At 37.9% G+C, this 288358-nt stretch overlaps 1 protein-coding gene, 2 long non-coding RNA genes and 1 pseudogene across 3 annotated transcripts; 2 read left to right on the top strand and 2 right to left on the bottom strand.

The window, feature by feature from the left end:
• Positions 1-9908: 9908 nt before the first annotated feature.
• On the bottom strand, positions 9909-11490 carry LOC140845291 (cytochrome c oxidase subunit 2-like; annotated as a pseudogene).
• A 6463-nt stretch (positions 11491-17953) lies between these two features.
• On the bottom strand, positions 17954-233825 carry LOC140845116 (uncharacterized). The gene is made up of 3 exons (XR_012123824.1): positions 233484-233825; positions 40029-40118; positions 17954-18380 (listed from the first exon to the last, which is right to left on the bottom strand). It is a non-coding gene; the product is annotated as an uncharacterized lncRNA (long non-coding RNA).
• LOC140844841 (uncharacterized) lies at positions 43973-183736 on the top strand. Its single transcript, XM_073217767.1, has 7 exons — positions 43973-44001; positions 44243-44808; positions 79158-79237; positions 173207-173335; positions 175551-175713; positions 181145-181215; positions 183651-183736. The coding sequence occupies exons 1-6, from the start codon at positions 43973-43975 to the stop codon at positions 181162-181164; spliced, it is 987 nt and encodes a 328-aa protein (XP_073073868.1). The 3' UTR covers positions 181165-181215; positions 183651-183736.
• On the top strand, positions 102702-111019 carry LOC140845117 (uncharacterized). Its single transcript, XR_012123825.1, has 2 exons — positions 102702-105681; positions 110923-111019. It is a non-coding gene; the product is annotated as an uncharacterized lncRNA (long non-coding RNA).
• Positions 233826-288358: the final 54533 nt, after the last annotated feature.

The raw sequence follows: 288358 nt of genomic DNA on the forward strand, positions 1-288358 counted from the left end.
CATGTCTCTCAGGTATGACATTCCAGTTAAAGCCCTGGCAGTATAACCAGTGTTCTTAAGTAGTCTTATCACAAGGAAAGCAGATTCTTATTGAACTCATGCAAATAAACATACTGCTATGGAATACAAAAACAGTCACTGAAAGTTTTTAAACTCTGGAGGGATCAGGTAGAGAGAAGGATGTTTTAATTCTGCTCATAAAGATAGTCATTTACTAAACTGTTGTCAGTTTAAGAGAACAAGGTTAACACTTTATGAGCAAATTTGAAACAAAAAGACACAAAATCATTTTCTTTAGTTTATGTAATCTTATGTAACTAATACTTGTTCTGCTGAAATCCAGTTCTTTACCAGTTTAGGGATAATACTATAAATGACAAAAGACTTACAAATGACAATGGTTAAAGATCTGATGAGAGCTTACTGTAAGACAGTTGACATAAGGAAATTCTGATATTTTTGTAATACAAAACATTCAGTAACAAAGTTTAGCATCATTCTCTTTGACAGTGCTTTCCTGGTAAATATATATATATATCAGATAAATAAGCCAAATTAGTCAAATACTTTCTCTAATGAGAAAAAATTCTTCTGACATGTTCCAGGGGCCCTCTGGAAAATATCAGAGTTAACTAGAGGTAAAAGCAATTTTTTTGAACTTAGCATAAGTGTCCAAGACTAGATACAAAAAAAAAACAGAAAGTGCTTAAATCTACAGGTCTTCTCTGAAAGCTTCAAGAATATTTTACTCTTTAATAGTAGATATAAGCTGCTATGCAAATTCTATTAAAAGCTCTAAGATCATTTGCATTAAAAAATATGAAGAGTCCTCTGAAGGACTACCACTAGTAAGATGGTAAACTTCCGGCTTCTCTTCGGGGTCCTTGGTTTCCGCTGGCGCCTCCTGAAGCCCAATCACCTCTCGCTCCCCTCTCAATCCCAGCACCTAGCCAACAGCCACCAGCTCCGTAGAAGTGACACCTCAATCAATTCATGCCCCTTCTTATATAACCTAGCACCTTTCCCTAATAAAGCGGAACTCTCCGGTTAATTGCTGCTATGTGTCGCTCCTTTCTTTTCATCCCCCATGTTTTTTTAAAACATACAGCATATAAATTAAACAAGAAGACCTGGTGGTTGTCAAAAAAATCTATTACAACCTTTCTCAAAAGTGGTCACACGTTTGTCCATTTAAACTTTTACAGTGAAACTTGTTTTTCTGGGAGAAACATAATCTTGTCCAGATTCTAGTTTAATTTTTAAGAATAAATTTTGGTTTGTTAACTAAGTGCATTTAATCAGCTGAAAAAAGCTTTGTTACCATTCTGCTTAGGAGGATAAATTAAGAAAACAAATAATCAGTAACAACTTTAATCATTTGTTGGTTAGAGATTTTTCTACTTATAAAAATATATGGAATAAATAATTCAATTTCTCAGGCCATGCAATCGTTTTCAATAACAAAATATTTCAAAGGCAAAGAAAGCTTATACAGTTGTTAACAAACTTTAGCTTTTAGTCTTTTTAATATTACGATTTCATTTTTTTTTTTTTAAATATTCTGGCAACTCACTGAGACTTTAAGCATGAGAAACTGCTTTGATCTTTCAACATTAAGAGCAGACTAACAGTTAAAGAAAACTGTTTAACTAGAAACGAGATTCTAATTTTGCTGTGCACTTGATATCAAGACTCACTTGCTTTAATTTCACTAGGCACGACTATATCTGTAAGAATATAGTAATTTATTCTTCATTTGCCCCATGGTCCCAAGCACATAAGCCGGTGAGAATTAGCCTGGGCTTGCCTGCGGCTTGACTGGGTTTATCTCACTTAATCTCTAAACATCCTGACCCTCCCCCCAAAGCAACAGGCTGAGCGGGTCTTCCACAACAAAAGGCACCACGCTGTTTTCTCTCTTTAAATAAATAGCTGTACTTTAGAACAAAGTTACTTTCTTTTATCACAAAACACATTCTTTAGCATGCAGAAGACTTTTCATTCTTTATACTTTTTCTTATTAAAACATACATTTTTTAGCATAGAGAAATGTTTTATTACTTTAAGTAGTTTAAATTAAAACTTAAAACCATTAGAAACTTTAATTTCCAGTGAACACCGAGAAGCAGGCCATTGTAAACTGTTAAACTAACATTCTTTAGATTGACATCTTTATGAACACATTTTATAATTTCTGTAACCATGAGCTTTACAGCACAATCTCTCATAGAGTATATCTTCTTAACTTAGCAAAACTTTAAGGTTTTAGGTTACTACAAAGATTCTCAGGCAGTAGGTAGGTATACACACTGTAACACACAATTAAAAAGAGGTTCACTTGCTTCAGTCATTTAGTTCACTCATTCGTAACAACTATTCTAGATTACTTACAAGACCTTTACTGAATATTAGACAAAGCTAAGCCTTTAAGCATTTTATTCTTAAAAGATTTAGCAGATAACATGACTTAAATGACCTCAGGTAAATTTAGGCAGCTGATAACTACAAGGACATGCCCGCCTCAGGCAAACTCAAATTAGCATTAATGCTTAACACTTTTTATCAGGTTTTCTGGAAGTTTTAGAATACCCAATTTTCACAAGCGCTTGTCTTTAAATCAATTTCATTAATACCATCCGGAGGTAGAAAGATATATTCATTTACACACTTAGGGGGTCGTCTGAGTCTGTCCCATGGTGAGAAAGAAGAAGGAAAAAGAATATGAGGGAGACAAAGGCGAAGGATGAAGATGCCACTTCAAACAAAATGACTGTTGTATGTGCTTGTGAACGAGTGCCTGTCGTTGCACAGTTTTCCTTCCACGGGGGACGTGAATTTATCTGGGATTCGGGGCTGTGACCCCCTTATCCTGTCACGGGAGTCTTCTAGCAGCGGGCGCCCTAATGGCTCTTAATTGCCCGACCTGTGCCCGCGGGGAATGATGTAGTGGCAGAAAGGAGGAACGGAGAGAGCAGGAGAATCTTAGAACAAGGAAACTTAAAATGAGAAGCGCAAAAAAATATAAACTGAAACCAAAACACAGTAAAACAGTCAATGATAACACCAAGCACACACACCACATCTGATCGCACTCGTTCGGACCGGTCCTTCTCTCACTCTGGTGTGCACCACAGTCACCACTTTCAGGGTCTTCAAAAACTCTCGTAATTCTCCTGAAGGGCGTCCACTCTGGCTGCCGCAGGGTGATGAGCTCGATCTTTTCCTCCTCGGGAGCCAGTTTTCTGCCGATCGGATTTGCCTTCCTAAGGCCAAGTCACTCGGACCCTAGGGCCAGGATTGGTTACCTGGGCTTTTACCCAGGGTCGCTAACCTGGGGGCCGGGACTACCAGCCCGGACTTCCTCACTCGGGACCACTAACCCGAGACCATACACGGGATGGCGACTCCCGCTTTATAATGGATTTATGCAGACACGAGGGGGCGACCCTCGAATTACACTGCCCCATCCGGACAATTAGACCTTGCCTCCAGCTGTCCTTTGTTCTCAGGGAAGCCGCTCGTATCCCGGACGAGCCCCCAAATGTTAGTGTCCGGGCTTCCGAGGCTTCTCTAGAGAACAAACTACACAGGCATAGAGATGTAAATTCAAGCAAAGTCTTTATTCAGCCAGCTAGTTGGGGTCCAAGTCAGCCCGACGCAGCGGGTCTCAACAAGGACCCCGAGCACTCAAAGCCAAGGGTTTATATAGCATTTTCAAAACACTTAACTCATAGTAATTTTCCACAGCTGCACATTATTCTTGCAAGACATACATCCTGGGGTTAGGCAGGAGCAAGATAAGACCACTCCTCAATTGTCAGGGAGGTTCTGCACGATAAGCTTGGTATGTAGGATTAGCTGACCAAGGTTAGCTGACTAAAGGCCACAGCTGCCCACCATCTGGTGTTCATGATTAGCTTGTTTTTCAAGGCCTTACCCAGTTCCAGTTTTTCTTTCTAAGTCACATACTCAGAAAATGGCTTCTAGGCCTTTAAGATGGCTATGCTTATGCTAACCTATTTCTATTCTTACAGCAGCATCTTACTGAGGACCGTGGCCTGAGAGCAGACCATCCATGTGTTCTGATAAACTGCTCCAAAGCCCCTTTATTTGGGAACATCTGAAATATTTTTTTACAACAAAGGGTGGGTGCAGGAAAGAGGTTATGCCAATCAGTACATTAGGACATTGTCTAAAAGAACAAACAATGGATAGTCTGATGCCATCTGTGTGTGAGAGGAGGCAAAAATTAGGATTGCCGATTATCTTCCTAAAGGATTCTCCTAGAGATGCAGGAGCCAGACCAATTCACCCTCTTTTGAGCATTTTAGTCTGGGTTTCTCTGGTCACAAGCGAGGGATGAGGAGCTATGACAGTCTTGTGACAGAGGCAAGAATGACTGCAGGGCATCTTCACAGCACAGCAAGAGCTGATCTGGCTGACTTGGGACCAGGAGGTGTGGGTGGGGTGCTGCGGGGGACCACAGAATTTTATTTTATTTCACACTTGTATCGACAGAAATACATGTGCTTCTTAAAAATGAAGACTTCTAAAGGTAGAAAGTGGGAATCCTTCCCACAAAAATGTCCCTTGAGCTGTCACTGCATTCTCTCACACCTTTTCTTTCTCTATTTCTAAGTCCATAGAAACATGTATTCTTCTGTATGGCCCATAATCTTCTAAAAAGGAAGGAAAAGATAAACTCAAATTAACATAATAACATAATCACATTCAATCAGAACCATATTTGCCAAATTTACGTATGCACATGTTTGTTTAAAAAAATAGTTTGCGGTGGATGGAAACCAATAGCCATTACAACAGGGTTAGTACAAGGAAAATTTCTGTATTCTAGACAGTTGACTTACAAATAATTTTTTGAGCAATAATTTAAATATTGAGGGTCATAGTTATATGTGTGGGTTCTCTAACCCCAATATCAAGCCATCATATTTTAAAGAAAGTGACCTCTGAAGTGGTTTCTTTATAATACAATGCTGATTTTTAAAACCTTAATTATTTTTGTAAATTCTTTTTTAAGTTTTGAAGATGGTTTTAAATGAAATTCACTTGTCATTCCCAAAGAAGATCACTTCATCTTCCCATATCTCTGGATTAGTTTGTATCTTTATTTTCTGCTATGAGCTGTCATTCCATTTTTCCTTTGTTATAGCAATGTTTAAGTTATAGAAGTTTCTATAATTTCTCTAATGTCAATTAATATAAAATTAAGAGAGTAATAGAAGAGTAGATGAAGAAATGAACCTTTCAAAATGCTAAAATGTACTTCTGAAATATACCTAAAAGTCACTGTACTCTCATGTACTTTAATCAGTGCAAGTATAATGATCATGGGTGTGCTTTTTTATTACAGATTTGTCACCACCAACTTCATAACCTGACCTTTAAGATTTTTAAATAAGAGAAATAGAATAAAATTAGAGACCACATGTTTAAAGTTAGGCAATATATTTAAACATGGATCCTAAGAATAACCCATAATTCTAACATTTTAACATTAACATTTATCAGCGAGGAAACAAGGGATATTTGTTTTCAGAAACAATAACCAAATCTTTCTCAATTTTGTGCCTTCTCTTTCTCTCTCTTTCTCTTCCCTTTCCTTTTCTGTCTTTTCATTCCTAAATATCTTCCAGGACAATGTAATCTTCAAGCCTTAAGCAGGGCAGAGAAATGTAAGATGGGGGCAGAGAGAGGAGAGAGGAAAGTCAGGGGCCTAGGAAGGAGGACGTCTGCCTTGAAGAGCTGCTTGGTTCAGAGGCTGAGCAAGGAGGTAAGGAAGCCCATCGGAGAAGGAGCTCAGGGGGTGGTGTCAGGGGGCAAGGAGGACACTCCTGCAGGGAGGTGAGATCTGAGGGGGGAGTCAAGAGTCCATACCGGCTAAGGAGGGAATACATGTGGTGGGAAAGAGGCATGGGTGTGGAAGTCTGAGAGGGCTGAGGTGGGTGGCCTTGAACACTCAGTGTGGAGTACCTGAGCCTGAGTACTGTGGGGAATGGTGTCCTGGTAGTGGAAGAGCGTGATCTTGAGCAGCAGAGGCCAAGGAGAGGATGTGCCCATCAGTGGGAGAGGGCATGGTGTGTGGAATCAGCCTGAGAAGCACATTTCTGAGCATCTGAAGCAGCCCTGTGAGGGGTGGTGGGCATTAAAATGGGTCTCAGCACATTTGGATTCAAAACTGTAGACAGAATGTATTAAAAATCAAATTTGCATCCTAGGATGAAATACTTGTTCTTTATGGTTACAACTACAATCCTCTTTAGTCAGGATGTATCAATGCGAGAGCAAGGGATGCTCTTAACTATCCCGGTCTCTTGGGTTTCATAGAGAAACACTGGCCAGCATTTTCCACCAGCAGACTGAGATATCCTCATCAGGTCTGAGCATGTCTAAAAATTCTGGAATGTCCCATTTCCTTCTGCTTGCCCTGCCCAGTAAGGGAGGCACAATTGGCATTTGTCTTCCTAACAGGATACATTGAAATGGACTTATGCCAACCTTTGAATGAGCACACTTAGCTATGCATGGTCTGGGAATCCCCTACATTCCACCTTTAATATGAAAATTCGAATATAAATAGTGGTCTCAGGACCAACTCTTTTATTTCATCCAACTATGAGCAGCATTCCTTACTCTACCAAACTCTCTCGAGGAGAATTTAAATTTCTGCTTAGATGTCTCTGATGACAGAAACCTCATTACTCACCAGATTGCCCATTCTGTTTGCAGTTGAAGTTATGTTTTTGCCTTAAACATCAGAACTCATTCTGTATATTGGGATCACAGGAAATGGAGGGTAACCCACCTTTCCAGTGATGGCCATTCAGATACTTAAAGCAGCACTCCCTTCTCTGCTTACTCACATCTTCCCACTACACAGCCCAGTCCCTTCCACAGCTCACTAGATGAAATGGATTTCTGAATTATGTTATCTCACCTACCAGATCATAACTTGCTTATCTTAATATTCCCATTTTTAATGTTCTTCCTGACCTTCATGTGCAGAACTGAACATGATACCCCCAATAATTTCATCTCTACAGTTTTGGTATCGATATAACAATTTAGTTTATCCGTGTATGAAAACTAGCTCTGCTTACCATTATTGCAAATCTGTAAATCTAAAACTGTTCTAAATAAAAAGTTTAATTAAATGGGTGAATTGATTTTCAAAAAAATATTAGTACTGCAATATTTATTTTAACATATTAAACACGTACACTCATACATAAATACACCAGTTTTTTAATGGAAAATTTTGAAATCCCACCGTTATTAAAATTGCTGTGTAAATTTAGTAAGTCATTTAATTACAGATGACAAGTTTCTTATCCAAAAAATAATAGACTTTACTTAGATGTTCTCTTTTATAAATTTTAATTTAAAAAGTTATACTTACTTTTTAACACATTATTTTCAGTAGAATTTAGAAGTTATATCAGAGGCTTCCAAATGCTCAGTAACTTAGTAATACTTCAATAAACTTTTCTGGCAGTTTCTATAATATTCCATGAGATGGTGCTATATTACTATAATAAAATACATAAATCTCCAATTTCATAAAGCTTGATGTTAATCATCCCCATGTTTCATCTGTATTTTTTCAAAAACTATTGGAGAAAAAAATACACTTGATCAAGCTAACAAAGAAATTAACTTATGCTAAAATCTATTATTTAAGTCAGAGATTGGCAAAAGACCAGATAACAAACATATTAGGATTTGCAGGCCATGTTACAGTATCTATTGTGACTACTCAAATATGCCTTTGTAGCACAAAAACAGCCATAGACATTTAATGACTGAACGATGTGGCTGTGTGCCAATAAAACTTTATTTACAAAGTCAAGTAGCTGGTTCATGGCCTGTAGTTTAAAGACTCCTGATATAAATCACAGATGAAATTAAGCCACCATTGATGTTGGTTTGCAAATTGCAAAAAGATGCAGAACACTCCAGATTGATAGGTGGCAAGTTTTAATAAGCAAGGGAACTTATATATGAGGCTTGTCTTACATGGCCATAAGATGCGTAGACCTCCACAAACATCCACCGGAATCTTTAAAGTTTGTATAGAGGCTTTAACTGGGTTCAGTCACGTATTCAGTCCAGATGGTCTCAACACCTACTCTCTCAAGGCTGTAACCTTGGAATATTTTCTGCTGTGGGAATGGTGAGTGGAATGTACTTTCCAAGGATGGGAGAGTAGGTAGGAGCCTCTGGTTGCCCTGGTCCTGCTCTCAGGTCAACCAGCCGTCACATCCTCTCCATGACCTCAGCAGTGATTTAGTAGTGAACATGTTTACCGAGCCACAGTTGGTCCTCCTGTGAGATGCCCAGACTGCACTGTGGCTCCTCTCTGATTCTTGCCTCCCAGTGTTCATGCTTTTCTGTGATCCCTTCACTCTGAGTATGGGTAGGATCTGAGACTTCCAATTAATTCGTAGAATATTGCAAAGGTGATGGGATGTCACTCCTGTAACTATGCTTTTATTATATAAGACTCCACCTTGCTAGCAGAATTGCTTTGGAGACAACTTGCTGGTATGATAAATAAGTGGCTATGTTGGGGAAGTCCAAATAGAAAGAAGCTGGAGGGATCCCACAGCCGTTTGGCTTCCCTGAGACATCAGCACCCATTTGGCCCCCTCTCTCATGACCACACTAGTATATGGAGGGTCATCTTCTGAAAGCTGCGCCTTGGAGTCACGAGGTTTCTGCTGTTGTTTCCATGCAGATTGTGTTGATGTTAGTTCTGTGACCACTTTTAAAAGTAAATTGAATTGATGCCAAGTAGAGCCTATTTTGTCACACGAGCTTGGATTGGAAATTAGGATGACTGTTTGGAAATGGCAAATAAGAGATGTCATTGTCTTGTTTTCTGGTTTATTCTAGTGAGAAATTAACTTGTGGTCTTATTGTTGCATCTCTGAAAGTATTGCAAAAGATTTTCTTTTCGCATTTGATTTATAGCAGTTATACTACTATGTTCTCAGACGTGGTTTGCTTTGCATTTATCCTGCTTGGAGTTCAGAGTGCTTTTTCAATCTCTGGCTTTCAACAATGGAAAAATGAATTATTGAATTATTGCTTCTGCCTCATTTTACCTCTCCTCCCTATCAGTGACTCTACTTACATATATGTCAGTACTATTCAACATGCCTCATAATGCTCTTAGGATCTTTGGTGTATTTTCTATACCTTTTATTTTCCATGCTTCAGTCTGTTTTTTTCCTCTTCCAGTTCAGACATTTACTGTTAAATCCATCTATTAAGTTCCTCATTTTAATAATTGTAGCTTTCAGCTCTAGACATTCCATTTCAGTTGGTTTTATGGTTTCTGGCTCTGCTCAAATCCACCATTTTGTCACTTAGATTCATGAACATACTAGTATAGAATCCATGTGTAATGACTCCAACAGCTCAATCTCTCTTTGGTCTCTTTTGGTTGTCTCTTTTAATTTCAGTATGTGTTAAATTTTTGCATCTCATTATTGTAGAACTTGGTCATGTGACATGTTTTGGCCAGTGGGGTGTTAGTGGGTATGATACCACCATAGCAGGAAAAGAGCCTTTTTACTTGGTTTGGTCTCTTGCATTTCTGTCACTGCCAAGAGAACATATTCTGGGTAGCCTGTGGGTCTCAGAGGAATTAGAGGCACATGGAGCAGCTGAACTGATCCCGAAGTCTGAGTACAAGCCCTCTTGATTTGATCTGAAATTACCTGAGTCCCAGCAGATCTTAAGCCATGTGAATGAGAAATAAATCCTTCCTGTCATGTATAACTGAGTTTTGTGGCTGTTTGATAGACACATTAATTTGGAGTCATCATAATGATCTTGGTGTCTGGCACAAAATTTATCAGCCTTAATTCATATAACTTAGACTTTCATTTTTGGCTTGATGTTGATGTATCCAGCTGACATGTCATGAAGGAGAGTTCTAAACTCTCAATTAACCTAAAAGGTTAATGCTATTAGCTTCTAAATGATAGGACAGTATAGGTGCTGATCATTTAAAAAAATATTTTAGTGGAACTAATTCAAAGGCAGTTGGTCTGAAACATGTTTTGACCCACAAATTTCTGGACATTGTCCATAATATAAGCCTGGTCATGAGGACATCAGGGTTGTTTGATATAGTTCTCTGAGAATAGCATCTGTGTTTAGACCTAAGAAAGGAACAGCTTATGAATATAAGATGTCTTCTGATGAGATTAACATAGGGATTGTTATCTCTATAAGCAGGACTACTCTCTGGTCAATTTCTGGTTGTAATTCCCCTGGTTTTAGGTCTTGTGTAGGAGTGATAGAGTAGTTGAAGCTTAAGTCTTTATAGTCAGTATACTTGTAGCTTCAATATCACTGGTGGCCTGTGGTTTTTATAGTCAAGGAAGGATTATTGATTTCATTTATTATATAAAAAAATTGTCATCTTGGGAGGACAATTAGGGTTAAGATGGTTGATATGATGGTCAACTGTTTCTATTTCTTGTTAGTCTGTAGTGCTTGTGGGAGTCTGCTTGGATATTAACATTAATGAAATATAAAGAACTAGTGAGCTATAGGAAAACAACTGTTAGTGTATGATCATGGAAATGTAGTTCTTCTATAATGAGGGATACTGGATCTTGAAAACCTAGTTGGAATGTATATGCCATGGAGCTATAAAGGGCTTGAACCTACAATTTAATTGTTGGTAGATTTATGCAAATTTTAGTAGTACCTTGGTTAGGATGTTGGCTTGAAACCAGTTTTAGGGGATTCAGTTCTCTCTATCATTTGAAGTTTGCTTACGTTGGTTCTTCAAATGTATTGTGTGTGTGTGTGTGTGTGTGTGTGTGTGTGTGTGTGTGTGTGTGTGTGTGTGTGTGAAGGGGTATCCGCATACTCATTTGAGATCAATGTTACTTATTTCTACTATTATCACTTTTCATTTAATTGAGAAGTCTTCACAAATTATGAAAATTATTAATGTTACTGCTGTTAACAAAGTAGTGTTAACAGTGTTTGATGTTGTATATGCATCTGGATGCTGTGGGTGTATCTGTGAAAGCCAAGAAAGTGCTCTGGGAAGTAAGTGGCCTTAATTCCAACAAATATGATTTGTTTTAAGTTATTATGATATATATCTAGTATGACCCCAAACACAGGCCCCAAATGTATTTCTCCAGAACCATCAACCAACCCATATTTAGAAAACTCCTTGGTCTGTCGATTCTTTGAATGTGGGTCTGTCCATTCTTTGAAGTTGCATGACTATATCCACTATGTGCTGGACACTGTTCTAGAGGACTAGTAGTGGAACCAGTAAACATAATCCCATAAATCTATAAATGCCCCAGGTCTCCATCCAGCCAGCTCCCCAACTTTTTTATGTCTTCTTAGGTACAGTACTGGACATGTTGGAATGGAAGGATTTAGTTTGGTTTGTCCTTTTCTCTGTAGTATTTCTCTGAACTTCTTCATTGTTTAATTTTAACTATTATTTGTCAAATACCCTATGATTTCACTTATATCTGGGATCAAAAAACTAAACAAACAAGTAAACACGATGGAAATGTTCTCATAAACATGGAGAACAGACTTCTGTTTGCCACAGTGATGGGGGCCGAGAGGCAGGGTGAAACAGGTGAAGGGGATAAAGAGTTACATACTTCTAATTATAAAATAAATAAGTCCTGGGGATGAAAAGTACAGCATAGGGAATACAGAGATAATATATTGTGCATCCTCACAGGGTTTGTGTTTGCTAAGTTCCTTTTATTTTAATCTTTCCCTAATTGCATACTCCAACTGCGCTGGGTTAACAGTTGACTTGATAAATGATACATAGTAGTTAGGTTTACACTGTTAACCATCAGTGGACACCCATTCTGATACAAGCTTATGCAAGGAGAAATATTTCTCATTACTCATATTAACAATATTGCTTCTATTATTTGATCACTAGTCCAGTGTTATAATAGGAGTTATATTGTTGGCAGTAAAATGAATGTATTGTTGAACTTGAACTCTTAATCAGTGGCTGCTCTTAGGTGAAACATGGTCTTGTTTATACTCACTCTATAAGGAAGGCTGTAACTTGGGGCTCTAAAGCTGAACTTTTTAGAATATAATTTAATCTCACATTAGAAATATTGGGGTTTTCTTTAGGTAAATTTAAAGTTGAAAGAATATTTCTGGACAACCAGCTCCCACCAAACTCCTTTGGTTTTTCACTTCTGCCTACCGATCTCCTCACTGTTTCATCACGTGGATGAGTTTATTCTGTCAAAACTGTTCAGAACTACCTCGTCTAGTTTTGGTGTACTTAGTTTCTCTTCGTTAAGCTATTCTAGTTAACTCATTATGCCAAAGGCAAATGGGGTAAACTTTGCTATTTAGTAGCTTCAGTACTTCATCATTTCCTTACAGTAGTTTCTGTGCCAATTAAAAATTCTATCTCCTGTATTTTTAAATTTGAGGAAATATTTTTAATTTGTTTATGTTAACTGAGTTTGGTGGGGGTTTTGGGGGGTTACCATTAGTTCAAAGTGGTCATTTAATATAAAATTTCCTGGATGTAAAGTAAGTGCTTTGTTCAAAGAGCACTCTCACTTATCCACACACACTTTGCAGTATGCTTACCTTATTCTGACTTGATCTCCTCTTCTATGTTTAGTAACTATTAATAGGTTACATGTGAGTTTTGATATTTGAAGAAGGTGACAGGTGTGTCTTTCATGGCCTGATTCAATGAAGTGCTCTATTCTTACTTTACTACTAAATCCTCCTTTAATTTTTAACTTCGTAAAGGTTGTGTAAGTTTGATGTTCCTGAGTAGAAATTGTAGCAGTGCAAGAAAGAGGGTGATTATTTGAAAGAAGAAAACCTAGAGAAGCATTGTCACTTACTTTTTTTAGCCTTGGGACCTGTAACTTAAATAGACATACATAATATGAGAAGCAGGTGGAGGCCACCGTTACTCTGGGTAAAGGGATCCTCAGAAGCCAGAGGCCCACTGTGAGGGCCTGGAGCACTATTCAAGGTTCGCTGCCCTAGAGGAAGCAGAAAAGAATGGCTGGGCAAAAATAAAGGATATCTATGTTCTTAGAAAAGAGGAAAGGAAGAGGGGTATGTGAGAATAAAAAGCTAATTAGCAGGTAAAATTTAATACATTTCCCCCTAAAAAGCATATAAAATAAGAGCCAGTCCTTTAAACCAAGTAATACATTTTTAAAAGATGAATTTTACATCTCCACACAGATACTTGATAGAGATATTTTTGACTGGGGGGGGGGGGTCTTAGAACATTCTACCAAGGTGGCTGGTTTTGTAAGATCAGCCTTGAAGCTCTAAGAAATAAACGTTAGAAGGTGTCATGTTAAGTATTTTTTATAAATATTCTTTTGAAATCAGATTTTATTTGAATCCTGTCTCAGTTCTTGAAGAACTGTGCAGCTTTGGGCAGGTTAATTAACAGCAAATTGTTCTCTTCTATGAAATGTGAATGTATAATAATGTCTACCTCATGATGTTGCAAGAATTAAGTGAGCCCATGTGTGTAAAGGAGGTAATATACTTCCTGTTGTGATCAGAGGATGCTAATGTTACCTGAGCCTGCTAGAGCAGGGTATTTCAAGCTTGTTCCCCTTCAAGCTAAAGATTTTAAAGTGAACTTAATTTAATTTAAATTAATAATTAAAAGGAAAGCGCTGACTCTAGAGATGAGAACCAAGTGGTCAAAGAAGAAATGTGCAAGAATTATATACATATGTTATATGTTTTATATATATATATATATATATATATATCTTATGGTATCTATAAGCTAGTCACCATTTTATGAAATAGCTGAATTTTTAAAAACTCACAGGAGACTGACTCTTCCTTCCACAAAATGAAGCCAGCAAAATCTTAAAAGAAGCGCTTGCAGAGCATAGGAAATCTAATCTTGAGTGCAGTGTTTTCACATCCATTATTTCTGAAGATGTATTTCTAATCTAAAGTTCTAACTGATTATCTCCTCTTGGTAGAATGAAGAAAAGGGAAACAGGCAGCCTAAAGATGTTGGGAGTTCTTGGCAGAATATTTCTATGGTTATATACCCTTGGAAAATATGTTAAAACCCAGTACTGAATATATTCAGAGTTAGGGATTGAGTGTGCTTATGTCAAATAAGGACAAGCTAGAAGAATACGATTTTCCATGTTACATGAAGCGATTGAGTCATTAGTCCTCTTCTGACTGGATGTTAAGAGACAAGGACATGTAAAAAGCTCCCACTTTTGATGTAGCAGCCTTGGGGAGTAGGAGCGTTCAGAAGCCTGTGATTGGTAGACCAGCCTGCAGTGCAGGCACAAGAGAGCAGAGCGAGGACCCAGTCCTGACCTGGGAATGAGGATGCTTTGGTGCAAATCTTTCTTATGAAGATTATAAATGAGGCTAAATAAAACCCTCTGAAACCCTCTGAAACAATTATGCCATAATCGAAGATCAGCAGCCATATTCTTCTTGAGATGCCTGAGCCAGGCAAGTGAAATTAGGGGAAAGGGCTTAAGGCACCTGGTGCCACTTGTATGATCTCCTTGTTCACGCAACCCTCATGCAGCTTCTCACTGTTTTCTTTTTTGCACAAGTGCTGAATGTTACTATTTAAACCACGCTGAGGGTAAGAATGATGTGAATGCGGTAGTCCAGAGACTGTTCTGTGTAACTCTGTTTTGTTGATTAAAGTCAATGAATTTGAACCAGGAGCTTTGAGCCCTGTGATCAAAGCCTGAAGATCAATAAATAAGCTTATATATTTCATTAGGAATAAAGGGTGTTTTATGCAATAAAACAGCATTCATATTCTCTTGACTTCCTGAGCTTTCAGTGAGATGATAGTTTCAAAGGACATACTAAGTAAGAAAAACACAAACACAAAATACACAGCAGTGAAAACCACCATTGTCCACATCTATATTTATTGAGCAAAAAACTTACTCTTCCAAAGTTGTCCTTGTGTTACCTTTAATAAGCTTAATAGAACAATTTCACAAAAGACAAGTATCAAATGATTTCACTCATCTGTGGAGTATAAGAACAAAGAAAAAACTGAGGAACAAAACAGCAGCAGACTCACAGAACCCAAGAATGGACTAACAGTTACCAAAAGGAAAGGGACTGGGGAGGATGGGTGGGAAGGGAGGGATAAGGGGGAAAAAGGGGCATTAAGATGAGCACACATAATGTAGGGGGGGCATGGGGAAGGCAGTAGAAAACAGAGAAGACAAGTAGTGATTCTATAGCATCTTGAGCAAAAACTATGGTGATAGACATGACTCTAATGTGATATGTGGTGGGGACCTGATAATGGGGGGAGTCTAGTAACCATATGTTGCTCATGTAATTGTACTTTATTGATACCCAAAAAAAAAGATTAAAAAAAAATGAAGTATTTTGACTGAGGTCAATTTATTATCCCTCCATTCCAGTTGTATGCAAAGAAAAAATCTAAAATAAAACTTCAAGCTTGAAGTCTCCCTTAACCACAATAGAAAGATTATATTAAAGCCAGGAGGATATTTTTCATCTGTGTCAAAGATGTGATTACTGGATTGTTGAGCAAAATATTAAATCAAATGAAATTCTGCCTGGGTGTCAATGCACAAGCTCTACATAGTTTTGTTTTATTTTGTTTTGTTTTATTTTGTTTTGTTTAAATGAAGAGATATTGAAGACTGACATCAAATAGAAAAGACAGTTTTTGAAATGGCATTGAGTTTGATGTAGACTCCATTCTTCCAACAACATGCGCTATCTCATTATTAAAACCTCCACTCTGCTTTTATGGTGTTGTGTTCATTGTCTTCCTGTCCTGGATATAGCTTCTGTCCAAATAAGAATGCTTATCTTTAGTCAATTATCTAGCCTATGACAAAAGAATCAGGATATTTTTGCAGGCTTTTTTATGAGGCAATGGAAGAAACCAGTTCTTGAACATGTCTTCCAGTATAATTCCTCTACTAGTTTAGTACTTTCATAGCAATTTTGAAATATTATTTCCAAGTTTTATGTATTGAATTGGATTAGCTGTTCATTTTCTAACAATATAAAATTTTTAGTAGTGGTATATAGATTTATAAGAACCATTAGATCATTCATATTTAAATGGACTTGTTCCAATAACCACATGTACTTTCTTTCCACGTATAGATTCTGTAATCAATTCTCTCACCTAATTGCTCCTTTAAGGAGAAAACAAAAATTTTTTTACATGTTTAACCACAGGAAGCTACTTTGAAAAAGCTCTATTTGTGTCAATCATTTTAAATTCGTATTTTTGCCTAAAGTGAATAAAAATAATTACAAATAAATAAAAATTAATAGAAAATAGTTTGATCTTATTAGTCATAACAAATTCTTGAGAAATTCATTAGTTCTTTTCCTATGTCTCCATTAGGCATTTATTAAGCCATTTTAACTTATTTAAGTTTATTCCTTCACTAAAATGAATTATGTAACTTCCTATTTCCTTTCAGAAACACATAAAACATATTTGGTAGAAATGGTATTTCCAGGAGTGTAGTTCAGGTTTGGGGGGCATAGTGAATGTGAGAGGGAAAAGGAAGGACTTTAGGTCGTCCTGTTTGGATTTATGGGTAGACCTCATGGAATTGAGGAGAGAGCAGAAATGGACTTGAATTACTATGAAGTCAGATTCGTGCAATGGACCATGCATTTTTCATCAGAACCACACTACTCTTGGCCTTCTATGTAGGAAATGAGGTTTCAATTTTTCCACTAGAAATGATAGAGTTGGGTAGATGCACCCACATTCCTCTTTGATTTCCTATTTGCAGTATAGTTGAAATGGTTTCCTAAGCTAGGAATTCAAAAGTAAGTCCATGTTTCAATGAACTGTTTCAGATTCTAATGAAATGATTCATATTTGTATGGAAATGCAAAGAACTTAGGATGGTAGATCCAGTTTTGAAGAAAAAGAAAACAGAATAATTAAGACAACATGGCATCACTAGTAAATTGATGGGATTGCTGGTGAAAGTGTAAGATTTTATAAACAATTTAGGAAATTACATGGCAGTTTCTAACAGAGTTCAAAACTCCCCTCTCCCATGTCCTAGTAATGCCTCCCTTGGTATAGAGCCAAGAGAAATGGATGCATATTTGAAAAATCTGTACAGATGTGTTCCAATACAATTCCTCTACTAGTTTAATACTCTCATAGGAATTTTGAATTATTATTTCCAAGTGTTATGTATTTTGTTGAATTAGCTGTTCATTTTCTAACAATAGAAAATCTTTAGTAGTGGCATATAGGTTTATGTGTTCATGGTAGCCTTATTCATAATAGCCAAAACATGGAAGCAACCATTATAGGAGAATGGATAAACATATTGGATTTTATTCTTATAATAAAATACTGCTCAGCATGAAAGAGAACTAGATAAGGACACATACAACAATATAAATAAATCTCAAAAGCATTATGCTCAGTGAAAGAAGCCAGTATATGAAGATACAAACTTTATATCATTTAAGTGGATTTCAAGAATAAGGAAATTGAATCCATGATAATGAAAATGAGAACAGTGGAGGTCTCTGTGTGGGTGGTGGGACATTGACTAGAAGAGGCATGAGGAAACTTTCTTGGGTAATGGAAATACTCTTAATCCAAGTGATAGTTATATGGGTGCAATGATTTGTCAAAGATCATTGAGCTCTACCCATTAGGTTCATTGCTGTAGTCCCTGTGATTTATATTATTAAAGAGATATTGTGCTCTAAAACTTCTTAGCAAACTAGAAATGGAAGGAAGACTTCCAGAAATTGATAAAGGTATCTGTTCCTATAATCAATTTCTGTGTTTAAAAAAACCCTCAAAATTTAGTCATTTTAAAAACTATTATCTCTCATGTTTACTGAGTTGACTGAGCCATGGGAGAGTTCTCACTTGGAGTCTCAAAGTGGTAGGAATCATGAGAAAGCTCAAATGCACAGTTATCTGAGATGGCTCCTTCTAGGCAGGCAGTTGGCAATGGTGTTAATCAAGAATTTGGTGAAGTGTTTACCTCAAGAGCCTGCACGTGGCCTCTTCATCTTGCTTGAGTTTATCACAGTATGGTGATCTCAGTGTCATTGCAATTTTTAGAGGGCTGTTCAGTGGTCCAAGAATAAAGGAATATTCCAAGACAAGAGGTAGAAGTTGTTCATCTTTAGGGGCCTGGGCCAAGGATCTTGATGTTTTTTACCATTCAGAGTTTCACATTCATCCAAATTCAGCAGGCAGGGATATAGAACCCATCTCTTTATGGGAAGAGTATGTAGGAAAATGAGTCACTCTTCAATCCACCATGGCATTGAAGAGAAATCTATGAACAAAGCACATTAACATTTAGAAGTAGTTTAATTAAATTGATAAATATGTCAGAGATTCTGACAACATTATTTAGCTGGAGGTCCTAACTAATGCAATAAGCAAAGAAAATTACTTAAGAGAAATAAAGATTGGAAAAGAATAGATTAGACTATCATAATATGCAGACCATAAGACCATTTCTCTAGGGGAAAAAAAACTAAAAGTTGAAATTGATTTGAAAATTCAGCAACATGATAAAATAGAAATTGACAGATTTCTTTTATAACACTAGCAAAATCCACTCTAGAAATATAAGGAGAAAAAGATCCAACTATCCATAGCAAAAAAGAAAAGAAATGAAAACCCAAAAAAGCCCAAAGCTATAAAATACTTAGTAAGATATATAACCAAAAATGTGGGAGATCATTAATTCAAAGGCACAAAAGAAAATGAATGGAGGGAGAGTCATTACATCTTCCTGGAGTATAGATATGCTGCTTTTCTTCACACTAGTCTATAATATAATGCAATCCTAATAAATATCTTAACAGGGTTTTTATGAAACATATGACATTTAGACATTTTTTATAAAATTTTATACTTAGTTTATTCTAAAATGCATCTAGTGTGAAAAAGATAGGGAATAATAGCCATACAAGTTTTGTTTTAATTTATAGATACTTATCATATATCTAAAACATTCCATAGACCTTTTCAAATGCAACATTGTATTATGACTGAAGAAAAAATGAGAAAACAACAAAGAATTAAAAAGTAAAAGAAGTGACTGATCGATACACATATGCTAATACATAACAATCAGTTGTAACAGCTCATCAGACTATTCAACAAACAAATCTCAGAGGGATTTAAACATTGAATGTAGAAATGTTTATTAGAAATGAATATATGAAAATAAATTTCTTAGAGTCGGAAGTTAGATGGATTTATATATTTATAGATGATAAAATAAAGGAAAAATAATTAAAATCTTGGGTTAGATAAGAGTCCATGCTCAAAGTTAAAAGACTATTAGAGTAGATAAAATTAGTTGCATAGTATACAATAGACAAAAGATTAATATCCTGAATATATGCTAACTATTAAAATAAACACAAAATCACATTTGAATATAGGTTCTTCTAAATAGAAGAAACATAAATGGCAAATAAGCTTACAAAGATCTTCACTGCCAATAAGGCATAAATTAAATTAATACTAAAAGTCAATAATAAAATAATTATTTTCCTCAGGGATTAAATATTTTTAAATGCTGACAAATATCTTATTACGATATTGTGGGGAAAGATACCTCATACACTGTTCATGGGTTACAAATCAATACAGTCATATTTGATCCTGGCTCTTGAAATTAAAAATGTTCATAATTTTTGAGCCAGCATTCAGCTTCTTTGTGTCTTTCCTAAAAAAATAAGTTAGGGAGTGAATAGCCTAACAAGTAGAAAAAAATTGGGAAAAGAGCATAAATGCTATGGTTAGGGAAACTGATGAATATACTATGATCCATCCACAGTATGAAATAGTGCAAAGCAGTTATAAATGCTTAGCTAAATTCTTATTTTATAATATGATGTGAAACATGAAAAATGTAGATTTGATACATGAAATTGGTCCCTTTTATGTTTTCAAGGTAACACTTTCAATTTAATAAAATGAAAAAGATGTAAGGGAAGAAGGAGAGGGATTGAGGGAGCGAGCACGGGAGATGTAGAGGAAAGAGATGGAGGACAGAGAAAAAGACAGAGGGGAGATATTGATGAGCAAACTGAGGCTCAAAAAGCATAATCGAATTTCCCAAAATTACACTGAGATGAAAGAACTGAAATTCCAAACACAACTTCACATTCATATGCAGTATCTTTCTACCATATACCAATGATTCAATTGAAAGGAATAAGAATGGACATAGCCTACATCAACAGAAGCTTGGAAAGGGTGTGATATATCCAGTTGGATATAGGGTTAGTCCTTGCTTTGGATCCCAGCTGTGCCTCTCACTGTGTGTTCTTCTATGTGTCAGTCTTAGAAGTTCTCTGCATTTTGCCTTAACCTAGACCAGTTTGGTCATGCTCAGTACTTTGTCTGTTGCCTTATTTGTCTGTTGTTTGTTTATATTCAATCATTTTTCCCATTGTGTCAGAAAAAAAACACCGCCAAAAAGTTTCAACCCTCCCCACCCCTGCCAACTCTCTTAAGAAGTGATAATGAAATTCAGTCTACATTGTGCTGTACCTACAAGCATTAATGCAGTAAATACTTATTAGCAAGGAGTCGTATGGTATATATGACTTAATTCTGCAAGCCAAGTAACTCATTCTCTGTCATTTTAGGTGATCTGAAAACATAAAATTGAAAAGTTCATCTGAGCCAGACATGCCAATATTCTAGAGCAGTATTGCCTATTAGAAATGTAATACAAGTAGCATATATAATTTTAATATTTCTAGTAGCATTGAAAAAGTAAAATGTGAAGTCAAATTAATCTTAATTATATATTTTATTAACACCAATATTTAAAATACTATTTCAACATGTAAATGAATTATTAATGAAGTATTTCACATTCTTCTTTTGTCATACTATGTCCTTGAAGCCCAGTGTGTATTTTCCACTTACAGCACATCTTGATTTGAATTGGCCACTTCAAGTGCACAGTACTCACAGGTGGCTAATGGCTACTGTATTGGACAGCGTTATTCTAGACACTCCGTTATGTTACTCAAATAATTTGCCTTGGGCAACTAGAATGCTCTTGCAAAAAATCTAAATAGAATTCCACTTAGGGATCAAGTCACAGACACCATATTAAGAATATAACTACAAAGGACTCATTTAATCCAAAGGTGAGAGGACTCACCTTTTATTTTAAATATAATTTAAATTTTAATTATGGAGGCATCACTATTCCACCTACCACACTCACCTTTTATTAAAAAATATTTTAATCAGTCTTCATATTTTTAACATATAATGCCAGTGATGCAATCCCATTTTAACATTCATAATGCTGATTAACAAGTCACTAGCTTCACCAGTCTAAACACTAGCTTCACCAGTCTAAACACATTCCTAACATTTTTTATGCTGATTAGCAAAATAGCTAACAAAACATTGGAGATAAAAAGAGATTTTGGGTAAATCCTAGTCTAACATCCATGAAGTGTGGATTCTGATTGAAGCAACAGCCTCTTCCTAGTGCATAGCTTAAATAATAGCCATGTTTCACACTATCTAACCTGAAATGCTTCAAAGTAAATTTGGACATCTTTGCACTGTGTCTGTTTCCTCATGTGTAAAATAATTATATTAATATGCAACTCAGAATATTAAAGTGAATTAGAAGCACTAAATACGAAGCAATCTGTAAACTGCAAAGTACCATTCAGATGTTATTGCTGTTATAAAACATGAACTTCACCTCACATCTCGCTTTTCTTGAATCAAAATGAGAAAGTATTTCTCCTTATTCTCCAAAAATACAGCTATATTTTTGTCTTCCCAAACCATTTCTTTCTAAGGCTGTACTGCACCTTTCATTTCATTTTTTCCCATTTAAATATTGCAATAGTCCCTTCAACAAATATAAGGGAACAACATCAATCTTATCTTAGTGCAAATGTTAATCCAAGTTTATGACCTTATTTAGTACCATTGAACATCATATTTTCTCATACTGAGTGAAACTATAGCCTCTACCAAAGAGATTATGTAGATTTTGGTTAAAGGGCAAGTTTTCTTCTCTTTCAGTGACTTACCCCTCTCTCAAAACTGCAAGGCAAACAAAACACAAAATAACTCATCTGAAGTCCTTCTGCCTTTCACCTTCCCATCTTATTTTTATTTAAAATGAAAAACTGGATATGCTGAATTTTATGAATGTGACCTTTAGGTTATCCTTATACATTTCTTTTTAAATTTTATAGATTCCCTACTGATGCTGCTTGAGCACATCTAGAATTTATATTACATAAAGAATTTAGGAAAAAATTATTCCAACTGGAGTTAACAACAGTCCTATTAGATAAATTGCTATATATATTAATTTTTTCCTCTCACCTTGGGGACCTCAAGCCCAGCAAGGTATAGTAAGTTGTTCAACATTTCTGACCATGGTAGTAACATGGTAGTATTTAGAATAATATTTAAACCTTTAACTATGATGTTTGCCTTTTGAAAAAAAAGAGAAATCTTTTTACCACTGTTACAGATCTAAAACACACACATACTTACACACATATACACATGAACATAGAATTCTAGTTTTTCCTGATATAGATATATCCATGTTTCTAACTTCAGGATTAGAAGTTACTTTGGGTTATTGGAAACACACATGGGCAGGTATTGATTAATTTATGCAGGAAAAAGATTCTTTTTTTCCCCACAACTATAGCAATTGAAAGAGTGTCTTCTACATATGAGATAAACCTCATTTATTTATTTGCTTCTAATTTTAAGTCAAAATAGGACTTTAAGGTTGGTATAGTTTTGATAATCTTGTTACTCAAGAAATGTGTCTAAATTTGAACTGAATTTTTCCTCACATACTACCATATTTATTTATACTCTGTGTGATTGTAACTAGAACATTATTATACAGTAAAAGTACTACTGTCAGACTCAAAGATGCAAAATACACAAGTTAAAACATTGAAAAATGTCATCAACTGCAAATGAAGCAAATTGTTTAAGTTTGCATCAACAAAATTCCTTTTGCCATTTGTAACATACTCAAGGGTCTGGAGAATTAGGGCGTGGAGAAAATTATTCTTTGTGTGGAGGGCATCACTATTCCACCTACCACACTTTTATACAAAGGTAGAATTGCTTTGAGCACTTTAATCATGTTAAGATCATTTCAAGTTGTTTCTTTCAGTTGGGAAGGGTTGGGGAAAACATTCATTAAATTAAGATATAAATGCAGTGCCTAAAATAACAGTTTTATACTCAGAATTAGAGGCCTCAAATGAAAAATAAGAAAAAAACCAAACAGGATGTTATATTTATAATCCCCATTAAAAATAGAATTGATTTGATACAATCAAATCATTTATGTGGAGGAGAAATTCCAGGCACTCACCCTGAAATCAGAGGAAAAAGGAAAAGAAGTGAAAAATTTGATAGAGAAGATGGATAGATTTAGAAATCAAAGAAGAGCTATCTCATTACATATTTTTCTATAGAAATAAACTACTCAACAGGGACAAAACATTAACATTAGTATAACAGTGAAAAGCTTTCTAAAGATGAACATTGAATAAATAATTTATAAAAGTATAAAGAAATTTAATTAAATTGAATACATGCTCATGCAGAGAGTTAGTCTGCTAACAATTTTGAATTTATAGCTATATGTATACTTATGTATATATATATATATATATAAAACATACTTCTATCTATAATTAAAAAATAGGGAGAGTTAGAGCTTCTGACTGCCAAAGCTGGAAAAATGTGGGCCACAAAATAACGTTAGTGTTGTAACCCCAAGAATAATATATAAGAATATAAAAAAGAATAAAATAAATATCTTGATTCCACACTGATATAAATAAATGTTTAAATAGATAAATATAAGAAGGAGAAGGGACAACTCTTCCTTACTGAAGATTACAACTAATCCACGTACAGGGAGCCAGAGCACTATGGAAGGAATTGTATCCTGGTAAAATTCACATATTCACGTCCTAACCCCCAATATGACTGTGCTTGGAGGTAGGACTTGGAGGGGTAATTAAGGTGAATTGAGACCTTAAAGGTGGGTCCTATTCTGATCGGGCTGATATTCTTATTGGAAGACAGAGATTCACCAGACATGCCTCTCTTTCCATGCCCACCCAGAGAAAAGAGCATGAAAGGGCACTGAGAAGGTGGTCATCTGCAAGCCAGGAAAAGACCAAAACCAAATCCTGCTGGCACCTTGATTTTGGATTTCTACCATCCAGAACTGTTAGAAAATAAATTAATATTGTTTAAGTCACCCAGTCCATGGTATTTTGTTTTGGCAGCACAAGCAAACATAGAGGGAAAACAGAGAGGCACCGTTAACACCACGGCAGCAGTCCTCGTGTAGTCAAGATCACTGACGGATGCTCAAAGGAGTGAGCCAGAAGCTGGAGGAATAGGATCTTGGCACAGCCTAAAACTGTCCCCACGATTAAAGTGCTCAAAGCAATTCTTACCTTTGTATAGAAGTGTGGTAGGTGGAATAATGATGCCCTCCACACACAATATAATTTTGTCTGTCCATGTCCTAATTCTCCAGACCTGTGAGTATGTTACTTGATGTGGTAAAAGGAATTTTGCTGATGTAAAGTCAAACAACGTGCCTTATTTGCAATTGTTGACATTTTTCAATGTTTTAAGTTTTGTATTTTGTATATTTGAGTCTGACAGTAGTTTCCTCGCGTGCCTTCTTTATGAGGTAAGAATGCTTAACATGAGCTCTACCCTCTTAACAATTTTGAAGTGCTGAATATCACATTGTAACTATAGGTGCTGTGCTGTACAGCAGATCTCCAGTCTTATTCATCTAGCAAAATTGAAACTTTATTCCCATTGAACAGCTCTTCATTTCTCCCAATTCTCTTGCAACCACTATTGTAGTCTCTGTTTCTGTGACTGGCTATGTTAGATCTGTCGTATAAGTGGAGTCATGCAGTTGGTTTTCCTTCTGTGACTGGCTAATTTCACTTAGCACTGTGTCCTGAACCTGGAGTGACATTTCATTCCAGCAGCAGCTAATTCCAGTTTGCAGTGTTCCCAGCCCCTGCACCAGCTTCATTATGCCCAAGGACATCAGCACCAATCTTGGTGCCTTCTCCTCAGATGTCTGGTTCTAGCTCCAGGGGCCTGACCTCTGAGTTTCTGAGGCACTACAGGAGCTGAACAGCACCCCTTCCTCGGAGATCTTAGTCTCAGCTCTATGCTGCCCTTTGTCCAAGCGTCTATGTTATAAAATTGCAAACTCTCCCTTTCGTACCCAGACTTCAGGGTGTACTTTCTTCTTTCACTGACTACATCAGTGACACCACTGTGTTTCCCTTTTTCCTTTTCTGTTTTCCACTAATACCCAGTAAACAATTCTTTATATTAAATTCTCTCATTGTTAAAACGACAGACATGTTTTTCTGTATCCTGACTGGGCTTTGATTGTTACATATTCTATTTCTATGATGACAGTACTAAGATGGATTATAGTAATCCAGACTTGAAAAAATGTGGATGCCATTAGTTCTGGGCATGATGTAACCTTATTTTTGTTTCTTTTACTTTTGCTGGAACATTGTCAGCTCCAGATCATTAATCGATTTTGAGGACACACAAGGGAAATTTATCTGAAATACCAAAGGAAATGTTTTCATAAAGCTTCAGTGTAATTGTTAGCAATATTTTATTGCTCTTTTTCACAGTCTTCCCATCCAGCATATTTGGAAACACAGTAACTTTTATAATTTTTGGTATGCTAAATTTCTAGCTTTTAAGCTTCTTATTTTTCAACTTAACAGGAGAAACTATCTTTACCAAGAGAATTTCCAAAAAAGAAGGCCCCATAATTTTATTACTAAAAGTTTACTTAGTGGTACTTTATGTCCACCACTTCACTCTGAAAAAAGTCCTTAAGTTGTCAAACTGAGATGAGGCGCATGGCAAATGGTCATAAAGGAGTACCTTCCCATTATTCAGCGAGTCTGTAGCTAAAGCTAATGCAGAACTGGGCAGGATAGTGTTTTTGCTTCAGTTTATTATACTATTTTTATCAAGTGATGACACATTTTTTAGAGTCTGAGTAATTTAGTCAGGATTTTTAAAATTCAGAGCACTTAATGAGCCTAAATATTATCACTTTATTTTAAAGAATCTGGCCAGCAGATGGAAGTCATTGTGTCCTAAATGTGAAAGACTATGACATGGTACTTTTATCCTGTGTAAACAAAACAAATGCACATAAAATGCTCCTTAAGTTCATGTCACTGTCCATGCAGGTTTTACAGTATTTGAACCTATCTTGATGACATGCCAAGTTTTCTACTTTTTTTTAATAAAAGTTTAATGAAATGGTTGCACTAGCTCTGTGTCTGGGGAGGTCTCTTCTAGTGCAATAGGCAAAATCTCAATGCAGATGGGGAAGGGCTCTTGATCAGGAAAGAATTCTTGATCAGATCAAACAAGTCCCAGCAAGAAAGGAATTCATTAAAGCAAGAGTAGGAGCAAAGGTCAGCAGCTATGCAGGCAGTAGAGAGCAAGGAAGAACAGAGGGAGAAAAGGGAAAGTCCACTAAACTCCTGCTTGGCAGAGGGCAAATCCCTTGCCAACTCCTAAAGCCAAGGTCACCTGGCATCCAGTGTCAGTTTGATTTGCATGGCAAAGAAATTATATCCCAACCACCTCAGAATTTGGGGGAGCCACAGAACCCTGGATGGAGTAAGATTATGTTCTGAGAACTTCCGCTTACCTACTGGCCTGAAATAAAACAGGGAGAGAAAAAAAATTGTGTTAAGACTAGGAAGCTGAATGAAATAGCAAAGTGACAAAAGACATTTACCACTAGAGGTGGAGGTTGGAGAGTTCTTGTCTTTATCATGGAAAAGAGTTCAGAGACAAGTACAGCTGGCTTATTAACAAGAAAGTTTATTTGATACAAGACAGTACACTCCGAAGGGAGTGCGGGTGACCTCAGGGAGGAGGCTCACTTAAGGGTTTAGAGTTAGGCGTTTAATAGGGCTTTTAGGGTAGGGGTCAGCATAAGGCATGTTTTATACACCAGATTCATAATTCCTTTGAATTTTTGTCTTAAGAATAGGGTTATTTAAGTGACTATCTGTTAGGGATCTCAGTATTCTTTACCCAGGTAGATTTATTTACACCCTGGACTTCTATCTCATGTCCTGGTTACAAGGTTACTTAATTGATTAAGTGGCTAGAAGAGGAAGAAGAGCATATAGATTAAGTTAAGGAATAAGATGGGCTGTTTTCACAGGCTAAGTACGTTTTACAATAGCATAACCGTTGTCCCATTTCCCTGCAGATATATCTCACTACTTTTTATCTAATATAAAGAATAAATGAGTAAGTAATTTAAATAAAATAAAAATTATTTATGATTTCCCTTAATGGTTGTACTATATTTTAGACACAACTATGAAGTCTGCAACCTGAAATAGTCTGAAAGATATATGTAACTCATCAAATGTAAGAGTTTTACATTTATATGTAATTTTAGATTCATGGTATACTAATATTGCCCTAACACCATAATATGTACCAATGTTTTTCATTTTATTTTCCTTAAATATAATATTTCCCCCTATTATGTCATTTTTGCAATTGATATTACTTAATCATTAAGTGTTTTTTGAATACATTCTGGGTCAAAACTATGATAAAAAGTTGAAAATAATTCCATTTTGTAGGTGCAAAAGAGCTCACTAAAAAAAATCATTCAGAAAATAATCTGCAATTTCTTCTTCAGCCAATAGCTTCTAAAATACATTGATTTCACAAAAGGTGAGCATTTTCCCTGTTTCTTAGTACTGTGTTTTGTCCTGTCTTACAATTGAATGCAACATCTTGTTTAGAAAGAATGACATGTGACCTGAATAAAAGACCAAAAATCTCCCCCAAAAAACCCATTTAGCCAAGACATGACTCAAGGTGCCAGGCTTTTCTTGCTAGCTTGCTTCATGCCTCCCTAGGAAAGTAAACAATTATTGTTAGAAAAAGTGAACATAACATTTTTGCAGGGAAAATTCGACTCAGTTGTGTAACAGTTCTTGAAGCCTCGTCAAAGTAAACGCAGGAAGCCAAAGACGTTGTAGCTTTGTCTATTTTGTCTTAAAAATAGGGTTCTATTACTCCCAATAGAACCTCAATAGTTTTATTTCTTCTACAAAGCTACTTTAGATCTTTTACTCTATATAAAAATCCCATAAACAAGAAAAAAAAAATCCTTTTCACCAAATAGTTTCCAGAGAATAGACACTGAAATAAAAATTCACAGGGCTGCCAATTTTTGTTTTTTAAAAATTGAAGGGTAATATGTTTAATCGTCAAGTAAGTTTAGGAAAAGATGAATTACATGAAGTCATTCAGCTATATTTTAAATCCTAGAGTGGGGAAACCATATCTGTATCTATTTCTGTACCTTTCATCACTGACCTTTCATCAAAAGTGCCTTAGAATAGGAATCTCTCAAATTCTTAAGATGTTCCATATTGCTAATGCAAATTTTTTTATTTTCGTGCATTTTAAATCAACACAATTTTCACTAGGACAGAAAAACCCATGAAGCACATTTCCTTGGAGATTTTAGTTAACATTAAATAACATGAAAGTACTGAACTGTGTCTTGACAGTCTCTCCTACTGTAAAATGTAATGACATTATATAAGAAGTATTGAAAAGATTTTAAGGTAAGTATTGAGCAGAGCAGTGCATTCTTTAAAAAAGTAGTTACATGAGAAAAGACTGATTAACAACAAATACTGATTTTGGAGTTTGTAGATGTGAATATTATATTATTTCCTCTTTGTGTTTGAAATCAAATGAGAGTTATTCAGACAGATGGAATTTGGCTTGGGTCTGTGGCCACCCTCTGGGCCCTAATACCTCCCTCACATTTGTCCTTGAGAAATTCCATCCAAAAGTAAATCATCGAGCAGATTTGCTAGAACACCGTGAAGGGAATTGCCTCGGACCTCCTAGACCCGTTAGTCCAAACAGAGAATGACAGACCTTGGGATCTGCCTAATGAAGAAACACTTGGGTTCTCTCTAGCTGTAACTGCTGGTAAAAGATGGGTGGGGCAGATGGCGCTGAACCAGGCAAAACTCACTTTCTATCTTCAGCCTCAGTCAGACAAGAAAATATTTAAACCTCTGAAGGAGAATAGGTAGGGTGATGGGAAAGAGCAGAAGATACTTTCCTATAACATTTTGAAAATTTCTGTATTTTTTCAAATATTTCTAAATATCTAAATTTTTAGTGTCATGTAAACAAACAGATATGCACCTGTAATTTTGGAAATTAATGAATGTAACATGATCTTTTCATGGAAGAAATTGAATAGGGAGGCATTTTGACTAAGGCTATTTAACAAATGCAGTGAGGGACCCTCAAATACTTAAAATCTGTGACTTAGAAGCTGAAGTTATGTTTCACATTGGTTTACAAATGTTTTACTATAGTTAAACTAATGAATAACACATGAAACATTTGCACAGCAAGTTGTTTATAGAAAGTAACTATCATGACCTCAAATTCATAGATGTAGCTAAAGTCATAACTACAGAAATAGGACAATATAAAGCACATAAATATCTATGGATGATAAATGCATTTTAGCCAATTCATAAATAAGCATTTCTTATGTATTATGTAAGAATTATTATTTTTCTATTTTTGAAAACATTGCTAGCTTTTCTTTAGAAAGTTCAAATTTTGATTGGACAGCTGAAATTGATCCCTTTTGTATTTAAGGAAAAGGACTATTATAAAATGAGAATGTGCTTTGATTGTAATAAATGACTATAGTTTTGAGTTTTTATATTTTATGTCAATGACTGTACTGTTTCATATCTGGAAAAATCTGTAACTGTGATTTCATGTAAAGAATATAAACTAATATCTTCCATTAATTTTCCTGCAGCACCATGTATTTATTTATTGTAATTGCTATAAAATGAATTTGCCCGATAAAGAAAGACTTGGGTCCTGATATATTTAGATACTTTGGGCCTGATACCAGCTCTGCCATCTCTTTAGGCAAGATTGTGTAGAAGTAAAATGTGTGACTTTGGAGTCAGGCAGTCCCAGTAGACTCCAGATGACTGTCCTCTTAATGAATTTAAATTGTTTTACTACAACAGGGCAGATTTTGAAACTGGTGGAGGCAATTTTAAATATTTATTTTTGTTCTTTAACAACATATATCAACAACACATTTATAACAACACATATATTATTAAAGCTAGAAGTTTTCAAAAATACTTTTAGCAAAAGATAGCCTTTTCAAATCTAGAAAATTATTTCACTAAAGTCTTTACAGAGAAATAAGATGGATATAGTATATGCTCTGAAATTTCTCATCTTCAAATAAGTTCCTGCTGAAGGGGCTGTGACTGACTGATCAGAAACCTCCTCTGGACTTGGTTAATGGTCGCCGGAGAATTGGGTCATATTGTATGAAAATGGATGGAGGGTGGAAGGTGGGGGCAATATTGGTAGGCTGGCAGTGTAAAAAACTTTATCGCTGGTTGCGAGTGTGGGTGATTTTTGCTCTTCTTCCATCCCTCTATGCATTTTAAAATGTTCTTAATAATAAACATAACTTTAAATCACAAAAAATGTTTTAAAATTTAAAAAATGATTATTTAGCTATTGACTTAAAATTCAATTCCACTTTTTGTACTTTCATAAAGGAGTAGAAAGGAGTTAATGCTCTTCATATGATTAGTTACATAGGCTCATGGTGGGCTTAAAAACTGTTCTGAAATGTCCTGCCTTTGCTTATATTTTATGACTAATGGAATAGTCCTGGGTGAAATTCCTGGCTGAAGGCAGAGATATTGCCTTCACTGTAACACCAACACGAATGCCATACATAGTGGGTGTACTCATAGTGTGGACTCTATATGCCCTAGCTTAAAACCACTGATACACATATGCAGTGAAATTTTCATGTGTCCATAACTCTGAAATGTTTGAGTTTAGTCTGCCCCCATATATATATAATATATACATATTATATATATTATATATATATATATTAGCCTATTTTAAAGACCTTTAAGAGAGTTACACAGTACTTTGAGAAATTAAAGGTACTTTGAGGAATTAATTTCTCCAATTATTTCAAAGTGTAAGTTAGGTGATAAATATATATGACTGTGTTCATAGAATACCATTGGATGACAAAGAAAAGTGATATGAGCAATATATAATGTCTAAATTTGAAAAAATCTCCCTCAGCCCATTAAATAGCAACTAATAAAATTTGTTTTCACCAACACAAACTAACTCCTCCCCAACCATTTTTTATTCTAGAGAAAATAATAATAGTAACAAACAGTAATTGTAGATAATATTCTTGGATGCTAACTATGTAAAGACTGGATGCTAATTAATTGTGCTATGTGTATTCATTTCATTTAATTCTTACAACAAGCCATATGAAGTAGGTGCTCTCAAGTTCCCTTTCTACAGATGAAGAAACTGAGGCATAAAGGTTATATAACTTGTCCAAAGTCATACAGCTAGGAATTGGTGAGGCAGAATTTAAATCCAGACAGTTGGGCTCCAGTTTCTATATTATTCATCTTTAGATTACAATGACATGTAACAAGAAGTGAAACATCAACATTTTTAGCCTTTCTTTTTTAAAGTTATTCTAAGCAACACAGCAGCTTGGGTTTGAATGTGTGATCGTCTAAGGTATCTAATTAAATTTCCCCTTTTTTTTCAAAATTCACTTGAAATCTACTCTTTGCTTTTGCACTATAGTCCTGTCTTTTGAGGCATTTTATTAAATAAGAGTATGACACATTAAGCCATATTTCCTGCCAATTTAAAATTTCTGGAAAAAAGAATTCTCCTTAACACTTGTTTGAGAGATCTATTGTCAGTAGCTTAAGTTATAAAATGTTATGTGGGGAACATGTACTTGTACTTTTAGTATATTTTTAATTAATCATTAAAGTGATCTTTATATTCTAGCAAGATTTTATATCTATACGTGAAACAAGTTTACACAATTAAAAACTAGGAAAGTCTTGGTCTCCAAATTTGTTACTCAATGCTATAAATCTTAGAACTAATTAATTGCAGACTCATTCCTGTATATTTATATTCATGTTCTCCTATTCTTACTTCTAACCACTAATATCATAAAATTAAATAAATTCCAAACAACCAATAAATAAAAGCAGTTACCTTTTATGATAAAGGCAAAGCTAATAAAACCTTGTTCCATGAAGCTTAAAATTATTACTGTTTAGTTTAATTAGCTACAGATTAATATAATGGTCACAAAGAAATAATTTAAGAGAAAGCTCAGAAGGAGAAAAGAAATGAGTGAGGTAATATGTAGCTACTTCTAGTGAATGTATGTATCCAGGAAGAGGAAGATTTAATTCTAGGTGCTAAAATGGAATTTTCTTTAAAGTCCATTCATTCTTCTTACTAATGTACCAACCTCATCAAAAAACTAATGTACCAACCTCATCAAAAAATGACATGGACATTAAAAAAATAGGTAGATATTTCTGTACCTCACCTCTCAAATTTTGAGTTTAGTTTGCGATGGAGGTCCAGGAATCTTTATTTTATAAAAACTTCCCAGTCAGATTTGAAAATCTCTGCATAATGCTAATGATAGAAGTCAACCCTGAAAAATTTGTGTGAAACAGGGATCAGGATTCACTTTGTGCCTATGGAAAATCACATCAAGCCTGCATGGTTTAAAGGAATGTTGAAGCTTTCTCATTGCTTCTCATCTGTCACACAGTGACTCACTGTATATGTCATTCTGGCTTCTGCTGCAATTATTCCAGTGCTCGAAACAGAAGGTCAAAAGGTCCCCACATTTTTACAGCAATTTTCTGTTGTCAGTAAAAATTAAGAATTCTCAACTTCAACCTAATTTCAGCATCAAATTCCCATCTCCATAATAAACTATGTCTGTTAAAGTATCTCCTTTTCCTAAGTCCTTGGTGTTGTCAAGATCTCTCTACATGGAGCTGTTTGATGAATGGCAATGGTAGGAACTTTGAACTGTATGAACTATATATGATATAGGCAAAGGGAAGGGGATTTGAGATTTTTAGAGTTTAGAGTTTTATCTTGTCAAATCTTTTAATAGCAGCTGAGGAACAGACACTTAGATAATGTTCTTATGACTTCTCATGATAAAAAGTGTGACTTCCAGCGTCATAGAACTAACTTGTCATGAATAATAGCACTTGACCATCTGTTCACCTCATACTCAAAGCTCTATTACATTGTAAGTGCACTTTGCTCTCTACAAAACAACTGGGCTTCTTTCTAAGGTACTTCACATATATTACTTAAGTTTTCCACATAGGATTTCTGTAAGTAAGAGACATGTCTTATTCCTTTATAACAAGAAATCATTATTATAGGAAAAAAGGAGAAAATGCAAACAAGATTGTAGCACAAGCTTGAAGCAGTCTACATCATTTGCAGGGAAGTATTCTGGTGATTGGTGTTTAATTTTATTTCTCTTTATTTTTTTAATAGTACAACCTTTTTATTAATCTTGGTTTCTTCTTGCAACAACATAACAAATGTTAGAACAAAGTTCATGTAATTTAAATACCCTTGTCCTGGTGATTTTCATTTCAGACAGCATGGAGTTATTCATTTTTCCTTTTGAAATTGCAAAACAATAATGATGTTTTGATTTAAAAAAACTGAAGATTATTTTGCATAAATATCACTAGGAATATTTCTAGCATTCAGATATCAAAACCATTTTGTGACATAATGTTTGATTTCATGATAGGCTTTCTAAATTTCTGAAAGAATTGAACAAAATTTTTCTGTGTCTAGAAGACAGTAAGATACCCATTGGGTACACTTTGTGTCATGCTTGGTTATCACTTATGACATTTATTATTTAAGGCTTGTAATAAAAATTTTATGTGAACACCTTAAGAAATTCTATGTTTTGGTATTAATTATATAATGCTGCATAATATCCTGCTGTTGAATTGCCATTCATCTTCATCCACATCATCAAAGAAAAATGAATGGAATAAACTTAAATGCATAACACTAATGAAAGAAGTCAACTTGAAAAAGTTACATACTGTATGGTTCCAACTATGTGACATTCTAGAAAAGGCAAAACTGTGGGGATGGTGAAAACATCAGTTTAGCTGCAGTGGGGAGAAGATAAAGATGAATAGACAGGAGCACAGAGAAAATACCTTATATGATGCTGTAATTGTGCATATATAACACTATACATTTATCCAAACCTATAGAATGTATAATACTAAGGGTGACCCCAATGTAAACTATGAACTGTGGGAGATAATGATGCTTCAATGTAGATTTGTCAGATGTAAACATGTACCACTCTAGTGGGGGATATTAATATTGGGGAGGTTATACATTTGAGGGAGAAGGGGATATAGGGAAACCTGTACCTATTGCTCAATTTTGCTGTGAACCTAAAACTGCCCCCCAACATAAAGTCTATTAAAAAATGAACAGAATACTAGTAGATAAGAGTTTCCAATTTAACTATAATTTCACTCTTTTGCACTGTGGTAGCAAATGGTATTTCTATTAATGAATGTTAGATAATAAGCAAGCTAGATGGGTTGCTATTATAAACATGTCAGGTACTTGGATTTTTGAAACAAGATTTCTCTATGGAAATAAAATGGAGCTCTTAATCTGTTATTCAAATGAATTTGAAAAAAATCCAACCACAACTTCCTCCTTAAAACTGAAGTTACACTAATTGCAACAAATTAGAATAGATACTATGACTAGGACAGACCTTCTAGTTAATGTTCGTTAGTTCAGCATGCAGGAATAGGTGATAAGGATCCATGTTTTGTGGGGCCACCAGTTGTAGTGACACATATATTAAGGTGCAACACCATCAGGACAGAGCACATTCCTGGGAGCCACCTTGAACCGCAAACCTGGGGTTGTACCATCTTTGCCTACTAGCCTCTCAACTTGAAGAATGTGCTCATGAGTATGTGCCTGTCATCTCAGTGCTGTTCAAGAGTGGCTCCTCGGTTGCTGGCTGCATGGCTGGATATACCAAAGCCTAGCAACCTAGGAGGTGACATGGTGAGAGAACTCTTAACCCAGTAAGAATGTTCTGTCTCAGAGGGTTGCTAAAAAATATATTTTGATCCTCTTCCTTGGGACATTTGATTTCAAGAGAGGACATTAAAAGTAAAAACTGTAAGTGTAAGCATGAGTTATTTAGGGAGAAACTGACAAGGGAACTGACTGGTAAGTAGGGTGGAGTCACCAGGATGGGGACGAAGAGAGAGCTGGCTTCCCAGGAGATGATGAGACGCCTAGGTCTCCAGCACTGTCTTTTGGTTCGTCTGAGTTTTCATTGCATCTTGAACGTTACAGCTGGTCTTCCAGTCCTCCAGAGGCTTGAAATTTCCTGTATTTCCTTATTTTCTGGCATACAGGTAATAAATCTTCATTTGGTGACCTCAGTATGTCCTGTTCTTTGTAAAGTGAAAGATTTTAGCACAATGTTTATATAAGGATAAAAATGAAGGAAGTAAGTGAATGCCCTATTGTGGTAGCATACATTCTAACAGCCGGCCAATCTCACTGAACTTACTATTACCATTTAGCCTTATGGTGTTTCTAAGGTTGTGCCGTAAGCAATGAGTATATGTTTTTTGCCAAAAATATATGTGTTAAATACTGTAGGTTGAAATATCAGCCTTCTTTATGACAGCAGATAGTTTTGATGAAAGCAGAAAGTATTACAAAGAAAACTAATTAAAACATCTTAAGGGATTTTATTATCTACACTATATTAGAATAGTTATTATCTGAATTAAAATATGTACCTTATTTAAAACTCTCTTTTGGAAATTTAAACTCAAAGTAGACAAATATGACATTTTCTACAGGGGCTCTGGCTACTGGAAGATGAAATACTTTTACAAACTTTCAACATGTTTGCAGTTACAACTTCATGTCCCCACAGGAATTGGCGAACAGAAACACATAGAATATGCAGTGATTTTGAAAGTACATACAGGTTTTAGCTATTGTTTTAGAACTGATACTCCAAGCCACACAGGCAATTAAAAAACAGCAGTAATGAAAGAAAATCCTCATCTGAATCACCTACATATTATGGCTGTCTTCAGTGATCCTGTGTGCAGTTTGTGTAGCTAATAGTACTTAGAATGCCTCACCATAGTCAGGTTTAATAAATGTGAACTCCCTTGTCTGCACTTTTAGTCCCTCTCCCATCTTCCCCAAACCACTTGCTCTCATCCCTCTACCCTTTCCTGGAAAATACCTTTTATATCAAATGTAGAATATGATCTCCTGTTGGTTTCATTGTCCCAGTGGCACCCAGGGACTTGAGATCATCACTATCTTTGTTTGCATAGAAGCAGAAATTCAGAATGAAATAAAGAATCACTTAATTGTGCAGATGCATTTGGTCTTCTGTATAAAACTGGTAACTTTCTTTACCTAAGAGTGACTTGATCTCTAGTGGAATCTAGATCTATGTTTAATATGACAGGTGTTTTATGTTGTTTACAAATCCAACTTAGGGGATATAAGCACTTTACTGTTTTTAGATAGAATTGGTCAATGTCAGGTCACATGAAAATATGTTTACTTTTCCTGTTTTCTTCCACTGTGGATTTCAAAGCATTTTGCAAATACGATTTTAATTCAGAAATCCAGACCTCTTACACAGATGTTATATTGGGGAAAGACAAACAAACACTAAAAACTCTACAAATATATAAAGGTTAGAAATATTTTCACCTGTAAGTTCAAGAATTTCATACAAGCACTGAGAAAAATTTTAGAAGGAAGGAAAGTGAGAAAGCAGCTAATGAAGTATTACTGCCAGAGTTTGCTTTTAGTTTCATCCTTAAGTCCTGACTGTATGGACTAGAATATTTAGCTAGGTTAAAATCATGGAAATCACATCGTAAAAGCCTGATATTTCAACCAATAACAATAAACACTACTCATGTAATTTTGACAAAAAACATACACTCATTGATGTCAACCTCAGAACACCAGAAGGCTAAATGGTATATATTTATTTCAAATATATTTAATTCAAATACCCTGAATCCTGACTATTTGATTATTTGTAGATTTCTTTTTATTGACCCAAGTAGTTTTCAAGTATTTGCCCAATAAAAATTAATGTCTTACGTATAAAGATTATTCACCAAGGTAAATTTATATTTGCTCCACAAATATTTTCTGAAATGTTGCTACTTTCTTTCAAATACTTACAGACACTGTGGTGTATTCTTGAGATATATGTTCCCAGTTATTCATTTTGGATTCTGTCCAGGAGGTATTGAAAGTTAGACCTTTATATCAAACACAAAGTATTGCCTTATTGCTCTAATAAATCACTGTTTTGTCTACTGAAATTGGAAAAAATTCCTTTAAAACATTCAAAAGAATGTTTTATTCTGAGATGGTGTCAGCTCTCAAGGTGTGAAACATATTCTGCTTTCAATCAGACATAAAACAATGGCCTTTGAATCAGAATTAAATCAAATTGTCTCCTTTTTCTGAAAATTTCTGATTAGAGAATTAATACTGGGGATTGTGGGGAGTGGAGGCTGGCTAATTGAGAATGAGCCGCATAATAGTTTAGTGACAGGAATCAGGAGTTAATGTTGGGTTTTGGGTTAAATTTGAAAGAAATTTCTTTCATGTTTCCTCCTCATGTCCTTATTCATTACTCATATTTTGTTTACTGAAAATATGCAAGTTGGTAGACTTCCTGCCATAGGACAGTTGCTTGAGCAGCAGAGGCCTTGACTTGTTCAATATATAGATATGTGCAGTGTGTACACTGAGAGACTCCTCAGCTGATAAATGTTTACTGGAACTTTGTTGGGCCTTATCACACTGTATTATTTTATATATACAATAGATATATATAAAAATTATATATACACTTACATATATATATCTGTATATATATATATATATACACAATAAACTTAAAAAGCCATTTTCCCTGGCTACATGATGCTTATAATCTATATAACATACTTTTAGTGTTTGTATACATGAACTTAGTTTAGAGAATAAGATACTACGATTTAAGAAGAAATCATAAGACTAGAAAAACCAAACAGCCACTTATTTTATCAAAATACTGCCAGAAATGGGTATACTGTGGAGTCATTTCCAGGACTGAAGATCACCATTATAAAAAAACAAAAATTATTCAAAAGATTTTAACAGAATCGTTTTTGGGGGATATCCTTTTCTTAAATGTAATTTTTTTTCATTTTGAGCTGAACTGCACTTGCAAAACCAGGGGGCATAGGACTAAGTTTAAGCCAGTCATCTCTCAAACACTGTTAATTGTTAAATGAGGTGCAGCATTGGGTCAGAAGGCATGGCATTCAAGTCAGAGCATTTCAAACCTTAGCTTTTCCTGGCTATTTATTCAGTGAATTTGTTTCTGTTTAGTCATGGTTGCCATCTGACCTATTTTCTGGGCATGTTGCCCACTTGGATTCATGTTTATGTACTCATTTTGATTAAGAATTTCATGTGGTTTTGAAGGCTGGAGCTCATGATTTTTACATCTGTAATCACCACATGGTGGTGTAGGTTAAAAATCTTTGGAAAAAATTACGCAGGTAAGATATCTATAATAGTTGAATGATTTGTTGTTAGCCAGAGCATTATTTTCATATGTTAAGCCACTATAAACAAAACATAAATACAGGGGAAAATAATAAATTGAAATAAAAACATTGTTGAATTTAAACTGGAATGATTAAAATTAAAAAAAATAAGTGGTATGATGTTGATTATATTAATATCATAGGAGTACAAAATATTTTATGCAATTCTAAATGTTACATAATTCAGACTGCCTTGTAGTTAATTATTAACATTAACTTCACATCATTCATCGATAGTAACAGCAATCTTTAAAAATCATCTCCATTTATATAAATAGCATTTTTTCATTAGCTTTTCTTTTAGGAGAATATGTCCCACAATGCTTAGCTGAGCACATACTCTACAGTTTACAATGAGCATGTACTTAATAGTTTAAACTTTAGAGTCATCTGACTGAGAAAAGTGACCGTTCTTTGGTCAGAGTCTCAATTTTACCTCCTACCATCAGATAAGCTACCTCAGTTCCTTTTTAAAATGTGAAGTATAAATAACTGTGTCATTGCCTTACATGATTGTAGAGATGTCCACCCTGGGGTAGAGCAGAGGAAACCGTAAGAACCCTCAACATCTTGAGATGACAAAGTCACAGAACGACACAGATTTGCCCTCTAAAGTGAATTCATGGGGATTCAGAAGCACAATATACATCATATAAACAGTTTTTTCAATGTATTTCAGACATTATATGTAGCAGCTGAAATACTGAATAAATTTGAAAAAATTGCCTATCATTCTTGTAAGGATTTAATTCCTCATGTCACTTTTTTTTTTACTTCAAACAAAAATAACTAGGTAAATGAAAACAATAAGTATTAAGTTTTATTGAAATGGTGTCATGATTCAGGATCCATGTCCAGAATTCCTTTTTTATTAGTATTTATTGCTTCCTTCTTAAGATAAACACTCTTTTATCTAGGCATGTTTGGATTTATAGAACGGTGCTCAGTAGGAAAATCCATCAAAAGAAATTGGCAAAAGGATTACACAGGATGAAATTTTACCATTTGAAGTAGTTGTGCTGATATATGGGCTGTTTAATGAGTCTTTTTGACATTGGAAATATGTTTAGCCTTGTGGCCTCTTTTCTGTGATACATATCCTTCCATGAAATAATTGCTTTGAATCCTTAATGAATTGTGATGCTGGAACTAATAACTGCTAAAGGAATAAAAATACTTTCTCAGTGACAAGAACAGTAAAATACCTTTCAGTGGTGAATCAGTGTACTTCCACTTTCCAAGACACACAGCTCTTTGCAGTTCTGGAGTATTACACTTTCAATAAAGTGGAATATCTGAAGAGAGAACATATGTTGTTTCCTGTATTACCCATACAAATCTAAAGTGGGGTGAACTTTATTCATCAGAAATAAATTGCATGTCACGTAAATGCTGAGAATTTTTTATTGATAATCTGCTAGGCAGAATGACTCTTGATAGTTCCTATAATGATATAGTGGGAATTTTTTATTCTTTTTCTTAAAAGAGGGTTGCAGTAATCCTTAGAGTCAAATAATATTTTATTTTGAGAGTATGTACTTCAAAGTTAGCCAGTAACTAGGAGATATAACTTTTTGAAAATCAATGCACATAGACTCACAGGAGACTGATTACAGTTTATACTATCTGACTCTCCCATGTAGACAAGTGTACCTGTCTCTCAGTTCTGATTCTTTTACCTTCTAAGTCATTCTTAACCCACTAGCAGCACTGTCCCAAAGTGCTTCACTGATTTTTTTCTAGGAACCTGTACAAATTACCTAGGACTCCAAGTAAAGAGTTGTGAGCAGTCTGCATCAACAATCAATCCCTATGGCTTATCTTTTCATCCTCTTGACATTGTCTTTTACAAAATAAATGGATTATACATTTGGACTATGGTAATGGAAAATTCAGTTTATCCATTAAACCTTTATTTTTAGTGACATTGGGGAAGCAGTCATCTTTTCACATAGCAATATTTTCAAAAATATTTTCTAAATGGAGAATAAACATATTTCTCAAAGTAAAATAAAAGGGTATCCTAATCCTGGAGCTATACTGGGTTCTTGATGTAATTTTTAAAAAATAGACTTTATTTTTTAAAGCACTTTAGGTTCACAGTAAAACTGAGTGGAAGGTCCAGAGATCTCCCACATACTCTCTTCCCCACACATGCATAAATTTCCCCATTATCAATATCCCCCACCAGAGTGCTACATTTTTATGATTGATAAACCTACATTCACAAATCATTATCCCCAAAGCCTGTAGTTTACATTAGGTTTCATTCTTGGTGTTGTACATTTGATCGTTTTGGACAAATTTATAATGACATACATCTACCACTATAGTATCATACCATATATCAACTTAAATGTAAAACTCAAAACTGTAAGGACAATGGTTTCATTGTCCTTAAAATCCTCTGTGCTCCACCTATTCATCCCTCCCACCTCCCTAGCCCCTGGCACCACTGATATTTTTACTGTCTCCACAGATTTGCCTTTTCCGGCATTTTGTATGTTAGAATCATACGGTATGTAACCTTTTCAGACAGACTTCTTTCATTTAAGAATATGCATGTAAGTTTCCTCCTTGTCTTTTCATGCCTGGATGTCTCATTCCTTTAGTACTGCATAATATTCCATTGTCTGAATGTATCACAGTTTATCCATTCACCTACTCAAGGACATCTTAGTGGCTTCCAAGGTCTGACATTCTGAATAAAGATACTATAAACATTTGTGTGCAAGTTTTTGTGTGGATATAAATTTTCCACTCCTTTGGTTTGAAAGGAGTGCAATTGCTGTATCATATGGTAAAAAATGTTTAGTTTTGTAAGAAACCACGAAATTGTCTTCCAAGTGGTTGCACCATATTGCACCCCACTAGCAATGAATGAAAATTTTTGTTTCTGCATTGTCACCAGCACTTGGTATTTGGCATTTTGGATTTTGGCCATTCTAGTAGGTGTGCAGTTGTAGTTCATTGTTTTTATTTGCATTTCCTTGCTGATACCTGATGTGGCGCATCCTCTCATATGTACACTTGCCATCTGTAGATCTTCTTTGGTGAGAGTATGTTAAGATCCTTAACAAAACTCATTTTGTTTAGTTGGGTTGTTTGCTTTCTTGCTGTTGAGTTTTAAGAGTTCTTTGTATATTTTGGATAACAGTTCTTTATCAGATGTGTTTTTCAAAAGTTTTCTCTAAGTTAGTGGCTTATCTTTTCATTCTCTTGATATTGTCTCTCACAGAATAGAATTTTTAATTTTAATTAAGTCCAACTTATAGATTCTTTATTTCATGGAGTGTGACTTTGATGTTACACCTTAAAGTCATTGCCAGTGTCATCTAGATTTTCTCCCATATTATCTTCTACTTTTATAGTTTTAAGTTTTACATTTAAGTTGATGATCTATTTTGAGTGAATTCTTATGAGGGGTGTAAGGTCTGTGTCTAGATTCCTTTTTTTTTTTTGCTCTACACATCCATCCCATTGGTCCAGCACCATTTGTTGAAAAGACTATCTTCTCTCCATTGTATTGCCTTTTCTTCTTTATCAGCTATCAGTGATTATATATATATATATATGTGGAAATCTATTTATGATCTCTCTATGCTATCCCACTGATCTATTTATCTATTTTTTTCTCCAATACCACATTCCATACTGTCTTGATTACTATAGCTTTTCAGCATGTTTTGAAGTCAGGTAGTATCAGTCCTCCAATTTTATTCCTTTTAAATATTGTATTGATTTTATGGGTCTTTCGCCTCTCCACAAAAATTTGAGAATCGGTTTGTCAATATCCACAAAATAACTTGATGAGATTTTAAGTAGGACTGCACTGAATCTATAGACCAAGTGGAAGAACTGATATCTTGATAATATCAAGTCTTTCTATCCTTGAACATGCAATCTCTCTCCATTATTTAGTTCTTTGATTTCTTTCATTAATGTTTTATTGCTTTCCTCATATAGATCTTGTAAATAACTTGTGAGATTTATACATAAGCATTTCTTTTCTTATGCTACTGTAAGTGGTATTGTGTTTTTAATTTAAAATTCCACATGTTCATCCTGATATACAGGAAAGTGATTGACTTCTGTGTGTCAACCTTACATCCTGCAACCTTACTATAATCATTTCCAGGAGGGTTTTTTGTGTGCATTAATTTTTAAAAACAGACAATCATGTCATCTGCAAACAAAGGCAGTTGTATTTTTTCCTTGCCAATCTTTATTCTTTTTATTTCCTTTTCTCACTATATTAACTGGATCTTCCAGTACAATATTTAAAAGGAGTGGTGAGAGGGATATTCTTTGGGAAGGATATAGGGTAACTTAAGTTTGTCACTAGAACAGTTCTGCCTAAAAGAAATATAATATGATTCAAATATGTAATTTTAAAAAGTAAAAAAGAACAAGTGAAGTTAATTTTAAAAATGTATTTAAATTATCTAATGTATCTAAACAATAGTGATATAAAATATATTAGTGATATACTGTATATTCTTTTTATTTTCATGCCGTCTTTGAGAGTCAGTGTGTAATTTATTCTTACACCACATCTCAATTTAGGTACTACATTTGCATCAAAAATACATTCTCATCTGTGCATATTAAGTTTCCTAATTCTTGGGCCAATGTAGGATTATTAATATTTGATTCAAAGCAGTAGTGTATAAATTGAAAAGCAACTATAAGTTACATATAACAAAGGGTTCTTCAAATTTATCTTGTAGAAGTTGTAGCAAATTTATGTAATGCTGTTGATTAATATTAAAATCTTCTGTATATCAATATTAGAAAATGTTTAAAATTATTTTTACTGATTTCCATTATGCAAGTTGTAATTTCAATATAAATTCCTCAACCCAAGTAAAAAATAAACTTTTCCTTTCCCTGGAGCTTTGAATTTAACTTGTTCATATGCAGTGTGGTAGTAATGACAGAAAGTAAATTACACCCCTATGTTTTCAGCTTTTGAATATTGAATATTTGTCAAACATTCCTTCTGTTTCAAACAAATTTTGTAAAACTCTTCTAATATTTAACCAATGAAGATTGGCAAAGAATACAAGATTATTAAACAAGTCATCTTCTATTTCTTTCAATCACTTCATAAACTGGAGATGATTCATACCATTTACATGTATAAGGCATGTTGCATAGCTTCAGAAAACACAATAGGTATGTTGCATATGGATCACAGTGAAATGTTGCAGTAAGGGAACAGCAGTCTTGTTTTGAAATTCGGTTAAATATCTGCAGCATCATCCAAAGTGATAAAATTCATCTTTCTGTATCTAGCTAAAATTCTTCTTTAATAGATGTGAGAGATTCAAAACTGTCTACAACCCGAGATCAGTCTTTTAGGCTGCAAACTGACATTACTCCATAAATATTGAAGCCCAGATCTGTTTTGAAACAGGCAGAGAACTTTAGAGCGCCGCAGAGACCGTTCAGTACACAGCCAGAGATGCAGAACGCGCCTGGCCTTGAACCACACTGTCCAGATCTCGGTGGCTGGTGGTCATTGGGCTTCTGGAGGGCAAGGAACTTTCAGACCACTCCCCGAGGACCCAGGAAGCCCCCAGAGCCAGGGCATTGTAACCCGGGACAGAGCGCCGGGAAGCAGAGACGTGCAGGCTGGCAGCGGCGGCAGCGGCGCCCCGAGTCCGTCGCCCTCGGGTCCGCCTCGAGGGCCGGCCGAGCCTCTGGCCCCGGAGCCCCGCCCGAGCCGCGGCGCGCAGGACGCGGGGCCGAGGCGCGCGGGTGCTGGCAGCCCGGCCCCGGCTTCCTCGGCCGCCGGCCCCGCTCCCGCCGCCCTAGCAGCGCCGCGGCCCCGCCGCGAGTTCGCCCCGCGCCCGCCGACGTGCGCGTGCGGAGCTTCCCCCGCTCCGCGCTGCGGCCGGGCCGGGCATGGCCGCGCCGGGGGCGTCGGCCCGCGTCTGGGGGTGGCTGCTACTCGGCGGCTGCGTCCTCGCCGGAGCCCAGGTAAGAGCCCGCGCCCCGCGCCCCTGCTTCCCGGAGCCTCCGGGCGGGCCGGGATCCGGGGAGCTGGAGAGGAGAGGAGGGCGCGGGGCCCTCACGCCACCCCCCCACGCTGACACCCCCCACTGACACCCCCATTAACACCCCCACACGCTGACACCCCCCCACTAACAGCCCCACACGCTGACACTCCCCCACTAACACCCCCATGCTAACACACCCACACGCTAACACCCCCATTAACACCCCCACACGCTGACACCTCCCCCACTGACACCCCTATTAACACCCCTACACGCTGACACACTCCCACTAACACACACACGCTAACACCCCCACACGCTGACACCCTCCCACTGACACTCCACACGCTGACACCCCAACACCCCCCACACACCCTCACTAACACCCCCACTAACACCCCCACACGCTAACACCCCCGTTAACACCCCACTAACACCCCCACACGCTGACACACCCCCACTGACACCCACACACTAACACCCCCATTAAATCCCCACATGCTAACACATCCCCGCTAACACGCCCACATGCTGACACACCCCCAACACCCCACACACTAACACACCCCCACTAACATCCCACACACTAACACCCCCACACTCTAACACACCCGCACTAACACCCCACACACTAACACCCCCATTAACACCCCCACACACTAATACCCCCCCACTAACATCCCTACACGCTAACACACCCACACGCTAGCAACCCCACTAACACCCCCACACACTAACACCCGCATTAACACCCCCACTCTTTAACACCCCCCCACTAACACCCTCACACACCAACACCCCACTGACACCCGCATTAACACCCCCACATGCTGACACACCCCCACTAACACCCGCATTAACACCCCCATTAACAGCCCCACACTCTAACACCCCCCAACTAACACCTTCACACGCTAACACCCCCACTAACACATCCACACACCAGCAAACACACTAACACACACAAACACCCCAACATATCCACACCCTAACACAAATATACACTAACACAGCAATATATCCACACCCAAACACCCACACACACACACTAACCCCCCCACACTAACACACACAAACGCCCCCACACTAACACGCACGCTAACACACTAACACACAGGGAGGTGGGAAGAAGAGAAAGAGGGAGAAAATCATTAGTGATGGGAGTGGCGATGGTTGGCTTCAGTGTTAAATCAGTTTAGACAGTGTGTGGGGGATTATTTCACACTGGAGCCCTCCAATTTGAAAATAACTGTTTATCCGTAGATCCATGGAATCAAAACAATGTTAGGTTTGCACTCAACTTTTTCGGTTAGTGAAAAGAAGTTTGCATAGTAAGGGATGCTAAAGAAAGTTAGCTCTGTAGTGTTTGATTTTAGTTACTTTGTATTTTAACCTCAGTACCATAAGGGGGCGCGCTCAGACCATCCATTGAAAGTCTTAGGCTCTTGTTAAGTCATTGATTCATATCCTGGTATAATTTGAATATACCTTGTACTTGGCTTTCAGGTGATTAGACAAAAGTTCAGTTATTCCAGTAAATGGTTCTCCCTTAAACTACCTGTCAAATTAAGTTATTTCTGCGAAATAAAAACATCTTGAAGGTCTTTGGCTTTAACCAATATGGTCAGAGGTGTAAACTAGGCCGACTCTGAGGCCGTCACTTGTGTTTCATGTATTGACTAACTCTGTGAGTGAAGGACTCTTGAATGAAAATTAATCTTATAATTAATTTAGCCTGAATTTTGCCACAGAGTTTAGTTAGTAGGGTGAGTCTCAGTGCAGGAAAATCTACCTATCAATATTTTGGTACTAAAGTTACATGATATTAGTAGAAAACAATGGTCCTTTTTAAAGCCTTTCTTTGTTCCTTATGGGATACTTAGATAAAATGCTTAGAAACATTTCTTCCTATAAGTGATACAAATCTATAATCTTGTATGTTCTCCATCCAAAGTGTTCCAACTTAACTATTTTCTAAGGTAATAAAACTTGCTTATGTTTTGGAGCAGAGAGAAATCACTACAGGGTTATATATTTTCTATTTATAATCACAATTTGCTTCTAGCTTTAAATAACAAAACTATAGTGGAAAATGATTATTTTTCCAAAATTAATTTCAAACTGATGTGTGTTTGTGGTTGTACGTTGTGAATGTAAAATGATAATTTATGATGATACATGAAATGTGATCAAGTGGTACTTCAAAAAAATCGAAAAGCTAAGTTGTTGATATTTACATATTGACACCTGTTCTAATCTTTAGTGTCTTTGCTTTAAAACATTGTTATTTGACTGCTCTATCTTCAACTCTGTAATTCTCAGGTTACAATTTAAAGTTATGGTTATTCTAAAATCTCATTTATTTGAGTTATAATATTTGAATAGCACAGGGATATTCCTTAAAGACTTAGTTTCTGTTTTATTAGCACAAGTATGAGAGTATTTTGAAAAAATAATTCAATTTATTACAGTACATAGTTGCTGCTGCTAATTAAATAGCCTCAAAATTGATCGAATATGCAGTTTTAAAGTTCTAAAAGCAAGTCATCCAATTTGTCCTCTTGTGAAGAACAGATGGTTAATAAATAATAAATACTGAATATTATCACAATGTAGATACAATAAATTAGTAAAGAGTGAGGTGAGATGAGTGAAGAGGAAGAGGTTGTGTTTAATTTTAGATACAATGTTTAAGTAGCCTAGGTTGAAGAAGTCCCCGAGTAGTTGGATATACTGATACAGAGTTTTAGAAAGAGGACTGGATTTGAGGTATGGATCTAAGGTTTAACTTCAATGCGAGAAGCTAAAACAATATGTGTGAATACGATTATCTAAGAAGAGTTTCATGGAACAAGTAAAGGATGGTTAATTAAATTATTTCTTTTGGGAAAGCATGCAGACTAAAATTTTATAAAGTTAATGGTCCATTAGAAATGGTTTTGTATAGCCTGTGGCCATTAGAAAACAATTTTGAGTGGCGGTAGATGTTCAATAAATTATTAGAGGAGAAACTCTGTACTTCATCTGTTTAGAAGAAAGTTTTCCTTTTAATCATATTTGAAATTTAAGTCTATTTGTTTTCAGTCTTGATTTTAAACAGGTAATTCTATTCCAAGGAAAAGGGGTGTCTAAAGCCAAATACTTGCATGGACAGACACGAGAGCGATAGTTGTGTTTCTGGTAAAGAATCTCTCTAAAACATGCAAAAATGCTGCTCTTGTATTTTAACTGACAATCAGAGCAGGATAAGTGCTGGGCTTACCAATTGCACTGTTGGTTGATGGGGTTTTACAGATAAAGAAAATCAAAGCTTTCAGGGGAAGAAATACAGCAAACACAAGGACCAAGTTTATGGACTATTAATGTCACACAATTGAATTTGAGTGTGTTTATGCTACAGACTAGCAGTGAATCAGTATGTATTTAACATCTCAAAAACTCAGTTCTTCTGTAAAGTGACAATGGCAAGAAAAAACTTCTTTGGAATGTGTTGTGAGGATTACATTGAACAACCCAGAAAAGCATTTACCTTAGTGCCTGATATATAGTAATCACATAGTGTTAGTCATCATTTAGCATTATCATCAACATTTCTATTTTATATACTATTTATAAACAATGTGGTAGAATTCTTTTTCTTGTGCCAGTATTGATGTGGCACCCAGCAGTTGTCTGCAAAAACGTTTTTCTTAAAGATACCTCTTTATTCCCAATATTTATATTACTTGTTTCTTTTTTTCTAGTCTCAGTGCATTGGTAGGATTCCAGTACAATGTTGAAAGGTAGTGGTTACCATAAGTATCAAATCTTACTTCAGTGGTAGGATTTCTAAAGTTGTATTATTAAGTATATTTTGCATAAGTTTTTGGTAGGTGTAATTTATAAGCTTGATGATTTGATTAGATGTAAGAAGTTTTGAATTACCACAAGAGATATCATTTGAATTAAAATTTACAAAAATTAATATAAAATAACAGAAAATGCACCATTTATTTTGAACACATGTAAATAGATTATGGTGATCTCCTACTGCAGATTTTGGGCTGAGGGCAAAACTGATTCTTCAAAACTTGCTTACTGTGGCTGGCACCTAACAGGTGCCCATCAAATGTTAGACGATGTCTGACTAGTGTTAACAGTCATTATATACTTTAACTTGACATTCTTAGCCAACAGAATGCCTTGACATTCTTGCCTTATGCCTATGGTTAGATTTGACTCTGTTTCCTATAAGAGAGAGTTTTGAGTTACTTGTATTTACCAAGTATTTGGGCTAATTGAATTGGACATGAAATATATATGAACTTGCATATTTTTCTGCCTGTACTAAAAGAGAATGTGGTTTCCAAAAGGGACAGTCACACATATAATGAGTTCCAAAATATAACTTCTAGTCTCATTACATATTCTGGTAGTTCATTTCCTGGATAAGTAAAGTCTGCAAGACACAAATGTCCTTAACAGCCTGTGGTTCTCATGTATGCAAAACTTTAGTGCATTTTTTAATTTTGACTAATATGGCCTAGAGCTATCTGAAAACCTAAAGAAATTTCAAGTGAAAACAGTGTGTGCAAAATTCTCTGGTGCTTTTTCTGCAGGATGAAAAATGTCTCCTGTTTGAATTTCAAGTACATCGTGTAGCACCATTCCCAGCAGATTGGTAACATGTTAGTAATGACATTCTGTTTATAGGCCTATTGCCTTTGGGACCACTCAGGAAGTTTTCATTCAGTGACTTGTATCACAGATACTTGAGAGTGTATCCTTCCTCCTAAGTGACCTCATAGTCAGAATTTTGGCTTTGCCCATCATCTTCTGCATGGGACCCACAGAGAGTGCTTTGCCACACACTTGTGGCACAAATGAGCTCAAACAGTCCTTGCTGAGACACCAGTGGAATTTGGTCCAGAATGTAGGTAAAAAGCTGGCCAACAGATTTCCTTCGCTTAAATTTCTTTTTTCCTAGGCCTTATCATTTTCAAAACAACATGTTCTACTGAGATGCTGAGTGCCATATGATGTAAGTCCAATTATTATGAAGTGGCCCTTACCCCAAAGGAGCTCAGAGGAGGACACACCCTGTGTGGTCAAAGAAGATGCTTTGTATGATATCTTAATTTTTTTTTAAGTTGACACTTATTTTGTGGCCTAATGTATGGTCTATCCTGGAAAATGTCCTGTGTGCACCTGAGGAGAATATAGTGTTGTTGGGTAGAGTGTTCTGTATCTGTCTGTTAGATCTGCTTGGTTTATTGTGTTACTCAGGTCCTCTCTTTGCTTACTTATCTTCCATCAAGTTGTTCTATCCATTATTGAGACTGGATTATTGAAGTCTCTGACTGTTATTGTAGAACTATTTCTCCCTTCAATTCTGTCAATTTTTACTTCATATGTTTTGGTGGTCTGTTACTAGATGTATAAATGTTTGTAATTGTTATATCTTCTTATTTTGTTTTATCTTTTATTAACACATAATGTCCTTTGTCTCTTGTAAACATTTTTTTATTTAAAGTCTATTTTGTCTATTAGTTTAGACTGCTCTCTTTTGGTTGCTATTTGCATGGAATGTTTTTTACCCATCCATTCACTTTCAATCTGTTTGTATATTTGTATCTAAAGTGAGTCACTTATAGAGAGCACATGATTGGATCATGTGTTTTTTTATCCATTATGTCCATTTCTATACTGATTGATTTTATTCATTTGCATTTAAAGTAATTATTGATAAGGAGGACTCACATCTGTCATTTTGTTCTGTTTTCTATGTGCCTTATGGGTTTTTTTGTCTCTCATTTCCAGTATTACTGTTTTCTTGTATATTTATTTGATCTTTTTAATTTCCTTCTTGTTGTCTTTTGTGTATATTTTATAGTTATTTTATTTGTTGTTACCATGGGGACTACACTGAATCTTCTAAAGTTATAACATTCTAATTTGAATTGTATCAGTTTAATTTCAATAGCATACAAAAATTCTGCTCTTTACAGCTCTGTCTCCACTGCTTTCAGTTCTTGATGTCACAAAATTACATCTTTATTTATGTTAGGTAGAAAGATAAGAGGGGTAGCAGGGGAAGGGGAAGATAAAGTTCAAGGAAAAACTGCTCAGACTCTGCCCAGGTAGGGGTCCCATGTGAAGACAACAAAGGCTTTGCAGGGAGAGAACTTCTTGCCTATCCAGGTCAGACCAAACTCGTCCCAACCAGTCAGAAGTGTAGGAAATAGCCTGGGTGTAGGAAACTGGCACCTAAATTGTTGAAGGGCAGGGGAAGAGATAGTCTTGTACAGTTAACCTGTGGAATCTGATGCTGTCTCCAGGTAGATGGTATCAGAACTGAGTTGAATTCTCAAATAGCCTGCTGGTGTCCAAGCAGTGCTTGGTGTTGAGTGTTGGGGAACTCCACCATCACTACCACACTGCAAACGGGTCCAGAGACTCCTGAAAGAATCTGCGCCTCGTCTTTCTCAGGGGTAGTTTCTGCTTCTGCTGGGTTTTTTTTTTTTTTTGTTTGAATAGGCCATACTCTTCTGTTTCTTTGTATGCCTTGTGGGTTTTACTTTCTGTATTTTTTTGGTTGATAACTAAACATTTGAATCATAATGTGGTAACTCTGATAATTAGATTCTCTCCCTTTGTCAGGATTTGCTGTTGGTTTGTTTGTTTTTAGTTTTGTTTTGCTTTGCTTTTGATTGTTGTAGTTTGTATCCATGCCAAGGAGAGGCCTGAGATTTAAACTTAACATCTTAAATCTTTTCTGAGCCTGTGCCTTTCCCTGCTTCATCACAGTGACTTATAATTTCCCCTGTATATGTATTTGATTTGAATGTCCAACTTTTTAATGTCTGGCTCCCAAATAGGGGAGAAGGAAAGGAATGTAGGAGGGAGAAAGTCACTTGCTTTTAAATTCCCCTGGAAGTCACTTCATCCTGAGGGGAAGGAACTTGTGACAGCGGAGCTGTCCACCTCTATCCGCACCTCTATGATCAGAAGCAATAATCAGCAATCAGGGCACAGATCCTCTATCTTTAGAGAACAGGTCCTTTTTGCACACTCTGGCTACAGCAAGCTGTGTGAAAGCCACATACATGGCTTTCTGCCATGGGAAGCCACTTAAAACCAAAAGCTGAAATTGAAATTAACCTCAGTTTACCATATAAGCCTTTCCTTGGAAGTTGCAAGCTTTCAGCTGACTCCAGACTTCCAAAATAGTTACATCAGACAGATTCTGCCAGGGCAATTGTCTAGGTGGGGAAATTTTTTTACTGACAGACCTTACCTTTCAGTTACTTTAACACATGTAAGGGCCCGGAATGTACATCTGAATGATGCCCATTGTACATTTGGGAGTTTTTCTTATAGTAATTGAAAATCTAATTACCACTTTTACTTTTTTGTCCTCCCACCATTTGGTCCTTATTTACTTTCTAAAGTAAAAAATACTTTATTGCCTATCATGCCTTCTTTAACAATTTATATTTTTGTTAAGATGTGAGTTTATGGCTATGCATTTATCATGCATTTAGAATTATCTGTAAGCAAAATATTTCCTTATTCACAAGATAAAATTAGGTGTGAAATATCCGCGTTGTACTGTTTTCAAGAAGGAAGACTAGGACTTTTATGTGCTGCAGCATCTAAAATAGGTTTGAAATCTAGTGTTCTCATATATAATCTTATTTATTACCAATTCCTTATAACATCAAATCTGTGGTCTATATCTATGCAATCCATACATACTTTTAGAAGTGTCAGAATATAGCCTCTAGCCTCAAGTAGTTATAACACTCTTTCTAAAATTAAACAAAAAACCTTTACTAATTAATTTAATTTTAAGACAAACCACAGATCAAGTAATAATAATCTTCCTTGAACATTCCTTTTTATTAATAATTAGATCCATCTTCAAATACCATTGTTCCCCTGTTAGCCTCAGGCTGTACATTCACATTAGTTCTTAAGTGTGTAAAAAAAAAAAGTGCTTAAAACTTCCAATATCTCCCAAATATGTTATTATATACCTCATAGTGGGATGTATAAATATCAACTAACAGCTGTTATTTTCAAACTGACAATATATGAGATTTGGGTGTAAAGTAGAAGGATATGTTAAAAATCAATATTCTCTTTTTTTCCCATTCAGAAGTCCAGTATGATCAGTGTATCCAGGTCAAGGATTATTTTCTCTGGCTGTTGGCCATGAAGCAATTCTGAGCATCATTAAACCCTATACATTCTGGCTCAACTGCCAGTGTCTGCTCCAAGAAGGCCCAGAAATGAAAAACTAAAAATTAGGCCTCAGGTGCATCTAGCAGAGAGGGGAGAGGAATTGTGAATAAACGCATCACTGCCACGTGGCTATGCCCTTGTGGCAGCCACAAGATACTGTTTATCACAGATGGCCCACAAGGGTGTTCAGAAGAAGGACCCACATTTTGAATGTTTAATTAGCCTCTCATGTCTGCAGGATTGAGTTCAAAATTGCTCAAGGACTTCCTCAAAAGTTTCAATGAAGAATGGAGTTATTCTTCCAAATGTGGAAAGTATAAATCATCTGTGATACTTTGTAAGGAGCTCCTCTTAACAATTGCTACTGTAATTCTGTGATTTCTTCCAGGAACCCATAACAGCACAGCAAGCAGGTTGAAAAGTGCAGTTTGTCTCAGGAAGTTTAAAGTGAAATTTTCTCATTTGATTTGATCACAGGAATGACAGCAGAAGTTCATTTCCAAGTACAATGACACATTCAACAGTTCAATTCTCTCTCATGCTGTTCCCCACCCCCATCAAGGTGCTGAATATTCCTTAGTGAAAAGAAAGTAAAAAGTGTAAAAATTCACACCAATTAGTGATGTGGAAGAATGAGTAACTCCTCTTTATGGTTCTCTCTCACTAAAAATAAATGTTTACACAGGAAGATCATGGAGTAGGAGTAAGCAGTAAAGTATGCTTAAAAGCATGAACTGACCTTAGATTGACCAACTCCCAAATTATATGGCCACTTGAAAATCAGGAAACTTTGAGAAAATGTAGAATTATGCAAAACAATGGCACACAGATCCTATAATTGAAAGAATTAAATGAGTCACTTCATGTAGCACATTTAAAGTAGCATCTGCCCGTACAAGGTGCTCAGTCAGCATTAACTGTTATGTTTAGTGCTGTTTATGTTGAATTTTCTAGTGTTAATGTTGTTTATTTGTTTGCACTGTTTATGTCGATTACTGTTATTTATGTTGAATTACTTACATTTTTAAGTTAGGAAATATATATCCCAGGTAAGGGATGAGTTTCATTTTGCTGTCCAGTGTCTACACTTTCCATAAACTCTGAGACAAGCAATGAACACTATGGTATACTCCTTCAGAAAATAGAAGTAGACAGAACCAATGAACCAACAATTCAATGATTTGAACCAACCTGACCTTAGACCTGCCCTAAGTGGATGTTCTGTCACATGATCATTTCAATCTTTGCAACAAGTATGGGTATACAAAAGTCCAAGATAGTCTGGTATTGAGCCAGGAACTGTGGCTATATATCCTGTGTCTGTTAGTTGCTGATGGTCTCTTTTATAGACATTAGCATTGGGCTAATTAGATTATGTAAGTCAAGGTAATTGAAGGTCATAGCTAATATCAAGACCCTAAAAGAAAAAGTCCACATGATTAATTACTATTGCTGCACAGGACAGTCACATTCTGCCTTGTTCTCAGTCTTAGGAATTCACCAGACTCTGATCAATATTTACCAGTTTTATATTTTGTATCAAGCACTTTCCAAAGATTCAGTTTTATGCTAGTTGCTAATGACGTTGGGGAAAGTAAAAAGCACATAGTGTCCCATCAGCAGCATACAACCTTGTTGAAGAATGTGTGTTTGAAAGACTGACCTGATAAATATTTCAGGGAAAAGAAATTAAAACATAATTGTCTATTGACCAAAGAGCACACTCTACTTGTGCTTTATAAAATTGTTACTGGAAGAAATTTCATTGTTTAAGAATATATTATCAGATATTTTAATAATGCATTTTATAATGTGTTATATCTCCGTTGCCTTCCTTAGACTTCTAGTATTTGGATTTGTTATTTAAATAAAATTTCCACTAACAGCATCTATTACCTACACAGCAACTGATGAATTTCTTCTTTTATTTTGCCCTTTCTCTTTGACCATTCTTTTTTAATCATGTTACTTCCTATTTATCTGCCAGAATATATAATACCTACATCCTGGTCTTTAGCCTTGTCCCCCACCTTTGCTTCAATCTTGGATCTACCATGAAATACATTAAATTGTCACCAGAAGTCCTCCAATAGAAATAAGGAATGAAAGTAAAATAAAGACATTATTGGACAAACAAAAATCAAAATTTATAACTCATAGACAGTGAATCAATACTAAAGGAGATTCTTCAATAGAAGAAATTTGAGGCACAATGAAGGAGTTTGATACAATCAAGTGAACTGATAAATGTACATAAATCAAAATAGGCATTAACACTAAAGTAATGTGAAAATGGCAACAATGATTAATTCCAGAGGTATTTAAAGAAGATAGAGCTAAGATATTAGAGAACAGTAACATGGACAGTGAGGAAGGATAATTAAAAATACGCTCTACCAACTGTCTTGTATTATTTATGAGGGGAAAAGAGTGATTCCTTTTAGGTAATGATGCTTTCAGCAATTGCAAAAGATAGATTTGGCCATTTGTGGACAAGTATGACAAACCTTGACAAATACCCTCTCCTAGAAAAAAGTAAATATGAATGTAAGTTAAGTAGGTATCTAACTACAGTTATAGATTACTATTGAAAGCCTTAGAAGAGATTTACAAAATTAGTGTATATATTTATATATATAAAATCTCATATGCTCATGTCAATTTTAAAAGGGAGGATGAGCTGTTTTTTCATATTTATATTTAGGATTTAAAATTTTTAGCAAATATATTTTTCAAATCATAGCCATTAATTTGTAGAGATAATATTTGAACTCAGTTTTTTATTCCACCACACATACACACACACACGACACACTTTAAAAAAGTAATTGAGATTAAAAATAACCTTTCAAAAAGTCTATTCAGTAACTATCAAATATCTTATTGAATTGAAAAAAGAAAACTCTAGGTCTGTATATTTATTCAAGGACCCCAATTTTACGCAGAAAACTGTATAACAGTTTTAACATTGGAAATAGAACTGTCTTCCCCAAATACTGTGTTATAGAGATGGAAAACAGAATGACAGATATCTTCAGCACCTGGGTAAACACTTGCAACTTATATTTGTATTAGATACCTGAGCCTGTTAGGGAGTAGATGTGATTAATATACAAGGACATATTCAGAGTAAAAACACTGATATTGCAAAATGTGTGCCTAGGTACAAACAGAAAAGGACAATGTATCTAAAGATCAATTTTAAGTAAAGAGGCTTAAATTCTATGCTGTTCTAATAGTTGGCAAAGTCCACCAAATGAAGAAGTAACGTGCTGCTTTTTGTAAAATCTGGTAAAATGTTTAAGTTACCTGATTCAAAACAAAAGCACATAGAAAAATCACAGGGAGCTAGGAGGATGGGAGTAAAGGAAGGAGAAAGAATGAAAAGAAAAATTCAGATAAATTGTAGTCACATTTTGGTTTCTGTTGATGGTTTTGCAAATTCTCCCAAAAGAAAGGCAAAATTTTAGTCAATGTGTTTAAGGCCATCGCAAAATGTCCCGTAGAGAGGGAAACAGGAGCTCTTCTATAAGGCTGGTGGGACTGCATGGACTCTCCGGGTAACTGGTTCTTTTCGTCACTTTATTTACATGGCAGTCTCCCAGTCCAGTGCAACGATTTGTGCAAGGTAAAGGTGGTTTATAGAGACAATCAGATTTACTGCACATTCCACCCTTGCTGGTATCAGAACCACAGTGCCCTGGAAAGGCTCTAAGGAGAACTACTGAAACATGAACTCCAGATACACGTGGAAGGATGCATTCCAGTTAGGATGCAGTCCCAGGAAAGCAGCTAACATTTGTGATTCTCACTCTAAGCTCTATTTACTTATTTAAATGTATTGAGTTTTCCATGAAGACCTCAAGAAACCTCACACCAGACTAAGAAAGTTACTTCATTACAGTGATCCTTAGGGCCTGACAAAACGCAACTTGCTAAAAAACTTGCTCAAAAAACACACAAAGCTGAGCTCCTGTTGAGAAAGTGTTCTTCTGAGACATGGCTGCAAGAACATTAAAAAACAAGCCATCTCTACTCAGATCTGGGCGATTTCTCCCTTTCCCTTTATCTTGCCTCCTTTTCACTTGGAAAAGTGTGTTCGTGATTGCTTCTTCCTCTATTTGGCATATTTGTATATACCAAAAAAGGGAGAAAAGTAAAACCCCATTCTACAACACCTTTCCCACTCCACAGGTATTCATTTATCTTTTCTCTGAACTCTTTTCCTTTAGCATTTCATTTGGGTCACCTTTAATCTTTTCTTTGCCACCCATTCAATTTAAGCAGTGTTCTAGGATCCCCTACAATCCTTTGTTTAAATATGTGAGTGTTTTCTTATAATTACTTTTAGATTTTTTAAAGTTTACATTTCATAAAGCATCATTATTATTATTATTTTGGAGGTATAAAACAGCATGTGAAAACATCCACATCTATTCCTTCCTATGCCTTGTTCCAAAGCTAAGAGCCATCCATTGATGGTGGTCTGCTACTCATTCAACAAACGTTTTACAACTAAAGACAACCAACTTCATGTGAGATAAAGGCTGAGTGAGGATTTTTTTTTTACTTTTTTTTTAATTTTAGTATCATGAATCTACAATTACATGAGGAACATTATGTTTACTAGACTTCCCCCTTCACCAAGTTCCCCCCACATACCCCATTAGTCACTGTCCATCAGTGCAGTGAGATGCTGTAAAATCACTACTTGTCTTCTTTGTGTTGCACAGCCATCCCCATGCCCCCCCCAGATTATACATGCTAATCCTAAGGCCCCCTTTCTTCTTCCTCCCCCTTCTCCCTCCCTTCCGACCCATCCTCCCCAGTCCCTTTCCCTTTGATAACTGTTAGTCCTTTCTTGGGTTCTGTGAGTGTGCTGCTGTTTTGCTCCTTCAGTTTTCTTTTTCTTTGTTCTTATACTCCACAGATGAGTGAAATCATTTGGTACTTGTCTTTCTCTGCCTGGCTTATTTCACTGAGCATAATACCCTCTAGCTCCTTTCATGTTGTTGCAAATGGTAGGATTTGTTTTCTTCTTATGGCTGAATAATATTCCATTGTGTATATGTACCACATCTTCTTTATCCATTCATCTACTGATGGACACTTAGGTTGTTTACATTTCTTGGCTATTATAAATAGTGCTGCGATAAACGTAGGTGTGCATCTGTCTTTTTCAAACTGGGCTGCTGCATTCTTAGGGTAAATTCCTAGAAGTGGGATTCCTGGGGCAAATGGTATTTCTATTTTGAGCTTTTTGAGGAACCTCCATACTCCTTCCCACAATGGTTGAACTAATTTACATTCCCAACAGCAGCGTAGGAGGGTTCCCCTTTCTCCACAGCCTCGCCAACATTTGTTGTTGTTTGTCTTTTGGATGGTGGCCATCCTTACTGGTGTGAGGTGATACCTCATTGTGGTTTTGATTTGCATTTCTCTGATGACTAGCGATGTGGAGCATTTTTTCATGAGTCTGTTGGCATCTGAATTTCTTCTTTGGAGAACTGTCTGTTCAGCTTCTCTGCCCATTTTTTAATTGGATTGTTTGGTTTTTGTTTGTTAAGGTGCATGAGCTCTTTATATATTTTGTATGTCAACCCTTTATCAGATCTTTCATTTATGAATATGTTCTCCCATACTGTAGGATGTCTTTTTGTTCTATTGATGGTGTCCTTTGCTGTACAGAAGCTTTTTAGCTTAATATAGTCCCACTTGTTTATTTTTGCTTTTGTTTCCCTTGCCCGGGAAGATATGTTCATGAAGAAGTCACTCATGTTTATGTCCAAGAGATTTTTGCCTATGTTTTTTGCTAAGAGTTTTATGGTTTTATGGCTTACATTCAGGTCTTTGATCCATTTCGAATTTACTTTTGTGTATGGTGTTAGACAGTGATCCAGTTTCATTCTCTTACATGTAGCTGTCCAGTTTTGCCAACTGAGTGAGTATTTTTTAATGCAAAAATATAAACCACTGTTCTTGTGCTCTATTTTGGAGGTCACTATGTTGAGAGGAGATCTCCAAAACTGCAATATAGGACAGGCTATGAGAAACATATTTTGAATCTGTCTGCATAGATGTGTATAGGCATTTATAAAAACAAAAACAATTTACTTGCTTGGATAATCAGATAAAACATACTTAAGAAGTAGGTATATTCAACATGTTCATTAAGTTAAGAAGGAAAAGAAACTTCCTGTATTATTAGAACTGTGAGGTGCCAAAATGGAGAAAAAAGTATTTATTGAACTAAGCACTATGCTAGGCATTTGGCACATGTTCTGATTACCATTATTAACTCTATGTAGAAGCATAAATTCATTTAATGCATGTGAAGACTAGGCAACCAGGAAAAATAACATATAAGTGTCAATTTCTAATGACTAATAGAATTGTTGTTTGATATTAGGTCAATATCATTTACTATCTTTTAACCAAACTGCATTGTGATATCTAGGACTTTGAACTGAAGTAACATCGTATGATTAGGAAAAGGACCCGGTGTGTAAAATAAAAATTTATAAAAGACAATAGACTAATGGATTGTTCCTGAAAAATAATATAGATATTTTTCACATTTGACTTTACTGTTAAGAGACTTTATTGAGCAGGACTGCTGCAACTCTCTGAATCAAGAACACTTTGCTCGATCTGCAAGGGCAGGCTACACAGGTGCTCCAGGAGAGTGAGGGATTCTGACAGTGACTCTTTCAGCCTCCTCTGTCTTTTCTGAAGTGTGCATTTCCTGTTTCCACAGAAAATGAAGATGACAGTTCCACTTTTTAACCATTTGTTTTCCATCAGTTCTAATACATGTTAATTTACTTTGTGAGCAAAAAAAACTTGCAGATTCTGTAGGAAAGAGAACTAATCCACAGTAATAGAAGCTGATTCCCTACATCTTTGGTATTTTCACAAAGAAACTGGCAAGAGCAAACTTCTTGCCACATCATTTTCATGGAGAGATAAATTAGAACAATACAAGCTATGATGTAAAATATTCGAAGGAATATTGGCAACTGGTTTTTTATTTGTGTTTTTATTGTATCAATGATGAAGAGTGTCAAATATGAACAAATGCAGTCCAATTTTTATATTTATTGTCTTATTATTTGTAAAGTATGGGTAGAAAGAACATTTTGCCTCTTGCATCCTAACAATGTACCAGTCCAGAATGAATGGGTTTCTGCCCAGATACAAGTGGGTCATTCAGCTGGTCAACAAGGATGCCTCTTGTGAGAGCAGATTTTTTTATGGGGACAGCTGTCTAGCAGGAAGTGTATTGCCATGTGGTCTTTTTGAACTTAGCAAAAGGCTGTCAAATACTCCTAGTAATGACCCATTTAATTTTATAGTCAGTACTTTCACACAGTACATTAATAATAACAAATCTGTATGTGGAACTGAGGTTACTGTAAGTTGGTAACAGACAAGACCAAATGTAAATATATACTACATAATAAGTGACACCATTTATGTATTCAAGTGACATGATTTTTAGTCACTCTGCAGAAACAAGTAATCTTGAATGTAACTTCATTTCCTAGAACATCAGAATCCCAACCTCAAAAATGCTCATAGTACCATTTTACAACCATCCCATGGAAGAAATATTTTCTGCTATTACAGGGACATGGAGTAATAGAGTAATTTTTATTAAGCTTGCCTATGAAACTCTGTAAGGATCAGCTTTCCCTAAGCTGCTATGGGAGTATTTAGCTCTGTTTTCACTTTCTTTGAGGTACAAGCATTAACTTTGAAATAAATATGAAGCATCTTAATGTGGTCACTCACAATGAGCAACGGCCATTTTGGGGAATGTGCCCACCTCCCGTTTGTAGTGGTGTCTAGGTCTTGGTTTGGGAATCGAACATGATGACTTTTGGATAATTGTATTTCATATTATGCTAATGGATGGATATCAACAGAAAATATTAGCACATCATGGAATTCAATTTATTGGACTCCATGGTGATAACAGAATCATTTACCTTGAGAAAGATAAATTTATAAAGTTTGAGAAACCAGATTCTTAATCTGACATTTATTGCCATTCAATAATTGCGACTCAAGAGTATGAGCAGTTACTCAGCTGAGATGAAATACTTGATTGTATTCCTTCCTCAGAGGGGTCACCAAACCACATTTACACCATGTGACACATCAGATAATTGGCCTTACTTTGATTCAGTCTTGATCCTTGGGCATTTCTAAAATTCTGTTAATCATGGAGATGAGCTTTTAACAATATTAGAGGCTGTGATAATACGTGCTCTGACTCTACTACCTTGTTGTCAGTTCTCACATCCTAAAAGATGCTTTCAAGGATCCAGCAGGTGTGAAAACACCGATCAGTTGATGCTGCTTTTCTGCCAAATGTTGATCATTTACATCCCCCTCTTTCTTCTGTCCCCACTTCTACCTGATCAAGTCCATGAACACATAGAATCCCTTCCTTGCTCCTTAACTCCTTATGATGGCAAACCCTACTGTCTGAACAATCCTGAAGGAATTAGAAAGGAATTGTGGATCTTGAGTACAGAAGAATATAAGCTGTATGCCAGGACCCATTACAGGGGCAGATAACATTAGTGCTTTGACAAGACACAAGGTTGGTGGACAAACTTAAGTGTACTGTTCATAGGGTGACTACCCATCCCTATTAGCATGAGATTTTCTCAGTTTTAGTACTGAAGTACCCTGCCCTGGGAAACTTCTCAGTATCAAGCAAATGGAGATGGCTGTTCACTCTAGTTCTGAACCTGATCTATTCAATAATTTTCAAAGGAATTTTACTGGGGCCTCCAATGTGTACAGGATAGAAAGCCATCACATTTTGCCAAGATTGCTGGTTTTATTTTCCATGAAAAGGGCCCTTGGTTTCAGTGTTGGCTCCTTCTAATTCAGATGGGTCAGGTTTCTGTCTCCCAGAATAGGGTTAACTGTATAAGGTATTTTACTAGCAATGGTTCTTAGTAATCGGTGAGATAAATAAAGATACAACTATCTGATAAATAACACGAATAAAATGTTTGCTTGAGAGTAAAACCGGGTGAATACAGTGATGTTAAAAATAATACTTTTTAAAAATAAAAAGGCTTCTACAGTAACTGGCAATTCTAACATGAAACTTAGTATTATACTGACATATGATTGATGAGTTTCTAATTTAAAATTGCATAGTTGGGTGGTTGTGTTTGGCTGGTTTGTTGAAAATTGTGATCCTTGCATCACTCAACATTTCTTGAGCTCATGAGGTATTTCCTACTGATCAACTAAAAAATGTTCTATTTGTTTAATTTTGACCATCTCCTTGAATGAACTATACATAAGAGATGAGATAATCATGTAATCACTTTTTTCTATCCTCTCATTGAAGCCTAGTCTTTGCCCAATTTATTTATCATGTAGTTTATTTTGGTTCTAAGAAGTCCATATTTTTATTTCCTTGTTTTTTAACCCTGGGAAAATACATTGCCTTTGACTTCTACAGTAAAGCATACAATTATTTTCAATGTTTTATGGTTTTGAATTTTATTTTTTACACTTTGGTCTTGTCTGTAACCAACTTACAGTAACATTAATTCCAGGTCTAGATTTATTATTATTAATACACTTTCATGTAGTAATGCTAATAGAAAATTAGGGCAACAAAACCATTAGGCTGTTTTCTGTCCTAATTTGTCTTTATATCCATATATAAAGTTATAACTTCAAAATAGGAAGTGTTAAAAAAATTCTTACAGATCAGTTGATTGCTACTTTCTAAAGCCATATAAATGATTAAACATTATAAGTGATGAAATAACAGACTGAAGAAGAATTTGGTCATTTTGAGTGGTAGCATAATAGAGTGAAGGGTAGGAAATATATTTTTTCCCTTCCAGACTATATGACTACAAACTACAGTACTTTACTATCTCTCATCTGTTGAGAATTCTCTCATTTTCATTTTTATATGAATAAAAAAAAGATATGTTAATATAAAAAACATCCTTGGCCATTGAGGATTTGGTGAGGCAAGGATCATTATGTATTTAGAGGGGTCGCATGATGTAACATTACAAAAGCCCAGATTCTGGCGTCACATTACTGAGGTTTGAAACAACTCTGCTACTTACCAGCTCTATGACCTTTGGCAAAACGCTCAAACTCATTTGCCTTAATCTCTCATCTGAAAAACTAGGGTATTAATAATACCTACCTCATAAGATGTTATAAGTAGTAAATAAGTTAATATATATAAAGAGCTTTGAATGTACAGATATAAGAACTCCATGTATTATTATATATATCATTTTGACTTATATCTCCATTTCTCCAATTTTGTGTGTAGATGAAAGGGAAAATGTATGCCAAGGTACATTCATCTTCCTACCTCATAAAATCTTTCACTATAGGTTAGGAAAATAGAGTAAACAAAACTCTTTATAAGAAAAAAGATGTAAGCTAATATCTTAGTGATTAGTGAGGGCTAGTGATTTAAGAATTTTTTTTCAGTTATCACATATTAAAATAATTTATCTTATTCCCTAAGACCCAAAGTGGCTCTTTAATACCATAATAAAGAGATAATTATAACCAATCACTGTCTGACGGTCAACTCAATTTGGTAAGCCCTGAGTCAAACAGCAAATTGATCTTAAAATACAAGGAAGTTCTCAATGTGTGTGTGTGTGTGTGTGTGTGTGTGTGTGTGTGTGTGTGTGTGTGTGTGTGCTGCTCAATATTCTCCTGTTCTCAAGACTGAAACTTGGTATTTCATTTCTATATTTTTTTTCTTTCTTGTCATACCTAAATATACAAATACATCATTTAAAGTTTGCATTTAATTTTTATTAAACCCAATGTTTCTTTTTTCATCTGTAAGACAGAGTTAATGCCTACTTTTTAAACTAAGGAAAGAACTGAAGGGCATAATGTATAGTAAGCAAATTGAACAGAGATTGGCTTGGGAATATTTGACAACCTTCCTCACCTACTTCCCTCCAGCTGTTCATTCCTTTTGGTTTGTTGACTTGGAAACTGAGTAGCTTAGTCCACTGTGATCTCCAAGACCTTATTAAAATCGTCCCATCCTCTTCCCTCACAAACATTGGAGTTAGGTTTTAGGCCACACTCAACTTTGAATTCCTCCCACAGTAACTTTGGAAAACACTCTCAACCTGCCTCAAAATTTGCTTCCACTTACTGTTCATACTACTTTGTACTTTCTGTTTTTCTTGTTTTCTAAATACTTTCAGTAAGAATGATTTCTATGTTACAACCAAAATTCTTAGGTTTTCTGATGATCATACCAAGTGAATCCAGATATAAAAACCTGAATTCATATATAAGGACTGTGTACAAGGAGATCCAGTGTTTGGAGAGGGATGACTCCATTACAACTCCCAGAGCATTTTTGTTATATTGAGTTAAATAGAAGGGTATGCATGTGTGAACACACACATACACAAATACACACAATTTCACACATTCTATTAAGGATATCTAAGCCACAAAATTAATATAAAATTAACCTTCCATTCATACAAGGTTCAACATTCTGCTCACACATAAATTTTTAGAAAACAAACAAAAGAATAGCCATCTAAAAATTCATTGTGCTAAAGACTTAATCACAAAGTAAGACATTTGTATATTTTTGGCAGATACGTTAGAAGTAAAGGATCCTTTTGTAAAAGAAAGTACACTCAATCTGCTGTCCCTGGGAGTCCATCTCAACTCTAGCCATCCCTACCCACTAAGACGACTTTTGTGAACTTAAATAGTGTTAGTTTAAGAATGAAAATCCCTTTATACAGACACACAAACTTCAACTTAACAGAAATATTCTGCCTTCTAGAAAACAAACTCTGCAGTGACCAAAATGTAGGCTTTGTTGAAAGTGCATATTTTGATTGCCTGAGCTTTCCAAACAATTGAGTTGATTGTCCCATAGCAACACTTGGTGGACAGCCTGGTTTACTTCAAGTCCAACTCAAAAGGTACACCCTACTTACATTTAAATCTTAAATTAAAAGACACACCCTGCTGACTGTTGTTTGCATAAACATTTCAGATGTACTTCTACTTTGTTCTGCTGATAGTGTGTTATGTGCTAAGAACATGACCGAAAGTTACTTCAACTCTGCTCTGGTAAACCGCGCTCCATTTCATTATAGAGACAGGGTGGCACATGGTCTTTTACCCTGGGCCAATTATCACCTTCCATGAGAGTTCCATTGTCACTTTCACCTAGGAATAGGAACAAACCTAAAAATGAGGAGGAGAAGGATGAGGGGAAGGAAGACGGGGAGAAGAGATAGGAGGAGGAAGGCAAAATAAAACATACCAACAAAATTGTTCTCTGGTGTAGTAATTGACAATCCTAGAAGTCATGTGTATGACATTTTTCCTTAAGAGCAACTGGACTTCTCCCCTTTGCTTGACCCTCTGTGGGTAAATTTGCAGTATTTCCAGAATCTCTCACCTGGCTTTAGTGCATCTCCATATCAACAGGGGTTCCTAAGGGGTGGAGGAAAGTAGTTCATCTCCGTATCTACGGGTAATTACCCGGGAAACCGAGGGCTTATCTGAACCTGAGAGGTTTGGGGGAGGCTTTGCTTTCATCTGCTATAGCAGGAGAAAGACAGCCCCGGACTGCAGTTTGTAAGCAATGAACGGGTTTTAAACTTTATTTCTCCCTTTGACTGATTTCAGTTTTGGAGGCATTTTGCCCCGAGATTTCCTCTCCCCAGATTTACATCCATCATGTTTCCTTTGAAAGAGATTTCAGGGGTTGTAACATCATGAAACTATTTCTTGGGGGTCAGCTGAGATTGTGAGTTCTAAAATTGAAGTTATACCTACTCTTCCACATATTGAGAAATTTCATTTTCAATTTCCTTCTTTATGCATTATTTAAAACCAGTGAAGAGGGATGGAGGACTAAAGGACCTTTAGTTTCTGTCAAAAAAAAAAAAATACACACCTCTTTTATCTTATCTATAACCTTCATGGTAGGCAGAAAAAAATGGCTAGAAGTTGCAGTCATATTTTTACATTGAATTCCTTGCCCTGCCTTGAGTCAGACAAATGACTTTAGAAATTCTTAAAATCAGTGGATTTGAATGATCTCACTTCCTACCAAAGGCAATGAAAAAACTAGGGAAGAATGGAATTAATTTGAATTGAGTAGACTGTGAACAAGGTACTGAGTAAAGTACCACATATGCATTAATTTCATTTCTAATTAGATCACCATCTCTGAATTGAAACTTAAGCTATATGTTCCATTATTTCCAAAGATGAGATTCTAGTCATTTGCTATTCATAAGGTAGATTCCAAGCTATCAGGTTTGTAGAATGGTATAGTTCTGAGCCAAGCACAATAGAGAACAATAAAGATAAATCTATTATCTGATTAGATGCTCAGTGTACTTATATAATCTATTTGGAAAAATAAGATTAACAAACACACGACAAGTGGAGAACACTTGAGCACCTGCTGGGCAATATTAGTTAAAAGGACTTTATGAATTCAGTTATAAAGAGATCAAAGTGGTAAAAAAAAGTGAAAAAGGAGAGAGGTGCTGTTGGGAGGAGCTGGGCTCTGAGAAGAGCCTGACATGAAGTACAGGGTCAGATGTGGATCCGACCGAGTAGAGAAGGAAGCATGCTGCAGAAAGATTATGATTGTTTAGATAGAGCATGCTCAAATTATAGGAATTTTTCCTCTGATAATCCCCCAGAAGTTTGAAGGGTATATTTGCAGAGACAAATAAGAGACTTTCCCTTTTGAGATGCATAAGCAAATGTAGGCTGGATTTTCCAAACAGAGCATAAATATTCAGAAATTTTAGTTGAGAAAATAAATGTGCTTGGCACACATAGAACAACATTTACATTTAATCTTCTGCAACAGAAAGGTAAACACATGATAATCATATGTGCATGATCCCAGAGTCCAAGTCAAAATTCTACTGTTTAAAATTCTCAACAATAAAAAAAAGAAAGCAAATGAGTAAATGAATTATCAAGATATCGTCATATAGTCAGAATCCTAAAAGAGAATCCACTGTAATAGATTTAAAAATAAACTATTTGCAGAGCTGGGTGTCATTTACTACTGTTATTAACAGATCAATCACAGCACCTCTCTTTGACATGCACTGTGCCTCAACAGTGCAGCTGAGAACCACTCCTCTGTGCTTCATGCCACAGGTCACCCGTTTGCGCAGCTGTGAAGTTCGTGATGTGGTTAGAGTGCAAACATCATTGCTGAGTTGCTCCTTTGCCAGTCAGACGGTCTGCACACTATACACAACTATACATTCAACCCCTTAAGTCCCAAGTAACTAAAAGGGAGATCCGAAGAAAATTGAGAAAGCTCTTTAAGTAAAGGGCAAAGACTTCCTAGTAATACATTTTGACAGAAGCTGTTTCTTCTCACCAAGTAAGAAAAAGAATGTGTTTTTTGGGGGGGAGGGAGGGTAGTATTTCAGTGTACTAAGAAATTTTGTGATTCACTAGAGAATCAGAGGGATGGAGGCATGAGAATTCAGTGACTTGGATTGACACTGGCTAGCAAAATAGCCTGTTAGACAATCATCATCAAAAATGTACAGATTATGAGAGTTCTATAATCTGATAAAGGACTGCTAAATCATGGGGAAGGTCTTTAGAACTTTGCTATTCAGAGAGTACTCCACAGATCAGCAATAACAGCACTAGCTGGGACCTTGTTCAAATGTGGATGGCCAGGTACCTCCCCAGAGAGTCTGCATCTTCATAAAATTCCCCAGGTTATCATAAAGTTTAAAAATAACTGTCTTAGAAGACTAGGAGAGCTAAGAAGTGTGGTTATAGGGTAGAAGGTTAATGTGAACAGAAATCCTCAAGAAAGAGAAAGAAGAGGTCTGAAAATTCTGTAGAATAGCCAGGACTGTCCAAGAGAACATGCTGGAACACTCCGATGTGGCTCACGGGAGCTACCATTTCAACAAGTAAGAAGGGAAAGGATTCAAGCTTCAAGGTTTCATTGCACAGAATAATTCAACCTACTACCAATCAGACCTCAAGAAGCGATGATGATAATATCAATACTGGCAGCTACAGATACTTTCTTGTAAAACCTTAAGCAGACATGAAGAGTTAGATAAAATTTGGGATCTCCTGTAACCATATTATTCAATAAATCACTATAAGTCCATACTATATGCTGGTCATTACAGTAGTTGTACTTGTTGAGCAAGACAAAAATCTCTATCTTCAGGGCATTTAAAAGATTTGTCTTCTTTTTTGTTTAGATCAAAAAACAATCACGATTAAAATCACAACAAGGAATAGAAACAAAGGGCCTGATATCATTATCTAGGCTGCTAGGCACATGGCAAAGAAGGTTTGCAAATCCTTTATGGCCAGACACTTTTGAAAGAACACCTCTATTATAATAAGTTGTAACTATGTGTGTATGCATTTGTAAGCAAGTATTCAGTTGGATCACACCATTTTGAATCTTGTCAACATTTTTCCTGTCGTTTCCTAAATCCTAATTAAGAAAATAAACAAAGCAACCCCAAGCTTCGGGAAGTGCCGAGAATGGCCCCAGGCGCCATATTTCTGATCTAGTCTTCTTCCATATTTACATCTGACCAATGGTGGAATTTTTACTCAAACTGGTTCTCGCTCCCAGATATTTGACTCTGGAAATTAGAGGCAGCTTCACAAGCAGCCAGAACTTGGAAACTGTAGGGTGGCTGTCTTCTATCATGTACTTACAGAAAAGACCAGTCTTCAGAGAGACTAAAGTAAAGCTGTGCAGACATTGTAGTTCATGTGACCTTTCTAACTCTGCTTCTATTTTTTCTTCAAGTTTGACTTTACTCTATGCTTGTAGATTCAATATGAGAAATATATCTCATGATAAATTCCTCCTCTACACTGTAAATTAATTCCTTAGATTAGTTTCCAGTAGCTTTGATTTCACTTAGAACAAAAAGAATATTAATCAAGATGCCCAGTGCCTATGCCGATATGATCTTGACATTAGGACAGCTGGACCACTAGTGGAAAAGCCACCCATTAGGAAGCTGGTACCTATGCTCAATAATGTTCAAGCAACCCTCTTTAAAAATTTATCTGCTACTGCCTTTGACTGACTATATCAGGTTGTAAAATCTTAACAACCAGTGTTTACACTTGGTAGTGCCGTTATGGCTACATCTCAACTCATTCGCACTTGGTCAAGAACAATGAAACTAAGTTCTTTTAGGGCCATTCTTGGCTTGTAAAGGCCCTGTGTTTCAAAAACTTCAGCGTGAATAACAACCTGTGGGGCTTTGGAAAACATTCAGGTTCTCAAGCCTCATTCCTTTCTTAGTGAATCAAAAATAAGAGACTGTATATTTATAACAAGCTCCAGACATGGTTCTGATTCAGAAAATCCAAGGAACTTACTTTTAGAAACATATGCTAGGCTGTAGTTCTAAACCCAGAGCTGCTCATAACAACAATCTGAGAAGCTTTTTCAAAATATACATGTCAAGTACCACCTCAGACCTGCTGAATCAGAATTTTGGCCAACTTGTATTTGCATAAGATCCCCAGTGACAGTGAAGCACACTTCTAGTTAAGAACAGTGGATTTGAGGCACTCAAGGTTGATTGATTCTGCTGTGCCATGTAGGTGGCCTCCTTCCGTTTAGCTTTGCTCTGCGACACAAAAATATTTTCTTTCAATGGACACTTTCAATGTTTAAGATTGTTCAAGTCTAAACTACTCACCTATTTAAAATCCATGATCAAAATACTGCCCTTCCTTTATCCTTTGATCAGAAGTGCATTTTTCTAATTTGGAAACTTGCCCATAAATGTAATTTAAATAGTAAATAACTGGAGATGCAATTGACTTTAAGAGATAAACTCTTCATTTATTTATTTGACTTTGCAGTATATCAAAGTTCTAAGGAAGGCCAAAAATCTAGACATCTTCAGACTAAAAGAAAATCATACTCCATCTATGCTATTTCCTGCCACTTGCCTTTTAGAACTTATTATCTCAAAAGATAAACAAGGTCTTCTTTATATGAGATACCAAGATCAGAACAAGAAATCAAACTCTACACCACTTTTGAATAGGACAATTTAACCTTTTAACAGTTTCTTGTAGGACATTAGTGATGCATTTTAGTGGGCATAAAAATTTCCCAAATTTCTGCAAATTTGTACATTGCCATTTGTGTGCAGAAATAAGTATACCCTCTGGGGCTTTTTATTGTCACATCAACTCATTGGCTTTTCCGTGAGATGAGTCCCCATCATTTATTTAGAATTGATCTTTGAAGGAATCCCTGCTCCAGAATTTAAGGCAACAGTGCATGTGGATATATATATATATATATATATATATATATATATATATATATATATATATGTATGTATGACTGCATGTATGTGTGAGTGAAGGTTATATGTACAAGAGGAGGTGTAAATTGCCTTTTCCAGAATTTTTCATTATGACCAAACCAAACAGAAAAATGAACAAATAAGCTAGACATACTTTGACAATCTATGAAAAGAAAAGTTACTTGAACATTTTAGTATATTAATTTCATTAAATAACATGTAGCTCTGAAAAGAAATGTTTGTAGTCATTGACTTAAGAAGTAGGTTCAACCTAAAATATTAAGTATAAAAAGCAAGCTACAGAGTAACGCATGGAATAAAATCAGTAACCAAAATAACAAAGACAAAATATAGATAAGCCTGTATATGTTTATTTAGGTGTGCATATTAGATGTGAGCAAAAATATACATATTTAAATGATACTTCAAGGAGTAGGATTGGGAGAAATTAATATTGTCTTTATGTGTTTCTATAGGGTTAGACTGATGCATGGACATGTTATATGTTGTACTTCCAAAAGTGTGACACAGAAAAAATAAAAAATTGTAGACCATGAGAGCAAAATGAAAAACGAAGATGAATAAACATTCGTTATAAAAATAAATAAAAGTGGCTAACAAGAATAAAAGACTCTGCAGTACCAATAATTAAAGATGCAAATCAAGCAACAAAATCCTTTTTATAAAAATCTTAAATTGTAACACATTCAAGATAAGGTAATTCTCAGTGTTGATCAAGGCAGCCTGAGAACAGTGTTTTTACACAACCGTAGTATGTAGTTTGGAACAATCTTTTTGGAAATCAGCGTGAAAATAATTATTGAGCAAATAAAGATGTTAATCTAATTACCTCAGTGGATCCCCTTTCAGGGGGGACAACACCCTTCACACCATGAAAAAAATCCAAAAATGCTTTCTTGTATTTCTCTCTCCATCTCCTTCATTCCTGCTTCTAAAATCCCTTCCTTCCTCTTATCCACACAATCTCTTGAGAACCATGTTGTTCACTCCATCTTTCCCCCGGCAGAAAGGTTGGTGCTTTCCCAGCCCGGAGCCCCATGCAGAGTCAGGCTTTTCTTGTCTGACAATTTCCCTGCAGAGAATCAACCCCAGCAGGACAATCCTGTTGAATAAAATGACCAGTCCTACATTAAAGGAAATAATCCAAAATATAAACATGCAAACAGTGGTTAAGAGCTTTGACAGTGGTTTTAAATTCTGCTATTTCTTCTGTACTTTACTAATTTTCTAAAATGAGTATATTTGTTGACTTTATAATCTAAATAAAACAACTGGCTTAATTGTTAAATGTTTGCAATTCTCTACAGAAGCCTGCAGTTTTCTATAACTAGTGAATGGATTTACTGCAAGACTAATTATTCGTAATTTGTAAAAACAGAGAACTTAGTCCTTCCAGACAGATACTCTGAGTGAAGCTTCAGACTTTCAAAAATAAAAATGGTCTGATTAAATATGTGCACAGGTGTTTTCCTAGGCTGCTCATTTGAGAAGAGTTCCTCATTCTTTTTGGATCAAGTACCACTTGGAGAGTCTAACTAATGGTTTGATACTCTGTCCTCAAAAATAAATATTTGCCCACTGTATCAGTTTCCCAGGGCTGCAGGAACAAAGTACCACAAACTGGGTGACCTAAAAGAAAGTACCACAAACTGGGTGACCTAAAAGCAGACATTTATCATCTCACTCTTCTGGGGGATAGAAATCTGAAATCAACATGTCAGCAGGACATGCTCCCTCAGGGGCCTGTAAGTGATCCCATCCTGGCTTCAGGTGGTTTACTGGCAATCACTGTGGTTCCTTCTCCTGCAGATCCATCACGTTGACATGGCATTCTTCTTGTGACTTGATCTGCCTCTATGTGTGTCCAAATTTCCACTTTTTATAAGGATACCAGTCACACTGGTTTGGAGCCTACCCTAACAGCCTCATTTTAAATTGGTTGCCTCTGTAAAGAACCTGTAAAGAATGAACTCACATTCTGAGCTACTAGGGGTAGGGCTTCAACTTACCTTTTCTCACGAGACACAACTGACATGTAACACCCACCCAATGCATTGTATCATCCCATACCAGGGTATAGACACAGGGCACTCACATCTTGCCTCTGGATCGTTTGGAAGATCTTTGGAAATCTATTCTCTCTGAGCAGTCCCTGTCACTAAGTCAGATAATGAAGTTTCCAAACAAAAATGAGATCAACCCAAAAGGCAGGAAATCTTTCCACTAAGGATATTAAGAAGCTGTAAGCAAAATGTTTTCTGAAAATTATTTGCCTTCACCTCAACTTTGCTGATAAATATTGACTTGTTTCCTAACATATACTTAGGTCATCTCAACAGATTAGAAATGGGTACAATGCTGACATCCCCATGGAATCAATTGCTTCTGAAGTTCACCTGACTGGAGCAATAAAGAGTAGTTAAAACCTCTTTGTAACAGAGATTTTATTTTTGTTTTTATGCTCTTTATGAACATATTGTGTTGCATGTACATGTCATTAGCACAGAACCTAATGTGTTTTACTTAATATCATATAAAAGTTACTGTATTTTGCTCAGGTACTACATTTTTAATTTTGCAGTGAGTAATCTGTTCTAGTAGCTAATATGAAATCAGAAATCAGAGAAGCATTAGTTTTCTAGCTATTGTTTGATGGTGGGACACATTACTTATCCCTCTTCATCTGCAACTTTCCAATTTTTAAAATGGGAAAAATGGTATCTACCTCATGGGAATGATATATTTGGAGTAAGAATGACTATTTCCAACTCCTAACTTCAAAGCTTACTAGCTGTACTTACTAAAGATTTATTCAATGTGTTCCTCCATGTACCCATCTCCAAAAAGACACACACACACACAAAAGGAGATGACAGTTGTATTTATTGTACGTGTTTGTCATACAAATTAAAATCTACATGTAGCTACTGTGTCAGGATTCTTCAGAGAAACAGATCCAATAGGATGTGAGTATATATAATAGGATTTTATTATAAAGCAATAGTGGAGGCTGGTGAATGCAGGTGTGCAGGTCTGCTGGCCTTTGGGATCTGATAGGCCTGCTCTTGGGACACATTTGGGGCACAGCCTGGGGAGCAGGTCCTTGGTGACTCCTTCCCAGTGACTTATGGTGTGCCCAGTGGCATCTGCCTGTGGCATGTGACTTCCTTCCTGCTCCTGGGGACACAGCCCTCCTTCACTTGTTCTGTAAGGGCCCTCAGAGCACTGAATGGCATCCTGGGTGCTCAGCTGTTCCTGGGGCTGGGGGCTGGGTTGGAACTCTGCCATGGGGCAACACAAGAGCAGCCAGGACCTGTGAGGTGGGAGGTGCTGATGATGGCTCTCCAAGGTCAGCTCAAGGTGGGTCTGGATACTGAGCAGGCCTGTCAAGGAGCTGTCACCCACACCAGGAGCACATGGCAGCCACAGCAGCCAGTGACACAGCCCTCTTTGGTGGTGGAGGTGGGGGCCTGGGAGCCGGTGTGTGCTCCTCCCCTCTTGCACTATGTGAACCCAGATGTGTATTAAACTCCCAAACCTGCAAAAAGAAAAGGTGTGGGCTGTTAGGCTGGAGACGCAGGGGAGTGGATGTCACAGGTGAGGTGTAAGGGCAGTATGCTGGATATTTCCGTCTTGCCTGGGGAAGCCAAACTTTTTGTTTTGGTCAGACCTTTAACTTACTGGTTGAGGCCCACCCACATTATGGAGGGCAATCCGCTTACTCGTATTTCACAGTGTAAATGTTAATCCCATTCCAAAACACCCTCCACAGACATGACATGAACCATCTCAACAAACATAGGACATTCTTTCAAGTCACTGTCCTCTAGGGAGGTTAATGCCTGGCCAGAAGGAGGAAGGTGCTGAGGGCTCAGAATTTTCCTTGAAAAGTAAAAGTCATGAGGAAAATGAAGAAAGGTAAGGTGTGGACACCAAGATTTGAATAAAACATACACACACACACACACACACAAGAAAAAAAAAATCAGAAAAGAGTACCTATATTTGAGATTGTAGAATAGGAATAGAAGTAGCTAAGAGGGAATCTTGCTTGCTGGGAAGAATCTAAGAAACTCATTTACAGAGACCTTGAGGAGGCAGAAATTATAGTGTATGTTTTATTTTGTAGCAAATTAAAGCTCAGAGACTGAATTTATCCTCACCAGCAATTTATTTAACACAGGTTCACTGTGGAATTTTCATAAGCCAATAGCATACAGGATAGTCTCTTATTAAGCCAACAAAGAAATAAGATGCTCACAACCAATGACAGATTAATTGTTTCAGCTAAGGGGAGATGAAAGAAATAAAGTCCATATTTAGTTGAGGCAGACCTTTTCAGAGGTTGATACTTGGGAGAGACCACCTACCCAACTGAGAGTTGACACCCAGCTGCCAATACAGAAGGACAAGTGCCCTGATGCTAGAGCACATTGCTAGGGAACATCAGCACAGGTGTTGACTGGGCAGATAGTCTCCTTCCCAGGGCTGCTGCTCAGTTTCCACTACTGCCAGTAAGGGTCACCTTTACTGTGGCAGGAGCTAATGTCCCAAGGTCTTTGGAAAGCTATTCAGATCAGCAAAAGGTAGCCTTGCCCAGACCACTGGAATGGTAGGCACCATCATAGCCAGTCAAACCTCTGCTGAATTCTGGAGGTAAAACTGCTCTAGTCTTTTAATTAGTTTCTCTTTGCACAACAGTTTTTGCGAACCTGTTTTACATCTTTCCCCCTTATCACATTGGCATTGTAAATTAATAGCTAGCAACTTCCCTTATCCCTCAAATTAAAATATATTTCAGAGATCAGTATTAGAATAGCTACAACTTGCAGCAGACTGCCCTGCCAACATTTTGCAATACTGTCTCTGGGAGTATTTCCAGGCTGTGAAGACTTTTTATGGGTATGTCAACAAAAATATAATAGCCCTACTCACTTACTGTTCAGATAAAATATATTACACTAATCTTTGAGAAGTTGTATGAATTCTTGAGTAAGTAGGTGTGTGCACATGTGCTATGCACACATTAAAGTTGACTTTTTTCAGAAAATATTATGATATCCACTTATTGAGCTTCTAACATGTGATACACTTACATTCCATGACACAGTGTGTGTAAACCAAACTGCAAGCTGCTTTTAAAATATGTGTTCTCTTTAAATTTAATCCTCAGTGAAATCCATGGGGTGCTGGTTTTCCTAAGTATAAATGAGGAAACTCAGTGTCAACTGAGCAGTGACTTTTACAGGATCCCACAGTTCTATCTACTTCCAGGCCCCATGTTCATCCCATTAAACCAAGGGTCAGACAAATTCAAGCCAAATCTGGCTTGCTACCTGTTTTTGTAAATAACATTTTATTGGAGCACAGCCATCTTCATTTACATATGGTTTATGACCACTTTCACACTACAACGGCAGAATCTGGTAGCTGCAACATAGACCATGTGGCTGGCGAAGTCTCAACTATTTACTCCCTGACCCTGCACAGAAAAGTTTGCTGACTCCTGCCCTAAACTAACTAAACTAGGCTGCCTGCTTCCCGCTTGGGCTGTTTTCAACAAACAAGGATATGGCCGGACTTTTCTTTAAGATAATCAGTAAGGACAAAGAAAGAATGTACAAGCTTGTGTTCCTGTTAAAATGGGTCAAACGCCTGAAAAATAAGATTTATCCATTCCTGCTTCTTTGGATTTTTTGTTACAAACAAAATAAAACAACTTTGATGAACTTATGTAAAAAAGTGATTTTGGATGGGTAATAGCTGCTTAATCAAAAGAAAGACTGGAGAACAAGGCTCTGTAGGAACCGAAGCGGAGAGCTGTGCTGAGCCCTGGCCGCAGGACTCTTGCATACAGGTCTCCTAGTCACGTCGTCCTCTCTTGACTATTCCAGTGAAGCCCCACAGATGACCTCTGTGCTTCTTTCCATAATCCATACAGAAAGAGAGAATGTCTCTAACCAAATCTCAAGATTTGAGGCGCAGGCAGAGCATGTGAATATTTGTATTTGGCAAACACAATAGTTTGGTCACCAGGAGTGCAGGGAAGGAGTATGTATGGGCATCACCACCACTTCCACCATTGTCTGTAGGGAGGGGCTGAATATGTCATAGGATGTCTTCCCAAATCAGTAGACTATCCAAATGCTGATCTGGAAAGTCAGTAAATGTGCATTATACCATCCCTGTGATTGGCTCTCTTGACCTTTCTAGTCATTGGCTTACTAAAATGCAAATATACCCATCATTTACTTTGCAGACTATGGGTGCAAATAATTAAATATTAGTATTATGCCCAAGTTTTGATAGTTCTGGGGGTAGAACTCCAGCACCTCACACAAACACACACACACACACACACACACACACACACACACACACACACACACACACACACACACATGCACTCTTCCAGGTTCCTCCCCTTTCATAGTAACTGGAGATCTTCCCAGGGAATCATTATATTCATGAGCAATGTTACCTTCCCCTGCAAGTAGTTACTTAATTACCTTAGCTCCCTTCTGTGCTGATGATTCATAATCCCTTAGTGTCACCATTTTTGTTACTAGGCTGTTCCCAGATAGGCTTGTTCATTTTGCCAGAACCACCTTTAAATCGTCAGTCCCCATTCCTGTGGTCACCATCCGCAGGGCCACCATCTGTCATGTTGGGGACAGACTCCAACAGCTACACTCAGGCTGCCGCCTGCACTTCTAGACTCCCGGCTTTGGAGCCCCCACTTACAGCTCCCTCTGGCTGTTGCTCTGGAATATCTGGCTCCCAGCTAATCTCTCTTTGCTCCATTTAATTGATCGCCCATTGGTGACCACTACTCACTCTCCCTCCTCCAACTTCCTTTAAGTAATGAGGGAAACAGTGCCCTTCTCCTTGTATAAAGGCTTTAAATATCAAATACCTAGATACTGAGGTCTAAAACTCTTACTTTATGCGCTTGTTTTTTCTCCCTAGATTGTGCCCCTTATGTTCAGTGGCTAGACTGAGTTTGGTTCAAGTAACAATGAACACACAGTTCTCAAAGCCATTATTCTACTCTGATCCTCAAGCTCTGATCCCAACTTGTATTGGATTCTTTTCTAAAAGAGAATTCTTTTCAGAGGTTTCTATAATCCCCTCTTGAAATTTCCCCCTTATCAATTAAGCTTCAAGTCCTCAGGAGTATCTGAATAATAAGACTCAATCATTTGTCCTCTTCAGATTCCTTCACTGGAAGGCTTCTTATCTTACACATAAATTAGTTAATACAAATAGACACCTGGGGTTGAGAAAACTCTGAATCATATATCCAATCCCTGTTCCTTCAATCAGGAAATTTTTTTTCAAACTTCATATTTATGTTTCTCTTCATTAAAGCCTGAATTCTTTCTGAGACTGAAATCATCAACAGTGAATTTCTAATCTTTTCCATCTTTTATCTCTTTTTCCTTCTACTTGGAAGTAAAGACTAAGGATTAAAAAGGAGCTAAATCTTGGAGTTTACTACATGCTGAAATTATTTTAAATGCTTTACATAAATTACCATTTGAACCCTCACCACAACACTATAATTTATAAGCTAGGTACTACTATCATCATCCCCATTTTACAGATGGAAAGGGTAAGGCACAAAGAGTGTATGTGTGACATACTAAGAAATGCGTATTAGGTCTCTGGCCCTGATTCTTGATTATATTTGGTCTTTGCCACATTTCCTGAAAACCTGGGTATCTCTGAAAAGGCAAGTGTCTTTATGTATGCTAATGAAATGGCTGGAGGCTGGGGGCTCCTGGATAGCCTCAGGGTGGCAGTCGGTTGCTCAGGATAGTACCCCTGTAATTACAGGGCTGGAAGATTGGAACTTTAAGCCCTAGTGTCCAACCTCCAAGAGGGAGTTGGTCTGGAGTTTGACCTAATCACCAATGGTCAATGTTTTAATCAATCATGACTAAGTAATGAAGCCTACATAAAACTCCTAAGTGGCAGAGGTCAGAGAGCAACTGGGTTGGTGAACAGGTGGGGGCGTTGGGATGTGGCTTATCTGGAGAGGGCCTGGAAGTTCTGTGTTCCTTCTCCCATACCTTCCCTGCCCTGTGCATATCATCCATTTGGCTGTTCCTGGTTGTATCCTTTTATCATAAATGAGTAATCTAGTAAGTAAATTGTTTTCCTGAGTTCAGTGAGCCATTCTAAAATATTACAGAACCTGAGAAGAGGGTTGTAAGAACCTTCAATTTGTCACCACATTAGTCAGAAGCTGTGAGTAACCAGTGGACCCACTATTTGTGATTGGCACCTGAGGTTGGGTGTGGAGATGTCTTGTGGGATTTAACCCTTAACTTGTGGTATCTGACACTAACTCAGGTATGTAGTGTTCAAATTGAATTGAATGTATGACACTCAGCTGGTGGCTGAAGAGAATTGGAAAATTGCTTGTTGTGGCTAAAAAAACATACACATTTCCTGGCCAGAAGTGTTGAAAGTAGAATATGGAAAGAGTGCAGAGAGAAAAATAATGTGAGTGTTTTTCTTCCAGTATAATACCATTCGAAGTCACACTATTTGTATGTGACAGAGTCAGAAATTGAACCATGCAAACTGACTAAAGGGTCTATACTTCTAAACACTGTTAACTACATTAAAAATAGGTGCTTGGCCCTGGAAGCCCTGCCTCTGATGTACCAGTTTGTTGTCTTCACAGGTGCAGAGCCCAATGTGACAGTTCCTGTGTCCTCTTGTTGTGGGATATATGCCATAGATCACAAGAAGTTTCTCATTTATGTGAGTTTTGAGAAAAATCTATCATGGGTGCCTTTTAATGTATCACATGGGAAATTCATAAGGTTTGCTTTGCTATTTAAAATGAAAATGTGGTGTAAGATTCAGGATCCTGATTACTATATCACAAACTTGTATATAAATATTTAGGAAAATAGAAATACAGTTTATATTTAGCTGACATTTTATGATTATTTTTGGTTTGGTTGAATATGGTTAATGTAATAATACATTTGTGTTCAAGGAAGTAAAAGCTTAAAATATGACCAACTATAAAAAAAAAATAGGTGCTTGGCAAAGGATAGGTAAAATCTGACCTTCAACTACATAACTTAGTTCACTCTTAGTTACTTCTTTTTTAATATCAGTGATGATGGTATAATTCTTTTGGTATAACTAATTTTATTTTTTTCAATGCCTAATCAGTGTAGGATATTTCATAGTTGTGTAGTAAACACTCTGATTTACATTATGATTTTTGTTTACAATATTTTTGTAGTTTTACATTATTTGTTTCTTCTTTATGTACAGGTATATTCTGATATAAAATCTAGTTCAACTAAATCTCATTGCATATATTGTTAACTATTGAATTCTCAATGTTCAGCATAATTCCTGGAACATTTTTTTCTGCCTGATAAATATTTGTTGAATAACCATATTAGTTAATGAGTAATGGGCACTATGCTATATGCTAAGGTTAAAAAGATAAAATGAGATGTGGTTCTTGACCATGTGACATAGATATATGAAAAGTTAATAGTGCAATTCAGTAAATGCTAAGATGGGTAATTCAGAACATTAGTGAAGATAAAAGGCTGATGCATTTTTGTGCCTCTATGACATTTAAAGACGCGAAGATTTTAAAAACCAAATAGCAGAGTTTTAATTTACACACGCATTCCTTTTTGTCTTTCCTCTTCAAGGTGACCCTGCTAATGGTAACAGTATACTGTCTGAGGATAACTACAGAGAGATAGATTTGTACTGATATGCTTTACAAATTGAAACCTAAATGGTCAGTGTGTTGTCTGTTTACTATCTATAGTCACAGTCTGGGGTTCTTTTGGTCTTTGCAGTGATGACTAATTATCCTTTAATAGCCAGGGAAAAGCTCTATTCCAAAGGGAATGTTCTACATCTATTTCAGCATGGTTCACACTTAAAGTTTGTTATCTCTGCCATCGCAGCCTGGCTGCCTCACTTAATCTGGGTATTTTCTCCAGTCCACCCTGGCCTCAGTTAAAGGCATAGCCTTGCTCCTCCCTTGACCTAATACATTCCGATACACTACATTCTGTTAGGATAGCTTTTTGGCCAAAATTCTTTCTATTAATGCATTTCCAAGGGAGACACCTTTACCAAGAGCCTACTGTATGCTCTGAGAAATAAAAAAGAAAGGAAATCCTGGTCCCATTCTCAAATATTTGAAATGAGGCTAAAAGGACAGAATTTCTGCTTAAGAAACAACTGCAGAACAATAAAAGTAAGTAATCAAGAGGTAAAATGTGTGAAACAGTTAACAAGTGTTACGAGGAAACCTTTTCATCACATCGCACTCAAATGGTTGAAAATTAAAAACAAAGGAAGAAAACCTTGAAAACAACTAGAGGGAAAAAGACATTATCTAAGGTGGACAAAGATTTGAATGTCTGTGGGTTTCTTCTCAGAACCTATGAGACAGAAGGAAATAGCAAGACATGTATACAACATACTGGAATGAGGCAAAAGAACCATCAACCTAGAACTCAATAATACACAAAAATATCCTTTAGAAATAAAGGTGAAATAAAGAAATGAAGAGAATTCATTGCCAACAGAACTGCCCTAAAAAAATGCTATTGGAAGTTCTGCAAATAGAAGGGTAGTGATTCCAAAATGAAACTTGAAAACTTAGAAATGAAGGAAGAGCAACAGAAACAGCAATTATCTGGGTAAATCTAACAGACTATTTTTCTTCTTGAGTTCCTTAAAATATATTTGATAGTCAAAAGCCAAAGTTAAACATTCCCTTGAGGGTTTTTTAATACACAAACATCTAACTTACGTGTGGTGACTACAACATAATGGAGAGAGGGTAAAAACATTCATACTACGGTAGGACTTTTCCATTCCACTTGAAATGGTAAAACATTGATTTAAGAGGGATGAGAAAAGTGTGATTTTTTTAATATTATAATCCCTAGACTAACCACAAAGTAACTCTTCAAAAAGATGCAGTAAAAAAGTACTAGAAAATTCAAATGCAATACAAAAATCTTCAAATAACACCCAAAGAGGCATGAGAAGGAAAAACCGAATGCAAGCAGTAAACAGATAATGCAATGTAGACCTTAATTCAAACATATCAAAAATCACATTACATGTAAATAATGTAAACAGCATTAAAAGACAGAGCATGACAGAATGTATTAAAATGGCTCATTATATGTTGTATACAAGAAACTCATTTCAGATATAATTATATAGTAGGATAAAAATAGAAGAATAAAGAAGGAAATACTATGCAGATACTGATTTCTATATTGAGTGGCTATAATGACATTAGACAAATTAGACTCAAGAGCGAGGAGTATTATTAGTGACAGAGAGGGATTACTGTGTAACAATAAAATGGTCAGTTCACATAAAAGACATGACAATAAAAAAATATATATGATAACAGAAGTTCAAAATACATATTTGACAAAACCACTGTGCAAAAGTTTGAGCTTCTCCTAAAGTTAAACAAACACCTCATGACCCACCAATTGCACTCTTGAGTATTTATCTTAGAAATGTGGAAACTTATGTTCACATGCAAACCTCTACAAAAATGTCTATATCAGTTCTATTCATAACTGCCAAAAAATTGGAAATAACCCCAATATTCATTCAACAAGCAAACAGATGCATAAACTGTGGCACATCCATAAAGTGAAATAACAAGCAACAATAAAAAAGAGTGAACTGCTAATACACACAACACCTTGGATGGATCTCAAAATCATTATGCTCAAAATGTGACATAATGCATGATTCTGCTTCTATGTCATTCTTGAAAAGATCAAAATATGAGTAATGAGAAATTCATCATTGATTTGCAGGGTTTGGAGTTAGAGAGAAGATATGATTATAAAGTGATAGCAGAAGGCAAGTTTGGGGAAGTGAAGTATTTTGAATCCTAATTGTGATGGTGATTGCATAAATTGTGATGGTGATTATAACTAATCACATACTAAAATTCATAGAACCAACACCCCAAAAAAAGTCAGTTTCACTCTATGATAAATTTAAAATAATAAAATAAAATGTAAGCACTGCATCCAGACTTTCCCCAAATTGCTCTCAAGTACATGGATTATCTCACCCATATATACATGTGTTATATGTCCATGTGTTATCTTCATTTTTATCTCCTTATATTAGAAAAAGGCAATTTTTTGCCTACTTCCTTTTATTCTCAACATGACAAATGCTGAAGTCAGATTAGGAGGTGTCTTTTGGAGGAAAGGGAAAGTTGTAAGAGAATTCTTGAGCGTCATGGTTTAATATCTTTACTAGAGGCATTTATATGGAAGGGTACATTTTTTCTAGATTCATCAGGTAATCTAATTCCTAGGTCCATAAAAAAATATTTGAAATGCAAATTTGAAAAATATAATAAAACCAACAAACTCCTATGTAGCATATAAAACCCACTTAAAATCTTAAGTCCTCTGAAGCTTTCTCCAAACTCCTGGCTTCTGCCACTCGTACTTTCATGCACCCATACCAATATGGTCATGCCTCAGTTGTAAACCTAGTCATATTTCATATAATTATTCATGCATGTGTGTATGTATGTGTGTGCATGTGTGTGCACCTATGTCTATATACTCATGTGTATGTGTATATCTCCCTCACTGTTCTACCTGGAAAGAGAGTGTTTGATCTTCCAATCCTTGGTGTTCTGCAATCACAAGGCTGGCACCAACAATCAAGCATTGAACCAATACTGAATAAGAAAGTATGTAGAACTATTACATCTAGTAATGGTCCAAGCAGAACTTAGTTTATTTTTCCTGGCATCTCGGCACTGGCTATAATTTCCTGGCTTGGAGGTATTGGATGCTGCATGATCCGCTCTTTTTTCCCTTTATTTTATTTATTTTTTGCCCTTTAAGTGTGGACCCTGAGGAAAAGAATTCATTATCTTACCAGGATGACAAAACCACTGTGAATTTAAAAAAGCCTAGCCTAGTTCTTTGGTGGGATTACTATAGTTGGTGTTGCTGCGATATTCTATTGAAACATCGTGGTATGGATTTAACTTGCCAACCCGCCATTGACTCAAGGCCATGATTAATCTCTATAATAGTTATTGTATTTATTTGGTGATTCTAGGAACAATGATCATATCAGCCATATTAATTTTAGACACTACAGACCATGTTCAATTTTCTACTTGTCAACCCCCTAAAATGATTATTTAATGATGACTACAAGAGAGGAAGAAAAGATTATACTTATTTCTGTCAAAATTAGTGTCCTTAAACCTTTGATTTCTATGCTTCTACAAGTTAATCTGTCACGTGATGAATTGCTTTTTTTTGTTTTTTGTTTTTTTGGCTTGATTACACAATCGAAAAGAGGTCAAAGGGAGAAACTTTATGAAGTGAATATTGACTCCCATTTTACCTGGACAATCAGGTTTAAAAGTACTAAACTTCCAAAGAATATTGAGATACTTCAACAAATTTGATGAATCACGAACTGTAAGATCACAACAGAAGCTGGGCTCATTTCAGTTCTCAAGCTCTGATGTAATGCCTGCACATTATATAAAATTCTGAGCAACTGCAGAATTCCATATAGAAAGCAAGGACATATTTCAAGACAGTTACCTGTTTTCTTGTGTTAAAAAAGATGGAAATAAATGCTTGCCACTAAGCTGCGGAATATGTATGGTGTTTTTTTAAAAAAATGAATGCTTAAAAGGAAAAATAATAATTATAATAACAATACTAAGCTTTTAGGAAATGCTTTTTATCTTCAAAGCATTTCACAGAACTGTACATACTCAATCTCTGCACCCTAAAAGCATCTTGCCAAAATATTATGTTTTACAACAGATGCATTTCAGAAGGGTTTCACTCATCTATACATTTTCTTAGGCATAAGTGTGTATGTTTAAAAAATAAAATAGGCTGTAGAAAATCCATCAAAGCCTTTCTTTTTAATGCAAATAAGCTTCTTTATACTCTTTCTAGAGGAAAGAAATGTTCTGTTGAAACTAACCATTAGCCCAATTCTGTTGAATCTGTATAATAAGGGTCATTTTGTTGAGGACTGAGGTTTAGCTATTCTGTGTCTCCACTCAGGTCCAAACAAATGGAAATAGGCTTAAATGGCAAAGGGCTAAGCAGACATATTTTTAGTAACTTACTATACTGTGCAAGAATTAAATTCACTTCAAATAAAAATCTTCACTAAAAGTAGTAATTTAGTAGAAACTGAGTTGGACCTTATTATAATGATGAAGTCAAATCCTTTCCAGCTGCATGATCGAAAAGCATTTTCAGATAGGTCTCCTGACCTTACAGGAGAACACACAAACACTGAGTGGGAGAATTCAAGCAGGGACTGCCTTCAGCCACTCTGGGGAAGTAGGTGAAGTGCCTGCTACACCTGATCTCTGTCTTATTATGCTACATTTCATTGAGAGTCCAAGTGAACGCCTCTCCTCCAAACTGCACAGTGATACAAGTGCCAGCCCAGCACCTCTTTTCTTTAGTTCCTTTCTTCCTTTCTATTTCAAAAAATTACATCAGCAATGCATGTTAAGTGTTGAACAAATTAAATTTAGAGAGGTGAATAGGCAGGAAAGAAAAGCAAAAATCTCACTCATCCCTAACACTGCTAAATTCTTCTGGATCTTTTCCATAAATAGGTATCTTATTTAATAAAAACATGTTCTCATTATATCTGTATAAATTAACATTTTTTAAGACCTAGTATATATCCTTACAAGTTTTCATGATAATATATGTGCCATTGTTCTGAGCTTTATATGGCATTATATTTTCTTAATGTCATTTACTAAATGTAATGATCCTTGAATTTACTGTATCATAAAAAATCACCTAGAAGCTTGCTTAAAAATATGCAGTTATAGCCCTATGCTGGATGCTTCTGCATTAGAATCTCCAGGAAAGGGTTTTAAGAATATCTATTTTTAACAAGCCCTAATTCAAGTTGTGTTTTGTATGTTTTATTGAATTCCCATTAAAAAAAAACAACTCTCCAGTATTATATCTATTTACCATGGTCCAGCCTGACTTTCTTTTTTTTCTTAAACACAAAGAAGTAGAATTCCTTGCTCACACAGAATGCACATTTAAAATATTTCAGCATATATTGCCAAAACGTTCTTAATCAGGCTATTCCTGGTAGAATGCTGGTTGGCAGAATCAAAGGTAATTGGATGCAAGACATTTGTATGTGCTCGCCTTTCGGGGCATTGTGCTTCTAGAGCAGGCGATGAGCAGGAACCTCCATCTTCACATCAGCTCTAAGTTTTAACCTCTGTAACTAGCATTAAAAATTGGAGGATGAATTCTAAAGCTTTCAACTCGTTTTGTAGAAAATATCAAATATGTAAGTTACAGAAAAGATTCCTTGTTTAATCTGTTCTCAAAATGTTAATACATTAAATATTCACTATGGAATTTTGAAAGTAGAAATTTGGCACTTCTTCTAACCTAGGGTTCCTATAATTTGGTTATTCATTAAGCCACATGGGATAATTATTAAAAGACAGATTTCCAAGGTCACCTAAATCACTAAAGGAGGTGTCTGGTAATCTGCGTTTTCCTAAACCCCCTTAGATGTCTCTAGTTCAGTCAGGCAGGACCACCTCTGCTCTACCCCACATTCCCAATTTTGGAGATGAGAAAAACAGCCCAGGGTAATTCATTGTTTGACCGTATGGCAGATGCAAGTGACTGACAAGGGCTGTGATTAGAAACCATGTCCCTGTCTGCAGCTGTTGTGTGCTTTCCGGTATTTCACTCTATCTATGATTAGGTCTATGCAGCATTTATCCAAAAAATAGGTATTTTTATTACAATGATACAAAGAAAAGCGACTATTTTACAAATTCAATTATACTTAGACATACAAAATTTGCCAAAATAACTAACACTGCTTTACTATCCAACAAAATAGTACTTAACCTAACACTTTTAGGCTTTGTAATAAGGATAGCTTCCCTGCTAGTGGAAAATAAAGTGAAATATTTCAGAACTTTTTCCAAATATAAAGTATTTCACATAACTGCCCCCTTTTCTCTCCAAAGAGCCCTTATTTAAAATTTTCCTTTCAATTCTTCTGAATATATCAGAGAAAGCTTCATTTTGTGCTATACTTAGACATACAAAATTTATTTAAATATTTTCTTTCACAGTTATTCAACTCTTCCTCCAACCTGAGCATAGGCATTGACCCCGTAGTTAGCAAAGAGAGGCAGGAAGGCAGGAAGGCGGGGTTCTAAACAGCACTAAATACATGTAACTTCAGCTACGAAGCCTAAAATCTGTAAGGGTTTCTCTGTTCTTGATAACCAAGTGAGTTTATTCTAAGTGCATGAGTTTATTCTTCCTTATCTTTATTACTTTAAAATGCATGTGATTCTGGATCAAGTTATATTACTGAGTTAGATATCTTCCTAAGTGAATATATATAATTTTTGTTTCAAGAAAAGCTCTAAGATAGCATTGAATCTGCATAAGCAATTTGATCTGCCCACTTGGGATTACTCAGGTAAAACCCTCTTCTATGATATATATCTCATTAATGCTACAGAATTTAGGGGCATTTCAATTTTGAGCCAATATTTCACTACTTTTATCTCTCTGAGAAGAATACTGTTCTGAATTGGAATGTCTCACGGTTGCCATCACCCTGACAAACTACTGTGCGTGCGCCTTCTGAGTGATAGGAATGCGGATAAATAGTGTTTCTTATTTTTACCACTGCAAAATGCTACCATAATATTTCATTTTGGAGAAAAAAGTTATGTGAATTTTCCAAAATTTAACTTGATGAAGATATGAAATCCTTTAATTTATTCAATTTTAAAAATTTAAAACATTACTTTCATCAAGATTGTGTGTATATGTGTGTACCTAGACAGTATCAAGAAAAGAAACAATTTGTTGATGGAGCTGGACCTTTATATATGCATGCTGCATAATTTCTTATTCTCACATATACTATGTACCTCAGATAATATGTATATAATCATGTGTATAAACATAGATTTGATTCAGTGAGTTTCTGATATTGCAATAAAATATTCTGAACACATAATAGACTCAAGAGTATCCAGTTAGATGTTGCTTAAGCTTCTTAAATTCAGTAAGTTAAAAATTGAGTCTTCCCTTTGCCATATCGCATCCAAATTTACTTCTTGTATTCTGTTTTCATGAACAGCATTGCCATTATTCATGACATTTCCCCCAACACATGGAAAGTCAAGTCCCAAATATTGTAATTCCTAAAAAACCTTCACAGTTAGATTTTCATCCAATTGTATTCCATGGAGTGTAAGTTTTGTGGGATGTTAATAGGCGTTGCTTAATAAAAAAAAAGAAAAGGAAGAGGAGGAGGAAGGGGAGAAAAAGAAAGCTTTTTGGAGTAATTATATTCGGAGAACACAGTATCAAGCAAAATAAACATAGTTCTTAACTTCAGACTTAGATGGAAACTTTAAAGAATTAATACACAGAATAATAACCACTCTAAATTAGCTTTAACTTGAACCATTTTTTAAAATCTTAATTAATTTTCTTAGAATGCATCGAACTAAGAATGTATGATGGAAACACTATTTGTTTTTTCAAAGAAGCATATCACTGCAATGTTTTGGGCAACAGTGTTAGCCTATCCCCTTGTTAACTCTATCTCCAAATCTAACTCTAACTCAAACCTCCACCATCCTTTACTTGGTTTCTGCTGAGGAACATCAACTATTATCCTTCACTTTACCATATATTGGTCACAGCCTACTCCTCCCAGACTTCACCCAGCTGTCAGACTGAACTTTCTACATGCTGAATCTGTCCTAAAATTCTCTCCATAGCTTTAAAGAGAAAGTCCAGATGCCTTAACACAAAAAAACAAAGTGCTTCATGGCTTCATATCTTTGCCCCAACTCTGAGTACAGCCCCACCAAACTTGGTGCCAGAAATGTCCCACGCTCTGCCATTCTACTGCATATCTGCGCCCCCTACCCCATGTTTTCTTGATCCCATGCCTGCCTAGCTGATGCTCATTCTTTAGGAATTGCCACTGGAGTCCTTCCTCAGTGATATCCTCTCCCCGTCACTCCCAGAGCCCCAAATCTGATGTGGGCATGCACTTTCCACCACCATTCCCTGACTTACCCCAGGGCACTGAGCACTGAGTGAATTTTAACTACTGACTTACTCATTTTTCCTCACCAAGAAGTGTGACATTCATCTTCATGCCTGCAAATGGCTAGCATTGGTAAATGTTCAAAGAAATTATTAATTAGTAAATTAATTAATTTCTACAACATGTAATAATATCAGTGTCAGCACCGGGGTGGGTCTTTCAGCATTCTAATGTCAAGGAACACTCTGGGCACAGGCAATATAGCTGAGTCACGTAAAGCCCAGGAGCCAGACCACCAGTTATCACAGCTCGATCTTTTACTAAGCATGTGATGCTGGAAGATTTGGCTTGGATGATTTCTAACTGATTAAGTAATAAACACAAGATTAAAAAGTTCAGAACTGTTGACTCCAAGTTAGTATTACATTTCCTCTCACTATTGTACAAAATGTTTAGAGTTGCAAGCATCTAGGTTACTTGGAATTAACTTTTGGTATATTTGCATAGTTTTAGTGATCTCTAGTTGACTTACTAGTTTTACCTGTTTTCCTTGGTGCTTAGCACCTTCAAGGGTACTAGTTTCTCCATATCCATTACAGCATTTATCTGAGGCTTCCAGGTTGATATGAATAACAAATTGTGACCTATCCGAAAAGTCCATAATGCTCAAACTTCTGAATCCCAGGCATGGGGAAATCTAAGAAAACAATACAGTTCTCCCTGATTAATCTGCTTGTTTCCACTCTTGCCCTTGTAGTTTATACTCAACACAGCAGCCACAGCAATGCTTTTAGAGCTGAATCCCATCATGTCATTTCTCTTCTAAAAATTTTCAAGTGGCTCCCAATTTCAAATTTAAACCCAAAATCAGCCGTAGACTTGCACAAGGTCCTCCACAATCAGTACCCCGCCACTGCCCTTCAGCCTTTATCTCCTACTGGTCTTTTCTCAGTCATGCGGCTCCAGGATGACTGCCCTCCTCACCATCTTCTGAACCCAGAAGGTACAACCCCAAAGGCTCTGCCATGAATCTGGACAGCAGGCCCTCAGACATCCACATATATCACTCATTCTCTTCAAGTTTTTGCTTTAATGCCAGCTTCTCAATGAAACTACCTTTCTGTATAAAAGTAATCCATCATATCCTTGATTTTCCAATACTCTCCTGTTTTTTCCCTACTACTTATAGTCATAAAAATGAACAAATTAATTCTTATTGTTATTACCCATGTCTGCCTATTAAAACATAATCTTCATGAGAACACAGGTTTATATCTTTTTCGTTCCCTGTATGTCCATTCCTACATACTAAGTGCTCAGATTATACTTTCTGCTTATATAAATTCATCCCAAGTCTTAGACTTCTGTGTAGAACTTGGTCTTAGTGTGGAGAGTGTTGGAAAAGAAGTCTGAACACATCTTGCATCTTAACATCTTAACTCCCAGAACAGAGCTTTCTAATTTTAGCAGGTATTCTGTGCTATAAAGTACCTAAAAAATAGAGATGAGAATTTTGTAATTAAATGAAGAGAGATGCAGCAGAATTGTTTGACTTACTTCCATCATTTCTGTCTTTTTTAGAAGTTGTGTTTTTTCTACATTCAAACATCGCTTGAAATTATATCTGCTCAATTATTTCCTCTCAATTCCCAGGTCAATGCCCTTGGTCAAGTTACTCTTAGACTATGTTACATTGTGCCATCGTATGTCTTCATAACACCTTTCGGTTCCTTGAGCTATAACCATTCTACGGTTTTGGGATCACTGGTAAATTCACCAAGTCCCCTAAAGGCCACACTAGGCTGTTTTGTTCACCATGGTGTCCCTGTGGGCAAGTAAAGTTCTTCACACAGAGTAAGTGACAAACAAATACTAACTAAAAGAATGAAACTCTTACTGAAACCTTTGCAGTAGTCTCCCATCTACTCCCTTCGACTTCAGTTGCTCCTCTGTTTCTTCCACTCAACATTCTGCAGAGGCAGCATTCTTCTAAAAAATAAAATGTGTTCAATTCTCTTGCTTGCTAACAACCATGTATTACCACCTACAGGAGGAATCCAAATCCCTTAAATGTCTCTATAAAATGGTCCCAGACTCTTTTTATGGCTTTCTCTCTAGTGATTCATTCTACATCCCTCATATTCTAGTCATAGAACAAACAACATTTCTTTCAAAGTGTCTACTCTTCATACCAAAATATCTTTACACGTACTGTTCTGTCTGCTGGGAAGTAGTCAGCTCATAACTGTCTTGGTCTTGCAGGCTCTTTGGGGTTGACTGATACTGTTTATACAATAAAAAGCCCACCGTTCCTCCTTCCATCTGCTCATGATCTCATCTTATAACATTTATTATGATATACATGTTTTTTTTTCTTTTTTTATAACTGGTAAAGGTGGGTTGAATGGGCCAGGAAGGGAATGCTACAGAATGACAACCCACCACCCCTCTCCAGATCCTGCTTCTGAACTCCTGAAGTGAAGGGAGATTAGGATCATATCTAATTGAACTATCCCTGAGAAAATTAGTAAGGTACTTGGTATAAGCACATCCTTGGGTCCTTTGTGCCAGAGACAATAGTAACTAGGGAGGAGACCGTCATCTTCACCTGGCAAGTAGCCAGAGCTTCCTATGACCACAGATAGCTCAGCATGGACATCCTTACTCTTCAGGGTCAGGTCCGGCAGTGAACATTCACCAAGTCACCTCACAGATGGAGAGTTGGGGAAAGGATGGAAAAAGAAGTTAAGAATAGGGCACATGCTTCATTGTGACTGTATAGTCACAGTAGTGTGAGGGGACATGTGACTCATGTCTCTGGGAACAACCAGAAATGACCAAGGTATAGCCTGAAGTGAACAAGTATTAATCAAATTGATGGAGATAAGGGCAGCTTACAAAGCAAAAAAAAAAAAAAAAAATATTTGATCATTATAGACTAGTGAGGCCAAGGCATTTAGAAAATAAAGACACTCAGTGCAAGGGCCATGTCCTTACCAAAGCCTTTGTTGGAATCTTTTCTGTCTCCATCTTCTGTCCCTGTGAAATAACTTTCTACATGCCATTTAAGTCCTAGAGTCTAGAAACTCTAGCCTTTTCGCTGTTGTCAGACAAATCGCCATTATACCTTAGGACCTTTTCACTTGCTGTCACTTCTGCCTTGAATTCTCTTCCTCTCAAAGAGCTCTATCACTAGCTTCCTCAATTCCTTCAGGTGTTTGTTTAAAAAGTACTTAAATGAAGCTTTTCCCAACTACCTGTCTAAAATCTCCATACCCTCAGTAGTACATATTTATTTACCATGCTTTTTGTTTTTATCTACTAGGCACTAATCATATATATATGTATAATGTATATACTTCCCTTGATTTCTGTCTGTTTCATCCATTAGAATTCAAACTCTAATGAGAGCAGAAATTCCTGTGTCTGTTTTTCCTCACTGTTGCATCCTCACTGGCTAGAACAGTGTATAGTAAATAACACATACCTACAAACATTCATATAATGAAGGGATGATCTGTCTATATGTCTGCTTCCTCCACTAAGTAATGAGCTCCTTTCAGAGGGACACAGAGAGATGATGACTTGTTTACTTCTCAGCCCTGCATCCAGCACAGTCAATACACACAGCACACGATGACTCATGTTTGGTATGTCTTCCATCAGATCAATGAAATCCATTTCAGGTACCCCTCCACTTCATTCATTTTTGTAGACTTTTACAGTCATGATATTTTGTGTAGTTGGAAGCATCTTTTTGTAATGCTTCACTGGATTTTCAAAGCAGTAGATTTGAGAGAGAAATTGTTATTCTCATTTCACAGCCAGGGGAGATTAAGACACAGGAGAAATAAGACCCATATTTAAGTCAGTGACATGGTCAGGATTAGAATCTAAAATGTATTTGATACAGAATCCTCTGAATCATACTCATTCCAACAAATTACCCTTGGATAAATATGTTAGAGGAGAAATAAATCCTTTTGTTTTCAATGGGGAATGCATTTGTTGACATCTGTCTTTTCAAAGACAGAAAGAATACGTGGGTGTTTTCTATTCCTTAAAGCAGAAGAAACATAAATTCTCATCACTGGAAGTCTTTGAAAATTAAGTGCACTTGAAAAAGGGAAGTTAACACCTGGGTGACATTTTCTTAATTCAAATTACTGTAAATTTCATAAAAAGAAAAAAAGAAGTACACTTAAGGGCAAACTCAATTAAAAAATTTGGGGGCATATTTCAGGTTTCTTAGCAAGGAGAAATATAGAAATAAATGTAAGTCTATGAAAAGGACTTAAACATTTAGCACACATTTCAGGCTATCTTGTTATTGTGGGAGCCTGCTCAGAAGTCTTGTTTTAAGTAAACATTTATGAATAAACACTCAGATTTCTGTATGAAAATAGTCTACCTATAAGGCAAGTATCTTCCTTCTATGCATTGCTGTTGAAAAATGGTGGGTGGAAGAAATGGGAGAAATTAAAGTCAGGGGAGCAGTTAGGAGATTACTGTAATGGTCTAGCTCAATTTTTACTTGATTCAATCCATATTTATTCATCATCTACCTTGATACTGAAACAAGCAAGACAGACTCAGGCTGGGCTTGCTGCAGCTGACCAGTGATCCTCAGGTGTGATAGATACGGGTCAAGCAAAAGGAAGGTGCCAAGAGAGTACATGATAGTGTGACCTGTTACAGTAGTGTGCTTCCATCAAAGGCAATGTCCTGAGGACTGAAAGGACAAATTAAACACGAGAAATGTTTAGAATGGAAAAACAACTTTTAGAAAAGACAGCATCATCTGGGTTTGTAAGAGCATGAAAGGAATATAGAGGAGGACTACTACCCCTTAACATTGTGAAGAAGATTCTAGAAATCCTTGTTACCCCCTACCATCCACTATTCCTCTCTCTCACTTACTCCACAACATTACATTCCTGTCTTCTGTGACCCCACATTTATGTGGCTTTGCTGATGTTCCTCTCCTGGAACTGCATCCCTTACAGCTCTACCTGGCTACCCCTTAAAGAAACTCCAAGATTTGCTTCTCTTATGACTCCCTGGAAAGGAAACTTCTCTGACTTGGCATTCAGGTTCATCTCATTCTTATGTTTACACACAGATGATGACCTTCAGATAAAATTTTGGCAGCTTCCCACTGACCGGGGTAGGAGCTATTTCTATTTGAATTCTACTTTTGAATAGTCATTGCCAAAGATTGTTTGTTTTTACTTTTTTCTTTTCTTTCCTGGTAATTAGAGATAATGCATTCCTGTTAATGTTTTATCTACTTTGTAGTTTGTTGGTGTTTGGGTCATTTGGTTTGGGTTTTTGTCTGGTCCCCTCTCTTTTCTCAGACATGTCTTCTAAGGATTATTGATCAGTCCCTACTGGCTGAGCCCAGGGAATAGGTGTGACTCCTTATTAGCCAATATTTATTCCAAGACAACCCAGTAGCCTCTGCTGTTGCCTTGTGAATGTGTCTTATCAGAGACTCACCTCCAGAACACCGAGGTCATTGACTATCACCCCCTTTCTCCCTGGTGGATAATCAAAACGGATGGAGTTAAGGATAGACATGTAGGAGTTGGAATGTGGTATTTTGTAGCCTCACTTCCTTTCCTGTGCTTTTATAACTCTTCATGGACCTTATCTGCCCTACTTAATCTGTCATCTTTGTGAAAAGGAGTATGAGAAGATACTTCACAAGTGATCCCGCAAATCTATTCTCATGTTCCTGCAGTTTCTACTTTACTAAAATCCCTAAGCACTGCCCCCGGATGACTAAGACATGGTCCCTGATGTCAGTGAGTTGGCATCTGTTAAATGTGTACTCAGCCACTAAACCCCAAGGGATTTGTATTTTCTTTATTAGACATGCATTTCCTGACATAAACTTTCTTTATTAAAATAAAACATTTAGCAGACCTTTCCTATTTTTTTTACCACCTGTATATGAAGCATAAATAGACACTTCAAAGTTACAAAATAATAAAATGGCCATTTAGATATATAATACACAAAGAAAGCAAAACCAATTCTCTTGTAGTCTTTCTTTATTCAGTACTTTTAATCCTTGCTCATTCAAGATTTACATAGGCTATGAGTGTTGCCAAAGTCAGGGTAAAAACTATATATGGACTAATTAGCTTCAATGTAGGAAAAAATATTATGAAATTAAATGGGCAATCCCAGGCCAGTTGTATCAAAAAAGTATGCCTCTACTTACACAGTTTTTCATCACAGTATTCTCACAATTAGAAATAAACCAGCTAATGAAAAGCACTTTTATATTCTGCTCATAGTGGTTACTTTGGTCATTTCTAATTGATTTATCATGGACAATAAAAATTGAAAGGATCAATTTTGCTAGTGCTTCTCATTGATTTTTTTTTATTCCACCGCCCCAAACCATCCTATTTTAGTTTATGCATAGTCATAAAATGTCTTTTATGTTTTTATTATAACCAACTTCCTTCCCCATTTTAGCAAAGCCTAAATTTGGACCAAAGTTCTAAAACTTCTTACGTTATACATAAAAGCTCCTTAAGCACATTTTCCATTTAGAAGAAACAAAACTTCTTTGGGGGGGTGATTGCATATACAGAGGTCTGAAAATTCAGGGAAAAAATAATTTACATTTGACTTGAACTCAGATAAACACCCTTCTTGAAATCTTTCCTTCTTGAATTTTTTGCTTCTTAAATATTTTGGTGAGCACCAATCCTCTTGATCATTGGGAAGGACATTCAGATCAGTGAGTATGTTCCACTTCTCTCCCTTTTAGTCCTCAAAGTCACTGCCTTTCACCCAAAAAACTGATCAACCATCCTCTTTTCTGTCCTGGGTCAGGCACCTTCTCACTTTTCTTCCAGATGCTCTATGTATTATTACTGTGTTCATAAGGTCTTTGCTGGCAACCAGGATTGGAATACCTTGAAATCCCCATCAAATCACTTGTTCCACTGATTATAATGGCCATTTTTGTGCTGGTAGAACACTGATAATTTCATATAAGACCTGGTGAGTGGCTACTAGGCATTGAGAAGAGAGTAAAGACTTTGAACAGCATCAACTAAAAAATTTATTTCAAATAATGGCTTCTTTATTTCCCAATTCTGGGCCTTTGACTACTTAACCTCTATAAACCTTTTCTACATCTAAAAAATAGGAATAATTACACAAAACCTGAGGTGAATATTAAATGAACAGTGCATGTGAAGTATCTAGACCAATTCATTCATATATAGATGACTGCTAAAAAAAGTTATTGTTTTTATTAGTATTAACACTATCATCACCTAGAAGAGAGTATTAAATTAAAATTATCTATAAATTTATTTTATTTATAGGTATTATATACAATATTTATATATTTTGTATACTTTGTATATTAACTAATACAGAGTATTATATCATTCCAAAATTAAGTAACTGAATATATGACTAAGGCTTCTACCTTCTGTCAAATGGTTTTTTTGAGACCCCTAAAATGAACCCATATATGTTGACACATACTCTAACCCTGCTTTTCTTAATCATAATATATCCTCTACCTCCAGTAGAATTCTTTAAATGTTATGTTCACTACTTGCTGAATTTCTACCTTGGGATTTCCTTCTATTGCCACATGAGAGAGGTAGTTGGAATAAATACTTTTGTATCTCAGTTGAATTTAAAGGGATTAAAGAATAAAATTATACTCTACAACACTGAGCTTGTTGGGCATACAATATGTGAAATGAGTTAAACGAGGAGAATCCAACAGTACTTTTCAGGGAAACAAACTAGACAGAATATGCCATTCTTTATGGCTGACCTTACAATATAGATGAGTATGCTGACACCGCTGGTTCAAGTCTCAATATCTCCATAGCCTTATATAAAATATATAGTATGCTGACTCTCTGCAGGGAAATGGTAAGGAGACCATTCATTCTAATCCTGCAAATATTTAACAAGTCAAAATCTCTGCCATATTACTCATTGCCCAGAAAATTACCAATAATACCTAAAAGGTACCTGAGATTTATAAATTTTGAAAAGGTTTTATGTTTTACATCTATTAATTTTTGAAGAAGAAAATCATAAGTATGGAATAATCACCATTCACAGATACATAAAATAAAAAGCAAAGATTGTTATGCTGGATTTAAAAAACAGAAAAGAAAGCCCGACTAAACCATACCATATAGTAACATGCTTTAAATATGATCCAGTAATGCTGAAAGTAAAGGATGAAAAATGTACACACTACCATTCAAATATTAACTAAAAGGAAGCTGTATAGCTATACTAGTTTCAGAGAAAGTAGGCTTTAAAGCAACATAATAGAGAAAGAGGGACATCTCATTGTTAAAGGGCCAACCACCTATGGCAACCATCTAATAAAATAGTTTCATAAAACATAATGTATGAACTGACAGAACTAAAACAGTAAGAATAAAGAAAGGATGAATAATGTAATTAATATACCTTACCTAAACCTACTATGCCAATATACTAATCAATATACTAACACAATCAATATATTAATGTTGATCATATGATAAGCCATAAAAAAATTCTCAAGAAATTGTTCAAAGAATCAAAAATAACTTAGAATATTCTCCCTGACTGCAAAAGAATTTCACCACAATTCAGTAAAACATGGTAAATGGAATATAACTGCACATTTTGCAATTAAATAATACTTGTCCACATACTCATTGGGCAAAAGGAAATTGGGAAATATTAAACTAAATAACACAGAAAATGCAACATATCACATATACCATAACTAACTCTGTGTTTATCAACAAATGTATAACTTTAAAGGCATATTTAAAAAAGAAAATCTATAAGTCAATGATCTAAGGATCCATCTCAAAAAGTGAGAGAAAATTAAACCACAAAGAAAGAAGGTGGCAGATGCATGAGTTTCCTACAGTTGCTAATAAATAAAAACAAATTGGGTAGCTTGAAACAACAGACGTTAATTTTCTCAGAGTTCAGGAGGCTGTAAGTCCACAAATCAGACTATCAGCAGGATAGGTTCCTTCTTTGGGGCTCAGAGGGAAGATCTGCTCCATACTGTCTCCTAGATGCCCATGATTGCAGGCAATCCTTGGTGCTCCTTGCCTGGCAGCTGCATAACTCCGGTCTCTGCCTCTGTGGTCACACGGCCAACTTCCCTCTGTGTTTGTCACTCTGTCTCTTCTCCTTTTCTTATAAGGACACCTGTCATATTGGATTAAAGGACCACAGTACTCCAGTATGTGCCATCTTAACTTACATGTTAATTATACCTGCAAAGATCCTATATCTAAATAAAGCCACATTCACTAGTCCAAGAGATTGGGATGTGAGCCTATCATTATAGGGGATGCAATCCAACCCAAAACAGAGGGTTATAAAAAGCAGAACTTTAAAAAAAATTTTTTATAAAAGCACAGTAGTAAATTATAAAAGTCAAAACCTGACTTTTGAAAATAATAATAAACTAGTAATAGATATTTAACAAGGCAAATAAGGAAACACTTTAATTAAAGTTGAAAGCACCTTTTTTTCTTCCTAAGCAGGTATTAATTTACCTTATTATATATATGTGTGAATCATACATATGATAAAAATGAAGAAAAAAGTGAGATAATTCATGTAGTTGAAAGAATATGGTTTAGAAAGTACAAGAAAAAGGACTCAAGTCTCAGACCTATGAATTATGAACTGCTATAACATAGACTAATCAATGAAATTCTAGGAATTTCTTTTTTCTTATTTGTGAAAATGTGAGAAGACAAGCACAATTACCATCCCATGGTATTGGTTTTAATAGTAAATATAATTGAAAACATACATTTGAATAGTAGCAAAAATAAGTTTTAATGTGATTACAGAATATATACTGTGAATTTACCAATTGTTTCCTTCCCCTTGATCATTTAGATATGGTATAAATTATATATCATGATTCTAAAACTTCTTTAGAAAAATAAACTTCATTTTTAATATTGATCCCAGAATTCCTGTTAAAATTCATAACCTCACATGTCAATTTTGTGTTTAAGAAAAACTATATTTCAGTTTGCCCTCTGCCCCTTTCAATTTAGTGTGTGAAGCAAGATATCAAAATAGCATTTTAATGAAAATAGTCATTTCATGTAAAACATTCTTAAGGAGAGCAAAACACAAAGAATCTAATTGTGACAAAATACAGGATTGCGTTTACGGTTAGCACAAGATGGGGATCTGCTTCCCCAAATGATTTGTTTTATTTTCACAAAGTAAATATTTCAAGAACACATTTTGGGAAAAGATGTGTTTTCCTTTGAGATTCAGAAAAATGAACAAAGACATAATTCTTTACCCTGACTGCCGTATACGGCTAAGTCCTCAAACAAGGATGTGATAACATTAGTATCTAAGTGTGGTTGCAAATAAAGTGGCAGGAGAAAAAGGCAGAGAAACCACAGCACGATGTGATTTAAACTGTGCAGAACAAGTTCTGGTCTTTCGGTGCCATTGTTTGAGCACTACATGGCCATAAACGAGGCGCACTGCGCTTCCACTTTGGGTTCTGCCTAAGTATTAGTGAATTATGGATTATAGCGATGTGGTGGAGCGTTCCTCCCGTGGGCCACTCATTGCTCTCTAGCTTCTTTCACAGCCTACATTGCTAGCGTCTTGTGCTGCTTCTTACATAAACCACATGCTCCCTCCCATGAGAAGATGGGGAGACTCCGTCAGAAATCCTGGTGATCTTTCTATTACCCACGATCTGCAGAAGATGGGTGCAAAGTAAATTAGAGGAAAAAAGGAAATACAGCACCTCAAACTGGATAATTTTATCCAAGGAAAATATTTGGATTGGTCCCCAAAGGATATCAGCTGGTGCCATGATAGATGAGGTTCGATGTCCCATATGATCATTTTTGCTTTCATAGATACTAATATCATTACTGACTATAAATTTAGCCTTTCAAAAACCCATCCAGAGTGTTTATTTGATGACCTTCCTTAGGTTGAGGAATGTATTATTTTTTTAGTTTTATATATATTCAAAATTAGTTGAATGATTATTTTTTACTTAATAGGAGATATTGGTTATCTTCTATCATGATGCCATATTTTTGATTGTCACAACCAACTGTTTATAAAGCTTACCTCTGTTATATCAGTCAGATTATCACACTCTAAAGCATGAAATGCCAGCTCTCATTTTTTTCCCTACCTTTTTGGTTTTGTTTTCCAAAGGATATCTCTTCCTTTGATCATTTAAAGTTTGAGACCTTATTTTAAGACATTTTTCTTTACATCTTTTTCCAGTAGTTCCTACTATAGTACTTAAATAAAACCTACAATGTGTGAATGTTGTGTAAATAAATGAACCTTAATATTTTGTACTTTAATGAAGATCTATTTTAGCAGAACGTGAAATTAATTAGAAAAAAATTTTGTTGTAGATTCTCTAACATTACTATTAAACTCCTTTATCTCAAACACTTCTTCAGAGGCACCCTTAAGAGAAAAGAAAATTTAAAAATATGCATCCCGTGTTTGAGTAATATACTCTAAATTCTGCAGCAAGGAAGCAGTCTTTTGAAAACTTATGATTTATAATTTAATGCACTCATAAATTTGTAAAAGTTCTTTAGCTGAAAGTATAATAGGAAATAAGTGTAGGTTTTGCAGAAAAAAATGTCATTTTATATACAACATTGTATTTGGTGAAAGATAATTGGCTCACAAGAAAATAAAAATAAAGTTACTTTAAAATGAACATGCATGCTATTTTGTGTTATTATGTATAGCCCTATTTATGTTCCAGGTACTGTTAGAAGTACAATGTTTACAACAGCCCTCTGAGATAGATACTGTCATTATACCGGTTTTACAGACAAAAATACCAAGGCCAGGGAAGTTAAGTTGTAACATTCCAAGATTCCCTAGATAGTCATAAAGCAGCCCTTTATACCTGTCTGGTTTCACAGTTCATGCATTTAATCACTGTGCTGTACTTACTCTCTGGTATAAAAATAATGTCAGAAATAATGGGCCATTATACTCAGAATCAAAGGAACTGATAACAAATGAAACTTAAAAGATACAACAGCATGTAGCTACTATTAAATCCAAATGTGGTTCTAATTTGAATTTTATTAGTTCTTAAAATTTTGTTTATATTTTATCTGTATTTTTGTTTTGTTTCATTGTTTTTTAAAGGCATAAGAAATATTTATATCTGGTTTTGTGTCTCTGCATATTTAAATAATGTAATAAAAATAATGTGAGCAAATATTGTGCATCTGTACTTTTTTCTTTTAAATTAATCCATACATTACTTGTGTGTCAAAAAACAGCTTGCTATGCATGCTTTTCACCAAGCTGATGTGTCAGGAGTGAGTTATATACTTGAGCTTCCTATTGTTTCTCTATGTTTATTTTATTTCATTTATTGCCTTAAAACTAATCGCCTGCTGAAGCTATATTTGACTCATAAAGGCCCTAGAAAATAGGCTCTGTTTTGTGTTTGTTCATTTAATGCTTTTCTCCTTGATTTCTACTTTGTATGGAATTATTACTCTCACCACTCTTCCTTCCCCCCACTTTACGTGCTTTTGCCTGATACGATCTGCACCAACCCTTTTATTTTCTGTGATACTTTCTTAGGTGTATTTTTTTCTAAGGAACACATAGTTGACTTTTGATTTTCAATACAAACAGAATTTGTGTATTAAAGGAAATGCTAGTCCTTATCCTTTTTCATCATGACAGGGACATTTGTTTTTCCCTTCATCACCATGTGTTTTGAATTGTGTCATTTCTATCTTTTGTTTTCTTTGTTTCTAAAGCTTATATGCTATATTCTCTTTGTATGTTCTATGTTCTCTTTGATGTTAAATTCTCAGCTGACTCAGAAAGAATCCAATCCAAACTCAATTTTATAAATAAGAATAGGAAAAGTAAGGCTCCAAAGCAACATGCTGACGGTCCTCCCACATCCTCATGAGAACCAACCGTGTATCAAGTTAACAGGCATGGATTGGGGGGGATTCCATGTGCTTCTGAGGCTTTGAAGCATCTACAGAAATCGAGTCTTCATTCTGCATTGCTGGCAGGCAATCCCCAGCGCAGACTGCAGCAAATGTGACATTTATCTGAAAGTCCTACCAGATAAATGCAGGATAGAACTTTTCCTGTCCATCTGCTGTAAACTCTCCTCTAAGAGCATCCCGACTTGCTGACACAGAGCTCATGGAAGAAGGCAGCACTGACGGGCAAACTGCTCCCAGTGTGTTTGGGAAGACGAGCCATGTGCTCATTTGTTTACACCAGGAAAGGATGGAAGACAAAGGAAAGCAACCTCATAGGCTTCCTCCGTGGAATTTCAGTTCTCTAGCGTGTTTCCGGTTAGCCTATTAGCATGAAAGTGTCAGATCTTCATCACAACCCACCGCTATATCACTACTACAGAAACCCCAGCAACCTGAACTACATACGGTTTCTGAAAACAATAGCTTAGGAAAAATTACCATATCAAGGAAAAACCTATCAGGAAAGAATCTCACAATCCACTTAACAGGATTTAAGGGATTTAAACTAAGCTAAATAATGAGAACAAGGATGTCTTATTTTGGCAGAACTAATGAAAGAAAAAGTGAAAAAACATTCATAAGAATTTGTTTAAGGTTTTGAGAAGCATTTTTGTAATATTTACAATTGATATGGCTGCAAGTGAAATACAAATCAAATTGGTGTTAAAAAATCCGAATTTATTGATAAATATGGCTAAACACAGGTACTTAAGTTACATCACCAGGAGGCAGTATTTCAACATTTGAAGTTAATTTCTAGGCAGTGTCACTATATGTTTATTTTACCAAATTCCAGTCATTCATCTTATCAGCTTCAAGTTCCAAAGAGAGTTTCTATTAACTAACAGTCTTAGAAAAAATAAAGGTTAAATACTGAGTTTTCACTGAATTTTTCACAGAAGGAAGGTCCCCTGTCCTTCCTTAAACACAGAAGGTCTCAGAGAGACTGAAGATACATTAGAAGGAATGAATCCTTCAGGAAAATCACTGTGCCCTCACTAGAAGAAGGGGTAAGCAGAAACCCTTCTTGTCTTTATTAAAACTTATGGTATGAGAACTTGGGTATTATTTTATTTGTATTATTAATCATTTTATTATGTATCACCTTATACAGAATCATCATAAGCATTTCCAATGTGATTTGTAATCTTATCTTTTTTATTACTTATTCCAATGTTTAACTGATTTAAATGCCCACCAATAGTCCTTTATTTCACAATTTCACCACTTTTGTGTTATTATGTGTAGCCCTTACTGAGTGACCTTAACATTTTTAAAGGGATGTGGATATATTTTCTGAAGCAAATATTTTATTATTGAGCATATATTTCTGTTTATAGTGCTATGGAATGTAAACTAAACAAGATAATATTTACATACTAAGTATATATTTTTAAACTATCTACACCCCAACTCTATGGAGGTGGAACCTAAGGGCTCATGTAATTCTGCCTTTCACTTTGCCTAGATGATTGGACCAAGGGGAATATTAGCTGTCAGCTGGCCAGTGACCAATCACATTTTCTCTTAAGACCTGAAGACACAAAGGCTGTGGGCAGCTATCAGGTTAGCTGCCATGAAAGGTCATGTAAAAGCAGGTGTAGGCATCAGACCATGGCAAAGCCAAGTGACATTCACTCCAAAGTCATTGAAAAATAAAAACAACAACTGTGACATGGAAACTGGTCCAGAAGAAGAAAAAAAGGCCAATTTGAATCCAGGAGAATTAAATACACGGTTGTCTTATTTCTGGGTAGATATCAAGTTTGGAAAGGTGCAGCTTCATCAGTTTTACATGAAGATTTTTGTGGAATCTTGCAGTTCAAGAAGGTACTGGACAATAATAATGGGTCACCTAATAAACACCCTAGGGCTTTCCCTTGTATTTTGCCATCCAGTACTGTAGAGTCAAGGCTGTGATCAGTCTGGCTATGTTATACAAGTTATTAGAGTTTTTAATCTACATGAATTCTCATGCAAATTTTTCTTTACCCTGTTAAATCATGTTTTCCAAAGTGGGTCATGGCTGAGTCTCTTTTTAGTTTATTAGGCTGAAATATAGTGAAGTTTTAAAATTTGCTTCTCTGTTATTTTATTTTTATAGTTACCTTTAGCTACATGATTATTACTTCTTTGCCACATGTTCTGATTTTTCTGTGCACATATAATTGCTAATCTAGAAATGATTTTATTTTATATTGTAACTATCATTTTGTGTTACTTTTATCTGCATTCTAGGAAATTGTCATGATTACACACTGTGGTTTTAATTTTTCTAATATCAATTTTGCCATTTAAAACTGTTGATGCAGTTTTATATATTCTTATCATATTGGGTTCATTAATACCACATAAGAACTAAAATGTATTTTAGAATTAAAATACTGTGCTCCAGAGAGCAATTTGGAGATAATAGTTATCAAAAAGTTCTAAGGAGAAGATAGATATACCTATGCAATGCTAATGATGAATGGATGTATCCAATAACAGAAAAATCAAGAAATATCTATAACTTATCTCAAACTCCTAACCTGTCTGTTTAGTCTTTACTACTTTCTAAATTCACCATCCATGTTTGACTTTTCAAACTAAGGAGACCATAACACATAAGCCAAAGGCAATTTTTGGTTATAATCACTTTATCTCAAGAATGTAGCTTGAATTTTTAGTGGTGCTGTTCTCAACACATCGCACCGTATTCCAAATGACCAGGATATTCTGGAGAACAAGTGATCAGATTCATTCATTCAATCTATGATTCACACATCCATTCAGAAAACACACATGTATCAGCATCCTGTACTATAGGACACTCAACCTGTTCTAAGGCATACAGATGTGTAGAGAAAGAAAAAAATGTGAAATAATGAAGCCAATACTTGATTATAGCTGTCAGTGAGTTCATAGTTTACCAGTAGAGAACTACAAGACTAGCTATGTTAGGAGAGGTTGAGTTTATTTTCCTCAGTTCTTGTCTGTGCTGCAACCAAGAACTGAAGGGCAGAGACACAGAAGTAAAAGTTTTATTTGAATCCATTCCAGAGGAATGGGCTAGAGCGAAGGTAGATAAAGGCAGGTTTACTTGAATAAAGCAGAGAGGAATGAAAAATGGAGGGAAGGGCAGCTTACTGAACTGCTGCTTGGCTTTAGGGCATAATCCCTTGCAACTCCTAGAGCCAGTGTCACATGGCATCCAGTGTCCACTTGAACTGCATGGTGTGGAAACTGTTAGAAATGGCATAAAACTAAATGTGACTTAGTCCCAGAGGTATTAACATTTAAATAAAATGCTATTAACAAGAATCCTACATGTCAGAACATGTACCAGGGAGTCACTCTGGCTGGGATGGGGAGAGAAATTAAGAAAAATGGCTCTGCATCACTTCAAACAAACAAACAAAAAAAGATGCAGAAAAAGTTTTAAACCAAAATGTTGTTTTAATTTAAAAAAACTTAAAAAAAGTTTTAAGTCAATAAAATTAAGACAAATGTAAAGAAAGCCTAATGTGGATATAACTTGCTTAGGCGACATCTGGGGAAGAATGTGAACGCTGTAATACTCAGCCAGGGGAACCAGGGAGGGACTCGCAGGCTAAGGAATAAGTTGCTTGTTGCAACCGCCCTGAGTGAGCCTGCTCACCAGACACCCGATCTTGCAACACTGTCATTGAAGCATCGCTCTGCTGTTCTCTTTGTCTCCCTGTCCACTTACTAAGTTTGGACCAGTGAGCACGTTTCTCGCAGGAACTAAGTCCCTACCATCCCAGGATCTGGGGATGCCCCAGAACACTTGATGGAGTGAGAGTATGTTCTGAGAACTTTCCAGAAGCAAAGAAAGGATATTTTCAGGCAGGCTACTAAAGAGCACAGTCATACAGCTGCAGTCCTGTCCAGGTCACCGGGGCGATGGGAACTTGCAAGCCCAGATCAGAGCTCTCAGCAGCCCCTCCCTACTCACCTGGAGTAGGACAGAGAGAGTGACCCACTCAAAGAAAGGTGAGTGTGGGTAACCTCCGAGAAGACGTGCATTTAAGGGTATAGGGTCTGGCATTTTAGAGGGCTTTTTTGGGTAAGGGTCAGCATAAGGCATGATGTATATAGGTGATTTATAATTCCTTTGGAGTTTTATCTAAAAATAGGGTTATTTGGGTGACTGTGTTGGTTTGGTACTTCAGCATTCTTTGTTCACATAGGTTTATTTACACTTCTGAGGTCTGTTACCTGCACTCGTTACAAAGTTACTTGATTAGGAGCTGGAGGAAGAGGAAAAACAGCATATAGGTTAAGCTAAAGAATAAGCTGGGCCCTTTAGCATGCTGAAGTACATCTTACAACGACATGATCTGATTGGTACAGTGAAGACATGGGCTGCGCTGGGATACTTTATCTGGGGAATATCCAGACATTCCAAGTTACTCGTGGCCTTTGGAGCTTCAACTGATTAACTTATTAACTCTGTCTTTTCTGGCTCCCTGGTTTTATCTGGTTAACTCTTTGAGTCCCTTTTAGTGGGCTTTACTGACCTATTCTCCCTCCACCCACTCATACCTGTTTTTCTGCCTAACAGCTATAATGTCATCTTAGAAACAGTAAGTTGTCAATAGGAAAAGAGAGGGATAGGAGTATAGGCTGGGGAACAACAAATTAACAATGTGACATTACCTCCCGAGATAGTGAGCAGTTTACCTCTTGCTGTCTCTTTGGTCTTGACCTTTTACATTATTAGTATCTTTAATAATTCAGTGAGTAGCATATATGCATTCACGATGTGTTAATGTTTGCATCACCTCCAAGGTGTAATGAAAATGAGTTTTTGAAATTTTAACTAGAAAATGTCTAGGAAATTACAGTACTCCTGGTCTATGGCACAAAGATGAATCTAGAATATATAAAATCCACATCCACACTATTTCAGTCAGAAATGGCACTCCTGCTGTGAACTAAACTGAAGCCAAGCCTCCTCACTGACAGTTACTCCCTTCATTTTCAGCTCTGACAAGGACTGATCAACATACCCAATCTGCTTTCCTTCTTGGCTAATTTAAATCCCAACAGAGATACTTGTGCACAAATGAGTAAATAATATAAATGGTGCTTATCTTAATATGCTGTACCTGTTTGAACAATCTTCTTTTTTCATCTCAAGTTAATGAAAATGGGCAAGAATTAAATGTGTGTAAACATGTTAAAAGTGTGGAGAGAAATATAAAACCTATGACTGGAAGACATTTCTCTAGTTCCATTAGAGAACCAAGGAGCCAAAATCAAACAAAAAATAGTATCACATCATAAAGAGAAAATTATACAATAATCTGAACCTGAATATGTGTATATATACGTGTGTGTGTATGTATAATTTATTAGAAAAATTACTGTACCTTTTTTCTTCTCCATAGTTCAAATTTATGCATGGTTGACCTATTGCATTTGGTGATTTTTTTTCCTTAGGTTTCCTAGAGATCAATGTGACTTTTACAACAGAGGCTATAAATGTTAAGTGAGTACAATGATAAAAATTAAGCTTCAAATTGTGACTCTCCTACTTAAAAACTGGATGACCTTGGAAAAATTGAGAACCTAGTATTTAAAATAAAAATTCTATGCCACAGTAAAAATTATTTGAAATATTTCCTTTTAAGTACCTAACACTATACCTGGTAGATAAGAGATAATTAATATTGGTTTTCTTTAACACATACAGACACACACACACACACACACACACACACACACACACACACACACACACACAGCCCAGATTTTCCTTTTTATTCCAAAAGAAGTTCTTTTCCTAACTGGCTGGGAATGCTATGAGAAGCCGCTGCCACGTGGAGAACTCACTCAGTTGGGAGAACTAAAACCCAATACTTTTCTTCTTTTTGGGGGCCTTTTTAATATTTTGATTTTCCAAATAATATGCAAGGCATATATTCAAATGGAATCTTAGAAGTAAACGTGATACTTTTAATTCAGACAAGATAATCAAATCCCAGCAGGGAATACTTTCATTCTTAACTCAAAACAAAGAAGTGTTTTCTTTCTCTGTGGGCATGGTGGAGATTTGAAGACATATCCTTACATCATAGCTAGATGAAAAGTAAGAATAGAGTTGTAAAGACAGGTGAATCAATAGGTAGGTAGAGAGGTGAGTAGGTAGGTAGACCTATGTTGAAATTGTATTTCACATGCCTCCATCCAAAGTCAACAGAAAGGAATAGAACAGAACAAATCTAATATGGATTTCAATTCTGAAATTCTATGATCCATACACACTGATACACAGTAAACACTGTTTTAAATTACTTGACCAACTAAGAACTTCCAACAATTGATATTCTAGTATTTTCTGGTAATACATCAGTGGATTAAAAAGTGTCTAAAGTGAGCCAGATCATGGGACTTGTACTTGGGTACCTGTACTTGTTGGAAGCATTCCTTGTTCACTGGTCTAGCTCTGTTCTCTATTACTGCTTTTGGTAAACAACACTAATGAATTATTTAGGCATCCCAGAAAATACAGACCTGGTATTTTTAATCTGAATACCTTTACAAGCCTCCCTCCTTTCCCAGGATCTGCACTTAGATGGAGTGAAAGATCAAGCAGTATGGTAGTGTAATCCTGCTGACTGGTACAGTTTGAGGGGTGGTATCGTAAGGGTAGGGGCGTCGAGATCAGAGACACCCTGAGTTGGATTTTGCTCTGCCACTCTCTGGTTTTGGGATTTTGCTGAAGTCTTCTCAAAGGGTTGTTATTAGGATTCTATGAAGTAATTTATGTATATCATTTCTTTACCTGCATGGTCTGTGCAAACAGTAGGGCAAGGCTGAAATTTGCTGAACTAAATCAGGGAAAAAACCAACAAACAAAAACCAATATTCATCCTTCTACTCCTTTCTTGTGTGTTCAGCAAAGTGCAAATTCTACTGGGAAACTTGAAAAGGTATAAAATCAAAGCAGGGCAATCAGAACTTCTGATGGAAAAGAGCTAGAGGAAGAAGGTAAGGGAACTATCAGGACCATTTCCACTTTAGACTCAATCAGTACGGATGATTCCATTTTTTTTTCATGGAAAAGAGGAAACATACTACATAGAAGGTGTTTTCGTGTAAAGCAAACATACCAGTCTTTTGCAAACTGATGGTTTCAATGGAACTTTTTACAAATGTTCTTCATTTTACCATTGTAGGAACCAAAAGAGGAATTTGAAAGAAGGAAGCAAGGGCTGGGTAGAAATGCAGACACTTAGATCTTGCACAAATATGCCAAGTGCTAATTTAATACATCAGAGCTTTAGCCACATGGGAAGGAGATTTCTGGATGCAAAATGGCTAAGGGAAAGAGGAATGAATACAAGCTAACAGGACTTTTAAGACAATATAGGATAAAATATCCTGTCCTGTTGTTTATAGATTTTATACATATATAGTGATTTTATGTTATTAAATTAACAATTTTAGAAGCTGGAATCAAAATTGTCTTCTTGTTGAGACAATGCTTCTTGTTGTTCCCCTTTTTCTGAAAGATGGATGAAATAATGCTTAGAATCTGGGTTTCTCCCTTACTTAAACTGTCCACTGTAGGGTTTGATCTGCAGAACATGGGGAAGGGGAGGGCGTGTGTAAGCAACCATAAACACTAGGAATGTGAGATCTCCTTCCCACAGCAGTATGCTTGAAGATTTGCCGATCTTACAGGAGGTGTGATCCAAATATTTGGGCTTTGGCTTCATCACGGTGTAAGGGAGGCATCATTAGGAGCTACAGAGAGTTGGATTTGACCTTAAGAGCCTCCATAAACTGTCTATCAAGCCAGGCATCTTTGGAGAGTACAGATTGAAATTGGAGACCATGCAACCCACTCTGGGAGTTGCAAGCCATATATATAATGTGTGTTAAACATGGAATGGGTGATAGTATAGCAGTCTTTCTATATAGTCTATTCATTTTAATATTTAAAGCCTCACCAAAAAGGATTAGGGGGGAAAAAACCTACCTAGTATATGATTATTTGGTATACTTTGACTTTGTTTCAGAAAAGTATGCCTAACAACAATACCAATAACAAAAAAACTTCTGATAGCCATTCCTGTTCTCCTTGGTAAGTGATTTTGACTGTCCCTTGTAGTTGATCTGCTCAGACTTGCAGACCCTGTAATATTTGAAGTTGAAAAGTAAATTGTATGTTACAGTAATTCTTCTGTTTTTGTTGTTCCCCCCAGTACCCATAATAATGCCAAGAAGACAATAGGCATTCAAAAACTATTTCTAAATTCACATAGACTTCATTTTTAGAATCTTTCCTAATGTGAACTCTAAAAGAAAACCAAGTTGTGTTTAATTCCTAGATCTGACATTACCCCTGGGAAGCTACTTGACTTCACTGGGATTCTAGTTTCTTATCAGTAAACAGTGATAACAAACCTCACCTCCGAGGACTTGTATATAAATTAGTTACGGGACATAACATTCCACCATACTTGGGAAACAGTAAATCATCAACAAGTGTTAAGTCTTATTATCTCCCTTTTTAACATTTTGTCATCTATCAATATGTGTTACAGCAGGTATCAGATACAGGACAGTATTTGCTTCTCTGGAAATAAAAAATAAAAAAAGAAGATGAAAGTAAATATATTTAACATGAAAATTTGATAACACACTTGCTAGTGTTCCAGTTAAAACCGGTATTTCAAGGTGTTGGGACAGGTAATTTTTTGAATGAATACAAATCAATACTTATATAGAGAAATAGCAGTATGCCCCAATCCTCTTTAACAAATTGTAATAAGATTTTTAACGTTTCAAAATTGTATGTTTAACTTCAAGGTGACTAATACCTTATTAGTATTTCTTCCAAGAAACAGTGATAACTGCTCAAGGAATTTTCTTAATGAGTCTAGAAGTGGCCTCAAAATCTTTCTGAGAGCCCATACAACAGATAAAACTTATTTGCTATCAATGTCTAGCCTTTCTCCAAACTGAGAGTCTAGGGGATTGACTGTTTCCTGTAATTTTGTTTGCTCAGAATTAAGCAGAAAGCATCTTTAACTCTTAGCCAGAGTCTATGGGACCTTTTCTGAAACAGACTAATCTTATCTCGTTTCCTTTCTCTCTTATCAGTTCTGATTTATTTTAATGAGCAGCAGCTGACCAGTTTAAAAGTTAAATTACTTGTTTCAAGTTTTCATTTAAAAATGTTTGTTTGTTGACTTTTTGCATTCTGTTCTTTACTCTTAGATGATCAATCACAATGACAAGCTGGGATTCTGTCATCACCGTGGAGTGTTTCGTGCAATCAATAAAACGACAACATGAATAGTCTTGTGTGCTACAATATGCGTTAAGTGTTTTCTTTTTAAAGTCAACGTGAATCATCTGATTGTTCATATAATATGACGATTTTAAGGAAATCATTCACTTCCTGTTGCTTGCATTTTTCCCATTCACATTGAAAACTGTTAATGGTAATGACTAACTTGCTTTCTTTAAATTGAAGTTAGAATGATGACACTGCATATGCAACTGTTTTTGAAGAAGGAGCAATTTTTGTTCATTTATTTCTAAATTGATAAAGTAGAGACAAAGAACATTTTAGTCCCATGCCAGCATTCATTCCATCAGTGGGTCATCTTTTCCAATTTGTGGGGCCCGCATTATACCCCATGTAAATGTTCCGTGCTTATGGAGGAGATCATTTCACTGTATCAAGCATACCCTTTCTCTTTCATCTGTGTTTTCTTGCAAAATGACTTTAGAAGGACACTCACAAAGCTGGAAATGCATTGCTGATTTGTTCCTAGTCTGTAATATCTAGGCACACTGTTAAATGACCTGAAATTTGAACTTGCATCCAAATTGTGAAAGATTCAAAATCTATTTTAGTTCCCTGAGCAAATACAGTTCTCCTCAAAGTGGTGTTATTTTAATGTTAATGGTTTAACCCAATTAGTCCTTATATTTGCGACCCTGAAGTATTAAGTGCGAAAACGTTCACCTTCAGGTTTTTACAGATTTTTATTTATCCTGTGTCGTATATGCCTCTATTATTAAGGCTCTACCTCATGTGCCTTTCCCCTGAATCCTTATGTAAAGGCATTCAGAGCCTAATGTGCTTATAACTATTAAATGCCACGTGTTGGTCTTCTGTGCTATAATGAAGTACATCCGCGCCTTGCGAAGCTCTCTGGCAGCTATCTCCAGAGTTCACCGTCCGCCAATCAGCGTCCACAAATGTAACCACTTAAATCTGATCCCACTGTCTGAATCAGTTACTCAGATAAAAGGCAGCCAAGATCTAAGCCCTGCTCCATGTGGGACCCTCTTAATACTTCCCCCCAGAGTGGACATGGTTCCTCTTACCAGGAGTGTCTGTTTTTTGTTTCTTTCACTCATTCTTTATCTGTCTACTCCCATGTCTCCTCCTGGATTCTTGCGCACGCTGCCTTAAGCAGGAACCAATTATGCAGAATTTAACCAAAGGCTTTCTGAAACTCAAACAGTCATAACATATGTACTGTCACTCTCAACATTGCTGGTACCGCTTCAGATTGGAAAGGATGTGAAATAGGCAAATATGTTTTCTCAAACTAAATTTATCATTTCTGTTTTATTCTCTGGGTTAAAAGAAATCACAAGTCAACTTTTAAAAAATCTTTTTTAAATACATATTTATGCTGCATAATTCTCAATCAGATTTCTAGAAACTACTTGGTTGATGGATTTTCCTTGAATCATTTTTAAGCCAATGCATTATTCTGTTTCACTTATTTTCCATCAAAGTGAAATTGTGATAGCAGTATGCAAAAAGAATTTAAAAATTTAAAAGCTCTGATACAGATTTACATGTTTACAGAAATGGCCAGGTTTTATTTGCAGCTACCCTTCAAAATAAGCTAGAGATGTGTGTTAATACATGCTCTCCCAAGCTGCATTTTATTAAGCTCAATCTATTGCACCTCATTATTCTACTGCCTATGAAAGCATGGCTACAGTTCATTTCATTTTTAGATAAGTGAGTAAGCCTTTATTTGGTATCATTACGATGGCTAAATTTTCTGAGCTTGTGTTTGCTTCCAGGACAAGAGTGGTAAGTGAGTTTGTTTTGGCATTTGAGTATTCAACAGTTTCCCCATTTACTGGTGAGGAGCTGTTGGTGAGCATTTGATTTGTGCTTTATGAACTTCATAGACAACATCATATTTATTTTTTTCTTACAGAATCTTTTCAGGCAAGTGTTAATAGTTGTATTTTTTTCCAGATGAGGGAGTTGAGATTTACAAGTCTTAGTAATCTGTGTAAACTCCATAGTCAAACTATTCAAGTTTGTACTCAAACACCAGAATCTTCTGAATCTGAACTATTATATTCCTAGCCACTGAATATATGCTGCTCCAGAAAACGTATATACATGCACAGAGACCCAGACAAAAAAAAAAAAGTGCCTCAAAAAAGAAATCTCTTTCATGAACTCAGCTAGAGAGAAAGTTGAATGAGATCTTGCAATTTCCCCTGGGTGACCACGATTTTTTACTGGGAAAGGGAAAGAATTAGAAACAAGGACTAAAACTCTACCTTAGGAATTATCATTGTTTTTAGCTAGCCTGTAAATTGGAAATCTTTTCCTCAGACCAGGTAGTGAGCACTTTTGGGTTTGTGGATCTTGATGTGGTCTTTATTGCAACTACACAGTAACTCGGTGGTAGGCTGGAGCATACTACATACTCTACTTATTGGAGTCTGGATTTTGTAAAGAGGATATAGAACGAGGCACAGGAGGAGAGCCATGATCTTAAGCTTATGCTACTCTGGTACAGTCCTTCCATATTCAATATTATTCAATATTATTCAATATTAGGCTTTACCAAGGAAAAAGGCTTCTCAATGGAGCTCTGTTACTATCTGCAAAGACCAGACCACAGAAACTAGGGTTTTACTCTGATGAGGAAAACTGGCATCAGTTATTGGCTATGGGGGAGTGGTGGGGGGGGAAGAGGAAGGCAACTTTGCTGAATGTAGAAATTCTCAGGTAGTAACAGTATAATCTCAGTGTGAGCACTTGGTAGTTAGTGACAAGGTCTGGAAGAAATTAGTCACACAGATGCAAGGCTCATTATTAGAGGTTTGGAAAGAAGATAACACAAGTGGGTTGCTCAAGGAAAGAACTCCACATGGAGATGTAGAAAGTTCAGTGGAAATATTAAAAATTAGCCTGTGAAGTGGTGTTTGACAGCAAGGTGTTAAAATAACCAAAATGCAGCCAGAAGAAAAATAAAAGTTGATGTAAGACCTCAGACATGAAACAGTAAGGACTGTAACACATTAACAAAAAGGGATTTGAATGTTAAAAAGATGTTAAAAATATGATACACATTTTGAGTAATTCATTTCAAATGAAATTTAGAAAAAAATGCATGCATTTGCTCTTTTCCACCTCAAATGTAGGTCAAGAATAAAGTACTGGAGGTGGGAACAAAGGCCCAACTGGATTACTGTTGCATGAAATTTACACACACACAAATATTCATGTAACAAAACTATTACATAATAGCAGTCTTTTGTGTCACTCTACTTTATTTTGCCTCCCCATTTCCAGGATCACCTCCTCTTTTCATCTGGTCAGATATCCATGCCAATTAAGTGTTACTCAAATGATTGTGAACACCTAATAGACTTCTTGTTAAACTTAATTGGCCACCACCAAAATTTAGCATATTGTCTGGGTAGCTCTGAGTTATATGGACTCATAAAGCAGGAAGGGAACAGTATTTCTGATGTCTTTCTGGCTGGACATTTATACATAAAACCATTCAGAATTATGATTTTTTTCATGGGGACTTAGATTTATGACAACATACAGATGTTTCCATTTCACCTAGAGAAAAAAAATCTGCTATATAATATCAAAGATAAAACTTAATTGAACCCACCAGATGATGATAAAGAAACAATGTTACACTTCAGATGACTTAACTACAGCTTTGTCCCTGGCGCTTTTCTCCCTAGCACCCTGTGGATTTCTTCCATGGCCTTTCCCCTCTTTGAAGTCAGTGGGAGCTCTGAACCTAGAAAAGTCACTCAGAGTACAGACCGCCAGAAGGACAAGGCTATTTGACTTTCTGCCCTCCCAAGGATCATGGGGTGAATGAATTAGTAACCAGAAAGAAAAAAATACATATAAATATCCTAACCTTAGTCCAAATGCAAAGCAAGCATTTTTCTTTTTCTTTCTTGAAATTCAGCAATGTTTCCTTCACTTTTAAAAAAAATTTTGCTTTTACCTTTGCCCTTCCTGTTTCCAACAGGGGTTGGAAGTACTTAAAACTCTTCAGAAAGTATGCTGTGTTGATATTTCTAACAGAGACTAGAGCAGAAAGTATGACTTATGAACCTCTACCCTTCTGATGCACTATCACTGAAGCTGGGCGCGCAAAGCAATGAACGTATCAGGCTTGCATTAGCCCTCAAGGGACGGCCAAGATCAAGGACTCGTTGATGGGGATTTCAAAAGATGGATAACCAAGCAGCCTCCTTCAGCGTGCATTAGCACTAATAATTAGTAGAGAGCATTACCCATGCTTTCCTTAAAGCAGAGATGTTCTTATTTCACTGTATATGATTTTTAACAAATATCATTTATTAAAACATTTTTGAATCCTTAAAGGAAATATATTTTATAAACCCTTACCATAATGCCCCATCATTACATTTCATAACTATTGGTATTTATTAAACATACAATTGCTATCTTATTAAAAGTTAATGCCTATTGGACCCATTTATTTTAATAGATTACTACTTTAGCTAGTTAATATCAACCTCTCCTCTACTTGCCAATGGATGAATAAAATATTTAATTACTGTATATTAAAATTTTCAGGGTAGTTTATTTTTATTGCACTATTAGATTTTCTCTTTTAATCTTCTTTGACTTTCCTGGACCTGTGCAATTCACCTGGCAACTTTTCAATCACATAAGGTACAGACATTTTCCTTGGTTTTGCAGTTAAGAAATGTGTCTGGTGTATAGTGAACCAATAGATGGATTTTGACAGTGATCAACTGAATTTGTTTTACTTCATAGGTGTTAATTGAATGCTGTTTACATGTAAGAAACTATGTTGAATATTTTAGGGGACAGAGAAAGAGGCTGGAGAGTAAAACTATCTGCCCAGAAACAAGGGGTACCTGGGTTTTAACTTTGAGTGTTAAAACTGGAAAAGTCCCAGGCAAACCAGGACAGGTTTTTCACCCTGATGTCCTGTTCTTAGGAAGCTTACCTCAAGGAGAAGAGGTTAATGAATAAAGAATAGATGCCATCATATCACCTTTCATAAGATGGCCCACCAATACAAATAGGTACATATTATTTCTGGGTAATTGGCCAGAAAAGATGCTGTTATAGTAATTTTGTTAATACTGATGATAGTCACGATTTTGGCCTTATTTTATTTAATGCAAAACCTTGTAGGACATAGAGGTATGGTACTCTTCATCCTACAGATCAAAACATTGAGGCCTAGGAAGGTTGAGTAACTTATCAGAGGTCAAAAGTGTAAGGTATAGCCAGGATTTGAACTTGAGCAGTCTAGGTTCAGAGCTCAAGTTCTTAACCAGAATTATTACCTGCCTCAGCAGTAGTGCTTGATTTGGCATTAGGGCAATTATTACTCAATTTAATTGGGGGCCAATCATCTCACTCTTAGAGCTAACACAGCAAGTGCTACAGGCTTGAACTAGCTTTCCTAACCGTCAGCCTAATTTTTCCATTATACCACAGTATCTCTAAAATAATAGTTTACTTTTCTTATACCTACCTAGCATAATGTTAGCCTGTATAGTAGCATTTTATTCATTATGATAGACAAAGAGGTATGGGAGAAATCAAAGGAATTTTGGAAATGATCACTTTCTTGGCATTTATAATCAAGCTGGGAGAGGAAAGATTTGTTTGGTTTTATTTGGATCCCTTTATTACTTTTCAAGGTGCGGTATTCTTATAGAGATGTAAACTGCATTTGAACAAGGAAAAATAATAGAGTGTTTCCACTCTGGTTGAAGCAGGTGAGCAAGATTTAGAACTCCAGCTACTTGACACCCCATTCCTCTTATCGCCCAGGGCAAGAGCCCACCTAGAATTCTGACCGGCATGGCTGGAGAACCATTAGTACAAATTTGAGGGCCTTGGTATCTATGGTCACATCTAAGTGAAATAATGAAGATCCCTCCTGGTACAGTGGGATTTGATGTTGGCCTCAAGGCATATGTAAGGTTTCACTGATTGTACTTAGGAAGTCATTTTATTCGGTGGGGGTGGAAGTAAAGCTATTTAACAGAATCAGTGAATTTACATTGAGAGGTGATGGCAACAAAGATGGTGTAAGCTTACGAAATGTTTGACTGTGACGTCATGCCTTATAGACTATTTTGTAAGAAATGATAGTGGCTAAAAACAGGTAAATCAAAGGCATGAAGCTGATGAGTCCTCAAAATAGGCTTAACATACATGAAATTTTGTTCCCTATTTACCACACTTCAAGGTTTTTCATGACTTCAAAGATACGTGATATTGGCAGAACTCTCAAACAACTAGAAAAATTAAAAATTCAGCCCTATTTCATTTGATTGTCTTAAAGAACTGTAAACTTAGCATGAGAATCCACCTAAATGTATAAGAAGACAAAATAACACAAAGTCTCATTAAATGACATGGCATATTGGTGAAATGTGCAGACTTCTACAAGTTGTCAGGAGTAAGCAATGATGTGGCATGGATAATTCTACCTGACTACCCCATTATTTAAGCTACAAAGTTTTGTTTACAGATGAAAAAGAGTTCAGGGTGTATCACTGGAATCCCAATTTATGTTTCTGGTCATTACACAACGATAGCCATCAGAACAGGAAGAGTCAAGGATTTTACGATGTATTATAATATCTAATTGACTTACATATAGTAACCATAAGGACATTAAAATTAAGTAGAGAAATATCTAAAAGAATTTAACCCAGAATATCAATATTTCAATTTCTCAATAAAAAATTGAGAATTTAGCCAATCAGGGTTGATATAATTAGGCTTTTAAATGTACTGAGTAATTAATCTAGTCTTACACTTTTATATTGAGGTCTGGTAAAGCTTATACATACTAAGGAATGATTTATGAGAATGCCACACATATTTTACTTACTTGGTTCATAAGATTCACTGAAGTACTTTGGATAGTTTATTGTCAACTGGATAATTTAATTATGTAAGCATAAAAGAAGATATAATCATTCCTCAAATAGTTTAAAATGGTTGGGAAGTGTATTTAAATAAGTTTATAAATGGAAAAAGCACTTACTTACAAAAGCCTCTTAAGAGTGATTAGCATTTGCTAGGCTTACCAATAAATATTAAAGTAAAAAGAACAAAAAAACTCCTACAATTTAAGGAATGTAATTTCAATATATTTAATAGTGAATGTTAAATCAAAGTATTTGTGAACAGAAAATCATCTCTGAGGACATAAAAACTCACTTTGACATTAAATAGATGAATTCACTATAAATTGAAATACTTTTGTGTTACTTAGCAATAATGCAACTATTCAGACAGGAGAGGTAGTTGTACTAAAACAAAAAATAAATAAAAAGCTACCATGTGACAGAAGACACTCCATGGAAAGTAAGGAAAGGTTGTATTTTCAACATGTCTTAGCCTCTAGACAACCAGGAACTGAAATTATGAGGGGAATCAGGGTAAATATTATTACATGGAAGAAGTTTCCATGGCTGAACGGACCACTTCACATCTTGCATAATGAATGCCATCATCTCTGTCCTAACTTTCATGCCACCTCAAAACACAAAGTGATTGAGTTATTTTACACTATAATTAACAAGTAGATGATGACTCCAGCCTTAATCTCATTTGATTGAAAAGGTATGGCATTCACGATTGAAAGTAAGTGTGGGCCACATAGTGAACACTACATTGGCATTCAGTCCAGTTGATGCCTGGGGTGGAGTGAGACAGGCGTCTGCTGCTTATATTGCGATCATCCATTACTCTTCAAGTCGGCCAGGAGGGCAGTTCTATGATAGTATGAATGATTGAACGCTCTCCTATCATTCTGAACATAGTTGATAAAGGAGATATTTTGGGCTGACTTTATTACATAGTTATGTAGCCCACATAGCCTAATAGTATAATTTAACAATCAAATTTGAAAGCCATTTTGTTTCCTAAATAGTTTGGAACCCTCTGGAGGCAAACAAAGCCCCACACACTTTCAGCCACCACAGAGGCAAAAGTACTCATTAGTGAGAACCACATCAAGGCAACGGTTGGGGGTTTTCTTCAAAAATGAAACATTTGTGGCCAGCTGACATTGCAGAAGGTTGGGTTCAGCAAACTGTATCAAGAGGGAAGTGTTTGCTGACAGTTTGACAAAAGTACATGTTGCTTTTCTTTACCAGAGGAGAGGTTAGGCGTTATACCACCACTCGCAATGAGACCTTGGGGTATTGTGAGCTATCCATTCACAGCTTTCCCAGTGATGAATGAGGTCTTAGCAGATGCCTTGCAGAGAGGGTTAGAGAAGAATAGATTCCTCATGTGTCTGCCCTTTCCCCCCCAGATTGGGCAAGGCAGATGATTAGGGAAAAAATGGTCTGGGCAGTTTAATGAAACCCATCTGCTTTAGCTGTTAATGGAAAAGTTCTTCAGAAGCTCTTAAAAACAAAGTGCAATTGAGTTTTAAAAATTATATATATGTATATATCTTTATACACACAATCCCATACACATGCACACATAGCAAAACATTGATTTATTTATTCCAAGGATAAAACCTTCCTTGCCTGCATTCCCAGAGGAACAGGTAAACATTGATGAATCCACATCAACATGGGCCCCTGACTACCCAGCTTTGATATCACTAGATGGTTATGTTGATTGAACATAGAGGAAACTGAACCAGTGTAAATCCAAACCATTTTAACCTGTTAGGTTTGCTAAATAGCATAGGGAATTTTATAGTGAAAGATAGTTTGTTGAAAATACCTGAATGTACTGACTACATGAAGTCTTGAAATCACACTGACTATTCCCTCTATCACCCGCCACACACAGGACTCACTGAAGCAGCTGAGCACTAAAAAAGAAGGGGTGAAATGGTTATTTCAACCTATTTGCTTCACAAATAATAGATGATACTCCAAAGAGATTTTATTCTACACTTATTTAGACACTCTCTCATTCCATATGATATATATTTTTGTTTCAATCAGGTTTATATCAAAATTCAGTTCATTTTCACACATGTCCAATATTTAGTACATTGAAAAATATGAATAAATATATATCTTGCATAAGTGTCTGCTAAAGAAAGAATAAAACATGCACAGAAATACGGGTGAAATTAAAAAAAGAATAAAGCATTAACTCTGTTGAATATTTTTATATTGAAATTTTGATACTTTACAACTGTCTTGGAAATGGGTTTCAGCCCCAAGCAAGTTCACTATCTATTCAGGAAGACTGAGGAATGACGATGGAACATTCTTGGGTTGAAAGGGTTTATTACCCGGCTTGTTCTCCCGGCAATAGGTTGAGCACTAGAATTACGTCTGCAGGTCTGTAATCCTCGTCTCTGCCTCCGCCCAGAGCACTGGGCTAAGCTCTTTATATAGTGACTCAGTCAATAATAGCTTATTGCCTACGGGTGTGGAAGCAGTAGCCTAGCAGCAGGCCAGTTACATCATCAAGAAGTTCAGTTTTAGGTGAGGATCCTGGCCATAGGAACTCAAACTTTCCCTTCAATAACATTTCTTAAATACTTAAAAACAATGTATCATGTTACCAGGAAACTAATATTAGTAGAGAAAAATATAATGGGCTGACATATTGTAAGTGAATTGAAATTTGGGGAACTAGCCCTTAAAATAATTTCAATTTCATTAAATTTATTTTTATTGAAGACATTCTTCATAAGATGAAAGTGTTTCAATTGTCTAGTTCTTCCAAAATCAGGGCATTTTTCAAATCTATGAAGAACAACTAGGAAGCTACCCTAGTATTTATTTAATTCACAGCAAGGGACAATATTTTTAACTATTAAATGTCATGTTTATTCTATTTTATGAAGAAACAACTCATAGCATCAGTTTTAGAACATGAACTCTCATCTACTTTAATGCATATAACTTGCTTAATTAAACAGAGAATGTCTATACTAAGGCAGGCTTAGTGGGAACATGTTATAAAACCTTTAGAGACCTTCATGTCTATACCAATGGTTTGTAAACTTTAGAATATTCCAGAATCATCTGAAGGGCTTTATAGAACATTGCTGCGCTCCACCCCCAGAGTTTCTTATTTGGTTGGTCTGGCCAATCATATGCCTTTTTTATAAGTGCCCAGGTGATGCAGCTGTGGCTCATCTGAGGTCTACACTTGGAGAACCTCCAGTTTATAGTACCAGTTTAATCACTACATGCAAACCCACAGTGGGAAAAAGAATGAAATATGAAATAAAGAGGTAAGTTAACCACAAAGAAGGCCAATGTTCTTCTGTTTGTAGAAATAGCAACTTTTTTTGGTTTCTCTCTCTTCTTTTTGCTTGCCCAGAAAACCAAACAAGAACCAGGAAATAAGAGGAAGCAACATGAATAGGCCGTTGAGTTACATCATAAATCATAGCAGTTTGATCTTACTGTAGAACAGTTTTCCAAATCCTTCTGACGTCATGAGGCATCCTTTTCCTTTTCTACAGCTTACTAAGGTGTTATGGTAATTTTATACAGTTAACCTGGTTTTATCCTTGATAATCTTTTATCTTTTGTGTCATCACTCCATAACAGAACAAGTCTGACACGATGATGATATAACCTCTTGCAAAAGCTCTGCTTTCTTTATTCATGCAAACCTTATTTGTTGAGACTTGGTGGGCTATTCCTAGCTCTCTAAACTATTTTTATTACAAATTCACATGGACCTCAAGGGTTGTGGCTTTTCCTCTTCACAGCTGGGATATCCTGGAATAGCCCACAACAGGCTTTCCCCTGTTGGCTTAGCCATTGTTGCTGTTTCATTACCGGGAACATCAAAGCCAGGCATCATGTTTGGATAATAAGGATGTGCTTTCATACCTAGTCCAGGAACCAATTTAAGCCTCTTCCTCCAAAAGAAAGCAAGAACTACCACTTCCTTTGTGTTTACTCTCAAACTGCATCCAAATTTCTATATCTGCATCAATCTTCTATAAAGCCCTTCAGATGATTCTGGAATATTCTAAAGCCTCATTACAACAATAGGGTGATATTCTAGAATCCTGAGATACTATCCCATTTCTCACAATGTGAAAACTCACCAGGACACTAAACACAAGGAGATGTGAACCTCATCAATGTTGTGGTATTTTTATATCAACCCTTTATTAAAAAACTATCATCTCTTCCATATCCACCTCCCCTTTGTTTGGCAAAAAGTTGATTTATATACACTCACTAGTGGCTAATGGGTAGCTCTGGGAATGTCCCTTAACATCTCAGGGACTTCATTTTCTTCAGTGGGTGGGTCTGAGTATACTCTCAAATGATTAACAGCTTTAAATGGGAAGAGTCTGTTGTACCAAATTAAAGCAATTATAGTCACAATCAGAGTCTAACAGATAACGTGGTTTGAGATCAAACTTTTTTGTCTTCCTTGTACTAGACTCCTAACTGTGCTAGATGCAAATCTCATTTTATAAACTATGGATAGAAAGGAAAAAATCACAGGCTATACAGGCATTCACTCAAGTTTTAATTTATGCAACGTCTTACTGACTGCCATTAAAATATTCATAAGCCAGTTTGATAACATCAAGAGATACTCTAAGCCCATCACTGGCTTTACACATTTTGCCCCTGAGGAGAAAACAAATGTTTTTGATTTTGTTTTGGGTTTTTGTTTTTTTTTTTATCAGAAAATTCATTTTCAGCAAGAATGTCCCCAAACTTTCCAAAATGCATTTAGAAGGATTCTGGCAAATAGTTCTTTCTCAAATGTGTCACGCTGTGCCAGCTGTCTGTATATTTTCCATTTATACTGATGTTGCTTTGGTCTTTTGATGGAAGTACAAGTAAGGGTTCAGCAGCCACAGCCACTTAATGGAAGTGAACAGCATTTTTAGACACCCCAAATTTTCATCATCGAACCTATTTAGGGAGACTGCACAGCGTCATTTTTCCTCCAATCTCCTACTGATTTTCAATGCAAATGCTTCCAGCCTCACTCATGGCCACAGGATTTAGTTACTCACTTGACTGAAAACCATGTCAATGCAAATTCAGAGGATAAACCAGCATGCAAATCCCCAAGGCTTCAGCAAGTTATAATTCAGCCACAGTATTAGCAAAACAAGATAGCAATTATAGAAGGAATCAGCTGAAAGGTTATTTTTAATTTAACATTTCTGCATCTTTGCAGCTGGGAGAAATGAAACCCTGCCCGTTCTTTCTTGTGAAACCCCACCCGGTAGAAGCCAAAAGCCATATGGTGCATTTCCATAGCCATGTTCTAAGATGGGGCACACTCAGACACATGCACGTCCAGTCACACAGACGTCTTCAGGAAGAGTAGACGTACTTCTGATGAGGTCAGACTGCCGTATTTTCTTCTAGTGTTCTTTACTAATCTCTCAGAGATCAGCACATAATTGGCATCTGTTAAAAGCTAGGTATTTGAAGGTAATCAGCCATGGGCATTATTTCACCCTCATTTCTGAACTTTTACCTCTGGTCTCACCGTTTCTCTTTGATCCCACCTCTGGGTGCTGTAACTGAGGTAACTTCAGCTAAGACAGGCAGAGGAAGAGAATCCACCTTTAGTCACTGTGTGAGGACATAATTTTTGACTGGTGGAGCTATTTAGTTTGGGTCTAGAGAAATGAAAGCTTTCTGGTAGTGTACCATGTAAAAAGGCAGCAACCCTCCACTACTCATGCAGGATTTTCAGGACCCTAGAAAGGCAGGCACAGTTTTGGAAGGGAGACAGGGGAGTTGTGTGATCACATTTAAGAAGGGCTGGAGTTTAGGAAAGCAAAGAGCATGCTTGAGAACAGAGGTCAGCATGGCAGGGTTGGAATCCAAAACTCCTCTATCTGCTGGGTGAACTGGACGAGTTACTAAGCTTCCTGGATCTTAGATGTTCATCCTTAAATGTCTAATTCCTTGCTTCTCAAAGTGTGGCCAGCGGTAGTGACACCCCAAAACCACTGAATCAAAACCTGCCTTACAACAAAATTCTGATTGTGTGCATGTTAAAATTTGACAGTCACAAGGAATACCATACACTAATTAAATCTTTTATAAATGGTAATTTTATTGATTAAGCACTTACTATTTCCCCAGTGCTGAGGTAGGCTTGGTGGATACACAGAAATCAGAAACTAGCAGCGGCCTTTGCTTCCAGAGTAGGAGAAACAGACTTAAATCTTATAAATGAAAACCTACTTGTACATTAAGATGAATGCCCTGATGGCACTGAAAGAAGCTTTATGATCACAAAGAAATGCACGTGGACAGGGGTGTCACAGAAGCTGTATGACTGTCCTTACCTTGTTCAGAGACCCCCCCCACACACAACCATTATTTCTTCTTTCCCACTACATTTCAGTTTGAACAGCTTGTGTGTTAACCAGTCTTGTACTTCTGAATACATGTTAGATCCTCTTAGGTGTGCACATTTTTTTTCTCCTCCTTGACATCTAATCCTGGACTTCCAAACAACTATGCCCCGTGCATTAACTCAGCAGACGTCACTTTCTTCCTCAGTGAGGTTCTCTCAAAAAGGATATTTAGCCTGGTAGGGGAGATGTATCTCCTCACTATTCCAGACAGCCAGTGGAGCATCCTCGATGGCTCAGGATTGTGAAAGGTCAAGATCCCTCTCTGGACATGTTATTATTATAGTAATTACTTTCTCTTGGTTTATCCTCCTTTACGTACTGTTCTCAGACCCCAGTGAGTTCTGACCTGCCCACCTAAGACTGCTGGTTCCTGAGTTCCCTATTAGCAGTAATAGCGCAGCCACACAAAATGGCAATGAATAGAGACCCAGAGACACCAAACCTCCAAACTCAGGAAACAGAAAAGAAGGATCTCAAAGTCATTATTCTTGGACACTGCAGTGATCAGCATTAGAACAATACAGGCATTTAAGAAAAAATAATAACCACACCACGGCTATAATATGCCTGCCAGAAATAGTAACTAATAGTCATTAACTATTAATTATGATATTAACTATTAGTCCTTAATTAATATTTATAGAGGCTTATCTCATTGGTGCTTGTTCATCTCTGTTAAATTACCTTTAAATGCACGTCTGACAGTATCATTCTCCAGTGTTTATCGTGCTTTGACAGATCCCCCCTAAACAGTGTACTCAGAGTACAATTTCCTACAAGTCCCTTCAGTTACCACAGCCCTTCCACCGTGGATCCTACTCACCTACAGTATCAAAGAAGGATGCCTTATTCCTCCATGCATCTGAGCGCTTTACCACACTTTCTCCCATCTGAAATCTACATATGATTCCATTCTCTCAGATGAGTCTCTTTTTCATTCAATTGCTCCTATTTTCTTGGTGAGGTCTTCCCTCACTTCCTGAGGACTAACTTGAAATTCCCAGTAAAGACTTCCATTAACTATTTTCTTACCCTATATTTTTGTGATTACATATTTATGTGTTTTTGCATCTATTTTTACATTATACTGTGCTCTCAGGAGAAAAGATCCTGCCTTTCAAATTGTGTATTCCCAGAGTCTAATATAGTGTCTGAAGCATAGTGAGCAGTTGGAAAAATGTATTTGGAACATCAGGCAGGAAAAATTGTGTATATTTTAATAAATGAAATGAATGAATGCACCCAGGTCATAATCTGCTTCCATCCATAATTAAAAACAGAACAAAAATTAAATGTCATATCCTTGGACATTGCTTGTTCCTTAATCAGTGCTGAAATATTTGTAAGATCAACAAAAAGAATACTTAAAGAAGACAGACAGCTCTACCTCTTAGGTCCTGACCACTGAAATTGTCTCCCTTGCTTATAATAACTCTACAAGTATGTAGGGACTTTTTAAAACTTTCAAATCAAATGCCATGTTAGCAAAATATTTTTTATTAGTAGAACAACTTTTGTGGTTCCCAGCATAATTTGTAAATATTATCTTATCTTATCAATTCTACTAAGGCAGACAGGCTGAAAACATTATACTTATGCCCCAGATGAGAGAGTCCAGGGGAGTGCATGCCTGTGTGTGTGTGTGTGTGTTGGGTAAAAATCAGTCCTTCCTATGCTAACTCCTTTACAGTCTGTCTCTCTCAGCTCATTGCTAGTCTAAATGAAGATCACCATTAACCAGATGATCGGGCAGTGATCTGGGGCAATCATTTAAATGACTCTCCTACCAGGTTTTACACAGTGTTCATTCTGTATAATGCTAGGGAACTAGTCAACAACATAACTCTCTCTCTCTCCCTTACAATCTCTGTGTCAATTTCTCTCTTTCTCAGTAATGGCTTTCTGTAACACTTCCTGTTTCAAATTACAGGGAAAGTGAAAAAGCATGGACATGTGTTCTTCTCTCAGAGAATTCACAATTTGATGGATGCAAAATTTTTTCTCTATTTTAATCGTAAATGCTTATACATGGTAGTAAATAACACAGTCCAAACTCTATTGCAGGCATGCACGTGCCGACATGGTCCATACTATTTGAGAAAGGCTTCAGGGAGCCAGCTTCCCTGGGCTCTTAAATTCTTCAATAGCAGGACCACATCTTGGTTTATCTAATCTCATTCTTTGCTCTTCTAGGGACTCTAACCATGCTATTAGCCTCATTTCCTCTCAGTTTCTATCCTGCTTTATTTCATGCTTTCTTTTGCTTAAACTACTTTGTGCACTCACTCTACCTTCTCCACATATTCACATTATGCTCATCTAGTATGATGGCATTCCCCATCCCCCAAAATAACTGTTTCCTGGTGATACCTTTTATTCCTGAAGTCCTAGTAAATATTACAAAGGTTAGCATATAATTACATATTGATTTTTATTATTCTTTATTTGTTCCATGTATGCACATCTTATTTCCCCAAAGCTGATCTAAGTTTACAGACTTGTACAAGTATCATGTCTTCAATTATTTTGTATCCACCTGAGCTAAACAATGGCAGGGACTCAATAATACTTCTTGCTTAGGAGCTGAGATTACAGTGTATTCATTCATTGTTCCTTTGCTTACACCATATGTTCACAGCCCCCTGCCTTTATTCATATAGCTCTTCATGCCTGGGGTTCCTTTCCTATGCCATCAACCTTACAAATTCCTACTTTTCCTTTAAGACCCAGGGTATTGCAGTACTCCTCCTGGGTCATCCCCAGAATTAATTTGTTTCACTTTCATGCTCCTATGATACTTCACACAGCAGTGCGTTTTAGCTATAATTATATATCCTTATAATTTTAATGTTTATCAGTATATAAACTCCATCTATAGTGGAATGGGGAAAATGGCATTCAAAAGATATCACCTCCTAAACCCTGTAAGCTCTGAATGTTACCTTATATGGCAAAAAATTAAAAAATTAAAAAAAAAAAAAAAAAAAAAAAAAGGGGGGGGGGAGCCAAGATGGCGGCGTGAGTAGAGCAGTGGAAATCTCCTCCCAAAAACACATAGAGCTATGAAAATATAACAAAGAAAAATCTTCCTAAAATAGAGACCACAGGACACAGGACAACATCCAGACCACATCCACACCTGCAAGAACCCAGCGCCTTGTGAAGGGGAGTGCTTTTTGGAAATCTTAAAGGGGCAGGACAGGTCACTTAGTCCAGAAGCAGGGAATCTGGGGATCTCTGGGCACTCTAACCCCCTGGGCAGCAGGGAGCACAGAGGCCCCTTACGGAGATAAATAGTCTCCTGGCTGCTCCCCCTCCAACGGGGCTCCACCATTTTGGAGGAACAGCCCCAGCCAGGCCAAGCCCACAGCAACAGCGGAGATAAACCCCAAAGCAACTGGGCGGGAAGAAGCCCTGTCTGCGCACAGCTGCCCAGCACAAGCCACTAGAGGTCGCTATTCTCCCAGGAAAAGGCTACAAACCAACAAGAAGGGAAGCTCTTCCAGCAGTCACTTGTACCAGCTCTGCAAACTATCTCTATCACCATGAAAAGGCAAAACTACAGGCAGACAAAGATCACAGAGACAACACCTGAGAAGGAGACAGACCTAACTAGTCCTCCTGAAAAAGAATTCAAAATAAAAATCATGAACATGCTGACAGAGATGCAGAGAAAAATGCAAGAGCAATGGGATGAGATGCAGAGAAAAATGCAAGAGCAGTGGGATGAGATGCAGAGAAAAATGCAAGAGCAGTGGGATGAAGTCCGGAAGGAGATCACAGATGTCAGGAAAGAGATCACAGAAGTGAAACAATCCCTGGAAGGATTTATAAGCAGAATGGATAAGATGCAAGAGGCCATTGAAGGAATAGAAGCCAGAGAACAGGAACGTATAGAAGCTGACATAGAGAGAGATAAAAGGATCTCCAGGAATGAAACAACACTAAGAGAAATATGTGACCAATACAAAAGGAAAAACATTCGTATTATAGGGATACCAGAAGAGGAAGAAAGAGGAAAAGGGATAGAAAGTGTCTTTGAAGAAATAATTGCTGAAAACTTCCCCAAACTGGGGGAGGAAATAATCGAACAGACCATGGAATTATACAGAACCCCCAACAGAAAGGATCCAAGGAGGACAACACCAAGACACATAATAATTAAAATGGCAAGGATCAAGGACAAGGAAAGAGTTTTAAAGGCAGCTAGAGAGAAAAAGGTCACCTATAAAGGAAAACCAATCAGGCTAACATCAGACTTCTCAACAGAAACCCTACAGGCCAGAAGAGAATGGCATGATATACTTAATGCAATGAAACAGAAGGGCCTTGAACCAAGGATACTGTATCCAGCACGACTATCATTTAAATATGATGGTGGGATCAAACAATTCCCAGACAAGCAAAAGCTGAGGGAATTTGCTTCCCACAAACCACCTCTACAGGGCATCCTACAGGGACTGCTCTAGATGGGAGCACCCCTAAAAAGAGCACAGAACAAAACACACAACATATGAAGAATGGAGGAGGAGGAATAAGAAGGGAGAGAAGAAAAGAATCTCCAGACAGTGTATATAACAGCTCAATAAGCGAGCTAAGTTAGGCAGTAAGATACTAAAGAAGCTAACCTTGAACCTTTGGTAACCACGAATCTAAAGCCTGCAATGGCAATAAGTACATATCTTTCAATAGTCACCCTAAATGTAAATGGACTTAATGCACCAATCAAAAGACATAGAGTAATAGAATGGATAAAAAAGCAAGACCCATCTATATGCTGCTTACAAGAAACTCACCTTAAACCCAAAGATAAGCATAGACTAAAAGTCAAGGGATGGAAAAACATATTTCAGGCAAACAACAGTGAGAAGAAAGCAGGGGTTGCAGTACTAATATCAGACAAAATAGACTTCAAAACAAAGAAAGTAACAAGAGATAAAGAAGGCCACTACATAATGATAAAGGGCTCAGTCCAACAAGAGGATATAACCATTCTAAATATATATGCACCCAATACAGGAGCACCAGCATATGTGAAGCAAATACTAACAGAACTAAAGAGGGAAATAGACTGCAATGCATTCATTGTAGGAGACTTCAACACACCACTCACCCCAAAGGATAGATCCACCGGGCAGAAAATAAGTAAAGACACACAGGCACTGAACAACACACTAGAACAGATGGACCTAATAGACATCTATAGAACTCTACATCCAAAAGCAACAGGATATACATTCTTCTCAAGTGCACATGGAACATTCTCCAGAATAGACCACATACTAGCTCACAAAAAGAGCCTCAGTAAATTCCACAATATTGAAATTCTACCAACCAATTTTTCAGACCACAAAGGTATGAAAGTAGAAATAAATTCTACAAAGAAAACAAAAAGGCTCACAAACACATGGAGGCTTAACAACATGCTACTAAATAATCAATGGATCAATGAACAAATCAAAATAGAGATCAAGGAATATATAGAAACAAATGACAACAACAACACTAAGCCCCAACTTCTGTGGGATGCAGCGAAAGCAGTCTTAAGAGGAAAGTATATAGCAATCCAGGCACACTTGAAGAAGGAAGAACAATCCCAAATGAATAGTCTAACATCACAATTATTAAAACTGGAAAAAGAAGAACAAATGAGGCCTAAAGTCAGCAGAAGGAGGGACATAATAAAGATCAGAGAAGAAATAAACAAAATTGAGAAGAATAAAACAATAGCAAAAATCAACGAAACCAAGAGCTGGTTCTTTGAGAAAATAAACAAAATAGATAAGCCTCTAGCCCAACTTATTAAGAGAAAAAGAGAGTTAACACAAATCAACATAATCAGAAATGAGAATGGAAAAATCACGACAGACTCCACAGAAATACAAAGAATTATTAAAGACTACTATGAAAACCTATATGCCAACAAGCTGGAAAACCTAGAAGAAATGGACAACTTCCTAGAAAAATACAACCTCCCAAGACTGACCAAGGAAGAAACACAAAAGTTAAACAAACCAATTACAAGCAAAGAAATTGAAACAGTAATCAAAAAACTACCCAAGAACAAAACCCCGGGGCCGGATGGATTTACCTCGGAATTTTATCAGACACACAGAGAAGACATAATACCCATTCTCCTTAAAGTGTTCCACAAAATAGAAGAAGAGGGAATACTCCCAAACTCATTCTATGAAGCCAACATCACCCTAATACCAAAACCAGGAAAAGACCCCACCAAAAAAGAAAATTACAGACCAATATCCCTGATGAATGTAGATGCAAAAATACTCAATAAAATACTAGCAAACAGAATTCAACAGTATATCAAAAGGATCATACACCATGACCAAGTGGGGTTCATCCCAGGGATGCAAGGATGGTACAACATTCGAAAATCCATCAACATCATCCACCACATCAACAAAAAGAAAGACAAAAACCACATGATCATCTCCATAGATGCTGAAAAAGCATTTGACAAAATTCAACATCCATTCATGATAAAAACTCTCAGCAAAATGGGAATAGAGGGCAAGTACCTCAACATAATAAAGGCCATATATGATAAACCCACAGCCAGCATTATACTGAACAGCGAGAAGCTGAAAGCATTTCCACTGAGATCGGGAACCAGACAGGGATGCCCACTCTCCCCACTGTTATTTAACATAGTACTGGAGGTCCTAGCCACGGCAATCAGACAAAACAAAGAAATACAAGGAATCCAGATTGGTAAAGAAGAAGTTAAACTGTCACTATTTGCAGATGATATGATACTGTACATAAAAAACCCTAAAGACTCCACTCCAAAACTACTAGAACTGATATCGGAATACAGCAAAGTTGCAGGATACAAAATCAACACACAGAAATCTGTAGCTTTCCTATACACTAACAACGAATCAATAGAAAGAGAAATCAGGAAAACAATTCCATTCACCATTGCATCAAAAAGAATAAAATACCTAGGAATAAACCTAACCAAGGAAGTGAAAGACTTATACTCTGAAAACTACAAGTCACTCTTAAGAGAAATTAAAGGGGACACTAATAAATGGAAACTCATCCCATGCTCATGGCTAGGAAGAATTAATATCGTCAAAATGGCCATCCTGCCGAAAGCAATATACAAATTTGATGCAATCCCTCTCAAATTACCAGCAACATTCTTCAATGAATTGGAACAAATAATTCAAAAATTCATATGGAAACACCAAAGACCCCGAATAGCCAAAGCAATCCTGAAAAAGAAGAATAAAGTAGGGGGGATCTCACTCCCCAACTTCAAGCTCTACTACAAAGCCAAAGTAATCAAGACAATTTGGTACTGGCACAAGAACAGAGCCACAGACCAGTGGAACAGATTAGAGACCCCAGAAATTAACCCAAACATATATGGTCAATTAATATTTGATAAAGGAGCCATGGACATACAATGGCAAAATGACAGTCTCTTCAACAGATGGTGCTGGCAAAACTGGACAGCTACATGTAGGAGAATGAAACTGGACCATTGTCTAACCCCATATACAAAGGTAAACTCAAAATGGATCAAAGACCTGAATGTAAGTCACGAAACCATTAAACTCTTGGAAAAAAACATAGGCAAAAACCTCTTAGACATAAACATGAGTGATCTCTTCTTGAACATATCTCCCCGGGCAAGGAAAACAACAGCAAAAATGAGCAAGTGGGACTACATTAAGCTGAAAACCTTCTGTACAGCGAAAGACACCATCAATAGAACAAAAAGGAACCCTACAGTATGGGAGAATATATTTGAAAATGACAGATCTGATAAAGGCTTGACGTCCAGAATATATAAAGAGCTCACACGCCTCAACAAACAAAAAACAAATAACCCAATTAAAAAATGGGCAGAGGAACTGAACAGACAGTTCTCCAAAAAAGAAATACAGATGGCCAAGAGACACATGAAAAGATGCTCCACATCGCTAATTATCAGAGAAATGCAAATTAAAACTACAATGAGGTATCACCTCACACCAGTAAGGATAGCTGCCATCCAAAAGACAAACAACAACAAATGTTGGCGAGGCTGTGGAGAAAGGGGAACCCTCCTACACTGCTGGTGGGAATGTAAATTAGTTCAACCATTGTGGAAAGCAGTACGGAGGTGCATCAAAATGCTCAAAACAGACCTACCATTTGACCCAGGAATTCCACTCCTAGGAATTTACCCTAAGAACGCAGCAATCAAGTTTGAGAAAGACAGATGCACCCCTATGTTTATCGCAGCACTATTTACAATAGCCAAGAATTGGAAGCAACCTAAATGTCCATCTGTAGATGAATGGATAAAGAAGATGTGGTACATATACACAATGGAATACTACTCAGCCATAAGAAGTGGAAAAATCCAATCATTTGCAGCAACATGGATGGAGCTGGAGAGTATTATGCTCAGTGAAATAAGCCAAGCGGAGAAAGAGAAATACCAAATGATTTCACTCATCTGAGGAGTATAGGAACAAAGGAAAAACTGAAGGAACAAAACAGCAGCAGAATTACAGAACCCAAAAATGGACTAACAGGTACCAAAGGGAAAGGAACTGGGGAGGATGGGTGGGCAGGGAGGGATAAGGGGGGGGAAGAAGAAGGGGGGCATTAAGATTAGCATGCATGGGGGGGAGGGAGAAAGGGGAGGGTGGGCTGCACAACACAGAGAGGACAAGTAGTGACTCTACCACATTTTGCTAAGCTGATGGACAGTAACCGTAATGTGGTTGTTAGGGGGAACCTGATATAGGGGAGAGCATAGTAAACATAGTATTCTTCAGGTAAGTGTAGATTAAAAATTTAAAAAAAAAAAAAAAAAAAAGAAAGAAAGAAAGAAAAGGGGGATTACTCCTTAACAGGATAAAACTATTGGTAAATCAAAGATCAACGCATGCTTTAAATATCCTTAATGTTGATCACTTAAAGGGTGTCAGATGATCAGCTATGGAGGTACTCTTTTCTGATAATATTCCTTTCTCTTAATTAAAAAAAAAAAAAAAAAGCAGTTCCTGTGTGCTGACCTCCAATGAGTTCTGCACAGTGGTATAGAGGGCATGTCAAAGTGTGGGCAAAGGGTCTGTTTGTTTCTACGCAGAAGATCAAGGCCTAGCTTGGATACCCAGAAAATGAACTAAGATACGATATGAGGAGGAGCTTCCGGCATCAGCACTCTCTGGAGGACTCGTGCCGGGGGATGATCATCAAAAAGCCTCCACAGGGATCCGGACGATGCTGCGGTTGTGGCTGCATCCAGCCCACCGTCTCCTGGACTTGCCATAAGAAGGAGGAGGGAGATGTCTAGGCTGGCATGTGCATACAGTGAGACAACGAATTTGACTGGATCTGTACTGTTGGAACTCAACCAGGGGTTGGGAGGGGTGCAAGTTGTAGCACCCCAAAATCTCATGACTATAGACTATCTATGGTTAAAAGAACATATGGGATGTGAACAGATCCCAGAAATGGGCTGCTTTAATTTGTCTGATGGTTCAAGTACAGTTGGAAAATATCCATCATATCATAGATAAATTTTCACAAATGCCTAGGGTGCCTAAATGGTTTTCTTGGCTTCACTGGAGATGGCTGGTAATTATAGATTTGCTTTGTTTATGTCACCGTATTCCTATTATGTTAATATGTGTGTGCAAATTAGTTAGTAGTTTAAAACCTATACATACTTAAGGTACTATACAAGAAGATATGTCAAAGAAATAATCAATCCTCCCAAGTTTCCTTCATATGCTACATCTATAGCTTTTCTTCTTCCTTCCTAATTACAAACCTTAAATAGAATTCGTGCCTCATATCGAATTTACCGAGTATCATAATTCCTCCAGGTGGTAAAGATACCTCGAGACAAGTGCTGGGCATAGAAGCCACAGGGCATAAATCTGCAAAGAAGTAAAAAGCTAACCTTTGCAAACAATATGGCTTCTCTCTCACTTACCAACTTTACATTTCCCTGTATGGCCCCGGAAGATGACTGGTTAGCCAGAGACGGGTAAGATTCCTCAAGGGAGGAACAACCTAAGACAGGCACAGTTGCAGGGGGGCCATCAGGTGAGAATTTGGGGATCAACAGAGGTGAGGCTCAGAACCTCACCCCCCCTGCTTTGAGAGAAATCTTCTGCATCCGTGGATGTCTTGCTGCCCTTGTCTAGCCTGGATTAATACTTAGTCCACAGGCACACACCTGATCATCTGATCATCTACATTTGCCTTCTTACAGCACTAAACTATCTTTTCTACCTTTATCTTGCATCTACCTACCACTTCAGCATTTTATTAAAAATAAAAATAATAATAATAATAGGAGAAATGTGGGATCAACATATAAATCAAGTACAAAAATCAAATGAATATTCATATTTGACCTGATGGTTTATAGGTCATATTGCATGATCAAAACCGAAAGTTTCTGTGATGAATGCCCTTGTACTGTTCACCATGTAAGAATTTATTCACTCTGTAAGAATTCGTTCACCATGTAAGAACTTGTTCGTTATGCTTCAGAAGATTGGAGACTGACGAGAATTAGGCTTGAGATGGATTAATGATTGTACATTGAGCATTGACCCCCCTATACTGAATTTTATTGTTGTTAACAACCATTTGATCAATAAATATGAGAGATGCCCTCTCAAAAAAAAAAAAAAAAAAAAAAAAAGCAAGTGTCTTTGCAGATGTGATGTGATTAAGGATCTTGAGAGGACAAGATTACCCGGGTGAGTTTTAACGGCAGTCACATCTAACCTCAGAACAGGGCTTCTGGAAGGCGATGAAACAGACGAAAAGTAGTAGGTGATACATAGAGCAGGTATTTGTAGATGCTGATCTTGAAGATTGGAATGAAGGAGCCACAAGCCAAGGCATGACAGCAGCCATCAGAAACTTGAAGAGGCAAGCAGAGGATTCTCCCCGAGAGTCTGTGGGGGAGCTTGTCTCTGCTGATACTTAGATTTCAGCCCAGTGACACTGCTTTCAGACTTCTGGCCTCTGAAACTACAAGAGACTAAGTTTCCGTTGTTGAAAGCCATGCAGTTTATGGTGTATTATTACAGTGGCCATAGAAAACTAACATGCCATCTCTCATACCACTCAAACCACTTATTCTTTTTTTATATGCTCTATCTTTAGCATTATACCTTCCATATGGAAATACATTTAAGAAATGCTTACTGAATTCCTACTATGTGCAAGGTGTTATACTAGTGGCTTGGAGATGTCATTGTAATGATTTTAAAGGCTGAATTTATTGATGTTTTATTTTCATATATCTAAATGTAAGCTTTCTCTGAACTCAGGAATTCCTGATTTCCGGATTGAATATCCAAAAGCATATCTGACTTTTCTACCTGTAATTCAAAGCAGTGCCTCAGTCTCAAAATGGCTGGGACAAAGCTCTTGATGCATTCACTCCAGGTGTATTTTGGGATGTCACATTTCTACTCTCTAAATTGCCCCTTGCTAGACAAACTGTACAAACCAGAAATCTTTTTTTCTCTTTCGTTACTCTCCATGTCCAACCCATTTCAAAAAGTTTCTTGTCCCTACCTAAAATCACATCCTATACTCATTCATTAATCTCCCTTGTGACCACAATCACCCACTTTCATGCCTACTACAGTGATCTCTTAACTAGTTTCCATGTACCTACTCTTGTCCCTAATCCCTATAATTTATTCTGCATTCATTTCCCAGAGTATTCTTTTATAAAAGGAAAAAAATCATTCTTTGGTAAAAGTTGGTCTTCTACCTATAAATACTCTAGTACCTTACCACTGCCATCTTAGTCAGCTTACACTGTCATAACAAAATTCCATAAACCAGGTGGCTTATCAACATAAATTTACTTCTTACAGTTTTGGAGGTTGGGAAGTTCAAAAACAAGGTGTTAGCCAATTCAGTGTCTGGTAAGAGTCTACTTCTTGGTTTCAGACAGCTGTCTTGCTGACTCCTCACATGGTGGAAAGAAAATAAATTAGTTTTTGATCTCTTCTTATAAGGGTACAAATCCCATTCAGGAGGGCTCTGCCTTCACTACTTAATTAACACCCAAAGTCCTCACCTCCAAATGCCATCACATTAGTGTTAGATTTCAACATATGAATTTTGAAGGGACACACACATCCATTCCATAACAACTGCATTTGAAATAAAACTCCAAAGTCTTACCTCATCTCATGAAGCCTGTGTCTAGGATCCATTCCCTAACACTTTCTCCATTGCTCATTATGTTCTAACACACTAACTCGACTTTAGATTTTCAAATAAATCAAGCTTACTCTTACCTTACAGCCTTTGCAATGGGCTTTAGATTTTCTGACTGAAATGTTATTTCCTCCATATTCACTTGGCCATTTATTTTCACCACTTATATCCTAATCTTAAGAAGTTAACTGGTCTCTCTCTACTACAACAGCCGATTACAATTCTTTGTGCAATCCTTTGCACACTGTCCATCACCCCTCACTAAAATGTAAGCTTCATGAGAGCAGGAAGTCCTGTCTGTCTTTTCATTTCCTCCAAGGCCTATGTCAGTATTCAGTATGTAATAGTTTCTCAATAAATATCTGTTGAAAGAATGGAATGCAAAAATAAGACAGTTCATTAACAACACCCACTTAATGAAAAACCCACAAATTCTAATATACAATTAGAATATATACATCATCAGTCTGCATTATAACAGGGACACACAGAAAGGCACTAAGACAGTATTGCATTGCCTCACTTCACACCAGAAGTTTGAAAACTACAGCTCAAAGGTAACAAGGACCCTGTCTTTCAAGAAGTGCCATCTCCCCTTTCTGCAGGGCTCCGGTTTCAGGTTACCATGGTGGCCACTTCTGTAACTTCCATGTGCCTCTTCCATTCTCCAATGCGTGGAGATTCTCATGGTGCTACTTGCAGGCCTCCTGACCATGTCGCTCCCTGAAGATACTCTTGTCTATCTTCTGCTTTGGGCACGCTCTGGTTACACGATAGCTTTCACAGCTCCTGCCGGCACCACTGTGGCATCCCTAGGCTTACCCTTTTAAAGATACTGCTGGAACAGGCCAGGCAACTGACTGCTCCATGTCTTCACCCTGTGACACTTTCTAAACATTTGCTCCTGTTCCAGGAAGTCCCAGCTCCTGTCAACAGTTTCTGCCATATGTCTCTGTCCCTTTGGAACCACTCTAAGGGTCTTTCTCCTAGTCTGTCTGCTCAGAAAGGATCAAAGCTAATTACCAATATAAGATCTGCTTGTCCTTTTCTCATCTTACTCTGTCTTCTGCTGCTGCAGTCTGAATGGAAGACCTAGAAATGTGCAGATTTGGCCTAATGCTTATTTAACACTTTTATAGGAAGTTTTGTGCTTTTTTTTTTTTTACAAAAAAGTATTATTGCCTATATAGTCTTTTCTTCCCATTTTGTCCACTACCTGGCCCAGGTTCTTTTAAAGTAAATGAATTATATGAGATAAGACAAATAGAGATGCAATGAGCTGAAAACAGAATACTCTGTCAAGAAATGATTCTTGTACATGATGTCAAATATCAGATTTCATTTAATTACCTGATCAATATACTTTTTGAAGTTATACAGATGAAGTCTCATGTGAAGATTAAGATTATAGTTTGTGCTTACAGAAAGAGAGAAAAGAAGCAGTCTCTAGCATATGATAGCAATTGTCCTTTGATCATGTCAGAAGTAAGATACGTATAAAAGATGTGCTTAGCAGTTGATACAGAATATTCTTTCTTTAGTTTGTGAAATGGTCTATATTTTATGCTGACAGTATCATAACACTGAAATATATTACCTTTCTCAATAAACTCTTAGTTCTCCACAAACAGCCTGCCAAAATAACACACACTATCAATAGTATTACTGATCACTTTTGATTAATAAAGAAACGTTCATAACACATCTCCTTTGAGTGAATTGTATGTCCATCCCTTGAAATCTCTAAATTCCAAATAGGAGGGAAATTAACTTTCAAGTATCTAGAGATTAGTCTTAGGAAAACTATAGTAAAGACTTACAAGAATGTAAATTTATTTTAAAAGCAAAGAACAAATAAACCCAAGAGAGGTGAGGTAAGTAATTAGCAACAGGAAATTTCAGAATCTTCTAACTATAATGAACTGTAAAATCGCAATAGATGGAACTTCCATTTAAACTATGATTAAAGAATATTAGGGAAGTTTCTAGAGAATTTCTTATCCATTTGTTTTAGGAATCAGCGATCAGCCATAAAGTCAGTGTTTAAAGGCTGAAGTTATCCATCTTCTACACTCCGTCTGGGGAGATCCTCGCTCTGCCTTCAGCAGCAAGAGTCCCAGGCATTTTCTTCCGTAGGAGGGCCCCAAAGCCCTCTGCAAGCCCTTCAGGGCACAGCACCTCCAGCCAGGCAGCAACACTTCTTGAAGTAAAACTGACCCATCCTGCCCTCTCTGCTCTTGTCTCCCCTTAGGCCCCCAGCATCTTCCATAATCCTGTACAAAGGGAGGAAGCACCTGTAATTTTGACAGCTGTGCCATTTTATTTTCAACCAAACACACTTTCTCTTTCTCCAAGGATGAAGAATGAAAATAGATCATACTGGTCTCAAAGGGAACGGACATGCTTAGCAGTAGAATCGAGGGGTCCCCTCTGCACTCATCATCATCCCTCACCACTGGAACCCGCCCATTACGCTGCTGGATGTGCAGGCTTCTCCCCAGTTTCACAGGTATCCTGGGTTGGAAGGCATGGCAGGAAGAGTTCTGCGAAGCGGTTAGGAGATAACTGGGTAAGGTGCTGGCACGTTGTTGGCTTCATCAGGTTCGCATTCGAACAGGAAGCCTGAATGGGGAATGGCACAAGCAGGAAAAGCATCATGGTCAAGAAAACCAGAAAGAAAGCTGGTCGGTACTCTGGGCACTCAGACATCGCCCTCGTTCTGCGATCAGCTCAAACCCGGCATTTGCACGCCTGCACGGTTCTCTCAGCTCAGACCCCCCCCCGTGCTTCTCTGGCTTCCCGTCTCACTCAATGAATGTCTCACATCCCTTTATTTCTCTCTACTGAACTATTATAATTTTTCCTACCACTATACACATAAATGGCATAGTAGGAAGAGCCTGTTCACTCATAACAACACAACAAAACCATACAAGGACAATAGCAATATAAATTATTCTTTCCACAGAACAAGGGGTCTCAGACTTAAGAATAACTTGTTCTGGTGTTTCTTCCAAGAACGGAGATGTTCATTCACATTTCATTCTGAGAAAAATTGTCCTCCCTGTAAGCGCAAACAGATGACCCCTAATGCAGCAGAGAAGCAAGCAAATGACCTAAAGCTAACTGGCTTTTAACAACATTTTAAAAATTGAGTTTTCACATCCTGCTGTATCTGTCTGGACAAACTCAGGACTGGGTAGACTTTTTTTTTTTTTGTGAGAGGACATCTCTCATATTTATTGATCAGATGGTTGTTAACAACAATAAAATTCTGTATAGGGGACTGAATGCACAACCATTAATCAAGGGCAAGCCTAATTCTCAACAGTCTCCAATGTTCTGAAGCATAATGAACAAGTTCTTACATGTTGAACAAGTTCTTACGTAGTGAATAAGTTCTTACATGGTGAACAGTGCAAGGGCAGTCATCACAGAAACTTTCGGTTTTGATCACGCATCATGAACTATAAACAATCAGGTCAAATATGATTATTCGTTTGATTTTTATACTTGATTTATATGTGAATCCCACATTTCTCCCTTATTATTATTATTATTATTATTATTATTATTATTATTTTTAATAAAATGCTGAAGTGGTAGGTAGATGCAAGATAAAGGTAGAAAACATAGTTTAGTGCTGTAAGAGGGCAAATGTAGATGATCAGGTCTGTGCCTATGGACTAAGTATTAATCCAAGCTAGACAAGGGCAACAAAACATCCACAGATGAGATTTCTCTCAAAACAGGGGGGGTGAGGTTCTAAGCCTCACCTCTGTTGATCCCCAGTTTCTCACCTGATGTCCCCCCTGCGACTGTGCCTGTCTTAGGTTGTTCTTCCCTTGAGGAATCTTACTCATCTCTGGCTAATCGGGATAGACTTTTTAAAAGCCATTCAGATTGAGCTTTTTAAACTTCAGCAGCCAATAATACTCATGAGGCCACTGGTCTTGTCATCCAAAGACATTTTGATTATCTAAGCCCAAGGACAATTTGAAGTCTTTCTTCCTGTTCATTCTAGTAACTGTAGTACAAATTATTCTTTAGTTATTTCTAAATTTCTTAGCACTTATAAACATTTTAAACATATTCTTTTCACAGTTCTTCATCCAAAAAGCACCCACAAAAGATTGATTTGATAATCCTAAAACACATTCATTTTGTTATCAAATTCTAAAGCTAAGTGTAAAAGATAGAGGCAAAATGTGACTGATTGTAGTCAATAAAGATCAATAAATATCAGTGTCACTGTCTTGTGCCATGTCAATATTTTCTTATCTACATACACAACTTCCAAAATAACAACCTTAAGATTATGAAATGTTTGCTTTATGAATTTGCATGTCAGAGACTGCTAACTAGATAAAATGATATAGTTAAAAGAAATAAAGGTTCTGTGGAAGCCAAGTATGGAAACATAGTTGCTTTTTCCAAGAACGTCTCTATGAAATAGGAGTACTGGACTAGATGATTTTTGAATTTCTGTCCAGGTTTTTGAGATCTATGATGATTGTTAGGCGTTCTGTTGATTTTGTTGATGTTTCTTTTGGAGTTAGGGGCACCATTCTTCAACCTAGTGTGGTCTAGTTTCTCAGCTTAACTTACTCACCTGCAAAAAGGATATTGTATCTGCCCTACCTCAGGTAGTTTCTGTGAAAATGCAACATATGGAAGCACTTGATGGGCCAGTCACACTTTATGAATCGTGATGGTAGATCTACTCTCCATGACACAAACTGCCACAAGGTAGAATTAGGAGTTAAAGTGTGTGGCCTTGAAAGTCTTATTCAGTTTGAATCTTTATCTCTTCAATGCCACTGAGTCTGGGGCCTACTTGGAAAGCAGGGACACAGGTGCCTACCTTATGAGATTGTTGTGAGACCTGAATGAGATAATATATGCCTAGCTCATATCACAAGGCATTGTACGTGATAAGCATTCAATGAATGTGATTATTTTTTGTACATCCTGCCTTTGTAAGGCATGCAAATGGGTGGTATAAAAATTTAGAGAAAAGCAGTAAGAGAAGATTGAAGTGTACTAATTTCTACATGTGGCCATTTTTCAGAGATTGTTCCAACAAAAGGAGATGATAGATAGATAAATAGATGATAGATAGATAGATAGATAGATAGATAGATAGATAGATAGATAGATAATAGATAGAAAGAAAGATTAAGTTAAAGCTGTTTGAATTCAAGGAATATCAGATTTCCAGTAATGGTGATAAATGGCCATAATTTGGAGCCTCACCATCACAGACAAATGCTTTTACATCTCACTTCTCTAGATTTTGGGGTTTCTTTAATATCATCACTTTTGTCTATGGTGCACCGGAGCCAGCTTTTATGGGGCTGGTACATATCAGGTTGCCAATTACTAAATTTCCAGGAGTTTAATGAGCTGGCTGAAAAACTGTAATTCCCTGAAATCTACCAAGGTGAATTGTAGTTACTCAAGGAAAATGACAAACACTACAAATTACAACTTTTTTTCTGATCCTGAAATTCTTGTTAAATACCAGAATACCACTGTTCTTACTCTTTGACAATAACCATTGAACTTGAGAAGTTAGCCCCTATATTGCTCTGGAAGGTAATGACTTAACTTTTCAAGAAACAGGAAGCCAATGCTTATGGTGAGCGAGGCATGGTGCTCTATTCTAAACTGACAGGAAGAGCAGTTTATGGTCTATTGATTAGATTAAAATTCTGGGTAAAACCTGAAATAAAAAGGAAATGCAATCTAGTGAAAAACAAAAAAACAAAAAAAGAGTGGGGGCAGAAGAAGAGAGGGTAGCCCAATCTGAGAGGATATCTCAAAAGCATTATTCTGCTGAACCGGCTTCAGATATCACACACTCATCTCCTGAGATACATCAGTGCCTTCCTTCATGACTCACTTGATATTTCCAATGGTAAAAGTCTGGTATTGTACTTCAGATATTGTGATCTCAATTTTGTCATGAAAAGTGACAATGTTTTCAATAGATTTAATAAATGCCTCCTAAATGTCTTTTGGTGTCTTCATTTGTAGTTACTCTGAACCACATATGAGTCGTTGTAACTAGCGGAATAGACCCATTGTGAAATCTAGTAGGAACAAAAAGACAATGTGTTGGCAGTATTGTCTCCCAATATGCAAGCCTATGGAAACCAATTTGCTTTTAACACTAAAAAATGTTCCAATTGCATCTGTCATCTGAACATATTAACTATTTTAAAAGCAAGCAGTTGAAACACATGCTATCTCCCTAAAGTGCAATTAGTTAATATTCCTCCAGTGTGTACTTGGAATCACAGAAACTACAGGGCAAGTATTTATGTGATTCCACAATATGACATTTCTATAGCCAAGAACAGTGGCTTACCTTGGGCCTCAGTCTGGTGCTGTTGAAGAAAAACTGTATTAGAATTTGGAAAAACAAGTTTAAAACACCCAGTTTTGCCACTTAGTGGCCAACCTTTCATTATTTACTGAAGTCTCTTGGCCTCAATTTCCTGATTTCTTAATTTATACAACATGTATTTTAAAAGAGGAGAACTGGACAGACATTTTTTTGCTATGTAGATTATCACTGGAATAAGAGTGATAAGTGTACATGGTACATGGATATGCATGGAGTCCCATAAAAATTCTGGATCACAAAATGTTAGGGGCATTTCCTTAATATTTTGATAATGACTCACAAAATGTCTCAGGCAGATATTGGATATTCTGAAAGGGAAAGCAAATTTCTGAGTAGACTCAAGTCCAGAGTCATATTAGAGAAAAGTATCTAAATATGATTGAATAATACTGACTTTTTAATTTATTGCAATTATTTTCATGATTTCCATTATTTTTTAGATTGTACATCATCACTTAATAACTTCTGAGAGTCCATTTTATGCTGCTCTTTTTCCTGCTGCCTGGTAACAAGATTATGGTAGAGTATTTCTTCACTTCTTTTTTGAGTTCAATTTTATATCTCTTAAAAGTAGAATGGGCAGCATAATGCCAAATTCATTCATTCATTCCGCTTTTGTATTGTGGTAGAAAGTACCTACAAATGTATCACCTTCACCACCTTTAAGAGTATAGTTCAGGGAATTAAGTATAGTCACATGGTTGTGCACCCTTCACCATCCTCCATCTCCTGAGCTTTTTCCATGTTCCCAAATTAAAACTCCATGTCCATTAAGCAATGATTATTTTCCCTGCCTCTCAGCCCTTAGTCACAATCATTCTGCTTTCTGTCTGTATGAATTTGACACCTTTAGATAACACAGGTAAGTCAATCATACACCACCTGTCCCCTTGTGACCAGCTTATTTCACATCATAAGGTCTTTAAGGCTTATCTATGTTGCAACATATAACAGAATTGCCTTCCTTTTTAAGGCTGAATACACTCCACTACATGTATATGCCACATTATGTTTATCCATTTGTTTATCCATTCATCCAGTGATCAACACTTGATTGCTTCCACCTTTTGGCTACTATGAATAAGCTGCTATTAACACTGATACACAAATATCTGCTCAAGTTCCTGTTTCTAATTCTTTTGGGTATACATACCCACAAGTAGAATTGCTGGGTTGTATGGTAAGTCTGTGTTAATTTTTTGAGGAATCACCATATTGTTTCCCATTTTACATTCTACAACACTTATACACCGCACTATTTGGCATTCCCACCAGTAATGCAAAGAGGCTTCCCCAGCCTCTCCAGTAAGGGCTACTTTCTGTATTTTTTAAATAATAGTCATCTTAATGGGTGTGAAGTGGTATCTCATTATAGTTTTGAGGTTCATTTTCCTAATAGTGATGTTGAGCATCATATCAAATACTTTTTGGCCATTTGTATATTTTCTTTAGAGAAATGTTGATTCAAGTAATTTGCTCGTTTAATGATCAGCTTGTTTGACTTTTGTTGTTGAATTCATGTTTTCCCCCAAAATATGACATACAGAGAGACAAAAATAAAAATACTGAAATCTGAATGGTCTTGCTAAGTTATGAATGATGAGCCATGTGACCACCAAGCCCTGAAGCAACCAGCTTTCGATGGGGCAGTAATAGGAGTTTCATTAAGGAGTCGTCATACCTACTGTAGCTTACTTACTAGGAAATGAGCTGCCTATGAACAAGGTCATTCCACAGACATTCAGAGGTTACATGATTCTAAGGAACTACAGTAATACTGCTGTGAAAACAAGATAACAATCATTTTAGTCATACTACACTCATTTAAATGGATTTAAATAAACATTTTTTTAATGTTTCCCAATTGTACACAAGTCATATACAACTGGGAATAATATCAAGATAATGTGAAGAATTAGTGTTTCAAAATGTTTTCCTCCTCTTCAAATTGGAAAGAACAATGTATAGGGGTCTCTGGTCACCATCCTCAAGATACTAGTAAATTCTCTCAGAATAGACGAAGACTGGTGTACTTACTATCCCAGCAGACCAGTTTTTCACAAACTGTGTTTCCAAATACTGGCATTACACAGGTGTTAAATAGGTGTCACATTGAAAACAACTCTGTGATTGAGGAAAATATGTGGGATGCAGGGTTCAACAAAGGTAAACACATTGCTTTAAACCTTCTCAGAAATATTAATAAAATAATGTGCATTATGAACCTTTGGAAAGGGCAAACAGTATGCAATGGTTTTTAAAATTTTTCTGGTGGAATGATTAATTTGGCCAACCCCCACCGCTTCATTCTTTGTCTGGCATCTAGTAGGTCCTCAGTCACTGTAATTTGAATTAAGGGAATGAAATCCAGGGAGAAAGACAGAAAAGGCACTCAGACAAGCAAACAGCACAGTTAGGAAATGTCCTATTTTTGCAACCCAAAACTGGAGCAGGGAAAGAAGATTGATTTTCTCAGAATAAAATTCAAAACAGAAACATACTTTTACCAGAATATTACTTTTAATTGAGAGTGGGAGCTGGAGGTGAGTAGATTTTTCTATGGACTAGAACATTGCCTCAGTTATTTGCTTCCCTTTAACAACAATGGCCTCATGGATTGAAGGGAGGACATTCTTTCCTAGTTTTAGTTGCAATTAGTTTATTCCACTGGAATATGATAAATGATTATCCTTATCTTAGGACAAATGCACAAACATTATTAGTGATTAATGGAATAAACTACTCAGTCCTTTAAATTATCCAGGCATCAGATTTGATTCTGTGACCTTCTAATGCAGGAAATTTGAAGAGGTAGGTTAAACTTGATCTGAAACAATCTTTCTTACTGTTTGTTGTACACTTAGTGGCCTTTCATTACATCTAAAGTCATCCTGTTCCCATGATCTGGAAACCATCTGCATAGGGAACACTAGAGGCTTTTCACTACATCCATTCAGCTCTTGGGAAGAGCACTGAGCATCCCTGCAGAGCCACACAGCATGGTGGACCTGTCCGTCTGGAAAGATGCCCCTCCCCCAGTGCACTGGGCACTTGCTTATATCAGTATCAAGCCCCTCTCTCATTTACACCTTCTACTGTTTCCATTTTGCCCTAATACAAAGTCCAGATTTCTTACATGGCTGATGAGGCACTTCATAGCTCACAGAGTCATCTCTCCATATCCCCCCCTCACTATCTATGTCCGGGCTCTACTGAATTTCTTCCAGTGTCCTAGGTGAGCTAGTTTTTATCTCATCTCCATATATCTAGAAATGCTGTTTCCTCTGTCTGAAACACCCCATTTCTAAGACCATCCTGCCTCCTCATTCTTCAGGTCTTGTTAGATTAAGCTTCCACCAGAGATTCCATATTGACCTCCCTTTAATAAGTAAGGTGTCCCCCCCATGAATTTCAAAAGCATTCTCTGCTCTTCCTCCAGTATACCATGAACCACACTGCATTCCAAACTGCCTGTGTTCTCATCTGCTCCACCCATTAGACTTGAAGGAGGATTCGCATTGGCGATCTTTTCTTTTTTTATATACCTCTTTATGTGTTATGTCAAAGGCATTATCTGTTGGATAGGAATTCCTTAAAATTATTTGCTCAAAGAACAAATTAAACCATGTAGACATGTATTCTTTTAGAATGAGTGCCTATATGTGTACTAGTTAAAAAGTAATGAACATGATGGGCAAAGACTGAAATTTGTGGAACTTACATCCAGATGGAAGAGAAAAAAACACGTTCACAAACAAATGTTAATATTGTGAGAACTGTTTGTAAATGCTTACAAGAAAAAAAATGGTCTATAAGAGAGAATGTAATATTAAGAGGTGAGCAGGTTCTGGTTTATAGAGAATAGAGTTATGGATAAAAAAGAAAAAAAACAGGAAAATACAAAATAAAATAGTAAAACAGGCAAATTTCAAGTCAAGAGAAGCCATGTATTTGATCAGAGGAACAAAAGGAGTATGATGTTAAAAATGAATAAAGTGGGTTAATTTCAAGGGAATAAAAACATGCTATCTGATCCCCAAAATGCATTCCCTCTTCATCTTGGACATACTGTTAGGCTAATTTTCTAGCCTCTCCTATAGCTGGAGGTGGCTGTGTCACTATGTCTTGTTCATGGAATATAAATACGGGTGAGAGTGTCTCTTTCAGTCTTTCTGCTTCTGTTGGCTGGATGCACACTATACTGAGGTGTTGTAGGACCATGGAAACACAGTACAGAAAGGACCTGGGCCTCCAAGTCATTGGGGAATTAAAATCTGCCTCTCAGTCAAGAACATCCACCTCCAGTTGATACGTGAACAAGGAATATTTTCTGTGTGTCCTGGCTTAGAATTTAGAACAGTGTAGTATAAAAATCATTGTTGTAAACTTCAAAGCAATCTTTTTTAAAATTTCAACTATATACATTTTACATTTTCTTATTCAGAAATGTCAAAGACTTTGCTCTTATTAAAGATACTAAAGTTACCAGATTTTGTCTGTCAATAGAGTTGCCAACAGTAGTGTTTTCTTTATATTACTTAGGGACTATCTGTGATCCTGAAGGAGAGAAGATAAGCAACACTTAGAATATATGGATGGACATAGATATAAATATTCATAAACAGTGTAGATATCAATTAAGACTTTCAAGTAAATGTTGAAATTATATAATGATTTAATATCAATTCAAGGAAATCAAGGTTCTATTATAGAAACTTAAGTATATTAGAGACCTTAACTGCTATAATTTGCAGCTACTTGGAATGTTCACCATTCCCAATTGGTAATCACAGGCTAATCATTTTATTTTTGATATCTTTAATGCACAATTACTTTAACAACATTATGGTTACTAGACTCCTTTTATTATCAAGTCCCCCCAACATACCATATGGCAGTCACTGTCCATCAGCGTAGTAAGATGCTATAGAATCATTACTTGTCTTCTCTGTATATACTGTCTTCCCCATGTCCCCACCCCCTACATTATGTGTGCTAATGTAATGCCCTGTTTTCCCTTTTATCCCTCCCTTCCCTCCCATCCTCCCCAGTCCCTTTCCCCTTGGTAACTGTTACTCCATTCTTGGGTTCTGTGTTCCTGCTGTTGTTTTGTTCCTTTAATTTTTTCTTTGTTCTTATGCTCCACATATGAGTGAAATCATTTGGTATTTGTCTCTCTCTGCCTGGCTTATTTCACTGAGCATAATACCCTCTAGCTCCATCCATGTTGTTGTAAATGGTCGGATTTGTTTCCTTCTTATGGCTGAATAATATTCCATTGTGTATATGTACCACATCTTCCTTATCCATTCATCTACTGATGGACACTTAGGTTGCTTCCATTTCTTGGCTACTGTAAATAGTGCAGCAATAAACATAGGGGTGCATCTGTCTTTTTAAAACTGGGCTGCTGCATTCTTAGGGTAAATTCTTAAGAGTGGAATTCCTGGGTCAAATGGTATGTCTATTTTGAGTTTTTTGAGGAACCTCCATACTACCTTCCACAATGGTTGAACCAGTTTACATTCCCACCAACAGTGTAGGAGGATTCTCCTTTCTCCAGAACCTCATCAACATTTGTTGTTGTTTGTTTTTTGGATGTTGGCCATCCTAACTGGTGTGAGGTGATATCTCATTGTGGTTTGAATTTGCATTTCTCTGATAATTATCGATGTGGAGCATCTTTTCATGTGTCTGTTGGCCATCTGAATTTATTCTTTGGAGAACTGTCTGTTCAGATCCTGTGCCCATTTTTTTTATTGGATTATTTGTTTTTGTTTGTTGAGGTGTGTGAGCTCTTTATATATTTTGGATGTCAACCCTTTATCGGATCTGTCATTTATGAATATATTCTCCCATACTGCAGGGTACCTTTTTGTTCTACTGATGGTATCATTTGCTGTACAGAAGCTTTTTAGTTTGATATAGTCCCACTTGTTCATTTTTGCTTTTGTTTCCCTTGCCTGTGGAGATATGTTCATGAAGAAGTTGTTCATGTTTATATGCAAGAGAATTTTCTTCTAAAGGGTTAATTGTTTCATGACTTATATTCAGGTCTTTGATCCATTTTGAGTTTACTTTTGTGTATGGAGTTAGATAGTAATCCAGTTTCATTCTCTTATATGTAGCTGTCTGGTATTGCCAACACCAGCTGTTGAAGAGGCTGTCATTTCCCCATTGTATATCCATGGCTTCTTTATTGCATATTAATTGACCATATATACTTGGGTTAATATCTGGACTCTCTATTCTGTTCCACTGGTCTATGGGTCTGCTCTTGTGCCAGTACCAAATTGTCTTGATTACTCTGGCTTTGTAATAGAGCTTAAAGTCAGGGAGCATAATTTCTCCTGTTTTATTCTTCCTTCTTAGGATTGCTTTGGCTATTTGGGGTCTTTTGTGGTTCCATATGAATTTTAGAACTATTTGCTCTAGTTCATTGAAGAATGCTGTAGGTATTTTGATAGGGATTGCATTGAATCTGTAGATTGCTTTAGGCAGGATGACCATTTTGACAATATTAATTCTTTCTAGCCAAGAGCATGGGATGAATTTCCCTTTATTGGTGTCCTCTTTAATTTCTTTTAAGAGTGTGTCCCGTAGTTTTCAGGTTATACATCTTTCACTCCCTTGGTTAGGTTTATTCCTGGGTATTTTATTCTTTTTTGATGCAATTGTCAATGGAATTGTTTTCCTGATTTCTCTTTCTGCTAGTTCATCGTTAGTGTATAGGAATGCAACAGATTTCTGTGTATTAATTTGGTATCCTGCAACTTTGCTGTATTCAGATATTAGATCTAGTAGTTTTGGAGTGGATTCTTTAGGTTTTTTTATGTACAATATTATGTCATCTATAAACAGGGGCAGTTTGACTTCTTCCTTGCCAGTCTGGATGCCTTTCATTTCTTTGTGTTGTCTGATTGCTGTGGCGCTAATCATTTTATAGACACCTGTAGAACACTGTTTCATTCTAAACGCTTCTGTTAAACTCACCTAGCTCTGAAGAATACAGCACCACATATTTAAACAATTCCCCACTGTACTAATAAAATGCATGGTTTTATATGAGTATACTCCAATCAGATATTGAGTACTAACTGTTGTCCACTTTTGCATTCCATACTGCCCTAAGTACATATAGGGGTTCAGTTGAATTTGAAAAATGTATGTTTCTTCTTCTCTTACTTAAAAAACTTACATATACTTGGCACACTTTGGAGATGGTGAAAAGTGTGGGTACTACAGAGATTAGTTGCAATTAGAGACTAGACTGATACTCTTAAAAATATGAGTAGTACCAAGGAAAAAGAAGTGGAAGGTCCAAGGTGCTTAGTCTGGGCTGCACAACCTGATTCTGCTACTGTGTGAAAGACTAGAAAAAAAAATTCCAGGTCACTAATGGGTAGTAAGTAGCAAAAAGGGATTAACACTTAGATTTGGACATCTTATCAATTAGGCCTAAGCATAACTAGAGAGAGGAGAGCCGTCAAATCAGTGGAGAGGCAACATGCTTGGCTTCAATTACAGCAAAAACTAAGTAAGTGAATAAATGAAAAGTGGGATATTAGTTTGGATTTGTATCTTGGATGTACGACTTTTCCATTCCCAATCACGACATAATCTTTGCCACTGAAATACCATGAAACGTCTGGTTGCAGTAGCATGGATAAATGCACAGTTCAGAACAGAGCTGAAATAACGGTTTTATTGTTTGCTTTTTTGTTTTAGAATCTGCCCTATGTGTTCACATTTTTCTTCTTGCTCCTTAAGGAGCACAAGAAACTCAGTGCTTTTTTACAATTAATCAGCAAAGTGATAACAATTACATCAAAATTACATCAGACTTAAAGTATTCAAGGGGGTGGAGAATTTCCAGACTACAGAAATACAAATACAGTGCAATCTACTTGAAAACACAGCAAAACAGTTTAATCAAAATAATACTGTAATATCAGGAATCAAATTGTTTCACTTACATAACTAACATATAAGGGGTCAACCCTGATAATAAGATAATAGTGTATATCAACAGAATATAAAAGGAGCATCTTATTATTGCTGTGCAATTATGATAAACTCACTTTTATTATTCTTCCACCTGAGACATGGCTATAATTACTGATGCCTTAGTATTCCCTCATTTAATAATTGAGGCAGCTGTCATATTTACAAAATTGCTGGGGAAGATACAAAAATTATCACAACCTTGCTTATTAGCTTTGACAAGTATTCTTCTGCTCTTAGCATTGTCACTAACACATAGATAAGATTAGAGAAAAAATAATTTCCATTTGAATGACGCAATCTGTGTGTTCTTTCTTTATTAAAAACACACAATACACTTGAAATGTACAATTGTATTCAAATGGTTATTCATGGAATACAAGGCACTGTTCATTTAAAAAAAAAACAGTTCCTATTTTTATATCTCAATGTGCTGAAATGTGCTTGGATTGAATACATCTGTTAGAAGAGTTAGATGGTCCTTACAGCATTCTTCTCTTGTCTAAACCAGCTTACTGGCACTTAAAACAGAACTGAATAAGCTTGCTTGATTTTCTTTTGTCCCAAGAGAAGGAGAACTTCTGATTACCCCTTTGGGAAACTGGCAGATTTGTTCTATCTGCAGCTAGGGAGTGAAGGCTACACACCATTCAGAATTGGGATTCAAGTTCATGCTGCAGATACAGAGGAATGTGCAAAGCACAGAATTCTAAGGCTTAGTCACTAAATCTGAGAGATGTCCATTAAGAAACAGTAGGTAGAAACAGGATGGATTATGTATTGCCATATTTACATAAATGGCCTTTCAAAGTAAGTGCAGCAAAGGAAAAAATGAGGTAAAAGGAAATTCCAGACAGCCATGACATGGGGAGGACAATGAATAGAGGCCAAATAAGATGTCCTGCTCTATGTGGGGAGAGTTACACACATTTGTCTGCCCTTGTCTACAACGCAGTTCTATCAATAGGATATACAGAGCCCTTGACTTCTAACTCCTAAACTCAGTGACAAATATTCCTGAGTTCTGCATGTCAGAGGGGTAGGAGGAAAAACATGGGGTTGAATAACGCTGCATTTTAGAGATCCAGAAGGACAAACCTCAATTGTACAGTCTAGGCTCTCTCCTAAACTAATTTCTAGGTAAAAAACTATCTGCTTTAAGGATAAGATAATACACACTGATTAGGAATCTGAAATTCATAGGCAATAGAACTACCAATCAGCCAGAGGAAATCTCAAGCTATTCTTCCTAAGGTCTTTCTGAACCATGTATGCTTTCTTTCTACCTATTTCTTTAATGTATTTGTTTTATGATGCATTCCTACATCTATAATATTTTTTATACTATTCTTATGCCAGTATTCCTTAGACATGGCTACCTTTATTGGGATCTTTGCTTGTTTTATTTAAGTATACCACCTTAAATTAAAAGCTTTGCAAATGAATGGTTTTATGCTAATCACATTTTTATGAAGCTCATATTTAAAACATTGAGTTATTTTTTAATGGGATACTGCAGTAAATCCTTTCATAGCATTAGTAACTTCAAATTTATCTTGTATGTAAGTTCAGAGTCACACAGACTGGGTTTGTTTAAGAAAGATTTCTAATGTGGTTGTAGGTTTTTCATAGGTAGGGTTCCAGCTTCATGTAATTACCTTGTACGGAGTCAGCACAAGCCTTGTCTCTTGATGACTGATCCATAAAGCCAGCAGCATTAGCATTTCCTGGAAGCTTGTTAGAAATGCAAAATCTCAGCTCACCCCGAGACCCAATAAATTAGAATTAGTATGTTAATAACATCAGTAACATTGATCATATGATCATTTAAGTTTGATTAGCACTGCCCTGGTCAAAACAATTTTTGTGAGTTTTATTAGATACATATGGTACTAGGATGGCAGTGAGGTGACTGTGATGGTAGTGAGAGTGGTATTATCCTAGTGGAAATGCTGGAAATAATAGTGGCTTTGGAGGAGGTGGTGGTGCTATCATCTCACTTTCCAGATCCCTCTATGTAAGGAAACTAATATTTTAGTACAAAAGATCATTGAAAAAAAATGATACATAAGAATGAGAAAACTCTATTTCTTAGAAGTCCTATGGAGAGAATTACATGCATGTGAGAAAAAAACACTGATAAATCACTTGAAAGGGAGACAAGATTCCCAAAGTTTATTCCAGAGAAGGGCCAGGGAAGATAGATCTGGGTCATGGACAGATAATTTGAGTTTCAGAACTGACCCTGACAAAATATAGTAAATTCTGCCACATTACCTTGAGTAAATTTCCCCACACAACACTCATGTGGTCTTACATACAAATGTTAACCAAATAGTTAATATAATTTTGATACATGGATACATTTTTAGCTTTTCCATAGCACAAATGATGAACTTGCTCAGTGTGTCCTTATCTCAGGTTACCCCAGATTACCATTAATTTGGGGGCAGGAAAGCTTGCATTTTTTTTCTTCCTCTATAAAGGAACACAGTACAGGAACAATGAATGTTCTGAAAGGGCTGGCTAACACAAGATCCTGGCTTCTGGATAACTTCTCATGAGCAATCAGCTTATCCTTTTCATCTATTTAGGTCTGTGTCCTTTTCTATGATGGCATTCTAACTCAACAAGATTAAAGTCTGGGGACCTGTAAAGAAAATACAGTCTGCACGTATTGCTTTGTTATAATCTTCTCTGCAATGCATAATGTTTCTACTGTACAAACTATGTGCTGGGAATCAATTTCATCCAATGGCTGCTCGGGGTGCATCATCCGGGAGTGCTGACTGTGGCCCTCCCCTGGCTTGAGTTAGTGTCTTCATTTGCTATCAACATGGAGTCATCATGTGCTTTGGGGTCATTGGGAGACCTTCAAGCAGCACATTAAAACTGTAATTGCAGCTATTTTGTCAAGGAATTTTCCCTGCTCATAATTTACAAAGCCTATGATAACAGATGGCCATAGTCAGTCTGCAACTTAGGACATCCTACAATTCTGTGTGAACTGGAATCATGTCTGATGACAAGAACTACTTCTTGGAATAGCCCTTCATTCTTAAAGCATGGCCTGTTTGTGAGTGCAAAGAGAAAGATTAAAATATCATTTTTCTCATTGTAGAATCCAAAATAAAATAAAATAAAACCATCTGAAAAAGAGGAACAATCACTGTGTTTTCCTTGTTAAAGCCATGATGTGTACCATCTTTCAGGGAAATAATTTCATGGGGGTTAATGTACCCAGTGTCTGTCTAGGGCAGGAAATTAAACTAAATCTCTAGAGTTCCACTGTCAATTCATCAGGATAAATGAGTCTGCAATCCAGCATGTTCCAGATGAGAAGCAGGCCCTAGGCTGCTTCTGCCGTATTTCATTAGCAACCTTTCTGATCACAGGGTAATACTTAAGGAAAAACATTTATGTCATATAATGCAATGAAGACCAAAACAGGTGGTCAGAAAGAAAAAGAAAAAAAACCCTCAGTCACAGTTTTCTGACTTCTATAGTTTATGTGAGAAGATAAAACTAGAATATAATATAGTATATAATGAGTTAGTACACTAACAAAATGCTTGACTTTTTGTTTGTTTTTAGGTATCAATGGACTGAACCATTCTAGTTAAGAGTTTTTGTGGTTTCTTTTTTAATTCATAATCACTTATTAAGTTGCCTATAAAATATAAATACTTATATTAAACATTTGGGGAGAGGCAGTAATGAAAGGACATTTATGACTTTTGAGCTCTTCTGTAAGTAGAAGGTATGTGTTGTATACTGTTTGCTCTGGCATGTGCATGCATCTGACTCGGATCACAAAGTTTCCAGGTTCCTAAGGAAAATTTCAAATATCTATTTTGCTATCAATAGATAAACGTTTGGCAACCTACTCGTTCTTACTGAATCCAAGTTTCATTCATGTTCAAAATGGAAAATAATTACAACCGTATTATTATTATTATTATTAATGTATACAGACTCACTGAATTAAATTAGCTAATTTATGTGAAAAATCATACTTTAGGTTGTAAAATGTTGTTCAGTTGTACAAGTAAAAAACCATATTGGTTATTTCAGAGAAAGAAATTCCCCAGTGGGAAAGCAGAGCAGTAAATGGAAACCAGTTGTGTTCACAAACGTGAGATGACCAAGAAAAGAGTGGAAAAATATTTAGAAATGTACATTCAGCTCATATTATGGATATTATTGAAAGCCTTGAATATCAATCTCTGATGATTTTTGAATCGTGTTAAAGGGAAATAAACTAGTGATCATTAGCAAAATAGACTTTATTGAATTCACTTTCAAGTAGCTGTGAACTGATTTAGGAAGGAAGGCACAGAAGTGGAAAGGAAAAGGTAAGTGGAACAGAAATTGTAAAGAAGACAGCCCCAGAGTACAGTGTCGCAATGTAGAGGGAGACCAAAGGGTAAAATTAGCTTTTTGCCTAAACCAGAGTACCTAAAAAAACCCAGAAAACTGGGAAGAACATTTATTATAGATGAGATGATCACTTTTAACCTTAAATTTCCCAAAAAAGTATACCTTTTTTTTATGGTTTTACATTTTCTTTTGATAAGTATCCCAGTAACTTCCTGACACAGAAGTTCTAAGATATATACACACACAAAAGGCAATTACATTTTAACAACTGGAAAAATTCTGTTGAAAAGGATTGTTAACAATATAATAAAATTGTTTTTCTCATCCTCTGTATTAAAAATATTTGATGTATTTTAAGAGACCACCCAGAGTTCTAATTCTTACTTTCTTGTCTGCTTCCATAATAATGTTTACTTTTTCTCCATTTTTTTTCTGCTTTTTTTAAAAATCTGGGCTCCTTATGAATTTTAAACATCCTCAGAAATTGGGACTTCTTGAATAATATAGCAGAGGTGTACACAATAAAGCTAATTCTACAAGAATCAAACTTTACACGTATTACATAAATGATTATAGAGCAAGCCATGCAGTATCATCTACACATAAGTGGTGCAAGATTTATTTTATCTCTTGCATAAAAGCTTTCAAGCAGTTTAAATAATTATAACAACCAATGGTAAGATCAATTTGGCCACCAATGAAAGGGACACATTGGTCATTTCAGAGGTAAATTAATTAAGGATAATACACTTTCTTAACTTCCTAAACACAAAGTAAAAATGTTTGGCAATTATCATGAGTGGCAAAATTGCCAAGATATTTTCTAGACTGAGTCATTTACTGTCCAAAATCTAGTGAATTGTTTAGCAATAAAAGTATCACTAAGACATAAGAGTTCCTTAATTTAAAACTTCCAATTAGCCCAGTTGTATTGTTTCTATAGGTACTTTAGGACTCCAGTATAAAGAGTTTGAATCTGTCTTAATTTATCACATATATCAGCAGATGAAACTTTTGCAGTGTCTAAGGATTGTTTGTGTCCTTAGTTATAAATTCCTCTTGTTTTGATATGGAAAATCCATTCAAAGAGACTCATTGAAAGTATTTAATAATGCTTGTCAGGATTACTGTAACTGTAGATAAAACCAGCCAATAATTTTCTCCTATTTTCAATTACTTTACTATACTAAATGTCTGATTTTTTTAAGCCAAAGCTATGCCATTTGAGAGAAAGACAACCTTTAAAGCTTAATTTGAGACTCAGTTTATTTATGCATTTCCACTGATTTCCATGTGATGGCAGATACATGATTTCAATGTTAATAAAGTGATTTGAGAGCCTTAAAAATATGTCTTTAATGTATTTAGGTGTTATTCCAAGTTTTTTTCAGAGTTAAGCATTTCTTAAGTACCAAATGTTGCTCTTGAACACCCTAATTAACATAAGCAAATTCCAATTTAGAAAACTTCACATTTTCATGAACTGAAATACTCTTTTTTTTTTTTTAATTAGGAAAGAGTTAAATCATTTCAGACTCTCAACTTAACCAATGTGAATTTCGTCTTAGGGAAAATGCAGTACAAAGATGAATGTTTTAAAGGAGATTTCACATTTTTCAAAGAATGATCAAGTCTGTTCTGTTATTGTTAAAATTTTTCGGTGAAGGTGAACAAGTTGTACTATATCTCACCAACCAGAAAGGTCTAGAATCTGTGTTTATCACATTAGTGCTAAAACTGATAGGAGAACAAATCAGAATGCAGATTAGAGACTAAAGAAGTTTCCAAATTATTGCATGTTATAATTCCTACTCTTTTCAGGACAACAACAAAAAAAGAAACAAAAACAGGATAAAAACCACTCTGAATCCTAAAACTCATCTCCAGCAAAAATAGCTCTTCATTCCTTTTTCAGAGTAGGAGGGGAAAGGTCATGAAGGAGGCCATCTACTGCAACATGAATGCACTGTGAGGGAATCAGAATTTCTGGACCAAGTTCTCTCATCCTTTCCTGAAGGCCGCTGTTCCACAACAACCAAGGGAAGGCAGAGGCAGGAGACTAGATGGGTAGTGATGGCAGGTGAGTGAGGGGAGGATGCACTGGAACATCTCTCTCCTTCTGGTCCTCCTCTGGCAATGGCTATGTCTCTTCCCAGGTTCTAGCTCCCAGTGGACAGGACAGGATGCGGCCTCAACTTTCAGTTCTGGTGATTCTTTTTCCTCCCTCCGTCTCTCCAGTGGAGGGATGGTGGTAACTTCCTGCTGTTACCTTATCATCTCTGCAGGCTTGAAGGCTCTTTTATCACCTAGTTAAACAATTCCTTGTGCTCTAAGCCTTTGTTAAATACTCAAGTAGTTTCTGTTTGCTATACTCTAATACACCCTTTCTCGGATGTCTAATTTTTTATCATATCATTTGCATATTCTCTCAAATGCTTTTCCTTGAACAGATTAAATTTCCAGTGTGTTTCTAAAGGTAGCTAATCAGCACTAAAGTTTTCTATTATATACATTAACTGTTATGAAAATCTTGGTGCTTGATAGTATATTTAAGAATCCCTGTATTTTTCTGACTTATTTACTTGAGATACTGGAGTTTACAAAATAGGTTTGGCTTGTGTTTTAGGAAAAATCTTCAGAAGCAAGAAATTGGAATCTACTGAGTCCTCCCTCTTCACCTTTCAGAGTGGTGCCTGAGAGGGGATCTCTTAAAGAGTCATGTATTCAGTGAAGAATTTCAGGGATTCTAATACAGATTATAAAGTTGACCATGTCTTCTCTTTAGAAATAGTTGGTTCATATCAGGAGAACCTTTCGAGCAAGGTGGAAGGAACAACTCAAATAGTATAGACCGAGAGATCACTTAAACTTCCAGAAAACTTGCATGATTGTGTCAATGTCTGTTTCCTAATAACAGATGGCATGTGATGGAGAATTTGGCCACAATCCTCTGTACTGAAGTTGTAGAAAGGGCTAACAGAAACTAGCTACTGTCAGTAACTGTTCTGAAGAAAGAAAAATAGGAAGGAAAAAAGAAAGGAGGAAGATAGGAAAGAAGAAAGAAGGTAACAAAAGAAAAACCCAAAGACAAAAAAGAAACAAAATCCCACTAATATCTAATGTACTGACATATGGACCTAGACAAGTTCACAACACACAGATATTTTAACTATGGTATAGAAGTCCAAGATTCTCCTGACTTTGGTCAATATAAAAATTATATTCAGTTTGTATGTACTCTCATTTCTCAATTTATATCAGCCATAAGAAACCATCTAGAATGTTCTTTAGACATTCAGAACATACTAACACTTTTGAAAAAGTGATATTACTTGGAAATGATTAATGAAGTGAAGTAGGAAGATATGCAAAGATACTACTGCTTAATATGAGTATGTTGGTGTCTGTATGTGTGTGGTTATATCTACATTTATCATAATAATGTAGACCACAATCATATAAGATTTATCAGGACTGATAAATTTTTCTGCCAAAGAGTTTAAAGGAATTAGGGGAGACTATTTCAAATATGAATGAAGTTAGTATGATAAAGACACAAATACTGAAACCCAAGATTCAATTCTCCAATGCAAACCTGCCCATATGTGTTTGACATAAGTAAGCTTCACCAACATAAGAGTTTTGCTACTAACCCCTGAAAGAAGGAAATCAGAAAATTTGAAATAAGATTTGTGGGAATAAAGAATCATGACATCCCATCCTCTTTAAAAAATGGATTGATTCTCTTTGAGTTGTTTTTTTAACACCCTATTCATTAAGCCTTCTATTTTAGTCATGGCCCAATATTGGATATGAAATGTAACAGAGTTTTTAGTAAACATATTATGACCTCTGCCATGGCAGAACTGTTCTTGTTCAATACCTGGGTTCCCATAGCTTAGTGTACCGCTTGGCACAGAATGGGTACTCAATAAATGTTTGTTGAATTAGACTTTCCTACTTAGTTAGTAGTTATGTTAGAATTATTATGTTGTTTTTTGTATTACTGTAAATAAATTGTATTTATATAGTGTGATGTTTTTAATTGAGGTTATGTAGTAATCTCTGTGCATTTCATCAGTATTTATAATGTGGATGCCAAATTGACTTTGAATTCAATCTGTGAAGGAAGTAATATCCCCTAATCTAACTGATATTTTCCATTTCTACTTATGAGTCAGGTAAGTAGAGTCAGTTAAGACTTGTTGTGTGAAAATTAGAAGAAATGAATGCAGCATTTTGGCTGCAATGAGGGTCACATGAAGAAAATATTTTATCCACAATTTGGACCATCAGGAGTGTCAAAGATTGAGATCCTACAAATAAGAGCTCATAACTGAAGATCACTAAACCCACAAAGATATTAGTTAACATAAATGAGGACAGAAAAGCTGAAAGTCAACCTCTAAACAAGATAAATAAGACAGAAGCCACACTTAAATGCAAAGGGAAACTAAACCCCTTGAGAATAAGTAAAGATTTTTAAATACAGCTAGAGGAGAATAAAATTATCTTGAAAAATGTCAAAAAACTTTAATGACTATGTAAGAGTGAATTTACCTCTGGGCCATTTTTCTATTCCATTAATCTACCTGTTAATCTTGATTATTTTTGCTTCCTAATAAGTCTTCAATTCAGGTCTATAAATCATCTAACTCTCTTCTTTTTGAAGATAGCTTTGAATATTTCATATTGATTTTGGAATCAGCTTATCACTCCGTATCAAAAAAATCAATTGAGAGTTAGAGATTTCTGAGATTTATGATTGATGTTTTTAAAAGATGACTCTGACTTTTGTGTAGGGAATGGATTAGAGGAGAATAAGAACAGAGTCAAGAGCCTAGTTTGGAGATTATCACCCTGGTCTAAGAGCTGATGATGGAGGCCTAGTTCAAAGAGGAGCAGTGAAATGGAGATGAGGATGGCTTCAAACTAGGCTTTACAAGGAAGAGATGGAGACCCTTTGGAGAGTCTGAGAGCATGGTTCAGGGCATTCATGAATGTAATTCAAATGTGATGTCACAGGCGGATATATAAACTTTGGAGCTGCCTGACACACAAATGAAACAGACCTGAGCTGGATGTGATTATATAAAATTTGCGTGGTATTACATTGCTAAATTATTGTGAGAAAGCAAACACATGCTATTTTGGTGGTTGATAGGAGACGAAATGAATTAATCTGCAAACAATCTTGGAGTTGGGTTTAAAAGCATGATGATCTGTAATTATAATGGCTGTTTTCTTCAATCATCTCCTTCTGTGAACCTATTTAATCAGTCTGGGTGTATAATAAGCCACCATGTTACATATGCCCTGTAAATACGTTTTACTAAGGGTGAAATTCAGTGCTAAATGAGTTTGAAACCTGAACTGGTAATGGGAGGAGTGGCAGCTAATCTCTAAATTAAAAGAATTGTGTTAAAGATTTAAAATTGGCCTTAGCTGAGGTAAAACCACCAGGGCCTGAATTACAGAATCCCTCCTCTATCTCTGTGTATCTGTGTGTGTGTGTGTGTGTGTGTGTGTGCGCGCGCATGTATGCATGTGCGAACAATAACAGAGGCTGTTCTCTGCTTCATCCAAAAACAACATGCTGAAAATGCTAGCTCTAATAATTTTCTTTTATTGCAAAAGACTGAAAATGTAAAATCCTAAAGTAGATTAGTTTCTAAAAATCTTCAAGAGGAGAGACTAAATCCTTAAACCCTTTCTAAAAAGCTAAGTTTATATGAGAGTCACTTGACAAAGGAAGGAAAAATTATCAGACATAAAATATTCATTAATTAGACATAAACTATATGAGCTTGTCCTACATATACTATGCAAATTACTACTTAAGAATCTCATTGGTAAACAATCCAATTAATAAGTCTTGCTCCAATAACTTCTTATTTACCAGGCTCTTAACTATTGGAAGGTCCATTATAGACACTTTTATGATCCTCTTACCTGTTTATCACATAAATGTCACAAGTCATAAGAGCAACCTAGAAGCGAGGGCATACCTAATAAATAATACTCTAGGTCATGTATTTTTCTAGTCCACTGGGCTGAAGTTTGGAGGGAAGGAAAGAAGTTTAATAGCACTATGTTCTCTTAGACATTCATAAAGGCCAAGAATAAATCCACAATAATTATACTTTGGGGAGCTGTAAAAAAACACTTTGGTGCATATAAGGTCTATAGTTATAGAAGTGCCGCTGAAATACCATTTCCTGTTTGGAGAATTATTCGGTCACAAAATCTTTCCACATAGAAGTCCCTGATAAGACACGAGTGCCATGTCTTATCTTTGAGAGATATCCCTGAGAATAGTTTAAAAACCTAGGGAAGATATTCATGGAGTTGAGGAGACAGAAAGAAAAATAAAGTGGTCAATTTGGATGACTCGCCAAGTGTTGCATTTACGCATACTCTGTCATTTTAACTGAGACCATTAAATGCCATACTTTATTTCTACAGCATACACCAACCTATGTTGGCAACTTTGGAGAGAGGCAATAAAACTGAAGCCTCTTTTCAGAGAGTCTATGACTTATTTAGGGAGCCTGGAATACATAAAGCTGAAAAATTTAAATAACACAGACGTTTCCCTAACTTCTGAGCATGTGGATGACTAGCGGATGTTTACTCCATAACCAACCTCTCCTAATTCCTTTTTAAGAAAATAAAATAAAATTTTATTCTGGGCAGTCATGTGCCCTGATGAAATATCTGCCTTCTCAGACTATCTAGAAACTGGGAGTCCCCACTTGGCCCATTTCTAGCTATTGGGATGTAAACAAAAGCACCTGGATGAGCATCCAAGAAAGTCATTGTTTCAATGATGAAAATGAATAGATTCAGTTGGTGGCAGTTTTTGCCATTTGCTTTTTATCTTCTTCTTGCCTGAATTGTGGATTCCATACCTGCAAATGGAATAACCATCCTGTGACAAGAAGAACAAAAGCCACAGGTCCAGAGAGAAGCATGGCAAAAACATAAGAAATCTGCTATGCCGGTGGTATGATGGAACCACCATCACAGCTATGCTGTGCCTACCCTTGGACTTACAGTGAGAGGAAATACAACTATTCGGTTAAACTTCAGGCAGCTGAATCCAATCCTAACTGATGGATATGTTACTAGAGTTAACATGTGAGTCATGCATGTCACTGCTCCTAACAAATACTTCAAGTTCTCTGAGCACTATCTCATCTCATTTATTTCTTACAACAGCCCCTATTGGAATAAGTGGCAGTGTCTACTTTTTCAGATACAGATAAGGAATGTTGGCAACTTGGAGATTCACGGATGTGTCTGTCCTAGGATCACACACAGGCACTCCCTGGTATGCACAGAATTTGCACTTAATTTGCTCCACTCTACCACCATATCAATTCAATATCATTAATATTAAAGGTTTCCTCAATATCTCTTAGCTAACAAGTGTTTTTGCTGTTAAAAAAAGCAATCTTTACTTGTGCAGGTCTTACAATTATATAGTCTATTTTAGCTACAATACCATACTTGAAGTTCACAAGTCTAATGGAAATAGGATAATTTGTGTTATCCACATTTTACAGCTTCACAAGTTGAGTTTAGAAGATGACGGACCTGCTCAAGAAAGGAAAGGAGGGAGAACATGTTTATGTCAAATAACCTCTAATTCAGTGCCTCTATAGGCCGAGTTCTGCCATGAACTCTATTTTGTCTCCTTTTCCTCTTTTCCCAGTGAAGCTCTCTTTCTGCACCTGAAAATAATCTGTTTAGGAAGCTGGGACAATGCTCTGAGGAACCAGTGTTGGTTAAGTCTGTGACTCCTGTGAAATTCTGGGCAGGGGATTAACGATAGCTGTGTCTAGCAAGCTTGGACCTTCTGCCAACCCTGGACCCCAGAACTGATGAACTGTGAGGGAGCTCATCCCTGCATATCCAACTGCTAAATGCTGTGACACATGCCAATGCTTACATGGGAAGCAGAGTAATGTGGGCTGCAGTAGAGCCAGCAAAATGTACAAAGAAGGGTTGCTGGGTGACACCTAAGCAGGCCGTCTAGTTATGTGTAGTGATGATGTAGTTATATCACCATTCAAGGTGAATCTGAGGTCTGCTGGTGGTCCATCTTGCTTTTTCCATTTTGCCAAGCATGTTTGATGGCTTTGTAAAATGAAATATATGCACCACGTGAGGTCTGCCAGCCTGACTGACACTGTGTACCCCAGGGAGGCACACTGTTGAACAAACAGGAAAGCTTTTATCCTGACAACATGCTGCGAGCCTTTCTCTAAGGCTGAGTCAACACACAGCAATGGTTATATAACACATTTGAAAGAATGGAGAATGGAGTGATCTTCACCCGATTTATTAGGCAAGGATAGCGTTAGAGTCTTCCATTATTATGCATATAATCCTGCGTCTAATTCAAAAATTATTGATGTATGCATTTTGTTTACAAATCTAGAATGAAATAAATGTAACAAAATAACAAAATCTGAAGTTTGTGAGTTACTATAAAAAATGAATGAATTGAGGCAACTGAACTTTATGCAGTCTTACAATAATTGGAAAGAAAGCACAAGTTTAAAAAGACACACAGTTCATATGGAGTAAGGGTGCTTATTGGCCATTGCTTCTTTCAAATTTATTTTTTACTTTTTTAAAAAAAATCTATCTTTTCTGTTGTTTTACAGTGGGCACCAAAGGCATCTGGAGCCAGTTACATGTATTTATGTTCTATTCTGACTAAAATGGCTTGGCTGAAAAGTATTTCAAAATTTAAGGAAAAATAAAACTGACTTTAGACGCCCATGCCAGGTTTTAGCCCAGAGCAAAGTGTCGTGGCTGATCCCTAAATTAAATGGAAACACTGACAGACTCTTTATACTGGCAGTGTTTGTAAGGATAACAGGTAAATACAATAGTTTGAACTAATAATAGGTAACGTTTTCCAGGTTTGGCTATTAAAGGTCCCTCATGACAAACAAGCTTTATAAAGTTTCTCCAAGAAAAGTTTACTTATAAGACAAAAAAAATCAAAATTCAGCCAATTTTCCATTGCAATAAAATATGATTCCTTTTTGGTCATTTTCATATTGTTAATTTCTCTTTGCAAGTTTTACATTATTACAATATGTACTTTTGGGTATTAGGCCTTTGTTTAAAAGAGACCCTGCAGGCAGCAATAAACTGAGGGCTTTTAATGAGATATTATTAAATTTCCTTTTAATGCAAGTTAACTGTTTACAAGTTTCTTTTAAAAATTAACATTTTTATGAAATATCCTTTATCTCATTGGTTTCCCATATTACTTCAACTTACAATATGATTCTTTAGTGTTTGTATTTAATCAAAATTCTGAACATATTCACATTATAGCTTGTTGAAATGGCTTCACATTATTGTTTGTTTGGTTGGTTTTATTCTTTATCATTAATATTCCCTAAAGAGAAAACTATGAAGCCTGGCAGGAGGTTTAGTGGATGGATTGGAGAGAGGAGAGCAATATTTAGATCCTGGCTTTGACAGTCCTGAGCTTTCCAATTGTGGGTACTGTTCTTATTTTTGAGAGGGGAGCTAAAACTGAAGCTCAGTCAGAGTAAGTCTGGAAATGAAAGGAGATAAGAGGCCCAGCACAACTCCTGGCCTGTGGCAAATGCTCTGTGAAGCTTTGCTATGATCGCTTTCTGTGTGATTTTTTTTTTGTAGGAATAGCATATAGAGCAATTTCCTCTCATTAAGCACCCATTAGCCATCTTCTATAAATTGAAGTGTTTATCACCACTACTTTACAGTGCTACCGATTCATTATGAAACTCCGTACATATGAATGGTCTGCTTCTGAATTCTCTTTTCTATTTAACTGGTCAACCGTCTTTGTGCCTGTGTCATTAATACCATGTTATAATGGTTTTATAAGATACTTTGAAAGCTAATTTTCCAAGTCCTCTTATTTTGTTTGTTCTAAAGAGTGTATTGGCTCTTGTGGGCTTGGTTACTTTCTTCACATATATGTTAGAATCTACTTGTGTTAGATTCTGTGAAGAATCCCATTAAAATATGTATTGAAAATTCATAGACTCTAGAAATCAATTTGATAAAACTGCTGTCTTTTGCATTTTCATTCTTGCCATATATAAGCATGACGTTGTTTTCTATTTACTTACCTAAATGTTGCATATATATGTGTATACACATATATTCATAAACACACATATATATATACACATGTATTTTCTATAACTTTCAATATTTTTTGTATATTTTCTCAGAAGGATCTTTTCATGGTTTTAATTATTTAATTAGCTAAAGGTAATTTCTGAAATTATGTTCCCTGGCTGTTGCCAAATTTAAAGTTTGTTATTCATTCTGAATAAAATTATATTTACGTCCTTGTTTTTTGTGTAGGCAGTTATACTTTCTGCAATATTTAGAATGTAAAGTTTTTGAATAGGAATGGCAAGCATGCTTCTCTTATTTCTAATTTTAAGAGAAAAGACTATTATTTCACCACCATGTATAATGTTTTGAGTTTTGGCAGATAGCCTTAATCTGGTTAAGAAAGCTCCCCATTTTTTTTAAAACACTAGTGTAGAATTTTATGATTGGTGTATTTGCATCTATTGAGACTCTTACATGGTTTTCTCTTTTAATCATTTAATTTGGTAAATTATAATTTTTTTGAAGTTAATTTACAATCATTTCTGGGATTAATGGAGTCAATATGAATTTACTGACACCTTACTATATAATGTCCTGGTCTAGTATGGGAGTTTACCTATGAACAAAACAGACAAACCTTAAGGGAGCTCACATAATTAGAGGAAAAGACTACAAATAAATATTTTAAATGTATATAAGTAACATGTTACTCATAAGTACAATGGAGAAAAACCACAAAACTAACTTGTTTGCAATACATTATATCATACATATGCTTCTGGATTTGTTTTGCCAATATTTTGTTTAGGATATCTGTGTTCTCATGAATGTGTTGGCCTACCCCTTACCTGCTCTCATGGAGTGTTCAGACAAGATTTTGTGAGCCTTGTGAGATGGGGACCATTCCCTCATTTAAATTTGTTTTTTTTATATTGTATTAATTTGTCCAAATGAGCATACTAACAATTTCTATGTGTTCACTCCAAATAGGTAATGCACAAAACTCCCCCCAATATATTTATATTATAATGTGCAAAATAATTATCTCTTCTGTGTGACTTACATCAGAGATTGTAAGAACTGAGTGAAATATAGCATTTAATTCAATATGATTTATTTCATTACATCTATTTTTATTCTGATCATTTGATTTTGTTTATTTATAATAATATAAAATATTGTCTTGTATCAATATTTGCATTCTGGATAAAGTTCTGCCAGAACGTTATCAAAGTCAGTTGTGATTTCTGCCAAATGAAAATTTCTGTGTTCACATTACTTCTAGAATGATAGTGTCAACTCTAGACACGGCCTTGCCAAGAATAGAATCATGTAGATTATGCCTTCAAAAACAGCATTTTTGTCTCACTTCTGATATAAGTTTAGTTATACAGAAAGGCAGTTGTTAATATTTTTAAAAATCATATATCAATTTAGAACACTTAAATCTATTGGTGATGTGTGTGTTCTATATTACTATTAAAATGAATATGTGATAAAACTGCTTATCTTTGTATGTACTCTAATTCTTTAATTAACTATTTTCCATTCCTAAAACTTTGCAATTTAACAAAATTTAGTAATAGTCATTTCAGGCAGAACAAAGTAATTAGTATATCATCATTTTTTTCAACATATGCAAGAAAGATGGGTTAATATTTCTAAAAAGTTCCTATATATACCATCTTTTAGACAATTTGACTGTAATTGATGCAGATAATTTTCAATAAAAGTGACCAATAATTTAATATCCAAATTTCAGATATTATGTTATTTTATCTGAATCAGAAAAAACGTATTTGTTTTAATGGAATCTTTGAGATAGTCTCTCTTATGTTTATCCTGGAGTGTATCTGTTATGACTGACATAAAGGTAGAGTGCATTTACATCCAGCTCTATTGGTGAGGGATCTTCTGCTACATAATGGTCAAATTAGTAGCTGGAAACCTTTTTTAATTTTCTGGCATTTTTTTCTATTTTCTCAAAAACTTTATTCAGTTACTCAGATAACTGTACTTTATTTTCACCTTTAATAGCTTTCTATTTTTTCGTGATAATTCTTTGAGAATGTATTTCTCTAAACAATGGAGAAATGATATAATAGCTTAGTACTGTAACATGTAATTTGTAAAACCTAAAATATTATGTACCTCACTAAAAATTTGTTATCGGAATTATATCTGTACTCATGAAATTTCTATTTGATCAAATAAATACTTGTTATAATTTAACTAGTGAATCATTATGCAGTTATTTCTAATTTATTACTACACTCTACTTTGTAACTTATTAGCTATAAATGAAAATTAGTTACTACTTACCAATTCCTATTACAAAAAAGGTAATTCTACTTTTAAGTTAGGAGCTTAATAAATATCATTCTAGCACATTAAACAAATAGTAGACCATAGGACTAAAATTTGAAACATCATATATAACAAAAGTAGTACTAAAACTTAAAGTTTTAGATATTCATCAATAACCACTGCAGTCAGAGAATGGTTTTAAATTTTAAACTATTTTAAATATTTTTTTAAAATACAGTAGATTTGCAAGGTATTTATATTACCCAACTTATTCCTCTTTTGTAAATAGAAGCAAAACTAAACATACTAGCCCAATAGAACAGGGCATTTTATTTTCTTCTGCCAAAAAGAATCTGTACTGATTCATTAGAATAAACACATCTTTCAGAATATTTTTATAATAAATATGAAAATTATCCATCTCTGGCTTTAGCAAAATCATAAAACAACAGAAATAATTTCCAAAGTAATAAAGAAATCTGCTATGTGATTAGCACATCCTGCAATGTGGCACCCATATGCGTCTTGCCATGACCAGCCTGCCACAGTATCTCCTACTCTGAAACTGCTTCTACTGACAAATCCATATACATCATTTAGGAAGAGTAGGCAATGACTTTTTCAGTATTTCCAAATACAGTTGACCCTTGAACAATATGGGTTTAAACTGCACAGGTCTATTATTACATAGGTTTTATTCAATAAATGTGGTACAGAACTATAAATGTATTTTCTCTTCCTTAAGAGTTTATTTTCTTGAGCTTACTTTACTGTAAGAATACTGCGTATATTATATATATATAACATATATAGAAATGTTAATTGACTGTGTTATTGGTAAAGCTTCCAGTCAAGAGTAGTAGGCTATTAGTAAAGTTTTTAGGGAGACAAAAGTTATGCCGATTTTGGACTGCGTGAGGCCCCTCTTCTCCACATTGTTCAAGGGTCATCTGTATATCCCCAGAGTTGTTTAGCTTCATCCATTTTTGTACAGTTCATCTTCTCTCTTCTGCCAAATAATAAAGCTCAAGCATAGCCTATTTTCTGAATTTCAAGAGAGAGTCTGCTGTTTGGTCTCATCTGCAGAACCACAGCACCTTGAAAACAATCCTGTAGCCTTCAAAACTCAGAACAATGTGGCATCATAGGGCTCACCAATTTGATGCCACAACTTTTATACAGAGTTTCATTTACTGAGCAGATGGCTGTTAATGTGGATGGGCTTATATAATGCAGTGGAGTGCCCTGGGACACAGAGCACAAGCATTTCAATATCCGCCTGTTTGCCAGAGTTAAGGCTAAATTTGTTCTTGGGCAAAGAGAAAATTATTTGATCAAGTGAGCTCTGGGAAGTCCTGCTGGGTAAGAGCCTGAAGTTACCACGGAAAGAGAATCAGATTGTTAACGGGGGTGAGGATGGGATTAAATCGCTGGTGCAGGGCTGAAGGGTATAGTCAATAGCTTTTGCCTCTTTCATTTTCCATTTTTTTACTACATGTCCTTCACAATCAAGAGTATGCCATTCAGTTTGGGGACTGGCACACAGATGTGAAATTTACTTTCATCAATTAAGGAACAAAATCTAATGTGACCAATAGCAACAACAAAAGATGGCAAAAGATAAACCAGCCACATGCTATGGAAAGAAAGCTGATGTACTGTGCTAAAGTCAAATGAAAAGAACTTTAAGATAGATACATTATTGTGATATAGAGCAGAGACATGGGACAAGAGTAATGCCACTATAAAGTCTACAGAGCCCACAAAGGCCTAGCTTATTGTTTGACTTAATCTTTATGCTGTTCCTCCCTTCTTCCAGTCACTTTAATCAATTATGTAACATGTAACCCGGACAGAAGACAGACCTCAGGAGTGTAAATGAACCTACATGGATAAAAAATGCCAAGATCAGGACACAGAGTTCCCTAAATAACTCTATTCTTTAGAAAAAACTTCAAAGGAATTATTAATCACCTGTACACATCATGCCTTACATGGATCCCTATCCAAAAGACCTTATAAAACCCAAACCCTAAGTCCTTAAGGGTGCCTCCTCTCTGAGGTCATCCTCCCTCCTGCTGCGTACTGTTCCTTTAAATAAAACTTGCTCAGAGGCACCTCTTCTCTGAGGCTGCCACACTTCCCCCTATGAGTGCATACTTTGCTTCTAAGTAAAACTTTCTTGCTGCTTAAGCCTGTGGTGCTTTGTCTCTGAATTCTTTTCTTCAACAAAATAAAGAATTCCTGGACATCCACCGCTGGTGGTAAGTGTCTCTGTCACTTTGCTATTTCATTCAGCTTTCGAGTCGCAAACACAGCTCTACGATCCCGTTCTTTATGAGCCTGACTGAGTGTCTCTCTGCTTTTCTCCCTTTTTCCTTCCTTGTTGTCCACCACCTGCACGGCTGCATGTTTGCACAAATAAAAGGATCACTGTCCTGGCACTATGCAATTCTGGCACTCGCTATGACTTCTGCTTTAATGAATTCCTTTTTTGCTTGCACTTGGGCCATCTGTTCTCAGATTCTTTCGGATCAGACTCAAGAGTCCTCCCTCCCCCATCCCGCTTGAGGTTTCCCCTAGTTCTCAGGGAAGGACCTCCCCAGACAGGACTTCCCGACAACAACTGGAAGTAAAAAATTTCAAGTCAGTGAGAAGTTATAATAAATACACACTTAAATTAACCCATGAAATAACCTCAAATACACAAACAAAATTTTAGAATGTAGAAATTACTAAATCCAACATTGGTGTGAGAGAGCTAAACAGTTTTTTTTGATAATTCTTAAGACAAAAGATTATGTATTTATAAGAATATAGGAGACTTGAACAACCAAATCAGCAGCTCCGTTGAATAGATAGATGGACAACTATGAGGCAAACAAAGCGAGCACTCATATAAATCAAAGGTTATAAATATGAGGATATAGGTCTTAAATCCATTAAGATGACCATTTAGGAAAAAAAGTTAAAAATTAAAAATAAATTTACATGGAATATACAATGTTTTTAAAATACCCAGCCCCCACCATAGATGAACTCATAGTTGGCAGCTACTTATAAAAAGAGACGGACAACTATTTTTTTTTTAAATACACATAGAGGTAGCTTAAAACAGCATTCTGTGGTGATAATGTAACCTCTAACAAATAACTTAAAAAGTTAAAGAAGAGTGTAGTTCCTTGATATAAATGTTTCTGTTTGTCTTCTTCTATGTCACATGTATGATGTCAGATTTTAGAATTCAAGTTATCTGAGCCAAGGCAATGAAGTGTTTTTTTCCACACCTTTCTGGCATTTCACTTCGCCAATGGAAGACTGTCAGAGCTGTACTCTCACATTAAGACGAAGATAATTGTAATCACATAACTCTAGGGAAGGGAATTTGGTGTTCTGAGCATGTTATACACCTAAATAAAACAGAGCCAGGTGTTATTTCTGTTTCTATTTTAAAGCTTCAGAATAGCTGGGTATTGCATATTTTCTGGGGATACTTAGCTGGTTACTCTCACGTGGCATTTGCCATGGTCTAGGCGAGGGGCTCAGTCCACATCCTTGTAAATCTTAAAATTCTAATGTTTTGTCTCAGAATTGTTGTGTTTTGGGGAAGTAGATTTGCATGATCCTTCTCTGTGAACTTGGCTTTATGTATATATGTGTGTCTATATAAATATAAGTGTATATATTGGAATGCATATTCATTAATTTATAGTGAGAAATACGACTGGAAAGGTTCACTTGACCCAACCAGTGTGTTCTCTCCTGTAGAAGCAGATGTATGCAGAGCTAGCTTATTTGAGTGTTGGCAAAGCCTGGAATGTAAAAAGGCAAATTCTGGTAGTTTTCAGCAGTCTGCCAGCCACAAAGGCTGGGGGCGGCATTCTCATACACCGTTCGCCCAGGCAGCTCTAATATTCAAACCTAGTTACTAGGATGTCTTCCCATCTGAACAATGCTTACATAGGCTCTGCCTGCTTTTCGCCTCCTGTCTGCCCTATCTGTGTATTTCCATAATTGATGACACTCTGTTCACTCAGTCTTTTATCTACACAGAGCATGATTTGATTAGGTTTTTACTTATTAGAATCACATTCTGGCCTGACCTTCTTGAGATTATTACTCTCATATTACATTGCTCAGAGTTTTGGGTGTCCTTGAATGTTTAGTAACACACTTACAGATGATAACATGATTTTGTCCCATGTATCTATCCTAAAATCTTCATGGATTTGCCAGAATAACAGTGGTCACATTTCTAAGACCTTGGAATAGGGGTGTCCTGTCGTAGCCTCCAGGAATGACTGCTCAGTAATTGTGAGGAATCTGGCCGATGGAGTTTCATTTTTGGCATTACTAGAAATTTAAGGCCAAAATTGACAGTGTTAAGGCCTCAGAGGGAAACACTTCATTTTCATTTAATAAAAAATGTTCTTCCTTGAAAATCGAGGGGGGCTAGAAACCATCTGAAGGCCTTAAGTCTTTGTGGTGTTGTCTGGCTTGTCTTTGTGCCAGCCTGCGGTTATCCCTAGTGTCTGACTTAATCTATAGGCTCACTTTTTGTTCAGGGTAGGAATGCACTAGTGTGCTTATAATAAGTCAAGTTCAGTGGGATTTAATTCTTTTAATTTAGTATTGCTGTTATGTTTTGGAAGGTAAAGTTGGCACTTTGGAGGGAACATGCATCTCTGTGAATTGTTATCATATAATTTTTTCATAACTATCACTTGGTCTTTACCTTTCTTGCAGGCTGTAAAAAAATTCCGGTATTTCTTTGTTAATCTTATTTTTCAATCCTTTCCTCCCTTTCTTCTTTTAAATGTTCTTAAGGAACCTATATTTAAGATTTTACACGATCGTTCAAGTTTACAGCAATAGTTTGTATGTATGTTTTAAAATTTTATATATATATATATATATATATATATATATATATATATATATATATAGTTATGATAATATGATATAGTAGCAGAATTTGTGGCTATAGTACCAAAATTTGAATATTAATTGTTTATTCATTTGTCCAGTATTCACCTAGAGGAGATAGGGGACTCATTTACAGGCAGAATGGTCTACAGTATTGTTTATTTTTTATTCCCTCATTGGCTAAGGGAAGATGAGAAATTTCTTGTTCTACAACTATGTTTGTTATTATAAATATTTTATTAAAAACTTTTTCCCTTTAGCCTTACTTTACTTTTTAAAATCAGTATGTAGAAACAAAACAAAATTAAGCTGCTTTTTGTGCTCCTCATAAAAAGAGAACTTTTGACTGTTACTTAGAGGTTTTATTTGTGTTCTTTTTCCCTAATGCCTAATGATCATATTGATATCTATTGTTATATTGATATTACTACTGATCACTTATGCTGCATTTTATATTTTGTAGACAAACTTCTTTTCAAGTACAAAACTTCAAGAACAGAAGAAAAGTTTGGTGGCAAAAAATGAACTCTGCACACTTTCACAGTCTGTGGCCGTCACATATTCGTTGTTCCAAGAAAAGAAGATGTCTTTGGTAAGCGTTATTTTCAAGTTAGAGGGAATTAAAAAGGTTTTCTAAATATGTGTCTTAACAACTTTTTAGTATTAATGTTGTGAATTGGGATAAATTTCTTCTAGTCCTACAATATTTGATATTGTTCCATTTTCTATTTAATTTTAGGATGGAATGCCATTTTCTTTCTCTGTTAGGACTCTCTCTGTCAAGTAAAAACAGCAAGTGTAGTTTGGCCATGATTCTATACAGAGAGTGTAGCAGAGGTAGTGAAACATACATTTATTGTTTAGAGATTCTTTAGGGATTTTTATGTACAATATCATGTGATATTCAAACACTAACTGTTTGAATAGAGCAGCCATATTTTAAGACTGGTTTTTTTTTTTTAATTCCTGCTTAGCATATCTCTGGAAGGATGTCCAAGAAGATAGAAATCAGTTAGAAACAGCAGTAAACTTGCTTTTCACTCTGCATCTCTAGTACTGCTCTGTTTTTCAGCCATGCTGGATGCTCTTTGAAAAACATGTAATTACTGTGAAAAGTGACCACACTTAATATTTCATTGTTCTGGCATGAATCCTTAAGGCTGTTGAGGATTTTTTAATATATAAAATGGGACAGAATAAGGCTTCCAGCTCAGTTTAACTAATTTGAATTCCGGTCCTCTCTGACATTAAATTGATTTGGACAAGGCGATGTGGTCTAATGCCTGCTTTTCCTGTTCTCTTTGTCTCTATCTGCTAGGCGACATTACAGGTTTTTATTCAGGTTACGTTCCAGTATAAATAAGGATAAACAGTCCTTAGCTTGTCTTAATCACTTAATCGATATCCTAATTAGAAAATCAAATTGCTTAATCAAAAATACAAAAGCCATTACAGAAGAAGCCGAATAATTCCACTGTACTAATTTTGAAACAAATTACATGATAAACAGGAATGTTAAGTTCAGTCTCTTACTTATACAGTAACTTCCCTTTATCCCTATGTGTATGGTATAACTAGATACAGTTACTAAGGAAATTTGGGATAGCCTCTAAATTTTCTGAATGTAGTGCATTCTACTACTTAGCCATGATATGAGGTTTCTTGTATAACATTACACATACATGTGGTTAAAAATGTGAAGAGTGGTATATCTTCATTTATATCTTTTGCTCTTATTTGATTGTTAACTATTGTGTAATATCATGGTGTAATTATCTGTTCCTCCCAGGAGTCTGAGGGTCTTGCCAGTTAACCACAAAATTAAACATGCCTAAGACTAATTAATCAGGAGCAATAATACAATTAGTGTTAGGTAATTTGATGCCTCATATCAAATAACGCTGATATTATACACACATGGTGCACACTGTGTAATAGAAAAGGGTAGACAGTTAATGAAAGTAACTTAAAACCTACCTTTGAAGGATGAAAATAATAGTTTGAAACGATCTATTCTATGAAAGTATCAACATTCATGCAAATACTGTCCAAATTCAGACTTTCGAGATGTATTAAAAGGGAGTATCATTAAATAATTTAAAGCTGAGTGTTTTAACTTCCTGAATGTTTAGATGACTATTTTACCTAATAAGCATCTTAATGGGTTTGGAGCTATGTTTGTTTAAAAAGCTGCATGAATATATAGTATTGACCTAAATTTAATACAATTCTTGTTAAGTTCAATACTAGGTAAATGATGACAGCCCTTGTTAAATTGGGGTTGTTATTATTTTATGAACAGAGTCAATATAAAACACCTATTAAGATCTCAAAAATAGTTTATAGAGTGCTTATGGGGCCTTATGTTATCACTAAGCATTTTCAGATTTGCCTTCTTGGAAATTCGTGTAACTAAAGTACCATGTGTTATTTCAAGTAGAATATTGGATTACAGTTTACTGTATTTTCAAAAGGTTGTGGCAGTATTAAACACAATTAACTGAATGACTATTCTTTGCCAATGATAGATTTTTAAAGTGAATAATTAGAGGGGCAAGGATTGATGTTTTAGCTAAAGCTAGATTTTGTTTTGTTCAGTACAGTAAGTGAAAAGTAGAACCTGTGGAGTTCTTATTGTGGGTATTTTAAAGAAATAGTTAAAGTGAAAATTTTAAGTGAAGGTTTAATCCATTGTTTATTTCTTAGTGACCATTTACTCCTGGAAGGGTTTGGACATTTTGTTTCCCTGCAACTCAGTGGGCACTTAAAAAAAACTCACTCAGTTTGTTTTGCTGCTGTTTCTCTAGAGGAGTGTGGCTGAGAACAGGGTTTTGCCCATCTCAGCGGTTGGCATGCACTTATCCCAGGCGGTGAAAGCTGCCTACCCACTTGATACCGAGCGAGCAGGCCTGACTGCAGAGGTTCAGAAGATTATTGCTGATGTTATCCGAAACCCTCCCATCAACTCAGGTGATGACCAGGACCCTCGTCTGCAGCCTTAATGGCTGGAGTGATTGAACCCAGAGGGAGTAAACAAGCAGGGCACAAATATTTTTTACTTTAACAGCATTAACCCTTTATGCTATTATGAAAACTTTGCTTTTGTAATGCTTTTATTGTTTTAGAAAACAGTCCTCCCACTATCACTCAGGAAATTCTGAGTCTGAGAAACTATTATATTCCTTTTTAGATTCCAATTACAAATTTCACACTCATCCCCAAATAAAGCACTTTCGTCCTTTTCTAACTTCAACCTCATTGAAAGGAAAGGAGCGACACACAGCAGCAATTCACCGGAGAATTCTGCTTTATTAGGAAAAGGTGCTGGGTTATATAGGAAGGGGCATGGGGTGATTGAGGTGTCACTTCTACGGGGCTGGTGGCTGTTGGCTAGGTGCTGGGATTGGGAGGGGGGCAAGAGGTGTTTGGGCTTCAGGTGGTGCCGAGGAACCCGAAGAGAAGCCGGAAGTTCGCCATCTTACTGGCGGGGGCCCTTCATTCCCCCCTTTCTCCTCTATGGGGTTGTGGACGTTGCTTTCTCTCTGTCTGCTTCCTGCTGAACGGGGGCTGAGAAGGGAGTGAGGGCTTGAGGACTGGGAGGAAAGGGTTGATAGGACTCCCCACAGTAAGGACGAGTAGATGTGGACTTCTTCAGGTTGGAAATCAATGAAGGTTCCCTGTAACCATAGGTCGAGGATCTGTTGATTCCAATGGTGCCAAGAGGATATGGGCAGTCCAGTCTCTCTCTGATCCACTGAACTTCGAGGCCAAGATAAACTTCCCAGGCTTCTGATTCTGTGATTTTCGGAGCGAGGTTTTCTAGGTTTCTCCCAATTTCTTGGTTATTTCTCATCAATATCTATGTAATGCTGTAGGCACTTAAGAAATTTCTCATTGTGATTTACACAAAATGTTATCCTTCTTCCGTTTACTGGGGTGATTTGTCCCCATTGGTTTGATGGATGCTAGATGGGTTAGAATCCCCGAAAGGTCTTTTGTTGTTTTAAAAAGAGTAAAATAATAAAAGAAAGGAATGCGACCCAGTTATTGTGATCCCCCATCCTGCCTGCAGTGCTGCTCATTGCATCTTTATAAGTCTAGAAGGAGAATTGCTTACATTTACCCTCATCTGAACTTCCAGCTACAAAGGTCATGTGCTGTTGGGCCATCTCATTGTTTAAATGTAGGGCATTGCTAGGATATATTGTACAAAATCAATGATCTGTTTTTCAACTCTCTATCCACCATGAAATAAAAATGACATGAACTTTTTTTTCCTAAAAGAAAGAGTGCAATTACCAGTAAATCTCTAAGAAGAGCAAATAAAATAGCAAATCCTTATAGAAGTTGCTTGATTAGTGTTTTGTTTTGTGCATTTAGTGTGTTGTTTGGAGAAAGCTCCCGAGGACTTTCTTGGAATTGCTTTGCTTCTCTCATAAAAACTATGCATTAGGAGTCAGTGTCTTTTTTCACTGAAAAGTAGGCACAAAGACTAACAATTTAATTTAAAATGACATTGCCTAACATGTATTAGAAATTGGTTCATTTTAAAGTTCCAGGCTATGGAAAGGCTTATCATAAAGAGCTTGCTCATTATATCTCCTGTTTTTTCAGTTTTAGCAAACAAACTACCTCACTTATCACAATGAAGTCAATGTTTATCAGTTCCCTTACATTGATTTGGGTCATGAAATTGACAGTACTTGGAGCCTACAGAACAGAAGGCCTTGCTGAGTGATTCCCAGCCAAATCTGGCTCTCACCTTGTTCTTCAGCATTATTTCTTCACATTATTTATTTCCTCCTTGAGACAGATAGAAAACAGTGGTCACTGCTTTCAGGGTAGTTCAGTGTGAGGAGTTGAGTCATATATGCATGAAGGAACAAATAAAACCAAAGCCTTCAGAAATACAATTTGCTTATTATAATTTTTAATGTTTGTGGGACTTTCCCCCCGACCCCGAGCTTTATTTGGTATACTTTACATATAATAGACTACCCACTTTAAAGTTGCAGTTTAATGAATTTTAGTAATTGTATGCTTGTTAGTTTTTTAGGGCTGTCATACAAAGCACCACAGACTGGGTGACTTAAACAACAGAAACTTATTGTCTCGCAGCTCTGGAGGCTGGAAGCCCAAGACCCGGGTGTTGGCAGAGCTGGGTCCTTCTAAGGCCCCAAGGGAAGATTCTGTTCATCTCCTTGGTTTGTACATGGCCATCTTCCCATTGTGTCTTCATGTTGTCTTTGCTCTGTTGTGTCTAGGTCCAAATTTCCTCTTCTAAGGACACCAGTTATATTGGATTTACGGCAGATCCCAATGGCCTCATGTAAATTGTTACCTCTTTTGAAGATGCAGGGTCCAAATGTGGTCATATTTGGAGATAACTGAAGGTTAGGACTTCAACCAATGCACTTGTAGGGGGACGCAATTCAGCCTAGAATATATTCAGTCACGTAAAAATTACCACTACCATCATTAAACAGTTCTAATACCCTAGAATCTTTTTTGTGCCCTTCCTCCCTGATTACTGGCCCAGGCAATCACTGGTCTTTCTGTCCCTATAGTTTTGTCTTTTTAAAACTTCATATGAATGCAATTATATATTATATAGTCTTTTGTGTTTGACTTTCACTTTGCACAGTTTTTGAGGATCATCCATGTCCTTACATTGCTGTTAATATTCTTTTCCATTGATAATTTGTATTCTCTATTATAGTTATACCATTATTTATTTATCCATTCACCAATAAATGGGCATTTGGATTGCTTCAAGGTTTTGGCTATTGTGAATAAGACTGCAGTGAACTTTCACGTACAAATCTTTGCATTGACTAAGATTTCATTTCTCCTGAATAAGCAACTAGGTGTGGTTTTGACATGTCACTTGGCAAGTTTGTGTTTAACTTTGTAAGTGACTAATATACTGTTTTCAGGAGCTGCCATGTTATTTTACAAACCCATCAACAATGTATGAGAGACTCAGTTTCTCTGGATACTGTCCATCATTTAGTGTTATTACTTTTCACTTTAGCCATTCTGATACGTGTGCAGTGGTATATCATGATTTCCATTTGCACTTACCCAATAACTAATGATGTTGAAATTCTGTTCATGTGCTTATTTGCCATCTGTATACGTTATTTATGGACTGAAGTATGTCCCCTCCTAATTCACATATTGAGTCCTAGCCCCCAGCACCTCAGAATGTGACTGTTGTATAGGGCCTTTACAGACATGATTAAGGGAAAACAAAGCCTCTAGGGTGGGCCCTAATCCACTCAGACTGGTGTCCTTATAAGAAGGGAAATTTGGGCACGCACAGAGATGCGAGCACACAATGGAAAGATCACGTGAGGACAGTGAGAAAGCCGCCATCTGCGAGCCAAAGAGAGAGGCTTCAGAAGAAACCAAGCCTGCTAACTTTGTGATCTGGGACTGCTCGGCCCCGGAGCTCTGAGGAAATAACTTTCTGTTGTTCAAGTCATACCCCATCTGCAATATTTCTTTATGGCAGTGGTACTGATGCAGTGGTACTAATGCAGTGGGAATGTCTCTTTATGTCTTACCCATTTTCTAATTAGATTTTTTTGTTTTAACTGTCGAGTTTTGCGAGTTCTTCATATATTCTAGATACAAGTCCCTTGTTGGTGTTGGATATGTGAACTGCAAAATGATTCCCAGTCTGAAATTTGTCTTTTTATCCTTTTTACAGGGACTCTTACAGAGCAAAAGTTTTAAATTTTGATGAAATACAGTTTTTCAGTTCTTGTTTTTATGGGTCATACATGTTTTTGGTGTCATAGGATTCTGTCTAGCAATTAGATAAGGAATATTTTCTCCTATGCTTTTTTTAAGTTTTATATTTTATGTTTTACATTGAAGTGCATGATTCATTTTGAGTTAATATTTTGTATGATGTGGAATTTAGACTAAGGCTCATTTTCTTTGGCCTACAGATGTCCAATACCCCACTCTCCTTATTACATACTTAAGTAAATGTTAACATCTGGGGAGTGATTTCTCCTACTTTGTTGTTTTTCAAAATTATTTTAGCTATTCTAAGTTCTGTGCCTTTTCTTAGGAATTTCAGAATATGTAACTTGCTTTTAATAAAAATATTTTAGCAGGATAGAAAGCATGCATACAAAAATATAGGTAATGCATAAATGTCCATTTTAAAGAGTGGTAAAAAAAATCTTAAGAAATAGAACATCATCAATATTCTTGAAGCTGTATGTATGTTCTTCCAAATTATACTTCTCTTTCCTCACTGTCTTAAATTCAAGTATTTCTTTGCTTTTCTTTATATTTCCTTATATTTTTACTATTTTTATAGTATACTAAAACCATAGGTTTTAAAATTTTGTCTGGCTTGATGTGCATATAAATGGTATAATTCTACATGTATTCTAAGTTACCTTGTTTCCTCAAGATTCACTGATGTTAATGCATACAGCTCTTGTTTATCAATTTTTGAAGCTCCATAGGCTCCCTTTGTGTGACTGTAATACAGTTTATTGATCTAATCATCCAATTATGATCATTTGAATTGTTTCTTTCTTTGCATTACAAAGAAATAGGCTATTGATATTTTTATACCTAGTGTTTATGTGCAAGAAAAATCTCTAGTATTTTGCCTAAGACTGAACTAATCTAGTCATAGAGTAAGTAGGTGCATCTTCAGTTTTACTAGATACTGATCTAACTTGTGTTCTAAAGTGTATCAGAGTTCCTATTGAGTGCATCTTGCTTTGTCCTCTAAAAATATGTCTTCTGATTCTTTTTAAAAGATGTAGGCTATTCTGTTAAATGGAGATCGCCCATATGTGGGACCAAACAAAGACCACCCAAATGAGAACAATTTATTTACTCTGAGCTTGCTAGGACAAGGGAGTTAACTACCATCGCTTGCATTTGGTAGATGCTCAAAGACAGGCACAGAGTGCAAAAGCTTTATAGTGAAAAGAAAGAAAGACCTGGGGTGTACTGGTTAGAGACTGGGGACAGTGAGAAGCTGGAAGCAGGCTAACTGGAAGCATTATGTGTTTGGTTTGGGAGCTTATTTGGCTTTCTCTGGTTGATCCTGAGTTGGAAGCTGGCACAAAAAAATAGGGAAGCTGGCAGTCACAAAGTCCTGCTCATTCTGGGCTGCCCGCTTCAGAGATTTCTGCTTGGCTTCCTGGACTGGTTGTTGGGTCAGAGTTCTATCATCACATACGGTCTGGCCATTGTTCATTTATATATTCAGTGTTTCATATAATATGTTACGCCATTGTCCTTTTGAAAGACATGTCAGTAATATTTTTTCATGTTTTTGCTATTATAAATAATGCAGGCATTTCAATTTGATAAAATAAATATCTCAATCAATGGATATGAAACTTTTTTGTTTCAACAGATATTTTTGACTTGCCCTGAAACCTGTCATTCTAATTTTTCTAATGGTATGATTGTGAAGCTTCATTTCAGGTAGGTGAGTCCAAGATTGCTTTTTTCTTCTAAAATACTGATTGATGAAGATCAAGCTAGACATATTGTAATGACATAATAGTGTAATGAGATAATTTATAATTGAAGAAAGTAGGGATTACCAAGCTGCAATAGAATGATGAATGAATGGCTTATTAGTTTGGTTGTTTTACATCAGCTGCTTTTGTGTTGTAACTCAATATAGAAGGGTGTTGGCAGTTAGATTCTATAATCCAGTTGAAAAAAGCACAAAAACTTCTTTTAGAAGTAGAAAGTGAAATGCCTGGAGTAAGAGCCAAAGGAATAAAAAGATACTTTATCCACAAGGGAACAAAGTTTGGGAGGAAATGAGAAATGAGATACAGGCGAGAAATAATAAAAGCGCTTGAAAATACGAAAAGACAATTGTAATGGAATAGGTAGTAAAAATTGGACACGGTGAAGTGGTTTAAGAATTTGAAACAAAACATAAAAGGATGATACAATTCAAAAGCATTTTTTGAGTGCCTTGTTGTGAAATATCTTTGCTGGGGAAGGTATTAAGAAAATGGCAATTCAGAGGCTCCAATCTCAGAAACCCCATATTTTGTATCATGTTGGAAATGGTATGGTGGAATTTAATAGAAACTAATTCAAACTAGTTTAAAAATACACCGCCGTGGTGTATTTACATTTTACAAAGTTAAAATAATTTCTTATCTTGGAAGCAGTATATATATTTTATCAGAAAACTGGCAGTATCAAGAATTTGTCCCTGAAAACAGAATCATGTTTGTTTTGTTTTGGCTTGCTATTCAGTATATTGGGGAATGTGATATTTTGATTAATCAAATATTGTGGTTTATATGAAGTGACCACTTTCATTTCATTTATGGTGTATGTATACCATATCTGCCAATAGCACACTTGGCTCTTCCAAACTGTCTCCCTTCTCCAAAACTGCTTTTCTGGGACCCTAGACTCAAGAACTTGTACTTAACTTTGATTTTTCTTTTTCTTGAACCCTTTCTTTTGCTTCAGGTTTGTTGGTATGTCATGATTCTTTGTTGGTAATAATACAGACTTAACCTTTTTTTCCCTTAATCTCACAATAATCTCTTTATATCTGAAATAATTCAGCTATGCTGGGCTCCCTACTTTGGCCCCTCTGATATTCTCCTGCAATCCATTCTCCTTCTCAAATAAGTTAAAGTCCATGGCACTGCTTTCAGGACTATCCTCTTAACCGTCCTTATTGTCCTTAGTAGCACATGGGACTGAGACACCCTCACTACGTTTCAAGGTCTCAGGCCAGAGGGTATATGATTCCATGTGCCTAGATGTAGCAATGAGAATAACTTGATCCAAACAGGCCTTTTGACAGAAACAGTCCCCAGGATGTGGCCTGTGTGAACTAAACTCCAGGAGCAGACAGGATGTTGTACATTTAAGAAGAGGCAGTAGAGAGAGACAAGGCTGTGAACTTGGGTAAATTATAAAATAGTCACTGGCTTCGGGGAGGGTTATATGGAGTAATGCATGTAAAACACTGAGAGTCATGCCTGGTGTAAAGAAAGCACTAGCAATGGTTAGTTAACATTTTTATTCCCGTTTACTGCTGAGGGAAATGAGGCACAGAAATGTATATATTAGATTATCTTTATTTCTTTTTGCCACCCATTATAGACCCTTTGACACATAAGTTCCCTTTGTGGCTTTTTAATGTAAATTGCAGTGTTTTAACCTCCTTTAGTGCTGTTGACAGATTTGCCTCTTTAAGTCATGCTCAGCTGATGCAGAACTAAACTTTACAAAATTCCGTAAAACTTAATCAACTCCTTTATGCAAAACATAAGCTTCAAATATGGGATGATTATGCAAGAACAAGTTGTCTATTTGACCCAAAACACCAGTATCTGTGATAACAATGAAAGGGCAGAATTCATATTCATGAGCCATCATAAAGCCGCTAAAATCTTTCATTTCATTTGTGAATACTTTTATTTGTGTCAGTTTTAAGCAGAAAGTGACATACAGAAAGTGATTTCAATCCCATATACAAAGTATTCTGTTGTTAATTTTAGGGCTTTGTTTTGTAATATTAACAATGGGACATAGATGTGGCAGGTTTGCACAATTTCAAACTGAACACGGGGAAAGGGCACACTTCAGAAAATTACTATCCATAATAAATGGGATAAAATAATAAGTGTGGAGTCACTGTTGGAAATGAGGAGGCAGATGCTAAAAAAAGTTATTAAATGACTCTGCCCTGGAGAAGAAAGGTTCGTCTAAGCAAAAAACTACTTTGGGAACCAATGCTCAAATAGAGTGAAAGTCACAACTACATTCGCTGAAAATGAGGCATAGGCTTTTAAATACTTTCTTCCTGTTATAAGGTCTAAATTTTGAAGCCATATACAAAAAAATTAAGCCTTTCATGCATGTTGTTTTAGATTTCATAAAGTTTGGTGTAACTGCCTACTAATTGCACATTGGAAAACCAAGCTTCTGAGAAAAGAGAAGAAGATGATGACAGAAGTTAAGTAACTTATTCAAGGTGAGGCAAGGATAAAACACCCAACTTCCATTCAGGTGGATTTGCCCCCACTTTAAATGGATTTTAGAAACTTAAGTTTCTCAGTCAAAACAAGCAGTAAAAAATGGGCAAAGGACGTGCATAGATGTTTCTCCAAAGAAGATATGCAAATGACCAATAAACACCTAAAAAGATGCTCTACATCACTGGTCATTAGGAAAACAGAAATCAAAACTACAGTGACATACGACATCACACCCATGAAGATGGCTATATCAACAAAACAAAATAATAAGTGTTGATGAAGATATAGAGTAATCGAAACTCTTGTGCACTGTCGGTGGGAATATAAAATCGTGCAGCTTTTGGGTAACAGCTTCGCAGTTTCTTAAGAGTGGGATCTTTGATAATCAGTATTCCAGGGAATTCAGTGAGACCTTATTTTTAGAAACAACCTTCCGGGTTGTACAGTACTTAAAATGGCTATTCAATTTGTTTTAGGAATTCAACATTTTTTTTGGTAGTCTCAGTTTCAATAGCAGTTCATATTCAAACTGCAAGAAGAGACTTGTCTATTTCAGCCTGAACTAAATTACCTGTGATGGATCTGAAAAGTGTACACTTATCTGTTACATAAAGTATAACAAGTCACAAAAGTCAAATTCTTCTCAAATATATCACATTCTGTGGTATTTTTAGCAAATGCTATTTTTATATTTGATATTTTAGTTCAGATGCCACGTTAGTAAGGAATCCAGAGCTGGATTGAGATTAGGCTGTAACACTCTCAGGCCTAACACATTTCATGGAAAATGTACAGACTGCTAGGCAGTCTCTTATGGATTCAAGAAATCAGACACTCTTATTTCTTTGGAACCATGAGTGCTATGCCCCTACGTGCAATGCTATGGCAAAGAAAAGACTCCAAATTTCTAAATAACTCCATTAGTGCCACACATGACGTTTCCTGGGTGGTACTCTGATCTCTGACATAGTGCTAACACAGAGGGTTGTAGGTTTCACTCACTCACACTAAGCCAAGGCAGGCTTATTTGTTCTTGTTTTCTCTGCAACCTAGAGCCTTGCCTTCATCAGATCCACTGCTTGCCTGGTGTCGGCAAGAAAGGACTCAGGCAATATCTGAATTTCCAATAATGACAAGAGGATATTCAAACTTGAAGAGGGCATTCAAAGAGTAGCAAAAACAAAATAGAAAATGGCAATGTTCAGCTGAACTCAGAAAGGATTTCCTTGTTTCTTTTTTTCACTTTGCTTATGGCTAGACTAATGGCCTCTGTTGTGGGAGACGGCTTATTAGGGAAGTGAGACCTCCCATCAGCTGGAAAGATAACCGTATACGGAAATGGTGACATGATCAGATGCTGTCTGCATTCAGTATGGTGATGGAGGCACAAGCTATTTTTTCTTGCTAATTGGTTACTGCCTTTTTTTTTTAAAGGAAAATCAGATAGATACTCATTTTATTATACAACAGTCTAAATAAACTCTTAACAAACTTGATTTCAGAAAATGTTTGCTACTGCCCTTAGTGTACAAGCAAGAAATTAGTCACCCAAAGGGTCAGACCAAATATCGATAAATTTATTTTTTCTTCTATGAGGAAATAATAATCCATTTGAGATGAACAAACTCTTCCCAGTTCCAGAATGCCAGTCAGAAATGATCTCTTATAAAGTCAATCCATGTTAATTTACTCTGACTAGTGTCTATGAAAATATGTCTAACAACCATGTAAAGATATGCTAAGCATGCATACTCCTTTAATTCTTCAACCAAGACCAGCTACTATATTTGCTCTCCTGAGATGTTAACATTTTGAAATGAATAAGGAAAATGGCAGACCATCTGTTTAGGTACCAGAGTTCTGACCTCAGGATTCAGAGGGCTTTCTAGCTTAAGAAAGAGCATATTCTTAGTTATGTCAGAACTTTGCCTTCTAGCAAAGAAAAGGCAGCATTATCCCAAAAGACTGATCTAAAGACAGGAAAGCACTTCACTAGTATATTGTGAATAGATTTTAGTTCTTAGTAGTTCAGTACGTTCTGGAAAATTCCCCAAGTTATCATTCTCTCACGTTTGAATGAGAACGTATTGTTTGCCCACAGCAAATTTCCACTGCGACAGAGATCCTGCACAGGTTAGAAATCTACCACCTGGAAAGAGGGAATTCTGCTAATGAAATGCCTTAGCAACACCAAGAGGTCTGTGGGAAGGTGGTGATGTGTCCAGACTCTAGCAGTACTCTAATATGTGGTGTCAGGAAACAGTGGATTTGTTCTCTGACTCACACATCCTCTCCCGTGTCAGCTGGCCATGTAGTTCCCTAAAAGGGAAAGTTCATGCACTCTGTTGAGGGATAGATCCAGGTTTTGTGGGTTTAGAAGATTATCCACTTTTGGGGAAACTTCTTTAAGATAAAGAATCTAAAATCACAAGTACAGAATCAGATACAAGATGAACTAGTTTCTTAATATGCCAATGATTTCACATTATTGTTTTCCAGTGGAGAAGGAGGAAGAGACTTGTACCTTTAATGTAGCGGCTCTGACTCACTCATTCCCGACCAACCTTGCTTCTTCTCCATCACTCACATACTTCCAGGGCTGGGTACCATAGGACATACTCGTGTTGTAAGATGATGTGTGGCTCTCACCTTCATGTCCCCAGATGAGCTAGCACAGATGCTGTAGGGATTTTCCCAGAAGCCTTTTCTGTTTGTGGACTGCCAGCATTAACTCCACTAATATATGAAAGGAACAAACACACAATATTCCGCCTAATCCAAATCAAATGTAATCACATGACTTCTTTCCCTTTAGCAGGCATGACAACTTCATCCCCTTAACATAAGGTTCTAACTAATTGCACACACACAAAAAAACTGTGAAAAATTCTTACAGAAATGTATGACCACATGGACACTTCTTCAGTTTCATTAACTCCATGCTGAATATGCCTTGGGGGTCTCTACAGCTTTTTTGGCTTCCAGAAGAATAATTTTTTAGGAATATTTGGGTAAGATAGAACCCTTATTTTTGCATACCTTTCCTCTTTAACCCATTTAAACATTTTGTAATGTGTATTTTAGAAAAAACTTTTACATTATCAAGTCTGTCAAAATCAACTGCTAAAAATGTTCCCATTATCAATAGAATTTGGGCTACAATGAATTGGTTAGACATTCAATATGGAATAGCAGACTATGTTTCTTTTATTTAACCTATGGTGAACTAATACTACAGTTTAAAGCAGGTGGCTTGGGTTTATTTGAGTATTTATAATATTTGTACTGGAATAAAGATGACATACAATATCATATTGTTTCAGATATGCAACATAGTGACTTGATAATTATATACATTACTAGATGCTTGCCACAGTAAGTGTAATTACTCTATTACCCTACCAAGATACTACAATATTACTGGTTATATTCTCTGTGTCGTACCTGCATTCCTATGACTGACTGACTTTACAATTCGCAGTTTGTACCTCTTTCTCCCCTTCATCTATGTCACACATTTCCCTATGGTAACCAGTAATCTGTTGGCCATATTTGTGGGTCTATCTCTGTTTGTTTTCTTAGACTCCAAATATAAGTGAAATCAGATTACGTATAATATATAATAAGTGAGATTTTTATTCCCTAAATGAAAAAAAAAACCCAAGTAATTAAAAAACATTAAGGGATTATTTTTCACTTCTCTGTCCTTTTAACAATGTAAAATGATGCCTAATGCTTCACCCCTTATGATTTTAACACCTTGGTGATAATTTCAGGAGCAGGATTTTACATTTGCAGGTTGGAGAAGAGAACCAGAAAGAGTGGGAGAAGCAGAGGGATGCCAGATAAGATCATCCGACATTATGTGGGCTAAAATCATGCAGTGAAGACCCACCCCAGCACTTACGGAAAGGAATATGGTTGTCTCAAAACTTTTCCCTAAAACCAGCTCATATAGTTGAGGAGTGGGGAAGAGAAAGGCAATAAATAATTTGCCTGTATGCTCCACATACACTTAGAATTAAACTACCTAGTTATGTTTTTAATTATTTAGATGTTTTGATAGATTATTTTAAGGGTATGTCCTCTGGGATAATTTTAATGAGTTCTACTTTGTGTTAAGGAAAATAATATCTTATTTTAAACTTTCTGGGCATTCTTAAAACACTGACTTTAACACCAATTTCATAAAAGCCAAAAGTTTGAAGGAAGTAAGCAAAAAGAAAATTAATTTAAAACTTTAATGAAGCTTCTTAAAGAATGCATACTAATTTAGATATTTCAAGTTTATGAAGTATATAAGTTACATGAACTTTAGTACACTGACGTCTGCTGGCTAGTCATTCTCCATGGATATTTAGACAGTGAAACACAAACCTTGACACAAATTCTATTTTATAAGCAAAGATAAATTTTAAAATTGTAGTATCTTCTTTTACAGCACATCTGTGATTCATTTGTTACTGATTGCATCCATTTTCAGGAAAACAATCATTTCATGATTATTGTGAAAAAGTCATCTTTTTAAAATTGATTTTCTACATTTTTATTAAGGTTTCCATAAATTAATTTTTATTTACTAAGCACAAATGGGGCTGGCTGCTTTAAACATCTCTGGTAAGGTCATCTTATGTTGTTTTAACCTGTTTTCTGCATTGTAGTTACAAGTTTGTAGGCTTACAACAAATACAAAAAGAATCAGAGGAAAATAAAGTCATGCTTGTACTTTATCAAGTAGAAAGTTATTTCCATAAGCCCAATGTAATAACGCACAGTAGGTAGAACCAGCTCTTTTCCCAAACCAAAAAAATAAGTAAGTAATTTGTGAAAATTACTTAAATCACTATAATACAATATTAAATTTACATTTTTTTGAAATTCCCATTTTCTAATTGCATGTATTTCTTTTTTTATTTTTTATTAAGGTATTATTGATATACACTCTTATGAAGGTTTCACATGAAAAAATGACGTGGTTACTACATTAACCATATTATCAAGTCCCCACCCATACCCCAATGCAGTCACTGTCCATCAGGGTAGTAAGGTAAGTGCATGTATTTCTAATAAGTGTAGCTTTCATGAAGTCAAAGTTGCAGGAGTGATTAAAGATATAAAAAGATGCCTAATATTGCTTACACTTATAAGTTTATAAATTAAAACTATACAGTGAGGCCATTTTTTCTCAAACAAATTGAGTCAAGGATAAAATTTTGACCACATATGCTGGTGGAATGACTGTAGGAAATAGTCTCTCTCACACATTTTTGGGGGAATGAAAAATGTTGTTATTCTTTGGAGGCAATTTAGCAACCTAGAAAAATTATGTATTTATTTCTCACATGCCACAGCAATCTGCCATCTCAGATGTTACCCCAGTATGTCCTGGGCTAAAAATATGTGTTGGCACAAACAAAAAACAAAAATCAATATATACACGAGGTTTTCTTGCAGCACTATTTGTAATAACAAAAACTGGAAACAACCCTAATGCCCATCCATAGCTGACTGAAACTGTGGTACATACAGACAATGGAGTACTGTGTGTAAAGAAAACTGAAGCCATATATTAATAGACTGTGTGAAATGATCTCAAGGATATGTTGTTAACAAAAAGGAAGAGGGAGAAATTATATATAGTGTATGACCATTTATCCAATAGAGGAAGAGGTATAAAAGTATTACCTTCCATAGTAAAAATCAAGAATAAACTTAAAGGTATTTTTAGAATAGTAACTTTTAAGTAGAGGAAGATGAAAGGAAGAAGGGCATAGCGATAGAAACCAGACTTCTCTGAAAACTAGGGGAGAATCCTCTGCCTCTTCTAGCTTCAGGTGCTCACCAGCAATTTCAGCCTCTGATGTCACCTGGCCATCATTTCCCTGTGTGTCTCTCTCCTCTCCTTCTAAGGACAGGAGTCCTTTTGGATTAAGGGCCCATCCTGCCCCAGTATAACATCATCCTACTTAACTAATTACGTCTGCAACAACTCTGTTTCCAAGTAAGGTCACATTCTAAGGCACTAGGGGTTAGTTCTTCTTTTGGAGGGGACAAAATTCAACCCGTAACAGGAAAATTGTCAACATTTTACATATTTATGTAAAAGCAAAAACATTCCCTAAAACCTCAAAATGAAATGAAACAAATGAACCTACTACATACCACGCTGGTGGCATAATCACACAGAGGAATTCTTTCAGGATGCCTTGAAAGGCAATGCTTGGATTGTACAGATTTAGAGTGATATATACTAAGGATAAAAGAGCTACTGAAAAATCTTTAACTCTTTTTGGTTCAGATAATGGAGATAAATATGCTAAAGTCATAAGAAACCTAGCTTTTTAGCATCATTGGATACAAATATAAAGTCAAAGATACTAAGTTACAAACTCCGCTATCCTAAATTTGAACTGGAAATATCAATATGAATATGTGATATGTTTTTTCTTAAAAATTCATGTTTAAATTCTATCCAATGAAATGTTGAAGAAACCATGTTCAAACTAGCAGCAGTGAATATTCCATAAAAATCTTAGTTAAGAACAATTGAATCTGAGTCTTATCAATACTTTATCATTTAAGTGTCAGGTTATAAAACATAGAAATGGCAAAAAGAATGTTAAATGACACTACATGAATGCAGAAAAGCAAACTCCAGGTAAGATTTTTAGGAAAAATTAGTATTTTCAGCAAATAAACTGAAAAAAAATCAAGGGGATAAACTACAGAATAAAATGTATTTAAGAGGGAATTCAAAGAAATGTAATGGGTGAACTTTATTTAGATCCTAAATCAAACAATGAACCACAGAAAGCATCTGTAACATTATCAAGAAAATTTAAGTTGAGACTATGTATTTAATGATATTAAGAAATTACTATTAAATTTCAGATGTAATAATAGCATTGTAGTTTATATTTACATATATACATATACATACATATATATATATACAGATATATGTTTAAAACTTATGGATGCAGTTATATAATGTATAGTTTGCTTTAAAACATCCTAGTGCAGGGGTAGGTAGCTATGACTTGAAAACTTTTGGACTTGGTTGATGGAGTCCCTAAAAGATCATAACACTTTTTTCTTTACTTTTGTATGTATTTGATATTTTCAACAATACAATGTTTTTAAAAGCAGGCCTGGTTTCTCTTTCACTCCTCCTTCTACACAAGATACAGAAATAAAGTTAAATGCAAAATAAACTCTATGACTTTAGACCAACAATAGTAATGGGCACTCAGATTTTGCAAAAGGTTTTATATATATTTAAATTAAAATATTGTTAATATACAAACTTACTGTGGTTTCATACTGTCACCTGAAGCAAACATTTATTACTAGAGTGAACAGCCAAGAACCTTGGTATGTATCTGCATGTTGCTCATGTGCTGTCACCTGGGATGTTGGTACTGAACCATTTTACATACAAAAATGCCATGGGCTTAATAAAATATGGTTGCTTATATTTCAATTAATTGTTTTCATTTTGGGCGAAACAAAAACCCTGCAATCTCCATGATGGTGAATTTAAAATTGTAGAGTCTAAGCCATTGTTATCTGAAAATCTTACCTGATATCAGCCATAGAAATTATTTTGTTTTTAAGTGCCTAAGTGATAACAGTTATAACATCACTAACTGACACAACTTCACTTGGGGTATGTTTAAAAATAGAAATAACTTTTAAAAATATTGGCAGTCCCACCCTTTGGAGAGAAAAATCTTTCCATGTGGATGAGTGGTTTAATACTGGTGTTTGCAAACATGTTAAAGTAATAGATTTGCCTGGATCTTCTTGAATGACATTTGAAAACGTTTTCTAGATTTTGATAATGGTGGATTGATGTTCCCAGTAAAATTGTCCATTTTTAACTAGCTGTTTCACAGCATATTTCTGATCTAAGAATTTGTATATATTAGTTCTTTCAGACTATGTTTGCCAGACTATGTTGCCACGATTTGCCAGTGTGATTTAAAACACAAAACTTGAAACCAAAGAAAATACCACGAAATGTGGGAAAAACTTTGAAACGCCAGGAAATTTGGGAACCACCAATTTTAAATTGCTGCCCTAGAAAAATCTCCATAGCGATGTTCAAGAAAAGCTATTGCCTGTCCATGAGACCTGAGAGAAGACATCCACATTCTAAGGCCATTTTTTCAACACTTATAATTAGAAGCAAACGCCAGGATTCATTCATTGATTTTTTAATATTCACAAATGAAATCTGTTGGGATAATTGCCATGAATTCAAAAATATTTTTGATTGATCATGAACTAGTTGAAAAAGGTCACACTACTTTTAAAACTCCTTTCTGGCCTGCTTTGTGTGCATTTTCTGTAACAATGTTGGTAGGATTATGCACAACTCAAGTTTGCTATTTGCTACAATTTTATGAAATTGCTGGCAAAAGTTTTGGTAATAAATGGTTAAACACAGCAAAACTATATTTTAAAAAATTAAATTTATTGGGCCGGGGGATAATGGTCATCTGTCATTTTCACCTGTCCAGAATCCATTGACTCTTTTTTTTTTTCTGACAGAGTAGTTTGAATTTTCTTTTGAGATAATATCATCAATAATCTCAGTTTTTATGGTTCTGATGCAGGGGCTGCCTGAACTCCAGCTGCAGAAGTGGCCATGTGACTCAGGTCCATCCAGTCCATCATTCTAACCCTTTGACCTCACTCATAAAATTATTGTAAGAATAAAATAAGATAATAAATGTAGATTTCACCTCAGTGATGTGCATGTAATAAGAGCTCAAGAAATGTTAGTTGGTTTTACTATTAAAAGGTGAATCTGATCTTTCATCTCCTCTTCTTATAATATCATAGAATCTAAACTGCTTCCTCACAGTGGGACACATGGCTCAGCTGACATAATCAGGTCATCTCCAGTCTTGCCCCCACCATAGCGCATTGAGTTCTCTGAAAGTTCCACACCTCTTCTTTCATTCTAGGAGCTTAATCATGCCACTCCACTCTCTCTGGTGTACTTATTCCTTCCCCCTTCCTTCCCTTTCCTCCTATACTAACCTGTATGCTCGGTGAGGACAAGCTTCCTGTCTATCTCATTCCACACTGTATTTCTCCTGAGTAACATAATTAATTGATCCCTGGCAAGGATTCACGAAGTGCTTATTGAATGAATTGTTTTAAACCATATTTTAAAGAATGAAGCCAGCGTAAGATGAGGTATTTACACATTTCTCTTAAAAAAAAAAATTTCCTCCCAAGTTTCCAAAATACAGAAGACTTCTGTTGATTTTAATGTTTAAAAAAAGAGGAAATTGCAGTGCCTGTCTGGGACAGTAGATGGCAGTGCAAATATTATTTGACATAGATCCTCGTTGGTTTACAAAGATTCCAGAACGTGTCCCTGTAAATATCCAGCATGAAGTCTGATCGTTCTTCTTTATAATGTCTTTTATGGCTTTTCACCGAGACAGGCATTCTTTGTGAATACTGTTGGTGCATCGTACCTGCAGGGCCTTTCCAAAGAAAGCCAACAGCTGCCAACTAGGACCAATGTCAGGGAGGACTCCTGGCACAGAGGGCACATGGTGGGGCCAGGTTCCCTGCCATGAAAGACACAAGGAGCTGACACTACTGTCAGATTTTGAGCCTGCGCATTCTGATCATGGTTCTTAACCAGGATTAATCTACTGAGGGGTAAGTAAGATGAAGTCACCTTCTACATTTCAGATCTGCTTATTCCTGGTTAATAATTTTTCCCCAAGAGACTCAGAGAGTAGTTGGATATTTAGAATTTCTTCAACAAGAATGAAATTACTAACCAGTTGTATTTTTCCAACAGTTTTATGGAGTAGTATAGGATATAATCATATAATCTCAGGTGCTATGCCCATGTTTAGAAGAAATTAAGTTTAAGGGACTGTGTGTGTGTGTGTGTGTGTGTGTGTGTGTGTGTGTGAGTGTACATGTGTCACACATATAGTTATATATAGCATATGAAATAAGTTATCAGACTTTGCAAACTAAACCAAATAAGACTCAAACTTAAAACCCATACATGGCTTTAAACACACATATATATCAGTTAATGTCACCAAATCCCTTGATTCTCAACTGCTCCTGTAACTTTAACAAACAATCTTGATAGGGAAAACAAAATAGGAAAAGAAAAATAAGCAGTTTCAAAAAAAGTCCCGTGTACTACAGAAACACAGTCTAGTGTTCTGTCTTACTGAATCAGGGGGCAAAAATGCCTTCTTGCTGTAAAAAAACATCCCCATCAGAGGTACAGAAGCTCCTTGAAGGGAGACACCATCAGTGCTATTTTTTAGGGGAAAAGACAACTGAGCACTCAGATTCCCTAGAATTAATTTTTAGCTATATCAAAACAATCAGTTATAAGTATCTCTCCATTAGTTACAGAAACAGACATTTCATGGGATGGAGAACAGAGAAAACATTTCTACGTTGGATTTATGAGGTGGGTTATTTGGGGCCACATATTTATCTTTGTAATTCTGCTTCCCTTGGTTTAAGATGACAATACATTACTTGACTTTGTAAATCACTTCACACAAACCCTGAGTTTAAAATCCATAAATGGTTTCCTGTCATTTTTTAGGTCAGATCCGCATCACCAATGTGGCCAGCTCGGCCAGCCCTTGCCAGGCACTAGCATTCCCCACTAGCCATGCTACCCTGCTCTCCTCTTCACAGCCACTCTTCCACACACATGCTAGCGTCACAGGGTCACTGACCTCCTGCTCCTCTCCTTTAATCACTCTTTCTCCTAATTCACGTGGCATCTCAGTTCCCATGCTGTCAGGAAGTCATGTAACAGAGTCCACAGGGACTATAGTATGGTGTCACTTTTCTTGGTTCAGGGCTTTTGTCACAGATTGTAAATACATTTTTAACCTTTGTGATTAGTAGCTGCCACACCCATTGACACGTGCTCAATGTTTAGTACTTTATATTGAAAAAAATAAAAGAAGTGGATAAATGAATGGCTGAATAAATGAATGAATTCATGATCATGGAGGTGGGAATAGGGAACCCCAACCTAATTAAATCATGGGGAAAATGCAGCAGTACGGATCAGGAACGTGAAATCCACTAGAATCTGCTATTTATCAAAAGTCTATGTAATATATTTAATTTCTCATGAGCTTCAATTTGGTCACATAATTTTCAATGGCTCAAAGATGATCCACAAAGGGGATAAACTTAAATTTCATAATTCAGGGTAAATATAATTTGCAATAATATTACAGCAAATTTTGTAATTATATAAGGTCCTATTTTCCTTAAACTTGTTCATTTAGCTGTTAATTTGAACATGGAAGACCTTACACACAGTCTGAACATGGAACACCTTAGAAACAACCAGAAAACAGTCATTCTTTGCTCCCCACAAACAGTTTCAACTACCTGGTGGTGGGGTGGGCAGTTCTTTCTTGCCCTTTGGATGAACCCTATGCCATGTTCCAGAGCTTTTCCTTTGCATTTTGATAATTAAAAATCCTTCAGTTTCTTGAAGTCCCACAATGTCTTTTGGAAGTAATTTAAATGCCTGGCTCCTTGCATTAACTGCAATTGGAACTTTATTTCAAGAAAAGACTTCTCTCCTGGCCTATTTAGCCCTGCTAATTAGCACACAGAGGAGATGGCTGCCCGTTAGGTCCCTCCTGTGTTTGCCCCCACAGGGGCAGAGGTAGGATGAACGGCAGGGGAGAGGGAACGGGAAAGGTCTTGACCAGCACTAGCATGTACTCGCATCTCGCTCTCTGGCTATAGCAGGTATTTAGCAGAGACAGAAAGAGAGGTGAACACCTCTCACTCTAGGGCTGCTTTCACGTGACCCTGAAAGCCTCCCGTGATCTCCACCTGCAGATCTCCTTACTGTTTGTCTACTGGGCATCCTGTAGTGCACGCTGACCTTGCACCATGAGTCCTTGTCGCTCTGGACAGTCACATGACGTAGCCACCTCCAGGGTTGCTCTCCATGGCCTAATTGGGCCCATAGGAGGCACACTTGGCCCACATCTTTAACCCATCATCAGTGGCTGGAGTAACTTGCCAAGCAACTTTCTGCTCTGTGCTCATAGGTCATTTACCTAACTGCTGATACGTTTTTTTACTATATGCCTCCGATGATTAAAATAATAAGATTTCCAGGTCCCACTAACGTCTCTCACTCTATTTTCCACTGGGGGAGACGCTTCTCACTTCTCATCCCTCCTCTGTCTGGATGGAGGTTCATCAAACACACACATACACACACACACATGTACAAACTCTATCACAAAGTCTAATACCTGGTGTCTAGCCTCTTAGCTTGTAACCATTTTCTGAGACTAAAGATGAGAGTTCAGTTAAGGACCGAAAAATTCATTTTGATCACTTCCTTTTTACAAATTCTGCTTCCATAGTCCAGTTTTTTGCCTTGGAACGTGACAGTCATGGCCTACTATCAGTTTTTAAATTAGCCTTCCACATTTTATACCCTGTTTATTTACATTCAAACTCTATAAAGATAGACTTTGGTTATTTAAAATGGTTAACTCATTCCAAGTTCTCCTTTTCTGGTTGTTTCTCCAAGCTGTATCACCAGTATCAGGAGGAATACAAACAAAACTATTTCTCTGATGAATGCAAATTCTAGCAGGCACAAGTTAGTTTTCCACAGACACATAAAAGTGGGGCTACTGGGGATATGGCTTGCATCACTCTCTAAGGACTGTCCAAATGAGAATTCTGTTATGTGTTCACTACTAGAATTCAGAAAGGGAGAGTCCAACTCTAGTGTGTAAAATGCTAAGCAGAACCTAGCATCTGGGATCTGGCCAGTGTTCCCTGAGGAAATAAGCAAGCACCCAATTATGACTGGGAAGGAGAGCAGATGTGGAAAACTCTTCTGCTGCCTGAGCTGACGGTACAGAATGACAGCCTGGAGGGTCACAGACACTGAAGCCCCCAGCTGCCTGGGGCTGATGTGGAGCCGAGCAGGAAGTTAGTCAGTCTTCTACAGCGAAGCCCCAACTACAGTAGAGGCCTGAACTCTTCCAGAGTGACTTCTTGTTCCTGTTGCATAGTAAAAATAAATATAAGAGACCTCATGGTGCTTAGCAATACACAGGCCCTAAATGACGCAACCATGACTGTTAAAAGTGATGCTTTGAAAAGTGAGATGGTGAGGCAAAAGACGGGAGGGTGGATGTTCCGGTTTTGTTTTGACTGTTCGTTTCTGAGTGAGCATGCTCTACTCATAAGGTCATAATAACAAGGCATTTCTATTTGAGGGAAAGCCAGCAAAATTCAAATAGACCAGGGTACTTCTCAGTTACTTATTTCACATGACGCCCCAACTCAGTGACTTAAAATGACGCTCATTTTACTTTTGTTCACGAATCTATGGATCAGCTGGTGGTGCTTCTGGTCTTGGGCTGAGCTCACTCGTCTATCTGTAGTCAGCTGTGGGCTAACTAGTTGATCCTGCTATGTCATGCTGCGCTTTCTTATATGTTTGGGGGTTGGCTGGCTGAGGGCTGTTGGCTTTCTTCCACATCTCATTCGCCAACTGGCTAGCTCAAGTTGGTTTACATGATGCACACCCTCCCAAGGGTTGGAGAAGAGCCAGCCCTCACGGCCTCTTGAGTCTGGGGCTCAGAATTGGCCCAAAGTCACTTGCATCTCATTCTATTGGTCAGTGCAAGACACAAGGCCAACCCAGGTTCAAGGGGCAGGAAATAGGCCTTTCTCTTGATAACGAGCTACAAAAAGCACATTGCAAAGGGGGTAAGTATGGGGAGAGGGCACTAACTGGGACAGTTACTGCCACATAGGATCCCAAAACTGCCAGGCCACATGAAGAAATGGAGGAAAGAGAAGAGGAAATAAGTCGGGAATCATGTAGCATATTAAAACATTTAACACCAACGAAAATAAATCGTTTTTCATCCACACCTCAATAAGTGAGCTGCAGGGAACACTCAATCCCCTCTTCCTTGCCGAGCTCCAGTGTGTCATGCTAGTCTCAAATTAAATACCACTTTCTTTAGGAAACTTGCCTGAAATGCCTTCCTTTTAGCCAGAAAATGAATCAAGTATTTTCCCTCCATAACATTTATAAGAATCTGTATTTTTGTCCCTGTCTTCCTTGCTAGACTAGGTGTTCTGAGAGTACAGGGTGCAGCTGACCATATTTACCTTGCACACCTGCACCCCCTGCCTAGCCCCTGCATAGCACAGAGTAGATGCTGAATAAATATTTCTTAGAAAATAAACACAGAGGGAATGAATGAATGAATGAATAAATGGATCGCTGAGGATTAAGTTGAGTATTATTAAGGAAAATGCACACATTTGCAGATATCAAATTTTCATGTGATTTCCACATCCTTGCCAACATGACTTGAAATCCCATTCTTGCTACCAAACAGAACAGAAACACTGTGAGAGATTAAGATTACTTTTTGATAACTTTGTATAATGCAGCAACCAAGTCTTAAACCCTGCATCTGCCCCTTTCTAGAAATTTAATAAATGCAAACTCAAAGGGATCCAGAAATGGTCATCACACTGTCCTAAAATCTGGACTGGAAAATGCACAAATAAACAAAGCACAGGCTGTTGCATGAATAGTAGTCCTATGGCCAGTCAGATTACGTGTAGCTGAAGAAAACATTATCTTTGGAATGAGCAGAGCTTTCCAAAGGAAATGCTTCAGTCTTGGTCCTAGAAAAAAATAATCAGACACTTTTGGAGTAAAATAGAATGCTAACAGAATAAACTTTGGTCTACTATTATAAGCCAACTTTATACTAGGCATTTGTATGCATTTTTACATTTAATCCTCATAAAGACCTATGTCATGCCATATCTTTTATCTTTTCTGTAAAGATAGAGAAATCAGAGCATAGTATATTATGTAATTTCCTCAAGTCATTAGCACCGAAATATTAATTTATTAACATTGTTGCAGAGCATGAGTTGCTAGCACAGAAAAGGAAAGTGGCGAGACTGGGGTCCAGGGGAGAAAACTACATGGATTTATTATGGTTTGCCAGGAATTGTTGTCATAAATACTGTACCTCAGTTCCCAGTCCTGCTGCCCAGCTACACTGCTACCTGTTTTTCACTTCTCTAGGTTTGTGCGCATGGGACTCTTCTGGAGTATGAAGGACTGAATCATGAATGTTATTGAGTTAGAGCTTCCAGGAGGTTTATCAGCAAAGCTAGCCAGTGACTCCAGCATTACCAAGTAAAGTACAGCAAACATGTTTCAGAATTTTCAAGAGCAAAGCATCTTCCTTATAAATCAACTGGTAAAAATTCACCACTATTCAAAGACTACACTCTTAGATTCCCTTGCAGTTCCCTTTCCTAAATTCCAGTTTTCTGCTGCTTAAACGGCCCCCATCCTTCCCAGTTATCCACTATAGGCGTTCAGCTCATGCCCTAAAACATTTGTGGTCTTCCCAGTCTTAAATTATATGACTAGAATACAAATTAGGGCTCCAAGTGTCTTATGAACCATAGTTCGGGGTGTGGGTGTCCTCAGCGCCATGTGAGAGCCAGAGCTCTCACCGGCCCCAGCAAAACAACCCATGGTTCCTTTGAAGCGCATCTCTCTTCCTACCTCCTCTGTCTACATCCTGCTCCGTTCAAGGCCTGCTCAAATGCCTACCTTGCCCCAGACCAGAGGCTCGCCTGGCTCTGTTGCAAAGATATCCGTGAAGGTATCTGGAATCCTAATTATGATTGGTATTTATTTAATAATCACTGTGTTCCAGACACCACATTAAGTGTGTTAATATGTTATCTCATTTAATTCTCAATATTATTGATGAGGTAGGTACCATTTTCATCCATCTGGTATTTATTTCATAATCACTGTGTTCCAGACACCACACTAAGTATGTTAATGTGTTATCTCATTTAATTCTCAATACTATTTATGAGGTAGGTACCATTTTCATCCATCTTTTATAAATGAAGCTCAGAGAGATGAAGGTACATGTAATCATTTGGATTTAATTTGGATTTAAATATAGATCTGCTGGATGCCCAAACCTCAGTGCTCTGCCACTGAATTTTACTTTATGCATGCATTAGAATTTGTATAAAATTTATTCTGCAAATGTGGGTGCATTTCTTCGTGTTCATTAAATGAAATCAAATCCATATCTGTTTTTACTTCTGTGAAACTGTGTGCCCAGGACTCCTTTTGGATATGAAGGGCTGACTCATGAAAGGTCGTGGAAAATGCTTTCCTGCAATGGGTCATGAAAAGGCCTAGAACTGTTGTGCAGACTATATAAGATCTTTGCCAGTGTTCAGTTCACCTGAGAATCACAGGGTTCTGTTTTCTATGCATACAGAGCCCCTTAAAGTACTAAGTTCTGTATTTTGGAGTTGGAACCATAAACCTAAGGTCCAGCCTCACAAAAAGCCCTATGCAAAGTCTACTGCACCCATCCTCCCTCCCAGTGAGATGCTGGCCACTTTGCCAGGATGCCGTGGGTTCATAGGCTGCTGGTCCTTACTATTCATGGAATGCCAGACCTCTCTTCCTCTTTGAGAGTTTAGAAATCCCTTCTGATCATCAAAGGCCACGTGCCTCTCCTAATACCCCCACCTTCCCCTTGGCGTAGCATTCTCAAAGAGCTGCAGCTCCTGGAAAATAAAAGCTGGGAGAGCAGGATGTCTCCTGGCACCTGCTGCTTCTACTATAACTCAACCACCCTGTGCTTCAGGGTCAATGCCATGCCTTCACTGAATGGGCATAACTTGATTTTACAAATCAGAAAAGGCAAATTGTCAGCCTTTGCATACCTAGCCAGAAGAAGTACATGATTTGATTCAATACTTTCTGAAAATTGAGATGTATTTAAAAACTGGGAGATTTCACATGATATAATTAAATCTGGGGATTGTGGGAGGGTATTTCTCATGGCCAGCATCAGCTGGCACTAAGGAGCTTCTGTCCCCTTGAGATGTCCTTGTATTTCCAGGTCACCTGCATTTCCATCATTCAGTCCGGACGTTTGCTAAAATGTAATGGATTTTCTTTGCAATGAAGAAATACTTTTCCATGTCTAAGCTTCTAACAAATATGGAAATGTGTAACTTAGAATAAAAAGGCTTCAAGTTTCAAAAAATGGGGCAATTATTTTCTGGGTGGAGTGACGAACACGCCTATGTATGTAATGTGTACTTAAAACATGCCTGTTTTGAAGGACGTCTTGGAAAATAGAAGTGGATTATCACATTTTAAATGAAGTAGTGGTTTTAACTGTCACTGCCATTTTAAATCATGTCTACACCCAAGCCTCTCTCCCACCATTTCCCCTCGAAAAGCCCTGACCGCTCGTGTCAGGAGGATGGTGGTTCTTTAAGGCAGGAGCCTTTCACTCCCTCATTTGCTAGCAAGTCAATAAACTATTCTTTCCTTCCCCCAAAACCTTGTCATTGTGTTTTGTAATTTGACCTCAAGGACAGGACCTGGTTTGGTATCAGAAGCAGCATGCCCACAACCCGAGAAAGTTCCCGCAGTGTCCAGTGTCACAGCCCACAGGGCTGAGCTGTCAGGGACACAGAGCTCCCGGCTTCCTCCTTGGTAGCCACAGGGGACTGTACCTGTACCGGCAAGGAAGTCATGCTGTGTGGCAGGTCAAGTACAAGCCTCTAGGACTCCCTCTAAAGTATACATTGAAAGCACTAATGACTTCCAGGAGAGGTTACAGAAACTGGTGTCACCACCAAGGATTTGAAAGATGTAGGGGTGGTCATTTCCACATACCCTTATTGAAGTCACTCATTTGGCCTATTCAGAAAACGCTTGAATCTTGGAGATGACAGTGGCATGATTGTCAATGTAAACAGTGTCTCAAATTGCAGTTACTGCTGCACAAGGGGCTTCATCACTTGATCTCCAAGCACCCACTGTGTAACTACTCATCAGGAAAATGCCCTTTGTTTTCTTCCTGTGAGTAAAGACCAGCAGAGAGTTAGCTTTCAGCCGGAAAGGAGAGAAAACTATCTCAGAGGTATATCAAATCTCCAGACTCAGGTTGTCATTTAGTCAGAAGGTACCTTCATCTCCTTTTCCTTCCAGAAGACATCACACTGGCCCATCCCATTGATGGTATTATGCTGATTGGACCCAGTGATCAAGAAGTACAACTCATGTAGGCATACTGATAGCACAGACACATGTCAGAGGCGGGAAATAAACCCAACAAAAATTCAGGGGCATTTCGCCTTAGAGAAGTTTCTACAAGTCTATCATGTGGCCACGCCAATCTCTACCTTCCAAGGTGAAGAATAAGCCCTGTATCTGGCCCCTCCTCACACACACACACGAGTTCAGCAGCCTGGTGGACCACCTCCGATTTCAGAGGCAGCATAGACTTCATTTCCAGTGTGCTACTCTGATCCATTCACTGACTGGTCTGAAAAGGACCTAGTCTGAGAGCAGCCTGGACCTTTGGAAGGTGGATGCCAGTAGATGACACCACCTGGATCTAATCTCATTGCTGCTCCTTCAAGCTGCACACCTGAAAATGGCCTAGAGGGGGTGTGACTTGCCCAAGATCACAAGGCCCAAACCTGGGCCTGAGTTGCATGCTCTTCCATGCTCCGTGCCAAGCCTGGTTGGCACTCTTCCATCTCTGAGTCTCTGCATCAGACACACATGACACCAGCCCCCAGGAGCTGGAGGTGTCATCCATATATCCCTGAGGACGTCCCTAGGGAGGAATGTCTAACATGACCCTGCCTGTGCAGGTTGGGACGTTGGGCAGCTCCTGGGAGGTGCCATGGCCTCAGCAGGACAGGGAACTGGTGAGAAAAAGATGGCTGAGCTTACCTCTTGTCTCCTCAGAGCTGGGACCTTGGTGACACGGCTGAGGGGAGGGCTCTGGTGGGGATGTGTGTAGTCACGCATGGGAAGGGACAGGAGGGTGGGCAGTCAGCAGCCCAGAGGGGCCTGGGAGTGTGTCTGAATGCAGGGAGGGGCCCAAGAAATGGACCCTTCAGGAAGTGATGTCACTGACGACACGCCCAGTAGAACCTGAATTGTGACCCGGCGCCGAGTTTCTGGTCGCAGACCCCAGTCCTGCTCACTTGACCAGAGACGCTCGACAGAGCAACATGTGGTCTTGTTGTGTGGAGCCTTCTGAGGGTGTGAGAGTCACGGAAGCGGAGAGGGACAGTCTTCCTGCTCGCTGTGGGCGTTGGCTCAGAGACCACCTCCAACGCCTCTGTCTGTGTTGCCTGAGGAGGCCCGAGGTAATACACGGCGGCCCAGAGCGGGCCACAGCAGGGCCAGACCACAAGGGTGACCCATCTCGGGCTGACCCTCCCGCTGGACCCTGCTGTGTGTGCGTGGTGGGTGTGGGTCATGGGTAGGACTGAAGGCTGGGGAGGAGGGGGACCATTTCTGGGTGGTAGCATGTTGTGAGGTGGTGGTCCCCTGGCACGATGAGTGTTACAGCTCTGGTCTCATCATTCAGGATGTGGAGGTGAGTATTGGGACCAAGTACTTCCACCCACATGGTGATCCTGAGCCCGGGGGGTGTCCTCTCCTTCCCAGAGGGACTGGATGTCTATGCAGATGGCCCTATGTGCCTGATCTTGGGGGCAGGGTTTGGGGTCCACACTGCCCCCTGCGGGGAGGTCCAGGAAGCCCTGGGTGCCTCCTACTCAGCTACTAGGATCTGGCTTTGCACAGCTCCACTCTGGAGAGCGTGCAGGACCTGGTGGATAGATTCACCAGCTCCTGGACCTGGGGCAGGTTGTCTACACCCAGGACCCACCCGTTCCATACCTGGCAACCTGCCAGGGCCTTCCCAGGGCTTCCCCACGAGAGTGGCCGACAGTCCCACTCCAGGGGGCCTGGAACCTCATTCCCTGGGGGCACCCCGTCCCTCTCCTTGCTCGCACCCCAGGGGGCTGAAGGTGCTCAGGGGAGTTGCAAACCTCCCTCGTCCTGGTGGTTCCTGGTTTTCCCACTGACTATATCCTCGCTGCCCCCTCAGCCTGAACATGAGTCAACAACCCATGGGACTAAGGTTCCCCAGCACAGGGCTCCCCGGACAGGCGTGATGAGGAAGGGGAGAAAGTGCACCTTACGAGTGGAGGCAGCTAGAAACATCAGCCGGAGCACTCCTGAGTCCACACTCCCTCCCGAGGATGCTCACCAGTTGGGAGGTGCGAAGGAGAAGCAGGGACGGTTCAGGGCAAGAAGGTCATCTTCAGGTGCATCTCTCAGCCTGAACGATTCTTCATCCCTACTCCCTGCAATGGACGCTGACCAGCCAGACAAGAGCCAGCGGCTCCCCAGGTAAGCATCCACCCTCACCTTGACACAGTCGGGTCTCTGCCCACAGCCCGCTGTGTGTCTTGAGTGTCCCCACATGTGTATGAGCCACAGTGTGCTCCTGTGATAGGCAGGGTTGCTGGGGATCATCCCGTTAGGGTGCCCATGGGGAATATGGGAGGAGCCTTACAGGGGCTCCCCTGGCACTGGGTGCTACAGAAAGGCCTGCCGTCCATGCTGGGCCACCTTGGGGATATTACTTCTCTGTACCCGATGAAAAACGTGACAGGGGCCTCAATTTGGAAAAGCACATGGAAAGCAGCCTTTGGAACAGAGGAATGCGATCCCTGAGGCTGGGCCCGGTCCTTGTACTCACTGAGGTCACATGATGGACCTCTGGGGGCAACAGAGACTTTGTGCAGCATAAGTGAGTGAAGGAAGCAGACACAATACTAAGACCCCATCCCGGGTGGAGTCGGGCAGTCACTTCAGGCGTCATCCGCAGGACACGGCCAGGGAGCATCACGGGCGATGCCCTCACAGCCTCTTCAAGGAACAGGGGGCATGACGAGGGGCCTGAGGAGGATCAGATAATATGAGTTCTCACTGGGCCCAGAGGGTGTGCTGCCCATCTTACAGAATGGGGGGAGGCGGAGTTTGGGGCTAGGGGCAGCGAGCGCACAGCAGAACCCAGCAGGAAACCCATGTTTGGTGGTGGGTGGGGTCCAAACAGAGGGCTGATGACTGGGGACATCCTATCTGGGAGTAAGGGAGAGGATGGGGTCCCAGGACAGACAAACAGGGTCAGGAAGGGCGAGGGGAAGATGCCTGGACAGGCAGGGGAATGCAAAGCGGCCAGGCCCACACAAGGGTGTGACGGGAGGGCAGTGTGGCTGGAAAGAACAGGCTTCTCACTCTGCCACCCCAAGGTCATCCCCAAGCCCAAGGACGGGACGGGCTAGGCACCACGCCTGGAAGCCCAAGCGTGTGCCCAGTGTCCTCCATGGAAGCCAGACTTCATCCACCCTGAGGGGCCAAATCCTCCACCACTTGGCCCAGAAGGAGAACCTGAGGCAATTGGAAGCAAAGCTGGAAGGTGAGGAGCTGCAGCCAGGGGGACCGTCTAGGGTAGGCTTCCTGGACTGGGGTTCACTTCAAGGACGTGAGGTCTTTTCTGTCCTTGGTAAGGCATGGGGAATCAGCCCCGGGGTGACCCTGTCTCTGTGTCCCCCTCCAGCACTAGGTCGCAAGAAGCAGAAATGGCACAACCGGTATCTCTCATACCAGCTACATCTAGAGCCAATTCAGGAGCTCCCTGAGCCCCCTGTGTTGGAGCTACAGCCGGCGTCACCTGCTTCAGTCCCTGCAGACCCAGGGGATGTCCCAGCAGTGGCCTCAGCCCTGGTGCCAGGCCCTGAGCTGAAGCCCCATGAGCCCTTGGGCCCGGGGCCCGTGACACCTGCAGGAATGGCACCAGGCCTAGCAGAGCCAGAGCCAGGACTGGAGCCTGCCCACCCCGGTGTTGTGAGCACACAGAATGTGACGAGCAAGGAGGAGCCAGCCATCCTGACATTTTGCCCCTGCCTGGTGGCCGAGCAGCTGACCCTTGTCTTTGCGGTGAGCGGAGCGGGCTCTGGGGGTCAGGGGTGGGCCTTCCCTGTGTCATGGGCTGCCCCAGATCTGCCATCCCTGACGTGGACTCCTGTGATCTGGGCCCACATCCCAGCTTCCCCACGGACTCACCATGTGCCCTGATTCTCCTCACACCCCAAACCTTCACTGACGCACAGGACAGTAGAGCTGGCACTTAGGGATCCTTGCAGATCAATGAGGTAGAGCGGAGGGAAAGTGGGCAGGGCCTGGACGGGCTTGGAGGGGAAGGGGAGGAGGGGAGAGGTGCTCAGGGAGATGATGCCAGGGCCTTAGGTTCTTGGGTCATCATTGGCCCGACAGGCCTCCACAGCCTCCACACGTCAGAAGCCCCTGCCATGTACCTGACTGTGTGGGAGACACAGACACCAACAAAGGCCCTGGGTGGACTTATTTCAGGAGAAACTGTGACTGAGTGGGTAGTGGGATCCACGGGATAGCAGAATGGGAGGCAGATGCCCCAGGATGGGTAGAGTGAGCTGCCTTGTGTGGCAGGGAGGAGGTGAGTGAGGTTACCTACAAGCAGAGCCCCTCTGTTCCCCACCACTGTGGGGTCCTGTGCATTCGGTCCTGGGCACCTCAGTGGACGGGGTCTGAATCCCGGATGGCCACAAGGCTCACAGCATATCCTCAGCTGCCTGGGCTCCAGCTCTGACCGGTGACTCTGCCTGGGCACAGGGGCACCAGGGGCAAGGCTGCATGACCCTCCCTTGTGATCCCCAGGGGCTGTATGTCAGGATGGACACTGAGCGCCTGGCTCCCACCATGCATGGGTTCCTCGGGGAATTTGACACCTTGCTTAAGTTGGTCACCACCACCTGCCTCGGGACCCCGAGCATGATGGCCCAGGACAGGGCCCGAGTCATGGAGTTCTGGATCCAGGTGGCCATGGTATGTCATGGGACGGCCCCCTGGGTCCATCCTGCCATCTTGGGACCTGCTCCTCTCCTTGGCCAGCTCTCAGGATGGGTGCTGCAGTCTGCCCTGCACGGTCCCTGGGCCCCTCCTGCCAGGGGAGTGCGCACCTGGACTCGCAGGCCCCAGGGGTGGGACAGCCACCCCCGGCCCCTTCCTTGTATTGAGCTACAATCCTCTACCAAAGAGGGATGCTCACCAGGTACCAGGTGTGCTGGGCTCTCTGGGTTTCTGTGTCAAGAACAGGAGTTCATAGGGGGACAGAGCAGAGAAGCAGGCCACACTCTCAGCTCTGTCTTCCCTCCCAGGAGTGTCGGCCCCTCAAGAACTATGCTGCCCTCCATGCCATTCTCTCGGCCCTGCAGAGTCCTGCTGTATGTTGCCTGGAAAGCACCTGGGGACATATTGCCTGGTGGGTAGTCCTGTCCTTGGGACCAGGGCACCTGAGTGGACAGGGACACACCTACATCTGGCAGTGTCTCTTCAGTCCGCTGGGACTTCCCTGGGAGGCGGCAGAGCCTAAGGACAGGGATGGCGGGCTCTTGAGCCCCTGTGGGTTAGGCCACGGGTTCCCCTGCAGGAATCAGTTCCCTACAATGTCAGGTGTGGGTTGAAGCTAATTGGAGATTTTGAGCATGTGCTCTGCAGCAGGTGGTCTCTGCCACAGGGACAGCGACCTGGCCCAAAGCAGATTCGGCCCTGGGAGAACTGGGAAATGGAGGCCCAGGGCGGAAACATGGGAGTGCCCTCCGCAGGCCATGGATTCCCCAGGGCTCAGGGCCGTGGTGGAAAGCCTCATGCAGGCTAGTGGACCTTCTAGGATCTACAGGAAAAGGGGTCTACCCCCAAACTCTCCACCTGCTGGCCACATGTCTCCCTCCTCCTGTCCCCTCCCCCCTTAGCACCAGCTTGATTTTATATGAAAACCTGCAAATGGAGGACAAGTGGGTTCATAGGAAGCAGCTCTTCGAGGTAAGTGGAGGCTAGAGGTCTGCAAGGGAGGCAGTCCGTGGGGCAAGACCTCTGACGCGCTGTGGCCCAGCCTTGGGGCAGACTCGAGGTTTGCGGGGTGAGAGGGGGAAGCTGATGGGGGAAGTAGATTCGCCCAGGCCGCTGAGGGCCTTGTCTGTCTCCCTCCCTGGCTTCACTTGACTGGGGGCCGGGCATCCAGTGAGGACCCAGAGGACAGACCCCAGATGGGACTGGCGCTGGCATGGGGTCGGCAGCAGGGGTGAGGCCTGTCACTGAGCAAGCTCAGCCTCTCCCCTGAATACCCTCAGCCTGTCACTGCCCCGTCTGTGGCCTCGGGCTCCTCATCTGGACATGGAGGGTTGTTCTCACCCTGGGGTATGGGCCTCCCTGGTGAGCAGGGTCAAGGCAGCACAAGATGGGCTTCAACTTTCTGCCCACCCCACCTGGTCATGTGAGGGGAGCCGTGTTGATAGCCAGATGACAGTGAGACCTCACGGCACCCCGGGAGGTAGAGGAATCTCCCCTGACCCTCTCAGGGCGGTGGGCCACAGCCCAAGGACACCAATGGGTTTGTGTGTGCTGGAGCTGGGGTTGCTCTAGGCTGAGAACCTGGTGGAGGTGGGGACAGCACAGGGGCCAGGGGACTCAAGCAAGGCATCCATCAAGCAAGGTCTGGCTGTGGGAGGCCGCGTGGGATGGGACCCCAGGAGAGGAAGAGGAAGTTGAGAGTGGCGCGGATAGGGTCGGGGCAGGTGCGGGGTGACGCTCCACCTGCTCCTGGTGCCACGAGCCCTGAGCTGCCAGCACTGGGTTGACCAGCAGGAGGGCGAGAGCAGCTGGGTACAGGGAGAAGTTGGAGGACAGGTGCAGGACCACAGGTCCTGAGGACTGGCCAAAAGCAAGCCCTGGAAAGAGGAGCGCAGAGCGAAGGGAGGAGAGGAACACAGCACAGGGTGGTCCAAGGGAGCTGGGGACAGCAGGTGTGGGGTTCAGGGGAGGTGCTGTGGGTGATCCTGAGGCAGGCGGGGACTCATCACTTCCCCACCCTGGTGGCACAGGAGATGGTCCCCTTCCTCGGAATGTTTCCGGACAGATGTTGCCTGTAGACAAACTCCTGGAACACCATGAGGACGTGAGTGAGCCCAGAGGGGCACACGGGGGCAGGATGTGTGAGATTTATAGAGGAGAGAGCCCCCAGTGAGCCCGGACCCTTCCAGCACCAGGCTGGCCCCCATTCGTGAGAGTCTCCCCTCCACCCCAGTAGCTGCGCTTCTTGGAGAGGAGCACCAGAAGGGACCCACTTAAGCCCTGGTCCTGGCCCCAGGGCAGGTGGGGGCTGAGGGCTACAGAGGCCAGCTTCTGAGCAGGACTGGTCCTCCCCCTCAGGACGACCTGCCCAGGGGGAGGGATGTTGCTCTTTCAGGGTAGAAAGCACATCAGGGACTGGCAGTGCCTTTCCGCCTGAGGCGTCAGCTCCCCAGTCCAGTCCCCCCGCTTCTCGGTAGGCCTGAGACTAGGCCAGGGCCCGGGTTGCTGTTTTCTGGGCAGGCCTGCCCCTTGCAGGGGCCCTGGTGGTCCTTCAACTTGAGAAAGGGTGGGGATGTTCTGGCCTTGTTCCTGGGATCTGGGGGCTGTTTCTGATGCACTTTTCTGAAAAGTAGGTTCTCTTTCTGACCGTCAAGATCCCCTGGGCAGGACCCTGTCCAGCGCATCCCCTGGGCCTAATGAGTCTTGAGAGAGTTAAGACATGCAGAGCTGAGGACACTCAAGGCTTTGTCAGGTGGGGGATGGGGTGTGGCATCAAGGCCCCCTTCCTGGAGGAGGAGCTGGAGACACAACAATGGGAATTGGCAGGGCTGGATGACATCGGAAGGAAGGCGGGTTCCCGTGAGCAAAGATCAGGGACCATCCTAGGGCCCCACTCCTCACACCCCTCCTTCTCTGTACCCTGTCCTTGCTCTGCCCCAGGTCGCTATCATCCAAAGTGAGATCATGATGCAGAGGGAGCTGGCTGTGCTGTATGACCTGGAGCCTGAGGAGCGCTTTGTATCCTTTCTCCATGCTGGGGAGCCCCTGCATGAGGAGCAGAGGTGAGGCCTGCAGCTGCCAGCAGGCTCTGGGAGAAGGGCCCCCTGATGTGTGGCTCCAGGGGCTCACAGGTGGCCCTCTGTCCTGCAGCTACGCCCTGTCCTGCCAGCTGGAGCCCCCAGGCCAGGAGGCCGGGGGAAAGGGACTGTAGTTCTCCAGGTCGCACGTTTAAACTTACTGACCAGGGCCAGGTGAGTTTCTGGGCTGGCATGATCAGCAAGGGGTGGGCAGCTGCTCAGCCTCAGGGAAGCTCTGGGCCGTGTTGGGTGTGGGAGTGTACTAAAGATGGGTGGGAATGGGACCCCAGGTTCACTGCCCACGAGTTGTGTCAGACTGAAGGGTGGTTCCTCTCCCCCTCTGGGACCCAGCCACCTCCTTTGTGAGTAGGTGATGCCCATGAGCTTTCCCATGACAGGGACACAACAGGTATCGGTGACTGACAGGACCTTCCACACAGGGACCAGAGGACAGAGGACAATGCGGATGGGGTGGAAGCAGGATAATGGGGGGAACCCGGGATAACCTACCTCTTCTGTTCACCTGTGTGGCCCTGTAGCTGCTGTCATCGGGCCCATGACCCTGCTGGTATCCTAGCTGCGTGTGGACGAGACCTTCCCCTTCGGGCAGGCGGCACCCTGCGCCCCAGGACCCTAGTGTGCTTCCTGCTCCCCTCCCTCTCCTGCTCATCCTGAGCCTCTGTTGGGGTAGGTGCTGTGGCACCTAATCCGTCAGCAGACGTGGGCAGCTCCCCACACTGCGCTGCATCCTCAAGGACCAGCACCTAGCTGCAGCCAATGTGGCCACCTTCGTAATGTGTCAACCCCTCTGCTTGGGGCCTGCTGGACAGAGGCGAGCTGCCCCTCCAGGTGGAGGATGTTCCCCTTTCTGCAGGTGGCCTCCCGCACTGTTGATGCCACCTGCTGCCTGGGTGTTGTCGGCCACAGAGTTGTAGCCACAGGGTTCCAGGAAGAGGTGGGGCTGTCCTCACCGGGCCCAGCCTTTCTCGGGACGGGGACGGATACGGACACGGTACAGTGCTGCATGGAACCACCGCCACCAAGGTGCCCAGCAGAGGCATGTGAGGATGCAGGGGTGGCTGGCCACCGCAGGTTTCCAGCGCATGCTCCCAGGGGAGCCCCCTGGGCAACTTCCTTCCCTCATCCCTGAAAAATTGCCTAGCTAGGGATTAAACATACGGTGTGACAGCCAAGACAGAGATCTCCTCCTAAAACCACATATGATACAAAAATATAATTAATATAACTCATTATGAAAGAGTACCAGGAAAGATGGCCACACCAGACTGAATACATCTGGAGAGTAAGAGCAGCCCTCACGGAACAGGGTAATGTACTAAAGATATGATGGGGCGGGACGCAACCCTTCCCCCACCCCAGCCCATCAGCGGGAGGAAGAGACACAGACCAGGGAGGGAGTGGAGGCCTGGGACTGCTGGACATCACCCTGGAGATCTGGTCTGGGAGCACGAACCTACATTGCATGGTGCTCTGGTGATTAGTGGGGTTGGAAAGCTAAGACGGGTGGAATATCTGGAGAGATGGAGAGTCCAGTTGCTTGTGGAAAACAGGGATTCATATCCGGCTGATCTGGATGGGCAGTCTGAAAGATTTCCTAAAAGCAAGAGGGCTGATAAAGCGGCAAGGATTGCACAGAGCTTCCTGCTCAGGACAAAGGACAGGTAGACAAAATTGTGCAGGTGCACTCTGCCCAGCAGGTTGGGAACTTAAATGATCTTCACTGCTACATCCTACTGGATGCAGCTCCAAGGCCCCCCACTGTGACATGCAGCCTGCTGTGTCTTCCTCCCAGCTAGCCTGCACCTGTCTTGCAAACCAGCAGGCCAGTCAGAGGGAAACCCCACCTACAGTATCTACAAACACAAAGCATAGAGGCTTCACACCTGTGTGTTCGGCCACTGGTTCTGGTAGTTGAGCAAGGCACAGCAGCCAGGAAGTGGAACCAGCCCTTTCCTCCCCCCAGGCACCAGCACCACTCCCCTTTGATGCTCGACATCACTCCAGCAGATGAGCAGCTGCAGGGCATTAGAGGACGCCACATACTAATATGAAATGTCAAAGGAACCTGGAACAAAGCCAAATGTCAATGCCAGAGAAAGGATCGAGTGACACTGAATTAATAAGTCTTCCTGAAAGAGATTACAAAATAAAAATCATAAACATGCTCATGGAGGTACACAAAAATATTCAAGAACTCAGGAACAAATTTAGGAGAGAGATCCAATTGCTGAACATAACAACAGAAGGTATTAAAATCAGGTTACCTACAGTGGAAGAGATGATAAATGAAATAGGAGTTAGGGAAGAGGAATACAAAGAAGGTGAGGAACAGAGAGAAAAATGGATCTCTAGGAATGAAAGAATACTGAGAGAAATATGGGACCAATCCAAAGACAACAATATTCGTGTTATAGGGGTACCAGAAGAGGAAGGAGAGAGAATAAGGGACAGAAAGTGTCTTTGAAGAAGTAATTGCTGAAAACATCCTCAATATGGAGAGGATGGTTTCTCAGGCAATGGTAGTTCACAGATCTCCCAACACAAGGGACCCAAAGAGGACAACACCAAGACATGTAATAATTAAAATGGCAAAGACTAAGGATAAAGACAGAATATTAAAAGCAGCCAGAGAGAGAAATTGGATCACATACAAAGGAAAAACCAAAGGCTACCATCAGACTTCTCAGCAGAAGGGCCTCGAACCAAGAATATGTTAACTGCCAAGATTATCATTTAAATTTGAAGGCAGGATTAAACAATTTCCAGATAAGCAAAAGCTGAGAGAATTTACCTCTCACAAAACATCTCTACAGTATATTATGGAGGGATTGCTATAGATGGAAGTGTTCCCAAGATTAAATAACTGTCACCAGAGGTAATAAAAAGAGACAGACAAAGAGTTCAGAATATAATACCTAATATATAAAGAATGGAGAAGAGAAAAAAAAACCCTTTAGATTCTGTTGGGAATAGCATACTAAGTGAGTTAAGTTAGACTCTTAGTTAATAAGGAAGTTATTACCCTTGAACCTTTGGTAACCACACATCTAAAGACTGCAATGGCAATAAGTACATACATACCAATAAATCAACCTTAATGTAAATGGTCTGAATGCACCAATCAAAAGACATGGGAGTCACTGAATGGATAAAAAAACAAGACCCAATTATATGCTGCCTACAAGAGATTCACTTCAAACCCAAAGACATACACAGACGAAAAGTTAAGGGATGGAAAAAGATATTTCACGCAACTAATAGGGAGAAAAAAAGGAGGTGTTGCAGTACTTGTATCAAACAAAATAGATTTTAAAGCAAAGAAGGTCACAAGAGACAAAGACGGACATTACATAATGATAAAGGGGTCAATCCAACAAGAGGATATAACCATTATGAATATCTATGCACCCAACACAGGAGCACCTACATACATGTGAAACAAATACTAACAGAATTAAAAGGGGAAATAGAATGCAATGCATTCATTCTAGTAGATGTCAACACTCCACCCACTCGAAAAGGACAGATCAACCAGACAGAAAATAAGGACACAGAGGCACTGAACAACACATTAGAACAGATGGACCTACAGACACCTACAGAACTCTCTACCCTAAAGCAGCAGGACACACATTCTTTTCAACTGCACATGGAACATTTTCAAGAATAGATCATACACTAGGCCACAAAAAGAACCTCAGTAAATTTAAAAAGATGGAAATTGTACCAACCAGCTTCTCAGACCACAAAGCTATGAAACTAGAAATAAAATACACAAGGAAAATGAAAAAGCCTATCATCACATGGAGACTTAATAACATGCTCCTAAATAACCAAGGGATCAAACACCAAATAAAAAGAGAGATCAAGCAATATAGGGAGACAAATGACAACAATAATTCAACACTGCAATATTTGTGGGATGCAGCGAAGGCGATGCTAACAGGGAAGTATATTGCAATACAGGCCTACCTTAGGAAAGAACAATTCCATATGAACAGTCTAAACCCATATTAATGAAACTAAAAAAAGAGAAAAAGAAAAACAAATGAGGCCCAAAGTCAGCAGAAGGAGGGACATAATAAAAATTGGAGCAGAATTAAATGAAACGGACAAGAATAAAATAATAGAATCAGTGAAAGCAGGAGCTGGTTCTTTGAGAAAATGAACAAAATAGATAAGCCCCTAGTCAGACTTATCAGAAAAAGGAGTATACACACATAAATAGAATCAAAAATAAGAACGGAAAAATCACTACAGACAACACAGAGATACAAATCATTCTTATAAAATACTATGAAAAATTATATCATACAAATCCAAACATTTGCAACCACATGGATGGAGCTAGAGGGTATTATGGGCAGTGAAATAAGCCAGGCGGAGAAAGACAGTGTGAAATGATTTCACTCATCTGTGGAATATAAAAACAAAGCTAAAACTGAAGGACCAAAACAGCAGCAGACTCACAGAACCCAAGAATGGACTAACAGTTACCAAAGGGAAACGGAGTGGGGAGGATGGGTGGGAGGGGAGGATGGGTGGGAAGGGATAAGGGGGAAAAGGGCATTATGATTAGCAAAGATAATGTAGCGGGTTGGAAGGTGGGTACATGGGAATAACACAGAGAAGGCAAGTAATGATTCTATGGCATCTTACTACGCGGATTGACAGTGACTGTCATGGGGTATGTGGTGGGGACTTGGTGACAGGGGGAGTCTAGTAACCATGTTGTTCAAATAATTGTACATTAACGACACCAAAATAAAAATAATAAACTTAAAAAAATGAAGACAGTCTATTACTTTACCACTTTCCCAAATGCCAACTAATACCTTAGAACACTTTCAATTCTCCTAACCTTCCTGACTTTTATTACTGTTATCAGGCATTTTAATTCTACATAGTTTAATCTCCACAAGAGTTCATTCTAGAACTCATAGATGAAAATTCACCTCTGTTCATAAATTGCCTGGTCCTTTCTTCTTCATTTATCCCTGCATTGTCGGTTTTCAACTTGGGATTACTTTCCTTTGAACTTGAGAACTCCCTCTAGTAGTTCTTCTAATTCAAGGCTACCAACTATGAAGTGTCTCACTTTAACTTTTTCTTAGAATATCTTTGTGGTTGATACTGCTGATGGGTGTAGAATTCTGGTTTGACATGAAAATTTCTTTTAGCATTTTAAAAATGGTGCTGTGTTGATATCTATTTGCCGTGTGTATATATGTTTAGACATCATCTATCAGCCTTTTTCTTGCTTATTTCGCCTCTGATTTCCCTACAGTCTGTATGTAATTCTGGTTTTTCGATCATACTGTAACCCCCTATGGTTTAGAGCGTAAATATTGTGCTTAGGGAATGTAAACTGCATCTGTGGATTGCTGTCCTTCATCAGTGGGGAGTGTGCTGTGTATTTTCACTTGTGGTATCAATTCCTTACCCCTCATTCCCTCTGCTCCTCTTTCAATCATATCCCACTTCTCCTTCCACTCTGTCCTGACACTGCACTTTTGTTGAGATACTTGTTCTTCAACTGTCTTGCCATTCAGGAATCCAGCCTTTGCTGGAATCAATCACTTCTTAATTTAATTTCTTAACTTAAGTACTAACATAAACACAAACCATAGCCTTAATTTGGAACACAGCAGAGCTCTTTCATTCAAAATGAGGAGAAAAAAATTTTCCTTCTCATTCAGAGAAACACAGAGAGAAGAAAATGACAACCTGGATCATATTAAGATATATTATGAGCTGGCTTTTATCAAAATTCACCAGTGAGATAGAGCAGTGGAAAGCCTGGGTGGGAGAGACTCAGATTACCTGCATCTGGTAAAGGACATCAAGCCAAATTATGTAAATATACCATCCAATAATACAAAGTGCTGAAAGCCCACTAGAAAAATACGGCCAAAGGTAGAAAAGACATTAGATAAAAGAGGATAAGCAAATAACTAAAGTTTTTTTTAAAAGCTTTACACTGTTTAATTTCAGGGAAACGCTAATAAAACTTGCAATCAGCTGTTTTAGGACAGAAATCAGATGAGATGAATTAAAAAATACCAGGAATACATTCTCCCCAGGTTCTAGAACAATCAGATCATTCATGTAGGGCTAGTGAGAATTTAAATTGGTAGAACCTCTTTGGAAAACAGCCAGGATCTACTAAGGCTGTATATACACCTACGGTGGTCCCTGCATATAAATATCCCCAATATTGTGCACCTGTTTGGTCCCAACAACCTGAGTCAAAATCACTGTTCGAGAAACTAACCAAATGCTCATGCACAGGGAATGGTTATACACAGTGCTCTCTGCACCCCATGGAACCCCACACAGCAATCAGGATTTACAAATAATTACTGACAGAGGAAGAATCTCCCACATCAATTGTTGAGACACAGACAGATGCAGACATAGCCCAAGGATGTACAAGGATTCCGATTTTTCTACATCCTTGCCAACACTTCTTTTTATAATAGCCATTCTAAATGAGGAGTAATTATATTTTGATTTTGATTTACATTTCTCTGATTATTAGTAATGTTGAACACCTCTTCATGTGAATCTTTCCCATTTCTCTTTCTTTAAAGAAGTATCTATGCAAGTTCCAATTATTTTCCCTCCTGAGTTGTAGAAATTACCTACATATTCTGAATATTAACCCCTTATCAGATACACGATTTTCAAGAATTTCCCCCAATCTGTAGGTTGCCTTTCCATTTGATTAATTCTTTGGCAGTACAGAGCTTTTAAGTTTTATGCAGCCCCTCTTGTTTGTTTATGTTTGTGACTTGCGCTTTGGGGCATCTGACCTACAGTGATCAGCAGATGTAATGTTGTCCCCATAAATACCACAATGATTATTTTACAAAAATATTTTTTAAAAACCTAAGATTCATATGGAACAACAAAGAGCTAACCAATCTTGAGAAAGAACAAAATGGCGGGAATCACACTTCCTGGCTGCAAACTATATTACAAGTCACAGTAATTAAATCAGTATGGTACTGGCATAATGATGCACATGTAACTCAACGGAACACAAGAGAGCCCAGAAATAAACATACACAATCAACTACTAAGGAACCAAGTGTAAATAGGAATGGGGAAAGGATAGGATCTTTGACAAATTATGCTGGGAAAACTGGATAAACCCGTTAAATAGCTCTCCTGCTAGCTATGCTCTCCTCTCCCTCTCCCTGCCACCCCCGGCTCTCTCTCTCTCTCTCTCTCTCACACACACACACACACACACACACACACACACACACACACAATCACAAAATACCAGTGATCCTTTGCTATAACCTGGATGGATTAAACCCTGCATTTTCAGATACCCTCAAGTTTTAAGTGGAGCTGTTCCAGGAGGCAAGTAGAGGGCAAAAGAAGATACGATACGGAAACCTCAAGCTGGTCAGTGGAACTGGAAGCTGGGTCACCTCAGGGCTGTGCAGGCCTGGCAGGTGAAGTTAAGAGAGCTGTGCCTGGGTCCTGGCCAGGACTGGGGACAGACATCCCTGTCCCTGTATCCAGAAGCCCCAGCCCAACCCAGCTGTGATCAGGAGGGCAGCCACACACCCTCCCAGAAGCCAGGCAGGAGAGAGGGAACAGCCTAGACTGAAGTCCATCTCTCCCACGGAGCATCGGGGGAGCTGTAAGACAAGCAGTAACTACACAGCAGTGGGGCCGGGCCAAGTCCCCACCCAATTCAGGGAGAGGGAGAAATGGGTTTGCTTTGTTATTATGCTCTGTGGTTTACATGCAGGTTATTTAGTAAACCAGGAAGAGAATTACAACAGCATTTTCTTTCCTTCTTTTAAAGCCTCTGAAAACAACTTGTCAGACAGGCCACATGATGGGGCCCAGAGGTGTGCTGGCAGGCACAGGTGCAGGTGAAGGTGGTCACTGCCCGAGCCCCCTCTGCAGCAGTCACACGGGACTCCTCCAGGCTCTGGCCCTGCCCCTGCTGTTCTTTTTCAATCTGACCCACCTTCTGGCCTCAGAGGATGAGCCACCCCCTCCCTGGACCAGTCCTCAGCTACCCAGCCCCACAGCAATGCCAGCTCCCTCTGCCTCCTCGCCTGCCTCTCAGCTCAGGTGCAGGATGGAGCTAAACACCTTCTGCGCTGTTGTTGCAGTGGTGAGGATGATTCCAGGGAAGCGAGAATTCAGGGCAGATGGCAGTATGTGCAGAACACAGCAGAGTAATAGGAGGGCATTTTTGTGCAGCGCGCTCCTTGGTCTCAAACATGGATTCCTCACAGCAAAGCGATCATGCCTGTCGCAGCCCTTACATGGGGAACAGCATTCATACAACAGATAGAACAATAGTACCAGTGCAAATAGGCCAGACATTTGGAGATGCCAGCGTGGGTTTGGGGCAGATTTACAGTGATAACTCACATGACCTATAAACTCCTTATAAGCATTTTATATTGGTTCAGTTTGTCAATGTTATCTCATGACGAGAGTTTCTCCCAGAGTGATGCAACTCCGTGTGCAGGCTGCCATTCAACCTTGCCAGGCTGCAAACACAGTGGTGGCCTTGGCAAACACAGAGCTTCACCCTTCGGGACATCTGGTGTGTTTTGACTGACAGGTACAGTTTTCTTGGTCTGACGTTCTATTGAGGTATTAGTAAAATGTTGGATTTCTCTCAAGGCATAACAGACTTATTCATCCCTGTACCCACAGCTGTAATTTCTTCCTTTCTTCATTTGCCATTTATCTTTACCCAGATTTTTCCACCTGTGGAGGGGACATCAGGTCTGGCTTTCTGTGCTGGTCCAGATGGCTGGCAGCAATACCAGTCTCACAAGTGCCTCCCCTCAGCCCCACCCACCCACAGAAGGTAGGGTTACCCACAAGCAGAGCCAGGGGGCTTTTCCGACCACAGGGAAGCACAGCTGTGCTATCAGCTCTGACCTCGATACCTGGGGTCAAGGCACCATTCACCTCAGCAGGCGCTTAGGAATTATGGCATAAAGATTGAAGGGTGTGGTTACATTCTCTTGCTTGGTAAAGTTCACTGCTTCTGGCACCCTCAGAAGCAGCTGTGTTCCTGGAACCACTGAATCGGTTAGGAAAAAACACAGTTGTGATAATGTGGGGAAGAAAGGAATAGTGCCCTAGCAACCTCTCCCAAACCCCCTTTCCCAGATCCCCTGGAGAAGCAGAGGAATCTACCCTCCCTTGCCTGCCTCATGCTGAGTGTGAGCACCCACTCTTGAAGGCATGTAAGCCAGCCCCTCGTGCCTTTACCTCCCATTTTAGGCAGCCAATGTTTCCACAGCCCGCTCCAATTTTCTATTAAACCATTGCTCTGAGAGTGACATGCAACACTGTACATCCGTCTGAAGAGATGTTTCTTGGCCCTCCGTGGAACACCATGGTCTGTAAAGGGTGTCCGCTGGTCAGAGATGTAACTTGGTTGTCCTAACTGGTACAGAGTCTTCAGTTCCAAACCTTAAATGGTATCTTCAGCATTTGCATCTACCACTGGGTATGCAAAGCGGAGTCCAGAAGAAGTGTCTATTCTGCTAACGACCCACGTACAGCCTCCAAGAGGTACTAGTGTTGATCCAATGTAACCCACTGGCCAGCTATGTGGAGGGCGTAGCCACTGGAGAACTTTCCCCACAGCCAAATGCAGTCTCTGTCTCTTTAGCTGACAGTCAGAACAGGTTTTGCTGGCATTCTGTGCCTCACAGGGTGCAAGAGGAGCATGTGTAGACTCAGCCTGTGTGCGCTGCTGCAGTTTCCCATGGACCCCGGCAGCCATCTCCAACGACAGCACCAGCAGGCCCACCTGGTGGCTTGAATCACCTCCCATTCCTCGACAGGCTTCTTCTGATGCAAACCAACATGGCCTGCATTAACGTGCCCCTCAAATTCCCAGGGCAATCAAAATCCATAAGGCCGTCGCCCACACGGGCATTCTTTTCATAGTCCAGTTTCACATTTCCCATCTTCCTGACCACACAGCCAGGCCAGTGGCCACAGTACCAGGTCATAAGAACCCCAGCATGAGGGGCTTTCCTCACTGCTCCATTCTGCCGTCACTGCCCAGAAAAGGGCATGGAATTCAGCCCACTGAAATCATTTGTTTCTCCTTCCTCCAGGCCAGTCTTGTCATCCTCTGGTATTACTGCAGCAGCTCCCCAACCAGGATACTGTCCATGCCTCCTGGAACTGCCACCTGTAACCAAGCAGCTCTTTGTTGTTCAGCTGAGAGCTGTTCCTAGGACACTGTCCATGCAGCTCCCCAGGGGCTCCAGCATCGGTCCCAGAGGAAATGAGGCTGCCTGCTCAGGGATTCGTGTAGGCCTCCTTGCAACCCCCTGGCAGCCTGCCACTGTATGAACCATATCCGTTTGATTAGGGGACTCTTCAGGGCTCTGCCTTCCCTATTAGGGTGTTTCTCTGACATCACCCAACACATTATGGGTATCTCAGGTTTCAAAATTATTTTATGTACTTCGGTCACTGAGGCAGTCTTGAATAATTACCAAAAGTATGTTAATAATTTTCTTTCAAGTGGTGTGTACCAGGCAGCAGCATGCGGGAATTTTCTGGTCCAAAATCCCAAGGGTCACAGCTGGGAGGTGCTCATTTTCTTTTTTTTGCCACAAGCTCCAGTCTGCATGGGTGTGGGGGACAGACACTTCCAAAATCATGTCTGAGTGGGGGTCACAATGGCCAAATGCTGTCAAGCGCACGGCTGCCATGTGTAATTCTGATGTGGCCCGCTTCTGTTCAGGACCCCACTCAGATGCAGCTTTCTTTCATGGAGTCTTACAGACAGGAGCTACAAATGGTTCCTGGTGCGGAATACGAGTCCTCCAAAATCGAAATAAACCAAAAATGTGCAGGGCTTCTTGTTTGGACCTGGTGGGAGAGTGACAGCAGTTTACTGATAGTCACACTTGTGGAATATCCCGGGTGGTTTCTGCCTGCATTATTCCTACAAATTTCACTGAGCAGGACCTTGGACCTTTGGTAGATTTATTAACCAACCCTGGTTGGTCACATATGTCCTTGTTGCATTCAAATCATTCCTGGCCAGCTCCTCTGTTTCTGGTATTAATAATGTCACCAACATCGTGTATTATTACACTCAAGCATTGCACCGAGTCCAAATCCTTCCTGACCACATAGTGACAATAAGTGGGGAGCTCAGATCCCCGCCTAGCACAGCAGAGGCAAAGTGGGGTCCTTCCCACCTGAAGGCAAACTGGGCTTGGCTCTTTTCAGGAATTGAGACAGAGAAGAGAGCATTTGCAAGGTCCATCCAGGAGTACCAGCCTCCTTCAACCTGCTGTACGTTCTGGATGGCTGAGACCATGCCTGGAACTGCTGGGACTATGGGCAGTACCCACATTACCTAAGCTTGAAGAGTCTCTATGTCCCATCCACCTTTGCACAGGCCACTCAGGACTACTGTACAGCAAATCTGTGGACACCAGCACTCCAGCTTCCAGCATGTCACTCCTAAGAACAGTGATATGTTTGTCAAGTTATCTGCCTCTGCGGGTAAGCACAGTTCCAGCCATTCCCCATTTAGAATGTCCAACTAAACAGGCCTGAGGATGGGTTACATACCTTCTGTTTTACTGTATTAGGCAGGGGAAGCCAAACCCAGTCACACATATTATCCATCCCAATAATACTTTCAGGTAAAGGGGATGCAGCCACTTCAAGCAAAACCTGCTCGAACACCCAATTTTCATCCAAACTTCCACCTCAATACCACCAGCCACTGCATCTCCATATCCTCCCAATCTAACCTTAGCCCCTGCTAAGACTTCACCAAGAGGTTTTGGATTTACAGTGCATTGGGCTCCTGAACCAAGGACTCCCAGGGCCATTTTACTCCTACCCCTGGCCACTTTTCTCACACATACCCGAATGTTCTCAGGGACAGGCTGGGGGGTGGCTTCGGGACTAGCTCTGTTACACATGGAATCTTGTTGGCTCCACAGAGTGGAAGCTCTCTCTGACAGAGAGACATACTCATCTCCCTGATGTTGCTGAGGGCTTCACTGTATAGTCATGTTTGACTCTATCATTGGCTGATTCAACCTCCGGCCTCTGCCATCAGATGGGGTCCAAAAGTCTCTCATTAACATGACAAGACACCCACTTCTCCTTTAAGGCTCTGCAGTGTTTTCAGGAAGTGTGTAAGAGGAAGAAATATACCCAGCAATTATATATTTGGGTTACTGAATGACCAAGTATGTATGTTGTATAATTCATTATATCACAATATTCAAAATAATGTTCATTACTTCTGCTATGCTCACTGCTGTGCCAGGCCCTGGGAGTACAATCACGCAAGCCCAGTCTTCAGCATGCAAGGAAGACCAAAGTTAACAAAGTGAGAAAAAAGATAAACAAACAAGAAAAGATCCAATTGTAACCAGTTTCATTAAGTCACTAAACAGGGCACTGAGGTAGCAGTTCCTGATGGGAAGGAGGACCAGGCAAAAGGAAGTCATTTCCAGGAGGTCACATATAGGCTGGGACCAGAAAGGGGAATTTCAACAATACAATAAAAAGGTCATGCGTCATGATCAAGTAGGATTTACTCTGGGGATGCAAGGATAGTTCAATATCCACAACTAATCAATTTGACACATCACAGTAACAAAATGAAGGATAAAAATATGATCATCTCAATAGATGCAGAAAAACTTTTGACAAAATTCAACATCCATTTATGATCAAAATTTGAAACAAAGTGGGTATAAAGAGAACACACCTAAACATAAAAACAGACATATATGACAAACCCAGAGCTATCATACTCGACAGTGCAAAGTTGAAGGCTTTTCTCTGAGAACAGGAACAAGTCAAGGATGCCCCTCTTGCCACTTTTGTTCAGCATTATACTCAAAGTCCTACCCATAGCAATTAGCCAAGAAAAATAAAAGATATCCAAATTGGAAAGGAAGTAGTAAATCTGTCACTATCTTCAGATGGCTTCATGCTATATGTAGAAAACTTCAAAGCATTCATCAAAAATCTATTAGAAGTAATAGATGAATTCAATCAAGGTACAGGATACAAAATCAATATTCAAAAGTCTGTTGTGTTTCTATACACTAAGAATGAATGCAAGAAAAAGAAATTATAAAATCATTCCTACTTACAAATGCAGCAGAAAGAATAAAATACCTAGGAATCTATTTAACCACAGAAGTAAAATAACTATATGCTCAAAACCATAACGCACCGATGAAAGAAACAGAAGTACAAAAATAAGTGGAAAGATAAACCACGCTCATGGATTGGAAGAATTAGTATTGTGAAAACGTCCACACTATGGAAAACAAACTACAGATTCAATGCAATCTCTGTCAAAGTACTCATAGCACAAGAAGATATTACAGTGCTATGAGCTACATTACCTATGCTATATTTCCATTCTTGTGACTAAATTATTTTATAATTTGAAGAATGTACCAAGTTATCCCCTTCACCAACAAAAAGAGAATATAAAGAAGGTAATAATCCTGAAGAAAAAAAAAACCCTAAACATTATGGTACTGGCACAAAAACAGATCCTTACATCAATGGAACAAAATATAGAGCACAGAATTAAATCCACACTTACATGGTCAGTTAGTCTACGACAAAGGAGGTAAGAATATATAATGGTTTTGAAAAAGTCTCTTCAATAAATGGTGTGGGTTATTTGGATAGCTACATAAAAGGAGGACCACTTTCCTAAAACACATCCAAAAAGAAACTCAAAATGAATTTAAGACTTAACTGTAACACCTGATCCCACAAAACTCCAAGAAGAATATAGGGGAAGCAAACTCTTTGACTCTGCTCTCAGCAACATTTTTTTTTAATCTCTCTCCCGAGTCGATGACAATAAAAGCTAAAATAAACAAATGGGACTACATCCAACTAAAATGCTCTGTACTGTGAAGGACACCATCAACCATACAGAAGAATAATGTACTGGATGGTAGAAGATGTTCACCCATGAAATATTCAATTTGGGGTTAACATACAAAACATATAAAGTACTCCTCCAACTACTATTGAAAAGACAATCCAATTAAAAAAATGGGCAGAGGACTTAGATAGGCATTTTTCCAAGGAAGACATGTAGACGGCCAACTGACACATGGAAAAACTTGCAGTATCACTAACCGTTCGGGAAATGCAAATCAAAACCACAATGAGATCTCAATTCAAATCTGTTAGAATGGAAGCTCAAATTGGAGACAAAAAGTAACTAGACAGGGATGTGGAGAAAAACAAGCCCCTGATTGTTGGGAATGAGAATTGGCATATCCAATGTGAAGAACATTATGGAGGCTCCTCAAACAATTCAAAATAAAACTCCCATATATCCCAGCAATTTGGCTTTATGTATCTATCCCAAGAAAGTGAAAACACTAATTTGAAAAGACATATGCATCTCTATGTTCACTGCAGCATTATTTACAACAGACAAGATACAGAAGCAGCCTAAATGTCCGTAGATACATGAATGGATAAACATGTGAAACACACACACACACACAAACACACACACACACAGTGGCATTTCACTCAGCTTTAAGAAAGAAAAAAAAATCCTGCCATCTGGGACAACATCAACAATATCAAGTCTCCTTCAGAGCACTTGCCCTTGACATGTGGTGCTGTGCACTGTACTTGAGCTCTGTGACCTTCCTCCCCATAAAACACAACTCCAAGTAATTACAAGAAAATGTCACGTTAAATGCGACTGGGGAAAACTCTACAATATTAATGGCAAAGAATCTTGAAAATGGAAAAGATCATCCAAAGCAAAGAATGTCTCAGAAACAAACAACAACAAAACGCTAAGGAGACGAGATCACTAGATGTAATGAGGTATCCTGAACTGGATCTTCGAGAAAGGGTCCAACTATGGAAATCTGAGGGAAAGAATAGATGGTGGATGGTGACAGTACACCATCACTGCTTGTAACTGTAACAACAAACTATAATGACGGTAGTAAGAGGGGAAGTGATCTGAGCAAACTGCAAAACCCAACTCTGTAACTCAAATTTTCCGTAAATCTAAAACTATCTTAAAATAAAAACGTACTAAAACACTTTTTATAGCTTAACACTTATTATCATCAAACTATCTGCTAGAAATTACTATTAATTTTGATTGTCAACTAGTTCTACTGCTTTGTTTTTTAAAGATACTTTTTATATCACAGAGAAATATTTAACCCCAGAAGATACATAATTTCCAAATAATGTTACAGTTTTCATGTTTAATGGAGAATGCATGTACATATTTACTTATTACACATAATTTTATTTGGCAGGGTCTTTTTTAAGTCATTGTTTCACTGGTATGGTTGTGCCCTGGGGTCCCTCTGAAAAAATGTCTTCATAAATATATGTAGAGATTCAGGCACTATGGTGTGTATTTCACTTCATGGCTGAACATATTCAAAACACTGCTTATAAGAACATAAAATAAAATGGTCTAGTGTGAAGGCTCACAAACTCCAAGAATACTTCTATATTTCAGCAGTATTGAAACAAAATCGAGTGTCTGTAACTCAAATACTCAGATTACAATAACGAGAACAGAACATGTGACCATGAAGAGATTCTATGTTTCATCTCGATATTTTCTAATCACAAAGTGTCTAAAATATATTCAAACATCAGCTCATAGGTGAAAGTGTGCAAACAGTGAAAAAAAATCAAATTAGAACTGACAAACATTCCTGCAAATGATGGTAGGTGTTGGTACACTGTGTGCCAGACGTAAGTGATTCTTAAGCGATTACACAGAATCATTCAAAGCTAGAACACTGGTATGCTCCACAATTTGATAAAACTTACATGTTGATGTAATTCTTTATAGTTAATGATGTAGGTGAACATGAAAAGTGATCTGCCGCTTTATTCTTACAATGCAAAAGGAATATATAACATGCCTAAGAAATAGGGTTAGATCTCAAGTAAAACCGAGAACATAAAAACCTAAGGGGTTTCCTACAATTTTGACTGCATAAGAGAAGTAACCCCGTGTGAATACGTCAGAGGACAAGCTATGTCTAAGGTAAAAACACTGCCATCACCACAGCAGCACAGCCCCCAAACAGCCCCAGAGGCTCATCTAGCAGAGACGCACACCATCGCCCCTATCGGTCTACAATCACAGGCAATGCAAAAATAGGAAAGGAACATGGCATAGAGAAGACAACTGGCAAGCAGTGATCAGAAAGAATAATTTTTCCACTAGCCTCTGGGGATATCCTGCCAAGTGTTTCTATGCAGTTTTAGAAAGATTTTGCTTGAAATGTGGTTGGGACCACTCTGAACCACAGAGGTAGTTAAGGTAATAAACTAGGACAGGAGAGCAAAGAGCACCAATGGTGTGTCTCCTATGTATCAGGCCAAGGTGCAGGGTCTTTATTTCTACTACATCACTTCATCTCGACATGACTGATGTGACTTACTCAACAACTTCATACATGAGTAAAAAATTACTTCAGAATCACTTCCCTGAACATAAATGGAAGGATATAAATATTCTTAGAATTCCTGCCATCTTCACTCAAGTCTTTAGGCTCAGCACCTTTTTCATACGAACAGAAATAAACAGAGCACTAAAAGCTACTATTCCATTTCAAATACACCTCACTCACCTCTAAATGCCTAAATTCAGTGAAGCACCACCTCCACCTTGACAGCAGAGAGGGGAGCAGTTTCCCAGCAAGCTAACTGGCTGCCACCTCAGCAAGTCCAAGGGCCACTAAACGACACCAGCAACTGGTGTCCCCAAAAGGTGGCTCCCTTACCTGTGACTACCCATACTCTCTGGAGATGGGCAACCAGGCAGGGCCACGGGGGTGACATCAGCGCACAGGCACAAAGACCTATTGGGCCTGCACCTGCCTCGGCCCCCTCAGGCCAGCCAGGGTGCTCCCTGTGTGGGGCCCCACATCTAGCACCTGGTCAGCCTCTCTCTCTGTGAAGGGGGTCCCCTCACCTTGGAGCCTGGGTAACAGTAGTCAATCACCTCCTCTGCCAGGCCTAATGGATTTCACCACTCCTTACCACCGTGGCCTGCACCTTGCCTTGATTTCCCTCTTGCCTTCCCACTAAGTAAGAGTCGCCACAGAGCTCTGGACTTTTAGTGGGACCTTACCAGTGTGCTCCTACTTTACGCCTTTTGGGAGTTTTAACCTAGACTCTAGTTTTCTCTGCACAAGCTTTAGCAAGTACACTCGGGATCATTCCTTGAGAGCCCCCTGCCGGTCCGAAAAGTGCAGGGATCCTGTGACCTCTCGCTGCCAGAGCCTTGGTCGGAGTCACAAGCCTGTTTCGCTTCCCTGGGGCTGCAGGTAAGGAAATGCCATAGCCCTAGGATGGCTGTCTCTAAGGAAGGGAGATCAATAGAATAGAGCCATTTACTAGTTGGACTCAGACTTCAGCTTGACTATTTCACAAACTTCATTTACATTATACAGGAGAAAGTGGCTTAGTCCTAAGAGGACTGCTTTGAATGAGGGGCAGGGAAACTTTCTCCAAAGCCAGAGATAAAATTCACAGGCTGCCACAGACATTTATGGGGGGGGGCGGTCTATCCTCTTCAAACACCAGTTTCTGCCACTGCCTGGGAATCATCATGCTAGTCAACCACTGTAAGAAATCTGATCTGTGAAAAAAGACTTCAGGAGTCATCTGCGACTCTCACATAGACAGCAGCCTAGCCTAGCTCACTGGATCGATGAGTCAGAGCCAAGATCCAAGGACCACTATCTACCAGTGCAGTCTGCCCTCGCAGTCTGCAGATTAGGACAGGAAAGTAGGAGATCAGCTCAGCCACTCCCCAACATTCCCATCCATCCAGAGGCGGGGGATCAAGGAGCAGCAGACACCAGGAAACCTTTCACATGAGACTTAAGACTGGTAGCCGACAATAATTGTCTTTTAGGTGGCTAACGGGTGCCCAGATACATTTTTCTGAGAGAAAAAGAACAGCATTTAGACAAGAATAAAAGTGAAGAATACATCTCCTACCTTGTGGTGGTCGGCATCGGGTTCTGTAAAATTGATGAAGTTAGAAGAGAGTCAGGAATGCCCCCTGCCTCACTCAGAGGCAGGGCACCCTGAAATAGCAGGCTGGAAGTCAGAGAGAGACAGAAAGAAAGACACTCCTCATGGATACCCAGTCGGGCTGTCGGGGTCTGATTCCAGGCACGCGGACCTTTGTGAAGCCGCTGAAGTGTAGCCTGAGCCTAGGCTCTCTCATTTGCCCACAGCCTTCCTCAGTCCCTCGCATCCAAGGAGATGCCTCTGAAGGGGAATCCTGGCCTCAACTCAGGTGACTTTCCCAGCTCCCAAGGGAGATGGGGGATCCACTGAGGGAGACGCAGGGGAACCTGTCACTCGAGACTTTGAGATCGGCAGCCGGGCTAGTCCCATTTAAGTGGCTGACGAGTGCCCGATGTTGTGTGCCTTAGACGGCTTCCTTCTATAAGGACAGTGAAAGAAAAGGTATGCTTGGATGGTGATACTCACCTCCAAAGTTATCCCGGACGAGCTCCCAAAAATGATGCAGCTTCTCACACCACAAGGGTATGAAACTAGAAATACATTATGCAAATAACATGAAAAAGCCTACCATCACATGGAGGCTTAACAACATGCTCCTAATAACCAATGGATCAATGTGCAAATAAAAACAGAGATCAAGCAATATATGGAGACAAATAACAACAATAATTCAACAACGCAAAATCTGTGGGACACAGACAACCCGGTGCTAAGAGGGAGTTATATTGCAATACAGGCCAACATGAGAAAAGAACAACAACCCCATATGAGCAGTCTAAACTCACAGTTAACAAATCTAGAAAAAGAAGAACAAATGAGGCCCAAAGTCAGCAGAAGAAGGAACATAAGAAAGATGAGAGCAGGAATAAATACAATCGAGAAGAATAAAACAATACAAAGAATCAATGAAAGCAGGAGCTGGTTCTTTGAGAAAATAAACAAAGTAGATAAACCCCTAGCCAGACTAATCAAGAAAAAAAGAGAGTCTGCACACAGAAAACAGAAGCAGAAATGAGAAGAAAAAATCACTATGGACATCACAGAAATACAAAGAATTATTAGAGAATACTTTGAAAAATTATATGCTAACAAACTGGATAACCTAGAAGAAATGAACAACTTTCTAGAAAAATACAACCATCCAAGGCTATCCCAGAAAGAACAGAAAATCTGAACAGACCAATTACTAGAAACCAAATTGAACTGGTAATCAAAAAACTACCTAAGAACAAAATCCCTGAACCAGATGGCTTCACCTCTGAATTTTATCAAACATTTAGTGAAGATCTAATTCCCATCCCCCTTAAACTTTTCCAAAAAGTAGAAGAGGAAGGAATACTTCCAAACTCATTCGATAATGCTGGCATCACCCTAATATACCACAAACAAAGAAAATTAACGACCAATATCCCTGACGAACATACATGCAAAAATACTCAACAAAATATTAGCAAACAGAATTCAAAAATACATCAAAAAGGTCATTCATCATGAACAACTAGGATTTATTCAAGGGATGCAAGGATGGTACAGTATTAGAAAATCCATAAACATCACCCACCACATCAACAAAAAGGAGGACAAAAACCACATGATCATCTCCACAAATGCTGAAAAAACATTCAACAAAATTCAACATTCATTCATGATAAAAACTCTCAACAAAATGGGTATAGAGGGCAAGTACCTCAACATAATACAGGCCATTTATGACAAACCCACAGCCAACATCATACTTGACAGTGAGAAGCTGAAAGCATTTCCTCCAAGATCGGTAACAAGACAAGGATGGCCACTCTCCCCACTTTTATTCAACACAGTTTGGGAGGTCCTAGCCACGGCAATCAGACAACACAAAGAAATAAAAGGCATCCAGATTGGCAAGAAAGAAGTCAAACTCTTCCTGTTTACAGATGACATGATATTGTACATAAAAAACCCAAACGGATCCACTCCAAAGCTACAAGAACTGATATCTGAATTCACCAAAGTTGCAGGAAACAATATGAATAAACAGAAATCTGTTGCATTCCTGTACACTAACGATGAACTAGAAGAAAGAGAAATCAGGAAAACAATTCCATACACAATTGCATGACAAATAATAAACTACATAGGAATAAACCTAACCAAGGAAGTGAAAGACCTGTACCCTGAAAACTACAAGACACTCTTACAAGAAATTAACGAGGACCCTAATAAATGGAAACTCATCCCATACTCTTGGGTAGGAAGAATTAATATTGTCATAATGGCCATCCTGCCTAAAATAATCTACAGATTCAATGAAATCACTTTCAAAATACCAACACCATTACTCAACAAACTGGAACAAATAGTTCAAAAATTCATATGGAACCACCAAAAGACCCAGACTAGCCAAAGCAATCCTGAGAAGGAAGAATAAAGCAGGGGGGATCTCCCTTCCCAACTTCAAGCTCTACTACAAACCACAGTAATCAAGACAATTTTGTACTGGCCCAGGAACAGACCCATAGACCAGAGGAACAGAATTGAGATTCCAGATATTAACTGAAGCATATACGGTCAATCTATATATGAGAAAGGAGCCATGGATACACAATGGGGAAATGACAGCCTCTTCAACAGCTGTTGTTGGCAAACTGGACACCTACATGTAAGAGAATGAAACTGGATTATTGTCTAACCCATACACAAAAGTAAACTCAAAATGGATTAAAGAAAGAACTGAATGTAAGTCATGAAACCATAAAAGTCTTAGAATAAAACATAGGAAAAACTCTCTTGGACATAAACAAGAGCAACTTCTTCATGAACATATCTCCCCAAGCAAGGGAAACAAAAGGAAAAATGAACAAGTGAGCCTGGCGAGAATGTAAACTAGTTCAACCATTGTGGAAAGCAGTATGGAGGTTCCTCAAAAAGCTCAAAATAGAAATACCATTTGAACCAGGAATTCCACTCCTAGGAATTTACCCTAGGAATGCAGCAGCCGAGTTTGAAAAAGACATATGCACCCCATTGTTTATTGCAGCACTATTTACAATAGCCAAGAAATGGAAGCAACCTAAGTGTTCATCCGTAGATGAATGGACAAAGAAGATTTGGTACATAGACACAATGCAATATTTTTCAGCCATAAGAAGAAAACAAATCCTACCATTTGTAACAACATAGATGGAATTAGAGGGTATTATGCTCAGTGAAATGAGTCAGGCAGACAAAAACAAGTACCAAATGATTTCACTCATCTGTGGAGTATAAGAACAAAGAAAAAGAAAACTGAAGGAGCAAAACAGCAGCACACTCACAGAACCCAAGAATGGGCTAACAGTTACCAAAAGGGATAGGGACTGGGGAGGATTGGTGGGAAGGGAGGGATAAGGGGAAAAAAGGGGGCATTACTATTAACAGACATAATGTAGGGGGAATATGGGGAAGGCTGTACAACACAAGACAAGTAGTGATTCTATAGCATTTATTACGCTGATGGACACTGACTGTAATAGGGTATGTGGGGGGGGACTTGTTGATGGGGGGAGTCTAGTAAACATAATGTCGCTCATGTAATTGTAGATTAATCATACAAAAAAATAATAATTGTAATAACTTAATAAAACCTTTAAAGAAAAAGATTATCATTTAAATTTGAAGGAGGGATTAAACAATTTCCAGATAAGCAAAAGCTGAGAGAATTTAGCTCCCACCAACCATCTCTACAGTGTATTTTGGAGGGACTGCTATAGATGGAAGTGTTTCTAAGGTTAAACAGCTGTCACCAGAGGTAACAAAAAGGGATAGATAAAGAGTAGAGAATATCATACTTAATATATAAAGAATGAGGAGGAAAAGAACAACCTTTAGATTGTGTTTGTAATAGCACACATAAGTGAGTTAAGTTAGATTCTTAGTAAGGAAGGTACCCCTGAACCTTTTGTAACCACGCATCTAAAGCCTGCAATGGCAATAAGGACATACCTATGGATAATCACCCTAAATGTAAATGGTCTGAATGCACCAATGAATAGACATAGAGTCACTGAATGGATAAAAGAACAAGACCCATCTGCAGGCTGCCTACAAGAGACTCACTTCAAACCCAAACACATACACAGACTAAAACTGAAGGGATGGAAAAAGATATTTCACGCAACTAATAGGGAGAAAAAAGCAGGTGTTGCAGTACTTGTCTTGGACAAAATAGACTTTAAAGCAAAGAAAGTCACAAGAGACAAGGACAGACATGATATAATGATAAAGGGGTCAACCTGACAACAGGATATAACCATTATAAATATCTATGCACCAAACACAGGAGTACCTACATATGTGAAACAAATACTAAGAGAATTAAAAGGTGAAATAGACTGCAATGCATTCTTTTAGGAGACTTCAACAATCCACTTACTGCAAAGAACAGATGAACCAGACAGAAAATAAGTAAGGAGACAGAGGCATTGAACAACACGTTAGAACAGATGGACCTTACAGACATCTATAGAACTCTCCACTCAAAAGCAGCAGGATACACATTCTTCTCAAGTGCACATGGAACATTTTCAAGAACAGATCATATACTAGGGCACAAAAGAGCCTCAGTAAATTAAAAAACATTGAAATTGTACCAACCAGCTTCTCAGACCACAAGGCTATGGAACTAGAAAGAAATTACACAAAGATGACGAAAAAGTCTACAATCACATGGAGGCTTAACAACATTCTCCTAAATAACCAATAGATCAATGACCAAAATCAAGCAATACATGGAAACAAATGACAACAATAATTCGACAACGCAAAATCTGTGGGACGCAGCAAAGGCGGTGCTAAGAGGGAAGTATATTGCAATACGGGCCCTACCTCAGGAAAGAACAGCAATCCCGTATGAACAGTCTAACCTCACAATTATCTAAACTACAAAAAGAAGAACAAATGAGGCCCGAAGTCAGCAGAAAGAGGGACATAATAAAGATTAGAGCAGAAATAAATAAAATCGAGAAGAATAAAACAATAGAGAGAATCAATGAAAGCAGGAGCTGGTTCTTCAAGAAAATAAACAAAATAGATAAACCCCTATCCAGAGAGTCTACACACATAAACAGAATCAGAAATGAGAAAGGAAAAATCACTACTGATACCACAGAAATATGAAGATTTATTGGAGAATACTATGAAAAATTATATGGTAACAAACTGGACAACCTAGAAGAAATGGTCAACTTTTTAGAAAAATACAACCTTCCAAGGCTGACCCAGGAAGAAACAGAAAATCTGAACGGACCAATGACCAGCAAGGAAATTGAAACGGTAACCCCAAATCAAAAGTACGACAGGTGGCTCATTAAACAAATTGTTCATTCTGAAGCTGCTGCCTCCGCCGGCCTCTCCCCCGCCGCCGCGCCACGGGTCCCACCCGCCCGTCAGCTCGCACGGCCCTCGCCCTCGAGGCCGCCGCCGAAACACTGCACACGCGACAAGACGCTGGCCGGCCTCCCCGTGTGCGCGGCCCGGCCAGGCCCCTCCGCCTGCGGCCTCGGCCGGGCCCCGCGAGGACCCCACCCGCGTCGGCCGCCCGCCGAGCCACTCGCACAGCCGACTCCCTCACGGGTCCGCCGCGCTCGCAGGGGGAGGCAGGGGTCCCCGCGCCCCGTCCGGGCCGTGCTGCACCCCGCAGCCACGTACCTTCTGGCCCGTAGAGTTGTCGCTGTCGTCTTCACCCCTGAAGCGGGGCCCGCTCTGGACGCTCCGCTGCAGGTCCGTGGCGGCAAAAACCGCCTCCCGGCCAGCTCTCCACGCCCTTGGCGAGACGGTCGGCAGGGGACAGGCGGCCCCACGCGCGGCGGCGGACGAGCTGCTCCTGCGCCTCTGCCCCGCGGCGACGGCGGCGGGGGTCCAGGTCGCGCCGCCCGACGGCGCCAGGCTGGAGGTGGCGGAACTGGACGGGACGGCGGGCAGGATGCGCCCGGACAGGGACCGCAGACCTCAGCACGGACACAGCCGCGGGAGCAGCTCCTCCCGACGGCGCTCGCGACGCTACTGACTCCTGAATACGGCGGGGGCGGTGCCTGCCGCTACTGCGCACCCGCCGGAGTTACGGGTCTGCGCGCGCATGCTACAGGGATTTTACCTACGTTCTCTCTGCTCCACACATACACTTTACAAGGTAGATGATATTACACCCATTTTAAGGATGTAAACACTGATACTAAGATTAGAGGGTAACCTGATGAACTATATGAGTAAGTCTGTAGTTTAGTAGCTTTGTTCCAATGTTGATTTCTTAGTTTTGATAGATGTACTGTGATTTTATAAGATTTATAAGATACTAGTTTTAGGGGATTTTGGGCAAAAGGTATACAGGAATGTTGCACTATAACATTTCCATAAATCTAAAATTATTTCAAAATTAACAGTTTTTTAAAATGATTTTAAGGGATTTGTTCTAAGTCACTTTTCCACTATAACTTGAAAAGCAATAATAGAAATATTAGATGTGTTGGCAGAGAAACAAGAGGACTGACTCCCTGGTTTAGAAGGAATAAAGGGCAAAATACAAATGTCCACATATGCCCAGGCAGAATAAAGAACATCACAGGTAGTGGGAAAAGTGAGAAAAAATTGGAAGGGAAATTCACTGCTTGAGTTTCAATATTAAAATGAAAATGAAGAGGAGAGAAGAAAGGTATAAATATAGTTGTATTAAATATATATTCATATAAATATATATATATGAGTATATATTTCTTCCTGGAAAGAAAAATATGACATTTGTCAGAAGGAGAGAGACAAGGGAACAGGGTGATTTGATAAGAGGTGGTACTCTCACACAGGAGAATACCACAAAGAATAAAAGAGAAGATGGTCATGTTTAATATTTATTTTATAGACACTACCAATACTTGACTACTTAAATGCATGCATGTTAAAGGAGGGAAGATGATTTAGGAGTTACTCCTATATTTAGACCTAAAAACTGTCAAAAAGAAAAAGGCTCACATGACTTTGTCAAAAGCGGGAGCCAGTGTTCACACACAGCATTACAACTTCTGGTACAATAAACAAATTTGCAATCATGAGACATTTTCATTCCCGCACAAGTATGCAGAAACAAAGCCAGAATCTACTTTTCAGGAAAAAAAAAAAACTGGTGAGGTTTCCTGAACAGAAGCCCCACTTACACCAAACCTGGTACCCCTGGGTGCCAGACGTCCGCAGCAGGCACAGACGGCGGCACTCTTGTTGCTTGCTTCACAGATTGCTGTCTGGGTGCCATTTCTAGTCGTATGTGATTGGTGGAGCAGACAGAACCCCTGGCTTTTCTTCATCAATTCTGCATCCATAGCTCCATCCATCAAAATAACGAAATCTGCCCGTAAAGATGAGCCACGGGCACTGCCTCTATTTACCCATGAGGCACCCCTCTCCTCTGTGAGGTTAAAGGAATAAATTTAATTGACAAATTGTCAAGCAAGCCATAAGCTAAATAAGGGTGATGAGAAAAGTATTCCAATGCATCAGGCCTGCGTCTAACTTCTGTAAGCACTACATCTTTCCTTCCTTCCTTTATCTCCACCTTCTTTCATGTCCTGAATGGCCATTTTCATAGCATTGACTTTCTCTTCAATGAGAGAAAAACTAAAGGTTTAACGAGGTCATCAATTAATTATTCACATACCCACTCAAACATTTATACCATGTCCCTACTATGTGTCAGGCGCTCCGCCATCACTAGCAGTAGGAAAATAAACAAGTTTTAAAGCTAGGAGGAGCATCTGATATGGAAAGACAGTTATATGTAGAAAATTTAATTTGATAGATGCCTCAATAGACATGTAGACAAAACATTGAAGGAAAATCCAGAAGGGAGAAGGTAGAAATGTTGGTCTTTGATTAAGCATGCATTTTTGAAAGCCCTTTCTGCCATCACACTCACACAGAACCTTGGGCCCCCACAGAACACAATGTCTATGCTCCCCACAAGTTATAACATTGCACAGGATTGAAGAAAGCCAAGCGTATGCTAAGACCCTCATTCTCTTCCTATATCATGCCAAAAATCAGGACCTAAACCTAACTAACAAAAAAAAAATTGTATTCACTTAAAAATCACAGCCCAGAGACTGGACATTCACACATACACTCACCATATGGTCACCTCTTCAGATAAATTTCCTTTCCTTCTTTTTGGACACGCATTATGCAGGACTGTGGTTCATCTTCCAGTGTTAATGCCCCGGAAGAGGGCACGTCCTCCTTTATGTCACTACTTACTTACAAGACACTTGAAAGCAATTTCAAAAAGGAAAAAAGTAGTGAAAGTACTGTAAATAGGACCTTCCTGAAAAGTAACTGAGGCAATTTTGTGCTTTCAAAAATCTATATTTAGGAATTCTAAGATAATAGGGTTGACCAACAAAACACCCCTCTCTTCCTTCTCAATTCAGGACTTAACTCTTTCTTTTCCAGATCTCAATCTTGAAATCTTCTGTGAAGATCATGTAGCTTCCAAATGATAAAATAAAATGAATAGAAACACAGTTGCAGACAAGAAATGTAGAACTAGAAATTACCTTCTGTACCTGGTTTAATTTTCTGAGTATTTCTCTCATCGCTTAAAATGATCCTTCACAGCAAATGACAGTAAAATTAAAGAATGTAAATAATATGGTTTTAAGATACTAGAGACATTATTATTTCTCTGATAGGAAAAAACCTGGCATATTAATGTGATATTAAAAGAAGGATATTTTTCTGAAATGATCTGAAGGACAGGTCACAGTAGACATAAGTTTGCCCAAGTTTCAGGTTTAGAAGGGAATATAGGGCCATGGGAAAAAGAACCCCCTACCAGTCAGGGACAATGTATCAAATCAGGTCATCCACTGGTGTGATGAATGTTTTAGCCAGATCACATTCACATAAATGACAACTGTACATTAACCAAGGGCTTTAGGGACCACTGGTAGGAATATCCAAGTGATATTCACAACCAGAGCTTTCTAAATGACCCAATAGATGTAACGAGAATCTACATTAAAAACAAATACTCTCAACCCTTACATATAAATACATGAAAAAATCTCACTATACAAATATTTTTCCATGTTAGAGATGGTTTCACTTTTGTTACTTGTCACTTCACTGACTCGTTTTTTTCTTGATTTAGACTAACCATTCTGGAATATTCTGAATGAATGTTACCTCAATAGGAAAGGTTTCAATTCTTGAACTTCTATGGCTCTCTAATAAACAATTCCAGCTGGATATTTCTTAAGTTTGTTTCTCCACTGTAATTATTTGTGAGTGTCAAGAGAAAAAAAAAAAGCCATTGTGCACAAAGACTTTATCACAGAAAAAGGCGAGTTGGGGACAGCACAAAAATCCTGCTGCAAACATTCAGGGTTTACCCAGAGTGCGCGGTATTTGTGGGAATGAATGTTTTCCGCTGTAAAGCATGCAGAAGCTTAGGTCTTTAACTGCCCTGGGTGGCTATGAGTGCATTAAAGGATTACTGTAAGAAGCATGCCTGACACAGAGGAAACCACATTCCACACACCATATATCGTCCCCTAGTCTGGTTGCACATGATTTGAAGCATATGCTAAGGAAAAGACAGGATGTAGACTCTCATTCATAATGCATACATTGTTTTCTGACTCTCACTCCTTAACAAAAAATGATTCCTTGCAGCAAATATCCACTAGATGAAAGAAATGTAAACAATCTTGTTTTTAGGACACTGGAGAAATTTTTATTTCTCTGAGTGACAGAAAAGAAATCTAACATGTTAACCAAACCAGAATATAAAAAGATGTCTAACTCTACACATACACACTCATGACTTAAAGAAGTATTAAATATAATAACCATGGCACTCTCTTTCCAAAAGACTAATTCCCACCTACAGTTTTTCACCAATTTAGGATAATCTTGGGTATCTCAGGGATTGTTATAAAAATATTATCATGAACAGTAACAACAAAGACATCGTTGTATTTCCCTTATGCTGTGTTGTGTCACTTTGGGGCATAAAAATGACAGTTATCAGTAAAAAATCGAATTACTTGTTTTGAATTTTCTTTACTCTCTAAAAATAAATCCCATCTTTTAGGGTAATAAATATGAAGCTGTAGATCCTTTTCGAATAGCACTGGAGGATGTAGTTTGTTTTCATGGAAATTGTGTGTGCCCCAAGCCACTCAGTGGGTGTTACCACTTTGTAAGATTAGAGCAGGGACATTTGAAGTGACAGACCCTCACCATCGCTGCCCTCCCTACGTGTCCTCCGTTAACCTTTTTCTCCCCTCCCGGTCACCCAATGTTAACCCAATCCCATATGTTTTATACCATCAACACTTACTTTTTTTTATCCACACCTTTCCTTTAAGAACCTCATAATGACAGAACAGAAAGAAAATAGAGAAAGCAACGTTGCGATTTCTATTACTAGTTCAGCCACCAACTATCAGTATTACCTTGAGCAAGTAATTTTGCTGCTCAGAGCTTTATTTACTTTGATCCACAAAATGAAAAGACTCTTTATTTTGTTCCAGCTCTACCACTTTCTAAATACATTAAGTAGGACACACCTTAAATGATAGACTTGATAGTGCCTTGATGTATGATCTTCAGCTTATAGCACTACTCTTTGATAAAGGTTGCTACTTTTAAGACTCCCCCCTAAAGATTACACATTTTTTGTACTGTACATGGTTACACAAAAGTCTCCTAAGTATTTCAGTGAAACTCTCTAAACTTAGAGGAAAACCTAGAAATAAGGGACACTGTATTTTAACAAAGGGTAATATATGTCACTAAGGACTACTTGGTAAAGAATTTGTAAGTAGAGGCAAATTCTACAGTGTAAAAATTATTCTTCACACACTCTTTCTCTGAAAAGGAATGTTTGGATACTGAAACAACATGAAAAAACAACTTTGAGATCCTTAGAAATAAGGTAACTGTGAGTAAGCACATATTGCTAAGACCTAGCTAACATAAAATCAAGTTGCACATCCGAGGGTAACTGACCACATTGTGTCTCTATTCAATTGGGAAAGAAATGAGAGTAAACTAGAAATTAACATGTGTGATGTGTGACTATGACTTGGCTAGCATTCTGCAACTAAAAATGAAGCAAAAAAGCAAGAAAATAAAAGTTCACTAAAAAGTAAAATACAAAATCCAAACGGCGGCCCAAGGGGATTAGTGAATGGTGTTCAATAGTAGCAACCATTGGTAGACACACTTGAAGAGAATCTCCTGAGAGCGCAAACTCGACTCAAACTTCCCCTCTATTACTGGGCATTGGGGATTTACAAAATTATCTGTCAGGTTCCAAGCATCTGAACATTCAAACATCCGCCTGGGGGTATTCATGCAGATTTCAGCCACACCGCTGTCACCAGATCACAATTTCCCCTGGTTTTGAGAACAATTAATTTTACGTATTTACTAAGAAAATCAAAATCACCGTCTATATGTATTTGTCAATTATTCCTCTATATTTTTAAAAAGTAAAATTCTAAATATCTATAGCTTTGAGACATTATTTACATAAAATGGTAACTCAGATGTCAGCTAAAATATCCCTATCCTTAGGAATCCAGCAAGGATTCAAGTGTTACCTTGAACCTCTAATCTCATGCCTGATAGTAGTTCAAAATAAACACTTCCCATCTTGTCATACTGAACAACTTCATCTTTTGCAGAGGCTATTTTTAAAATCTCTCTCATCTCATCCCAAATGGCTTATCCAGTATTTTCCCTCCAAATACAGCTCCTTCCCTAAAGGTAATTATGGTGCCATTTGGTTCAATAATGAATTTTTTAAATCTTACCAAAAACAATTAAATTCAGAACACAAAAGTTAACAAGAAATTGCACTGTTAAAAATGAATTCAAATAGAAGGCTATCGTGCACTTATTATTTTCTTGATTCAAGTGTATTAAAATTGTTTCAGAGATTTATGTAAGATTATCATTCCCACACCTGTTAGAAGGCTGCTCTGTACTTTTACAAACAATTTGACAGTAGTCCAAGTAACTAAGTGAACTCTGAATTGAATAGGTAGACCTTCTCTTTTTCCAATCATGGATGTTTTATCTCAATTATATTTATCACTTTTTTTTTTAATTAGCACTAGTCAATCTCTGGCCTAGATCTGTGTGCATGCACCTTTGTATCACCTTGTTTCTATATCTATTATTACATATTTTATAGGTCTTTATTCTGTAACTTTATCATACTTAATAATACAACTATTTACAATTCCAGACTTTACCATGGTCTTAAATCTTAAATTTTATATTAAATGACTCCTTAATTAATTTGCATATATTCATCCTTACATAAACTTAGTAGGAACACTTTGTTTTTTTATCATCATAAATGACATGTAACATGTAAAAGGAAAATGCAGAGACAAAAACATGCCCAAATAAAATACTTTTATTTACAGAATTTAAACATTTACAAGGATCCTTAACAAAAGGACCTGACACATATTTAGAGGGAAACACACACACACACACACACACACACACACACATACACACAGAGACCAAGGTCACAATTATTCTGTTCATGGTGGAACCAGCAGTTTCGTCTCTGGATTATCATATCTGCAATTAACATCACATATCTGCAGTTACTACTTTTGCAAACTTGAATCTCTTAGCTCTATTGGAAAGTTAGCAACTGACAAGAAAGAGCTCAAGACTTCCTTAATTTGGGGGACTAGCTCTAGGCAAAGTGATTAGAGAAAGAGAGTGACGGGTCCACCCAGAGATACAGATAAAAAGCACTTTGCATCCTGAGATACGTTATTTCCTAACCAGGATACATGAAATGCTTAGTCATAATGAAGACAGACCAAGGAGCACTTTTCTCACACAGAACCCTGCATTCAAGCATTATATGGTCACACAATAACAAAACAGTCCGTGAATGCAGAAAACTTACCAAAAATGAGAGAGACAATAGTCAGCAGGATTCAAGATCACAAGAGGAGAAAAGTTTGAATATGCTTCTCCCCCTACCATTCTAAACCGTGGCTAATTTAACACCTGTTAATGATGCCTGTCTCATTTTTAACTACACACAGGGTCATCAGTGCAATAAAAAAACGAATGCAATGAACAAAATCAAGTATGAATCTTCATCTTCTAGCATGAATATGGCATCAGAAGAAAATTCTCCACTTCCTGGATATTACACAAAATCAACAAGATAAAAAGAAAAAATATTTTAAACCATATGTTTTCAGCAAACTTGGAAAGATAAACGTACATATCTCACAAACTTGTATAAGCTGCCAAAGCACCTGAGATTGGACATTTTATATAGAATAGTTGTAAGAAATTCACAGAATAGTAAGTTGGCCCTTCCATGGCAAAGTTCCAAAGATAGTGGTGACAATATTTTCTCACTCATGTGGTATCCTGAAGTGCTAAAACTATGTTTATGCTAAACTTCATTGCCAATAGCATAGAGGTTCAGCACAAGTGAGAAGAAACACATAAAGAGAAAATAAACTGAAGAATGCAGTTCAATAAATAGAGTGACAATTCTTGGAAAATACCAGCAAAAATACAGGATCATGGAGAGAAAGGAACCCACAGTAAAAGTAGAAGATATCACCACCCCAACACCTCACCGTGTATGAAAGTGAGAGGGAATATGGCAGTGCTCAGGGATGGTGCAGAAACCCCCCTGGGTACAGTTTGAAGCAGAGAAGTAGAAAAGTAGCCTGATGGAGTCCAGGTTTGCTACCATTTCTGGTTTCCTCCCAGCAACAAGGGGAAAGAATGGGCGTGGAAGAGACGGCACGTATCACTTTCACTTACATTACATTGGCAAGAACGTAGCCACTAATTATCACATGACCACACGTACGTGCAAGCTGGGCTGAGAAATGCATGTCTTAAGGAGGTACTCACATGTCCAGCTACACCTCTCTTACTCCACAGAGGGTACATCCTTAACAAAATGAACCATATATCCAACACAGACTAAAAGCCATCATTGTGTTTTAGGGCAAATACTAGAAACGTCCCCATAAGTCAGAAATAAGACAAAGATGCCCATCGTCACTGATATTATTTAAAGCTGATATCTAGGTACAACCCAAAGCAATTAGATAAGCGAGCGATAGCCAAATTAGAGCTATACAAATTGGAAAGGAAAAATAAAAGAATCATTTTTGGAGAAGCCATGGTAATATTCCTGGATAATACTCAATAGTTCACTGAAAAACCACTACAAACAATGAAAATCCCAAGTAAGATAGTAAGATTAGAAAGCAACATATAAAATCAGTAACACGGATACCAAAAAAAGATAAAATACCAAGGGATAAAGTGGATAAGAAATGTGGGAGACTTATACGATCATTCAAAGCACTATCAGAGGATAGCTTAAAAACTTGGATAAATGGCAAAGTAATATCATGATCATGAGAAAACATTTCAGCACAAATATGGCAATTTTCTTTATTTTGAAAATATAACACAATCCTAATAAAAATACCAACAGTTGGAATGAAACAAGTCCGTCTGGAAATTTACAAAGGAAAAAATAAAGAAATAAAAAATATCCAGAAAAACTCTTAAGTAGAAAAGCAGACAGTTTAGCAATTTCACGTATTAAAGGCAGTTTAGGAATTCTAGGTCTTAAACATATCACAAAGCCCAAGTATGAGTGAGTACTGGCATATAAATTAACAGACTAACCAATGACGTAGAATGGAAAACCCAAAATTAAGACAGCACGTACAGAGGAATTCAGTGCGTAAGGAAAGTAGCATCTTACTTCAGTGAGAAAAGTTTAGATTGCTCAATGAGTAAGAAGCCATTTAAAGGAAAAAAACTGCATTATGACAGAACCCCAAATGATTCACAGATTTAAATATTAAAAATAAAAGTACCCCTAAAATAGAATTCCTTTACCATCAAGGAGTGAGGAAGCCCTTTGTAACTATGACTAAAACTCCAGAAGCCATAAAGGACAGATATATTAAAGATCAACCACTTATTCATAGAAATAACAAAGAAAAGGTTACTATTAAAGTCAAAACAGAAGTGATATAATTCAACACATTTTCACTTTACATCACAGAAGAAGGTATCATGTATAGAAAACTTATGGAAATCAATAATAAAGAGACTGAGAAAAAAATACAAGGGAAAATAGAAAGTTTACTGGAAATTTACTGCTTAAATATGTGTAAATATGTTCATCACTCATAATTTAAACTAAAAGTTCACCAGTATATTATTTATTAATTTATAATGTTGGCAAAATTTCAAAGGTTAATAGCGCACACTGTTGGCAAGGCTGAGAGAGGACGTACAATCTCATATACGCCTGATAAGACGAACTTAGCTCAAACCCTACAGACAGCAATTTGGCAATACTCATGAAAAGTTATATAGTCTGATCAAGTAATTCTGATTTGGGGAATTTATCCTACATTATAAAATTGTATATGTATAACATTATTCTTTGCAATATAGTTTAAAATAGCAAAAGATTATGAACAATCAAATATCCATAAATAAGGTAATTAATTATTCAGTATATATTACAGTACACTTCAGGGCAATAGAACATCATACAGCTATAAAACATGATGATCTTCTCTGTATGTATGTAGAAATAACTTCATGGTATACTGTGTCAAGGGGGAAAATATTTGTAAAATGTGCTACACTTTTTAAAAAAGAACAAAGTAAGAGTCTATGTTTGAACTTGTACATGCATAAAGAAACTGTGGAAGCACACCTAAGAAACTTGTAACAATCGATTTTTTATTGTTGAGATATAATGGCTACATAACATTATATTAGAGTCAGATGTACAACATCATGACTGGGTATTTGCAAATACTGCAAGATGATCACCAAAGTCCAGGTAATATCTATCACTTTGCATAGTAAATTTTTCTTTCTTCTGATGAAAACTTTTAAGATCTCTCTTAGCAACTTTCAAATATGCAATACAGTATTATTAACCAAAGTCACTGCACTGTGCATTACATCCCTGGACCTTACATCTTCTAACTGGAAGTTAGTACCTTTTGACCACCTTCACCCATTTCAGCCACCCCACATTCCCCACCTCTTGCAACCACCAGTCTCTTCTATCTATGATTCAAGGCTTTTACTGTGGGATTTTTTTGTGGTTGAGGTGGGGGCTTAGATTTCACATAGAAGTGAGACCATATTGCATTTGTCTTTCTCTGTTTTTGTGCGGAGGGAGTAAAGGAAACTGGAAAATGAGGAAGGAGATCTTTTACTAAATATCCATAACCATGTGACAATATGCCCCATATAAGATGCTCACTATATTTAAAGGTGAATTTTTTATTTTAATTTACTGTTTTCGTGCTAAGAAATTTGAAAAGACATAAAAGTTTGTAAACCTAATTTAGCCCAGAAGAGGTACATGAACTCAATCATCAAACATGGAGCAACCAATTGCTCTTCTTCTGGACGTTGTTATTTGGAGCCCATAAAGCTGTTTAAATACAGTTTTCTTTTAGCATTTGGTTATCCCCCTTATTAAGTAGGAATCACAAAAGCATGTGGTTTTCTTTCCGAAAGCACAGAATATTAGTATACATAGAATTAACAAGTGGAAAAATGGGTGGTATTTGTATTGTTCAAGAGGTAGGTCTAAATCCTATCTCCCTAATTATCCCTCTTTGGTAAAGACTAATTGGGCAGGAAGCCAAGAATACAAATGCAGAATAGAGAGAAAAAAAAATTCTCTCAGCCGAGAAACAGTGGGGCTGTGTAGCTTTTCAATGATTTTATTCATCAAAATAAAATCATCTTGTCACAACATTAATTTTCTACAATTTACTTTCATAAAGCATGGAACACAGGCTTTCTCCATAAATTACTATTTTCCAACTTTCCTCACACTTCTTGTCCTACAGTGGCAAGATGGGGAAAAGAGGGGGGCGAGGGGCAGGGAGAAGACAAAGCCAGAAAGAGCAAAGAGACATTTTCAGAGTCGACACATTCTTTTGAAAACTGCCCTCCTCAGGTAGCTAGCTTTGTGTTCTGTGAAATACATGCGCAATTTTGGTTTAAAATACCTTAAGGCTTTATCATAAAACAGTGAATTAGAAATATGTATCTACTTAGGATACAGTGAAAAGTAATCAGAACCTTAGTTGAGAGAAGGAATCATATTAGTTTTTCTAATCAGTCAAAAGAGTCATGAATGTCAATAGTGAGCTTTCAAATGTGATGGGAATTTCGATTACAAGGCCAATAAATAAATCAACATTTGAGGTTTCACCTGAAAATATCAGTTATGCACACAGCTTACACCACCATACCCTTGCCATTCAAATAACAAAAATGTTCCACTTACTTGGAAGTTATTTAATACTATTCTGTATTATCCACACCAGAGACAAGAATTCAGAAGCAAGTAAATAATAAAGGCATGCAGGTAGACAAAATAAATAGCACCATCAACTCTTGTACTTTATTCATAAGCTAGTTCCCTGGACCTTATTCAAACTCTGAGTTGTAGATTTAAAAATCTTTAGAAATTTTATCACCTTACCAAAAACTGAAAAATTATATTAGAAATGAAAGTATTTCTAGTTAGAGACAGATTCAGCAATAAGGACATAACTGAGAATAACAGAGAAAATAATTTTTAAAAATTAAAACAGAATATATTTTAAAAAAGACACCGTCCACATCCATTTAATACAGTCCTTAATACGTTACCTGTCTAGTAGAAATCACTATATGACAAATTATATATTTTGTGTAAAATGTCACTACCCTAAATTATCAGGAAAGGACAGAATTGTGTTTAGCAATTTTTGTTTAAAAAGGACATAATATTACTGGAAGAAAATCCAATAAATTGGTTAAATTGAAAAGTTTTCTAGTTAAAACATTTACATGGTAGAATTCCTAAAACAGCTTTCAGATAGGGTTGCTTTCCTCTCTATGCAGCAACAGTCATATTTGGTGACCTCCCCTCTAGGAAGAAAGGTCAACTAATCCCAGAAGCTACTTTGCAGGAACCTAACATGTGTTGTTGGAAAGAAAGTTGTCATCAGACTGGTTGAAGCAGAAGAATGATAATTAGGAAGAGTTGCAGATTCATTAAAGTAAGGTGGACATAGTAAACCGAGGCCCTTGAATCCCAGCAGAGCAAGTATGGATCAATGAAAGTGTAAATAAAAGAATACTGTGGGATATATATAGTGTCATCAAATCTTCAACTGAGGTCCTAAGGAAACACAAGGGAAAAGGACAGTCTATTATGTAACTGGTGCTGGGAAAATCGATATCCGCATGCAATAGTATGAAACTGAATCCCTATCTTACACCATACACAAAAATTAACTTGATGTATTAGGGGCTTCAATGTAAAACCTGAAACCATAAAACTCCTAGAAGAAAACATAAGGGAAAAAGCTCGTTGACATCAGTCTTGGCAATGACTTCTTGGATTTGACATCAAAAGCATAGGCAACAAAAGCAAAAAGAGACAAATACACTATATCAAACTAAAACTCAATTGCACAGCAAAGGTAACAATCATAAAGTGAAACAGCAACCGGTTCTTAAGAAAATCAACAACATAGATGTTGGGAGCCGGGGCTATGTCCCTTCCCCCACGTCTGAACGCAGCATGAGAAAGCACAAGCTTGAGAGCAACCGGTGCAGTCCTTGGAAGTTATCGGCTCACAAAAACATATCTTGTCCTTGAAGATGTGCCAAGACTCCTCACTCTGAAAATAGGGAGACCTTGAGGATGTGTGAAAACACCTCCCCGCCAGCGCCACCTAAGGTCCAATTATCTCCTGACCCACCCCTTACTTGCTACTTGTATAAATTGAGCCTGTAAACAATAAACTTCGCCAGCTTGATCAGACATCCTGTCTTGCTGGTCATTCTTTGTGTCTCTTGCTTGTCTCATTTCTGCAGGCGTCTCCGGCACACTCCAAGTTCGTCCCGCGGGCCGGGACACATAGATAAGCCTCTAGCCAGACTTATTAAGACGAAAAGAGAATCAACACACATCAACAGAATCAGAAACGAGAAAGGAAAAATCACGACGGACCCCAAAGAAATACAAAGAATTATTAGAGAGTACTAAGAAAACCTATATGCTAACAAGCTGGGAAACCTAGGAGAAATGGACAAGTTCCTAGAAAAATACAACCTTCCAAGACTGACCCAGAAAGAAACAGAAAATCTAAACAGAACAATTACCAGCAACGAAATTGAAGCGGTAATCAAAAAACTACCAAAGAACAAAACCCCCGGACCAGATGGATTTACCTGGGAATTTTATCAGACATACAGAGAAGACATAATACCCATTCTCCTCAAAGTTTTCCAAAAAATAGAAGAGGAAGGGATACTCCCAAACTCATTCTATGAAGCCAACATCACCCTAATACCAAAACCAGGCAAAGACCCCACCAAAAAAGAAAACTACAGACTAATATCCCTGATGAACGTAGATGCAAAAATACTCAACAAAATATTAGCAAATCGAATTCAAAAATACATCAAAAGGATCATACACCATGACCAAGTAGGATTCATCCCAGGGATGCAAGGATGGTACAACATTCAAAAATCCATCAGCATCATCCACCACATCAACAAAAAGAAAGACAAAAACCACATGATCATCTCCATTGATGCTGAAAAAGCATTTGACAAAATTCAACATCCATTCATGATAAAAACTCTCAACAAAATGGGTATAGAGAGCAAGTACCTCAACATAATAAAGGCCATATATGATAAACCCACAGCCAACATCATACTAAACAGCGAGAAGCTGAAAGCTTTTCCTCTGAGATCGGGAACAATACAGGGATGCTCACTCTCCCCACTGTTATTCAACATAGTACTGGAGGTCCTAGCCACTGGCAATTAGACAAAACAAAGAAATACAACCAATCCAAATTGGTAAAGAAGAAGTTAAACTGTCACTATTTGCAGATGACATGATACTGTACATAAAAAACCCTAAAGACTCCACTCCAAAACTACTAGAGCTAATATTGGAATTCAGCAAAGTTGCAGGATACAAAATTAACACACAGAAATCTGTGGCTTTCCTATACACTAACAATAAACTAATAGAAAGAGAAATCAGGAAGACAATTCCATTCACAACAGCATCAAAAAGAATAAAATACCTAGGAATAAACCTAACCAAGGAAGTGAAAGACCTATACTCTGAAAACTATAAGACACTCTTAAGAGAAATTAAAGAGGTCACTAACAAATGGAAACTCATCCCATGCTCCTGCCTAGGAAGAATTAATATCATCAAAATGGCCATCCTGCCCAAAGCAATATACAGATTCGATGTAATCCCTATCAAATTACCAACAGCATTCTTCAATGAACTGGAACAAATAGTTCAAAAATTCATATGGAAACACCAAAGACCCCGAATAGCCAAAGCAATCCTGAGAAAGAAGAATAAAGTAGGGGGGATCTCACTCCCCAACTTCAAGCTCTACTATAAAGCCATAGTAATCAAGACAATTTGGTACTGGCACAAGAACAGAGCCACAGACCAATGGAACAGAATAGAGATTCCAAACATTAACCCAAACATATATGGTCAATTAATATTCAATAAAGGGGCCATGGACATACAATGGGGAAATGACAGTCTCTTCAACAGATGGTGCTGGCAAAACTGGACAGCTAAATGTAAGGGAAAGAAACTGGATCACTGTCTAACCCCATACACAAAAGTAAATTCGAAATGGATCACAGACTTGAATGTAAGTCATGAAACCATAAAACTCTTAGAAAAAAACATAGGCAAAAATCTCTTAGCCATAAACATGAGTGACTGCTTCTTGAACATATCTCCCCAGGCAAGGGAAACAAAAGCAAAAATGAACAAATGGGACTATATCAAGCTGAAAAGCTTCTGTACAGCAAAGGACACCATCAATAGAACAAAAAAGGTATCCTACAGTATGGGAGAATATATTCATAAATGACAGATCCGACAAAGGGTTGACATCCAAAATATATAAAGAGCTCACACACCTCAACAAACAAAAAGCAAATAATCCAATTAAAAAATGGGCAGAGGAGCTGAATAGACAGTTCTCTAAAGAAGAAATTCAGATGGCCAACAGACACATGAAAAGATGCTCCACATCGCTTGTCATCAGAGAAATGCAAATTAAAACCACAATGAGATATCATCTCACACCAGTAAGGATGGCTACCATCCAAAAGACAAACAACAACAAATGTTGGCAAGGCTGTGGAGAAAGGGGAACCCTCCTACACTGCTGGTGGGAATGTAAATTAGTTCAACCATTGTGGAAAGCAGTATGGAGGTTCCTCAAAATGCTCAAAATAGAAATACCATTTGACCCAGGAATTCCACTTCTAGGAATTTATCCTAAGAATGCAGCACTCCAGTTTGAAAAAGACAGATGTACCCCTATGTCTATCGCTGCACTATTTACAATAGCCAAGATATGGAAGCAACCTAAACGTCCATCAATAGATGAATGGATAAAGAAGATGTGGTACATATACACGATGGAATATTACTCATCTATAAGAAAAAAACAGATCCTACCATTTGCAACAACATGGATGGAGCTAGAGGGTATTATGCTCAGTGAAATAAGCCAGGCAGAGAAAGACAAGTACCAAATGATTTCACTCATATGTGGAGTATAAGAACAAAAGAAAACTGAAGGAACAAAACAGCAGCAGAAGCACAGAACCCAAGAATGGACTAACAGTTATGACCAAAGGGAAAGGGACTGGGGAGGACAGGTGGGAAGGGAGGGATAAGGGCGGGAAAAAAGAAAAGGGGCATTACAATTAACATGTATAGTGGGGGTGGCATGGGGAGGGCTGTGCAACACAGAGAAGACAAGTAGTGATTTTACAGCATCTTACTATGTTGATGGACAGTGACTGTGAACGGGTATGTGGGGGGGACTTGGTGAGGTGGGGAGCCTAGTGAACATAATGTCCTTCATGTAATTGTAGATTAATGGTACCAAAATAAAATTTAAAAAAAAATGAAACAGCAACCTACAGAATGGGAGAAAATATTTGCAAACCACTCATCAGATAAGGGGGTATATCCAAAATATACTAGCAACTCATACAACTCAGTGTCAGAAAAACCACCAGATTAAAAAATGAACAGATGAAGTGGATAGGTATTTTTCCAAAGATGACATACACATAGCCAACAATACATGAGCAGGTGCTCAACATCACTGGTCATCAAGCAAATGTAAATAAAACCACAATGAGATATCATCTCATGCTTATTAGGATGTTTCTTATCAAAGAGCTAAGGAACAAATGTTGGTGAGGATGTGGAGTAAAGGGAACCTGTGTGCACTGTTGGTGGGAATAAAAATTATTGCAGCCCCTATGGAAAAATGCATGGAGGTTCCTCAAAAAATTAAAAATAAAAATTGCCATGTGATCCAGAAATCCAACTTTTGGATGTATATCCAAAAGAAAAGAAATCAGCATCTTGAAGAGGTAGCTGTACCCCCATGTTCAATGCAACATTATTCACAATAGCCCAGCCATGGAAACAACCTAAGTGTCCAGGTGAATGACTAAAGAGCACACGTGCGTGTGTGTGTGTGTGTGTGTGCATGTGTATATACATATGCAGGCACAACGGAACATTACTCACCCATAAAAAAGAAGGAAAACTTGCCATTTGTAACAACATGGATGAACCTGAAGGGCTTAATGCTACATGAAATAAGCCAGAAAGTTAAAGAAAAATACTGTATGCTATCACTTGTATGTGGAATCTTAGAAGAGAAAAAAAGGCTGAACTTGTAGAAACAGTAGACTGGTGGTTGCCAGGGTCTGGGGTTGGCAGAAATGGGGAAACGTTGGTCAGGGTACCAACTTTCAGTGATGAGAGGAATGTGATTAAGTTCTAAGGATCTCATGTATAGCATGGTGATATCAGTTAATAAATTGTATTATATGCTTGAAACTTGCTGACAGGTCTTAAGCGTTCTCACCGCAATAAAAGAAAAAAAGGAAACTGTGAGGTGATGTTTGTGTTATTTAAATTGATTGTGGTAGCTGTTTCACAACATATATCTCTATCAAATCATCACTTTAAATATATACAATTTTGTCAATTAGACCTCAAGAAAGCTGAAGAAAAAAGAAACATTAAATGTAAAAAAAGAATTATGGGAGAGGTGTTTAAAACATATTAGTTAGGCAACCATGTAGAAACAGAGCAAGAGCATAGAGTTACTAAAACAAGGAGTTAATCTTTGTCTTTTCTTCTGTGGCAATAAGGCAAGAAGACAAACATTTGAGAATAATTCATTGACGATGTCTCAAAACACAGATGCCTAAAAAAGAGAACAAATGAACAGGAAAGAAGACAATGCTACATATATCCTCATGAAGGTTTATCTATTTTAAGTCCACAGACCAATTTCTTGTAGACCCCTGGGAATATGGACGTTAAACTATAAGATAATGGTTGCTTTAAACTGTAAGATAGTGGTTGCTTTAACATCTCCCTATAAGCTCATCAACTGTGCTAATAGTCTATACATTTAAGCAAGGCATTCATAACTCATTCTAAATGCTGCAATTCTCCAATGAATTGTTTGAAACTTTAAAAAATCTTCAGTGTTCCATAAAAATAAAAGCCTTTTCAGAGTAATTAAAACCAGTAATGCAAAGCAAATGTATTTCCTTGACAAATTTAGTTTTAAGTACACTTTCATTAACATGCTAAATTTTTTAATTTAGTTCAAGATTTGGCAGAGACATGTTTATTTTAATTGTTGGCCTCCAAAATTCTAGCTTAGAAATAAACATCTGTTTCTTTCCAATTTTCTGCATAAAATGGGTATATTTCCAAAAGCTGTAAATAAGAGTTGAAGGCACACTGCATTGCTTCTGGAAAGGTTATGAAATTGCACCATTTTATGTGAATTCTGTATGATATGCATTATCCTTACATTTTAACTGGAGTTTTTATTTATATTTAAAGTATGTTTGCTGGAAAAAACATAATATATTCACATCTAAATCATACCCAAATATCCCTCTTTGGAGCATGTGCTGAATGTGCTTATAAATTTGAACTCTCCTCGGCGCTTTATAGAGATTCACAAAACAAATGGATCCTTTCTACAAGATGAAAACCTCACAGTGGAAAATCTGAATTAGAGGCCTTGTACACAACTTGACAAATAACAGCAATGTACAATGTGCATTTCTTAGCTATATCGTTTGGAGAAAGTCAACAAAACTTTCAGAGATTAAAAGTTATACCCGTTCATACATGATAAGAGGTAACATTCATCTTTTGCAAATACCTTAGGATAATCAAATTCTGAGAAAATCTGATCCCCAGTATAAAATTTTTTTCTTCCCGCAATAGTGATGGCAGTGCTCGGCATGTTTGTGTCCATCAGAACCATGTAATTGTAGAATCTAGGCAACAATGGCTATTAATACAACCGAATATATCTATGAATTGGGACTCAGCTGATACAAAGATGAGAAGCCCAGGTAATTGTAATCCACTAAAAATCTGCAAGAATGTTTTCTTGTGAATTGTTATAATTTAGTTTCCTCTACAGTCTCTCTTTTCTAGATTACAGAATTGCCGTATAATAACGTCTAACTGTGCTGCTGATGTTCATGATTCCATGAGAGAGAGAGAGTGGTGAAGGACCAAATATATATTCTTTAATAGTGCCAGTTAACATGCTGGTCATTCACAGCCAGTCAGGCCAAAAGTAACATCTCTGCCCACATGTTTCAGTTGCTAAAAATCAACTAGGCCCAATCAGGGAATAGCCAATCCCAGAGTCCAGGGGAAATCCCTAAAGAATATCCTCTCTAGCAGTAATTGTCAACTTCAGATAGGTGATAGTCACTTGGTGAGCCTGCTACAACGGGTCCTGGGTCCATCTTCTGAAATTCAGTAGATCAGGTGAGGCCCTAGAATTTACAGTTCTTATAGTACTGCTGAGGCCGAAGTTGTTCTTCCAAGGAACACACTTGGAGAATCGATGCCCCACCCCGACTGAATCCGAATCTGCCTTTTACTAGATTGTCAGGTGATTCATATGGACATTAAAGTTTGAGAAGCATTGTGTATATGGGGCTTTTTCCTTTCCTCTGGTGGTATCCGTATAGAGAGGTAGGGAACAGGGAAGACATTTTCAAAAGAAACTGAACTAGGCTTAAATTATATTCTGTCATGAAACAAACCTATTTGACTGACGTCCTTGCTCACCTTCCTCGATGAAGCATCCCTCTCTGCTTCCCTTATTCACCTCTCCATCCCGACAATGCCTTACCGAGGGCTCACCAGGAGGCAGAGGCTCCGTCTGGACCTCAGGTCTTCATGTTGTAGACTTCCTGGGGAAATCTAGATTGAGAGAATTCTCTCTATTTAATAAAAAGTATATTGACATTAAAGAACTAAACTTGAATTACATGTTTATAAGACTTTGCATGTAAGTAAGCTCACAACAAAATCACAGAAAAACAGTCCTTTATCAGACTGATGTGGAATCTGGAAACATGGTCACAACAAAGGGTAAGAAATGTCTATGTAGTGGCTTCGTATGGTCACCCTAGGCACTGCATAATACAAGGCCCAATCACAGAATAGCCAATCCCAGAGTCCAGGGGAACTGCCTAAAGAATATCCCTTCTAGCAGTAATCGTCAACTTCAGATAGGTGACAGTCACTTGGTGAGCCTGCTACAACGGTTCCTGGGTCCATCTTCTGAAATTCAGTGGATCAGGGATAGGCGAAGGAAAGACAGCCTCTTGGCTGGTTGTGTTATATATAAGTTTACATGGCATGTAATCATCACATGGACTAGACTAAGCATACTCCTAACTGAGCCATACAGAGACTAAACATGCTATCACTACATATGATGAGCTCTTCATAGAGGAGAGAATGGAAGATGTGTAAACATCATGCTTGTAGCAATGGGAAGCGCCTGAATTCACGTGACTAATAACACTTCTGACTTGCTGATTCACGCCACTGTGCTTGTCTGTTGGTAAGCTACAGAGACAAAAGAGCCCTCGGTCCAGTCACTCACCGGGGGAACGTCATCTGAACTAGCAACCCCCTCCATCCCACCACAATAACCCGTCCCGCTTTGCCTTGCTTACCTCAAACTGCCACCCAGACCTCACTTCCCCGATTATTTCCACCATCAGTGAGCCTCTTACTAGTCTAAAACCTGACACATCCACGAGTAGATTTCAGGTCTGTTAAGTATCAGGAGCAACAGAGGACACAGAAAATCACCAAGCTTAGAATTTTTTTCTCCGAGCACTTAGTGCACTGGAACAGAGCAGCAGACCAACAAGGAACTGGCTCTCATGCCAGGTTCTCCAATAGACACCTTGGGGCAATTCACTTCAAATTCATTGCATTTCTTTCAAAATGAAATTGTGTTATCCTTAAGATAGCTCCATATCCAGGAGTCTTATGATTATGCCATGGGTCCGAGTGATGGGAAAGCCAAGAAACAGCTGGTGACCAGCACATGGAAACAGTCTTACAGGAGACGTAGGAATGCAGTTCCCCCAGCTCCACCCAAGGCATCCAAGTTCAAGGCCAGAAGTCGGCACTTTGGGCTGCCCACAAATTGGGACATCTAATTAGATTTGTCCGTGTGAGCATCCTTCCTAACTTACTCAACCAAAATTTTTCATGAACCCACCCAGACACTGAATTCCAGGATTTCCATCCACAGGTATCAGGGATTAAAATATGACCCAGAGGGTCCAAGCAGCCTCCAAAAGTCAGCAACTGCATAGAAAGTGAAGGCCTCACCCACACTTATTCCCACAATATCCTGCAATGTTGTTAGAGGCAAATCAGGAATTATTTTCTAAAGAGACATGGGTAAATTCTTGCATAAACATCTATAAGTGGGCCTGCATGGGGCCTCACTCTTTGAAGACCATAGAGATTTTATCTTAAAAGAACCATCTATGTCAACTATATCGAGATGACGTGTTTAAAAGTAGATTAAGAGCAGAAAACTAAAAGAAGTTTATTTCATAAAAGTCAAATAAACCTTCAGCAAGGTTACCTGTCGTTTGCCTTCTCAGTATCCATGTCCCCTTATGATAACTGCCACAATTCTTATTTGCAAAAAACCTCTGCCACTCTCAGTGGACCCAAGTCTTCAGTCTATGGGTTCTTTTTCCTCTAATAATTATATTTTTCTGCATGAATCAGTTTGTACAGATAGTTAAAACTGATCACTAAAATCTGAATTCAAAAAAAGAGGAGAGAGCAAGAGAGCACACAACACCCTTTTATTATTTTGCTCATTCAAGGGTGCTCCTGCAAGGTAATGGGATCGAAAGCTGCATGACCTGAAGGACGCTTCCATTGGATAGAAAGACTTGGGCACAAAGTACAAAATCGTGCTATACCACAGTCAAGAAAAAGAATGTTGCCAATCTTGCATCTGAGTATTAGGAAGAAAACAGAAGTGAGCTGTGGGGGGGTTGGGGGGGAACTTAGGCAGCTAAGCAGGAACTTCCTGCTTAATATCAGAACTCTAATTTTTTATTCAGAAGCAATGTTAAAAAACTGCATTTCCCAGTCTTTCTTGCAGGGAGGAAAAGTCGTGCGACTGTGGGCCAATGATTTATAACAACAAGCATTACACTGGCTTCCAGAAAGGTTCTGTCAAAGTGCCACCTTAATGAAATAAAAATGTGTGATCAGACCTTGACTTGTTCTGAGAACTCTGGGCAAAGAAGTTTTCCTAACTCGGCACCCCCTTTCAGTAAACTATTAACTTACCCAGAATATCATGAAGAATAAAAAACTGCTTGCAAATGTACATAAAAAACAAATAACCTTGCCTCCAATATTAAATTCCATATCACCCATAACCACCAGGTTCTATCACAGTAGTCATAAGGTCCCTGGATCCTAACCAACAAGACAGGTTCTTCTGCGTTTAAGACGGTTACTTTGCTTATGTTCACAAACCCTCTCCTCCCTTTGGTCCTAAACCAAACTCAGGGCTACACTGTCATATATTACAATCAAGGTCTTTAGGAATGTCTGGTGAAACTAGGAGTTTGTATTCATATTAAATGTAAGTATTTACCTTTCACCTTAAGTCCACGTGATGCTCACTAAATAAGCCTTTACGCTCTTTAGAATTTTAAAGGAGAAGATACATCGCTTCATAACCATTGTTACTCTACAAGATCAGCCAAGACCCATACTGACACCACCCTCTTTTTTTTTTTTTTTACTTCCCAATTCTAAACATCAGGATTCCCAGGAGAACTTTCACTTTAGGCATCATGATACTATCCAAGAGGCAGGCACTAAAGAAGTGTTTGTTAAAGCAGTTTGAACATACAAACATGCAATGTGAACACCGTGGGAAGTTTGACTAAGGGCTCTTCACTAAAAAGAAAACCTTAGTGAGCTGTCCTCTTTTTATCCTGATACATTTTTTAATACATTCTATATTGCCAAGTGGAAGGAGATATACATATAGCCTTGTCAGCTAAAAAGTAGCCTTCTACACATCACTGGCATCAAATGGCCATAAATCACAATTGGTCCTTGCCAGGAGAGAAACTGTGTCAGCTTGAGCTTGTCTGCCTTACAATGCAGCGGCAAGGGTAAAGTCAAGCAGGCTCTGAAGTGTTTGGTAAGAAACACTGTATACAGGAACAGGAACTCTAAGGAGTGGGGATTATAAACACTATACTTTTCTATAGCAGTAAACTCCTGATTGGAAGTCAGGATCAGATTGGTCTACTTTAGCATCCATTTGAAAGGATTTACTCTTATGTCATGAAAATGTAAGCCCAAAGAACTGTAGAGGTAGGACCAACAAGTGTATTATTATTATTATTATTATTATTATTATTATTTTGGATTGCATTCATTTCTGTACTGGAAGGGCTACTAACCATTCAAAAGTCTTAAGATCCTAATTATTGGGCAGTCCATGAACAGATCGGAGAGCGATGGAACTCAGATGGAATTTTAAGAAGTAGGATCATCTTTTACATATCTATTTGATACACTATGGCAAGTTTCAGAGCCTAAATAAATTACAGAAAAGACAATAATCATGCACCTTCTAAAAATCCTAGAAGATTAGGTGAGTCCTGTACAGTTGCTTTGGGAACAGAGACATTGCCAAGGGCTGCAAAGAGAAGATGCACAGGACAGCTCTCCAAACCTAACTCCCCTGCTCTCCTGACCCTAAAGAAGCCAAAAGAGAGAGACCCTCTCACTCAAGTAATTCCCTAGCAACAATGTGTAGAAAAAGACAAGTATTTTCAAGACAGTTGGGAGTTGGTAGATAGAGAGCAGAGGAGACAAACTGACTGGAAATTGATTTAGAGGATCACTAGAAAGGATCAGAAATGTTCACTTTTAGTTATCACTGGAGTTTCTATAAAATCCCAAGACAATCATTATAGCTTAACTAATTAAGATGTGTAACCCACACACAACCAGACTACAAATATCTGTTAACAGATGTTCTTGAGAAAGAAACGGAAATTACCAAAGGTTTACCAGCTGCAGAATTTCAGATGCAGTTTCAGGAGCACTGATCCCCAGTGACTCTATTTGCAAAGAAAAAATCTCCCACACCACCCACACATTAGACAAGATGACATACACACCTTCTATTTCAGAACACCTTAAATTTTCGATGAATGGCCTTGAATTCTGGCTTGATTTATTTCACAGCCAACAGCTTGCCAGAGAAAACTTTACACAGTTGGATCATATTATTTAGTACACTAAGTCCACAGCTCAAGTCGATTTTTCTAGATAATTGAATTTATCTGTAACTCCTGATGGGCATTAAACCTGAGCTATACTAACAGCACTGACGTCACTATTACTAAATTATTTTGTATTGTGTGAAATGATCTTCCTGTTGGCAAATGCAGCTTATATATGCCTGTGCACCTTTCCCATCTACCATGCACATCCATGCCTATGCATGCTCTGGGAGGCAGTGTGGTGTCATGGAAGGAGCCCTGGGCTGGAGTCAGGACAGTTCTAGTCCCAGCTCGGCCCTTATCTTACTGAAGACCCTGGGCCAACTGCACGATGGTTCTAGGTTTAAGTTTACTCATTAATTTATTGAATAAACATTATTTGAACACAGACCAACAAGAACACAGATTTTTTTCAGCTGCAAAAAGGGGGACATTAGACCAAGTTTATAGAGTCAGTGTTAGAATTAAGTGAGATAATTGGATGCAAATGTGTCTTGCAAAGTACCCTCGCCATAAGAGAAGGGGTGTACTTTGCATCCAAGTCACATTAGTTCCATTCCTTTTCCTCACCAGTATGAGGCATTGTGTGAGGTCTGATACCCCACTGCAGCCAGCACTTTGGAAGTCCTCATCACATTCATCCTCAATAGGTAAAACCTCTTCCCTCCTAGTGTGTAAAATCCATGAAGGTCAGGATTTTCTTCTTTCTAGCACACAGCTGCACATGCCTTGGCACATGGTAAGCATTTAATAAATATTTGTTCAATGAGTAAATTATCTTTTAATCTTTCAAATAACTCTGGATCAATATTTTTTTCATTTTTATGAGATGTACTCTGTTTATAAATTCCAGTGATCAGTCACTTCCAGGTCCACAAAGCTAAGAGCCTTATATATTCCAGTGCCCAATCATTGCATTGTTCTCCCTAAATAACTGTTTACTGGTTATTGATTAAATGATAATAAGATCCTCAAACTACAAAATCTACTTTCTACTCCCCTATTTTTAAGGAAAATAAAATATTCGAACTTAAAAGAATGTATATATGAAACTAATTCTCACATCTACAGACTAGCTAAATTATGTTCCTAAATTATGAAATTCTCCCAGTGATTTCCTCAACCTAAACTTGCATACACTTCTCCCCAAATAAGCTAAATAATCGAATGATATTTACACATGGAGGAAATCATGTCCCTAAAGCAAGCCCTCAACAAAATCAGAACTGTTTATTTTAAGAGCAGCAAGATAATCATGCCCAGTATCTTTCAGAAGATAATTCTAGCCCCCTACTCTGGAACCCTAAGTGAAGAAGTCTTGGGGGGTTAGATGCAGCAAAAATCACATAGATGCACCAAGTCACTATCTTCACACATTTCCCACCATAAATGCCCCACATAGACCTCCTGTACAAAACAATTAGCTTTGCTCATCGCAAGTGTAGGTTTACAGAACGGTTGTCTCTTATAAGGACTTCCTTATAAGTCATACTCCCAATTTTACTATCTACTTTTACTCTTCCTTCTTCAAAAGCAGCCTCTCCCTTACCACTTAGAAGTCTTCTCCACTAAAGGAGTGAATGTATATTTGGGGACTCAGCAGATATTACACTCTGTTATGTTAAAAAAAAAAATCTCCTACATTTGTTCTAATTTAGTAATTTACCACTTCTCTAGATTCCAAGAAGTTTTGGAACCAAAGTCATAAAACTTAAAATGACAAAAGCAGAAGTGACTCCTGGTCGGACTTCACATCCAATGCTGTTTCTGGTATACACAGTGACGTAAAAGAGAAAGATTATTTGTAATTAAGTTATCACTACATCACTACAGTACACAGAGTACCTATTTCACTACACCTCACCTCCCTCCCACCTCAAAATGCACAGAGAGGTTCTAACATATCTGTAACTAGAGTAACTTAAGACAAAACTGGCATAAGTCATAAAGATACATATCAGCCATCGACTGTGTTATCCATACTTAAAAGTTTTCAATTCTCTAAGGCAAAAAAGCCAAAAAGTGTTTCATTCTTTCTCAAGGAGAACCAGAAACTATATGTTCAAGAGAGGCTTTCCATAGAAAAGCAGTCCCTGCCTCACACAGCATCTACAATAAATGTGTTTATGAGCAAACAGTATCAAAAAGCATATTGTGAGTCCTGGAAACAGCATATGCCTCATTTCATGGAGGTTGCCATGGCATTAGGCATTCCTTTTTCTCTGCATTTCAGAGGAATAACTGTAAAATGAGGTTCTATAGCTAGCATATAATAAACAACAGCATTAACTTCTGCTCCCTTGTTGTGAACGGTTTCCCTATGAAAATGTAAATCTTAATGTCTTGTGTATTTTCACAAAACAGTTCAGGACAAATTCTGTTCCAAGAAAGATTTCTGTATGTCCGAGGATTACAGAACTCACATATTAAAAATCAAGGACACCCCCCACACACACACTCAGTAAGAGGGGCTGTGGCCACAAAGTTCCTGGATGAAGCCAAGGAATGCAGAGGGGACTGTGGCATGGGGCAGCAGTGATGGGCCCCCCCCCCCCCAGACTTCGCTCTGGAGTTCGGCTGAGGCCATTCTGAAAGTCTGTACCCCAAATACACAATAACACAGCTCACATCACTTCTGGAGGTGAATTACACAGTAGGTATTTGGTGACTGGCCCCCCTAGATGACATCTTCAGGGAATCTAAAATTCTCACAAAATAAAAATAAAAAAACACTGAGGTTTCTGATTTAAGACAAGGTCAAAGTTTTAGAGGAACATTGTTAAAATACTGGTTGCCATTCACGTTTCAGTCCTTGACATACGCTTCACTACTTATTTCAGCCACGTAGGACTCCCCTCCTGTCTTGAGAGGCTCACACAGCTCCTGACACTGAGCCATCTACTTCCCTTTGACAGGTTAGGCCCAATATATTCACATCTGAATCTACTTTTCAAGATACATAAAGTCCTATTCAAGTACCGTAGCTGTCCTATTCCATGCACGTCAAGGCAGCTGAGTTTGTGAGTTGATGTTCTATTTTTCTTCCCTTCTGTCAAAACTCATGTTTATAGATATTTTTGCCTTCTCAGCCTATTCTATAGTAGATTTCCCTCTCAATAGAGATAGTTAGATGAGAATGAAACAGAGCTTCAATGACATCATTTCACATTTTTCCAACTAAAGCACTTATATATGTTTCCATAAACGTCTTAGCTTTTTAACCTTGAGTATAAAAATCCTTGAAGAAAATGTCTGTCTTCCACACTCCAGCAAGATACATGCTCAGTAATTTCCAAATCACCTTTAATGCCGATTATGAACATGAAGAATGTTGAAATATATGGAAGCAAAATCACATGGATGAAAATCATCAAAGAGTTTTACAAGGTTGATTTTAGAAATTCTTCTGTTATTTGGTATGAAGACCATATAAATATGTATGTGGGTAATTTTTTAAATGAATTTAACTAGTTTGCTATTGTAATGTGAATTCACTAACAATAGAAATCATTGATCTGAAGGATTGGAGTCATCTCTATACAAAAAGAACATTTTGACACATTTTCTCAAAAAATAAGGCACACCAGCACATTGAGTACCATGAAGATTAAAAGTAATTCCATTAGGAAACAGTTCAACTTATTAAAAACGGTTATTTTTCTTATATATATTTATAGGATAGAAAGAACAGTTCTATTTTTACTCTAATTTCCATGACTCACTCCCCACCCATTCACTGATGAGAGAGATAACAATTGATCCTATTTTTCCACCTATTAGTGTTCTACCTAGAGAAATAAAACTCACCATTGTCCTATGCTACATTCTGATCTTTGTGCTTTTATCCCTAAAGAAACACCTGTTACCCCTGCTGTCAAGTCATGTGCTGGGTGCTGGGGCTCCTACTCGGTCTCCCCCAGTGCTTTCCCCTCTGTGCCCCAATCTGTAAGTGCTGAGTGTCCCAGGACTCAGCCCTCAGTCTCAAGTCAGGCTGCAACTCCCCATCCGGTGGTCTCAGATAGCATCTATCGTCTGCCGACTCCTGCCGTATTTAGAAACACTGCAGACCTCTCTCCTGAACTCCAGAATCGCCACCTGCTCTTGGACGTCTTACAGAATCTCACAGGGTCTGCATGCCCAACACCAGCTCCAAATCTCCACCAAACCTGCCCCTCCCCCAGCTTCCCTGTCTCCACCAAACCTGCCCCTCCCCCAGCTTCCCTGTCTCAGGCGATGGCAACTTCATCCTTCTGATCAGGCTGAAAACCTCTAAGTCATCCATCACGCTTCCTTCTGTCACATACCACATCCAAGTCACCAATAAAACAGCAGTCCCTTTCCTCAGAGGATGAATGTCAGAATCTGATGACTTCACATCACCGGCACTGCTATCACCCTGCACTAAACCAGGTAACCACTCTTGGATGACTTCAGATGGGCTCCTTGCTTATCGCCCGGCACCCTTGGTCCATGTTCAACATAGCATACAATGTATCTTCAGGCATCCTCCTCGCACAGTCCTGGAATCTTCCTGCCACAGAGACTACACTGGATGCTCCCTGTGCCTCTAGCAAATTGCTACCATGTCTCACATGACTAAACTCCTCAAAGTCCTCAAAGTCTTTACTCAAATACCATCCTCCCAATGAGACCTGCTCGGATTTACTCAAATACCATCCTCCCAATGAGACCTGCTCGGATAACCTATTCAAAATTGCAAGCTATCCCTGAATCTGGCACCCCCAATCCTTCTAATACTTTACTTTTATTCTTTTTTCCCATTCATCACCCTCTGAAATAGGATGTCTTCCCTCACTAGAGAGTCAAAATTGTTATTGGCTTTTGTCTAATGATGCGTTAGAATGTTCAGAAAAATACGTAGCACATTAAAAGGTCCTTAATAAATATTCATTGAATGGATGGCTAAGTTAAAGTTGAGAATGTGGCCCCCACATTCAAGTATCTCCCAGAAAAGTGGGAGACTAGAAAAACAATGATTACAGTTCAGCAGTAAGGCCTATAACAGGAGGCAACATGGAAAAAACATGCAAGAATATAAGATGTACATTTTCCTAATTAAGGTAGTTTTCCCTGTACTATTTCTTACTAAGCTTTATTGTAAATACTGTATAAATTAAGGGCCGAGAATTATGTAATGAATTACATATTTACCCACCTATTTTCTCTTTTCTTACTAACGAGGTCACATCTAATAAGAAGTAGGAACCACTGACATACAGGTTCTGAGAAGGCCATTGTTTTACTAGTTTACTGTCATAGACAGAATAATGGCCCTCCATGTACGATCCCTGGAACCTGTGCATATGCTGTGTCACATCGCATGTGGGAAGGAAGGCTGCAGATGGAATTTAAGTCCCAAATCACCTGAACTTAAAATAAAAAGATTATCCCAGATTATTTCAGTGGCTCCCATGTAATCACAAGGATCCTTTTAAGTAGAAAACAGCAGAAAAAAGAGTCAGAGATTCTGCTGTCTTTGAAGATAAACAGGGCCACCCCAAAGAATGCAGGCAGCCTTCAGAAGCTCAAAAAGTCAGAATGATTCTCCCCTAGATGATTCATAAACAAACGCAACCTCGCTGAGATTTGATTTCAACCCAGTGAGACCCATTTTAGATTTCTGATATCCAGTACTCTAAGATAAAAAATATGTGTTGTTTTAAGCCAACTCTAATCTGTTACATCAGCAATAAGAAATACATCTACTGAGCACACAGCTTTACCAAATGTGTTATAATTTCAAACAATACAGAAAAAAGGGAACCACCATTCTTCTCCTCTTGCTCCTCCATCCAGTCTCCAAAAGGTGAAAACTTTGGTGAACGTATGTGCGTCTACGTGTTGTATGCATTTGAATAGCTTTTTGTAAATACAGAAACACAGTATATATGCAGGTGTAGTTCTGCAACTTGATATTTTCATTCTATGATATTAGGGCATATTTTGTCAGTATACATAGAATGTATTTCATTATTTTAATGCCACAAACTCTCTAATTGTAAAAGTACAAAATAAGTGATTTAACCATTCCCATGTTAAAGGCACATTTAAGATGTGTCTAATTGTACCACTTTTGTAAGCAGAAAAAATATATATTGTAAAGGCTAAGGGTTGGTGACTGATATAGGGTGGTGGGCATCAGAGAAAGAGCCTGGGAATCAGTCTTTGAGGAAGAACTTCTGTGCCGACCATCGCAAGTGCTATCAGAAGACAGTCCCAGCTCTGAGCCTCTTTGGGAAGTGGGATTGCCTGAGCTTCCGAGAGTGCTTTACCCAAGGTCACACGGAGGACATCCTCATCCACTGGCTGATGCGAGGTAGGGTACAAAGATTAGGCCATTTTGGCACAACAGACTAATAAACTATTACAGCTCCCTATGTGGTAGGCTAAGGGGGCACCTTGATTTTCCCTCTGCAATCCTAACACCTCCGCCTCCCTTCCACTGTGGTGTTCCCGAAGGCACCCACTACTATCCTACACACTCGACCCTGCCTCAGAGTTCACTTCCTAGGCGACCCAAACTTTGAAGCTTCAAGTCTTCATTGTAAGATTTTACTCTACTGTGTTATGCACAGGATAGGTTATCCCCAGCAGAAACACAATCAAGGATGGTTAGAGTCAGCGCATGTGCAGAATCACACAGATCTATATTCCGAGCTTGAGGGTATGTCTTGCCTTGTTTGCAAGGACACTGAATGCCTCTTGCTGCCTTATTCTTCTTTTTGTTTTCCTTTGGTGCAGAAATGAAAGGCTTTGCTTTGTCCATCAACAAACCTTATCCATTCAAGGCTAATGGGAACTTCCTTCTTTCTCTTCCCTGAGGAATACCTTCTCTCCATGCTGTCACTGCTCTATTACTCCAGCTACTCACTGCACTTAGTTGTATGTTTTTCCAGAAATCCTCCTTTCTTACAAGGTAGTAAAATCTAATTTCATAAGTACATAAAAAAGGAAACATGCTGAAAACCTTTCCTATAAAGGCACCTAAGGGCAGCTAATTTGACACAAGAGTCTTTTAGAACGCATTGTGACAAAGTAAAACAAAGTCAGAAGTTAACAATTTAATGAGCCTAACAGGACAGTACAATAAAATAGGTCACACACAGCTTGACCCTGAAATGTTTTTTTAGAGATGTGGTTTTTTTTTATTATTATTGAAATGAGAATTTTAAAAGAAAAAGTTTCTTAACCATCTTTAATTTATTTGGAAAACAACCCCCAGAGCCCCCAAAAAACCAAGAATTTCTTCATCAGCTCAGGAAGAAGATTCTATGCCATTTTTACCCCTAAATGCTAGACACAAGCAGCAATAAAATATACAGACGAAAAAAAAAATCACAGAAGGATGTGACAATTTTGATAAATGATGATAAATTATGATGTAGAATAGCAGTTTGTAAGCTGCTGTTTTTGGAAATATGAATTTTAATGATGATTTTTGCCAAACATCATTTTGGAGAGGTTTTTATTATAAAACTATTGACAGGCAAAATTGGTACCTAATTAAAAGGCATGTATTTAGTTTTAAATAAAATCAGAAGTATACTTTAAAAGACAATGCTCTTTAGATCCAGTCAGTTCCTTAAAATGTTAAATATAGTTATCATCTAAGCAATTCCACTCTCAGGTATAAACCCAAGAGAAATAAAAACATGCATTCACACAGAAACTTAACTTACACATGAATGTTTATAGCAGCATTATTCATAATAGTCAAAAAGGAGAAACAACTCACATGTCCATCAACTGATAAATGGATATCCAAAACACAGCATATCAATATCATGGAGTAATATTCAGAAATAAAAAGGAATAAAGTATTGAAACATGCTACACCCGTGGATGAACCTTGAAAATATTATGGCAAGGAAGCCAGTCACAAAAGACCACATACTGTATGATTCCATTCATATGAAATGTCTAAGAGAAGCAAATCCATGAAGACAAAAAGTAAGTAAATGGTTGTCTAGGTTGGGAGTTCCGAAACGTTGGCAGTTAACTGCTCATGCATGGGGTTTCTGTGGGGAATGATGAAAATGTACTAAAATTGCATTGGTGATAGTTGAACAACTCTGTGATTATAAAATAACCACTAAACTGTATACTTTAAATGGGTGAACTACATGATATGTGAATTAGAGCTCAACGAAGCTTTTAAAAAATACCAGCTAAAAAGGCCAGTTACTAGTAGCTATTAATAACTTGTATAAACTTATAGGAAGCATAAATCCTCAATTATCAACAGGTTTTACTGTCTTGAAATTTAGAAGGAAGTTTTATTTCCTTCTAAAAACATCTATCTCAATGTAATTAGAATTAGAGAAAGGAAGAAAGTGCTTCTAGAATTGAATGGTATTTTCAAAATAGATTTCTCCTCATCTACTTATTTTTGATAATTTGCATGTGAATTATCCACACTGTCCATTAGCCACGGTTAAATTCTGTATCTCAGACAAGCATCCCCAATTCAAAAGCACATTAAGAGACCGTTCCTCTCCCAGCACATGGGACTAAATTTTCAGTATATTAGCTTGCATTTAAAAAAGTAATATTAAGGAGGCAAATCTATAAGAAAAACAAGCATATGAAGTTTCAATTTGAGAATGGAGAGTATTTTAAAGATTCATCCATCTAAGGATCGCTAAAACTTCAACGTTTGAAAACTGACTCCATGAATTAGATATGACATTCTCCTATCATCTTAGTATTGTGGTTACTATTTCCCTTTAATTTTAAGCTGATTCCTTTCCTTTCTTCATGTTGTTTTCCTTAGCCCCATATGAAGTAATAATATCAGTGAACTTTTGTTTCGGTAAGCTATTGCTTTTATTCTAACAAAAGTTAAAATTAATACACAGTGAAATTTAAAATGCTGATACATATACCACCTAAAAACATCTTGCACATGATCAGTGATATATATACCACACTTTGGGAAAAACTGATCTAGTTTTATCTTCTAATTTTACAGATGATAAACTTACTAGTGGCTCTCAAACTCTGTGCACATCAGAATCACCTGCATGCTTGTGTTGAAATACAGATTACTGGACCCCTCTCCCAGAGGATAAGTCTGGGGTGAGGTCTGTAAACTTACATTTCTAAGAAATACCCAAGTGATGCTGATGCCATGAGCCCAGGGACCACCCTCCAAGAACCTCTTATCGAAGCCAACTTACCCAAAATTGGAGTCAGAACAGAACTTCAACGAGAACCTGATCTTCTTAGATGTTCTTTAACTATATGCTCATTCAAAAATGTTTAATTTTGAGTTTAACTTTCAGTTAATTTTATTCTCCTTAATAAAGATGATTATTAAGTGTTACAGCTCAGATTTATACATTTTTAAGACTTAATGGTTGTTATAAAATAGTGATTAATAAACATTTAAGGAAAGTAACATTACAGTCACCTCTGAGGACCCCTGAGACCCTTTCCCTGCTCACTTACCCCTCTGAGATCAACATCTTCAAATTTGTTTATCATCATTCATTTGCTTTTTCTGATATTTTGAGATGCAACTGTGATAAACTAATTCATTGTTTAGGTTTTGTGTTTTAAACTTCTTTACACTACATCTTTTCAGGCAAATTGCTTTTTTATTCAATATGTCATTTTTGAGGTGTGGCCCTTTGGTTTTTATCAAAAGTTTGTTGCTTTTGTGGCTGGAGGGTATTTCATCTACAAGAAAACTATTCAGGCTGCTTAACTTTTTATTTTGTGATAAGTAAAAAAATTATTTTATTTTATAGGTATAAGGAAGTTGCAGAAAGAGTACAGAGAGGTCCTGCATTTTTTATTCCTCCAGTGGTTACATCTTACCTAATTACAGTCCAATATCAAAACCAGCAAACTGGCTTTGGTACAATGCGTGTGTATAGCTTTATGCCATTTTATTATATGGCAATTCTCATTTTTAAAGTCATCTATTAGTTAATATCTGAGGGGTTTTTTTTTTAGTTTGTTTTTTCCTTCAAATTAGAAACAACAATTCTACCTGCTAGAAAAATGAAAATCCTAACACTCATAACACCAAATGCTGCTAAGAATGTGAAGTAACAAGAACTTCACTGCTGGTGGGAATGCAAAATGGTACAGCCATTCTGGAAGACAGTCTGGCAGTTTCTCACACACTACACGTACTTTCACTGTGTGATCCAACAATCACTCTCCTTGGTATTTACCTAAAGAAGCTGAAAAATTGTGTCCACATACAAACCTGCACATGGGGGCTAATAGAAGCTTTATTCATTATTGCCCAAACTTGGAAACAACCAATATGTCCTTCAGCAGGTGAGTGGATAAACTGTGGTACACCCAGACAAGGACATACTATGCAGCAATGAAAAGAAACAAGCCACAATGGGACCTGAAATGCATATTACTACGTAAAAGCAGCCAATCTGAAAAGGCTACATGTTGTTGATTCCAACTGTACGACCATCTAGAAAAGGCAAAACTATGGAGAAAATAAGAAGATCAGTGGTTGCCAAGGGAGAACGAGATGAACAGGCAGAGCATATTGAATTTTAAGGGCAGTGAAACTTTTCCGTGTGATACTCTAATGGTGGATCATATTATTATACATTAGTTCAAATCCATTGAATATAGAAAACCAAGAGTGAACCCTTATGTAAACTATAGACTTGGGGTGATAACAATGTGTCCATGCAGGTTCATCAATTGTAACAAATATACTACTCTGGTGAGGTATATTGGCAGTGGGAGAGGCTATACATTTGTGGGGACAGGGGATATATGGTTATCAGTTTTGTTGTGAACCTAAAACTACTCTAAGAAATAAAGTTGGTGAACTTTCAGTTATAAGATGAATAGGTCTGAGGCTACAATGTATAATATGACTATCATTAGCATATTTCAAATACACAGTGTTACTAAGAACAGAATATAAACATTGCCACCAAAACGTATTTATATTTATATAAATATATATATATAATATGTGTGGTGATGGATGTAACTAAAATATAATCAACATATTGTTTTTCATGTGTACATCACAGTGATTTGATATTTGTATATACTGTGAACCAATCACCATGTCATTACTATCTGTCACGAAAGTTAATATTGTCTGTACATCCCACACCGTACACTACATCACCATGACTTAGTTATTTCATAACTGGAAGTTTGTACATCTTGATCCTTCACCCATTCCCTGCCCACATACAACACCCCTCCACCCGGCAACTGTATCTGTGAGCCTTGATTTTGTTTTGTTTGTTTTGTTTAGATTTCACTTACAGTTGAAATTCTGTGGTACTTGGATTTCTCTGACTTATTTCACTTAGCAAAACACCCTCAAAGTCCATCCATGTCATCACAAGTGGCATAATTTCATTCTTTTTATGGTCCAGTAATATTACATTTATACACCACATCTTCTTTACCCATTCATCTATGAACAGACACTTGAATTGTTCCATATCTTGGCTAATGTAAATAATACTGCAATGAATAGAGGGATGCATATATATTTTCAAATTAGTGTTTTCATTTCCTCAGACAGACACCCAGAAGTGGAATTGCTGGATCATTTGGGAGTTCTATTTTAATTTTCTTGAGGAACCTCCATACTTTCTCTATAGTCACTGCACCAATTTCCATTCCCCTTAATGTGTATGAGGGTTCCCTTTTCTGCACATTCTCACCAACATGCCACTTCTTGTCTTTTTGAAAACTGCCATTTGAACATATATAAGGTGATATCTCATCATGGTTTTGATCTGTATTTCACTGATGATTAACAATGTGGAGCATCTTTTCATGTGCCTGCTGGCTATCTGCATGCCCTCTTTGGAGAAATGTCTATTCAAATCCTTTGCCCTATTTTTAGTTTTTTTTTGTTATTGTTATTAATTTGTATGAGTTCTTTATATTTTGGATTTGCAAAAGTCTTCTCCCATTCAGTAGGATACCTTTACATTTCATTGATATTATCCTTCACTGTACAGAGATTTTTAGTTCAATGTATTCTCATTGGTTCCTCTTTTATTTTTGCTACCCTTGGCTTTGAAATCTAATCCATAAAGAAAAAAAATGCTGAAATTGATATCAAAGAGCTTGGCACCTATGTTTTCTTTCGAAGTTTTACTGTTTCAGGTCTTACATTTAAGTCCTCAATCCATTTGAGTTAATCTGTATATGGTGTAAAATAGTAGTCCAGTTTCATTCTTTAGTATGTAGCTTTTCCCAACACATTGAAATGACTGTCCTTTACCCATTGTATATTCTTTGCCTCCTTTGTTATGAATTAATTAACCATATATGCAAAGGTTTTTATTTCAGGGATCTCTTTTTTGTTTCACTGATCTATGTGCTGGTTTTTATGCCAATATCATACTGTTTTGATTACTACAGCTTTGCTGTATAGTTTAAAATCAGGAAGCGTGATACCTCTAGCTTTGTTCTTCTCTAAAGTCCTTTGGCTCTTCAGGGTGTTTTCTATTTCCATACAAACTCTAGTATGTGTTTTCCTATTTCAATGAAATTTGCCATTGGAATTTTGACAGGGATTGTATTGAAGCTATAGATGGCTTTGGGTAGTATGGACATTTTAACAATATTAATTCTTCCAATCTATGAATATGAAATATCTGACACTTATTTGCATCTTTATTTTCTCTCATCAGGGTCTTATATTGGTATATAAGTCTTTTACGTCTTAAGTTTATTCTGGGATATTTTATTCTTTTTGATACAGATATAAATGGGATTGTTTTCTTGATTTCACCTTCTGATAGTTTGTTATTAGTGTATAGAAATGAAACAGATTACTCTATATTAATTTTGTGTCCTCAAATTTTACAACTCAGTTATTAGCTAAAACAGCTTTTGAGGGTCAATTCTTTTGGGTTTTCTATTATATCATGTCATTTGCAAATAGAGATTCTTTCTCTCTTTTTCTTGCCTACTTGCTTTGGCTGGGACTTCCAATACTATGTTGAATAAAAGTGGAGAGGGTGGGCATCCATGCCTTGTTCCTGTTCTTAGAGGAAAAGCTTTCAACTTTTCACTGCTGAATATGTTTGATGTGGGTTTGTCATATATGGCCTTTATTATGTTGAGGCATGTTCCTGCTATACCCACTTTGTTGGAGTTTCTAACATGAATGGATGTTGAATATTGTCAAATGCTTCTTTTGCATATATTGAGATGATCATGCTTTCAATCTCTCATTTTGTTAATATGTTGCATCACATTGATTTGCAAATACTGAACCATCCTTGCATCCCTGGAATAAACCCCATGTGATCATGGTGCATGATCCTTTAAATGTATTATTGAAATTGGTTTGCTAACATTTTGTTCAGGATTTTTGCATCTATGTTCATCAGGGATATTGGCATTCAATTTTATTTTTCTTGTGGCATCCTTGTCTGGTTCTGTTATTAGATTAACTCCAGCCTTGTACAGTGAGTTTAGAAGTCTTTCCTCCTTTTAAACTTTCTGGAGGAGCTTGAGAAGATATTAAATCTTTGCATGAGGGAATCTTTTGTTACTCTGATTCTGTGTTTGTATTTATGTGGTATCAGTTATAAACTTCTCTTTCATTTCTAATGTATTTGAGTCTGTTCCTTTTTCTTTGTGAATCTAAAGGTTTGTCCATTCTGTTTCTTTTAAAAGAACCTACCTTTAATTTCACTGATCTTTTCTATTGTCCTTTTAATCTCTGTTTCATTTATTTCTTCTCTGATTTTTATTATTTCCTTCCCTCTGCTAACTTTGGGTTCTGTTTGTTCTTTTTCTAGTTCCTTTGGTATAGAATTAGATTGTTTAAGACTTTTTTTTCACAAGGTAGGACTATAGTGCTATGAATTTCCCTCTCATAAGCACTTTTGCTGTACACCATAGATTTTGGTATGTTTTATTTCTGTTCTCTTTTTTCTGTAGGTATCTTTTGATCTCTTTTCTTTGATGACCCATTAGTTGTTTCACAGCATGTTGTTTAAGCTCAACATTTTGTATTTTTTCCAGTTTTCTTCTTGTAATTGACCTCTAGTTTCATACCATGCGGTCAGAAAAGATCCTTGATCTGATTTCAATGTACTTGAATGTATTGAGACTTGTTTTGCAGCATAACATGCAATTTATACTGAATATGACATGTGCACTTGAGAGAATATTCTAATGCTTTTGATGGAACATTCTGTATATACCTATTAAGTCTATCTGTTCTAATATGTCATTTAAAGCCAATGTTTCCTTATTGATTTTCTGTCTGGATGATATATCCATTGATGCAAATGGGGTGTTAAAGCCTGCTGCTATTATTGTATTGCTGTCAAATTCTCCCTTTAAGTCTGTTAATATTTGCTTTATATATTTTGTTGCTATGTTGGGTGCATAAATATTTACAAATGTTATATTGTCTTCTTGGATTGACCCCTTATCATTACATAATTCTCTTCTTTGTCTTTTATTACAGGCTTTGTTTGAAAGTGTATTTTGTGTGATACAGCTACACCAGCCTTTGTGTTGTCATTTGCATGAAATACCTTTTTCCATCTTTTTGCTCTGTCTGTATGTACCTTTACTTCTGAAATGAGTATCTAGTAGGCAGCATATAATGGGTCCTTTTTTGTCCATTCAGCCACTCAATGTCTTTTGACTGAAGAATCAGTTCATTTACATTTCAAGTAATTATTCACAGGACTTACCTGTTGCTATTTCATTAACTGTTTTCTGGTGGTTTTTGTAGTTCTTCGCTGTGCCTTTCTTTTCTTTCTCTCTTCCCTTGTGGTATGATGACTTTCAGTGTTAGGTTGCAATTAGTTTCCATCATCTTTTGTTTATTTAAGTTTTTGCTTGTGGTTACTGTGACAATCACATATCTCATCCTATGTATATAAGTCTATTTTAGGTTGATGATTTAAATACAAACATATTCAAAGACTCTACATTTTTACTTCCCCCCATTTTGTGTTTTTATGTCATATTTTCTTTCATCCCCATAACATTTTCTAGTTGAAAGTTCGCAGCTCTTTATCCCTTAACCTGTTTTTCCCTTAACCTGTTTAACCTCCCTCCCCTATTGCAACCACCACTTTGTTCTCTGTATTTACAAATTTTTGTTGTTTTTTGTTGTTTTATGGCTTCCACATATAAGTGAAATCATATGGCACTTTGTCTTTATCTGACTTATTTCACTTGGCATAATATCATCTAGGTCCATGCATGTTATCACAAGTGGCAAGATTTCATTACTTTTTGTGGCTGAGTAATATCCCATTGCATGTGTGTGTATCTTTATTCACCCATCAATAGAACTTAGGTTACTTCTGCATTTTGGCTACTATAAATAATGCTGTAATAAACAGAGGTCCATATATCTTTTTGAATTAGTGTTTTGCTTCCTCTGGGTAAATATCTGAAAGAGATATTGCTGTGTTGTATGATATCTCTATTTTTAATTTTTTGAGGAACCTCCATGCTGTTTTCCATAGTGGCTACACCATTTTACATTCCGACCAGCAGTGTGGGAGGGTTCCCTTTTCTCCACATCCTTGCCAACACTTGTCTTTGTGATACTATTATGACTGGTGTAAGGTAATATCTCATTGTGGTTTTGATTTGCATTTACCTGATGATTAGTGATGTTGAACATTTTTCCATGTGTTGGCCATATACATATGTCTTCTTTGGAAAAAATGTCTATTCAGGTGTTCTGCCTATTTTTTAATCAGAATATTTGTTTTTTGGTGTTGAACTGTGAGAGTTCTTCATATAGATATTAACCCCTTATTAGATGTATCATTTGTAAGTATCTTTTACCATTCATTGTATTGTCTTTTCATTTTGTTGATAATTTCCTTCATTGTGCAGAAGCTTTTTAATTTGATGTAGTCCCACTTGTTTACTGTTGCTTTTATTTCTTGAGGTTGAGAGATATGTCCAGAAATAACACAGAAATCACTAAGGCTGATGTCCAAGATTTTACTGCCTATGCTTTCTTCCAGGAGTTTTACAGTGTCAGGTCTTATATTTAGGTCATTAATACTTTTCACGTTTATTTTTGTATATGGTACAAAATAGTGGTCTCTACTTTCCTTCTTTCGCATACATGATGTCCCATTTTACATCTTTTATGTATCCTTTAATTATTATACTTTTCATTAATTTTACTACTTATGACTTTTGACTTTCATAATAGCCTTGTGATAAATATATCACCTTTATTACATGTTTATTTTTTACAGTGAGATTTTTACTCTCACGGGTTCTGCTGTCATGAATTAGTGCCATTTCTTTTCAGCTTAAACAACATTTCTTGTAAGGCCAGTTTGGTAACAATTGAACTCCTTTAGCTTTCTGCTTACTGGAAAATTCTCTCCTTTTATTCTGAAGGATAACCTTGCTGGGTAGGACATTCTTGGTTGGAAGTTTTATCCTGTCAGTACTTTGAATATGGCATGCCATTCCCATGTGGCCTACAAGATTTCTGCTGAAAAATCTGCATGTATGGGGTTCCCTTGTACATAATAAGCTGTTTTTCTCTCACTGCTTTGAAGATCCTCTCTTTAAGTTTTGACATCTTAATTATAATGTTTCTTGGTATAGATGTCTTTGGGTTCCTCTTCTTTGGAATTCTCTGTGTTTCCTGGGCCTGGATGTCTGTTTCTTCCCACAGACTAGGGAAGTATTCAGACATTATTCCTTCCTTCAGATAAACTTTCCGCCCCTTTCTCTTTCCTCTCCTTCTGGGCCTCCTGTGATGTGGATATTATTCCGCTTGATGTTGTCCTATTAGTCCCTTGGTATCTTCACTTTCCTTTTACTTTCTGCTTCTCTGTGTGAATTCCATTGCTCTGTCTTCCAGCTTACTGATCCATTCTTATGTTTCATCCAATCTACTGAAACCCCTCTACCATACTTTTCAGATCAGTTATTATATTCTGCAGTTCTATGACATCTGTTTGAAACTGTCATCTATTGTCCATCTTTCTGTGGAGTTTCTCACTGTATTTGTCCATTCTTCTTCCTAGTTCAGGGAACTTCCTTCCTCCAGGAGCATCTTTATGACCATTACTTTGAACTCTTTGTCAGGTAGATTACTTATCTCCATTTCACTAAAGTCTCCTTTTTAGGTTTTGTCTTATTCTTTTGTTTAGAACACATTCCTCTACATCCTCATTTTGCCTGATTCTCTTTGTTTCTGTGCATTAGGCAAAACCGCTACTACTCCCATCTTGAAGGAGTGGTGCTGAGTAGGATATGAACCATGGGGCCCAGAAGCACAATCCCCCTGCCATCAGAGCCCGGTGCTCCAAAGATGTCCCCTATGTGGGCTGCACATGCCTGCCAGCTGTGGCAGGACTACAGCTGTAGCACAGGGAGGGCAGACACTGGTGGTGGTTTGGGTGGGGCCGGGCACCCACCCTGCTGACTTGGTGTGGCTGCAGCACTGGGGATGTGGGGTGGCATGCTCACCCAGTAGCTGAGGCATGGCTATGGAAGGGCCAGAGCAGAGAATGCTTGCAGACACTTGCAGGTTAGAGGGCGATCGCCGCAGTGGTGCCAACCAGCACCAGTATTAGTAAGGTAGGGTGAGATTGCAGATATGGCACCTGACTGTGCTCCCACCCCTGGAGAAAGTCCCAGCAGGTCTCTGCCTCTCCAGCCGCCACTTTAAGATAAGTGAGTGTGTCTGTTTCCACATGGTCTAGGTGCTTTTCAAACTGCTGTGTTCGCACTGGGTCCCAGGGTAAGTCAAACTGCAGACAAGCCCTTTAAGGGCATGTTCTTGATTTTCCACAGTTCTACAGTTCTCTTGAAGGTAATCCCTGCCAGTTTTACATTTTGGGGGTTCATTTCTCTGGTCAGAATCCAATGGTTGGTACCCGATGTGGGGCACAAACCCCTCACTTTTCAGAGAAGAGTTTCAAATTTTTGAGGTTCTTCCCAATTGTGTGCTGCTGGGTAGGATTGTTGGCTAGAGTGTGTCTCTGCCTCTCCTACCCTCTTGATGCAACCTTTTTATCCTTTGTCGTGGAGGTGCTGTTCGTGTAGCTTTATGACTTTTACAGAGGAAATTCTTTCATAAGCTATAGATTTGCTGTGTCCGTGGGAGGAGGTGAGTTCAGGATCTTCTTGCACCATCATTTTGAACCACTTCAATGGCTGTGTTAATTAGCTAGATGGGAGGAATCCTTTCACAATTTATATATAGTCACCACCATGTACATTTTAAACTTCTTAGTTCTATTTATCAGTTACACCTAAATAAAGCTGAAACAAATAAAAGGTTAATGATCAATAAAGTCTATTGGAAGTTTTTTAAACAATTATTCTGTGAATATTATGGTCATCTGGTGACCCAAGTTTCTTCAGAGCATGTACGTAGGAATGAAACTGGTGAACCAAAGAATGAGTCGTGACAAGATAAGGCCACAGTGTTTTCCAAACTGGTTTCAACAAGTTACTTTCCCTCCAGAAATCTATGAGATTCTGGTCTCTGCAGCTTTTGTCTTTGCTGACATTGGTTTTTCCAATATGCTGACTGAGAAACTGCACGTCATAGCAGTCTAAATTTAAGTTTTCTTGATTACTAATGAAGTTGTGCATCTTCTCATGTTTCCTGACCATTTATGTTCTCACTTCTGTGAGGCGCTGGCTCAGGTCTTTCGCCCATTGTGTTGGGGATTGTTGGTCTTTTTAACATGAACTTCTTATTTATTCTGAATACTTATATTTTTTCAGTAATGTATGTTACAAATACATCCCCTCCCAGGTGGTGGTACTCTTTTTTACTTGAGGCCTCTGATGAATAATATGTTTATCAAGTAAAATTAACTCTTTCCCCTATGGCTTTATGCTTATTGCATTTTGTTTTAAAAATTCTTCTTTACCTGTATGTCACAAACAGTATCTTCCTATATATTTTTCTTAACAATTTTAGCTTTGCCCTACTCAAGATGAATTGACTTTTTTATCCATGATATGAGATGGTATCCTTTTCTCCCCACAGAAACAATTGTCATAGTACCATTTATTAACAATTCTTTCTTTTTTCCACTTATCTCAGGAACAGGTCTTTTTAAAGTTTCCATAAATGTATGGGTGTGCTCCTGAGTTCTCTATTCTTCTTCAATCACCCATTTTTCTATTTCTGCTCAGTATCATGCTATCTTGTTATAATTCTATAATAGTAACTTTTAATATCTGGTTGTTCAAGACTCCCCATACACTCTCCTATTTGCAATTAAAAACCAGCTTTGCACGTTCCAGTGGGGACAGAAGTGGAGGGATTTTGATTTTAGTTTTGTAAAATTTCTAAAATGATTTGGAGAGAATCAGATTGAAATTTTCTGCTCGCAAATTTGATTTATTCCTCATTTATTTATTTATTTATTTGCACCTTTGTTTTATGACTTTCTCCATATAGGTGTGGCCCATTTTTGTTAGTTATTCATATTTTATATTTATAATACTATAAATGGCATTTCATTGCCTTTTCCTAGACAGTTATAGCAGAGTAAAGAAATGCAATTGATTTTTATATTGATTTTGTTTGCAACATACTTACTAACCTTTGTTATTCATTCTAATACTTTATCTGTAGATTCTTTTGGTTATTCTACATGGACAAAATATTCTCAATGACTAGTAATAGTTTTGTTTCTTCCTCTCCAAAGCTAAGAATTCTTACTTTTTCATCCTGTATTTTAGTCGAATTCCCTGTGTAATGAGGCATAGAAATATAGTCTTGCCTTGTTGACTAAGGGCGTCCTAGCTTGTTCCCAATATTTAGGAGGAATGCTTTCAATGTTTCACTATTAAATATCATGTTTGCTGAATGTGTATACTTTCTAATCAGAGTGTGTTGATTTTGTATCCTGAATAGATAGAACTTTATGGAATACATTCTCTACATCTACTGAGATAATATTTATTTCATCAAAAATTTATTAAGCATTTCTAATGTGCCACACTGTGGAGATAAAACTGTAACAAACATGAAACAGTTGCCCTCAGGGAGTTTCCCTTCTAGCTGGGAGAGCAAACACAATGAGTAAATACTTAGTAGTATGTTACCTATTGATCGGTACCAAAGACACAAACGAAGCACAGAAGGGGAGTAAGTGGTCTTGGGGAAGGAGACTGCAATTTTAAATCTACTACAAAGAGTGAGTCTCACTGAGAATATGACATTTGACAAGAGCCTACAGGCAGAAGAACGAACAAGTACAAAAGATAGTAGGAAGTCAGTATGGTGAGGCAATATAAAGTTCTGGTACAAATTTTAAAAAGGAAAAGTTAATGTCTAAGTAGGTTCATTGGGAAATATAAATGTTAATATATTATTTTGGTTATCTAGTCCCTGCCGCAGGTAATGAGGCTTTAAAATCTCACATGAACTATTAGGTAAATAACAAAAACAGGGAAAATCATTCTAACCACCACTATTATGAAAGTAATATTCTTGTTAAAAAATGTTAAAATAACTATTTCCATATAGAACATAGAAAGATAATTAACAAAATTGTGCTTCTGTTCAAAGTAAATGTCATTAGAAAGTTCAACTTGGTCACACAAACCTATCAAAAATGTGCATATGGGAAAAGGATACATGGAAAAAGATTCAGAACTCATAAAAGATATTCCTAACTCTAGACCTAACTCATCCCTTCTCGGTTTTCTTCCCAATCCAGGACTAACTCTAAAGAAACACGAAAACAAAAAGGCAATCACACAATGACCACGTTACAGGAAAAAAAAGGGCATAGTTTCAAATACGTGTTACAGGAAGTTCAAGCTAAATATGAGCTCAGAATGTTCTAATTAATGTTAAGCATGCAGAAGAAAGAAGACCCAACTAAAAAGAAATAGGTGAGGCAGAAGCAAGGAGAACATCTAAAAACAAGGTTGGCCAAAAGAGGGTAAGATAAGGGAACTCCTAAATTCCAACGTCACCAAGGTGTTCGGCGGAACATGAGTTCATGGGATGTTAATTGGTGCTTATGTGATGGGGGGTCGGGTGAAGCAAATAGGTCAGAGTTCATCTGGTTTCTATACACAGGACATCTCAGAGTCTTTTTAAATGCCACTGCAAACCACTCCAGGGTCAGGGTGTGGGGGCACAGCCTAAGTATACACATGTGTGTAGCCATTTCCATGCCAGCCTGACCATGGAACCTTTCTTGTGGGGACAAACAAAAGCTCTATTAGCCAAATGCTGCCCTAGAGGGAGGCAGGTCAGATGAAATTCATATAAAATACCTTCAAGAGTTTAAGGAATGCTTTTTTTAAAAAAGGTTAAAAAGATGTTTCTGGTTGTTGGTTGCTTTTTTTTTCCTTTTAATTTATTATTGGAAGAAAGCCAGTCAAACAATCAGTTGGACTTACAAACGTGAGTGCATGGATGAATAAAAGATACGAAAGAGAATAAATCAAAATTATGATATATATTCCTAAAGAAGATATTTGGACACAAAAATCACTTCTGAACTAAGCAGTCCAAATATGCTAAATCGAAGAAAGATACATGCAAGGGACATCCTAGGCCCAACTGACAAATGAAAGTAAAATAAGTCATCAGGACGGATGGGTAACCAACCAGAGCTCCAGATTATCTTGAACACAACTACAAATTTGTAGGCAAATTAGGTAAGAGTCACAAATAGCTCAGAAACTAGCCCCAATAAAGGCTCTGACAAGATCCAGTGAACTGAAATTCAGCACAAATTTGCTTGAAGTACAGGTCAAATTGATGGAAACTCTGACCAATGATGAAATTGAGTAAGAATAATAGAAGAAAATCCATAACTATAGATAGGGAATCTACGTCTATACTGATAGATGCCATACCTATAGGTAGATTCTATATCTATAGGTATAGATAGAAACATCTGAAATTTTTTCAAATGGCAAATAAAGTAGGAAATCATGTTTACTTAGATTTTCAACATGTCTTGGACAGTGTTCTAAAACAAAGGGTTTAAATGTTAAATTAGTATCAAAAGAGACATTCTGCTCCAAATAGGAAACTGGTTGGTGGCAGAAAACAAAAAAAAGGCATAAGCAAAATTTCAAATATGATTCATCTAGGGATAAGAGTGTGGAAACGAGTTTCATTGTCCTAGTACAGAGAATGGAGCAAACGTCCAGGATTAGAAATGAGCAGTGAAATGTCAAGCTGCCAGGGATAAGCAATGGAAGGTGATGTAGCACAGCCCCAGTGATGACAAGGGTCAGAGCCGGTACCCACCAAGCCAGCCCCCACTCAGGGATGCTTTCCACGGGCCAGACACCACATGAGGCACTTTGTATGTATTCTGTGTTACTGCGTTTCACTCCACAACTTCCTACAGAAGTAATTCCCATTTTATTCCACAGGTTTGCAGACTAGACAATTAAAGCTTAGAGAAGAAAGTAACTTCCCAGGGATCATTTAGGTAAGTAGGTGGCAGAAGCATAGCAACTGATCAATAGAGTAAAAATTTGGCAGCTGACCCTGGAATCCTTTCAACTACTGCACCCATGGGTCTCAAATTCGAGCATGTATGAGAATTCCCTGGAAGGTGTGTCAAACACAGAGTGCAGGGCCCAATCCCCACTTTCTGATTAAGTAGATTACGTGGGTCCCAAATTTTTATTTCTAACAAGCTGATGTTGATGCTCAAAGGGAGAACCACTGTCCTATACCAAATGGTCTAAGCCACCCAGGTGGTAAAACAGAGGAAGAAAGAGAGAACATAGCAACAGTGGCCTCTGGGAAAGAAAATCTTGGTAAAGTAAGCTGGCATGGAATTAAGGGAAAGAAAAAAAATTAAGGAAAAAAGAGAAAAAGCATCCAATAACTGAGATCAAGCTAAAATCAGATGGAAATACTCGTGGGCCTTTTGCTCCCTGTGTGGGCAGAGTCATTTTTGGGACCTCAAAAACTCTTTACTCAAGTCAGCTTTGAGAAGAGCATGAATTTAATGACAGTGAATGTTGCCATGTTTAGCAACTCCCCCCACTCTGGCTTCCGCCACAAGCCTTACCCACCTACAGTCCGACGGCTGTAATTCTTTTACCAGGAAACAAAATATTGCATATTGTAGTCAGAATTAGAAACTTGAAAAGGAAATAAACTCTGAAAAATAAATATATCACTGTCCGGATTTCTTTCAAAACATAAATGACTTCTTATAGATCAGCCATAGGCCTAATATAATATGACATATCTAATTTTCTTAAAATTACAAAATTTCATTTGTATTACTTTGGCATAGAAGTGTGGTGTTGCATGAAAGGCATCAAATTGGGCGTTGAAAGTCCTATATTTTGGAATAAATGACTTCTGACAAGTCATTTTCTTCATCAAAAAAAAAGGGACTAATAATTCCTCATACGTAATGAGGATCAGACGTGATCCTACTTGTGAAAGCACTTGGTCACTTTTTCAATTGTATGATATTATTACTACTTTTTCGAATAACATGTTTTGTACAAGCATTTACTAGATGTGCATTGTATTTAAGGGTATGGTGTGTACTGATGCCCAGTGTTATTTATAAATAAGAGATGCCTTCTCAGCTCAAGAGATAAAAGCTTTTAAGCAGAAATCAAGCATTCCTGATGGCATAACATTTCCCCAAGTCTGAACTCTGGGAAAAATCTAGAACTTAAAGAGAATACACACCAGTTAGTATTTTAGGCAAAGAAGGATAGACATCACAGGCTGGGGGAGAAGCATCAAGTCTACCAGCCTCAATGACACGTGACCTCTGTTACAGAGGATGCAACTAGCATGTTTCATGCAAAACTCTTAGGTAATTGTTGTTTGTTTGTTTGTTTACAAAAACTTGCCTGATGGAGGAGGCTGACATGACATCTTACTCTGAACCCATAAAAGGTAAGGGCTGTATTCCCTGATACAACTGTGGAGCCTCAGGAAAGGGTCCTGTACCCAGGCTCTGAAAATGGGGGAAGGAGGGCTCAGGGTCACCTCACAGTCCCACAAATAAATTAAAAACACACATTCTCCTTCCTTTGCTGATGGCAGAGACGGAGATGAGGCAAGAATAATAACGAGGATATGGTGATGGCGTGACCCTGAAGATGAGTCCAGGATGGCTCTGGCAAGTTCTAGAATAGTTGTTAGCAGGTTTTCATTAGAGTAGGTTCAGGTCACAGACTTGAATATTCATCTTTAATCTGTTTAAACAAGCACTGTATATGAGGTATTCCAGTAGATTTGAGGTAAGCCTCAAGAAGCCATAGATGCCGGGTTAGGCAAAGATTTCTTAGAACACCAAAAGTATATCGATAAAAGGAAAAAACTTTAAAGTTGGGCTTCATCAAGATAAATATTGTCTTTCAAAATATACAGCTGTGAGAGGAAAACAAATCCTACCACCTGCAACAACATGGATGGAGCTAGAGGGTATTATGTTCAGTGAAAGAAGCCAGGTGGAAAAAGACAAGTACCAAATGATTTTCCTCATTTGTGGAGTATAACAACAAAGCAAAACTGAAGGAACAAAACAGCAGCAGACTCACAGACTCCAAGAAGGGACTAGCGGTTACCAAAGGGGAGGGGTAGGGAGGGTGGGTGGTGAGGGAGGGAGAAGGAGATTGAAGGGTATCATGATTGGTGCGCACGGTGTGTGGGGAGGTAATGGGGAAGACAGTGTAGCACAGAGAAGTAGTGACTCTGTGGCATCTTACTACACTGATGGACAGTGACTGCAATGGCGTATGGGGCAGGACTTGATAATATGGGTGAATGCAGTAACCACAATGTTTTTCATGTGAAACCTTCATAAGAGTGTATATTAATGATACCTTAATAAAATAAATAAATATATATATATTTACTGTCAATGAGTGAAAAGATAGGCCACTGACTAGGAGAAAGTATTTGAAAATCTTATATCCAACAAGGGACTTGTATCCAATCCCAGGAATACTGGCAGTGATGTGGAAAAGCTGGAACCCTCATGCATCGCTGGTGGAACTGCTAAATTTGAAATTGCTACTTTGAAAGGTAGGTTTACCATATAACTGAGCAATTTTCCTCTGAGGTTACTACCCAAGTGAAATTAAAACTCCTTGCACACATAAGCCATAACAGTCAAAGAGTGGAAAGCAAGCCAAATGTCCATTAACTGGTAAACAGATAGATAAAATGCAGCGCATCCATACAGTAGAATATTCTCTAGCAATATGCTACATGCTACTACATGGATGAACCTCAAAAACATTATGCCTAGGGAAAGAAGCCAGATACAGAAGACCACACTGTAGATCCCATTTACATGAAGTATCTAGAAAAGGCAAATCTAGAGTTAAGAAGTAAATTATTGGTTGATTGGGCCAGCAGCAGGCAAAAAGTTCATTGCAAGGAGGCACAAGATTTTGAGGGGAGCGGGGCAGGGTGGTCATGGAAATGTTCTAAAATAAGGTATGTTAATCGCACACAACTCTATAAACTCACATTTTGTTACAGATCACTGAATTGCATAAGTTAAAAGAGTGGATTTTATTATATGTTGGCTATACTTCAATAAAGCTGTTTAAAAAATAAAGAAGTTTTTAAAAGAAGTCACAGCCCTGACTCCAAGTTTCACTATGAACTGTCAACGTATTTATATGGTAATGTGCTACTTCTTCTGGTGTCACACTTCTAGAAAACTTGACTCTTAGGAAGACAAGGGGCACAAAGAATAAAATCTCTCCTAACAGGAAATAAAATGGGTATTGCTAAAAATCTGCATTTTTGACTCCAGGAGAAAATGGGAAGACTTCCCCTCACCCCTCTCCAGGCCTGGGATTTGAATAAAAACTTTGATGTACGAATACAGGGCACCTGATTTAATAAGCTGATTTTCCTGGTTTCCCTCAGCAGCTAACATTGATAAAGTGACAGTTAATATTGGGGAAAGTTCCAGAAGCAAAAACTGTCCATGCACCAGCCCCTCAAAACTCAACACCACTGAGGGCGGGGCAGCAGCACTGATTTTTCCAAGATGATGAGTCCAACAGGGGAAATGGCACCTGTTACAGAAGCTGGAAAGTGAATCAGGGATTCTCAGAAGGAGGTCATCAGAATAGCCACGGGTGCTTATTTATGATGCTGATTCTCCTGCTCACTCAAAACCTGCTCAGTCAGAACCTCCAGTAAAGACTCCTGAGCACCTGCACTTTTAACAAGCATCCTTAGTGACCACTGCACACACTAAAATTGAAAATATAAGAGACCAACTCTTAGGAAACATTAGCGATGGAAGGAAATTTGGTTGTCTAACCCAAACCTCACATGCTGTAGATAAGAACATTATGGACCAACAAGGTAGCTTTTTTCCCCCAAGATTACCAACATTTCTTCAATCTCTTTAAAAAAAAAGAAACTGTGACTCTAGTCCTATAAGTTGTCAAGTACATTTACTGACACAGGGGAATATATAATGTACCTTGGAGATATTTTCTTCAAAGACTGATGAAGATAAAATGCTTAATCATTTAAAGGGAAGGGATATGTTTATTCTCTCAGGAAAATGAATCCAGGGCACCTCATTACCTGAAGGTGCCAACGAAATGAGTCATCACAATAGTTCAATTATTTTTCTTTGTTAGTATGTTCAGTTTAATTATTGTACTTTTCCCCCAATCTACCTTCCTTGAGAAAATCACAGAGGTTACTTGACAAAAAAAATAATCATTCCTACAATGCATCATTCGCTCTGACGACACATGTCTCCAGCGCTACAAGTCTTATTTTATATTGATCCAGCCTCAGTTCTCCCGTGTAAATCCTAAATCATGAACTAGCAGGCAAAGCCCTTGCGTGGAGCCTTGGAAATCCCAATGCTTAAACCTGTCCAGCTTGTGACTTCCCAGCAATCTTCTGTCTGTAGCCATTATCACATTCACAGCTGCAGTGAAATTATCTGCATTCCAGCTCTGTTGAATGATTCTGTCATTTTCTTAAATGAGATAAATAACACAAGTGAATATCAAAACACCCTAGATCTTGGAATATTGATCTAATGGCTCATCTTCTGGGCTGGTGTCTGACATTTTCTTCTGGTAGATATAAGAAAAAGAAAATCTGCCCCACATCAATGATATACTGGGCTTGCTGAGGTAGAAAACATTCCCGCTACTCCCCTACCCAATTTTGGTGAATGATGCTCGTCTGATATTTAACAGAGAGGAAAAAAAAAAACACCTAGGTAACACATATTTACCAAACTGACAACTGAAAAGAGTTTAGGACAAGCAAATCCAGATAGATAGAAAATGCAATTACAGTAAGACCTCTTATAATACTAACATGCAATACATACTTGTATGCAACATTTTGACAGTCAAGCTCCATTTTTCTCTTTCTTCCTCTCATCTCTATCCTGCTATCTTTTTTTTTATTTCTGATAGACTATGAGAGACCCAACATATGTCTTGAAAACAACTCTATTTCTGCTCTTGAGAACTGTTCCTCAAATCAGGAAGCCACATTCTGGTACATAGCTCTTTGCTAGTGACATGGGTTTTATTGTCTGGTGAAATGACTGGTAGGCTAACTCCTCCATCTCGTGAAATTCTTATTTCTCTCCCACAACAATGTCAGCAGCTTTATTTCCCTTTATCTGCGACATCACTACATGGCAAGAATTTTTTCATAAAACTCCATCAGACAGCAATGTCATTAATTATCTGCCTCGTTAAAACAGAAGCTTGGCTTGTGTTTGCTTCAGCTCCTAAGGGGGGCGGTGGGGAGGGGGTGCAAAGATCTATTAAGCAAATTAATAGTGAAACTAAGAGTGAAATACACATGCATCCTTTAGAAACCAATCTGTTCACAAACTGCTGAGAAAATTACAGCGCCTGTAGTCATTCTGTTCTCCCTGGTAAGGCTGCCAGATATGCTCAAGTCCACTTTCCCCACTTTTTTTTTAAACAGCATGTATGCGGAAACAGGTACTTAAAAAACAAACAAAATAAAAAGGTTCTTCATCTCATATTTTTTCCCTGGTAGCCTGTCGTATCTTCTTCCTGCAAGAGAGGTGAAGGAGCTTCTATAGCATTCTTTATCCTCAGGAAGTTACATAAAAAGTTCAAGGAAAAGTGTTACAATAGAACATACCTTTCAAAACTCAAGTTAAAATGGAAGAAAGTCAGACCCTGACCCCTCTTTGTGTCACACTGTCCTCACTTCCCCCACTCCACCGCTCACAGCGCCACTACATCCGACCAGGGAGACTAACTCCACACAAAGTAACAAAGTAACAAAGTAACCAGGGTCAAACTTCCTAGACCCTCAATGACACCCACCCGTGGGGAGCTCTTGGTCTGCCTGTCTCTGCCAGAAAGTACATTTCCTACAAAATAGAACCGGCATATCTAAGCTTGTTCAGTGCTACATTTCTGCCAGGAATCACATTTCCTGTTTATCACCATTTATTTTATCTCCCTGATTACATATACATATACATTGTAATTGAATAACTTTTTTAAAATGAGGTAATGGCAATGCAAAATTCACTGATGATTTTTGACTGAAGGGGTGCAGTCTGGCTGGGGCAGTGTAAAAAGAATGAAAGGCCTGCAGCCTAGGAGTTGAGGAGGCCTGGGCAGGGATTTGATGGAATGTGCCAGTGACCAAAACAATGGCTGGGCAAAGAGATCAGAACAGAGCAGTGGTGACTTCATTGAGTAAAGAAGGGCTCAGTGATGGATGGATTGCTTTTAATAAATTTCTGTCCCAAAAATAACATGGGAAATTTTTTTCGATGACCTCTAGGGCTTTAAGAGAAAAGGCTGAAGGCTGGCTTAGGGAGGTTAGAAAGAAAAAAAAATGCACAGAAATGTCATAGTCTTGAATATCTCTAACTCTGTAATTTTGTGGTACCTAATATTTTCTTTTCTATAATGCACACATTATGCCAAGATTCCTCATTCCTACAGTAGCTTTGTTATACATAGTACAGCCAAAATGTCATATATTGATGACATCATTCATTCACCCATTTACAGTTACTGAACGCCTACTGTATGTCACACATTATGTCAGGGACCCTGTGTATAAGGTTGTATAAAACAAATGCTTTTCATAAAAGCTTATGGCCCATACCTACCATGAAAACAGAACACTGAGGAAATAATGAAAGAGCTTTAGGATACAAGCCTACCCACACCTTTCTCCAGCACTGAATTCCAAATACCCAGCCTGCAATTTTCTAATCATCTGTTTTTGGTTGGCGACACAATACTCTCTGATCCACTGAATTGCCAATAAACTGAAATCAGACTCCTGCTTCTAACTGGTATGCTCAGTACACTGTCCACTCTGACACAACAAGAAGGCAGCCTGAGACAAAGGGGTACCTCTTGACAACCCTGGGAAAATGCCTAGGGAGACAGAAAGAAGGCCACTTAGCTTTAGGGATTTCTCTGATGAGGGCATTCCTCCCCAAAAAGCCAAACCCACTTCATTTCAGCCACTGAGCAGGCATAAAACTGAAATAACTTCAAGTTACTGCCAATCGGAAATCTATCTAAAGCAATGATCCAAGAATAAGAGGTTCCACAGCCAGTCATCGAATTCCACTTCATCCCTTTTAATTCTGAAAAGAATAAAATCTGGTCGCTTTGTAATGTTCTCATTACCTGCTTCCAAAGAAATTTCAAATACCTGCCCATAAATTCACAAAAGTCTCATGGCTCCATATCATGACCCTTAAATGAGCCCATGTTCTTGAGGGAAGAATCGGAAATTAATTTGATGTGTGTTGATTTTTTTAACCCCGCCTTTTCCTTTCCTTTCTAACATCCTCGTTATTGGTGAACCAATATCCCAGAAATACACACAGGACTCAGATTCCTCTTCTTCGCAGTCTGTCTCTGGTAAGAAAGTAGCTACAAGCTATAAATAAGAGCAGTGATTTCCAATCTTCTGAAATTTGCAGTAGCCTATCACTGCTTAATTTTAGGTTACTCTCCAGTTTTCTCTTCTACTTTTCAATTGAAGTGCCCCAAGGCCAGTGCTGGGCACATAGTAGTGTTTTCTTTGTCTGGAGAGGGTCGAGGGTCCCTAGGATAGTACACTATGCCCTCAACTCCCAGCCCTTTCCAAGGACCGCCCTGCCTCGCCTCTTACCTCTTCTCTATTCACACTCTACTCCCCAGTGGAGCGGCTCCCCAAACAGGCCGTTGCTTTTCTTGGCTCTGTGCCTTGTACATTTATGAACGCTGCACCCGACACCTGGGCATAGTCACAGCAATTTTCACACCAAACTGCAACATGCTGTCTACTTGTCCATCTCCCCTAGCCAGACTGCAAGTGCTAAGGATGGACAGCGTTGCCTGCTCGCCTACCAGGCAATATACAAGCTCTCTATTTGTGAAAACAGTGAAGCGTGAGTGAGCCCTTTCCTGCCTGGGTCAGATGCTCAGCCCCATAGCGCCCTCTTGGATTCTGTCTTCCAACCAGATCGGGAGCTCCTGAATACATGGGTGGCATCTCTTCCCATATCATGATGCCTCATCTTATTCCTAGGACAATGGGCAAAAAATATTTGTTTGTTAAGTAGGTATATAGACAGACCTAGGTAACTAGATAGATAAGTTTGAGAGAAAGAGAAGGTCTTTGTGGGGATACAGGAACAACAATCATTCCCTGAGGAAATTCGAGGTGATAGTAAATGAGGTGAATGTCTTGTCGAGTCCCAGTTCCAGTAAGAGTCAAACCG

The sequence above is a fragment of the Manis javanica genome, chromosome 12 (assembly GCF_040802235.1).
Source record: "Manis javanica isolate MJ-LG chromosome 12, MJ_LKY, whole genome shotgun sequence".
NCBI lineage: Eukaryota > Metazoa > Chordata > Mammalia > Pholidota > Manidae > Manis > Manis javanica.

Coding starts and splice junctions, on each gene's coding strand:
- LOC140844841 (XM_073217767.1), top strand. CDS start 43,973: ATGTTGCATAGCTTCAGAAAACACAATAG. Junction 44,002..44,242: donor AGCTTCAGAAAACACAATAG/GTATGTTGCATA, acceptor GTTTTGAAACAG/GCAGAGAACTTTAGAGCGCC. Junction 173,336..175,550: donor AAGAAAAGAAGATGTCTTTG/GTAAGCGTTATT, acceptor CTGTTTCTCTAG/AGGAGTGTGGCTGAGAACAG.